Raw genomic sequence first — 204281 nt, forward strand, 5'->3', positions numbered from 1 at the left:
GGGACTCCAGCCACGGGCTCAGGTGCTGGGGGGGGAAGAGGCAGGTCAGGACCCGTAGGGAGGCGCCAGATCTGGGCAGAGCCTGGGGCTCCTCTCGGACTGTGCCCCCCCCAGCCACTGACACTGCTCCTCTCTCGGCCCCCCGAGGAAGCAGGGACAATGGCCCCGTCCCCCCCACGGGGCTCACCTCCATTATGAGCTGCAGCCGGGCGGTGTCTGGGGACTCGGCGAGGAGGCTCGCCAGTAGGGCCTGGAGGTCGTAGGGAAGGGCCCGGATGAACTGCTGCAAGACAAGGGGGAGCCCTGGGTCAGAGGGGGGTTGGGGAATCCAGGCCACCCGCTGGCTCCGGGGTCCAGCCTAGAGCAGGGTCTGAGCCGCCTCGCAGAGCAGGGAGGAGCCCAGGCTGGGCATGGAAGGGACGGGCCCCCCGGGAGAGCAACGGGAACCCTGGAGGGAAGGATCCAAACCTGCAGCTTCTTCCCGCCCTCTGCCCCCCCCCCCTCCTCTCTGGAGCTCCAGCCCAGCCCGGGAGCAGGGCCCGGAGGGACGTACCTGAGTGTGGATGGGCTCCTGCTGCCAGTCCCCAGACACAGTCTGTCCCACGGCCGCCGTCAGCAGGGGGCTCAGGAGCTGGGCCCGCAGGGGAGGCTGCAAGGTGCTGGCAGGAGAGAGGGGCAGAGACTGTTAATTCAGCAGCAGGAGACAGAGACTTTCCCACTCCCTGGCCAGGGGATCTGCTCTGGGGGGAGTCGGCGGGGGGGGGGGGGTCGGTACCTGAGGCTGCAGGCGGCGTTGAGGCAGTCGGCCAAGACCAGCGGGGGGGGCGAGTCCTCCATGATCTCCTGTGAGACCCAAGGAGACAAAGGGGCGTGTGAGGCTGGGGCCCCCAAGAGACGCTCACACGGCCAGCGCCCCCACCCAGCAGGATCCAACCCCACTGCCTCCCGCTGCCCTGTAGCCCCCCTGCCCGGCACAGGGCCCCTCCCAGCACCCCCCTCCCAAACCGGGACCAGCTCAATCCTTGTCCCCAGGCCGTCTCCTGCCCCTCACTGCCCAGGTGACCAGCCTCTGAACCTCCTCATCCCTGCTCCCCAGGCGCATCCCCAGCAGCCCGCTCGGCTCCCTTCCAGCCCCCCATGGCCCGGGGAGACCCCTCCCTGTCCCGAATCCCCCTTCCTGTCCGGCACCCCAGACCTGCCCCATTTCTGTGTCCCTCCCTCCTCCAGCATCCCCACCCGCCCTCCCCATGTCCACCTCCCCCTCCGACTCCAGAACTCCTGGCCCCACCCATCCCGTTTCCAGCACCCCCACCCGCCGCCATGGCCCAGGCAGACCCCTGTCCACCCCACGTATCCCCTCCCCTCCTCCCGGCCACCGCGACTCCCTCACCACGAGCCTGGCCACCATGGTGTCCTTGCAGCAGCGCGGCGCCAGGGTGTCCTCGCCCCTTTGGAGGGCGGCGAGGCAGGCGAGGGGGATGGCCAAGAGGAACCGCTGCAGGGCGGCTGGGCTCTGCACCCCAGAGAGAGTCTGTGAGCCTGGGGCCTGCCTGCCCCCCACGGACAGCTGCAGGGCTCAGGCCTCCCAGGAGTGGAGGTGGGAGCTGCCGGTTGTCCAAGCACCCACACTCCCCCCCCAACTGCTGCCTCAGGCTTGTGGGGGCCCAGCTGGTGCATGACAAGAGCCCCCAGCTTGGGGGGCCCAGGCCATGCAGGAGAAGGGGCCCCAGGGGGATCCCCAGGGACAAGCCCCTCCCGGAGGGGGGGGGGACGTGCTGGGAAGGGGCCGGACAATCTCGGGTCCCCCCCGTGTGGAGAAGGTTCCTACCGTGTCCCGGGTGTGGAGCTGCTCTTCGATGTCGTAGATGGCCCCTTCCTCCACCCGGGAGTCCACCCGCTCCTGGCAGAGCTCCGCCGAGGCGCAGGGGGGCTCTGTGCGGGAGGGAAGGGACCAGGGTGACTCCAGCGGCCAGCAGGGGTCACGCGCCCCCATGTCAGGGACCCAGGGCAGGTTGGGCCCCACACGCCTCTCGCAGGGACCCATCCCCCTGCCACCCTCACATCTGCCAACGCCCTCAGCAGAGCCCCCACCAGGAAGAAGAGAGCCAAGCAGCCCCCGCCTCCATCCATTGCCCTGGCTGCGGGGCAGACACTGGGGCTGCCCCCCCGGGGTACTGGGTGAGCCCCTGGGCCCAGCGTGTTCACGGCCCCTCACCTGGGTCTGAGCGGCTGCGGGAGGTGGCCTGGCTGCAGCTGGAGGCCCAGGCGCTGCTGCTGACGGACCTGGACCCACAGCTGCAGGGGCTGGTGCGGGGAGCGACGGGCTGGGGGCTCCCGGAGACTGGCAGGTCCCCGGGGGCCGGGCAGGGCGATGCCCCCTGGTGGTAATGGGGGCTGGGCTCCCGGGGCAGGTGTTTCTCTCCACAGAGGAGGTCCAGGAGCCACCCTACCTGGCTCCCCCGCTGGGCTGGGTCCCGCCTGCCCAGCCGCCTCTGGAGCCAGGTCCGGGGGGGCCTGGCCGGTGGGCGAGTCGCCCCGAGCTGGTGGGATTCAGCTTCCCCGCCCGCGGGGACGGAGAAGCTGCTCCCCACCGGCCCTGGGGCCATCTTCAGGGCTTTCCTGAACCACAGCTGGACGCGTTTGGCCATGCTGCAAATGAGGGGAGCAAAGGGGAGCTTGGGGCGCAGCCTGCAGAGCGAAATCCAGGGGTTCCAGCTCCCCAGAGCGACTGCCCCCAGCCCCCAAATGGCCCCTTGCTTATTGGCTCGGTCTTGCACAGGCACTGCAAGGACCTGAGTCTCCTGCCCATCAACAGCCCCTGCTCGGCCAATCAGGGGAGAGTCTAAGGTGTGGGGGGTGGAGCGTTCTCCCCAAAGACACCGGCATAGACCTGTTCCAGCCCCACCTCCCCAGTCCCCACAATGGGGGCTGCATCCCCCACCCCATGGCTCCTGCAAACCACCCCCCGTCCTTCAGCTAGTCTGTTAGGTCACAAGCTGGGGGGGGGCAGCAGGGGGAGGTCACAGGAGAGGCAAGAACAGAGCAGAAATGTGGGGGGATGGAGGAAAAGGGAAACCAACCAGGAGAAAGCCCCAGTGGTGCTAAGGATGCAGCCCAGGTGAGGAATCACCTTCTGGCCCTTGACCGAGGGCTGGGCCTGCCTGGAACCCAGCCGGCCCCGGGCGGGATCCAACCCCTGGGGGCTCTTACCTTCTTCACAAAGGTGTCGGGATGTGGAACTCACAGAACGCGAATGAACCGTGAGGAGGAGACGCACCAGAGCTAAAGCAACCGGGGGTCTCCAAAGTCCCCTGGGCCCGCCCCCCGCTTTTATCAGCCTGAGACGTGGGTCCCTCTGTGAGGTCACCACCTCCCCACCTGCCCTTTGCCTTGAAGGGTTTGCATGTGTTCATTTTAAACGGAACGTGCTTTGGAAAGGAGCTGTGCAGAAAGACGCATGCTGTGGCTCCACCCTAGCAACAGCCTAGGAAAGGCCAGGGGGAGGGGGGTGAACTCAACATGTGGGGTGGAGAAGCACAAGCATGTGACAAACAAAGCCATGTACGGAAAGGTTGAATCTGATTGGTTTAGAAGTTTGTGTTATGTAACCTGTAACCATGTGCTATAGAACAGCAAGGGGAGGGGCTCTCGGCTCGAGGGGCTCTGCCTGATTTTAGTGCCAGGGGCCTTCCCTTTGTGCACATTGAATAAAGTATTGAATTGAATTGAAGACCCTTGATTCTGCCCAGCTCCTGACTCTCTGGGAACCACAAAATCCCAACAGCCTTATGTGCTGAGGGCTGCCCAAAGCCCCTGTGAGGTCACTGCCCCCCCACCTCACCCTGCCAGGCAAATGTCCTGCCTCTGGCCATTGGGAAGTTGGAGCCATTCCTAGGGGTCCCTCCCCTCCCTCACTGGGCACCCTGCAGCCAGCGGCTCCAGTAGCCCCATAGGCTGCTCCCTGCCCTACATTGCAGGCTTCTTGCACGAGAACTGTTTCACGCCGGAGTTCTTGCGCCAAAGGTCTCGTGCAAGAGCGCCTCCACCCTGCCATGGGCTTTTGCACCAGAGCGTCCATGGCAGTGTGAACGCTCTCTTGCGCAAGAAAGCTCTGCTGGCTATTTTAGCCAGAAAAGTGTCTTGCTGAAGAAGCCCCTGGTGCCCGTCCACGCTGCCTTCTTGCACAACAGCTCTTGCACAAAGGGGGCTTAGTCATCGTGGGGAGAGGAATAACTCCTGTGCAAGAAGCCCTGTTCTCTGATGCTTTACTGCAAATTTACTTGCGCAAGAACACACATAGAGTGTAGACGCGCCACAAGCTGTTGCTCAGGAACACTTGTTCTTGTGCAAAATGCCTGCCGTGCAGACGTGGCCTTGGTGTCACCCAGCACTGGACTTCCTGGCCCAGGAGCAAGAGTTAGAGCCTCCCACCCGCCCCGCTGCCTCTCACGGGTTTCTGTCCGGTCCCGGCCCTGGATTTTGCCCTAGCGCATCCCAGCAAGGCCTCTGGGCCTGCACTAGACCCATCGACACGCGGAGAATCCACCACTGCCCTGGAGCGCCCTAAAGGGCCAAACCAGGAAAACTCCTCTCCCCTCCCCAGCCCTGGGGCCCTTACAGGGGTAGACTTGCCACTGGGCACGTGCGAGAGCCAGGCCTGCCAGCAGCTGCAGACCCTCAGCCAGTGGCCACACAATGGCAGCCTGGAGCAGCCAGCTCTCCCCTGCCCAGGAGCCAGCCAGGGGCCTTAGACAGCGCGCACCCTGCTGGACTAGTGTGGAGGTCATGGACCTCATTGAGGTTTGGGGGCAGCCCCCCAACCTCCATGGTCTCCGCTCTAGGCGGAGGAACGCGGCCGTCTACAGGCGCATAGCGGCCGCCATGGCCAGGAAAGGCCACAGGCGCACCCCGGAGCAGGTGCACGTGAAGGTCAAACAGCTGCGGCAGGCGTACGCCAGGGCCACCAGGGGCGGCGCCGCAGGGGCTGCCACCTGCCCCTACTTCCCCGCCCTCGACCGACTCCTGGGGGGCGGGGCGGTCTGTGCCAGCCTGGGAGACAGCGACCTGGGGCCAGAGGGCCCCGACCTGGGCACAGCAGAGGGGCCACCACCAGCTGTCCCGGCACTGGAGTCGGCAGGGTCGTCCAGGGAGGCCATACCAGGTAAGTGCCAGCACTGTCCCCTGCCCGGGGGGGGAGGCGGGAGGGAGACCAGGGACCGCGCGCGTGGGCCATGCCTCCCACAGATCACGCAGCCACTTGTGCACCTGCGAGCACATGCCCTGCCACCCAGGGGCCGTGGCCCAATAGGCACATGCGTGTGTGGAGAGACCTGACACGTTCCCGACCCCGGGGCGGGACCCTGCAGGATGCTCTCCCTTCACAGGCCCCTTCTACACAGAGTCAGGGGACATCTCCCCCCCCGCCCCGGCCACACTATACACGGCACAGGGGCATGGGTGCAGTCTTGGGGCAGCTCCCAATCCCGGGGAGAGCCAGACATCCTGACCATGGCCTCTGTGCAAGCACATCGGTTCTGACAGTGCAGGGCACGGGTGCCCTCACGTCGCAGGGGCGGGCTGGGCATCGTCCACTGCGTCCCCAGGGAGAACTGACCACTTCTCTTCTTTCTCTACAGCTGCACCAGCTGCTTGTGCAGGGCGCTCCCACACCTGGCAGGAGTACTGGGACCAGCACCTGGGGGTCCTGAGAGCCCTGCACCACACCATTGAGGCCTGGACGCGGGAAGACCTGCAGCTCCGCCGGGAGCAGCTGGCTGAGGACCGAGCCATAAACGCTAACCTGCAGGCCCTGCTGCAGAGCATGCTGCTCCGCGCCGGTCCTGCACCTGCTGCCCCCCCCCGCTACGGGTCCTCCTCCCACTCCTGCCCCCCTCCCACCTCTTCCTCCTCAACCTCCACACCCTCATCCTCAATGTCCACCCCCCCACCTCAACCTCTGCACCCTCCTCCCCATCTCCCCGGGGACGCCGAGGCCTCCTCCCCCGCCATGCTGGGAGGCGGTTGGCCCGGCGAGACCCCCACCCCTGAGCCCTGAGCTTCTCCTTCCCCTTCTTCCCCCTTCCAGCTCCCTCCTCCCAGTTTTCCCCCTCCCCTCTTCCACCCTCTTCCTGCCCTCTCCCGCCTCCGTCTCCCCAGAGTTTCATTTCCCCTCCCCAGTTGTGTTAAATAAAGGGAGTTGCTATTTTTGAAAATACGTGTCTTTTATTTGACATCAGGAAGGGGGGGCTAGGGAAGGGTAAGTGGAAGGATGAGAGGGAGGAGTGGGGCACAAGCCCCCGGTGGGGCAGACCGGGGAGACTGTTAGCGCTCCTCAGGGTGGAAGCGCTTCCGCAGGGCCCCCTGGATCCTGACATCCCCTCGATGGTCCTCCCGGATGGCAGCCTGCAGACAGTGCAGCCAGGCTGCCGGCAACGTGTCCACGAGACGCAGCAGAGTCCCCGGGGGCAGGTCTGGTTCCATGTTGCAGCGTGCCGTGGTGTCCCAAGTGAGGGCAAGCAGAGCACTTAGCGAGGTGGACCAGCAAGCGGAGAAACCTGAGAACTGTCTGTCCAGGATGGGAGTCAGGTCCCTTTAATCACAGACCTCGGCTAGCCTGAGGCAACAGCCCCATACACTAAGTCCGACCCTGATGCCCTGCCGGCACTGGTTCCAGCCAGCCTTACCTTCAATTCAGGGTCCACTCACTGTGGACGTGCTATTTAGAAAAATTCTATTTCGAATTAGTTTTTTTGTCTAGATGCGTTATTTCGAATGAGCATAATTCGAATTAACTAATTCGAAATAAGTGAATTCGAAATAGTGCTGTAGCGTAGACATACCCAGATTTATCTAAACTTTACCCTTCTGACACATTCTGAAGAGTCTTTTTCTTGGAGAGAGACATGTCTTCTGTCTCCCTCAGTATTCTAGAGCAAACCGGCCCAGAGACAAAGGAGGGAAACCCCCAAAATCCCTTTGTCTCAGTTTGAAATCCCTACCTGCATTTCTATTGGCTGAATGCTACCTGGCTAGGTATAGGGACATAGTTAACTCCTTAGTTCCCAGGCTGCTGGTCATCCCTCATGACCATGACAGAAGCCATAAACAGACACTTGTGTGTTAGAACGTATTGGGGTAAGACCCCCCCTGAGACCAGGAGAGAGACCACTCAGATTAAGAGGGACAAATCCCAGCCTATATGCAGAAGGGAAAAATTCAGCCTGTCCAGCCAGAGGCACATGGTATAATATTTACATGAATTATGGGCATTTTGCAGCTGTGTACAGCACCAGAGCACGTAGGGATCTGACTCATCGCAAACAACCAAGAGCCATTGTTTGTGGGATCTGTCACCGGTGATCACAGAGAGCATGTCTGGAGAATGAAACTGAATGCTAATGGCAAGACAATTCTCTATAAAATTGACTCCTGAGCTGATGTCTCTGGCATTTCAGATGGGACTTAAAATCTACACTTTGCTAGGTCTACACTGCAAAGATAAATCGGAAAAAGAAACACCATTTGCAGTACACAAATTGTGTATCTTTTTCCGCTTTACTGTTAAAAGAGGCTTTTCCAAAATTTGGCATGTCTACATGGTGCCACATTTTGGAAAAAAAGTCCTCTTTTGACACATCCCTCTTCCGCGTAAAACGAGGTTTATAGGGATGGCAAAAGAGCACGTCTGCTTTTTTGAATTTTTTTCTGAAAAAGCAGACACGCTCCTTGGACATGGCATTGATTTCCAGGATACGCCGGTATCCCGGAAAAGTGCTGCAGCCTAGATGTAGCCCTCCAGTCCCTCCCAGAGTAGAAGTCACCTAAAACAGCTGTAACTAGCCCTGGACTTATCTGACCTGCCTGTGCGAGTTCACCACAGAAATAAGTGTTATATCAGAAAATCTTCCAGCAAGTTCTTCTGCCTTTCTCACCAGGCCCATCTTGGCTGCCACACTGCAGCTCAGAAGGTCGCTGGTTGTCTGTGGTTCTTTGATCACATTCACTCTCAATGCAAAGCTCTAGTCTTAGCCTATGGAACTCCTTGCTAGGTGATATTGTAAAGACCAAAACTATAACAGGGTTCAAAAAAGAACTAGAGAAATTCATAGAGGACAGGTCTATGAGCTAGGATGGGAAGGGATGTAACACCATGCTCTGAAGTGTCCCTAGACTCTTTTTGCCAGAAGCTGGGAGTGGATAACAGGGGATGGATCACTTGATGATCGCCTGATCTGTTCATTCCCTCTGAAGCACCTGGCATTGACTCCAATTGAAAACAGAATGGGTACAGGGCTAGGAGCATTGCTCTGCTCTAGTATGGCCATTCTTATGTTCTTAGGACCCTGGGCTTTTGAAAGGGGATCCAGTACAACTCAACATAAGAGACAATACTGAACTATATAGCGCACAAACGTTCCCACCAGAGAGACCTTGAAGAGACTAGCTGCAGATTTAGGGAAATTCAGAGTCCTTCATTACCTGGTCACCATGGATTATTTTTCCGGGTGTATAGAGACAATGTAATTGAAAGGCACATTGCGGTGTTATCGAGACACTGAAGTGCATTTTTGCTCACTTGGTATTCCAGAGCAACCAGTGACAGACAATGGACCACAGTTCACTGCAGCAACATTTGTCATTCCGAACAAACTGTTATCCCAAGCTCCCCACATTACCCCAAGCAAATGGAGAGGCTGAAGGAGCTGTATAGGGAACCAAGAAAACCCGATAGCAGGAAGATCCATTCCTTGCTCTTCTCAGTTACAGAGCCACACCCATAGCAGCTGCTGAAAACAGTCCAGCACAGCTCCTGATGGGAAGACAATTCAGAATCCTAGAATCCTAGGGCTGGACAAGACCTCAGGAGTCATCGAGTCTAACCCCCTGCCCAGAGCAGGACCGACCCAACTAAATCAACCAGTCCAACTTTGGAAAAGAATTGCTCTCCAAAGGAAAGGGACCAGACACAAAGATGCCAAATAAGATAAAAAAGTTAAACCTCCAGAGCCACATGCGGCTTTTCAGAAGTTAATATGAGGCTCCTTGCATAGGTACCAAATCCAGGGCTGGAGCTACAGGTGCCAACTTTCCACTGAGCCGGAGGGTGCTCGCTGTTCAACCCCAGCTCTGCCCTAGGCCCTTTCCCCCCAGGATCCTGCCACTTCCGACTGAGCCTGTCACACCCACGCTTCTCCCCTCCAGTGTCTCCCACTGAGCGAGAGCGGATCCCAGTGGGCAGGAGGAAAAGGAGAAGGAGGCGCTGACCGGTGGGGCTGCCAGTGGGCGGGATGTGGTGAGAGCTGTTTGGGGAGCTGATCAGGGCTGGTGACATAGAACTGTAGCTCTTTGGCAATGGGCGCTGGTACATTCTGGCTCCTTCTCAGGTTTAGGCTGGACACCCCTGGGCTACACTGACATACTGTAATGGCACTAGGGGCGGGGTATTGCAAAATGGGACCCTACCCCACCCTAAGTTATCTTGGGGGGACAGGAAGCAGCCCACCCCTCACTATCCGCTACACAGAGAAGCAGGCTGGGGAAGCGGAGGGACACTAGTAACTCCAGGAGATTTCTTGCCCCAATTTACCTAGAGAGGCTACACCAGCAGGGCCTTGCCTACGGGGCCCCGAGAACACTCTGGGATTGGGCTACTGCCCTGTTACCAGCTATCCTCCCTCTTGAGGGACCTCACAGCTGCTCCTGCATCCCGAAGGCCAAACCTGAACACTGTAGACTATGGCAAAGGGGCTTCCAGATCACCTTGTCCCCTCACCACACAGCACCCCCTCCCCAGCTGCTGTCCACATGTCGGCGTCTGTGAGCTGCAGCGCTCCTGCCTGGCTACTGGACAGCTTTCCAATCAGTAACATGGGCGGGGCTATCTGGGGTTGTGCTTTTATCCACATCTGACATGTAAAGAAGAGCACACACAAAAAGCCAACACAAACACAACAGATTTCTCTCTGCCTGGAACAGCCTGGCAAGGGGTGAGAATTTGTGAGCAAGTTTAAGGGTGCACTAAGCAGCTGAAAGATTTGAAAACATGCTAAAGCAATCGTCACACTCTAGCTGATACCTGCATGGGAAACATACTGAATGATTGACTCTGAATGTACATGTTGCAGTGCTTTGTGCTTTGGAGGACAAGATTAAAAGTCAAAATGATCTGGGCTAACGGGAGTAACGGTCTGAAGTAAATAGGATGAAATTCAATTCAACACAGGAATAAATTGCCTAGGGAGCTAGCGTGGTTGAGGAATCTCCCTCACTGAAGACTTTTTAGAGTGGGTTAGAGAAACGCTTGTCAGGAAAGGTTTCGATAATACCTAGTCCTGCCATGTGTGCAGAGAACTGGACGAGATGCTCTCCCAAGGTCCCTTCCAGTCCTGCGTCTCTGCGGTTCTATACAAACCAACACACCTTCAGCAGTCACACTCTCTTCTCTGGGATGCTGAAATTTGGTGCTGTGGTTGCTCACCCCAGAAGGGGGTGTGCTGAGGTGATATTTCATCCCTTGATGCTTTCCCACCTCTGTTGGGAGGGGGCACAGTGGAGAGCTGATCTCAGTAACACTCACGTATCTCCTGTGTCCCTTCCCCTCACTCACCTGCTCTCTCCATACCAATTATCTCAGCAGCCTCCCGCCTCTTTTCTCTTTTTGCACTAGCCTCACATCTCCCCCCCAACAGAGCCTGGTTTGGAAGGTGAATGCTGGTGATTGCCCACGCTGATGAATGCCTGGTGACTGCCCCAGCCGAGTACTCACCAGTCAGTGGGTGCTCAGCCCCTGGAGCCAAGAGTCAATGGAAAAGGAAAGAAATCGAGAAAAGAAAAACCCTTCCTCCTCTGAGCTCCAGCCTGCTGTGAGGTGGGGCTGCCTTTGTCCAGGCCGTACACGGCTAACACAGGCCTTTCCCCAGGACAGGACCAGGCAAACCTCTGCAGAGCCAGTTGCAGTCATCTGCCTGGCTCAGGGGCTGCTGGACGCCCCCAAGGCCGGGGCAGTCACAGCTCCCTGCACGGCGGGTCTCAAGGCAGCGTGTGGGGGGATGTTTCTGGGACAGCTCAGCCCGCCCTGCTGCCCACTTGCTCCCCCTTGCGGGGTCTCTGCCTGTCTCCTGCTCCCACACAGCACGGCCCTGATCCTCCAGCCCCTGGCAACCCCGTCTCTGCTGTTGGGTTCGCTCCCTCTGCAGGGCCCTGTCCAGCTGGGCCTGTTGCTATATCACAGTGGGACCCTGGCCCCTCACCAACCCTCGGCCACCCCCACTGACCCTGGCTCCCCCTCCGCGTCGCTGACCTTTACCTCACACCTCTCACTAACCCTCGCTACACACGCCTCACTGATCCTGGCTCACCCCCCTCGAACCCTTTCCCCACCCTCCTCACTGAACCCCTCCCCTCACCTCTCCTCACCCCACCTCCTGACTGGCCCGGGCCCTCCTGCCCCACTGCCTCGCCCCCATTCACTGACATATGCCCCCTCACCAACCCTCACCCGCTCTCCTCAGCACCCCATGACCCACGCCCCTCACCAAGGCTGGCCCATCCCCCCACTATTCCTGGCTACATCCGCGGGCCCCACTCTCACTGTGCTGCCTCTTTTCTGCAGCCTTGCGAGAGTCTCTGGGCTCCGCAGACCCTGCCCAGCCCGCGCACCCCACACAGGGGCCGAGGGAAAGGTTCAGAGCCAGAGACTCCTAGGCCAAGGGGGCTGCGGGCCGCTCGTCAGCCCCGTGGGCTTGGTTCCTAGCTGTGCACAGTTGCTCGTATCTCTGTTAAAACACAGATTGTTTGCTTGCACCAGTTTACAAAGTGCCCAGCTTGCGCTGAATCCGTGACCTGTCCCGTTCCGTATTTACACTCCCCGGTTGTGTCATCTGCAAACGTTCTCAGCGACGAGCTCTGCTTTCAGCCCCAGCGACGGGGCCGGCGGGTCTGTGTGGGCCCACAGAGCGGCTGGCCAGCCCTCTGGAAATGCCAGTGGGGGCTGAGAGGGAGCTGCGATTTGGGATGGTAACGTGTCCTTGTCCCCCAGTGATGGCCAGAGCCGGAGAAGGGCTGTGTCTGGGGACAGCACGTGTCATGGCTGGTTGTGAGCACAGCAGGGCAAAAGCTCTCCCTGGCCGTGTGGTGCACAGCACCAAGCACAGCAGGGCGGGTTTGGCTGGCACAGCGCAGGCTGAGCGGGGAGCTGACTGCTCTGTAGGACCCCATCAGGGAACCCCGGGGAGGGAGAGGAACCAGTGAAGCCAAAGGACAGTGTTGGCACAAGAGCTACTGGGGATAAACTAGCCAGGAATCACGTTAGGCTGGAAATGAGAAGGGGGGTCGGGACCAGCCTCCTAACGGGGGAGGGGAGAACAGCTTCACGCGCGTGAAGATGGCGCTTGGTAAGCGTGTGACGGGGATTGTATGACGTGTCCTCCCAGCCCGATGCCCCGTGTTCCCAAAGAAACCAGCCCAGGGGGGCTGGGAAACACCTCCAGGAGTCACTGACAGACGTTAAACAAAAGCTAAACTTATTGTGCTGTAAAATCGTACATGCAGCTAGATAAACCCTGGTAAGACCCTCCCCAAACCATCGCCCCCACTCTCCTGGCCCCAGCAGCAATGCACCCAGGAGTCCCGGCTCCCAGGACACAGCTATGCTGTGCCTGATGGGTGGGGATGGAGGAGAGCAGGTTGCCCACGGGGCTACTCAAAGCCAGAGCAAAGGGAAAAGGCCACTCACCCCACAGCCAGGCCAGGAGGATGGGGATCCTTGTGTACCCAGCTCCAGAGCAGGCAGCTGAACTCCTGCCACGGGGGCGTCCAGCTGGGAGCAGGCAGTGCCCAGGAAACCCCATGCCCCACAGCAGAGGTTGCGGGGCAGCGTAGCCAGGCACTAGTGCAGGCGATGGCCCTAGCGAGAGAGGCAGGCTGAGCTCGGTGTGACGGTCACAGGCTGGGAGGTGGGGGAGATGGGGCAGGCACCCAAGGGGGCAGGGTGTGTGACAGGCCTCTCATTGCTGAGACCCCTCCCTCTGCACCCCCTGGCACTGCCCCAATGGGCGTGTGCAATGGAGACCACAGAGGGGAAGTGACCCTCGTGCCCAGCGCTGTGGCCTTATTTATATCACTGGATTGTGAAATCCGTGTTCTGGGAACATGCTGAGCAAACTCCTCTTGGAACAGCTGGCTCTGGGACACATGGGGCAGGAGGGGCAGTTCCTGGAGCAGGTTTGCAGGGACTCAGTAGAAACGACCCACGGAGGGCTGGAGGACTCGGGACAGGCACCCAGGTTTGGCTGAGGGGACGAGGATCAGGTGCCCGGGTTTGGCTGAGGGGGCGAGGACCAGCCGATGCCGTTAAAGCCAGGCTGATGGCCGTGAGGACACCCTGACTCCAGCTGAAGGCTGTGGGTCTATGCCCACCTAAAACTTCGGTCAACCCAGCTATATTGCATCGGTGTGTGTGAAAAATCCAGAGCGCTGGGGACGTGGTGAGGCCGACCTATGTCCCGGTGTAGCCAGCAGAAGGTGAACAGAAACATTCTCCCATTGACCTGGATAGCATCGCTTGGAAGGGGGATTAACTACGGTGACAGCAAAGCCCCTTCCATTGCTGCAGGGTCTGTATTACAACACTCCAGCGGCACAGTCCTGCACGTGTAGGGTCGACACAGCCCTTGTCTGCCCAGGGCAGGGGCATCACTGCACTGGCCTCACCCTGGGGGGCACCCCATGTACCTAGAGCACAATCACACCTGAGCTTATACCCAAGACCTGTTCCCATGTCACTATCTCGGCAAATCCCAGAGAACACGGCTTCCTTGCGGATCGAGGGCCCAGTGGCCCAGTCCCTGCTAGCCCCTGATGCTCTCTGGGGGCTGTGGGTCTATGCCCACCCTTGGGGCTCTCAGTGGACCATGGAGGCGTTTGGCGCCTGTGTGATTGCTGGCTGCGGAGCAGCTTTCGTTGGTAAACGCGCTTCATCATCCACTGGTCTGTTCCAAGGGAGCCGCCGCTGGAACCGAGAGCTGGCGGGGGGGGGGGGGGGGGATGCTGGGTTCAGCTACCAAGACCTCAAGCTGATATTGTCTTGCCCCAGCCCAGGGAGCAACTGAGCTAGGTGACGAGAACCGAGAACTCCCCACTGTGGACAAGGCCTAAGATGAGCGTTGCCCCCGAGCTGAGGCGTGTCGCTGCCAGGGCGTGGGGCTGTGCAGAGGTGTTGGCTCTCACCCCCCGAGCCTGTGCCAAAGCCCGGAGCAGGCAGCGCTCTGGCAACTCGCCCTGCACCAGGCGTGCGGCTCCCTGGCCGTGCCGTGCCCAGCTCACACACACTCACAGGGCTCCGGGTGGCCAGCACGAGGGTTTGCAGCTGGGCTAGGTAATGTCGAACTGGCCAAAGAGGAGCCCCTAGTGGTGACTCTCCCGGCATCAAGGAGATATGAGGCTAGGCCTGTCCTGGAGTGGGGGGTGGGGGGTTCACACATTTATTCCCTCGTGGGAGCAAGGAGAGTGGGGGGGCAGAGCCAGGTTTACAATGGCACCGTGGAGCTGAGCCCATGCCCAGAAGGGCCTCCATCCTGCTCTGCTTGCACTGTGCCCTGAAGCCCTGTCAGCCCACTGGCTCCTCTCCCCGGCCACCCACCACATACTCTCAGCCTGCCTGCTGGTCAGCTGAGGGCTCCTCTCTGTCTCCCAGCCTCGCCCGCCAGCTTCTCTCTGCCTGCTGGTGGGATGCCGGCTCGGAGCAGTCTCTGCATCTGACCACCTGTGGGGCCCACCTGTCTCGCTGGAGCTGAGCCACTAAGGACCAGTGCAGAAGTCTGACCAGTCTCAGCCCATTGCGGGAGGGAGCATGGGGCGGCTTGGCTGGGCCCCTCCAGGCAAGTGGGTCCTGAGGGAGCCTGTATCACTCCCAGGTTGCTGGAGCGATTCCCTGCCGAGGACCTGCCCTGTCGGCTCAGACGCAGTCACTTCCTAGAGGGCAGTGAGTGGAGGCAGGGCATGGGGAAGTGGGGCTGAGCAGGGGGCGCTGTACTGCAGTGGGTGGGACGGGGCTGCAGTGGGTGGGACGGGGCTGCAGTGGGTGGGACGGGGCTCAGCAAGGGGTGCTGTGCTCCAGTAGGCAGGACAGTGCTCAGCGGGGGGTGCTGTACTGCAGTGGGTGGGCCGGGGCTCAGCAGGGGGCGCTGTGTGGCAGTGGTGGGACGGGCTGCAGTGGGTGGGACAGGGCTCAACGGGGGGCGCTGTCCTGCAGTGGGTGGGACGGGGCTGCAGTGGGTGGGATGGGGCTCAGCAGGGGGTGCTGTGCTGCAGTGGGCGTGACGGATCTCAGCAGGGGGCGCTGTCCTCTAGTGGGTTGGAGAGGGCTCAGCAGGGGGCACTGTGCTGCAGTGGGTGGGACGGGGCTCAGCAGGGGGCGCTGTGCTGCAGTGGGCGGGACGGGGCTCAGCAGGGGGCGCTGTGCTGCAGTGGGCGGGACGGGGCTGCAGTGGGCGGGACGGGGCTCAGCAGGGGGCGCTGTGCTGCAGTGGGTGGTACGGGGCTCAGCAGGGGGCGCTGTGCTGCAGTGGGCGTGACGGATCTCAGCGGGGGCGCTGTGCTGCAGTGGGTGGGACGGGGCTCAGCAGGGGGCGCTGTGCTGCAGTGGGGGGGACGGGGCTCAGCAGGGGGCGCTGTGCTGCAGTGGGCGGGATGGATCTCAGCAGGGGGCGCTGTGCTGCAGTGGGCGGGACGGGGCTCAGCAGGGGGCGCTGTGCTGCAGTGGGCGGGACGGGGCTCAGCAGGGGGCGCTGTGCTGCAGTGGGCGTGACGGATCTCAGCTGGGGCGCTGTGCTGCAGTGGGTGGGACGGGGCTCAGCAGGGGGCGCTGTGCTGCAGTGGGTGGGACGGGGCTCAGCAGGGGGCACTGTGCTGCAGTGGGTGGGACGGGGCTCAGCAGGGGGCGGTGTGCTGCAGTGGGCGTGACGGATCTCAGCGGGGGCGCTGTGCTGCAGTGGGCGGGACGGGGCTCAGCAGGGGGCGCTGTGCTGCAGTGGGCGGGATGGATCTCAGCAGGGGGCGCTGTGCTGCAGTGGGCGGGACGGGGCTCAGCAGGGGGCGCTGTGCTGCAGTGGGTGGGACGGGGCTCAGCAGGGGGCGCTGTGCTGCAGTGGGCGGGACGGGGCTCAGCAGGGGTCGCTGTGCTGCAGTGGGCGGGACGGGGCTGCAGTGGGTTGGAGAGGGCTCAGCAGGGGGCGCTGTGCTGCAGTGGGTGGGACGGGGCTGCAGTGGGTTGGAGAGGGCTCAGCAGGGGGCGCTGTGCTGCAGTGGGTGGGACGGGGCTCAGCAGGGGGCGCTGTGTGGCGGTGGGTGGGACGGGGCTCAGCAGGGGGCGCTGTGCTGCAGTGGGCGGGACGGGGCTCAGCAGAGGGCACTGTGCTGCAGTGGGCGGGACGGGGCTCAGCAGGGGGCGCTGTGCTGCAGTGGGTGGGATGGGGCTGCAGTGGGCGGGACGGGGCTCAGCAGGGGGCACTGTGCTGCAGTGGGCGGGACGGATCTCAGCAGAGGGCACTGTGCTGCAGTGGGCGGGACGGGGCTCAGCAGGGGGCGCTGTGCTGCAGTGGGCGGGACGGATCTCAGCAGAGGGCACTGTGCTGCAGTGGGCGGGACGGGGCTCAGCAGGGGGCGCTGTGCTGCAGTGGGCGGGACGGATCTCAGCAGGGGGCACTGTGCTGCAGTGGGCGGGACGGATCTCAGCAGAGGGCACTGTGCTGCAGTGGGCGGGACGGGGCTCAGCAGGGGGCACTGTGCTGCAGTGGGCGGGACGGATCTCAGCAGAGGGCACTGTGCTGCAGTGGGCGGGACGGGGCTCAGCAGGGGGCGCTGTGCTGCAGTGGGTGGGATGGGGCTGCAGTGGGCGGGACGGGGCTCAGCAGGGGGCGCTGTGCTGCAGTGGGTGGGATGGGGCTGCAGTGGGCGGGACGGGGCTCAGCAGGGGGCGCTGTGCTGCAGTGGGCGGGACGGGGCTGCAGTGGGCGGGACGGGGCTCAGCAGGGGGCGCTGTGCTGCAGTGGGTGGTACGGGGCTCAGCAGGGGGTACTGTGCTGCAGTGGGCGTGACGGATCTCAGCGGGGGCGCTGTGCTGCAGTGGGTGGGACGGGGCTCAGCAGGGGGCGCTGTGCTGCAGTGGGCGGGACGGGGCTCAGCAGGGGGCGCTGTGCTGCAGTGGGCGGGACGGGGCTCAGCAGGGGGCGCTGTGCTGCAGTGGGTGGTACGGGGCTCAGCAGGGGGCGCTGTGCTGCAGTGGGCGTGACGGATCTCAGCGGGGGCGCTGTGCTGCAGTGGGTGGGACGGGGCTCAGCAGGGGGCGCTGTGCTGCAGTGGGGGGGACGGGGCTCAGCAGGGGGCGCTGTGCTGCAGTGGGCGGGATGGATCTCAGCAGGGGGCGCTGTGCTGCAGTGGGCGGGACGGGGCTCAGCAGGGGGCGCTGTGCTGCAGTGGGCGGGACGGGGCTCAGCAGGGGGCGCTGTGCTGCAGTGGGCGTGACGGATCTCAGCTGGGGCGCTGTGCTGCAGTGGGTGGGACGGGGCTCAGCAGGGGGCGCTGTGCTGCAGTGGGGGGACGGGGCTCAGCAGGGGGCGCTGTGCTGCAGTGGGTGGGACGGGGCTCAGCAGGGGGCACTGTGCTGCAGTGGGTGGGACGGGGCTCAGCAGGGGGCGGTGTGCTGCAGTGGGCGTGACGGATCTCAGCGGGGGCGCTGTGCTGCAGTGGGCGGGACGGGGCTCAGCAGGGGGCGCTGTGCTGCAGTGGGCGGGATGGATCTCAGCAGGGGGCGCTGTGCTGCAGTGGGCGGGACGGGGCTCAGCAGGGGGCGCTGTGCTGCAGTGGGTGGGACGGGGCTCAGCAGGGGGCGCTGTGCTGCAGTGGGCGGGACGGGGCTCAGCAGGGGTCGCTGTGCTGCAGTGGGCGGGACGGGGCTGCAGTGGGTTGGAGAGGGCTCAGCAGGGGGCGCTGTGCTGCAGTGGGTGGGACGGGGCTGCAGTGGGTTGGAGAGGGCTCAGCAGGGGGCGCTGTGCTGCAGTGGGTGGGACGGGGCTCAGCAGGGGGCGCTGTGTGGCGGTGGGTGGGACGGGGCTCAGCAGGGGGCGCTGTGCTGCAGTGGGCGGGACGGGGCTCAGCAGAGGGCACTGTGCTGCAGTGGGCGGGACGGGGCTCAGCAGGGGGCGCTGTGCTGCAGTGGGTGGGATGGGGCTGCAGTGGGCGGGACGGGGCTCAGCAGGGGGCACTGTGCTGCAGTGGGCGGGACGGATCTCAGCAGAGGGCACTGTGCTGCAGTGGGCGGGACGGGGCTCAGCAGGGGGCGCTGTGCTGCAGTGGGCGGGACGGATCTCAGCAGAGGGCACTGTGCTGCAGTGGGCGGGACGGGGCTCAGCAGGGGGCGCTGTGCTGCAGTGGGCGGGACGGATCTCAGCAGGGGGCACTGTGCTGCAGTGGGCGGGACGGATCTCAGCAGAGGGCACTGTGCTGCAGTGGGCGGGACGGGGCTCAGCAGGGGGCACTGTGCTGCAGTGGGCGGGACGGATCTCAGCAGAGGGCACTGTGCTGCAGTGGGCGGGACGGGGCTCAGCAGGGGGCGCTGTGCTGCAGTGGGTGGGATGGGGCTGCAGTGGGCGGGACGGGGCTCAGCAGGGGGCGCTGTGCTGCAGTGGGTGGGATGGGGCTGCAGTGGGCGGGACGGGGCTCAGCAGGGGGCGCTGTGCTGCAGTGGGCGGGACGGGGCTGCAGTGGGCGGGACGGGGCTCAGCAGGGGGCGCTGTGCTGCAGTGGGTGGTACGGGGCTCAGCAGGGGGTACTGTGCTGCAGTGGGCGTGACGGATCTCAGCGGGGGCGCTGTGCTGCAGTGGGTGGGACGGGGCTCAGCAGGGGGCGCTGTGCTGCAGTGGGCGGGACGGGGCTCAGCAGGGGGCGCTGTGCTGCAGTGGGGGGGACGGGGCTCAGCAGGGGGCGCTGTGCTGCAGTGGGCGGGATGGATCTCAGCAGGGGGCGCTGTGCTGCAGTGGGCGGGACGGGGCTCAGCAGGGGGCGCTGTGCTGCAGTGGGCGGGATGGATCTCAGCAGGGGGCGCTGTCCTGCAGTGGGCGGGACGGGGCTCAGCAGGGGGCGCTGTGCTGCAGTGGGTGGGACGGGGCTCAGCAGGGGTCGCTGTGCTGCAGTGGGCGGGACGGGGCTCAGCAGGGGGCGCTGTGCTGCAGTGGGCGGGACGGGGCTCAGCAGGGGGCGCTGTGCTGCAGTGGGCGGGACGGGGCTCAGCAGGGGGCGCTGTGCTGCAGTGGGCGGGACGGGGCTCAGCAGGGGGCGCTGTGCTGCAGTGGGCGGGACGGGGCTCAGCAGGGGGCGCTGTTCTGCAGTGGGCGGGACGGGGCTCAGCAGGGGGCGCTGTGCTGCAGTGGGCGGGACGGGGCTCAGCAGGGGGCGCTGTGCTGCAGTGGGCGGGACGGGGCTCAGCAGGGGGCGCTGTGCTGCAGTGGGTGGGGTAGAAGGCTGATGCTGTGCAGTGTCCCCCTCTCAGTGGAGGACTCTGGTGGAGTCCAGCACCGTGAGCCTCTTTCACACTCCCCCCCCCCCCCCAGTCCCAGTCATGCTCCTCATGCCGCCTCCTGGCTGCTGTGACCAAGGCTGCTGGAACTGAGCCTGGGATCCCCCGGCTGCACCCCGGGCTTAGGGCCCTTTCTCGATTGCAGAGTTATGGAGAGAAACCAGCTGCCACCTGCAGGGCGAGCCCAGCCCCAGCGCCCGACAGATGGACAGAGGGACGCAGGGACACGGCTGCCGGAGCCCGGGGGGTTCGGCCATTGCAGCTGGGCGCGTCTCGTTGCATTAGCCCCAGCGGCCCTGGCCATCGTTGTGGGGCTGGGCAGGGCCCTGGCTCGCAGGCTGCTGAGGGGCTGGTACCAGCGCGCTTGGGGGAGGTTGCTGGCACCACTGGTTCACAGCCTGCCTGTGCCCACAGATCCAAGGGCAGAGCAGGTGCCTCCTCCTCTCCCGTGTGGGCCGAGCAGTGTCCAGGGCCCAGCTGCAGGCATGGGGGTCATGCCGGGACAAGCCTCACTGGAGATCGGGGGCGGGGGGCAGAGAGGCTCTGGTGGCTCTAGCCCGCTCCCAGGCTCCAGCGCAGCCCCAGCACCCAGCCAGCGCCCTCCCTGCGCCCAGGAGTCCTGGTGCCCCTCAGCCAGCCGGGCGAGGGACGTCCCCTCCACGTCCTGGGGAGAGAAAATGGGAGGGGGCTCAGCTATGCACAGTGCAACCCCCAGCCCTACTCCCCCCTTATCCCCGCTAGGGGCACCCAGCCCCCTGTCCTGCCACCTCCGATCCCACTGCCCCAGCACCTGCCCCATTATCCCCAGAGCCCCCGATGTGCCCCACAGCCATCCTGGGTGTGTGCAACTGTGCAAGCCCCTCCCCCCATTATCCCCCCAGCGCCCCCTGCTGGCCCCTGCTGGGTGGGTGCCCCCCCCTCACCCCCAGCACTGAGCCCCACTCACCAGGCTCCTGGGGCAGGAGGCAGCAGCACAGGATCACCTCAGTGCTCGTAGGTCACCATGTCATAGTGCACGGGGGGCAGTGTCTGGAAGAGAGGCAGGAGGGGTCAGTTCAGGCTGCACTGCCCATGGCCAGGCCCATCCCTCTGCCTGGGAGCTGCTGCGCCCCCCCCCCAGCCCCCCAACCGGGGTTAGCAACTCCCATCGCAGAGTCCCTGCAGGTGGGCTGCCCCACATACTCAGCCCCACGGCAGCAGGGTCCCCCAGGTGCTCAGCCCCACGGCAGCATGTCTCCCAAGTGCTCAGCCCCATGGCAGCAGGGTCCCCCAGGTGCTCAGCCCCACGGCAGCATGTCCCCTAGGTGCTCAGCCCCATGGAGGCAAGGCCCCCAGGTGCTCAGCCCCACGGCAGCAGGGTCCCCCAGGTGCTCAGCCCCATGGAGGCAAGGCCCCCTGGTGCTCAGCCCCATGGCAACAGGGTCCACCCGGTGCTCAGCCTCACCCTGGGTGCCGGGACAGGGTCAGTTCTGGCTTTAGTAGGGGAAACCCAGGGCCCCTGCCTCACTGCTCCCCCTCCCCCTGGTCATCCAGGCCTGAACCCCCCACTGCAGCCAGGGCCGGGGTGCAGCACCTACCTTGGAGGTGCAGAACTGGCCAGTGTCAGCATCTGAGAGAGAGATGGGGGGTTAGATTGAATCACATGGGCAGGTCCCACAGTTTCCCACCCTCTTCCCCCTCCAGCCAGACACCCCTAACCTCTCCATCCCTGGGGAGCCCCAGTCCGGGGAGCCCCCAGACTCCCCCACCTATAGCTCCACTGGGGGGTCCTTCCCCCACCAGCGCTCCCCGGCCCTTGCAGCGGCAGGCCCAGCGCTGCACATGGACACGGTGCCCCCGTCAGCCTATGGAGGTGCACTGCAGGGACCCCCAGACGGGGTGGGGGTGGACGGTCACAGTGAGGGAGGGGGCCCCGTCTCCATCAGGCGGGGACAGTGAGAGCTGCCAGATGAAAAGGACCCAGCTCGTGTTGCCCCCCCCCCCAGCGGCATGGGGGAGCCTGGCAGGCCCTCACAGTGCAGCTGCCCCTCGGTGTGTCCGCCACTGCCAGGGCCCCCGTGACGATCGCCAACACCAGCCGCAGTGTCATGGCCAGGGCCCCCCGTGCCCGGCTGCCTGTGCAGGACAAACACAGCCGGCTCAGCGCATGCCACCCCCGACCCCCCGGCCCTGCCACCCACTGCACCCCCGCAGCATGGCCCAGCCCGCACCCAAGCTCGGCCAGGGGATCAGAGGGCCGTGGGACGGGGGAGCAGGCTGCAGAGGGGACCCAGCTGTCAGGGACATCGGAACCCTCCCGCGCAGTTCGGTTGTGCCCCCAAAATCCCCCCGCCCTGATCCCTGCTGCAAGGGAAGCCCAGGGGCACCGTGCCAGGGGGACTCCTCCCCGGGGCCCACCTACCTGGGTCTTCGCCAGGACGACACAACTGGAAGAAAGAGGGAGAACGTCACTAGGAACCGCGCAGGCCCCCCCTGCCCCCACCACGCTGCGGCTGTGCTGGCACCCGCTGCCAGACGACCTCCATCTAGGCAGGGGCTGGCCAGCGCCCAGAGGGCTCCGATATGCACCCTGAGCCCCCGCCCTTCTGTCTGTCCCCATTATCCCTGGGCTCCGGGCATTGCACCGTGGCTGCAGAGGGCAGGCTCAGCGTGGCACCCAGAGCTGGCCACGCGCAGGCACCGTGGGCCCATCTTGGCCCCTTGCTCCCCCGAGCCCACCCCGTCACTTACCCCTGTACAGCAGCCCCAGCCCCAGCAGCAGGGCGCAGGGCACCGAGATGCCCAGGATCAGGTCCAGGTGCCCGGCTGGAAGAGAGCACCCAGAGACAGGCAGTGAGAGCCCTGCCCAGGACCAGCCCTGCCACGCACACAGCCTCGTGGAATGAGGAGTAACGGTAGTTCGAACTAGGAAGCCTAGTTCGAAGTACCTAGTTCGTGCCCCGTGTAGCCGCGCTGCACGGGGTTCGAACCAGCGGGGTTTTAAAAATGGCGGCTCCCCGCTTATGCAAATGAAGCCCGGGAAATTCAAATCGAACTAGGAGGGTAGTGTAGACATACCCTCAGAGGCTTGACCTGAGCCAGCTGGGCTCACCACTAGAGGGCAACACCAGCACACGCAATGGGATGGGGGGTTAGCCTCCCACTGCACAGAGGGCCATGGGGCCTAGCAGTTAGTGCAGGAGGGCTGGGAACCAGGTTTCATCCCCAGCTCTGGGAGGGGAGTGAGACCTAGTGGTTAGAGTGGGGGGTGGCTGCCAGGATACCTGGGTTCTGTCCCTGGCTCTGGCAGTGGCCGTGTTGTGCAGGGACTTTGCACCTGTTTCCTCCCCCATCCTGGGTCATCGGCAGGGATTAGCCCTCCCCAGGCCAGGACAGACCCTCAGGGAGCTCGGGGGCTGAGAACAGCCCTAGTGCTGGGTGCGGGTACCTGGGCTGGCGGCGGCGGCTCCGTCCTGGGCACCTGCAGCAAAAGGAACGGTCACAGTAAAGGGAGGAGGGGGCCAGAGGGGCCAGGGCTGCAACTGGCTCTGGGAAGGAGCCAGACACCAGCAGAGGGTGTGAAGGGAATCCCTGAACTCCAGCCCCTGCCCCCTTCTATCCTGCCCCCTTCCAGCTGCGCAGAGACCTGGGCAAGAACAAAGGCCAGCAAGCAACCTGCCTGCTGGCTAGCTGGGCGGCCCATAATGCCAGCCCGCCCCTCCCCTAATCCCAGCCCCCCAGCTGGGCACCAGACCGCTCCTCTAATCCCAGCCCCCCAGCTGGGCACCAGACCGCTCCTCTAATCCCAGCCCCCCAGCTGGGCACCAGACCGCTCCTCTAATCCCAGCCCCCCAGCTGGGCACCAGACCGCTCCTCTAATCCCAGCCCCCCAGCTGGGCACCAGACCGCTCCTCTAATCCCAGCCCCCCGCTGGGCACCAGACCGCTCCTCTAATCCCAGCCCTCCAGCTGGGCACCAGACCGCTCCTCTAATCCCAGCCCCCCAGCTGGGCACCAGACCGCTCCTCTAATCCCAGCCCCCCGCTGGGCACCAGACCGCTCCTCTAATCCCAGCCCCCCCCGCTGGGCACCAGACCACTCCTCTAATCCCAGCCCCCCAGCTGGGCACCAGACCGCTCCCCTAATCCCAGCCCCCCAGCTGGGTACCAGACCGCTCCTCTAATCCCAGCCCCCCAGCTGGGCACCAGACCGCTCCTCTAATCCCAGCCCCCCCCCCGCTGGGCACCAGACCGCTCCTCTAATCCCAGCCCCCCAGCTGGGCACCAGACCGCTCCTCTAATCCCAGCCCCCCAGCTGGGCACCAGACCGCTCCTCTAATCCCAGCCCCCCCCGCTGGGCACCAGACCGCTCCTCTAATCCCAGTCCCCCCCGCTGGGCACCAGACCGCTCCTCTAATCCCAGCCCCCCGCTGGGCACCAGACCGCTCCTCTAATCCCAGCCCCCCGCTGGGCACCAGACCGCTCCTCTAATCCCAGCCCCCCAGCTGGGCACCAGACCGCTCCTCTAATCCCAGCCCCCCCCCGCTGGGCACCAGACCGCTCCTCTAATCCCAGCCCCCCCCGCTGGGCACCAGACCGATCCTCTAATCCCAGCCCCCCAGCTGGGTACCAGACCGCTCCTCTAATCCCAGCCCCCCCGCTGGGCACCAGACCGCTCCTCTAATCCCAGCCCCCCAGCTGGGCACCAGACCGCTCCTCTAATCCCAGCCCCCAACTGGGCACCAGACCGCTCCTCTAATCCCAGCCCCGCAAGCCACTGGCAGCACCAGTCATGAGCAGAGTTTGGGAAGGGCCCGCAGAGCCTCTGGCCCTGCTTGTGAAAACCCAGCCAGCCCAGGCCGTCACTGTCCTGCCGGGCTCTCTGGCACCATGGGGTGCTCCAGGAACCGGGGCTGTTCTGGCCTGTGCCGGCCCAGCCAGCTCCCCTAGACACAGTGATGGGGGGCAGGGAGTCCCTGCCCTGCAGGAGGGGTGTGACGGAGGCTGCTGCCCACATATGCCAGCTGCCCCGGAGCCCCCTCTGCTCAGCACAGCCCCTGGTTCCTGCCCCAGTAGTGGGGTCCAGCTGCTCTGGGTGGGGCAGGTCTGGGCCTCAGGACCTCACCGGTCACACGCAGCGTCCTGGAGAGGCTCAGGTTGGAATTCAGCAGCTCCTTATTGTCACTCCTGTGCTGGTACCAGCAGGAGAAATTCCCAGCGTCCCCCGGGCTGGAGACGCGATGGGTGAGGTGGTAGGTGAATGGCCCGGGGGTGAACACTTGGCTGGCAGCCTCCCGCCCGTCCTTGCAGAAGATAAAGCAGGTCACAGGGGACGCTCCAGGGACCAGACACCTCCTGGTAACAATGACCCCAGGGACGCTGTGACGGCGCGTTGGGGGTTCCCCGTCTCCTGCACCCCGAAATGGCACAAACAGACTGCACCAGCCAGTGGAATTGAGGGTGGTTTATTGCTCCTCCAGCACAGCGCAGCACAGATGTAATCTGGTTACAGGAACTGGGCTAGGATGCCTCAGGCCCCCTTGAGATGGGGGAGACTGGGCCCCTAAACTCCAGCCCCTTCCCCTAGGCTCTCCTCCATGCCCTCCGACAGCCAGCAACCAACTCACTAACTTCCAGCCCTGCCCCCAAGCCAAGGCAGCATTCCACCTTCCTTTGTTCCTCTCCATGGGGGGTGTCTGGCCACTGGTTTGCATAGTGACTCATCCTGTTTTGCTGGGTCGTGGTACCCACGGCAGCCAGTGGGGGTTCCCCCAGAGCCAGCAGCATAGAAACCAGCCAGGTACCCCCACTACGTCACAGACGCGTTCAGAGAGAGCAGGGGAGCCGGCAGGCACCCTGAGGGGAGAAGTGGGAGTGAGAGCCCAGCCGGGGAGCCATCAGTCAGTCTCGTATCTCGTGTGCAGCTGGAGTAGATGCCCCTGGCCTAGCTAGTGTCCCTAGCACTGAGGGCATGTCCAGGCAGGTGACAGAACCGGAACCCGAGCTGGCCGGCTCAGGCATGTCTACGTGAGCTGCTGTCGTTGCACACAAGTGCAGAACAGACTGACCCGAAACTGGCTGTCAGAAGGAGGCAGATCCTGGGTGGGGAAGGGGGAAGCAGGGAGCACATGGGGGCAGGTGGGGAGACCTGGAATGTGGGGGAAGGGCAGAGACTACATGAAGGGTGTGTGGAGACCCTAAATGGTGGGGGAGGGGAGACTCCCAGCCTCCCCATCACACACCAGCCTGTGTCTGGCCGGTTTTGAAGCCAGTTGCTGGACTTTGAGACCTCTCTCCCGTCCTGTGTGTGCCATGTGGCTGTCAACATGGTGTATGCTGGGGGGGAACAGCAGGCAGATCTCTTGGGTGGGGGATGAGCAGGGGGGAGGGGGACCCCCGCACACCATAGGACCTGGGGGATTTCCCAGCAGGGCAGAGTATCTGAGTGGGGCACCGATTGCCAGATGGTGATGGATGGCAGAACGAGGAGCAATGGTCTCAAGTTACACTGGGGGGTTGCGTCTAGACTGGCATGATTTTCTGGAAATGCTTTTAACGGAAAAGTTTTCCGTTAAAAGCATTTGCGGAAAAGAGCGTCTAGATTGGCAGGGCGCTTTTCTGCAAAAGCACTTTTTGCGAAAAAGCGTCCGTGCCAATCTAGACGCGCTTTTCCGCAAAAAAGCCCCGATCGCCATTTTTGCGATCGGGGCTTTTTTGCGGAAAACAAAGCTGAGCTGTCTACACTGGCCCGAACGGGAGCAGCACAGTATTTCCGCAAGAAGCACTGATTTCAGACAGTAGGAAGTCAGTGCTTTTGCAGAAATTCAAGCGGCCAGTGTAGACAGCTGGCAAGTTTTTCCAGAAAAGCGGCTGATTTTCCGGAAAAACTGGCCAGTCTAGACACAGCCGGGGAGTCTAGGTTGGATATTAGGAAAAACGATTTCCCTAGGAGGGAGGAAGCCCTGGGCTGGGTTCCCTAGGGAGGGGTGGAATCTCCATCCCTAGAGGTTTTTATGTCCCAACTGGGATGCTCTGGGCAGAGGGCTGGACTCGATGACTCCTGAGGTCTCTTTGAGCCCTGGGATTCTATGAGGTGAGGTCACAGGTCGGGGGGGGGACATTGGGGTCCCCTCTGCCTGGAGGATCACGAATCTGCCCAAGTCCCGCAGCGTTTGGGGTTCCCTGGAAGCCCCAGCCCCTGCTTTTGGTTAAACCACGTCAGGTCCCAGCCCCAGGGTTTGGGCAGAGAAGCCAGAATCGGGGCCCCTAGGAGGCTCTGGTCCTGGGAGAGCGGGGGGCTCCCATCCTGCTTCTCACTGGCCACGGGCCCTGGGGCCCCCGCGCTCGGTCCCCTGCCAGGCCCAGCAGAAGGGTCCGATATCCTGCCAGTGACTCTGCACCTCACTCCAGAGGATGGGCTGCCGGGGCCCTCGCCCTCCGGGCGGCAGGGCTCCTGGCTGGTGAGCTGCAGCGCCAGGGCTGGAGGAGAGAGCAGAGAGCAGTGATGAGGACAGGGCAGAGCGACAGTGAGAGCTGCCGTGCAGCCGACAGGACTCACCCCAGACGTGGCTGCATCTTAGCACTAAGGTTCCCTGTGCAAACAGCCTCTGTGCCCCACCCCAAAAGTGGCTGCATCGTAGCATGGAATGAGAGGTCCCTGGAGCACCATCCCCCATGCCACACCCCAGAGGCAGCTGCAACTCAGCACCAGACAAAGGGCCCCTGTATAAACAGACGCCCCCACAGAGGGCTGCTGGATTGGGCCCAGAATCCCAGCAGTTAATTAAAGCTGCTTGGCACGTGGGGATTTTTGCCGAGCCCTGCAGGCGACAGTGTGATCAGTGGGGTAGTGAGGGAGAAAGAGGGGGGCAGTTGCCCCCGGGCGCCATGCTAAGGGAGTGCCAATTTAGTCCCTCTCCGTTCCCCCTGTCATCCCTCGGCTCACCTGCTCCTCCTCCGCCTGCTGTCACTGGCTGGAGCCTCCTCCCTGCCTCTCTGCCGCCCCCAGCCCAACCCTCCTCCATCTCCGCTGGCGGGTTAGTGCATGCAGGGGCCCGGCCCCAAACTGGAGGGGGCGGGGGAAGATGTGGTACAAGCTCCCCCACACCCCCACTCCCCCAGGGTTGAGCTCAGCCGTGCTCCAGGTTCAGGGCCCTGCCGCATGGTGGGGGGGTCACAAATTTTGCCTTTGCCCCCAGGCACATAACACCCTCACTACACCTCTGGGTGCGATTCCCCCAGCGCCAGGCCTGTGCAGCTCGGCTAGGCCTGGCTGCCACTGGCCATCTCCCTCCCGCCCGCCAGCAGCCCTGAGCTCCCAGCCAGACCGGAAAGCTCAGCGCGGCTTTGTCAGCGGCTGGTTTCAGCCACTTGTGTTTTTAGCACCGTTCTGGGGGAGGCAACCACGAGGCCGTAGCTGCTTCCCCATTCCCTGCTGCTCTGTGCCCCTGCAGCACGGACAGGTGATTTTACGTGCGCGGCTGCGGGGGCGTCTACACCACAAGGGAGCCGCTCTCGGTTCCTGCCCCATTGCCAAGCGTCACTTCCCCACAAACTGCGCAAGAGCCTTGCGGGAGAGTGGAGGCTACTGACTGCGACCACAGCCATTACACCTCTCTAGCCCAGGGGCAGGGCTGGGGGTTCTCAGGTTGGACCAGCGTCTGCAGGGAGGGAGACAAGCTTCACTTACGTCCACACTGCACTTACATTCTTTCGAAAAGAAAATCAAAAGCACAGAGAGAGTTTGACGACATTGGTAACCCTCATTCTACGAGGAAGATGCCTTTTTGCGAGAGAACTCTTTCTGAAAACGGCCTGTGTGGACGGGGAAGAGGGAGTGCTTTCGGAAGAAGAGGAAAGAGGAAAAAGCACAGGTGCCCTGGTGGCCACTCCGCCCATAGTAATCACAGCTTACATGCAAGATCGTGTCCATTCAGGGTGGACGCTATCTGTCGAAAAAGCAGATCGCTTTTTTGATGCGCTTTGGAGGAGTGGACACTCTCTTTTGGAAGAAGTTTTTTCAGAAAATCGCTTCCAGAAAAGCTTCTTCCAAAAGAAGCCTGCAGTCTAGGCGTAGCCTGGGAAAGGGCCCAGCCGCATGCAGGGGCAGCAGGCTGTGTGGCCGGAGCTAACCCAGCTTGCAAGGGCCCTGTGGGAGAAGCTCCCCCAGGACAAAGGCAGGGCCCCTGGGCTGCAGGAATAAGCCATAAACCCAGGGGGTGCGTCTAGACTGGCAAAAACTTGCCAGCTGTCTACACTGGCCGCTTGAATTTGCGCAAGAGCACTGACTTTGTAATGTACAAAATCAGTGCTTCTTGCACAGATACTTTCATGCTCCCGCTCGGGAAAAAGCCCTTTTGCACAAGAATACTTGCTCAAGAGGGCCAGTGTAGACAGGGAAGAACTGTTTTGCGCAAAAAAGCCCCGATGGCTAAAATGGCGATTGGGGATTTCTTGCGCAAAATCGCATCTAGACTGGCCACGGATGCTTTTTCGCAAAAAGCATCCGTGCCAATCTAGACGCGCTTTTGCGGAAATACTTTTAACGGAAAAACTTTCCGCAAAATCATGCCAGTCTAGACGCAGGGGTGTAGGAAGGCCGCAGGATTTCTGGCGTCTGGCGACGCTGGCGTCATGGCTTTTGACCCTGTGACTGGAGGGGCGTTAATGGGCCATGTCCCCTCAGCTGGTTCCTGGCAATCTGGGCTAACGCTGGGGTAACCCGTCTGCATTGCCCTGGGTTTACCTGTGGGGCTGGGAGTCCATTTCCCAGCCTGCCGGAGAGCTCTGTGTCAGCGCGAAACCTCGTCTGCCTCGCCCGCCCACCCGCCCGCCGGTGCTGTCCAGTGAGAGTCACGACCCAGCGACCTCGTCTCGCTGATCCCCTGGGGCCGACTGGGCGCCCACACACTGCCGATATCTATCTAGTGATCTGTCTGTCCCTGTGCACCCTCTGCCTGTCTGTCTGTCTGTCCCCATACACCTCATCTATCTATCTATCTATCTATCTATCTATCTATCTATCTATCTATCTATCTATCTATCTATCTATCTATCTATCTATCTATCTCCATACACTGTTCCCTTTTGCTCTCTCTCCCCAGGCACCGTCATGCCACATGGATATTTCCCATCACTCCAACTCTCCCAGGTTCTTCCACACATACATGTAGGCAAGCGCACACACAGTCATGCAGGGACACACGGAGAGTCACAGACACAAATACATACACAAAGTGCACAAACACACACACATCCGGAGATGTACGTGCACACAGCGTACACACAACATGTACACAAACACACAGACACACACACATATGCATGCACATACAGGGACACACACAGAGATGCACGCACACACAGCATACACACAACACATACACAAACACATGGAGACACACAGCTCTACCAAGCCCTGTGAAGGCGCACACGGGTCGCACACTCACCGAGCACCCACAGCCAGAGCCCGAGCGCCATGGGAGAGCCGTGGGGCAGGGGATGCCGTGAGGAGTCTGCTCCGGGGGCTGAGGCAGAAGTGAAGCTGTCGTGTCAGTGGTGACCGGGACTCTTCTCCTTTCCACACCTGGGGGTGGGAGCAGCCTGGCCTGGCCTCCCCCCGCTCTCTGCTTCACGCCCTGGCCAGCGGGGGAGGGTGTGAAACCCCCAGTTCCTCCTGCGCCCCACTCCTGCCCTCCCCCCACACTGCTGCCCTCCGTCAGGCCAGGCTGCGTTCTGGGACTCCCGGCATGGGCAGGGTCGGCAGGGCCAGGGATGGGGAGTCCCCTCTGTGGGGGGCATGAGTGAGCCCAGTCTGGCCCGGCGCGGGCGTCCGCACTGCCACAGCAGGGGCACTAACAGTGCGGTCAGACACTAGGCCCAGCCAGCGCCCTGCAAACACAGATTGAAAGCCACTGAAAACGGAAGAGAACCCCTGTGCTGTGCCCCACCCCAGAGGCAGCTGCATCGCTGCACCAGAAACATCCCTGTAGAAACAGCTAGTGTGGAGAGTCCCCTCTGGCCTGGGGCGCCTTCGTGTGACCCTTGTATGGCCTGTGACCCCCCCCTCCAATCTGGCAGCTTCTCAATCCATGGAACCTAAGCAGCCAATGCCCCCCCCCCACTCATCATTCCAAATCCCCCCCAGCCTGAGCCAGTGACCCCAGAGCCCCCAGCCCTAAGCCAGGCATATCCCCCCCCCCCCCCCCCACACACACACACGCAGCCTGGGCCAGCGATCCCAACCTCCCAGACCCCAGCCAGAGCTCCCCCCAGCTTGAGCCAATGAACGAAGCCAGAAGTCCTGAGCCCAGAGCGCAGCAGCCCGCTGTACTGTGCCCCCGGCTGGATGGGTCAGGCCGGAGCTTGGGCTCTGAGCCCTCCTGCCCCACCCTCGGCCCCCGAGTCTGAGCCCCAGCTGCAATGCCTTGTGCAAAGCATGAGCCCACAGTGCAGCTCCTGACAGGAGCATTTAAACCTAGGGGGGTGGGGGGCTCATTCTCTGGCACTCGGGATTCGGGAGGGAAAGGAGGCGTCAGGCTGAGAACAGGGCGTTTGCATTAAGAGGCCGGCAGGTCAAACAGGCACAGTGTGCGAGCCGGCTGCGATAAGAGGGAGACACCACGAGGACCATTTCCTACAAACAACATCACAGTGGAGGAGCCGAGTTAGGAGGCGGAGACGAGGTGAAGAGCAGGCCAAGCAGGGCCAGGCTGGGGTAGGGGAGCTGGCGGGGCTAGCCCGGCTGGAGAGGCTCGTGGGGAGGCTGGAGGAAAGCCAAGGAAATGGCTGGATTGCATTGAAGGAAACAGGAGGCAGATGCATCTCAGCGCAGCCTCAGACCAGCCTGGCCCCAGGGAGTTAAAAAGAGAAGAGTCGGGGCAGCAAAATGTTGTGATCCTTGCTGGAGGCTCCCGGCCAGCGGGACTGAACTTGGCTCACCCCGAGGGAAGAGTCCCCCAGCCACAGCCTCTGTCCAGCTAATGGACCCTGACCGGCGGAGGACGGGGTGACTTCCTGGTAGGGAGGCTGCTGCCCAGGAGTCCTGCGTGCTGTTCGCCCTCCCTGCAATCCTGCGCAGGGCTCAGTGGGCACTGGTAGGATGGGGCCTGGCAGCTGCTCCACACCCCAGAGCCGTCGCAGCTGGAGCAACAATTAGGCAATAGCCCAGAGCAATGCCAGGGCTAGAGGTGGCACCAGCCAAAGGGGCAGGGCCAGCGGGGGGCGATTGGGGGGATGGGGAGGAGACACAGCAAAACGGTGCAGACAGGGCACAGGCAGTGGTGCAGCGAGACGATGAACTTTCTGCCTCCTCTGCCCCACACCCTGCCTCCCGCACCCCACGGCTGGAGATGGACCAACCTGAGAGCACCTCTGGGCTTCGGCCAACGTCAATCATCTGCAGGGGACACCAGAGGGGAAAGGAGAATACTTAGAATGGGGAGTGGGGGAACCAAGTCCAGGGCCACTGCCCATGATGCAGTAAGGTCAGTACGTCACTCGGTGTTTTTACGATCACGTGGTTAATCTCCGGTTGCTTTCCTGAATAAACGTCGACTTCTCCTCCCGCATTGTCCAGGTTTCCTTGGCTCGGTGCTGGCGAGAGGAGAATTTTTGCCTGTTAAAGGCACCCAAGGGAAATTTATTTCCCCCCTGAGGTAAATGGAGCCAGCCTGAGACTAAATGGTTTCCCAGGCGAGGCGTCTCTTCTTTGCCTTCCCTGCGCCTTTGTCAAATGTTTGAATATCTTTTTATGGCATTTATGGCCTGTTTCACGACGTGGACGCGCGATTTGCATGCATGATTTATCCCTGTCATGTAAGACGATAAAATTGCATGCTAGGCTCTATAAATCTGTATCGATTCATGCCCCGTATCAGCAACTGCAAATATATTGTCTCCTCCACACTTATTGAAATCTCCTAATTTTAAGAATCATGGAAATGCACTAACATTGTGAACCGAGCTGCGTTCCCGCCCTGCTGGCCCCGGATGAAATAGCGTTACGGCAGGCGACAGCCTTCAAAGGGAACCGTTGTCCTTTGGTGCAAGCGGTCATTTTTCTCACCTTTGCCCTCGTGAACTGAAGCCTGGCGCCATACAGATCCAGAGACCAGCCAGAGGCATTTGCAAGTGATAAAGCAGCAAGTGAAGTCCTGCTCCCATTAGTCGTTGTCGATAAAGATACGTTTTCCTGAGGCTGAGCTTCCAAGAGCCGTGCTCACCATTCGCACCTGTGACGGGCGGCGTGGGCGGCGAGTGGATAGACAGTTAGGGGAGGCTAGCTTGCTCTCCACCCCCTGGCCCTCCCCTCCCTTTCTGTTCCCTGTGGGAGCCCAGAGCTCCCCTCCCCTGCTGCTCCCACCCTCTGCTGCCCCCAGGCCAGGACTTCCTCCTCCACCCATAGAGCACATGGTGGGTGGGGAGCGTGGAGCCTGCAGTGCCCCTGACCCCATCCCCAGAGTGCATGCCACAGTGACAATGCGCCAGCCTCCCAGAGCCCCCAGCGGGTGATGCCACTTCAGCACCTGACTGTGGCGCCAGGCAGGGCAGTAACCCCAGCCTTCCCAAGTTCCCGCAGCAGGTTGCTAGGCCCCAGGCCACAGGCCTCGTTCCATGAGGCGTACAGCTAGTTCGGATTAGAAGCCTAACCCGAACTAGCTAGTCCGTGCCGCGTGTAGCCGCGCGGCACGGGGTCCGACCTAGCCGGCATTTAAAAATGGCGCCGGCCGGCTTCATGCAAATGAAGCCCGGGAAATTCAAATCCCGGGCTTCATTTGCAACTGCGGATGACTACATTACCCCCGCTAGTTCGAACTATGGGGGTAGTGTAGACATACCCTTACATCCCTACTGCAGACTGACAGCCCAGCTCCCCCCATGGCATCTCTCACCCACCTGTGGCTCCCGCTGATCAACTTCTACTTCCCCACAGCGCCTCCTGCCCACCATGATCAGCTGTTCCATGGTGATCAGTAGGCACTAGGATGGGGGGGGGGCAGATGCTCAGGGAAGGGGCAGAAAGAGGCTGGGAAGGGGCAGGGTGGGACCGAAGGGGAAAGGATGGAGTGAGGCTGGGGACAGAGCAAGGGGTGGGGGGTTTGAGGGAGTTGCCTGAGGCAGAGCAGTGTCCCAGCACCCCCGTACAGAGAGGAAGTCAGCGTCTGTGGCCCGGCTGAAACATTCTGGAGCCTGGAGGAAAATGTGGTTCTCGGAAAGGCTGGAAGGTTCCACGAGATTCTACAAAGACCCAGAACATTTTCAGAGGGCAGCGCAAACGGAACCCGCACGCGGAACACCTGAAACCTGCTACTTCAAACACCCCAAGCCTGGTGCCCTCCAAGCCTGGCACCCCAGGCAATTGCTTGGCCCCTGCCTGCCCCTAAATCTGGCCTTGGAAGCAGGATTGAGTCAGGGCATTTGTCATTGTTAAGAGGATCCCGGACTTTGAGCCTGGTCCTTGCTGCAGCCGAGGGCTCTGAGCTGACGCTAATAGCTGAGTGGCATAGATGGGACAGACATTCACCCTTGCAGAGAGGCTGAGGTTTGGAAAGTCTCCATCCAAAGAGCATTGTGGACTCTGGCTGCAGCCCTTTGTAGCCTGCCCTACTCTTCCTAACACCACAGGCCTTGCTAGTGCTGCAGAGGTACCTTCCCTCCCCCGCCCACCATTCCTACATACCACCCCACTGTCCTGGGGAAGGTGCCTGCACGTACAGCTCAGAGTATTTCCATGGTCAGCCCTTCTTACCGGAGTCTTGTGCAAACCAGCGCTTGCAAAAATGACCTGCAGAGCTTGAAGGGGGCTGCTGGGGAATTGCAGCAGGGGTGGGAGAGCATTAGCGCGATTCTTCATCCAAATTGGGCCTAGCTCTGACATCCACCCTGCAGACAGGACAGTGACCTCCCAGAAAGGCTTCCGAGAAAAGCTACACGAACAATTTGAGGGCTAGAAAACTGTTTCTGCCTAATGTCTCTCTCTCTGTATTGTAGAGAGTTTGTGCATCTGTCTGTCCGTGAGTCTGTCCGTCCCTCTGTGAGCCCAGTTGTTCAAGAATTAAACAGTAAGAGCTAGGAACACCTAATTTGGTATGTAGCTTCCTCTTCTCCTAACTTAAAGCAAGGTCGGGGTTTGATTGTGCCGGGAAAATGGGATGTGACTGGAATCCACTTGTTTTCCATAACACAGAGCAGGGACAATTATACTGCACTGACCACAGGGGGCAGTAAGTGCAGGGGACAGTTATACTGAGGTGACCACAGGGGGCAGTGAGCGCAGGGGACAGCAATACTGCAGTGACCACAGGGGGGAAGCTGCACTAGGAAAATAGTAGCCAGATGGGGCCAAATTGCTCCATATTGCCAGCCACAGGTAAGTGGACTCTCTGTTCCAAACCCTTCACCCTCAGCCACAGTGACAGCTAGTGGCCCCACTGCCACGGTCCCCCAGGAGTACCACTGGAGCTGGCCAGCACAGCTCCACCCCTGCTTCAGGAGTCGTGGCTTGGGGGTAGGGCTGCATTGCCCCAGCCTACCCCACCCCAAAGGAGATTCAGGATGGAGGGGACAGCATGAAAGCCTGGGCTCCGACCTGGGCCCCCCATCAGAGGAGATCATAGAGTTAGAAGAGACCTCAGAAGGTTATCAAGTCCAGCCCCCTGCTCTAGGCAGGACCAATCCCAACTAAATCTGCCCAGCCAGGGCTTTGTCAAGCCGAGACTTAAACACCTCTAGGGATGGAGACTCCACTACTTCCCTAGGGATCCCATTCCAGTGCTTCACTGCCCTCCTAGTGAAATAGTTTTTCCTAATATCCAACCTGGACCTCCCCCACCACAATTTGAGACCATTGCTCCTTGTTCTGTCATCTGTCACTACTGTGAACAGCCTCTCTCCATCCTCTTTGGAACCTCCCTTCAGGAAGTTGAAGGCTGCTATCAAATCCCCCCTCACTCTTCGCTTCTGCAGACTAAACACACCCAAGTCCCGCACCCTCTTCTCATAGGTCATTTGCTCCAGCCCCCTAATGTAGGATGTAGGCTGGGAGGCGGGGCCTCACAGCTCTGGTTCCCCCTTCCAAAGGAGACACAGGCTGGGGGGGCTCAGGCCTGTGAGACCCCCCCAAGAGCTGCAGGCTAGGGCTGGGCAGTGCAGTCCCCCCCACCTCGGAGGAGCCACCAGCTGGGCATGGCTCTACACACCCCAGGGAGCCATTGTTACCCTGAGGATAACTAAGGCCTAAATTTGCATCTGATTAGTATTAATTAAGCCTCAGTGGAAGTTGCAGATAACACCAAACCTCATCTATCATAGGTGTTTGCTGACCCAAGAATGCCGCAGTAAATAAAAACGTTGCTCACTTTAAAAGGGCCTCTGGTGAAAGACAAGGAGGAGATCCCTCGCAGCGGTGACCCTCTGCGATGCTCTCGATCTCAAGCCTTGGGCTCCTTCCGAGCCCTCAGCGAGGAACAGAGAGGCGATCCCTCGGAGACCCTGGGGACGGGTCTGGTGCAGGCAGGTGGTGATGATCCTTGTCTGGGGCCTTCCGTTCCTAGGCGCAGGAATCACCGGTGGAGACCTGCCTGGCGCTGATCTTCAGGTGGCTTCTGCTCTTCAGCAGGAACCGATGATTGACAGCTACCAATCCCTGACTAGCTAACACGACGCTCCCGTCACGGACAAGTACCCGGCCGCTGGTGCGGTGAACCGACGCACTAACCCTAACGCACACACTCGATGACGAGAAGCTAGCTAACCCTAACTAACTAACAGAGACTGACAGGGTGACACAAGCAAGGTGGAAAAGGCGCGAACAGACACAGACAACTGTTAGCCAGGCCTTCAAAGCACCCTTCTCATAAATATTCATGATCTTTATCTTTACAATCATTGGACCCTGCACAGGAAAACAAGGGTCCCTGATTGGGTGCTTTGATAGACAAGTTGTAACAGCCTGGATCTGACATGTGCAGCTACTTGCGTGCCGTGTGCAACACTCCTAGAAACTTCTGAGCATGAATACAGCTAATACATATTCATAACATACATATTAATGATTGCTTATACATATTAATGAGGTGTCAAAAATGAGCAGGCTACACCACCCTTGCTAAAGCAGCACTACCATCGCCACCATGAGCCCCCCAAGACCTGCCAGCCCTGACTCCTGCACCCCCCACCTTCTGCCCTGAGCCCCCACAAGGACCCAGGCAAAGACAGGTACATCCTCTAGTTTGCTAACTGAAGCGATGGCTCAGAGGTGATGGGATCCCTCTCTGTGGACTGGAGAACTGGGAGGGGAGCAGGAATCCGCTGTGATACTGGTGCCCCACACGCTGGGTTGGGTCTTGGGTTCCAGAGCCCGGGGCTGGCACGGTGGCGGGGGAGGGAGGTACGACTGGTTGCAGTGGCAGCCCTGAGCCACCAGGAGCTGGCTGGCATCAGCACCTCTCCAGGGAGGATCTGGGGAGGCAGCCGGAGCTCTGCTGAGCCAAGCATGTGAACTCTGCGTGGCCTGGAGGGGACAGGAGCCCGTGATAAGAGCAGGAGCAGGCGTCACAGATGCACACGCAGCAGCACACGCAGGGACAGAGGGGATGTGGGGTGGAGCTTGGGGGGGCGGGACGTGACAGTGCCCTGGATTCCACCACCAGGAACCCTCCCCTCCGCTAAGCCAAGGACGGGCGGATTCCGGGCTGCCAGGCACTGAGCCGTGGTTACCTTGCTTTGCAACGGCCGCCTCTGGATCCTCCCTGGGCACTGTGCCGCAGGGGGTCAGGGGAGCCTGCTGCAGATTGAGGGAGATCACCCGGTGGCCCAGGCTGCGGGCAGGTTGAGGCAACTCTAGGAGCCATCCCCAAGGGCTGGTCACGGCACACCCAGCCCCGGTGGACCTGGGATAGCAGCTTTTACAGGAATAAATGTGCCCGTGTGAGACGTGGTTGTGTGCGTCCAGGCCTCAGAGAGACGTCATGGGGTGAGCAGATGGGACAGGGCCCCTCACCAACCCAAAAGGCCGCCCCAGGCCCAGACGGCGACACTGCAAAGGGGTGTTATTCAGCACCACTCTTGCCCGGCAGACGGGGTGGTTGCTGTGGAGCCCGGTTGAGATTTGCTGTCTCTTGGCGGTGGTGGTGGAGGGGTTGTCGGGGTTGCAGAGCTGGGCTCCGCTGCTCCCTCCCCGAGCGTCTCTGCAGATTTCTCGTTTGTCCTTAACCCCTTTCAGGCAATGCTGCCTCCATGGAAACCGGGGGGGGGGAGAAGGGGGTTGCGGCGGTTGCTACTGCTGCCGCCTACCAGTGGGACATGGCACAGCTCAGCGGAGGGCTGGGCATGAGTGGGGGCAGGGCAGCTCTATTGCTGGTCCCATTGCTGGAACTGGGATGCCACACGGCTGGAGTCCCGGAGTGATGGGACTAGCACATAACAACTCCCCCGTAGGCCGTGTCTACCATGCGCCCTGCAGGGATGTTAACACACATGTAATTGTGCACATGTGTAACCACTTTTTTTTAGCAGTTACACATTTACACAAGGGGGGGCAGGCGTGAGCTGGTGCTTGCAGGAAGCTGGCTGAAAAGCACCCACCTGCTCCCCCCCCGGCTCTGATACAGAGACAGCAGCATGGGGGGCAGGCGGCTGTGTGGGAGACAGTACACGCAAGGACCTGGCTTGGAAGCCAGCTTCTGGGTGTCATCCCCACCTGCTTTCCTACTCCCCACACTGCTCCCTCTGTGGGAGGCAGCAGGGGGGACGCAGAGGCAGCTCTGCAGGAGCTGGCACATGCAGAGAGCCGGCTTCAAAGCCAGCTCCCCGCACATACCGGCTCCCACCTGCCCCCCCACATTGCTGCCTCTGATACAGAGGCCGTGGCACGAGGGGGGCAGACAGTCGGTTCAGCAGGAGCTGGTATGAGCGGGGAGCTGGTTTGAAATCCTGCTTCCCACATGTACTGGCTCCCGCCTGCCCTCTCCCCCCCCCGCCAGCTCCCCATGCTGCTGCCTCTCTATCAGAGGCAGTGTGTGTGTGTGTGGGGGGGGGGGGGCTCCACAGGAGCCGGTGCTCGTGGGGAGCCAACTTAAAAATCAGCTTCCCATGGGACCAGCTCCCGCCTCCCCCCACTCTGCTGCCTCTGATACAGAGAAGCAAGGGAGGGGGGTTGCATGTAACTGTTAGGATTAACCGATAAGCCCAGGCTTTTCGATTAATCATGTAAACAACGCATGAGACAGGCCTCTGGGGCAGGGGCTATAAATACCTTGCCTCAGCCATCACCTGTGCTTGCACATGACTGGCTGGCAGCTCTTATCCAGCTCGTGGGGGGCAAAGGGGAATGCACGTCTGCCCCCCCAGCACCATCGTTCCCCCCCCCCCACACACACACAAATGCTCAGCCAGCATGGCTCAGGTTCCTACAGCAGGGAAGGCTGCGGGGCTGTCTCGGTGCCGTGAGGCCACAGTGCCCCTCTCCAGCATACACAGGGTTGTAAAGCCAGCTGGCGTCTCCAGGCCATTGCAGGGCTCCGGGAATGGGTGCTTTGAGCCCGTCCCAGTTGCCGCCATGCAACAGGCCAGGCGGCGGGGTCAGCTGGGATGGATCCATCACCGTGGTTTTGCTCATCAGGACCCATGATGGGGGCATGGAGATGGGGGGCAGGTATCCCCCTAGAGCTGAGAGGGGAAGGGACAAGCCAGAGGGCTTCATTCCCACAAGGAAGGTCTCTTCTGTGCTGCTGTTGGGCCAAACAGATCCAGGAGAGCTGGCCCAGCAGACCTCCCAGTCCAATTGGACCGTGGCTCAGTTAAAGTGCCACAGTCGGGGAGAGAACCCAGGTATCTGGGCTCTCAGCCCGTCTCTGCTCTAATCACTAGATCCCACTTCACCCCAGGGCTGGGAATAGAACCCAGGTGTCCTGGCTCCCAGGCCCCTGCACTAACCCACTGGCCCTGCCCCCCATGGAGGGGATGCTGCCTGGTGCATGCTGGGGCACTTATGGGGGCGGGGGGGCTCCTTGTGGTGTATCCAGGCCCCTGATGTGCTGACCTCATGGCACTTGGGAGGGAAGGGTGGGGAGAGCAGGCTCCTGTGAGCTCCTGAACCCCCTATGGAGATTCCCATGGCAACATGGCCTGCTCAGAGCTCACACTTGGATACCAGCAGGTTGCTGTGGATACGGTGCCACTGTTTGGCAATACAATACACCCTAGGGACAGGTGTCCTGTTGAGCAGGGACCAGAGTATGTGTGTGTGTGGTGGGGAGGGAAGACAGAGCCATATCCCCAATTGAGCCACTAGCCCCTGGTGCCAGCCAGGCTGGCGCTGCATCAGGGATGGAGGACTGGCAGTGCTGGCAGGCTAGGTCTGGGACTTGGAGCAAAATCTCCCACCTCTGCTCCTGAACTCTGCTCTATGGCTGGCAGGCCTTGTCCCAGCCCACACCTAGCGATGACCCAGCTAGAATGAAGTGGGAATTATCTGTGGTATTTTTAGGAGTCCAGTGTGTGCCTCAGTTTCCCCTGTACTTTGCATGGCTACCCAGTGTACCCCCAGAACACAGAATCAGCACTGTGTCCCCGCGTGTGACACTCACCTCCCTGTCTGGGGAGCAATGAAGGGTTGTTAAGGAACTGGCTGGACACAGATCCCCGCGGGGATCTGGGATATGAGCAGGGTGGGCTCTGGGGGAAGCTGTCTCTCGCTCTCTTGGGAAGTGACTACGGAACAGAGCCTGAAGCTGGGGTTCACTGGCTTGGCTGGGCTCTGATGCCCTGTGCCGGTGCCAGGGCCTAACACACCTGACTGCTTTGAAAATGCTGCCAGGTGGCATTGTCGATCCTGGCAGAGGGGCAGGAATCCCTGCAGCACGGCCAGGGCTCGCCAGAGGTCTCTCAGCTGGCTGTGCTTGGCAGAGCTTGTGGGGTGGAGCAGCAGGGCTGGAGCCCAGAGGCTCAGTACAGGAGGTGGTGAGGACCCTTGGCCTGCGCTGGAGAAGACTGAGACCACATGAGAGCCTGGCACATACAGAGGGGTGCTCCTAGAGGCTGTTCCAAAGCCGGGGGCGTAGCACAGACCCTGCTGATCCATGACACCAGCCCTGCCCCTGACACAGCCCTAAGCAGGCCCTAGCCAGACAGGGTACGTCTACACTAGCCCCCTAGATCAATCTAGGGAGGCTAATGAGGGCGACCAGAATTGCAAATCAAGTCTGGGATTTAAATATCCTGTGCTTGATTTGCATGTTCCCGGCCGGTCGCCATTTTAGAAATTGACCAGCCCGAAGTAACTGCCCCGCGTCTGCATGCAGCAGTGAAACCCCTAAATCGAATTAGGTGGTAAACCTAATTCCGGAATCCCGTTTCACTGCTGCGTGCAGACGCGGGCAGTTACTTCGGGCTAGTCAATTTCTAAAATGGCGACCGGACGGGAACATGCAAATCAAAAGTGGGATATTTAAATCCCGGGCTTGATTTGCAATTCCGGTCACCCTCATTAGCCTCCCTAGATTGATCTAAGGGGCTAGTGTAGACGTACACACAGAGGCATTTCTCCTTGTGCCCAGACCACAGCCATGTCAGCAAATGTTCCCTCCTCCTGGATGTTTTCCAGGGTAGTGGAGTAGGGTTGGCATGACTCCCCAAGCTCCATGAACCCTCTGGGAGGCCCTGCTCCCCTCAGCCTTTCCATCTGTCCCAGGTTCAGGGGACACAACATTAGCTTTTCCTACCATGGCGGCAGTGTGGTGTTGAGTGTCCCCGAAGCAGGGGCCATGGCTAGTGTGCCTGGTCTCCATCACAACCCACTTGTCTCCCATGTACCCTCCCATGTATCTGCCCCACAGCCTAGGGGGGCACAGCTCGACCATGCAACTCATGGGGGGAGGGGCAGTGTCAACATCCATAACCCCTCCCCCCCACTGCTTAACTTCCCCAATATCTGCAGTAACATCTGTCCCTCTTTCCCCATCACTTGTCTCCTCTCCAGCAGGAACCTCGCTCTGGGCTGGAGACCAGTGTAGTCAGGCAGGGGCAGGATGCAGAAGGAACTTGGACAGAAACTGGGGTATGTCTACACTGCAGCGTTTTTCCAGAAAACCTTCACTTACGTGGACACTGCTATTGCGTTCTTCAACAGAAAGTCGAAAGTACGGAGGGGTTTTCCGACAGCGGTAAACCTCTTTCTACAAGGAAGAAGCCTTTTTCCGAAAGAGCTCGCTTGGAAAAAGGCGTGTGTGGATGTGGAAGAGGCTTAGGTCTCTGCACCAGAGGTGGCAATTCCAGCTGCCCCCCCATGCCACTCCCAGCCCTGAGACCCCATCCTCCCTCTCCCCTCCAGGTTCTCAGCCCCCTTCTTCCCTCCCACCTACAGGTTCTCAGCCCCCATCTCCCCAGTTTGTTTTATTGAAAGAAAAATGCAAAGTTCGTTTTGTTCAAATCAAAACAAGTGTGTTTATTGAGAGTAAAGGGAAGGGGGAAAGGGAGGAGTTGTGGGAAAGGGATAGTGGAGCAAAGCACAGGCACCTAGTGGGGAGGCCCTGGGGAGAGTTACTGAGGACCTTGAGAGAAACTCTCCTTCAGGGCCTCCAGATGCACGCCCCAAACTGATGGGCTTGGCAGATGGCAGCTGTCCATGGCTGCTCACAGGCCCTCCCTTTGTAGCTAGCCCCTGCTAGCCCCTGCCCCCCACCCATGTAAGAAGGCCTCCCCATTCTTCTCCACAATATTGTGGAGGACCCAATACACCGACACCATCCAGGGGATGTTGTGCTCCCCCACGTCCAGGCAGGTCAGGAGGCACCTGAACTGCTCCTTGAGGCAGCCGAAGGTGCACTCCACCTGCATGTGGGCCCAGTTGAGATGGGAATTAAATTGGTCCCTGCTGGGGTCCAGGAGGCCGGTATATGGCTTTATCAGCCATGGCATGAGGGGGTAGGCTGCGTCGCCCATGATGTACAGTGGCATCTTCACATCCCCAAACACAGAGTCACACCGGGGGAAGAATGTGCCAGCCTCCAGCTCCCCATAGAGGCTGGAGTTTCAGAACACATGGACGTTATGCACCCTGCCCGACCACCTGACAAAAATGTCCGCGAACTGTCCACGGTGGTCGAACTGGGCCTGCAGCACCATCAAAAAGTAGCCCTTCCTGTTGATGTATTGGGGCCGCTCGATGGCCTGGTGTTCGGATTGGGATGTGGGTTCCATCTATGGCTCCAGTGTGGTTGGGGAAACTCTGGGTAGCAAATCTTGTGACGATCAGGTCTAGGTCTCCCAGGCGAATGACCCTGCGCAGCAGAATGGCGTTGATGGCCCTCACAACCTGCAGAAGGAGACAAACAAACACACAAAACAGAGAATGAGAGCGGGAGTGCCTGAGCCCTTGGGAGGTGCCCGGCCCACTCCACTCCCCTCCCCTCCCCTCCTCAAACACCCCAGGAACCACCCCCTTTGAGACCTCCCCCCCAGCAGCAGGGCTATGTGAGTGCGGGATGGCACAACCTCCTGGGGAGGGGGCTTTCCCCCCACCCCCAGCCCTCCACCCCCCCTTCTCTAGGGTCCCCCTTTCAAGGATTCCCCCCACCCCCTGCAGGGACTGCAGCCCAAGAGTGCCTTACCTCCATGAGGAGGGCCCTGACGGTGGACTTCCCCATGCCGAACTGGTTGCCCACTGATGGGTAACTGTGTGGGGTGGCAAGCTTCCAGATGGCAATGGCGACTTGGTTTTCCAGGGGGATGGTGGGCTGCAGGTGAGTGTCACATCATTGGAGGGCAGGGGCCAGCCAGGCACACAGCTCCAAAAAGGTGGTCTTCTGCATGCGGAAGTTTTGGAGCCACTGCTGGTCGTCCCACTGCTCAATGACCAGGAGGTCCCACCAGTAAGAACTGGTGTCCGGCCTCCAAAACCGTCTCTCCACTGTGGGATGCGGTTGTAAGGGTCTTGCTCCCGCACACAGGGAGAGGGTCTCAAGGATGAGCTCGGTGTCGAGCTTGTGGAGGGCCATGAAGGCAGCCTGCACAAACTGCTTCAGAAACTGCAGCATGGCCGTGTGGGGCCATCAAGTGCCCAGACGCAGCTCTGGCTCCATGGCAAAACGAAAAATGCTGTGGCGTCCAAAAAGCTGGGCAACAAGAGCACGCACTGCTAAAGCTTTGCTGTCCCTCCGAGAGGTAGGCAGGCACGAAGCAGAAAAACAGCTGTCCAGGGGGGTCCCTTTAAGCATGTCTCTCAGCTAGGCTTCGGCAACAGCACTTGGAAGCAACTGCTGACCTAATGCCCTGCCTGAACTGGTTCCTGGTGGCCTTATATTTGAAATAGCATCCAGTCAGTGTTTTATCTTTCGAAAAAGCAGATCACTTTTTTGTTGCACTTTTGCTGTGAAGATCTCTTCCGGAAAAGCTTCTTTCAAAAGAAGCTCGCAGTCTAGACATAGCATGGGGGAAGAGCCGAGAGGAGGGGTGAGTGTTCCAGCTCTCTCCTGTGCTGGCACCAGTGTCTCACAGCAATCTCTGGGCTATTTATTGGTCGATGGTAGAAGGAGCCAGGGGACAAGGGCCATGGTGCAATTCTGGTGCCAGGGGAGCTGGTCTGAGCCAGACTGGGGAGATGACAGCATGGCTAGAATTGCTCTTCTCCCCCTGGCCTCTGAATACATCTTAGTGGGGGGGACGGGGACTAAGTGCAGGTGGGTTAGTTTCGTTGGAATAATTGGGGTCAGAGTACAGAGATCTCTGCCTGCCTGGTCCCCTGGCAACAACCAGAACTGACAAACTGCTTAACCTGCTCCTGAGGTTCCTGCAGAAGGGACATAATCCGATTCACTACACTAATCGGGCTGTCAGTGTACCCAAAGCCCGGTTCCCCTTCCCATTAGTGGAGGGAGTTTCTATAGCCCCCTCTTCCTGAGGGTCACACCAAAGATAACACTATCGGCCCTTTTGGGGAGAAGAAATGCAGTGAACTGGGCTAGGCTAGTGGATTGACTGCTGTTAAATTCCAGTTTCCTAAAAGACAGAACAACACAATCCACAGGTTTGCTGCATCTGCCTCTGGCTTTGACTCTCACATCCAGTGCCCCTGCCCCAAGAACCCAGCCCAGCCTGATCAGCAACTCAGAGACCTGGCAAACTCATACCAGTGCCCAGCAGGGTAGGGCCGTGCTGGAACTGCCCCTCAGTGCAGGGCACTCAGCACTCTGCTTGGAAAGGGCAGAGATGCTCATTAAGCAGGAATGGAGTGGGAAAATGACACATGATGAGAGGAGTCTGTTGGGGTCAGGACTTTGCCAGCACCAGTGGAGATATTAGTGAGGCCCCGCTCTGTGGCCAGGTACGTGTCCTGTGGCCAGATGTGTCTCTTGAGATCAGGATGATGAAGATGCAATGGTGCCATTGTGGATGCCAGGGTTCCAGGAGATGGGGGGCAGGGACAGGCAGGATAGACAAATTCCCTCCTTACAGACACACTCCTCTACCATTTCGATCCCCTCAAAGTCTTTTTTTATGGACCCACAAGGGAGAGCAGGTGGAACCACATAGTGCCTCAGTATTTTGCCCACAAATTGGGTCTAGTATCTGACACACCCTGACACCTCTCCCCATGCTGCTGAAGTGGACTGAGAACAATTTGCACTATCCATGCCCCTGCATCCTGGGACTAACGTTATCATATCGCAGGCTCAGCTAGACTTTTGTTCCCATGGACACGAGAGAGTCCACAGACCAGAACTAGCTTCCAGGTGGGGTGGGATGTGTGAGAGTGGATCATGCAGGCAAGCCCCAAAACTATTTCTGAGCCTGGTATTTGCCTGGAGACCCAACACCCTGCTTCAGGTCACAGGCTAGTTAGTGCTACGTGCCCAGCTCACCAGCCAGTCACCCAGCCTTCATCTCACATGGGGGCTCTGCTGGTGGGTGCTTGCCCCCCAGCGCCCACCTGGCCAGGAGCACAAAGCAGGGAAGTCCATGGCAGTGCAGCAGGGCAAGGCCACTAAACTGGCTAGTATACCCTGCTCCCCACTTGGCTGGAGACTATGGCAGCATCGAACCTGATTCCTCCAGAGCCAGAAGGCAGACCATGGGTGCTGGAGTTTGATGGGTTGGAGGACCCTGGCTCCCAGCGGTGGAGCTGGATGCTACAGAGTCAGTATGGGGGACACGGGCTGCCCTGGAAAGGTGCTGGGGATACTAAAAGCTCGCGGGGGGGGGGGGGGGGGTCCTAGCACCAGACACAAACGCGGTCCCAGGTTACTCTCTGATTTCATCTGTCACAGCACCTATCACGGGGCCAGTTTTCCCGAAGCCAATCGCTACCCCGCTCGCGGCGGCTCTGCAGCCAACCAGAGGCGAGCCCAGCCCCTCCTTCTGTTCACAGCTGATGCAACTCTGCTGCAATCGATCCAGTCACCGCCCGCAAAATAGGTCCCTCGCTCCCGCCCGGAGCACGGCATGGGGTGACGGGGGGCGGAGCCGCGCATCTCCGGGGCACAGCAAGGGGGCGGGCTGGATTGGGGGTGGGGGCTGATGGGCGCACGACCCCGTTGGCGGGGCGGAGGAACACGAGGTGTGGTGCGGCCCGGGAGGGGGGAGGGAATATAGAGAGCGGCCCCTCCCTGTCCCCTTTACTCCGTCTCTCTCCGCACACACAGACACAGCACTCGAGCGTAGCGCACCATGGCTCTCTAGCACAGCCAGACGCTGACTCGCGTGCGCCGCGCCGCGCCGCCACCCACGCCGCCACCATGGAGTGAGTGCTGCGTCCCCGGGCTGCGCTCGCTGACCCCGCCATGCCGGGGCCTCCCTATGCGGGGGACCCCTGGGGGGACGAGGCGCGCACAGGCATCGCGGGGGGACCTCGACCGGGGTGGGGCGCGCAGGGACCCCGACACGGGGATGGCGTGCAGGCGCCGCCGCGGTTGGCGCGTAGGGGCCCCTTGCGGGGGGGAGCGGCATGCACCAGCTGCCGCGGTGGGCGCGCAGGAACCCCCCTGCGGGGCGGAGTGACATGCATCAGCTGCCGCGGTGGGCGCGCAGGAACCCCCCTGCGGGGCGGAGTGACATGCATCAGCTGCCGCGGTGGGCGCGCAGGAACCCCTCTGCGGGGCGGAGTGACATGCATCAGCTGCCGCGGTGGGCGCGCAGGAACCCCCTTGCAGGGGGGAGTGGCATACAAGGACCCCTTGCAGGGAGAGGAGGAGACGTTCTGCACCAGCCGCTGCGGTCACGCAGGGACCCTAGCAAGCGGATGGCGTGCAGTCACACAGCCCCCGGGGTGGGACCTCGGCGGGAAGGCACACTGTTGCATGGCTAATTCCCTTATGGCCTCTGAGCTCTTCCCCTAGTTGGGGCGGCGCTGCCGGGATCACGTTGCAGCCCTGAAGGCGCATCTCCATGATCTCCTGAGCCGCGAGTAAAGAGGGCCAGGCGGGTCTTAGTCCTGCTGGCAGCTCGGGGCCTGTGTGAAGCCATGTGGTTTGAGTGGAGGGAAGAGGCACAGGGTTGTCCCCTCATTGAGTGGTGCTGTACCAGATGGGTGAAGGAATGGACCTCTCCCCCTTGCCTGCAGCCCTGCTCATCTTCTCTTCTCTCTTACAGGTCTTCCTGCTCTGCCCCCATCTCACCTGCCACCCTTGCCAGCAGGAACTGTGCTCCCCACCTGCCATACTCTGGCCCCTTTTCCCATCGGGCTGTGGCCTGCCTGAGCCCACACCTGCCCCACCATGTCAATGCTGGCAGCTTTGACCCTGGACATGGAGAAGACCCTGCTCCCAGCTAGCACCCTCTCCTGGAGGGCCGAGTTCCTTAAGATCCCCGGCCACTATGAGCCCCTGGCAGGGGCCACGGATGGGCACTATGCCCATGGCACAGAGGCAATGGTGTTGGCAGGTACAGTTCTGGCAGGAGAGGGAATACTGGGGGGGGGGAGGGGGGAGAACAGATGGGGGGGATACCTGGTTGGGCTGCTTACAGGAAGTATTTTGACTGCCTCAGAAGGGCATCAGAACCCTCCCCCTTATGCCAGGCTGGGAGACCCCTGCCTTCCCTGGTGATTATGATGGGGTTGCTGAAGGGTTAGGATGTTTGCTCAGAGGGCACTGGGCTCCCAGCCAAGGCCAGGTCAGAGAAGGCAAGTTGTAAATAAAGCTACTTTAGGCCATGTCTTAAAGGGCTTGGCTGGGCCACATACCTGCCTTGCAGTCCTTCCTTCTCCAGCCCAGCTGCAGGTGGATCTCCTGGAGTGGGGGGAGGGCTCTGCACTGCTCTTTTCCTGTCACGGCTCCCCCATGCAGCCTGTGAACCTGCTCTCTCCACACAGGCGATGGCTTCTCAGACTGGATGACGGAGAGGGTGGACTTCTCCTCTCTCCTGATGGAGTCGGGGGACCCATCGCTGCCCTCACCCCCACTGCCTGACCTGGAGGCCATGGCTTCCCTCCTGAAGAAGGAGCTGGAGCAGATGGAAGACTACTTTCTAGAGGAGTCACTGTCCCCAGGTCTGGGCCTGGACCAGGTGGCCCCCAGCACACCACCTTCACACCAACCTGCATTCCACTTCCCTTTTGGAGATGGTAGTGGGCCAGCAGGGTCCTTCCCACCCTTTGGCTCTGACAGCCCCACACCACTGCAGACCCTCGATTCAGGCTGCCTTGAGCTCCTCAACCTGTATGGTACTGGGGTGCCTAGTGGGGAGTGCCCTGGCCAGGGCCGGCTGGAGGAGTATATTGGTAGCCCACCAGCTGCCAAGCGCAGCAGGCCAAACCCCTTGGAGCAGTCAGCAGTCCTGCCCCAGCAAAAGGGGGACCGTAAGCAAAAGAAGCGGGATCAGAACAAGACAGCAGCACTACGGTACCGGCAGCGGAAGCGGGCTGAGTATGAGGCACTAGATGATGAGTGCCAGGGTTTGGAGGCCAGGAATCGTGAGCTTAAAGAGAAGGCAGACTCTATTGAGCGTGAGATCCAGTATGTCAAAGACCTGCTCATTGAGGTCTACAAGGCCAGGAGCCAGAGGCTCCGTGCTAGCTAGCTTGAGCAGGGAGAGGGCCACCTAGTCTAGACTCCACCCCAGATCCAGAGTAGGGCACTGGGTCTGAGGGGGAGGGACTCTGACAGATGTGGATCTTAAGATCTGGGCTCCAGACTCAGCACAACACCCCCTAATGCAGTAGAAGCAGGGTACTGGGGACAATGAGCTAGACAATGCTCTGAGTGGGTCAGAGAAGCAGTGGCTGGGCAGAGGAAAGGTTGTGACAGGAGAGGGAGACCAGGGTGCTAGGTGATGTTCTGGAGAATGGACATGCCTCTAGGGAGGGATGTTGGGGAAGGGGACAAGAGTGGAACAAAGGCAGGAGAAGGGTGTAGCTATGGCACAGCAGGGGTGTGTAAAAGGTAGTGGGGAGGTGCTGGGTGAAGTGAAAGTGCATGTGGGACAGAGGCAGAGCCATATAAACTTTTTTATAGATGTGTCCTGTAGCTTCCTTTATAATGCATAAAAGCAAATAAAGGCTAATTCCTACATTCAGGCTGCGCAATGTGTTTTCTGGTACACCTTCTTTCCCCTGAGTTAGGTCTCCAATTGCACTCACCTCTCAGGGCCATAGACTTTCCCACCCTGCTTCTGCCAGCACTGCTAGAAGCAAAGCTGCATCTCCCCTCCCCACTGCATTACATAGCTGATGGTGTCTACAGCTGGCTTTCTGTGCACACAGACTGGGAGCTAAGAAGGAAATGAAGGTTTATTGTACACCACAATGCTCATTACAACTGAACAGATGCCTCAGGCTAATATCTCCCTTGCTTCAGGGCTCAGTGCACCTGGGGCAGGAAAGCAAGAACTCTAGGCCTTGGGCCAGGTACAGAGGAGGCAGCAGGAAGGCTCTGGCACACACATTCATCCATGTGCTGGCAATCACAGGGATCTAATCCATCCTGCTTCCTACCCTCCCTTGGGCAACTCACACGAGCACTAGTAGAAGTCCTCATCCTCAGTCTTCTCCACTGACTGTTGGTTCTGAATCTGCTGCTGCAGTTTGTAGAGTTCAGCCACCTGCAGTCAAGAAAGAGGGATGGAAGCTCCTAGCACTACAAAAATCAATTCTGCTCCATCTGCTGCCAACTGCATGGCTCTGAGGCACCTACATATAGGGTCTTGGAACTGTGCCCAGACCTAACCCACAGAGGCACTGCTGTTGCTGCCCCTGCCTATTGGGAAGATGCTCATCTGGAACTACCCATCAACAAACCAGAGCTCAGCTAGGACTGCTGCCCCCCAGAGATGAGGCCAGTAACCTTAACACTGTCCCCACGGTAAGTTGAGAGGTTTGCTCTGGCATTGGGAGGGAAAAGCTCAACACTAGCAGAGCAGTCTGGCTGTTGAATTTAGCTAAGATGCTGGGCTCAGTACCCTGACTGGGCTGAAATGCTATGAGGGCATCAGCAAAGAATCTTGGGAAGAGCCCCTTAGTGCCATGTTGAGTGTTAGGCCCATCAGTTTGAGGGGTTCATACCCCTTAAGGCATCCCATGCTGGTGCTTGTGACAGTACCCCTAGCAGTGTCAACACTGCACAGTGAGCAATTTCTGCTGGAGGTCATCCAGGGTGCTGGTTACGCCCCTGGGCAGAGGTCTCAAGCCCCAGCAGGACAGTAGCCCCATGTCTAAGCTGAGGAGAGAGGAAGGCACATTGTAGAATTAAGCCACTTAATCCAACCCTTATGCCATGTGCTACCTGGGAGCTGGTGGTGGCTTCCTCAGGCTTCTTGTCATCACGCACACGCAGGAACCGGGGAAAGCGCAGGGAGATGCCCTTCTCCTCATCCACCTGGGGGTTGAAAGGGTGATTCCCAACCTGTGACAGGAATACTAGAGCCCAGGCTCAGGGGTGCTGAGCACTGGCCAGGCTGGCAGCTTCCTGCACTCCAGCACTGCTGATGAGTGAATCTCTTCATGCCATGCAGGGATAGGAAGTCCCAGATGGCCCCATACTGCAGGGTGATGCTGTTCCTGCTCAGGCCCCTCCCACTGCAGGCCCCGTCCCAGACTCACCAGGCCTATGGCTGCCTTGTGCACAGGTGAGATGGACAGGTCAGCACACTTCACTTCCCACACCTGCACTGCTGCCAGCCAATGGTTGGGCTCAATGCTGCTGTCCCAGCGGTAATAGGGCCGTGGTTTCTCCAGCACATGGTCCTGCAAGTGAGAAGGAAAGAATTACTGGCCCAGTTTTCCAGCGATGCACATCTAACTCCATGCATGCTCCAGCAACCAGCTATACAATGAGACCTTGGGTCCCAAGAAGCAAGATTCCTGGGTTTTGGCCCCAACTCTAGGAGGGGAGTGGGATTTGATGGCTAAAGCAAGGGGGCTGGGAGTCAGGACTCTCTGGTTCCAGCCAGGGCTCTGCAGCTGACTAGTTGAGTGTCTCTGGACCAGGTTCTCACTGGCAAGAGAACTACCTGAGGCCTAGGGTACATGCACGCTCTGGTAGGTTCTGAGGATAGATACAATGAGCTGTGTTACCTCCAGCCAACAGCAGGGAGTTAGAGTAGCAGGCTCAGGGCAGGGACCATAGAGGGCAATGCATAAGTTTCTTCACATTTTTTAGCAGCTGGGCTGCACAAACAATGGAGGAGTTCCTTAAGAATAGCCATGCAAGCTGGATGTGGGGGTAAAACCTCCTACCTTCAGAAAGCTGTAATGTTTCTCCAGGCTCTCCTCTGTGAAACCAGTCCCAAGCTGATGGTGATAGCAGGGCATTACTGTTACAAACCTACCCAGCAATCTAGGCTGCTCATCCCTTACACCAGTCCACTGCATACAACCCTCCCCACTGCCTCCCTGCACCCTCCTCCTCCTCCACCACTCCCTTATACCCATTTCCCGGACATGCTTGTGGGCAGTGGCAGAAATAAGCAGATGTCCCCTCCCCTTCCCCAAGCCTGCTTGCACCACCCCTCTGCACTAGGGATGTAAAGTCCCATTTAATTAGTTAACCAGTTTAACCAATTAACTGATGAAATAGGTGGGATGTACGGGGGTGCTCCAGCCCACTTGGGCTGGAGCAGCCTACCGCCACTGGCCTGGAGTGGATGCCACTTCAGCCCAGCTGCTTCTGGCCCTATGTGGGGTCAGCAGAGCTGGCAGCCCTGCATGGGGTCCTAGTGGGACTGCTCCCTGGGATGCATTACCCGGTAAGCATCACCCTTTAAGTGATAACCAGATACCTGTTAACATCTCTACCCTGCATAATGTCAGCACATAGTTAACATTCTTACCCTGTCCCCCAAACTTTCTTATCCACACTACTTCCCCCTTGCACATGTCTCCCAGATCTGCTCACCACTGCCACTGTCTCCAGTATGCACCTACTTGTGAACAGCCATTCCTTCTCAGTATGCTCACTAAGGATATTAAGGACTAGTTGATTCCCACCGCCCTTGCTGCCTCTATCAGATAGAAGCAGCAAAAGGCTGGGAAGAAGGGGTACTTCAAAGTGGCAGTACCTTACTGCTGAACTGGTGATCAGCTGTGCAGCACTGCCTCTTTGAATGCGGGTTCAGCATTTCAAACGGGCAACCGATGTACAGCTGATGCCCGGCTCAGCTGTGCGGCAGCTGCCCCTTTAAAATGACGTCTCTCTGTGGAGCCTGGGGTCAGCTGGGGACTCCCCAGCTTTTCCCAGGCTCTGCATGGCATTTCAGTGGAACCTGGGATCCGCTGGGGAGTCCCCAAGTCCTCAGCTGATCCCGGGCTCTGTGCAGCATGCAGCGCAGCATGGAGACCGGGATCAGCAAGGGACTCTGACTCCTCTGGTGACCCTGGGCTCTATAGCTTTGAAATGCACTGGGGAGTCTTGTACATTTCAAAGCAGGCACACAGCATGCAGCCTGGAGTTAGTATAGCTTCCTGCTGGCCCCGGGCTGCAGGAAGAGTTCCACATTCCTCCTTTGAAATGTACAAGAGCCCTTGCTGGGTCTCTTGTACATTTCAAAGGAGAAATGTGGAAGTGTCTGTTGACTAGTTGAATAGTCGATGGAAATTCCATTGACTACTCAACTAGTCAATTAACCACAATTTAACATCCTTAATGTTCACTTGCACCTGCTGCATAATCCCCACAAAGCCCACTAATTCCCAGCCATCAGCCTCATCGCCTCACCACCCTCCCCAGGCATCTCCCTGCCAGCACACACATGCTCATCCTTACTTTTCCAGGTATACCCATTTCCTCCCATTCTTGACTTGCTGCCCCCCACCCTCCAATAGCCAGGGGAGTTCTCTCCCCTCTGGCCTGTTCCACTGCCCTCCTACAAATCTAAGACAGATAGCTAAGGGGAAACATTGGAGTCAACCTCCCCCCCCAACTGCCTCTACCCGCCAACATCCCCCCCACAACCCAGGAAGGGAGCTGCTTTCTTTCCCCTGGTCCGGCCCATGAGCAGCGGAAAGCAGAGCTACTCTGCACTCACCCAGAGTGCTTATTGTATTCCAAATCACAGCCATGGGGCACTGAACAGCATGGGAGCTTGAGATTGACAGGAAGCCCAATTTCCAAGGGACCCTTTGGCAATCCCAGCTTGAAAGGCTCCCTGCATCAACCTGGGGCCCAAACCTGTGCAAAGAGCACATGCTCCCTACCTTACAGATGCTCTGGTACTCCTCAGTCTCCTCGTCATAGCACGCCAGCAGAAAGCCACCATACATGCCTGCTCGCTTGCCCTTGCCCAGATAGGCACCAATCACTACCAAGTCCAGTGTGTCACCAACACCTTCCAGGTAATCCTTCTTCAGCTGCAACAGGAGAACCAGCCTCAGCAACAGCATGTATGGGACACAGGGTCTCTCTCTTCTAAGTGTTGACAGCTTCAATCCAGCCACAGACCAAGGGGACTAGCTGGTTGAGAGGGGTGAGGACTCGGACCCAGGCTCTCTCTCTCCTGTAGGGGGCAGCAGCATGATGCAAAGCCACTTCTATGCATGATGGTTTACTGTCCCCATATTATAGGGTAGGGAGCACCAGCTGGTAGGTGTCCCTCAGCAAATAAAATTGAAGAAGGCAGCATGTGGATCTCTCAGTTGATGCCAACCAGTGTCCCCAGAACTAGGCATCTTCTCCCTGACGTAACTGTCCTAGATTGGGGGGGGGAGGGAAGAAACTTTTGATGGGGGCCACTTACCCAGGCAGTTCCCAGCCAGAGCAGTGGGCCCTCAGGCAGGCTCCCTGTCTGCTGCAGCCTCAAGCCACTAGAAGTGGCTGGCTGCTCCATGTGCCTTGTTCTGGCCAAAGGGAGCTAAGAGATAATGCTGGAGGGTGAGGGAGGCAGCATCAGAAGTCTCCCTCCGCCAGGGACACAGAAAGGCATATAGAGTGGCCAGCTTCTTTGAGCACCTTGGAGCTGGTCCCTGGTGGGGTGGCTACAGGCCGGATTCAAAGGCTTGGTGGGCTGCATCTCGCCAGTCCCTGTCCTAGATGGATGTGCTTTGACACTGGGTAGAATCCTGGGGCCCAGAGTATGGTTAGCTGTCTCTTCTCCACTACTCATCCCTCCTTTTCCCATCTGAAACACACGTCTCCTTCCCAGTGTCAGACACACTGGTGGGGTAGCAACAGAGGTGTAGTGGCTGAGTGGCTACGGTGCTCAACTAATATTCCTGAAGGTGTGAGTTACACTCAATCTCGACTTGAAAGGCCCCTCCAGTTCACCCAACTGCCTGATATATTGGGTTAGGGTTGTTTAATGTGTGGACATAATGCTGGTCACATCACTCCTGTGTGTACCACTGGACATATCTTAATTGCATCAACCTGATAAGCCCTTTTTCACCTGCACTGGGGGAGGGGTGTGTCAATGCCTGGAAGGACAGCACATTCAGTCTAGTGACTCCTGAGATTGATAAACTCAGCAAGGAAGCTATGCACAGACCCCAGGGCAGGAGACCAGGAGAGATAAGTGTGGGCTTTGGAATAAACTTGTCTCTTGCTCTCTCTGGGGAGCTGACTATGGAAGAGATGGCCTGAAAATGTTCACTACAGCTTGGCTGGACTTTGGTCTGATCAGAACAGGCTCTGCTTGAGCCTTCCTCTCTGTGTTACACTAAGAACTTCATATGCTGCATGCCACTGACTTCACTACCAGCAAAGTGGGACATGTGATCCTCACTCCACCAGCAAGGGCTTTCTTACCTTCAGCCATTTGTGGGATCTTTTGGCAATCTCGTAAGTGGCATCCACATCCAGCGTCTTGACCATGAGGCCCTCGCAGGAGTCTGCAAGAGAGAGGCTGTTTAGCAAGGCCTGGAAGGCAGGGTGGAGAGTTCCATCTCCACTCACCTATTGCCAGTGCTTAATCCAGTCAGGGCAGTGCACCCAAGCTCCTCCAGCTCACCCTTGATGGACTGGTCAAGAAATTCAGAGATCTCATCCATGCTGCATGTGTCCATGGAGGTGGCAAATAAGAACTCCCCCTCCGTCTCCACAAAAGACTCATGCAGCAGCTGACGGCGCTTGGAGAATGGCTCCTTCACCAGGGACTGCAGGGACATAAGGGCACTGTGCTGAGTCACAGGCAAATGAAGGGACAGAATAGATGGGGCAGATAGCATTTGGAAGGCTGCAGTGAGGTACAGATGGCAGGGATGAGGCCAACAGGGGGACAAGGTGAACAGGCAGGACACTCACCTCTCCATTGAGGTACAGCATGTCAAAGGCGTACAGACACACCTGTACTTTGATCTCAGCAGCTTCCACGTCCTGAGGAGACAGACAGCAGCAGGGGTTACTGCCCTACTCTGTCCCTCCCTGTGAGCCCTACTCTCTTCCACACACCACCCACACTGTGCCACCAGTCCTGCTTTCTTTCCCATCTTGCTGGCTTACCTAGGGACCAGCCCATGCCCATCTTCACAGGAACTGTCCCCTCACCTTTCGCTTCCGTGTGGTAAGGACCTGGAAGGGTTGAATCTGCCTCTTCTCAGCATCCCAGGCCACAGCCTCAGCGTCCAGGATACATGACCGCACATTGCCCTTCTTCACCTGCACAAGGGGATGTCAATGTGTAGAAGGACAGAGGGCTGGCTCATAGTGCCAAAAGCACTGCAGCCCCAGCCTGTATTCCTGTTCCACATCATTCTGTTTCCTGCTGCTTGGGAGAACACCCACTCTTGAAGTGTTCCTTCTTGTTGGCACCTCCCAGCTACTGAACGTCCCCACTCCAATCCCCCTTACCTTGGGGATGCGGCTGATGATGTCCGGGTATTTGGAGGTATTGTCCTCCTGGTTGCGGCTGTAGATGTGCACATCTCCATTCTCCAGGATGTGGATCTGGGAACAGAAAGCGGCACAATGAGAGGTAGTGGAGGCTGCAGGGGGCAGTGCGTCTCCCCATGACTTAGTGTGACATCCTTACCTGGGCTCGCTCTCCATCATACTTGTACTCGCAGGTGAAGGCAGCCTCCTCAAATCGCTTCAGCACCTCCCCAATACCCTTGGTGGGCTGGGCCAGCATGGGTTTCAGCGGGATCCCTAGAGAGACCATGCACTGGAGCATCAGGATCATCAGTTCACGGATGGTAGCAGCATCCAGGGGCCATGGCCTAAAGTCACTGCACACACCGGGCATTGCCCTGCAGCACAGGCTGCCTCACCCCATCCCACTATGCCAGGTAAGCCTTCCACACACACCACACCAGGCCCTGCCCCACAGACCAGTGCTTCCTCACAGCCAAATACTAGGTACTGCCCCACAACAGTGATTCACTTGACCTCCATGCTAACTGCATGCTGTGCCAGGGCCATCCCTACAAGAGGATGGGGTTTGGGACAATCCCCCCTATGCCCATGCACAGAGCCCAGCGCAAACCCTTCCGCCCCTGCTCCACCCTTCCCCAAATCCTGTCCCTGCTTCCTTACCTGAAACCCCCTCCCCTGAGCAATGAGAGACCTGGCATGGGACCTGCCCTCCGCCGCACTCACCATGGCAGAAGGAGTAAGAGTGAGCTGGACGTCTGCTCTACTCCACTATCTTCTCCCAGTCTACTGTGCTCTGCTTCTCCGCAGCAGTGGGAAGTGGAGTGCCCTGAGGCCAGGACACTCTGCTTCCTGCTGCTGCAGTAAAGCAGAACACAGGAATCTTGGAGAGGGCATCAGGGTGGAGCAGAGCAGGCTTCCAGATCACTCTGACTCCCACTGAGATGGGGTGACCCCTGCTGTCGCCCTTCACCAAGGCCCCTGGTAATGCCCCACGCCATACCCATGTTGAGGCAGCTGCCATGGAGTCTGTGGCAACTGCCCCAAACTGTTCAGAGCGCACACTGACTTTGCTCCAGAGTACAATTGAAACAGGCCTATTACACAGAGGGAGGGGTGTAGGAGGGAGGAGATGGTTTATGGAGTGCAGGGGACATGCAGGTGCAGGAGGTGCTAGGTGGGGGCTTGTGACGCCAGGGAGCAGATGGTACCTGGGGTGATCTTGCAGTGCTGTGGCAGGCTCTGCACTCCATGCTCCAGCAGGACAGGCACTATGATGTCATAGTTAGGCAGCTCACTGAAACACAAAAAACAGATGACGTCTGCTGCCAGTCTCCAACGGACTCATTCCCTGCCCTTTGCCCCACTGGGAAGCACCAGGACCTTGCACAGCCCCAGTCTACAGGAGCTGGGATAACAGAGCTCTCTAGCTGGCTCAATGCTGGTGCTTCTGAAACAACTTCCCATATCTCACCTACCACCTCAGTGCTGTACTTGGACATCAATGGAACAGCCCAGGGAAGCCATTCTGGAACAAGGCCACCAGACCCAGGCACCTTTGAAGACTCCCACTTTGTAGCTCTCTCTCTTGGAGCATCACAGAGAATGCACCGTACAGCCAGCATCAGCTGGAGCTGTTAAGGCTACGGACACAGTGTATTCCCTATCTGACATGAGGAGCAGTGTTACCTGTAAGCTGGGCACTTAGATGGTTGCCCAGAAGAAATTCAAATGCGCCCAGCTGATTAGCAGAGTGGCCCACAGCTGGCAGCATATATTTCTATTGGTGCTGCACATCTGCACATGCCTTGGTGCACATAAAATTTATTTCGCTCATGGACAGAAAAAAAAAAATCAGAGGGAACATTGGCAAGAAGCATTCTCTGTGATCAGCAGGGCATCCATACTGTGCCTTCCAGAAAGGGGACAGAAACTGCTACACAGAGCCATTTACATGTCACTACCACACTGGGATCCAGGTGTGATTGTCATTCGGAAGAGGCCTTTTTTCTCTACCCAGCTGCCAAGCTCAGTGTGGTGTAGAGCAAGGTGAGAAAGCTAGCTCTTGGGAATCAGGCTAGCTGGGGACCAATTTATCTATGCTCTTCCTAAGAGCCAGGTAGCATTCTTGAGTGCAGATAATATTGCATGCAGAAAGAAAGAGCAAACAAAAGAAAGTGAGTAGTGGAAACCATGTTTGTTTGCGGAAGCAACTATTCCAAATGCAAAGGCATCCAAGGTCATCTGCACCTTAAGGAAACACTTTTCAGAAGTACTGCATGGCACTCAAACCAGACAGGTAACAAATACAAACTACAAGCTGCAAGGCAGATACAGGGAAGAAGCTCCTAGGAGAGGTGGCTACAGAGCAGGACTCACTGTGTGGTTTCTTTAAATGGATCAAGTGAGGTTGCAGTTAGTAACACAGAGGAGAATGAACACACAGAAGCACTGGAACAGAGCATAACTTCTTGACAGTGAGTGGATTCAAGTCCACAACAGAGTGCATTTCACAAAGCAATGACCCCTTTAGCAAAGCAACACTGGTCACCCCACACAAGGACAGACACACTGGGAGATGGTTAAAGAGCCATAGGACAGAGCAGTGTGCACATACAGATGATCAAAGTGGTGCATGACCTGCCAATTACACAAGAGTCAAAGGTATTCTAAATGGAGCTGGGAGCATGATGAGGCAGGATACAACACATCCCCAGAGTGCCCCATGTGCTGCCACGCAACACACTTAGTGTTTTTGGAAGGAATTCAGATACAAGTTGACACTCCCTGGAACAGACCCTGCCAGCCAAGGTTGTGTGTAGATCCCATGCCCATCACCCACCAGCCATTAGTACCCCTGGAAAAGCCCAGCTTCCAGAAGGTATTCAAAGAGATTTGTCAGTTTAAAGCAATACAGAGATAAAAAAATGCTACACTTTGAGCACCACCTCCACCCTGGGGAACCAGCTGCCAGGGATCAGAGCAAGGTGGCAGCAAATACTACTGTTCTTGGAAGGGGAGGAGGACTGATCCTCAGCACAAGCTCGGAGATTAAGGATTTTAAGAGGTGGGTAATTGACTAATCAAGTTGATACAATTTATATTGACTACACGATTAGTCGATGGGGAAGGTGTTCTGTCCTGGCTCGCACTGATCCAGGAGCTACCCCCGCTGCAGTTTAAATGTAGAAGGAGCCACAGCCGTGCTCCTCCTACATTTAAACTGCAAACCCACAGCAGGGGTAGATCCTCAACCAGCATGAGCCAGGACCACTGCAGCTCTGCATTTTAAATCTTATTGTATGTAAAATGCAGAGCCGCAGCAGTCCCAGACTGGCAGGACCAAGAAAAAAGAAGAGAGACTAAAGGAGCAGCTGGATAAAGGGGGAGGGCAGGGTGCAGACTTGACTCTCCAGACCTCAATTGCCAGCCCTGTCCATGCCCCTTTTGCCTCGCAAGCTCCATGGAGTGAGAGAAACATCAGGAAAAATTACTGACACACAACCAGGCAGAGTAGGAAGGTTAGAGCTCCCCGGGGCTGGAGCAGGGTTTGCACCCCTTGCCTGCCTCTCTTCGCCTCTTTTGATACCTGTGCCTTCCCTCCCTTTGCCTCTTTCTGCGTTTGCAAACCCAGCGTCACCAATCAATCAGGGTGTGAGGTGTGTTGGGCAGGGGTGGGGGGGTGATTGTGACCCGCCGGGCTAGCAAATCTGCCGCTCCCAGCTTGCTCACTGCCTGTAAGTTCCCAGTTGCAACCTACTTCTGTGCACACTTTGCTGTAAGCGAGCCCTGGTTGGGGAGAGAAGGAAGAAAACAAACAGTGGGGGTTCGGCTCATTCCCCATGCGCCAGTGCAAGCAAACAAACCAACCTCCGTGGATTTGGTTAGCCAGGTACAGAATCAATAATTTAAACATTATAGCAAGTGTGAGAAATTTGTTTGCCAGGCTGAGGCGCAAGACGGGGCATTCATTTTGGGGGTTGTGGGGTTAAGTAAGCAAGCCCAGGTCTGGTTTCTAATTCAGTTCGTTCTAATTTGCAGCATGTTTTTCTGCATGCAAGTTTAAAATGTATCCACTCTGGGAAACTGAAGTTGGGGCCACTTCAAATTAAAATCTGCCTCTCCCCTCCAGGCCCCGCTGGGACAAGGGTATGCTGGGAGCCTGTGGAAAACTCAGGCACCATTTCCATTAGTAAATGCCAATCACTGCTCCTGTCCAATGCAGCCATTAATAAATCCACAAGGGGTAGTAGAGCTAGGAGGAAAATGTCCTCCAAGAGCAGCCAGAGACCTTTTCCCCTGCTCGAGTCAGGAGCTAAGCAGCATCTCCACCCCAAGCCACAAAATAAGGACTGCGACCTCCCAGCCTGAAGCCAAAAGTGAGCTCAGGCAAGGGAAGGGCTAGGGAGCCATTTTAAAGCCCTTCTCTGGGAACTAGCCAGTGCTAGAGAAGGGGAAGGAAGGAAGGAAGCAGAGGGGGAGATAACAGGCAAGCAAATGCTCCAAGTGGAATGCTCTGGAGTGCCTAGCCAGGACACAGGGTCTAAACCTGCCTTGCATGGATACCTTTGTCCTGCGTGTGGTGCACAGACACATGTGAGTATCACAGGGCCTATAAGCCCCCTTACTGTGTGATTTATATTGAATCTGCACTTATTTCCCTGGCACCCCCTCTCTCCACCCAGACCCGGGAAATAAACATCCTTGGTTTGGTTCTGCCAATTTCCAGCTGTGCAGCACTCCCATTTAAAATGCTCCCCCCAGCACCAGCTCTGTTCCCTGCCCCTGCTGCCTCTGATATAGAGGCAGCTGGCAGGGAAGGGGGAAGCGAGTAGTCGACTTGACTACCCAATAGGCTCAGGCATATCAGATAGTTAGCTACTCGCTTACATCCATATCTGAGATGACAAACCTTAGAGCTGAGAGAACATAAGAATAGCCATATTGGGTCAGACCAAAGGTCCATCTAGCCCGGTACCCTGTCTGCCAACAGCGGCCAATGCCAGGTGCCCCAGAGGGAGTGAATCGAACAGGTAATGATCAAGCGATCTCTCTCCTGCCATCCATCTTCACCCTCTAACAAACAGAGGCTAGAGACACTATTCCTTACCCATACTGGCTAATAGCCATTTATGGACTTAACCTCCATGAATTTATCTAGTTCTTTTTTAAACCCTGTTATAGTCCTAGCCTTCACAACTTCCTCAGGCAAGGAGTTCCACAGATTGACTATGTGCTGCGTGAAGAAGAACTTCCTTTTATTTGTTTTAAACCTGCTGCCCATTAGTTTCATTTGATGGCCCCTAGTTCTTATATTATGGGAACAAGTAAATAACTTTTCCTTATTCACTTTCTCCACACCACTCATGATTTTAAATACCTCTACCGTATCCCCCCTTAGTCTCCTCTTTTCCAAGCTGAAAAGTCCCAGTCTCTTTAATCTCTCCTCCTATGGAACCCGTTCCAAACCCCTAATCATTTTAGTTGCCCTTCTCTGAACCTTTTCTAATGCCAGTATATCTTTGAGATGAGACCACATCTGTACACAGTATTCCAGATATGGGCATACCATGGATTTATATAAGGTCAATAAGATATTCTCCGTCTTATTCTCTATCCCTTTTTTAATGATTTCTAACATCCTGTTTGCTTTTTTGACTGCCGCTGCACACTGTGTGGACGTCTTCAGAGAACTATCCACGATTACTCCAAGATCTCTTTCCTGACTAGCTGTAGCTAAATTAGCCCCCCATCATATTATGTCTCTAGTTGGGGTTATTTTTCCCAATGTGCATTAGTTTACATTTATCCACATTAAATTTAATTTGCCATATTGTGGCCAGTCACTTAGTTTGGTGGGATCTTTTTGAAGTTCTTCACAGTCTGCTTTGGTCTTAACTACCTTGAGCAGTTTAGTATTGTCCGCACACTTTGCCACCTCACTGTTTACCCTTTTCCCCAGATCATTCATGTATATGTTGAATAGGATTGGTCCTAAGACTGACCCTTGGGGAACACCACTAGTTACCCCTCTCCATTCTGAAAATTTACCATTTATTCTTACCCTTTGTTTCCTATCTTTTAACCAGTTCTCAGTCCATGAAAAGATCTTCCCTCTTATCCCATGACAACTTAATTTACGTAAGAGCCATTGGTAAGGGACCTTGTCAAAGGCTTTCTGGAAATCTAAGTACAGGCAGTCCCCGAGTTACGCGGATCCGACTTATGTCGAATCTGCACTTACGAACGGGGCTTTCTCGCCCCGGAGCTCGCAGGCAGCGGGACCGCCCAGAGCGCAGCGGTCCTGCCACCTCGACCTCCGGGGCGAGAAAAGCTGCTCCGGGTGCCCCTGGTCTGCTGGGGACCGTCTCCAGCAGACCAGGGACACCAGGAGCAAAGCCGCGGAGCACGCAGGCAGCGGACAGCCCAGACGCGCCGCCGCTGTCCCGCTGCCGGCGTGTTCCGCGGCTTTGCTCCCCGTCTCCCTGGTCTGCTGGAGCCCAACAGACCAGGGAGACGAAGAGCAAAGCCGGGGAGCACAGGCAGCGGACAGCCCAGACGCGCCGCGGCTGTCCCACTGCCGGCGTGCTCCGGGGCTTTGCTCCCCGTCTCCCTGGTCTGCTGGTCTCCAGCAGACCAGGGAGACGCAGAGCAAAGCCGCGGAGGACACGGGCGGCGGGACCGCGGTGGTGCGTCTTGGTCCCCCGCCTGCGTCTCCCTGGTCTGCTGGGGGGGGCAGCTAGTACGCCCTCCCCCCCCAGCAGTCCAGGCTTTTCTCCGGACGCCTGTGGTAGAGCAGCTGGGGTGCTGCCGGTTGGTCCCGCAGCGCCGCTCTGGGCGCTACTGGACCAACCCAGCTGCTCTGCCCCAGGCGTCCTGATTCAGCCGCTGCTGGTCAGTTTCAGCAGCGGCTGAATCAGGACGCCCGGGGCAGAGCAGCTGGGGTGCTGGTGGATTGGTCCAGTAACGCCGAGGAGCGGTGCTACTGGAGCAACCCAGCAGCACCCCAGCTGCTCTGCCCCAGGCGTCCCTAAGTCAGCTGCTGCTGAAACTGACCAGCGCTGACTACAGGAAGCCTGAGGCAGAGTTGCTCTGCCCCGGGCTTCCTGGAATCAGCCGCTGATCAGTTTCAGCAGCAGCTGACTTGGGGATACCTGGGGTTCTTAAGTTGAATCTGTATGTAAGTCAGAACTGGCGTCCAGATTCAGCCTGTTGAAACTGATCAGAGGCTGATTCCAGGAAGCCCGGGGCAGAGCAACTCTGCCTCGGGTTTCCTGTAGTCAGCCGCTGGTCAGTTTCAGCAGCGGCTGAATCTGGACGCCAGTTCCGACTTACATACAGATTCAACTTAAGAACAAACCTACAGTCCCTATCTTGTACGTAACCCAGGGACTGCCTGTACACTATATCTACTGGATCCCCCTTGTCCACGTTTGTTGACCCCTTCAAAGAACTCTAATAGATTAGTAAGACATGATTTCCCTTTAGAGAAACCATGTTGACTTTTGCCCAACAAATTATGTTCCTCTATGTGTCTGACAATTTTATTCTTTACTATTGTTTCAACTAATTTGCCCGGTACTGATGTTAGACTTACCGGTCTGTAATTGCCAGGATTGCCTCTAGAGCCCTTTTTAAATATTGGCATTACATTAGCTATCGTTCGGTACAGAAGCTGATTTAAAGGATAGGTTACAAACCATAGTTAATAGTTCTGCAATTTCACATTTGAGTTCTTTCAGAACTCTTGGGTGAATGCCATCTGGTCCTGGTGACTTGTTACTGTTAAGTTTATCAATTAATTCCAAAACCTCCTCTAATGACGCTTCAATATGTGTCAAGTCCTCAGATTTGTCACCTACAAAGGACAGGTCAGGTTTGGGAATCTCCCTAACATCCTCAGCCATGAAGACTGAAGCAAAGAAGTCATTTAGTTTCTCCACAATGACTTTATCGTCTTTAAGTGCTCCATTTGGATCTCGATCGTCCAGGGGCCCCACTGGTTGTTTAGCAGGCTTCCTGCTTCTGATGTACTTAAACATTTTATTACCTTTTGAGTTTTTGGCTAGCTGTTCTTCAACCTCCTTTTTGGCTTTTCTTATTACATTTTTACACTTAATTTGGCAGTGTTTATGCTCCTTTCTATTTACCTCACTGGGCTTTGACTTCCACTTTTTAAAAGATGTCCTTTAATCTCTCACTGATTCTTTTACATGGTTGTTAAGCCTCGGTGGCTCTTTTTTAGTTCTTCTATGTTTTTTAATTTGGGGCCTCTATTATGGTGTCTGAAAAATTTACATGCAGTTTGCAGGGATTTTACTTTAGTCACTGTACCTTTTAGTTTCTGTTTAACTAACCTCCTCATTTTTGCATAGTTCCCCTTTTTGAAATTAAATGCCACAGTGTTGGGCTGCTGAGGTGTTCTTCCCACCACAGGAATGTTAAATGTTATTATATTATGGTCTCTATTTCTATGCGGTCCTGTTATAGTAACCTCTTGGACCAGATCCTGTGCAACACTCAGGACTAAATCGAGAACTGCCTCTCCCCTTGTGGGTTCTTGTACCAGCTGCTCCAAGAAGCAATCGTTTAAGATATCAATAAATTTTGTCTTTGCATCTCGTCCTGAGGTGACATATACTCAGTCAATATGGGAATAGTTGAAATCCCCCACTATTATTGAGTTCTTTATTTTGATAGCCTCTCTAATCTCCTTTAGCATTTCATAGTCACTACTACTGTCCTGGTCAGGTGGTCGATAATAGATCCTTACTGTTATATTCTTATTAGAGCAGGGAATTACTATCCATAGCGATTCTATAGAACATGTTGATTCATTTAAGATTTTTACTTCAATTGATTCTAAATTGTCTTTCACATATAGTGCCACTCCCCCACCTGCACGACCTGGTCTGTCCTTCCGATATATTTTGTACCCCGGAATAACTGTGTCCCATTGATTGTCCTCACTCCATCAGGTTTCTGTGATGTCTATTATGTCAGTATCCTCCTTTAACATGAGGCACTTTAGTTCACCCATCTTATTATTTTAGATTTCTAGCATTTGTGTACAAGCACTTTAAAAATTTGTCACTGTTTAGTTGTCTGCCCTTTTCTGATGTGTCATTCTTTTTTTATGTGAATGTTTTTTGTCTGATCTGGCCCATACTTTATCCTCATCCATCCTGTCCTCCTGACTAAAACCTAGAGAATCTCTATCAATAGTCTCTCCTCTAAGAAACGTCTCTGTCCAATCCACATGCTCCTCCACATCAACTGGCTTTCCCCCCATTTCTTAATTTAAAAACTGCTCTGTGACCTTTTTAATGTTAAGTGCCAGCATCCACTATGGTTTAGGTGGAGCCCATCCTTCCTGTATAGGCTCCCCCCCATCCCAAAAGTTTCCCCAGTTCCTTATAAAGCTAAACCCCTCCTCCCTACACGATTGTCTCATCCACGCATTGAGACTCTGAAGCTCTGCCTGCCTACCCGGCCCTGCATGTGGAACTGGAAGCATTTCTGAGAATGCCACCATACAGATCCTAGATTTTAGTCTCTTTCCTAGCAGCCTAAATTTGGCCTCCAGGACGTCTCTGCTACCCTTTCCTATGTCATTGGTACCTACATGTACCATGACCACCGGCTCCTCCTCATCACTACACATAAGTCTATCTAGATGCCTCAAGAGATCCACACCCTTCGCACCAGGCAGGCAAGTCACCATATGGTTCTCCCGGTCATCGCAAACCCAGCTATCTACATTTCTAATGATCGAATCTCCCATTAATAACAACTTCCTTTTCCTACTGACTGGAATACCCTTCCTTGGAGAGGTAATCTCAGTGCGAGGGGATACCCCAACATCTGGAAGGAGGGTCCCAGCTATGGGAAGGTTTCCCTCTGCTCCCACTGACTGCTCTCCTTCCCTGAGCCTTTCATCCTCCTTAACAGCACTGGGGCTATTTGACCGAAGGTGGGACACTTCTACAGTATCTCGGAAGGCTTCATCTACGTATCTCTCTGCCTCCCTCAGCTCCTCCAGTTCAGCCACCCTGGCCTCCAAAGCCCGTACATGGTCTCTGAGGGCCAGGAGCTCCTTGCACCGAATGCACACATATGCCACCTGCCCATAGGGCAGGTAATCATACATGCTATACTGAGTGCAATAAACAGGATAGCCCCCCCTCTGCTGCTGGGCTTCTGCCTGCATTCTCTCCTACAGCTACCTAGGTTATTGATAAGGTTTCTAGTTAATCAAAACTTCCTGATTTAAAACCTTTAAACTAAACTATAACGAATGGCAAGCGTACCTTGGCCCCTACCCACTCCCCTTCCAAACTCCTTCTCAAAACTCCTGTTTGCTGCTCCTGTTCACAAACAGGAGAACATTGCCCTGCCACAGCCTGCCCAGCCCTTACACCAACAGTGCTGGAGATACAGACTAGCTCCCCAAGCAAGGCCATGCTGACCTACTCAATGCTCCAAGAGCAGCAGAGCCTCTGGACAGTCAGGCTGGCCCACTGCTCACCCTACATGCCATCTCCAGAGCACAATGCTGGGTCCCTATCACCACCTCTGGGGAGTCCTGCAGACACAGATGCAAGGCTTGGTGTAAAGAACTCTATGTGGCTGTGGCTCTGCCCCCACCTTGGTATGGGTAAGGATGGCACTCACCAGAAAGTCTGTTTGAGGGTCTGAGTCTGCTCCTCCAGCCAGGCTTTGCGTGCCTCTGCAGATTTGCCCTGGCCAGCATCCAGCACCTCTGGGGGAAATGCTGCAAGAGAAGCATACATCACTTCCCATTCACATACAGCTCCTACCAGGGTACCCAGCTCCACAACACCTTGCTCCATGAACTCACCTTGTCCTGGGGGAGTGAGAGACACAGCATGGGCAATGGCTGACAGCACTGACTGCTCCGCCAGCCCAATCCTAAGCTTCCCACCCAGGGACCTGGAATACACAAGCGAAGAAGAAAGAGACATCACAGGGCTATGGTTCAGGACTGAGGGGCACTGATGGAGCTGGCAGGAGGGGTGAAGGGGAGATAAGGGCTGGAACAGCAGTAGTATGACCATAGGGATTGAGGGAGCCAGCAGAGCTGGTACAACAGGTGGCTGCAGGTCCTGACTGAAGGGTACTGGCAGAGCTGGGGGAGGCAGGGATTCCAAGGCTGGGATAGCAATAGGTTGTGAGTGGGACTGAGGAGCACTGGCAGAGCTGCAGGTGGGTAGAGTGCAGGGCTGTGACAACAACCTGCTGCAGATTGAGACCCAGAGATAGCAGCAGAGCTGTGGAGAGCTCAGGACTCGGCTGGAAGATTCTGGCAGAGCCATGGTGAGCAACTCTGGCTGCAGCAATGGCATGGTGACCTGACAGTGGCCTTGCCAGGCCCTGGGAGGCAGGAGGGACAGCATGACTCACCGAGTGATGTAGCGAGCTTCCGAGTGCCGGCAGGCCACAAACAGCCCTTTGATGATGTCAATCTTCTTGTTCATTGACTGGTGGGGGAGGGGGAAGGACAGACAGCCCAACTGAGTCAAGCCTGGGCTAAACACACATGGGGCCAGGGGGTGCTACAGCATCCCCAGCCTGGCTGATCGCTACAACCTCTGCTTTGCCTTTTGCTCCCACATGGTCTCCATTCCCTTTGCCTATCTTCTCCCCAAGCCAATCTTGTCCACACTGTAGCTAGGCCCTTGGGAAAGGGCTGCATTACAAATAGAGCCTCCTTTCCTCATTAATTACATGGGTTGCAGGACAACACCCTAACATAGGAACCATGATGTAGAAAGGAGGAGCCAGCCTGGAGGCAGCCATGCCTCCCCAAGACAAGAGTCTTTGGCAGGTCCAGGCACACATGGTGCACTTCACCCCTTCTGAAGGCCAGCCCCTCTAGGCATAAGTGCTCTGCATGTCCAAGGCAAAACTGACTATAGCCCTGCCAAAGGGACATGAAGTCAAGTCACAATGGCCCAAGTTCACCAGCTCCACCTACACAGGCAGCCTAATCCCACTCACAGCACTTCCTGTCATCCTGGCAATCTCCTGTAGCTTGCTGAAGACCCCGGCAGCACTCAGCTTGGGCGGCGTGAACATGGTGCGCTGGTTGCTACGGCTGCTCTCGGCTACCAAGCCCAGATCCCCCTTTTCCTGGGCCTCGGCTTTGATCTGATCCAGCTGGCGGCCTGCAGGCAACAAGGAGAAAGGGAGGTTCCCAAGCTGGCAGCTAACCCACCACACCACAATGCCCCCAGGACATGACTGGCCTGACCTTCTTCCCCCACCCCTCTGCTATTCCCCAACGAGCAGGCCTGCTGCTCAGTGCAAGCTGGGGATGCCCAGGCCCCAGGGAGGGCCAGGTCAAGTTTAGGGCCCTGATCTCTCCATAACTGGATGCTGAGGACTATTTCCCTCTGGATGTGCCTAAAGCAGGCAATGGCAGGACACAGGCAGTGCTGGGAGCAGCCCCTTAGAATTGCAGTCTGGCCTCTTCAGACTACAAAAACAGAAGGGATTTCCCAGCCAGGCTGTCACACCCTCAACCTATTACACACACCAGGAACTCTCCCAACATACAAGTCAGTGCAACTACAACCACAGTGCAGCCTGTGCATGTGTCAGTGCTTAATTGGAAAATCTCAGCCCTAGCACCCTAAAGGGAGACTGAGTCTGGAGACACAGAGAGACCAGCACCAACAGCACCTGGCGTCATGTGCTCTGGGAAGGAGGATGCTTACTGGGAGACAGCGTTGGATCTTGGCAGGTAGGTACACTATTGGCTACTGTGGTAAGTCAAAGTGAGCATACCCTATGCCAGTGCCATCATGCCTATAAGCAGGTGGAAAGCTGCAGTATGGCCAGGAACCCACCGAGGAGCTGCACAATCTATACCCAGTCAATAGGGTTGAAGGCCATAGCACAGCTAGGAGACTGCTGTTTGGTGCGCACCTGTTGCCTGTGCAACAGCCTTCATGAGGATGGTCTCGCCAATGCCCAGCTCCAGACCCTTGTAGGCAGGGCCCAGGCGGTTAAGACAGAGGTAGATGCAGGGCAGGATGTCGGACGGCGACAGGGCGATCACTGAGCGGAAGAGGTTGCTCAGGGTCTCAATGTTCTTCAGTCTGGAACACATACACAGAATGGTGGAAGAGTGTCACCCACTGCCAACCCAGCCTAGTAGTCCAGACACAAGCAGCACAGTGGGGGTCTTACCGGGCAGACACCTCCTCGATCCGCTCAAAGGTCCGAGCCACAGCCAGGTAGGGGACCCTGCAGAGAGACACACACACAAGCCTGCTCAAAAGCAGCACCCCAGCACATGCTCTCTCCCTATGATTTAGGACTGGTATGGAGAGCAGTGTGGATGGAGCCACAACTCCTAAGTTCTTTTCCTGACCCTAGCAGAGGGTCTAGTGGCTGGAACTCAGGCAGCTGGGAACCAGGACTCCAGGGTTCTGTTGTCCGCCCTCCTGTCAGCTCTCTTCATGTTCCTAGGCCTATTACCTAGTTCAGCAATCCCATCCCTTTACCCAAGGAGCTTGCTGTACCTGCAAGCGTGACAAACTCAGAGCTTTGGATCAGGCCAGGCCATCAGACTAAGGTGCCACACCCAAGGTTCACAGTGCAGATCTGTCTGCTTTAGGAGATCTCACAGATGAATCTCAATGGAACACAAGCCCTCGTACTTTCCCGTTTCAAAGTCCCATCACTTCTCCTTCAGCTTTTTAGGCCCAGTCCGGTGCTTCCCCTTCCCAGTACAGGCACTCTGCTGAGACCAGATGTGGCACAAAGGAGAATGGGGACAGATCTGTGATTTAGGGATTTACTAGTAAGCATCATCCTTAAAGGGTGATGCTTACCAGTTCCAGTTAGCCAGTGGGGGCTGGAGCAATTCCCTGTGTATTGCAGCCAGAGGGCTGCTTGAGGCCCATCAGAGAGAGAGGCTGATGCAGGACTGGAGCAGCCCCTGCTCATGGCAGGCCAGGTCACCCCCTGCCCAACCCCCCTTTAATTGGTTAACTAGTTAACTTGTTAAATGTATTCTTTAACTAGTAAAACAGAATTTTACTTCCCTACTATGATTTGGAAAGAGCCCTGATGGCAGGAAAAGCACTCTGGTGTGCATCTCCTGTTACATTTCTTCTACCCCCACAAGGAGCAGAGCTTGCAGGCTTCATAAGGGAGCACTGCCCTCTTCTTCATGGACTATTCACCTCTGACCATGCCCCCAGCAGGCATCCTGGAATGGATTGTAGCTGCTCTTCGAAGGATTGTACTCCATGGGGTCCACTGGCACAGCTAGCTTGGAGAAACTGGAAGAAACACAAAGCCAGAGAGACAGGAAGTCATCAAGCCCAGTACACAGGCTCCACTGCACTGGTGTTATTGGGAGTATTCCAACAATTCACTTGCACTAGCATCTCCAGCGAGGGAACCCAGCATGGGTAGGTATAGACACCATTACCACATGGATCAAATAGGCACCCATCTGCGCCAATGCCCCCATGGGGAAAGCTGCTATGTCACAGAAAGTTGTGTGCACACACAGGCCCGGACGCAGCCTAGAGCATGTGTTGGTTGGGACATGTTGCCTTTGCAAGAATTGTATTTCGTGGGTAGCAGAGTGGTGGTGGGGGGACACTTAACTTGATGCTGCCTCATACTGTCCCCAAAAGGGGTCATGATTGCCAGAAGTAGGGAGAAGGCTACTGCCCCTTCTAGGGAGTGCCATTCCATACAGGTATTGTCCAATAATGTGTCTGCTCCCACTGCATGGGTGGAGCACAGCCCCAGGTAAAGGAGATGCTCCATGGCCACAGCTCCCTACCTGCCAGCTCTGCCATCATTCCCATCACTGCTTGCTGTCATTGAGCTAGTTGGGACAGATGGTGGCTCCACTGCTGCATGTTTATCTTCCTTTCCTTCCTTTTCCACTGGCGCCTTCTTGGGGGCTGTGTGGGATTCAAAGGGCCAACACACAGCACTTTATTCACTGAGGGAAAGCAGGCCCACCTGTCTGCAGAACAGACACCGACAGGGAACCTTTAACATTAGGCCCCTCTCTCCTGGTCCTGCATGCCCTGGTTCTCCACACCCACCACCAGATCCACCCAGATTCAGGACCCCTCCCCCAGATTTGCTTATCCTGGGGTTCAGGATGACTCCTTGCCCTTATCCAGGACCAAAGTTCCCTCTAAATTTCCATCCATTAATTTTGTTATGCCCAAAACCTTGCACTAAAATCAAGGTAATGTGTCGATGATCACTATCAGTGCAAACAAAAAGCCTAAATATAATATACATTTTAAAAAGTTGCCATAGCAATTACTCCAGCCAGGACAGGTTAGGCATTTTCAAACTCACGACTCAAAAAGTTAACTGTAAGCATAAGAGAAATAAAATTATGAAAACCACAGACCAGTCCAGAAACTAAAACAACACTATTTAGAAAGGATAATATTACAGAGAATATATATGCATGAAGTACCAAGAAGTAACACTGTCACGAATCATGGGTAGTGTGAATAGTTAGCATGAGTGAATTAACAGTAAATGAACTGAAGAGAGGCCATGCTGAGGTCCAGACAAGAGCCTTGGAGGATTGTGGACTTGTTTACAACTTCAAGAAAAAGGACTGTGTGAAATAAAAGAACTGTGTATGTATGTTGAGGTAGTGTTTCCAGCATTTCCAGATAAGAAAAAAGAACAAGGGAAGAATCTAACCAAGGACAGACCATTGTTTCTCACTCGTGGTGAGACAAGAAAACTTGGGTGGTACAAAAACCGGGTGTTTCTGGATTGGTCATGGACACACCAGTAAGAAGAAGGGGGTATCACTAACGGACATCACCCCACCTGGACTGTGTGCCACCAGTGGATGGCATCCCACTGGACTGGCCCCTGCCGAGGGGATATATACCACACCATTTTGCCCCACAAGTTGGAGTCCATTGATTCGGCATATTGGCGTGACGTGCACATCGGACTTCCGCCTCAACCAAATTAACCAACATTACATGGGGTCTGGCTAGCTCCAGAGGGTGAGTGTGTGTGTGTGTGTGTGTGTGTGTGAGTGTGTGTGTGTGTGTTAAATTGATTTAAGAATTAGGCTGCTAAATTGGGTTAAGGATTAGATGTAGATTGTTAATTATTCCATTTAAATATTGCTTTTAATACCTTTTAATACTTGTGATACCTTTTAATGTCTTTTAATGCTGTTTTAATTGCTTAGTACTAAATATACATATACATATAGAGCTTTTAAAACTGCTCCTAAATTGCATGCAATAAAACTTGTTAAAGGTATGTGTAAGATACTGTGGAAGACTCTTTCGTTCTGTGAATGTTGAACCAAATGCACATTGGAATATGGCTTGATCAACCGGATCACAGCGCCCTCATGTGACAACACCACCGCAAATATGTATTGGGTGGTGAGTGTGTCAGAGACAGAGTGTATGCATAGTGTGTGAGAGAGACAAACTGTACATATAAGACACATGCAAACAATGTGCGCATTGGCTGCAGGGTAAGTTTATGGAGTCTGACCATATGCTGTCTCTTTAAGGCACTAACACACCAGAAGGCTGGTTGTTCAGACTGCAGCAGCTCTCCTGCTCCTGAACCCCTGTCTCCACTCCCCTGCTCTGCAGAGATAGGGTATGGGAGGTATGGGAAGAGGGGGGTGGGAGACAACCTGAGGTCATTTCCTATATGGAAACTCCAGATCAAAGAGCTCATTTGGCGATAGTCTGACCCCACGTACTAGAGGCTGAGTTCATATACAGGGGAGGAAGCTCTGTTGCAGCTATACTGTGTCCTGCGTTGGACACAAAGCTGAGAGTGGCAGACAAGGGAGTGAATGATTATGCCTTATTCTGGAAACTGGCTCACCAAGTCCAGCCCCCACCCCATGCTAGGGGTTCTGAGACCATGTGGCTACACTTCCTCCACACTCACCAAAGAAGCTGGAGATGGCTCTGGTGGTCTGGGGTGGTTCGGGCTGCTTCTGGATTCCCCCTTCACCTCTGTCTTCTCCCTTGTTCACAGCCACCTCTTTCAAAGTGTCATTATCTTCAGCCATTTCCATCTCAGAATGCTGACCTTTCACCTCTTGCATTTCCACATCTTTCTCTTTCTTTGCTCCCCTGCCTGCCTCATCTCCTGGACCTGCAGCAGAACACAAATGTACAACCAATCAGATACATATGGCACAGAGACCCCATGTTCTGGCATCCTACTGACCCATGTAGCTGGGGATAAGGAGTGAGAGTCAATCCCAGAGAATGGCTTCTATTGCAGCGGTTTTCAACCAAGCATATGCATACTCTGGTGATAGGCAGAAGTCCTCTATGGGGTACATCAACTTAACTATACAGTTGCTAGTTTCACAACAGGCTACATAAAAAGTACTAGTCACATCAGTCCAAACTAAAATTTCATACAATAACTTGTTTATACAGCTCCATACACTACAGACAGCTACAAGTACAGTATTTATATTCCAATTGATTTATTTTATAATTATATGATAAAAATGAGAAAACAAGCCATTTTCCAAGAATAGTACTTCAGTTATGGCTGATTTTGTAAGCAAGTCATAAGTGAGGTGAAACTTGGGGCTATGCAAGATAAATCATACTCCTGAAAGGAGTAGTCAGGAAATGTTGATATCCACTACTCTACCAGATGCACACAGCAAGTTTACTGCTGCCACCTCCTGGCTGCAGGTATGGTAAGGCAATAAAGGCTCCTGTGTACGAGTATATTCAGGTCAAGGACCCCAAGAAAAGGTCATGCAAATGAACCTGCAGCCAGGAAAGACAGTTCCTGGGCATCACTGGCAGCGGGACCTTCTGGAAAGCAGCAGGAAATACCCAGGGAAGGGAAGTCCAAGATTCTGCATTCCCAGACTATTTGCTGGCACAGTCTCACCTTGTTGCTCTCGCCATCTCTTGGCAGTTGGCTCCTCATGGCTGTTGTTCTCTCTACTGATTGTCAGCTCCATTTTGCGTTTGGGGATCTGTTTGCGAGCTGAGGAGTAGAGATTAGAGTCAGTCTCTTGTAAGATACTGGAAAGGGTCTCTGGAGTCAGCTCTGAGCCCTTAGACCAGGACAAGCTATAGGAAAAAGGGGTGTGTGGAGTCCAGAGGTGCACAGGTGCCGAGGTGCAAGAGTAACACAGGGTTACAGAGAGCAAGCCAAGGCCAGCACAGTGACGTTTAGCACCCAATGAGGCCAAACTTATCCAGAGGCCCCTCTGAGCATCATGCAGGGCACCTAAAGCCAATTATCCAGCTGACTTCAGTGGAGTTTGGGTGATCAGCCCCTCTGAGAATGAGAACAGGTAGGCACGCAAGATCAGGACCCTCGTGAACACTGAAGTCTGAATGATTTGGGGGCAGAAGGAAGGCATATTTTGGTAAACTCAGAGAGCTGGTACATAAGGTCCCATGGGAAGCAAGACTAAGGGGGAAAACAGCTGAAGAAAGTTGGCAGTTTTTCAAACGGACATTATTAAAGGCCCAAAAAGCAAGCTATTCCACTGTGTAGGAAAGATAGAAAGTATGGCAAAAGGCCGCTTTGGCTTAACCAGGAGATCTTGCATGATCTAAAAATCAAAAAGGAGTCATATAAAAAGTGGAAATTAGGACAAATTACAAAGGATGAATATCAGCAAACAATACAGGTATGCGGGGGCAAGATTAGAAAAGTAAAGGCACAAAACTAACTCAAACTAGCTACAGAAATGAAGGGAAACAAAACGACATTCTATAAATGTATTAGAAGCAAGAGGAAGACCAAGGACAGGGTAGGCCATTGCTCAGCGAGGAGGGAGAAGAAGTAACAGGAAACTTGAAAATGGTAGAGGTGCTTAATGACTTCTTTCTTTCCGTCTTCACCAAGAAGTCTGATGATGAAGGAATGCCTAACAGTGAATGCTAGTGGGAAGAGGGCAAGTTTAGAAGATAAAATAAAAAAAGAACAAGTTAAAAATCACTTAGAAAAGCCTGATGTCTGCAAGTCACCAGGGTCTGATGAAATGCATCCTAGAATACTCAAGGAGCTGATAGAGAAGTTATCTGAGCCTCTAGCTATCATTTTTGAAAAATCATGGAAGACAGGAGAGATTCCAAAAGACTGGAAAAGGGCAAATACAGTGTCCATCTATAAAAAGGGAAATAAGAACAACCCAGGAAACTACAGACCAGTCAGATTAACTTCTGTGCCAGGAAAGATAATGGAGCAAGTAATTAAGGAATTCATTTGCAAACACCTAGAAGATAATAAGGTGATAGGTAACAGCCAGCATGGATTTGTAAAGAACAAATTATGTCAAACCAATCTGATAGCTTTCTTTGATAGGATAACGGATCTTATGGATAAGGGAGACACGATGGATGTGGTATACCTAGATTTTAGTAAGACATTTGATATTGTCTTGCATGATCTTTTTCTCAATAAACTAGGCAAATACAACTTAGATGGGGCTACTATAAGGTGGGTACATAACTGGCTTGATAATGGTTCTCAGAGAGTAATTATTAACAGTTTACAATCATGCTGGAAGGGCATAACAAGTGGAGTTCTGCAGGGGTCTGTTTTGGGACCAGTTCTGTTCAATATCTTCATCAACAATTTAGATCAGGGCTACTCATCACGTGGCCTGCAGCCCGTTTGTTTGCGGCTCGTGGTGTGGTTTGGGTTTATGTGGGGGTCAACAGGTGGCTCGCAGGTGGGATCCTTTGAACATGGCCTCCACTGGAAACACGCTCCACAATGGCTAGTCAATATAATGGTCTTCTGTTTATATGCATTTTAGTAGTTAAATTCCTGGACTGTCATTACTCATTAAAAATAATGTCATATGGGTGGAAATCTGGTAAATATTGCATTTTATTAATATCAGCAGAACTGACTTAAATGGGGCTTGCATAGTCTGTACTCTTGCCTTAATCTTTGTATTCATGCCTGTCAGTGTGAAAGAAGCTATTTGCATGTATATGCAACCACACTTAAGTTGAGGCCCTTGGCATGTGCTTGTGAGTTTCACTGTGTCCCCTGGGGCTACCAAAGTTTAATAGCCCTGATTTAGATATTGGCATAGAGAGTATGCTCATAAGTGTGCAGATAATACCAAGCTGGGAGGGGTTGCAATTGCTTTGGAGGACAAGGTCATAATTCAAAATGATCTGGACAAATTTGATAAATACTCTGAGGTAAATAAGATAAAGTTTAATCAGGAAAAATGCAAAATACTCCACTTAGGAAGGAACAATCAATTTCACACATTCAGGATGGAAAGCGACAGTCTAAGAAGGAGTAATGCAGAAAGGGATATAGGGGTCATAATGGACGACAAGCTAAACATGAGTCAACAGTGTGATGCTGTTGCAAAAAAAGCAAACATGATTTTGGGATGCATTAACAGGAGTGTTGTGAGCAAGACATGAGAACTCATTCTTCCGCTCTACTCTGCGCTGACAAGACCTTAATTGGAGTATTGTGTCCAGTTCTGGGCACCACATTTCAAGAAAGAGGTGGAGAAATTGGAGAAGATCCAGAGAAGGGCAACAAGAATGATTAAGGGTCTAGAGAACATGAGCTATGAGGGAAGACTGAAAGAATTTAAAGGGCCTGTTTAGTATGGAAAGGAGAAGACAGAAGGGACATGATAGCAGTTTTCAGGTATCTAAAAGGGTGTCTCAAGGAAGAGGAGAAAAATCATTCTCTTTGGCCTCCAAGGATAGGACAAGAAGCAATGAGCTTAAACTGCAGCAAGGGAGGTTTAGGTTGGACGTTAGTCTTTCCTAACTGCTAAGTTACCTGCCAAAAAAAGTAAGACTTTTCCTTAGTTGCACTAGAACAGTGGTCTCCAACTTTTTTACACACGAGACCACTTTTTAAATGTCAAGGCAAGCCAAGATCTACCCCATCCCCTCCCCAAGACCCCACTTCTTGAGGCCCCAAACTCTCCATAATTTGCTGTCCCCAGCCCTTACTCACTCTCACTAGGTTGAGACAGGAGGTGCGAGCTCTGGGATAGGAATGAAGGATTTGGATGAGGGAAGGGTGAGAGGCGCAAGCTCTGGGAGGGAATATGAGTGCAGAAGGAGGTAGAGAAAGGGATGCTGGCTCAGAGAGGGGACTCCAGGCTGGAGTGTGTCAGGTTAGGTGGAAAGTTGGGGTGCTGGAACAAGCCGCAGGCTTGTGGATGTAGGGGTGCAGGAGTTTGGGCTGGGGTATATGAAGGATTAAGGGCAGGAGGTGCTGGGTGTATGATGGGCTCAGGGCACAGGTTTGCAGTGTGTGGATGGTATAGGAGTCTTGTGGCACAAGACTGGGGAGATGGGTGGTGCAGGACTTTGGGAAGGTAAAGGGCTCAGAGCAGAGGGTTCAGATGTGTGATGGCCTCAGGGCTGGGGGGTGCAGGAGTGTTATGATGCTGTGGCCAGACGCAGGCTTGGCCCCAGCTGGGGGCTTGTTGGCCAGGCTTCTTTTTTAAATAAAATATTATGTCCAACACAAAACATTTCAGTATTATTTTTATTTATGGGAAGGGCAGAGAACCTGTTTTGGGTCAGGGGCCACTGACCCATAGAAAAAAAATCAGTCAGGGATCACACAAGTGAGATGAAAAAAAAATCCCTCAAAAAAACCCAAGCCTCACTGATGTGGCCCCAACTGAGACACTTCACTCCCCTGGCACTCTAGCCCCCTGGGGAGGATAAGTAGGACTGAGGTTCAAAACCTCAGGTCAGATTAACTCTTCTGAGGTTCCAGGGTTAGTGGATTTTGTGGGCCCCTCTACTCTCTGAGCTAGGGCCAAAAATGAGGGATCCAGTGTGTGGGACAGGGTTCCCAGTGAGTGGGATTGGGATGCAGAATCTGGGTGGAAAATTGGGCACAAAAATCAAGCTGGGGTAGGTGTCTGGCCAGGAGGGAGGGGGCAGGAGTAGGATGCTGGTGGGAGGTCTGGCCAGGGAGCACAGTGCTGGTGGCGGTCTGGCCAGAGAAGGGGCAGGGGCAGCTCGGCCTGTTCCTGGGGGTCTCCAGGGATGAGGATCTCTGGGGTAGGATCTGCATACAGCGCTGGAAGAAGCGCATGTGTGGTCCTTTATGAACTCCAGCCACTCCAAATTGTACAGCACCATCTTAACTACCCCCTCACCGTCTTCCTGGAACATGGGGAAGGAAGTGAAGACAAGAAAGCACATGCGCTGTTGTGGGCGTGGAGACAGGGGGGTGTCCTGAGGCTCCAGGCCAGATCTGGCACACAACCTCAGGACTTCCCCCTCATGCCGCACGAAGCTGGAGCTAGCACTATTTTTGTGGGAGGCTGTAGCGCCAGCACGGGCTCCTTGTTGGAGGTGGTGGGGAGTAAGCGGGGGGCTGGGAACACTGCCTCACGATCAACTGGTAGGTGACCACGGCTCTAGAAAGAGGTCACGTGTGTGTGTTGGGGAGTGGGGAAGGACAAATGCAATTGCCTCCCTCCCAAATTTCCTGCTTGACTTGTACAGGGCTCAGTAACACTACAGAACCGGCTATCCTCAGCCTGCCCCACCTTCATGTTCTCACTCTCTTCCCTCCCCCCCGCACCAAAATCTGAAACATCTCCCTTGTTCATAGTCTTCAAAAAGCAAGCAAAACAAAGATTCAGGTTAGATTGATTTGCTGGGAATAATTCAAGGCAGGCAAGGATCATGTGCAGTCTGGAAAAACCTTGGTCAGGGGAAGAGAAATGCATGTCTCTGTCCAAAAAAAGCAGTGGCTGGAGAACTGAGAGCCTAGCATCAATGCCCTTGCTGAACCACAAAGAGGAATAAGAAAACAAAAGGGGCTACTCAGGACAACAAAATAGAGAGCCCTAGAGGCCACTTAGGGAGAATGCAGGCACAACTCCCTGCTGGTGTGGAGTCAGGCTGAGGGATAAGGCAGAGCCCCAGCCCAAGCTCACTAGTCCTGTCCGATGGGATCAGTGATCCATGGGTCCCAGCCTGTCTCCTGTGACTCTCCAGAGCCCTGAGGAGAAGAACCAGGGAGTCAGCTATAACTGGCATGCTGTTCTTCTGCCCGACTGCATTGGACCTAAGACAGCAGGCTCCTCCTTGACAGTGGAAATAAGGGCAGGGTAGCCTAGTGATCCATCCTAAAGTGAGCTGAACCATGGACTGTGGGAGGGTGCAGGTATAGGTCCTTGGGAACTCTTTCCAAGTGGTAGAGAGTGAGGACATAGTCACATCCAGGTAGAGTCCTTACCTGTTCTGCGTTTGGGGATGTCAGCATGGCCAACAGCAGGGGAGTCAGAAAGTGCTGGGCTATCTCCAGCCGAGTGGCTGCTGCTTGGCGAGGGGCTATCCATGGAGAGATCAGACTGAGGAGTTTGCACATGCTCCTGAAAAACAACCCCCCAAGAGTACTGAAGGCAGCACAGAGATACAGAGCGCAAACCAAATACCACTCAGCTGTATCACTAGCACTGTGCAAGATGGTGGGAGCTGCAGAAGCCCACACACGGTCCTAAGAGAGGATCTCTGGAGGAAAGTTGGGGAGGGGTTCCAAGGTGGCCTAAGAGATATAAGGGGCAGAACAATCTTCTTCAGCAGGTCTCTGTCACAGCAGAAAGAACACTGCACTGTATGTATCTCTCTCACCACCTGCAGAAGACACCCTGAAAGTCTAGCATTGGAAGTCACATACAAGAGAGTCCAGAGCCTGGCTAGAGTGAAGGGAGCTAAGGCAAGATATGGAGAAGGCAGTGGGCAGGTGCTGGCAAAGTGAAGGGCATCATGGGTTAGCCTATACTCCAGTTGGTGCTGGGGGAGGCAGGATCCCAGGCTGGATCCATGTGGGTTCCAGGGGAGGGGTATGGAGTGCAGAGGATACCTGCTTATTGCTGGTTTTCTTGGGGCTTTTGTCCTGCTTGGGCTCCACCTCTGCTTGAGCTTCCTCCATGACCACTTCCTCATCACTGTCACTCTCCAAGAACCGGCGCAGGGGCCTCTTGGCAGATTTCACTGGGGAGTCCACATGGAGGCTCAGGCCATTTCTCTGCACTGTGGCTGCCTCTGATACTCTGCAACAAAGCTGTGGGTCAGAGGATGGCTCACCTCAACACCCCCCATAATGGTGCATAATGGAGCCCCAAAACCTGACAGTAACACACTGGTCGGTTGAGTCCTCCTCTGCTGGTAGTCTGATCTTCTCCGTCTCCTTTTCAGCCTTTGTCCCTTTCATGGGCTGGAAAAATGACCTGCCCAGAACAGCAAACAAATGCCTATCTAATACCCCTGCACGGGCAAACTAGACAGATGCTTGTGGAAAGGAGAACCCTTTGGCACAGCATAGGGACCCATCAAGGGTCCTTCCAGTCACTTGATATAGTCAGTCATCCAGGCAACAAGCTAAAGTACAACGAGAGCAAGCCTTGCATTGGCAGCTACAGCCCCAAAGTTCTCTGATGGCATTGGGGAGTCCAACTGAGGAGTCTCGAGTGCTCCAGCAATACCCAGAATAGCTGCAGCATCACCCCACAGGTACAGAAGCAGCTCTTGTCCAAGCTTCATTTAGCTGCAAGCTGTTTTCTTACCTTGCATGGGGGCAAGTGTGGCCAGAGCTCTGTGGGGCAGCAAGTCTCTGCAGGGCAGGCCTGACACACATGGGCATTCATGCCCACAGCACTGAGTACAGGCTAACAAGAGAGAGAGGCCACGAGACCAAGGACTGGCCTCATCTCTGAAAGGCAATGCACCAAACAGTGTAGGCAGGGCCTATGCCCTCCTGCATCAGCCAGCCTGGCCCCTGGGGTCTGAGATATGTTGCTGGGGCAGGGGAACAGCCACAGCACAGGCAGGCTCTGCTGACATAGGGAAGGAGACACAGGAACAGGCGGCCTTTCCCCATCACTTGCTCTTCCATCACTCCAGTCCAGAACGGGACAGTGAAGGGCTCTGAGGCGCCCAGCCTGCACGGGGCAGCACTTACGTGATGGGGCGCTGCATCATGGTGGCTGGGGGGAGCCGCTGCTGCAGACCAGACAGACACAAGGCCTGACTGGCACGTCAGTCGCTCTGGGGATCTCTCAGTGCCCCTTCACCATGGTGGCTCCAGCTGCGGGCAGAGAAGGGCACAGAGGTCAGAGGCCCAGCTGAGCTAGCGCACAAACGGCGCCTGGGGCTGTGGGCCTCACCCGGGCAAGGCAGCCTGCGCGCCAGCCACAGACGGGAAGGGGAGACTACCCGCCTAGCCGACGCGCTCGGCCCCGGCCAGGCGGGCGGTGGACTGGGAGCGGCTGCGAAAGAGGCAGGTTAATAAGGTTGGTGGGGAGGCAAGCAGCCGCTTTTCCCGCCATTTCTGCCCCCACACGAGCCGCCAACGGTCGCTGGCGCCCAACGTTCTATCCCCAACGGTCCCCACTCCGGCGGCATGAGGAGGGGGCGGGCGCGCGCACGCGGCTACCTGCAGGGCTCGCGTCCAATCCTAACCTGGGGCTCGCGCCTCCCACCTTCCTTTCGCGGGGAAAAAAAAATCCAAGCGGCAGGGTTCCGACAGGCACCAAGCGCGTGACGTCACAGCACCCGACGTGAGCTGCGTGCGAAGGCAGAAAAGGGCGCGCAGCGCACGCTGGGAAATGTAGTTTTAGTAGCCGCAAATGCCCTGGCCTCGCCGTGCTCAGGGAGCATGCTGGGAAACGCAGCCTAACTCCTGCCACTGTCCAGCCACCACCCACTCCATCTACAGACTCTCCCCTCAGCCCAACCCTACTGCCCCTGCCCCCTCACACTGAGGTGCCCCCATGGAGTCCTAGGGCATCCTCCCCACCTGTGCGCTGCCCAGCTCAGAGTCCTCGCACTCTTGCCTAGGAACCCTGGGCCAAGATGCTGGGCGGGGGTCACACGGATGCTCCCCTCCCGCTGTGCCTATGGCCAGCACCAAGCCAAGCCACCTGCTGTGAATGCTGAACTGCAGGGGGCCAGTATACAGCTGTGTGGCTCCCAGCTCAGCCCCTGTGGCAGGGGCACTGAAGATGCTAGGGACACGGCTGGTTCCTCCTTCCTGAGGGTGACAGAGCAGTGCCCTCTGTCAGTGCCAGGACAAGGCACAGACATCACACTGCCATTGTTCCGTGGCATGAACTAGTTGCCAGGGCTGACACTGAAATCAGCATCAGCACTGGGCAGTACAGTTGATACCTCCCCCAGTTGAGAGAGACCAAGTTCTGCCCCTGCACTGGATGCACACTGGGCCCTTTGGAGTGTTCTCTACACAACCGTGCCACCACAAACTGACTGTTTAAAAAGGATAAAAGCTGAGACTATGAGAAGAGCCAGAAGCTGCAGAGGTGTAGGGATCTGGCACCAGCTGATACAGAGTCCTGGCACTGCAGCAATGGGCAACAGACTGGGCAGCTCCAGGTTTGGGCCCAAAAGAAACCACACACCTATCAGAGCATGAGGGAAGATAAGGAGGAATGGTGAAGCAGGAAGAGTCAAAACGGAAAATATGTATTTTATTCAATAAAGCGTATTCTCTATACATAGACAGCATCAGATGGCATCATACACCAACCTCCACCTGCCAATGAAGACACCCCAGCACATCATATTCTGCAGGGCTCATGTCCAATCCGAACCGAGTGTACTTGCCCCTGCCACTGGCCTCTCTCAGTGGGAAAAAAAAAAAAATCCAACCTGCCGCGTTCCGACAAGGCACCGAACGCATGACATCAAAAAGCCAACGTGCACTATGCCTGCTGGGAAATATAATTTTAGTAGCCACAAACACCCTGGCCTCGCCATGCTCAGGGAGCATGCTGGCAAACGCAGCCTAACTCCTGCCGCTGTCCAGACACCACCCACCCCATCTACAGACTCTCTCCTCAGCCCAACCCTGCTACCTCTACCCCCGCATGCTGAGGTGCCCCCATGGAGTCCTATGGCATCCTCTCCACCCTACACTGCCCATTTGCCCAGCTCATGGAGTCCCTGCACTCTTGCCTAGGAACCCTGGGTCAAGATGCTGGGCGGGAGCTCCTCTCCCACTGTGCCCATGGCCAGCACAAAGCCAAGCCACGAGATGTGAATTCTGAACTGCAGAGGGCCAGTATAGGGCTGTGTGGCTCCCAGCTCAGCCCCTGCGGCAGGGGGCACTGAAGATGCTAGGGACACTGCTGGCTCCTCCTTCCTGGAGCTGACAAAGCAGTGCCCTCTGTCAGTGCTAGGACAAGGCACAGATATCACCCTGTCATTGTCCCATGGCATGAACCAGTTGCCAGGGCTGACGTTGAAATCAGCATCGGCACTGGGCAGCAGAGTTAATACCTCCCGCAGCTGAGTGGAGCCAAGCTCTGCACCTGCCCGAGAAGATGCCCCAGCACTGGATACACTCTGGGCCCTTCGGGGTGTTTTCTATACAACCATGCCACCGGAAACTGACAGTTTAAAAGGAATGAAAGCTGAGACTGCGAGAACAGTCAGAAGCTGCAGAGGGATGGTGGCCTGGTACCAGCTGATACAGTGTCCTGGCACTGTAGCAATGGCCAACAGGCTGGTCAGCACCAGGTTTGGCCCAGAAAGAAACTACGGAGCTATCAGAGCATGAGGGAAGACAGTGAAGAGCCAGGAAGAGCCAAAAGGAAAATATGTTTATTGGATAAAGGGTATTCTCCATACAAAGAAAATGTCATATGGTATAATCCACTGACCCACCCCTGCCAGCGCAGACACCCCAATGGGTCATACACTGCCTGGAGTCATTTGCCCACCCTCCTGCCAGAGCAGACACCCTCAACACATCACACCCTGCCTGGCATCATCCACTCTCCCACTGCTGCCAATGCAAACATCCATCTGATCCCACCTGGTGCCATCTGCCCACCCTGTCCCTGCCAGCATAGCTATCCCAGTATGTCACATCCTACCTGCCACCATCTGCCTGCCTGAGCCTGCCAGCGCAGACACGCCAAAGCGTCACACTCCACCTGACACCATCTGCCCACCCGGCCCTGCCAGAAGCCTGTGGTTTCCCTCAGCTAAAGGCAGGCAGTGCTCAGCTCCCGACAGACACACAGACACCTTGGAATCCTTGCCCCTCCCAAGTTGCAGGTGCTGTCAGCTATGCGACAGCAGGACACAGCCCAAGATAGGCACCCCGCCTACAGCTGTCCCTCCCCGGCGTGGCTGTGGGTGTTCTCAGACAAAAGAGAGCACCCCTCACCAATAGTACGTAGCTTACCTAGGTACACAGCCACCTCGGGATCCCTACCTGGCACACGTTGCAGGTGCTCTCACTATGGGTCAGCAGCTCCTGGCCCATAAGGGGGACTCAGCCTGCTGTGGTCCCCACCTGCTACTTTCCCTTCTTTCTTGTGAAAACAAAGACCAGCACCCAGGCAACCCATCCAGCATGACATCAATGCAGGGCACTGCCACTGTGGCAATGGGCTTCTGCCCTGATGCGTGAGCCACAGGTGGGCAACTGGTCCCTGACTTACACAGTAAGCAACCAGAGCAAATGGGGTCCCCCGCAGCCCTAGCATGTGCTCAGCAATGCCGCCCGGTTCCTGTGCAGCAAACCAGGGTCAAAGAGGGCCAACCCGGCATGCAGGCGTGTGGCAAAGAGATGGCGGCAAGGCAGCAGGCTGGAGGTATAGATGGAGCAGGAACAACAGGTAAGGGCCCGGTCCATGATGAACTCGGACACGCCGTCATGGAGCAGGTAGCCTTCGGCCGTCTCCTGGAAGTGGTAGTGGCTCTGCCGCACAAAGCCCAGTTCCTCTTCTATCAGGCCAGCCGGCTCCGACTTGCAGATAGCACGGTAGTGCATGGCCAGCTCCCCCTCGTCCAGCTCGTGGGCCTCGCTGCTTTCCTCCATGGCCAGCAGATCCAACATACACTGCGCCACAGTGGGCGAGGGGCTGAGGGCCGCCAGCAGCCGGCGCTGGTGCTGCTTAAGCAGCTCACAGGCATTGACATCGCGGGCTGTCTCAAAGGCCCAGAATTGTACCCACATCTCGCTGCGCGGCTGCCAATGGCGCTGGAAGTAGCGCACAAAGGGCTGGGGGAGAATGACCTTCATCTCCTGAACCGCCTGCTGGTAGGCGGCCGGTGACTTCGCTGCAGCCAGGCGGCAGAGGAGGGGCCAGATGCGCTCGTCTTCAGCGGCGCCCAGCTCCTGCGCCTTGCTGAAGAGCATCTCCAACACCTGGGAGCGGCAGATCTGCACACGGGCGTTGGGTAGCAGCTCCTTCACCGCCTCCAAGTGGGCAATCTCCATCCCCAGTGTGACGCATCGCACCTGCAGCTTGACCTCAGGTACGCTCTGCACCAGTGAGGCCAGCATGAAGCGCAGCAGGTCGGGCGTGTCCTGCTGCGTCAGGCAATAGGCCACCGCGCGGCCATGCCAGGCCCCGTCCACGCACAACACTGAGTACAAGTCAAACTCTTCATTCAGCCCCACCATGCGGTCAAAGAAGAGCATGAGTGGGAAGCGCCGGCTTAGCGCCATCATGCGTGAACTGAGGAAGAAGATGGTCTGCACAATGACCTTGTCCTCCATGAAAACCAGCTTGACCTTGGCGCCGGGATCGCTAGCGAAGAGCCCGTCCAGCACGGTCAGAACATCCAGGACACCGTGGTCACGGCTCTTGCAGTAAGAGAGCAGACGTCGGACGTCTGGCCCACCCACAAACTGCTTGGAGATCTTGTTGGTGGTGCGCACTGGCAGGCAGGAGTTGGCCATCAGATAGCCCTTCTTGAAGTAGTAGGCAAACTCGATGGGGCACAGGGCATGGTTGTGGGCCAGCTGGCACTCAGTAACAATCAGCCGGTCCTTCTTGGGGCTCATCTTCAGCACAATGTTGGCACTGCAGCCCTTCTGCTGCTCCCTGCAGGCAGAGAGACAGGCTGAACACACAGGCTATGTCTACACTCGCGGCTTCTTGTGTAAGTACATCTGTTCTTGCGCAAGAATCTGCAGAGCGTCCACACTACCCACCCGCTCTTGCGCAAGGAAATTTACAGTACGGCGTGGTAAGAGAGGGCTCCTTGCACAAGAGTTACGCTCTTTTTTTATCAGGTGTAAGCCCTCTTGTGCAGGAGCTCTTGCACAAGAAGGTAGTGTGGACACTTGGCAGGGATTTCTTGCGCAAGAAAGCCCTATGGCTAAAATGGCTATCGGAGCTTTCTTGCACAAGAGAGCGTCTACACTGCCATGGGAGCTCTTGCGCAAAAGCACAGCGCGCACGTGGCAATGAGGACATTTTCTTGTGCAAGATGTTCTTGCGCAAGAAGCCACCAGTGTAGACATAACCACAGAGACCTCCACACAAACCACACTGGTGGATTAGGAGGCAGCAGAGCCCACTCGCAGAGTGGGACCTGTGCTCACCCAGGTCTGGCAAACACAGGTACCAGGGTGACAGAGAGGCCTGGCCAGCAAACACCTGTGTATCCGCTAGCTCTAGGGATGGGACAGAGGGACCCACAGCATTAACTGAAACAGGGACAGGAGATGGGTACCTCTGCCCATACCCAGGAACCAGGACATAGGCAGAGTGACAGGAGGAAACCCCTCACCCATTGAGCTATAGGTTTGGGCAACTCCCTGCCATAAGGAAGCACTGGGTCAGGGCCAAGAAAGGGGCTAGATTAGGGCTGGGAAAAATACGGCCTGGAGACCAGATCCGGCCCACCAAGCCACTGGATCCGGCCCGCAGACCACCCTGCCAGGACCTGCAGGCACATACAGCTGCTATGGTTTAAAAAACAGCCCCTGCAGCTCTCTGCTCTGCAGGGAGGGGTAGGCTTTGCGTGATCTCCCCGCCCCCAGCCCAATCCTCAGCTCTGATTGGCCAGAAACAACCGGCCAATAAGAAGTGACCTCAGCCAATCTCTCAGCACCTATTGGCTAGAAACAGCCAGCCAACTAGAGCTGAGAGATTCGCCTGAGAGACTGGGGCAGCGCAACCCTCTTCCCCCACAGGAGTTGAGAGGCGTGAAGAGGGAGCAGCCTGTATTTTCAAGCCGGCTGGGGCTGCAGCAGGCAGGGAGCCCAGCCTGCCTTGGGGGTGCTGCAACCTGCTGGCCAGGAGACACCTAGATAAATTCCTCCCAGTCAGTGCCTGCCTCTGGCACCCCAACACCTCCTGCACCCCAGCCTCCCCCAGATCACCATCCAAACCCTCTGCACCCAGTGACAACTCCCTTCCAGTCCCTGTACCCCCTCCTACATGCTTCCCCCAGGCCAGAATCCTCTCCTGCACCCCAATTCCCTGACCCAGGTCACAACCTCCTTCCCCACCCAAACACCCTTTCAGACCCCACACTGTTTCCTGCACCCCAGTTCTTTACCCCATGCACCCTTCTGCATCCAACCTAGAGCCTGCAGCCCCTCCACACAAAAGTGTGACCCTTGACCACTTACCAAATCTTGGATTGCCCCCACCCCCCCAAAAAAAACATTATTGCCCACCCCTGGGGTAGATCCTTATCTGGCTAAGAACACTCAGTTTTAGCGAGGCAGTGTGGCCTACTGGACAAAGCTCCGCACTGGGACTCAAGAGAACTGGGCTCTGCCTGGTGTGTGCCCTTCAGCAAGTCCTGTTGCTCGTCTGTGCTTTGGTTTCCTCCTCTGTGCACCGGAGATAACAACATTACCCTCCTGGTCACAGCACTGTGAATTCTGTAGGAGAAAGGACTCATTGATAACTGGGGACTGTTATTAATTATTAGAATCGGGATTAAAGCACTCTACAATGGGACAGGGAGATGATCCCAACACTACCGTCAGCCACAGCTTGACAGAAGCTATGTGGCAGGGAGGAGCTCCCCAGGGGAGGCAACACCAACATTCCCCTTGCAGGGATTTGGGCCAGTCCCTGGCAGCAGCAGGTGCTGCCCCCTTTGGCTTTGGAGCCTGGTAGCCCAGACCTCAGCCAGGTTGACAGCACTGATGGATGTAAGCTTTGCCCCATCACAGACTCAGAGAACCTCTCCTAACTATGGATATTAAATGTAGTTTAATCAACTAATTGATTACTTGATGGAATTTCCATCGACTGGTCGATTAGTCGATAAGCCAGAGAGCCACAGCAGGGTTAGCTCCTGGCCCCGGGAGCTAACTCCGCTGTGCTTCTGCTTTTTAAAGCCCTGTGGAGATGCACTGCTTCTGCTCCCTGCCCTTCTGCCTCTCTCTGACAGAGGCAGTGGGGGGGAAGCAACTAGTCGAGGGACTAGTCGATTATCTGACAAACTTAGGCTTATTGGATAGTTGACTGGCCACTTACATCCCTAGTCCTGACTATGGTAACGTGCACTGCATGACTTCAGCCACTCACCTGCCCCTTTGGCCACATGCCTCTCAACTCCAATGAGACACAAGGATAGGCTAGAGAGAGAGCCCATGCCCGAGGTGTGGAGGTTGTTTATACAGGGATTCTTTGCCTGGAACTGAGATGCAGCTGCCTCTGGGGTAGAATATGAGGGCAATTTAAAAGTAGAGGCTCTGCTGCCTCAATGCACAGATCAGGAAGGGGAGTCATCCAAAGAACATAAATGGGGATCGTAGGAAGACATATTTAGAATTTAGAATTTCACCAGGACACCTGAGTTCTCACCCAAACTCTTAAGGGAACTCTCCATAGGATCATTTTAATTGCAAGTGAGAAAGGATACAATTTGACATCTAGATCAGCCGCTCAGCTCCCTGCGACACAGGCCTGCTAGTGCTGCCCTGGGCACTGGGACCAGCACTGACTGCCTTCCTACAGCAAAGGCCCCCGGTACCATCCTGGGACATCAGCCAAGCACTGACTGCCTGGGACAGCACCCTCTACTGACTTTCCCACTCTTTGGAAAACTCTTTAGAAAACAGGTCCCTGCTATAGTCTCTTTGGCCCCTTACTGCCACCCTGGGACATCAGGGCAAGCACTGACTGCTAGAGGAGTATAACCCTACTAACACTCATACAGCAAGGCTATGGACTCCGAGCCCTAAACCAGAAAGACCCTGCTCTGAATGTGGGCTGCAGCTGACATCATGATGCACAAGTAGAGCGCTGCATGGATACAAAATTGGTATCCATCTCTACTAAAATGATCTGTGGATGCGGATGCCAGTGGATATAAAGCAGATAGCCGCAAATTTGCAAGGTCCTAAATTCAAAATTTGTTTCCATAGCCACAAAAATGATCTGTGAATATCTGTGTCCACATCTGGAGTGCAGATATACACAAATGTTAAGCAAAAATATCCATGGTTTTGCAGGACTCTATGCATAGGATCCCCATGGTACGGGCCCAGTTTGGCACTGATGCCAAATGTTTCCCCCAGTTCTTCTGCCTGTCCTGTCCAGTGCCCAGCTGTCTGCCCTCCATAGGTGCTCACCCCTGATCAAGCTTGCCAGAGCCACGAAAGTCCTTGCAGACCAGGCGCACGGAACTGTACTTGAGGGCTTCCACCACGTCAGGCTGCGGGGGCGCCGTTGCCCACTTGCATTTGCTGAGCGGGACCGAGTTCTTGACGAAAAACAGGACCTTCCTGCGCTCGCACCAGGCATCAAAGAAGGCGCTGAACCCTTCCCACGAGAAGAACTCCTTCTCCTGCAGCTCGTCCTCCTCCATCTTACAGGGTAGCTGGGCCTGCTGGGGACAGCTGTGATCAGCACCCGGACAGGCAGAGAACAGAGCTGGAGACCCCCAGCAAGATAGGCACCCCTCAGCCAGCCCTGTTGAAAAGGAACAGAGCAAAGGGGCATCAGGAAGGGGCTTGCAGCTGCATAGACTCAACCCTCCAGTCTGTGTCCCCGGTGTACGTGCTTGTATTGTTCACCCTACCAAGGCTGCTCCTCCCCACCCTCAATAATTGCTGACTCCTCAGTATCGGCATTCTTCTGCCTTACAGCAGCTCTGGGATGACACTGTGGGGTGGAGGGACAGGAGGGAGCTGGGGAACGTATCGAAATCCCACCAGGTACAAAGCATGGTCCTATGCAGCTTTATGAACCCCTCACTCCAAAACCCTACTTAAAGCAGAACCAACCCTAACTACGTCAAACTAGGGCTTATAAACCTCTAACAATGGAGATTCCACCACCTCCCTAGGTAATCCATTGCCGTGGCAACAGACACTTTGCTGGATTGGGAGGTAGGAGGCAGCTTTCCCTCTGGGTACACCACTCGAGACCTGGACTTCTCGAGCTGTTCTGGTGTCTGTGTTCATAAAGGATGTTGAATAATTGCTGAGAGTGGAGAAAACAAAACAAAATCAAACCTGATTCGTGAGCTGGTGAAAATGCCTGCCAGAGAGAGAAGGACCAAGCCAGAGCTGTTTTGCTTCTCAAGAAGGAAGAGAGGCAACTTGCTTACATGTCACAGAGAGAGAATCCTGAGTGCTGAAGGCTTTTTGACTAACAGAGAAAAGACAAAAGAAGAACCATTGGTGGGAAGCTAAAGTCAGACTAATTCCGACCAGAACTAGGACAGACTTATTTAGCAGGGAGGATGAGATAAACTGCCAAGGGACGGGGTGGCTTCCCCATCACTTGCTGGATTCAGGTCCAGGATGGATGCTTTAGTCCAGGGGTGGCCAATCTGTGGCTCCAGAGCCACATGTGGCTCTTCAGAAGATAATATGCGGCTCCTTACATAGGTACCAAATCCCCACTGGGCCTGAGGGTGCTCACTGTTCAACCTCCAGCTCTGCCCTAGGTGCTGTCCCCCTCCACTCTTTCCCCCTAGGATCTTGCCACTTCCTACCCTCTCCACTAACCCTGTCACACGCATGCTTCCCCCTTTCAGTTTCTCCCACTGAAAAAGAGATGATCACAGTGAGCAGGAGGAAAAGAAGGAGGCACTGACTGGTGGGGCTGCCAGGGGGTGGGATGTGCTGAGAGCTGTGGCAGGGAGATGATCAGGGCTGGTGACATAGAACTGCTGCTCTTTGGTGACGTGCATTGGTACATTCTGGCTCCCTCTCAGGTTTAGGCTGGCCACCCCTGAAGTCACACACAAGCTACTGGACCCAGCAGAGCACGACTGGCTGAGCTCTCGGGCTGCGTCAGACGAGAGTGCAGGTGACGCTGGCAGACTGCACTGCTCGCATTGCCACAGGCTTGCGCTGACTGTCTCGGGTTTTCTGGAGCTAACCCCACCCCGTGAGATTCCACAGGCAGACCAGACGCTCTGGCAAGTGCAGACTGTGCTGGCCTGGAGCAGCCATTTCCCTGCTCTGCAGCGCCCTACAGCCCCTGCCCACCCCGCCCAAGGCACAGCCACACTGCCCCGCTGGGCACCCTGTGCACTGGCCGCTGGCCCCGCCCCCAGCCCCGCCCCGCCCCGCCCCGCCCCGCTCCGCTCACCGGCCCCGCCGCGCCGGGATGCTCCACAGGCAGCAGCAGCAGCAGGGACTAGAGCACCCAGCCCCCACAATGCACTGCGCCCCTCCCCACCCTCCCACAATGCACTGGGGCTCTCACTCCCCATTAGTCCGCCCACTGTACCGCCGTCCTCCTCAGCCCCGACCCTTCCCACAATGCACCGCCCCCAGCCCCCACAGTGCACTGCGGTTTTTACCCCTTCCCCTCTGTCCCTGGACTGGCCTACCGTCCTCCCAAGCTCCGCCCCTCCCCACAATGCACCGCGAACTTCCCCCAAACCTCAAGCTCCCACAATGCACTGCAGCCTTCACTCCCAGCAGTCCCCTCACTGGGCTAGCCGTCCTCCCTTAGCCCCCGAGCCTTCCCACAATGCACCGCTCCCCTGACCCAGCCCCAAGCTCCCACAATGCACCGCGGCTACCCCCCCCCACACACACACAGTCCCTTCACTTTTCTGCCCTCCACATCAGCTCCGACCCTGCCTACAATGCACCGCAGATCTCGCCCCCGCAGTGTCCCACCGCACTGTCTTCACAACCCCATGCACTGCAGCCCCTCATTGCACTGCCACCCTCACCCAGCCCCATGCACTGCAGCCCCGCATTGCACTGCCACCCTCACCCAGCCCCGTGCACTGCAGCCCCGCATTGCACTGCCACCCTCACCCAGCCCCGTGCACTGCAGCCCCTCATTGCACTGCCACCCTCACCCAGCCCCGTGCACTGCAGCCCCTCATTGCACTGCCACCCTCACCCAGCCCCGTGCACTGCAGCCCCTCATTGCACTGCCACCCTCACCCAGCCCCGTGCACTGCAGCCCCTCATTGCACTGCCACCCTCACCCAGCCCCGTGCACTGCAGCCCCTCATTGCACTGCCACCCTCACCCAGCCCCGTGCACTGCAGCCCCTCATTGCACTGCCACCCTCACCCAGCCCCGTGCACTGCAGCCCCTCATTGCACTGCCACCCTCACCCAGCCCCGTGCACTGCAGCCCCTCATTGCACTGCCACCCTCACCCAGCCCCATGCACTGCAGCCCCTCATTGTACTGCCACCCTCATGCACTGCAGCCCCTCCTTGCACTGCCACCCTCACCCAGCCCCATGCACTGCAGCCCCTCATTGCACTGCCACCCTCACCCAGCCCCATGCACTGCAGCCCCTCATTGCACTGCCACCCTCACCCAGCCCCATGCACTGCAGCCCCTCATTGCACTGCCACCCTCACCCAGCCCCGTGCACTGCAGCCCCTCCTTGCACTGCCACCCTCACCCAGCCCCGTGCACTGCAGCCCCTCATTGTACTGCCACCCTCATGCACTGCAGCCCCTCCTTGCACTGCCACCCTCACCCAGCCCCGTGCACTGCAGCCCCGCATTGCACTGCCACCCTCACCCAGCCCCGTGCGCTGCAGCCCCGCATTGCACTGCCACCCTCACCCAGCCCCGTGCGCTGCAGCCCCGCATTGCACTGCCACCCTCCCCCAGCCCCGTGCGCTGCAGCCCCGCATTGCACTGCCACCCTCCCCCAGCCCCGTGCGCTGCAGCCCCGCATTGCACTGCCACCCTCACCCAGCCCCGTGCGCTGCAGCCCCGCATTGCACTGCCACCCTCACCCAGCCCCATGCACTGCGGCCCCGCATTGCACTGCCACCCTCACCCAGCCCCATGCACTGCAGCCCCGCATTGCACTGCCACCCTCACCCAGCCCCATGCACTGCAGCCCCTCATTGCACTGCCACCCTCACCCAGCCCCAGTGCACTGCAGCCCCTCATTGCACTGCCACCCTCACCCAGCCCCAGTGTACTGCAGCCCTCACCCCCTGCTTGCCTTACACCTGTCATCCATCCCCCTGGCTTCCACAATGCACTGCGGCCCCCCCTCACACTAGGCTAATAGCAAGGTGTGGGGGGCTGTAGGGATTGTCCACAGAGGACAGAGGTTTTACCTTCCCTGTCCAGTAAGAGGGGCCAGTCCTAGTTTGGATGGAGCACCATACGGGGGTAACAGTGGGCGTCCTTGCATTGCTATCCCTAAACAGCAGCTATAGCCTCTTTGGACTGGCTGGCTACATCCACATGTGCACTGTCTCAGTCCAGTCACATCTGGATAAGATGCTGGCCTATTCCCATAGAGAGAGTGGAACTAGCAGACAGAAAGCTGCTTCTCCCAGTCCAGCTTTGGGGCCCTTGCCAGAACCTTAATATAGTGCTTGGCCCATGCCTAGAAAGTTCTGGGCAGTGTGGGAGGGTGTGACTACAAAGCAGGGGTGGGCAATAATTTTTAAATATGGGCCACTTCAAAAATTTTCAGAGTGGTCCTGGGCTGCCCCAAAAGGGGTGTGGCATCGGGCAGAAAGGTGGGCTTTAAATAGCAGGCGTTGAAAGGGCTTGTGCCTCCCCTGCAGCTCCCAGGCATCATGTTAATGGGGGATGGAAGCTGCAAGCCCTTTCAATTCCTGCTATTTAAAGGGCTCACTGCTCTCAGCCTTGCTGCTAGCCCATTGCCTGGGAGCCAGGACATGTGAGCCATTTCAACTGCTTCTATTTAAAGGGCTTGTGCCTTCCTGGGGCTGTTGCCTGACAGCAACGGGGCAGGCACAAGTCCTTTCAATAGAAGCAGTTGAAAGGGCTTGAGTCCCTGGCTCCTAGGCAACACGCTAGCCAGGAGCTGCAAGCCCTTCCAATTGCTTCTATTTAAAGGACTTGCATCTCCAGGATTGCTGCCAGGTAACGCAGCTACTCAGCCTGCATGAGCCCTTTAAACAGAAAGGCTGCGTCTAGACTGGCATGATTTTGCGGAAATACTTTTAACGGAAAAGTTTTTCCATTAAAAGTATTTCCGCAAAAGCGCGTCTAGATTGGCACGGATGCTTTTGCGCAAAAGCATCCTTGACCAGTCTAGACGTGATTTTGTACAAGAAAGCCCCGATCGCCATTTTAGCCATCGGGGCTTTTTTGCGCAAAACAGTTCTTCCCTGTCTACACTGGCCCTCTTGCGCAAGTATTCTTGCACAAGAGGGCTTTTTCCCGAGCGGGAGCGTGAAAGTATTTGCGCAAGCAGCACTGATTTTTGTACATTACAAAGTCAGTGCTCTTGCGCAAATTCAAGCGGCCAGTGTAGACAGCTGGCAAGTTTTTGCGCAAAAGCACCTGCTTTTGTGCAAAATCTTGCCAGTCTAGACGCACCCAAGCAGTTAAAAGGGCTTGCAGCTCCTGGTGCCACTAGGTATTGCCAGGGAGCTGGGACATGCTTTTAACTGCTTCTATTTAAAGAGCTCATGCGGGCTGAATAGCTGTGTTGCCCTGCAGATGCGGGGAAGGCATAAGCCCTTTAAATAGAAGCAGTTAAAAAGGATCATGTGCTCCGGCTCCCAGGCAATGCACTGGGGGCAGGGCCTAGAACTGCTGTGTGGGCCGGATCCGGCCCGCAGAGGGGCTTTTGCCACTCCTGCTATAGAGCAAGCACACTGCCATGCTGGGAACACGCTGCTAAGGACCCATGGGAAAGGTCCAAAGACAGTTCTTTTGCGGAAGAGTTCTTGTGCAAAAACTCTTCCAGAAGAGAGCGTCTACACTGGCATATGCCTTTGCGCAAGAGCATCCGTGCCAGTGTAGACGCTCTCTTGTGCAAGAAAGCTCTGATGGCCATTTTAACCATAGGGCTTTCTTGTGCAAGAAATTCATGTTGCCTGTCTACACTGGCCTCTTGCGCAAGAGAGCTTAGTCCTGAGCGGGAGCATCATAGTTCTTGCGCAAGAAGCACTGATTTCACACATTAGCATATCAGTGTTCTTGCGCAAGAACTCCCTGCCAGTGTAGACAGGCAGCATGTTTTTGCGCAAAAGCAGCCGCTTTGGTGCAAGATCGTGCCAATGTAGACACAGCCTTGGGATTTAGAGAATGGCATAAAGTGTGAGGGCATAAAACTGGCCTAAAACTTGCTGGTTTGTAACCTCTCCTTGTCTAGAGAATACAAGCAGTAGGGGCTGGACAGGTATGGGATGAAGTGAGGAAAACATATATATTCTCTATGGCCTGGTCTATGCTATTAAGTTAGGTTGTCAGAAGATGCCTTGTGCATGCATCTTTGGTCCAATATGTCCCCCACCAACATTTGTGCTCCATTATGGTGACCAGACAACCCATGTCCCCAGTGTGGCACTGACCTGCACAGGCCGACACAATGCGAACATACATCCTACATGGCACACGCTGATCCCAACAGTCCTTCAACAGCTGCTCCACCATGTTACGTTCCTGTGACAGTGACTGCTCTGCTCACAACTACAGACTCCCCTGCCCAGGACCCAGACTCTCAGAGTCCAGAAGCCACCCACTCCCCCCACCACCCCCTGGTTTTGAAATGCCTTTTCCTGATTGCCCAGCTTGGTAAGCATTCTTCTCAGCTCACCGTCATGCCAGGGTCGAATTAAGCAGCTTCCCAGTATCTCCTCTCTGCTCCAGGAGGAGTACACTCTTGACCCTGTGGCAAGAAAAGACTACAAACACAGCTACAGAATAAGTGTAGAAACATGGACATCTCCACTCAGCTTGCAAAAGGGATGCAAACACAGGGGTAGGACAGGGCTCAACAGCTTGCCACATGAAAGCAAAGGAATTTCACCAGGAATACCACAAGACCAGTGTGGCCAACAGTCAATCTAGTGCTGTGTTGCAGACCTGCCACATCTTTAGGGAACCATGGTGACGATCCCAGCTGCCTGCTGTTAGTTACTTTGGAGGAGCCCAAGACAGAGTCCTATTAAAAGAGCAAGGAGAAGTGGGAGACACAGCAAAAGATTCCAGCCATGCTGTGAGCCAGGACCACAGTCTAGCAACCCAATATTTATAGACTGAGACAAACAACTCTCATACCACCTTACATGGTTCATGATATCTGCTTGTCACCTCCCCTTGCATCATGCTCCCAGTGCCTGGGACAAAACATCCTGTTTGGTGTTATCTCAGATGGCCTTGGACTAATCCTCTGGTGTGTGTTTTCACACATCCTCACTATCTGTCACTTCTTCGGGGTGCCTGTGATTTAGCAACACAAGCAGTATTTTTGCCAAGGTCATACAGCAAACTTGCAAACAGCTACTTTAACACATGGCCTCATTTTGATTGATAGTTTCACAGGCCTCAACATCTCAAACCGGGCCCAGTAGTTCAGGCCCTCGCTCTCCTATAGGTTAGTGCCCCAGGATCACCATTAGCATTTCAGCATTAATCTGCATGTCAGGAAAGAGGATGCCTGCTTGCAGCTTTCTGCCCAGCCCTGTGTTTTTAAGACATGCACGTCGTGCACTTTCCCTGACCAGTCCACAGAGATGTCAGTGAAGCATCCCCAGTGATCCCCAATAGTTGAACAATCATCAAAAAGCCTTTTCTGTTGATATCCTTTGGGACAAGATGGACTGTCACCAACAGAAATGTGCATGTTGTCTATTGCCCCACTGCTGTAAATCCATCCTCTGTGCCTTGCACACTACTGAGAGTCATAGGCCTGTGCAGCAGGAGACAAGCAACAGCCTTACATACTTTCATGACAGTGATGGCATGGCACCTACATCCCATCATGGCTGGGTATGTCTGCAGTCTTTAAACAGTCGCTGCCCTTGTAGCTTGAAGGACTCCTCTACTGCTTTTATTGGAATGGGCATGGCAGGACCCTGAGGCTTCCACCAATGTTCCTTCTAAAGTTTTCCATCCATGTGAAGAATCAATTTTTGTATATGCACCAAGGCATGTGCGGATGTGCACCACCAGTAGAAACACATGCTGCCAGCTGTGGGCACTCTGCTGATCAGTGGGGAGGCATTATAATCTCCCCTGGGTGGCTGACCAAGTGTTCACCTTACAGGGAACACTGACCTCCATCCCATCACACCCTCAGAATGGATTTTCCAACTCCAGAATGATTTCCCATGGATGACTGGCAGCTTCCAGAGAATGATCTCCAGCTCCTCCATTGTCAGTGCAGCTCTACTCTGGTGTAACGGCACTCAAAGGCTGGGGCCAGCTCAGCCCCTAGATCCAGGAGCGAGGCCTGTCACACCGGAAAGCTCTGCAGCCACTGCATATTGCCCCAGCCTGCCTGATGATGCGATGCCACCAGTCAGTGCTCATTTCATTAATGTCACAATCTTGAATTGTTATGTCCCCCAGCAGACTGCCCTTGAGGAAATCTCACAACCTGCAAGTCTGCACACACAGGAGAATTGCATGTCCTGGGTTTGCAACGTTTGTGAGAACAGTGCAGAACACTGCAGGCTCCAGGTTTGTCACAGGGTGCAGACACAGAAGAGAGCCCAAAGGTTTGGGGATTTTTTTTTAAAAAAGATGAGATACAGATGCCATTATGAGAAGGAGAAAGTTGCAGGTTGGGAACTTGACCCCCTCATTCCCAGATCCCTGCCAAGACATACCTGTTCCACGATACATTGTGAAAATTTCCCAAAAGGCATTGTGTGCTGGACAGTGTTGCATGCCACAGTGAGATAGCTGCCCATGGTGCAGCATCACACTGTGCAGCGACAAGCACTCTTGGGGTGCGTCAACACTGCAGCTGTAGCTTGAAATAAGCTACGGAATTTGAGCTACACAAATTGCGTAGCTTATTTCGAGTCAAATTTCAAAATAGCTTATTTGCCTACACAGCGCCAAATTTTTAAATAACCCGCTATTCTGAAACGTCCCTTACTCCTCGTGGAATGAGGTTTGCAGAGACGTCAGAAGAGCGAGCTGGTTATATTTCAAAACAACGGGCTTGCTGTTAAGATGTGGGATACTCCCGTATCCTGAAACAGTGCTGCAGTGTTAACGTAGAAGCACGTGCAGCACCAACACTATTGGCCAAGTACACACGTGCCAGAGTGCTATACGAACTTCAGCACTCTCCTTGACAGCCTGGGGCACAGAATACAGGCTTGAAACAACTCGGCACAGAGCTCACCTGATCAATTCCCTGCCACCACCCTTCAGTCGCTCCTCCCTGCCTGTGACACACAGTAGGACTGAAATGTTTTCATCTGACTCAAGTCCCTGGGATCAGTCCCAGTAGTCTAGGTGCAGGGTAACTCCCTGATCAGGCTGGCCAGAGCAGATGAGCTTCCATCTGGGCTTCAACTGTACAAACTATGTACACCGTATCAAGAACCCATCTCCAGCCTGTTCTTCCCCCGCCAGCCAATCCAGCCAGCCATGGACTCAACCTCTTAGCATAAGCCTTGTACAGATCAATTCCAAAGGGTTCCTGCCGTCCTTTCCGGTTACATCAGTGGTTCCCAACCTTCTTTATAACCATTTAGCAAACCCATTCACAAACTTTTGGCAGACTGGTAATATTCTATTTGCATATTCTTTATGTTAATAATGCATATGCAAATATGGAAATAAAATGTTACTGGTCTGCCAAAATATGTACCCCAGCCAGGGCTGGCCTTAGGGAATATAGTGCCCTGGGCAAACTTGTATGTCGGCACCCCTGCTCCCCCACCCTGGGCATGGTGCCCCCCATTTCCCTTGGCTGCCATGGGCTCCCATACCCCTGGATTCTGTGCCCCCTTTGCCATTAACTCTAAGTTCTACACTGTTCCCCTACCCCCAACATTTTGTCACCGTCACTCCAACCCCTGCACTTCCCTCCCTCCTGCGTCCCCAGCTCCAGCCCTGCGTTGCCAGCGTGCCCACACTGCCTCCCTGCCCAGTATCACCCACCTGAGGCACTTCACTCCTCTGGCGCTCCAGCCCTACTGCGGGAAGGACAGGAAGGACTGAGTTCAGGGGTTCCCATAGACCAGATTTACTCTTCTGGGGTTCCAGGGTTAGTGGATTTTGGGGACCCTCTAGGCTCTGGGGTTGGGACAAAAATGTGGGGTTCAGCATGCGGGACAGGACTGCCAGTGAGCGGAATGGGAGTACAGGAGTGGGGGAGGGTCTGAGGTCTGGATGGGAGGAAAGATGCAGAAGCAGGCTGAGAGTAGGGTGTCCAGCCGGGGGGAGGGTGCAGGAGCACAGGAAGGTGCAGTGTGTGGTCAGGAGGAAGGGTGCAGGAGCAAGAGTGGGTTCAGGAGCAGGCTGGGGGTAAGGTGTCTGGCCAGGGGAAGGGTGCAGGAGTGGGCTGGGGGGAGGGTGCAGGAGCAAGAGTGGGTTCAGGAGCAGGCTGGGGGTAAGGTGTCTGGCCAGGGGAAGGGTGCAGGAGTGGGCTGGGGGGAGGGTGCAGGAGCAAGAGTGGGTTCAGGAGCAGGCTGGGGGTAGGGTGTCTGGCCAGAGGAAGGGTGCAGGAGTGGGCTGGGGGGAGGGTGCAGGAGCAAGAGTGGGTTCAGGAGCAGCCTGGGGGTAGGGTGTCTGGCCAGGGGAAGGGTGCAGGAGTGGGAGTGGGCTGGGGGGAGGGTGCAGGAGCAGACTGGGGTTGCAGGGTCTCAGCAGTGTGGTGGTGCATGAGCGGGCTGTGCGTGTGGGGGTCTGGGCATGAGCAGGTGGGGGGCACTTACTTGCCTTCGTTCCCCATGCCGGTCACAGACGCAGCCTCCACTGCTCCCATTGACTGGTTTCTGTTGGAGCGCCGGCACTGGCTTCCTGCTGGTGGGGGCGGGGGGAGAGAGAAAGCCCCGAGCCTTGCTGCATGGTCCCGTTCATGGGGAAGAAACACTCCCCCTCCCCTTCCCCCTGGTTGGGGGAACAGCTGCACACCCGCTGGGAGTGGGGGAGCACTTCTTCCCCACAGCAAGACTTGGGGCTTTCTTCCCAGTGGGAAGCCAGCATGGCACTGCAGCCTGCCCCCCCCACCCCAAATGGAGCACCAGAGCTGGCTTCCTGCTGCGGGGGAGGGGGAGAGAAAGCCCTGAGCCTCGCTGCCGGTTCCCCCAGCCAGGAGAGGGGGAGGGGCAACGTTTCTTCCCTGGGAGCTGTATCACGCACTGACGCACTGGGGCTCCAACCGCACGGGCGAGGGGGGGGCAAGGCTGCAGTGCCCTGGGCCTGGGCCCCTATTGCCCGACCCTAAGGCTCTGCCCCCAGAGCTGCTGTGAACAGACGGCTTCAGCTCTGGCACCCGCCGCAGCCTGGCAGCCAGTGCTTTGCGTGGACCAGCGGTTGGGAACTGCTGGGTCACAGGAGAGGATCAGGGGGAGCCTGAGTTCCATCCCCAGCTCTGGGAGGGGTGTGGAGTCTAGTGGTTATGGGGGCGGAGGCCGGGACTCTGGGTTATCTAGTGGGCTGGGGGGCACTGGGACAGCTGAGCTTGGGCAACGACTGAGCAGTACTTGCGGATCGGGGGCAGGGTCACACTGACCTGCTCCCATCCATCCCCTCTCTGGCAAATAGGGGTCTCTCATTACCCTTCCTGGCCACACATGGAGCAGACCCTGTGGGCAGGGGCCACCCCCCTCAAGGGCCACCCTCGACTTTTTGGCAGGAGCAGACCACAACCCGCCTGCCCTTGCCAGGGTGAGGGCAGGCCTGGCATTCAGGCTGGGGGCAGAGGGTCACTCCTGCTGCCCTCCCTGCTTGGCTGAGGCCCAGCTCCTCCTTCAGGCAGAGGAGCTGGGATTCCCAGGGTCCCCTGAGGCCAGCACAGCACCCCACTCCGTCCTCCAGCTCCCTCTGCAGGCCCCATGGCAAAGCCTAGGTCTGTGCAGCAATGGTGAGAGCTTAAGGCTCAGCCATGGTGCTTGGCTGCCTCCACTGCATCCTGGCTCTCATGGAGCACGCAGCAGGGCTGCTAAACTGTCCCCACTGGCTGAGTGAAGGGCTGGTATCTCACTGGACAGGGGCTGTGGGGAGGTCTCTGGAACTAAGTGGGAATATCCTGTAACATCTCACCCTAATGTGGGCCTCTGCCTACAGTGCAATTGAGCTGGCCCAGGCCAGACATGGGGTGTCCAATGGCAGTGTAAACAGGGCCTAAGAGATGCTGGCAGGCATCATGCCCAGCTGGGCTAGGACAGGTCACTGAAAGGCTGACGGTGTAGCAGGAGAACTGTTGCAGCCAATGGCAATCCTAGTCCCCAGGACATGGACAGCTAGCACCCAACGCCCAGAGGGGGATGGATTTCCCCGTCTCTCTGCAGGGAAGCTGGCCCAGGTGAGGGTTAAGAGCTGGCTGCTAGAAGGAATCAAGGCTCTCACCAAGGCGGTCAGCTGGGGAGACAGAGCTGGCCTGGGGTCGGGGCTGACCACAATGGGCTCTTCTTGAACCTCCAGGTCTCTGAGCTACAGATGGCCTGGGCTGCGTGTTGCTGATGTTCACGATGCTGCCCAGCATCGCTGTCAATCTTGGCTGAGGTGCGCTGCCCCTGCAGAGGGAACCCGTCTCTCCCAGGAGTCTGTCTGTCTGCCTTGGACTCACTGCGGGGGCAGGGCTCTGAGGGCCAGGCAGGGAGCCCTCTCTCTCCTCAAATTGCCCCATGCCACAAACAGCACCTTCCAAATGGCATTTTATTGATGGGAAGCTTATAAAGTGTCACTTCCAATCAGAGCCCCCTCCCCCGCCCACCCAAGCACCTCCAGGCCCCTTCTCACTGCCCCAAGACCATGCGCCCTCAGCCTTGTGCCATGGGGATTTTCCCATCCCACGCACCCCCCCCAGTACCACCCACTGGACCTGCTGGCAGGCAGGTCTCACCTCTCCACCCCAGGCAATTCCTGCTCTCCACTGCCACAGCAGCTCTGTGGGAGCAGCCCTGAGGCTGTCAGTCCACAGGGCACCCTGGGGCCAAGAGGTGGCTGGTCCTTTTAGTGCCTGACAGGGGGTGCAGCCACCCAGCGCAAACAAACTCCGGTTAGGGCAGCCGCCCAGTGCTAGGTGTCCTGCCCCTCACTGCCCGAAGGGGAGTGCAGCAAGCCAGGGTCATACAGGGGCTGCCCAGTCCAGAGGCGGGTGGCAAAGAGGTGGCGGCAGGGCCGGCGGCTGGAGACGTAGATGGAGCAGGAGCAGGTGGCCAGGTCGCGGCTCACCAGGAAGGAGCAGATGCCGCCATCCAGCAGGAAGCCCTCTGGCACCTCCTTGACATGGTAGTTGGCGTGCTTGGCCAGGCCCAGCTCCTCAGCAATGAGCGCGGCGCTGTCGGGCGGGCACACGGCGCGGTACAGCTCCGACACCCGCTCCTCATTGAGCGCCGCCATCTCCACCCGCAGCGCCTGCAGCTCCAGCAGCCCCCGCACACAGGCCGCCAGCCCCAGGGGCGGGCTCAGGGCCGAGCGCAGCTTCTGCTGGTGGAAGCTCATGTGCTCCAGGAAGGGGCAGTCGCGGTTGCGCTCAAAGGCCCAGCACTCGGCCCACGTGCCCTTGTTGTGATGCCAGTGCTCCAGGTAGTACTGCAGGAAGGGCAGCGGCGCCACGTCCTCCAGGTCGCTCAGGTACTGGCTGTAGACACGGGGCGAGCTGGCGTTGGCCATGTTGTGCAGCAGGTTGCGCACCTTGTCCTCCTTGGGTACAGCCAGCTCGCGCGCCTTGCAGTACAGAGCCTCCAGCACCTGCAGCCGGCAGATCTGCACCCGGGCACAGGGCAGCACCTCCTCCACCGCGTCCACGTCCGTGATGCCTGCCCCCACCGTCAGGCACTTCACCTTCAGCTTGATGTCTGGCGCGCTCTGCACCAGCGAGGCCACGATGAAGATGACCAGGTCGGGCACGCCCCGGCGGGCCACGCAGTAGGCGCACTCACGGCCCCGCCCGTTGCTGTCCTGGCACAGCACCGAGTAGAGCTCGAACTCGCTGTTGACGCAGGCCGCCTTGTCCATATAGAGGCAGCGGGGGAAGCGCTGCACCAGCCCCCGCATGTGTGACGTGGCCAGGAAGATACTGTTGAGCACAGCTACGTCCTCCTGGAAGACCAGCTTGACCTTGGCACCTGGGTCGCTCTTGAAGAGGCCGTCCAGCTGGCTCAGCAGCTCGCACATGCCCTTGTCCTTAGCCTTGCTGTAGTCCTCCAGGTTCCAGATCAAGTCAGGCGCCAGAAACCGCTTGGACACGCTGTTGGTGATGCGAATGGGCAGCCCCATGCTGGCCTCCAGCTGGTGACGCTTGAAGTAGTGAGCAAACTCCACCTCTGACAGCTTGTGGTTGTGCTCCAGGCTGGCCTCGATCACCACCAGCCGGTCCTTCTTGGGGCCCAGCCGCAGCGTGATGGAGGCGGGGCAGTCGATCTTCTCACTGCTGGGTAGGGGAAACAGAGGAGTCAGCAAGGGGGCAGCCTACAGGATGGCAGAAGGGTTCGCCTGAAGCAGAGCCAGGTGTCACCTGCTGCTGCCAGCGATGTGAACAGCTCTGGCCAGCCGGCCACACTGGCCCTGTGCCCGACTCATCCCTTGACCTGGGGAGACTAAACAGAGAAGGGCCAGCGAGATGCTCCAGCTGCCACAGCGCTAGGAGAGGGGCTCAGGCTGCAAACTGTCACACCTAGGGCAGGCCAGGGAGCCCCATCACCAATACGTTTAACCCTGGGCATGGCCCAGCCTGGAGACTCCCTCACCAGGAAGCAGCTGGAGCAGCCCCAAGTACAACTCAGCTGCAACGCCCAGCAATCCCCTGGCAAGGCTAATGGCAGCTCCCCCAGGCCCACACAGGGCCCCCTTGGCCACCAGAGCGGAAGGATCATGACAGGTCTCCAGCTGCGCCTAAGGGGAAGCAGAACACCATGCAACTGCAGCATCAGGACTGCGAGGGAAAACATCTGCTGTCAGAACCTAAATGCTGCAGTGTGGACTTGGGGAGAGGGGGGGTCTGTAGCCGGGGGGATGGGAGGGATTACGGTGGCCCAGCCAGCCCAGGGCCCCCACTCACAGCCGGTTGCGCTGCACAGTGCTCTGTCCCACATAGGTGCCACTGTGCTTGCAGATGAGGCGGACGAAGCGGAAGCGCAGGGTGGCGGCCAGGCTGGGCTGGTAGTGCAGCGGGTTCTGGCGGAGCGAGATCAGCGGCTTGAGGCTGGCGATGATGAACAGCACCTTGTGCTTCTCGCACCAGTCATCGAAGAAGCTGCTGAACTGATGCCACGTGTGGAACTCCTGGCCCAGGCCCAGATCCCCCATGGCCCTGCGGGCAGAGGGTGGGCGTGGGAAGCCACCGCCACTGCTGCAGGGGACACGGAGACAGCATCAGCTGGATGGGGGTGACAGACAGCTGCCTGCCCAATCTGGTCCCCTCCCACTCTCAGCCCCCACCTGCCATCCTCCATCTGTTGCAATGGGCCCAGCTCCCTCGATGCACCCTATGCCCCCCTAAGCAAAGGACCCCGACCTGGCCCGTGCAATGGACCCCACCCTCTCTCTGTGCAACAGGCCCAGCAGCCCCCTCTATTGCACCTCGTGCCCTCCCCCATGTAACAGAACCTGTCCCCCCTCCATGCAATGAAATGGACCACGCCCCCTCTCCATGCCCCCCTGTGCAATGGACCTGCCCCCTCTCCATGCCCCCCTGTGCAATGGACCTTTCCTCTCTCAGTGCCCCCCTTGCAATGGACATGCCCCCCCGCGTGCAATGGACCTCCTCATGTCCCCTCTCCCTGCAATAGACCCTAATCCCTCCCCAAGAAATGGACCTGTCCCCTCTCCATGCCCCCCTGTGCAATGGACCTGTCCCCTCTCCATGCCCCCCGGTGCAATGGACCTGCGCCCTCTCCATGCCCCCCCGTGCAATTTACCTGTCCCCTCTCTGTGCCCCCCCGTGCAATGGACATGCCCCCTCTCCATGCCCCCCCGTGCAATGGACATGCCCCCTCTCCATGCCCCCCCGTGCAATGGACATGCCCCCTCTCCGTGCCCCCCGGTGCAATGGACCTGCCCCCTCTCTGTGCCCCCCCGTGCAATGGACATGCCCCCTCTCTGTGCCCCCCCGTGCAATGGACATGCCCCCTCTCTGTGCCCCCCCGTGCAATGGACATGCCCCCTCTCCGTGCCCCCCGGTGCAATGGACCTGCCCCCTCTCCATGCCCCCCTGTGCAATGGATCGGTCCCCTCTCCATGCCCCCCGGTGCAATGGACCTGTCCCCTCTCCATGCCCCCCGTGCAATGGACATGCCCCCTCTCCATGCCCCCCTGTGCAATGGACCTGCCCCCTCTCCGTGCCCCCCTGTGCAATGGACCTGCCCCCTCTCCGTGCCCCCCCTGTGCAATGGACCTGCCCCCTCTCCATGCCCCCCCGGTGCAATGGACCTGCCCCCTCTCCATGCCCCCCTGTGCAATGGACCTGCCCCCTCTCCATGCCCCCCCGGTGCAATGGACCTGTCCCCTCTCCGTGCCCCCCGGTGCAATGGACATGCCCCCTCTCCATGCCCCCCTGTGCAATGGACCTGCCCCCTCTCCATGCCCCCCTGTGCAATGGACCTGCCCCCTCTCCATGCCCCCCTGTGCAATGGACCTGTCCCCTCTCCGTGCCCCCTGGTGCAATGGACCTGCCCCCTCTCCATGCCCCCCCTGTGCAATGGACCTGCCCAATTGACCTGCCCCCTCTCCATGCCCCCCCTGTGCAATGGACCTGCCCCCTCTCCATGCCCCCCTGTGCAATGGACCTGCCCCCTCTCCATGCCCCCCCGGTGCAATGGACCTGCCCTCTCTCCGTGTCCCCCTGTGCAATGGACCTGCCCCCTCTCCATGCCCCCCGGTGCAATGGACCTGCCCCCTCTCCGTGCCCCCCTGTGCAATGGATCTGCCCCCTCTCCATGCCCCCCGGTGCAATGGACCTGCCCCCTCTCCATGCCCCCGGTGCAATGGATCTGCCCCCTCTCCGTGCCCCCCCGGTGCAATGGACCTGCCCCCTCTCCATGCCCCCCGGTGCAATGGACCTGCCCCCTCTCCATGCCCCCCGGTGCAATGGATCTGCCCCCTCTCCGTGCCCCCCCGGTGCAATGGATCTGCCCCCTCTCCGTGCCCCCCCGGTGCAATGGACCTGCCCCCTCTCCATGCCCCCCGGTGCAATGGACCTGTCCCCTCTCCGTGCCCCCCGGTGCAATGGACCTGCCCCCTCTCCATGCCCCCCGGTGCAATGGACCTGCCCCCTCTCCGTGCCCCCCCGTGCAACGAATGCTCCTCGCGGCTCCTCCCGTGCACCGCGCCCCCCGTACCTGCCGCGCTCCCTTCGGTCCCGCAGACCCGGGCACTGGGGCTCCACCCCACAATGCACCGCGCGCGCCGCGGCCGAGCCGGGACCGGACAATGCCTCGGTGTCCCAGCATGCACCGCGCGTGCCCGGCCCTGGGGCGGGACTGATGGGGAGAGGGGCAGTGCTGGGGGGAGGGGCGCAGGGACTCTCGGGGGGCTGTAGTGGGGAGTGGCTTGGGGGTATCCTGGGGAGGGGTACAGGGACTCTTGGGGGGTTGGGGGGGCTCGGGGTATCCTGGGGGAGGGGTGTAGGGTCTCTCGGGGGGCTGTGGGGAGGGGCTCGGGGTATCCTGGGGGAGGGGTGTAGGGTCTCTCGGGGGGCTGTGGGGAGGGGCTCGGGGTATCCTGGGGGAGGGGTGTAGGGTCTCTCGGGGGGCTGTGGGGAGGGGCTCGGGGTATCCTGGGGGAGGGGTGTAGGGTCTCTCGGGGGGCTGTGGGGAGGGGCTCGGGGTATCCTGGGGGAGGGGTGTAGGGTCTCTCGGGGGGCTGTGGGGAGGGGCTCGGGGTATCCTGGGGGAGGGGTGTAGGGTCTCTCGGAGGATTGTGGGGGGGCTCGGGGTATCCTGGGGAGCGGCGCAGGGACTCGGGGGTTTGTGGGGGGGGACTCGGGGTATCCTGGGGGAGGGGCGCGGGGAGGCTCGGGGTGTCCTGGGGGAGGGGCGCAGGGACTCTCGGGGGGCTGTAGTGGGGAGTGGCTCGGGGTATCCTGGGGGAGGGGCGCAGGGACTCTCGGGGGGCTGTGGTAGGGGAGGGGCTTGGGGGTATCCTGGGGAGGGGTGCAGGGACTCTCGGGGGGCCATGGTGTGGGACAGGGTGTAGGGAGGCTGTCCTTAAGGGGAGGGGCACAGTGGGTACCCAGGGCTGAGAGGTGTAAGGACTCTGGTGGGGGTGGGGAACCTTTTTTTCTATCTGGGCCATTGACCCACAGAAAAAAAAATCACTTGGGGGCCACAGGCCAGAGAAAATCAAGGCTAGGAAAACTGGATGGGCCCCTACTTTTGGGTGGGTAGGCAATGATGGGGGGACGACCTCTCCCCCTACCCCTGCCTTCCACCTGCAGTTCCCCCCTCCTGCTGGCAGCCTGGATGAATTTAAAATAGGGGACAGATCCGCTCTTGGGCTTGCAGCTTTCCTACCCGTGCCCTCGGAGGATGGGGGAAGGGGACTCTCCAAGGGGCTGTCCTAGAGAGATGGGGTGCAGGAGTGGATGAGTGGAGGATAGCTTCTGAACTGGATACCAATGCGGTCAGGGAGGCAGCGCTGAGGTGGGGGTGGGGTGTATTTATGGAACTGTGTAACCATGTGCATGTGGTTGTGCATTGTGCAGAGGACTGTGTTTAGTGTGTGTCCTGGGTGTGGTTGTTAATAGATGTGTGTGAGAGTTTGTGCAGGTGCTGTTGCCTAATAATGGCCAAAACTAAAATCAGTTTAAATCATTAATAAACTATAAGGTTTGGAGAGACTCAGTGGGGGAGCCATGTTAGTCTGTATCTGCAAAAACCCACAAAAGCTTATGTCCTAATACATCAGTTTCTAGAGGTGCATCTGCACAGCACCCTTAGCTTGAAATAAGCTACGCAATTTGTATAGCTTATTTTGTAATTTGGTGCTGTTTACACAGCATTGCAATAAGCCAATAGATTTCTAAATCTATTTCGAAATAACAGGCTGCTTCAATCGACATGGAATAGCTATTTCAGGATACTTCCGGTATCCCGAAATAGCTCCTCAGTATAGACGTATCCTAAGGTGCCAGAGGACTCATTTTAAAAAAGGTGTGGGGTGTTTTATATTGAAAAGCCATTAGCTTATCCAGTTAACCCAGAATGGCTTTAAAACTGCACCTCACCCTGACTCTCACACTAACCTTAACCTGAAACTTAATTCTAACCTACTCTGAGATCTGATGTTAACCACGGCCATTGGTGCTCTACCCCTGACCTTCTGCGCCATGGCTGCCCCTCACTCCACCCCTTCCCCCAAATCTCCATCCCTGCTCTACCTCTTCCCTTGAGTGCATCCCATCCCTGGTCCTCCTCCTTCTGCCCCAATCAGCTGTTTGTGGTGCTATGGAAGCTTTGGGAGGGCAGTGGAGGAGCTGGTCAGTGGGGCCACCAGTGGAAGGCGTGGGGCTGGTGGGGAGGGCGACAGAGGGCTGGAACTTGGCTGCCGGTGGGTGTTCTTCACCCTGCTAATTTTACCCAGAGAGTGGGTGCCTTTGACCGTAACTAAGGAGACCATTTGGTCATGGATCTTGTGATTTTAACAGATCTCCGTGCCTTCTTCGGCTTCAGATGGGCTGCTACGTCAGCAGCAGGCAGAAAAAGTAACTTGAATTTCTTATAAGTACTGTCATATTACAAACCCCTCCGCCCCCAAAAAAGGGGACTCAGAGCGGAGGCTGCAAGGTGTTACGGTAGAACTATAAGAATTGTAAGTGTGGGGTGGAGTGTGTGGCGGGGAGCTCAGGGCAGGGCTTGGGGGGGTGTGGATGTAGGAGGGCTCTGGGCATGGCGGTGGGGATGTGGGTGGTGCAGTAAGGTCAATAGGTTGGGTTGAGAGGTGTGAGGAGGGATCAGGGCAGGGAGTGGGGAACTTGGGGCTGAGAGGGCAGCCACTATGCTGCCTGGTCGTCCATTCCCCAGCACTGCCTGGCCGCCAGCTCCCCAGGGCAGGAGCCTGGGTGAACTGTGGCTGCATTGCATAGGGTGTAGTGACAAGCAATTTTTGTTGCTATGCTGGCAGCATCCAGAGTGCTGCCCCCAGCAGTCCAAATACTTACCAGTGCCCCATGCTGGCTTGCTTTCACCATTGACCTCAATCCCCCGCTCTCCCTGACCATACCCTGATTTTATACAGTTTTCCCACGACTTTCTCATGAATTTTATTTACATTTACTATGACAATAATAACTGTGCCCCAGCCCTGGTTCTCATCCTAACCCCTCAGGGTACTGGCACAAGGAGGTAGGTTAGATTTGGCACTGTGGGTCCTAACCCATTTCACACTCATTATAGAGAGGCATGGGCAGCGGGTGAACTATTGGCTAGTGTTCACTGTAAACGGAGCACCTGGGCAGCCACCCATGAGACATTCAAGTGCTACCCAGCTGATAAGCAGAATGCCCACAGCTGGCAGCATGTGTTGCTACTGATGCTACCCACTCATCTGCACATGCCTCAATGCATGTAACAAAATGTATTCCACACACAGATGGAAAAAATCAGAGGGAACACCTACAGAATGGGGAAGTGGATACAGGAAAGCAGTGTCTCAGAAGAGAACTTAGGGGCTATATTGGGCAAGCTGTTTGCCATGGGTGTCCAGTAAGATGCTTTGATGAACAAGAGTGAGTGCATCATTGGATGTAGCAGCCGAGCAGTGAGTGGGCGAGGGAGGTGACACAGAGACTGGAATAGTGCATCCAGCTTTGGTGACAACATTTGGAAAAGATGGTGAAAACTTGGAAATGGGGCAGGAAAGAGCCACAAAATGTTTTGAGGGCTGGAGAAAAATGCCTTTGAGTGAGCCAATGGAAGACCTCAAACTGTTTAGCTTAGAAAAAAGATTAGGACGTGACTTAATGGATGTGTTGAAATGGCTTCATGGAGAGAAACTGTTGGTATTAAAGGGCTCATTAATCAAGAGCCAGAGGATGGATACTGAAAAGAGACCAATTCATATGAGAAAAGAGGTGTGAATATTCACCTGTGAGAATGATTCACCAAAGAAACTTCCACGGAAAATGATGGGGATTCTCCATCTTTTTATGTCTTCTAATGAAGACCAGATGCCTTTCTGGCATATGTTAGATTTAAAACTAGCGACTGTGCTACATGGGAGGCCTATGATCTGCAGGAGTTCCGATTAGATGCACTAATTGTCTCTTCTGGCCAAAAACCTCCCACCTCTTTTGTCATCCATGAGGCCTGGAATTTGAAGGGGGTTAGATGATCTGAAGGTTACTTCTTGCCACACCATCTGCTAATTTATGAAAACGTGAGTGAGGCCTGGGGTGTAGCCTCTGATGTTTTATGGGGTAGCCAGCTTTCTCCCTAGAATGAACACTCGTTGTGTGAAATAATCCATGGAGAGTAGCTCCAACATCCAGTGTGGCTGGCCAAGGGCAGGATATTAACACTGCTAGGGAAAGGTGGGCATGGTGGTGACATCACAAGGGCCTTTTGCAGGACCTCATCTTATTGGCCAAAAGTGATGGGGAGGTGATGACCTCACAGAGAGATTCTGCTATCAGCTAACAGGCCAGGAGTACAGGACCAGGCCAACCTCAGAGACCCGTATGGCTTTACCTGAGCAAGTCTCCTTCTTGAGGTCTTTTCTGAAGGACGAGAGAGTATTTTGATTAACGAATGTGAGCACGAGGACAACTTTGGAGTTTTCTCTTTGTCTTTGACTGATTTTGCAGCGACTCTGATTAGATGCACTAATTATCTCTGCTTGACTGATTTTACTAGAAAATTGACATCCCCATTTAGAAGATAAGAGCCTCCAAGAGATTTGTTCAGTCTGATCATCCTGGCTCCTGCTGAATTCTAGGCACAGGGAACACTGGATTGAGATGTCAGTATTGTATTTTCCACCTAAGACTTTGTCTCTGAGAATCACTGGGGACATGGTTCTTTTTTGTTTTCTTTTCTTTTCCCTATTCCTCCACCCCTCCTTTCTCTTTTTGCATCTTTTGTCCCTTTCCCTTGCTTTCCTCCCATCATCATCAGCTCTGTATGTGTGGAGTGGGGGATTGGTCTCCAGCTCTCATTGTGGGAGGCCCTCATAAAGGGGTCATTCTAGAAGAGTGCTCCAAGAGCGATGCTCTCCGGTGGTGACCTGGCCCATCTTGGGGACATCAGGTGACTCCTACCACAGTCTCAGAGTCTTAACACTGATTGAGCAAGCATGGGGCTATTGAAAAGGAGGAGGCTCATGCCCTTGCTATTCTCTTTTAGGACCAAGGAAATGAGTCTTATCCAAACATGTATGTGAGTACTCTGGCTGCTTCCCTCCATTCATTGTCTCTGAGAAGTTCATGATTCTCTAATGGTCTAGTTCTTCTAAAATACTGAACAATGAGGTTTTAATTAGGGATGTTAAATGCTCGCTATCCTGCTGCCTCTCTCCCTTTGAAATGCACAAGAGCTACCCATGGCTTTTGTACATTTCAAAGGGAGAGGAGCAGCCGCCAGGACCTGGTGGGAGCAGGACTGTTTCAATCCCTACTGCCCTCTGCCTCCTCTGCCCCCTGCGGAGATGGTGCTGGGGGGAACCTGCTTTTAAGCTGGCTCCTCCCAGCACCTGCTCGTGCTCCCCCCCCCCCTTGCTGCCTCTCTCTGGTAGAGGCAGAAAGGGCGGGGAAGTGACTAGTCGAGGTCCTACTTGACTATCCAATAAGCGTTTGCGTCAACTTGTCACTTACATTCCTAGTTTTAATAAAGTCATATGCAAACCTAAGGACCAAAGGAGTCAGGCTGCACCTATGCCTCTGGAAAGCAGTGACTCTGAAAAGGATTTGGGGGCCAGAGTGGACAAGCCGCTCCACAGGTGATCTCAGTGTGGAGCTGTAGTAAGAAAGATTAAAGTCATCCTTGGTGGCTTATAGGAGTGAGTATAGAACAGGACGTGATCCAGCCTTGGGGAGACTGACACTGGAATGTTGAACCCAGTTCTCATGAAGGGGAAGGGAGTCCAGGAGAACTGGCAGTATTTTAAAGAAGCCTTATTGAAGGCCCAGGAACAAACCATCCTGATGCACAGTAAAAAAAGCAAACGTGGTAGCAGTGAAATCCTTGGTGAGCTTAAACACAAAAAGGAAGCTTATAAGAAGTGGAAACTTGGACAGTTCACTAAGGAGGAGTATAACTATATTGCTCAAAAATGCAGGGATATAATCAGGAAGGCAAAAGCGCAATTGGAATTGCAGTTAGCAAAGGAAGTAATGGGTAACAAGAAAGGTTTCTACAGGCATGTTAGCAATAAGAGGGTGATCAGAGAGGGTGTGGGGCCCTTACTGGATGATGGATGTAACCTAGTGACAGACGATGTGTGGAAAGCTGAAGAACTCAATGCTTTTTTTGTCTCTTCACAGACAAGGTCAGCTCCCAGACTGCTGCACTAGGCAACACAGTATGGAAAAGTGGTAGGCAGCCCTCATAAGAACATAAGAGCGGCCATACTGGGTCAGACCAAAGTTCCATTTAGCCCTGTATCCTGTCTCCTGACAGTGGCCAATGCCAGGTGTGAACAGGACAGCTCTTCTGCCATCCAGAAGGCCTAGGAAATGAAGGAGGTCAGATTAGATGTTCTAATGATTCCTTCTTGCCAGACCATCAGCTAATTCATAAAAACATGAGTGGAGCAGCCTTTCATGTTTTACAGGTGAGCCAGATTGCTGCCTAGAATGAACACTCTGTGTGGGGTAATCCATGGGGAGTAGCTCAAACATCCAGCTACATCTACACTAGCAGCTTCTTGCACAAGAACTGTTTTGCAGAAGAGTTCTTGTGCAAAAAGTCTTCCACGAGAGCATGTCTACACTGGCATGTGCTTTTGCGCAAGAGATGTGCTTTTGTGCAAGAGCATCTATGGCAGCATGGACGCTCTTTTGTGCAAAAAAGCTCTGATGGCCATTTTAGCCATAGGGGTTTCTTGTGCAAGAAATTCATGCTGCCTGTCTACACTGCCCTCTTGCACAAGAGCTCTTGTGCAAAAAGGCTTATTCCTCGTGAGGAGAGGAATAACTCTTCCGGAAGAAGCCCTGTTTTCCGACACTGTACTGTAAATTTACTTGTGCAAGAACACACGCGCAGTGTAGATACCCGGCAAGTTTTTGCACAAGAACCTGCCAGTGTAGACATAGCCCCAATGTGGCTGGCAAAGAGCAGGACATTAACACTGCCAGGGCAGGGTGGGTGTGGCAATGACATCACAAGGGTCTTTTGCAGGATCTCAGCCTATTGGACAGAGGTGGTATGGAGGCGATGACCTCACAGAGAGACCCTGACTTCAGCCAGTGGGACTAGGGCAATCTCAGCGACCCATGGCATTGCCTCTGCAAGGTCTGTGGTGCTGGGACTGGCAGACTGCTGGGATACAGGACCACAGCCAGGGTGGGGGAAGTAAGGACACTTTGCCAGGCAGAACATGGCTCAAGGAGTGAGACTGGCTCAGTTCCCTGACGCGCTCTCAAAAGGAAACTGATTGCTATTTACAGAATGGGCACCTGGGCTTTTTTTGATTGCCTCTTTTTGCGCAAAACCCCCGTTCCCTGTCCACACACACCTGTTTGCACAAAAGCTCTTTTTTTGCGCAAAAATGTGCTTGAGGTGTAGATGCTCTGTGAGTTTTTGCAGAAAAACTCTGCAGTGTAGACATAGCCAGAGAGATTAGTATCCAGCAGTTAGTGGTCACCTGACCAAGCCCTTTTCCAACCCTCACTACAATACACATATGGGCTATGTCTACACTGGCCCCTTTTCCGTAAGGGGCATGTAAATTTCACCTATCGTCGTAGGGAAATCCGCGGGGGATTTAAATATCCCCCGCGGCATTTAAATAAAAATGGCCGCCGCTTTTTTCCGGCTTTTAAAAAAGCCGGAAAAGAGCGTCTAGACTGGCCCCGATCCTCCGGAAAAAGCGCCCTTTTCCGGAGGGTCTTATTCTTACTTCAAAGTAAGAATAAGACCCTCCGGAAAAGGGCGCTTTTTCCGGAGGATCGGGGCCAGTCTAGACGCTCTTTTCCGGCTTTTTTAAAAGCCGGAAAAAAGCGGCGGCCATTTTTATTTAAATGCCGCGGGGGATATTTAAATCCCCCGCGGATTTCCCTACGACGATAGGTGAAATTTACATGCCCCTTACGGAAAAGGGGCCAGTGTAGACGTAGCCCAAGGGTGTAAATGCAGCAGGGTCACAGTTCGCTGCCACCTTGGCACGGGGAGCCAGGTTCCGTATCTCTCACCCATGGGCTCCCTCCAGTGGCAGGCGCTTTGCACGGCCTGCCTGGATGCCAGGCTAAAGGGCCTGCTGGCAGCAACCCCCAGCACAAACTGCAGCCCCTGGGGGAGATGAACTACATGGGAGGAGCAAAGGAATTGTCCCTTAGCTCTGGGAAGGCCTGGAAATGAGAGACTGGACGATCCACGTTTCTACTCTGTCCTAGGGCTCACCCCCAAACCTGGGCGGGAGCAGCAGAACGGAGTCCCACCCCAGCCCTTCCCCTGGGGCACACTCTTCTCCCCACCCCGGGGCTATTTTGCTTTGGTTCTATGAGCAGGCAACAAACGGGAATTTCTCCATCTTTGAGGAGCTGCGCAGGGTTCCCAGAATTGTCAGACACTGGCTTGAGCGTTCTGCTGCCACCAAGCCGGGTCAGCTGCCAGCACGTTGTTCACAGCTCTGCCAGACTAACACAGTGGGGGAGGGCTAGGTTGGATATTGGGGAAAACAATTTCCCTAGGAGAGTGGGGAAGCACTGGGGTGGGTTCCCTAGGGAGGTTCTGAAGTCCTGGCTTGACAAAGTCCTGGCTAGGAAGACTGAGTTGGGTTGGTCCTATTTGGGCAGGGGGCTGGACTCGATGACTCCTGTAGTCTCTTCCAAACCTCATCTTCTAGGAGTCTGTGAAATCTTGCCTTACCAGGAACAATCGGTGAACCATACCAGCCTGCCTCTGCCTCTGCCTTCCCTTGTGCTGTGCCAGCTTGGGCAGCCCTCCTGGTGGCACTCGGTCTTGAGCTGTCATCTGCAAGGAGATCAGAAAGTTCATAAAATGCTCCAGACAACTCCCACCTTTGGCCCAGGGTTCTCTCCCCTCACAGTCACTGCTGGCCCTGGTGCCAGCTGCCCCTCTTGGACCTGATGTCTGGTGTTGAAAAACTCACACTAAGGATCCTGACTCTTCCGTAGGGTTGTACAACTCAGGGCATTTTCCCCTGGAGTCTGAGGGTGAAACCTGCGTCCTGGACAAACTTCTATAGCCCACGTGGAGTTGTATCTCTCGAGGTCCCTACCGGTCCTAGTATTCTATGATTCTATGACTAGGTGCGGGGTCTCTTTATACACAGCTGCCCCACCCCAGAGGCAGCTGCATTTCAACATAGGGTACGGGGGCCCTGTATAAACAGCTGCATCACAGTAGAGGTGGCTGCATCTCCGTGCGGGGCAAGGGGTCCCTTTATAAACATCCCTCGCTACACCAAGGCGGTTTGGTGTCCATAGGGTTTGGTCCTCAGGCAGAGGGCAGGAACATGGCCCTGGTTCTAATGCCTGGAAGCGGGAGTGGCATCCCTCAGCAAGTCTGGAGTGCCCTGTTCAGTGGTATCGGGCCTGCAAAGTGTGGCCCAGCCTGGCCTTGTTCTGCTGGTTATGGTGGCCCCAAGCCAAGCTGTTCCCACAGGTGAGGCCCTGTGCTGAAGAGGTTGCTTCTGGCCCGCAGGTGGGGGGGCTGAAGATAGGGGAGTCACATGCTCTCCCTGCCCCTCCCACCCCCGCCCAGAGCAAATACCATGTGCTGTATTGGGGCCGTTGTCATGGTACCAGCACAAATGCCCCCAAGGGGATCCTAGAATAGGCCCTTGTTGTGGCCAAGTTGCCATGGTTCTGGGAAGAGGAATGGGCCAAGTCTCTGCCCCCCTGAGCGGTCCCTTGCCCCGCTCCCAGTCCTCCTTTGCCTTCCTGCCACCCAGAGACCTGGGAAAACAACAGAGGGAGCCACCCCACGGTACTTGGCCGTGGCAGGGGTCTGTTGATCATGGCAACCCAAGCTTCCCCTGCCGACCCCAGTCTCAGCAGCTCCCTGGGCTGGCAGGGCCCTCCCCTTGCTGCCCCATACCTTGCAGCCAGGGCAGGATCTGCAGGGGTCATGGGGATAGCAAAGGCATGGGAGGTGTGCATCAGCAGTCGGGGCTCCCAGCCCCCTGGAATAGCCTACTCAGAGCAATTCAGTGGTGGGACGGGGGGCTGCCTGGGGTCACGCCCCCATAGCGCCGACCCCAGTGCCCCTGTGTGGTGAAGGGGGTCTCAGATCAGTCTGACCAAAAGTCACACAAAGTCCAAACTGTTGCTGGGATTTCCACTTTGTGGGGGAGGGGCTGACGGACATATTCTCTGGTGTCTCAGCATCCTGGACAATCCCAGCCCCCTTCCTGCTTGAGAAACGCCCCCTCTCCACCTTCCTATGCCCACGCAGCCTGCCCAGGTGCTAGACCACCACTCACACACCCACCCCACAGGTCTGGTGCTGCAAAATGTAGCCCAGCCTGGCCTTGTTCCAGCCGGGCATGGTGCTCCCGAGCCAAGCTGCTCCCATGGGTAAGGCCCCCGTGCCAAAGAGGTTGTGTCCCACTCAGAGGGTGGGGGACTGATGATGGGGGGACTCAGCACCAGGAGAGGGGTTCCTTTGTAAACAGTGCCCATGCCCCACCCCAGAGGTGGCGGCAGTGTGGGGTGAGGGCTTCCTGTATTAACAGCTCCCATGCCACTCCCCAGAGGTGGCTGCAGGATCGGGTGAGGGCTTCCTGTATTAACAGCTCCCATGCCCCTCCCCAGAGGTGACTGCAGGGTCAGGTGAGGGGTTCCTGTATTAACAGCTCCCATGCCCCACCCCAGAGGTGGCTGCAGGGTCAGGTGAGGTGTTCCTGTATTAACAGCTCCCATGCCCCACCCCACAGGTGGCTGCATGGTCAGGTGAGGTGTTCCTGTATTAACAGCTCCCATGCCCCACCCCAGAGGTGGCTGCAGGATTGGGTGAGGGCTTCCTGTATTAACAGCTCCCATGCCCCTCCCCAGAGGTGGCTGCAGGATCGGGTGAGGGGATCTTGTATTAACAGCTCCCATGTCCCACCCCAGAGGTGGCTGCAGGATTGGGTGAGGGGTTCCTGTATTAACAGCTCCCATGCCCCACCCCAGAGGTGGCTGCAGGATCGGGTGAGGGGTTCCTGTATTAACAGCTCCCATGCCCCTCCCCAGAGGTGGCTGCAGGATCGGGTGAGAGATTCCTGTATTAACAGCTCCCATGCCCCTCCCCAGAGGTGGCTGCAGGATCGGGTGAGGGCTTCCTGTATTAACAGTTCCCATGCCCCTCCCCAGAGGTGGCTGCAGGGTCAGGTGAGGGGTTCCTGTATTAACAGCTCCCATGCCCCACCCCAGAGGTGGCTGCATCTCAGTGTTGGCTGAGGGGTTCCGGTATAAACAGCCCAGAGAGTGGCAGAAAATGTTTTGGGATCTGTTGGGGGTGAAAGTGTTCCCTGGAGCTTGACTCCAGCGGGGCCTCTGCCCTGTCCCTCCCCCTGCAGCTTCCCTATGGGCTACCAGGGTGGGGGGCTCCCCTACCTCCAGGAGCTGACTTTCCAGGAACACCTGGGACAAGCTCGTACTGGGGGGCCAGGTGAAGGGAGCAGTAAACCAGAGTGGGGGCTGGGGCATTCAGTGCCAGCTGGTAAAAATAACCCAGATAAGTGCCTGCTAATCCCCGCCCAGTGAATGCCAGCCCCCGGCACTGACCGCACCTGACCCCTGGCTCACACTGCTGCCTGGGACCTGCCAGGCACCACGGGACCCTCTCCAGCCCGGGGCTGACGGGATAAAAGGCTCAGCCTGGGCCACTGGGCAGACGCACAGAGGCAGGGAAGTAAAGGGGCTGGAATCAGCAGCTCCCCTGTGAGTAGCTTAGCAGGAGGCAGGTAAGTGGGGCCCCCCTGCAGCCCGGCACCCCCAAGCTCCCGGGCAGGTCATTTTGGTGTTTCCCCCTCTTGCTGTTGGCAGCTCCCTGCCTGAAGATGCCAAAGGGTATCTGGGGCTGCTGTTCCTGCTTCCACTGCACATGGTGCTGGGGGGCACTGACGCCAGTAGAAGCCATCCCTGGCACTGGGAGGGAAGTGGGGTCTAGTGGTTAGAGCAGGAGGCTAAGAGCTGAAACTCCTGGGTTCTGGCTCTGGCATGGAAGTAGGGTCTAGTGGCTAGAGCAGGCGGTTAGGCACTGGAAATCCTGGGTTCTAGCTCTGACTCTGGGAGGGAAGTGGGTCTAATGGTTAGAGCAGGAGCCAGGCTGCCTAGGTTGCCTCCTAGCTCTGCCTAAAGCCTTGCCTACATGAAGAAGTTATAGCGGGTTTGCTGCCAGTATGATTTGGCCCAGGGCTCCAGGGTTGAAGAGGAGTCTGGGGCAATTCAGGCTTAGTGGGGCAGGAAGGCGTCATTAACAGAGCTGCTCATCCCCAGAGGCAGCGCATCAGTGGGGCCTTGAGTCAGTCTGCCCGGCCTCCACAAGCTGGAAGGAGAGCCCAAGGGGGGAGCCATGCCTCCTTGGTTCACAGCTACAGAAAGCCAGGACTTGGTGCCCCCGGGCCCATGAGAGGAAGCAGCTGTCAGGCCTTGAGGGGCCATTACTCTTGTGTGAAACAGCCTCTGCACCCCGCCCCAGAGGTGGCTGCATTTCAGCTCTGAGCGAGGGTCCATGTATAAACAGCCCCATGCCCTCCCTGGAGGCAGTCGCAGCTCAGTGCCAGGGGCGGGGGTCCCTGTGTACACGGATCTACAGGCCTCAGCTTTTAAACTGTCTCTTGGAAAAATCCTGCAGTGCCAGCTCCCCTCCCCCACCGAGGGGTCTCCCCAAGAATGAATCCTGGGCTCCAGCCTCCTGCTCCACCCCACAAGCTCTGCCCAGTGAGTCCAACTCACCCCGAGTCCTGCGGGGGACTTGTCTGCTGGGCAGGGCCCCAGGCACCCAGGCGGAGCAGGGCCTGGGCGGTCTAAGGCCAATAACATGGTACCCCGGGTGGGCTGTCTGGACACTGCTCCCGGAGGTCACACCCCAGTCCCTTGTCCTGCAGCTATGGCCCTGCCCGCCCCATGGGGCATGGAGCAGCAGCTGGAGGAGATGATGGAGTTGACGGCGCAGAACCTGCCCCATCTGGAGGTGACCGAGTCGTACACGGTCCTGAGAGAGCTGGGCAGAGGCTCCTTCGGCCAGGTGCTATTGGCCGTGCACCAGCTGCAAGGTAGGGCCTGGGCTGGTGAGGGAGCCAGTCTGTGCCCAAGGGGCCCTCTCTCCCACACACCCTACCGCTCCTGTTCCCCCGGGAGCGCCAGCGCCACACGCCCACCCTGATGGGCTGCAGCTGGGGAGGGAGAGCCCTGCCCCCAAGTCCCCACGAGCTGCCAGGCCCCAGGATCCTAGTCTGGCAGCTCTTGGCCCCACAGGGCTGTATGGGGTGGGGAAGGGAGGGCTGATCCAAGGAGGGGCGGGGTCTGGGCCAGCGAGGGGAGAGGTACATTCTTACGGGGGCAGGGGCAGCCCTGACCCCTCGCTCTGCCCCTCCCCCCAGGCCGGCCGTTGGCGCTGAAGTTCATCGAGAAGCGGGACACTGAGCTGCGGGGCTTCCTGAGCGAATACTGCATCTCGCTGAGCCTGGCCACCCACCCCTGCATCGCAGGCGCCCTGGGCATCGCCTTCCAGACGGCGCACCACTACGTCTTCGCGCAGGAGATCGCCCCTGCCAGGGACCTCTTCGCCCTGCTGCAGCCGCAGGTACCACGGGGGTGGGCGGGGGCAGACATGGGACACAGGGCCTTTCCCTCGAGGGGGCGCCGGTCCACACCCAGCCCCAGGGCAGGGGCTGGCTGGCACAGGGCGTGGGCAGTGGGACGTGGCCTTCCCCTCTTCGGGTGCTGGCTCCTCCTGGGTTTCAGGGCAGGGACTGGCTGGCTCAGAGGATGGGGTTTAGGGCCCTCCCATAGACCCTTTTCTCTCTCTGCTGCACCAGCTCCCATCCAGCCCCTAGGCAGGCACTGGCTGGGCCGGGGAGGGGAGAGGGGAATGGGACACGGAGCTCGGCCCCTCTCTGGGGCTCTGGCTCCATCCAGCCCCTAGGCAGGCATTGGCTGGGCCGGGGAGGGGAGAGGGGAATGGGACACGGAGCTCGGCCCCTCTCTGGGGCTCTGGCTCCATCCAGCCCCTAGGCAGGCATTGGCTGGGCCGGGGAGGGGAGAGGGGAATGGGACACAGAGCTCGGCCCCTCTCTGGGGCTCTGGCTCCATCCAACCCCTAGGCAGGCATTGGCTGGGCCGGGGAGGGGAGAGGGGAATGGGACACGGAGCTCGGCCCCTCTCTGGGGCTCTGGCTCCATCCAGCCCCTAGGCAGGCATTGGCTGGGCCGGGGAGGGGAGAGGGGAATGGGACACGGAGCTCGGCCCCTCTCTGGGGCTCTGGCTCCATCCAGCCCCTAGGCAGGCATTGGCTGGGCCGGGGAGGGGAGAGGGGAATGGGACACGGAGCTTGGCTCCTCTCTGGGGCTCTGGCTCCATCCAGCCCCTAGGCAGGCACTGGCTGGGCCGGGAAGGGGAGAGGGGAATGGGACACGGAGCTCGGCCCCTCTCTGGGGCTCTGGCTCCATCCAGCCCCTAGGCAGGCATTGGCTGGGCCAGGGAGGGGAGAGGGGAATGGGACACGGAGCTTGGCCCCCCTCTGGGGCTCTGGCTCCCATCCTCCTGGCCCAAGATGGGCAGTGGGTCCAGGAGCCCTTCTCTGAGCGCGCTGCGTGGTCCCTCTGCCCAGGTGGGGGTCGGGCTCGCGGAGCTGCCCGTCAAGCGCTGTGCTCTGCAGCTCTCCAGCGCCCTGGAATTCATGGGGGCCAAAGGGCTGGTGCACCGCGACGTCAAGCCCGAGAACGTGCTGCTGCTCGACCCCGAGTGCCGGCGCGTCCAGCTGACCGACTTTGGGCTGAGCTGCCCGCGGGGCACTGCCATCGAGGCCCTGCCGGAGAACCTGCCCTACACGGCGCCCGAGCTGTGCAACCTGGGGCCCTCGGCCCGCCTGCCGGCTCAGCCCAGCCTGGACGCCTGGGCGCTCGGCGTGCTGCTCTTCTGCCTGCTGACCGGCTACTTCCCCTGGCACACGGCCGCCGACAGGCACTACCGGGACTTTGCGCGCTGGCACCGCAGCCCCCGCGTGCGCCCGCGCCCGCCCCACTGGGGGCGCTTCACCGCCCAGGCCCAGGAGATGCTGCGAGGGCTGCTAACCCCCGACCCCGCCCAGCGCAGCCCAGCCGGCGCTGCCATGGCCCACGTCAAGTGCGGCTGGCTGGAGCCTGAGGGGCCCGGCACCCACCGGACTTTGCTGAGGAGCCGCCGTTACCGCTGAGCCGGGGCCCGTGGACACTGCTGCCAGGCACAGGCAGGGACCAAGGACACGCCGCTTACCAGGGACCATGGCCATAGGCCGGGGCGGGGCTGGGGCCAGGGACTGCAGAGATGGGGAGTGGGGAATAAAAGCAAAACACTAATACAAACGGCTGGGAGCTTTCTCCACCAAACGGGCCAGAGCAAAGGGGCCCCCTGCCTGATCCCTTCCCCCAAACTCCAGATCAGACCCATGGCTCATCCCCGCTCCTCAATCCTGCCCTCGCCCCTCAGGCCCCAGGCTGACACAGGGCAAGGAGGGGGCCCAGCTGGCCACTATCGGGGAGTATCAGGCCAGACATGGGGCAGGAAGGCAGTGGCTAAATATCTAACAGTGGAAATGCCGGGGGTGGGGCTGAGACACCCCACGGTGGGGCTGCAAGCTGTAGTTTGATCAGCACCTGTAGTGGAGAGGCCATACAAAGTGGGGGGAGGGCTGAACCCCACGGTGGAGGCTGCTATGGGGGAGGAGCTAATCCCCACAGTGGAGGCTGTATGGAGGGAGGGAGGCTGATCCCCACAGTGGAGAATGTGGGGGGGGGGGGGGGGGGGGCTGAGGCCATGGTGGAGGCCATACAGAGTGGAGGCCGTATGTACAGGACCCCTGTAGGGCTAGGGCCAGCGTTGCATCCTGCGTCCTGCCTACATTTCCGGCACACGGCCCAAGTCTGACCCCAGATGCCGAAGGCCTCAAGCCCTCAAGCTCTGGGTGCAGCTGTAACTGGAAACTGTCAGCAGGTGCCCAAGGCAGCAGCCTCACACAGCCACTAAATATAACCAGGGAGGGGCTCTCCCCACATCATCCTTAGCACAAATGGGTTCAGGCATCGACTTGTAGGGCTGGGAGGGACCTTGAGCGGTCGTCTAGTCCAGCCCCCTGCACTCAGGGAAGGCTAAGTATCACCTGGTATTATCTAAACATGGGGCGGTCCCCAGAGCTGGGGCAGCGGCAGGCTGCAGATGACAATTGAGGGGCATCCAAATGATGCACAGGGGGGCAGGGACCCAGCACCTAGTCTGTGTGTGTGTGTGTGTGGGGGGGGGGGGCCAGCAGCACCGAGTCTGTGGGGGCAGGGACCCTGCACCCAGTCTGTGCGTGTGGGGGACCCAGCAGCACCCTGTCTATGTATGAAGGGAACCCAACAGCCTGTCTGTGTGTGCGTGGGGGGGGGCGGGACCTAGCTCCCAGTCTCTTTGCTGGACCCGCACTTAGCGCATGCTCAGGGGGAACCGGTGCTTAGTCTTTGCACGGGTGCAATCAACGGGGCAGCCACATGCCAGCCAATAAGCTAAGGGGGTTTTCTGGACTCGGAGGACACATGAAGTTTGGGGCTATAAGCAGAAGGCAGAAACCGCCCCCCCCCCCTTCATCCTGCACGTGGGCAGGAATTGGGCAGTGCGGGTACCCGCAGCTGCATCAGAGAACCTGGGGTGTGCTGCGGGTCTAGCATTGTGGAGCAGGCTGGCCTCGGCCGGTTGGGTGGCTGCCAGGCGGAAGGGGTCAGGGAGTTGGCACCCCCCTAAGAACCAGCAGGGGTGACATGGTGACACCCAGCTCTGGGCATCCCAAGAGCCATCCCAGGCCCCTGGTGGCCAGGCAGAGCTGGTCCAGTGTGAGAGACCAAGCCCTGTCCTGAGCAGAGAGCAGGCAAGGCAGGCGCCTGGGCCCGAGGGGTGGCTGGCTAGGAGCAGTGGAGAGCACTCCAGTGCCCAGGCTGCCTCACGCCTTCCACGCTGAAAGAGTCATTTCTTGCCTCCCCTCCATTGTTTGCTGTGGGCCTTTGCTATGTGGCACAGAGAGCCCCTGGCTACAGCAAGGCCTTTTCGTTCCCAGCGACTATCCACTGGGCTTGGCCAGCACACAGGTCACAGGGAAATACAGCACAGGGAAAAGGGGGCCACGGCCGATATAATCACAGCGCAGGGAACGAGGGGCCACGGCCGACATAATCACAGCGCAGGGAACGAGGGGCCACGGCCGACATAATCACAGCGCAGGGAACGAGGGGCCACGGCCGATATAATCACAGCGCAGGGAACGAGGGGCCACGGCCGACATAATCACAGCGCAGGGAACGAGGGGCCACGGCCGATATAATCACAGCGCAGGGAACGAGGGGCCACGGCCGATATAATCACAGCGCAGGGAACGAGGGGCCACGGCCGATATAATCACAGCGCAGGGAATGAGGGGCCACGGCCGACATAATCACAGCGCAGGGAACGAGGGGCCACGGCCGACATAATCACAGCGCAGGGAACGAGGGGCCACGGCCGATATAATCACAGCGCAGGGAACGAGGGGCCACGGCCGATATAATCACAGCGCAGGGAACGAGGGGCCATGGCCGACATAATCACAGCGCAGGGAAAAGGAGGCCTGTGCTGCTTGGCACGTGGATATGTGGGCAGGTGCTGCTTGGCACATGGCTCCGTGGGCCGGTGCTGCTCGGTGTGTGGCTCTGTGGGCTGGGGCTGCTCGGCGCGTGGCTCCGTGGGCCGGGGCTGCTTGGTGCATGGATCTTTGGCCAGTGCTGCTCGGTGTGTGGCTCCGTGGGCCGGGGCTGCTTGGTGTGTGGCTCCGTGGGCCGGTGCTGCTCGGTGTGTGGCTCCGTGGGCTGGGGCTGCTCGGCGCGTGGCTCCGTGGGCCGGGGCTGCTTGGTGTGTGGCTCCGTGGGCCGGTGCTGCTCGGTGTGTGGCTCCGTGGGCTGGGGCTGCTCGGCGCGTGGCTCCGTGGGCCGGTGCTGCTCGGTGTGTGGCTCCGTGGGCTGGGGCTGCTCGGCGCGTGGCTCCGTGGGCCGGTGCTGCTCGGTGTGTGGCTCCGTGGGCTGGGGCTGCTTGGCGCGTGGCTCCGTGGGTCGGTGCTGCTCGGTGTGTGGCTCCGTGGGCCGGGGCTGCTTGGTGTGTGGCTCCGTGGGCCGGTGCTGCTCGGTGTGTGGCTCCGTGGGCTGGGGCTGCTCGGCGCGTGGCTCCGTGGGCCGGGGCTGCTTGGTGTGTGGCTCCGTGGGCCGGTGCTGCTCGGTGTGTGGCTCCGTGGGCTGGGGCTGCTCGGCGCGTGGCTCCGTGGGCCGGTGCTGCTCGGTGTGTGGCTCCGTGGGCCGGGGCTGCTCGGCGCGTGGCTCCGTGGGCCGGTGCTGCTCGGTGTGTGGCTCCGTGGGCTGGGGCTGCTTGGCGCGTGGCTCCGTGGGTCGGTGCTGCTCGGTGTGTGGCTCCGTGGGCCGGGACTGCTTGGCGCGTGGCTCCGTGGGCAGGTGACAGTACAGAGGCTGTGGGACCGAGCCGTGCAGTTCAGGCTACTGCCAGGGAAGCTGATTTCAGACAACACCCCCTCCGCTGAGGAACTCACTGCCACCAGACTGCGTCGGGCCAGGGCTCAGCACACAGCTGGCAGTGGCTACTGACGCCCTGGGGTGTGGTGCCCATGTGGGGAGGCTTAGGGGTTACACTCAGCACCAAAGCAGGGGGATGCAGTGGGCTCCCTGGCCCGCGGCATCAGTCCCCGTCCACCTGCCCCAGCCCTGTTTACAGGGCCAGGATTTACTGTCCCTTCAGGGAACACTGGCTAATCCCCCCCCGTCCCCACCCCGAATCACTGATTAAAGGGAAGCCAGGTGCAGAGCCAACGCCTGTGCCCCGTGCTGCTCTGCTCCAGCCAGAGACTGGCCCAAACCGCTTCTGTTTATCGCGGAGACACCTCGCACGCTGCAGGCTCCTTGCGTGACAGCCCGAGAGCAGCCGGGGCTGGGTGCGGGGCCTGCCACAGCAGATGCTGTGGGTCAGATGGAAGGGACATCGGCAGAGCCTTGCAGGGTGGGGGCCAGGGCTGGACCAGGGCTATGGGTTGGGACTGGGGGCCCTGGCAGAGCAGGGGCCAAGGGGCTGCAGGTCGGGATTGACAGGCATTGCAGGGGCCAGCCCACACGTCCCTGCTCTGTGCTCCTTGGCAGCGCAGTGACTTCCCAGCAGCCCCCTCCTCTCCTGCCCCCCGTCTCTGGGCCAGCCGTATCCAATTCTGCTCCTGGCGGCAAGCCAACCTCCCTGCTCAGCCCTATGGGGGTCTGGCCCTGGCCCTGCCCGTAAATCACGGGCCGTGTCCTGTGTCTGCCAGCACCCAGCAGCACAGAGCCATGTATGTCATGGAATCCCAGGGTTGGCAGGGGCCAAGGGGCTGCACACGGCTGCTTGAGTCCAGAGCCATTTGGGTGCTAATGCCGGGGCTCCTGCCACCAAAGCTTCTTGCAGATGGAGAGCTGCAGGAGCCTCAGTGCTGCACAGCCCTCTGTGGGGAAACTGAGGCCCAGAGAAGGGATGGCTCTACCTGTCATCATAGAGTCCCTCAGTTGAATAGAACCCAGGAGTCCTGACTTCCAGCACTACTATCCCCCACCCCCAATTTCCTGGGCCCTTGTGTAATACGGGGGATTTTGGGGCAATATTTTTATCAAAACTATTCACAGAGCCAGAGATTCCAAGGCCAGATGGAACCACTGTGATCGTCATCTGACCTCCTGTATGACACATTGTGTGACTCAGTTTCCCCACTCCCAGTGCATGGCTCCCCACTGGCTGGGAATGGGTTGATTTCTCCTCGTGGAGTGGGGGTGGCTTAGCACAGGCTGAGCATCATGGACACTGTCTGAGTTGGGACCAGACATATTAACAAGGTGTGATGAAGCTGGAATTTTGTGTAAACATTTTATTAGTCGGCTGTGTGCCTCAGTTTCCTGTTCTTGGCATGGCTCCTCAGTGGGGAAAAACAGGTCCAAGTCTGCTGTCAAGATGGACTAAAAGTCACAGGTGTGTATGTCACCTCCCAGTCTGGCTGGAATATCCACTAAGTCCGTGTTTCACAACCTTTTTGTTTATAAAATACCCCTTTAAAACAATTTATAAGTACCCCCAGTACCTAGTTTTCAGACACACGTTTTTTTTTCTACCATTGCAACACTTTTGTTTAAATAACTTAATCGTAGCCGGGCAGGCGATACAATTTTTGGGTGTAAAAAGTACAAAAATAATAAAGCACAGAAAAACTTAAAACAAAAATTCCGTTTTCTCCAAATTTCAGTTGTGTTGACATGCCCCCCAGATTTCTCTCGAGTACCCCAAGGGTCCTCATACCACTGGCTGAGAAACACTGCACTGTCAGAAGGGATTGGCTGAAACGGCCCCAGACCTGCCAGGAGGGCAGAGAGACAGTGTCAGGAAGCTGAGCACCCCCCAGCTGGCGAACAGAGGGGATAAGTGTGGGTTTGGCTCTGGGTCTGGGGTTCTCACTTGGCAAGCAAGTCAGAGAGAGACACAGATCCTGAGGACAGTCACGGCAGCTCACTGGGCCAGAAGTGGTTCTACTTGAAACTCAGCTCTGTGCTAAGCTAAGGGCTTCCTAGGCTGGGTGCCACTCGGTAGCACTGTAAATCCGTGCGGAGGTGAATTAATCCCTGCAGAGCGGACAAGGCTCTCCCAGGAGTCTGGCTCAGCCGCACTCGCTGGGCTGAGCACGCAGGGAGAAGCAGGAGGCGGGAGCCCAGAGTCTCCGGCTCTGCTCGCTAGAAAGGCTGCCGTGTCCACTCCTGCGTAGCCCCTCTCAATCCCCTCCCCTGAGAGACAGTAGCTAGGTGGATGGGCGAAGTCTCCCTGCACCCAGCGCTCTTCTCACTATACTCAGCGAGGGAGCTGGGCCAGCCTGGCTTTGGGCGTAGACTAGGGATGAGAATGTTAACGGGTTAACCTTAGTAGGCGAGGGTCATCGGTTAAGGTTAACTGGTGGGGGCTGGAGCAGCTCCCCCCTGCTGAGGGCAGGAGGCTGCTCCAACCCCTTGGGGGCCCCGTGGAGAGGGGCTGCTTCAGTCTTCAGTCAGTTAACGGGTTAGCCAATTAAAGGGGATTTTACATCCCTCGTGTAGACGTGGCCTCAGTGTCGGACAGTGAGGCTGCGTGGTCCCTCCTGGGGATGTTTAGAAGCTGGGACGTAGCGCCCATCCGGGGGTTCTGGGCGGACTGCAATCAGCACACACAGCTGAAGCCAGCACCGGGGAAGCGGCTGGACACAACTGGGGGTAGAGGCAGGAGGTGTCGGTGGCTGTTTGTAAGGTGCCAGAAAGACCCAGGATGTGAGGAGCTTGGACACCAAGGGACAGGGACAGAGCCAAGGCGGATTGCCTGGAGGTGGAACCAGGGATCCGGTGTGAGGAGCCAGGGCTAAAGGCTCCTTCCTGTAGAGACTGTCTGCAGTGCAGCTTCCCCAGGCTGCGTTAATGGCTCTCCCCCACTGGGGCCAGGCGACTGGCTGTTAAACGGGGCCTGTCTTGAACGGGCCGCGCTTCCTTGCTGCACCCACTCCCAGGGCGTCGCTCCCTGCTAGGATGGAGCCTCTCCACAGTTTAGTGCTGGGCAGAGAAACAGGCTGTGGGCCAGGAGCGTGTGAAAAGGCCAGGACGGAGCACAGAGCCTAACAGCTCAGGACCCTGCACAGTTTCTGGGTAACTGCACCTTTGACTCCCTGCCTGTGTAGGGTTACCAGATGGTTTCAAAAAAATACCGGACACACTTGATCTCAGATGGGGGAGGGGGGACTGGCTGGGAGGAGGGAGGGGGAGAGGGGGAACTGGCTGGCGGGAAGCAGGGCTGGCTGGGAGGGGGTTGGGATGGAGTGGGGCTGGCCAGGGAGGAACCGGCTGGTGGGGAGCGGGGTTGGCTGGGAGGGGGTTGGGGGGAGCGGGGCTGGCCGGAGGGGCAGTCAGAGGGCGGGGGAACCGGCCGGCAGGGAGCAGGGCTGGCTGGGAGGGGGTTGGGAGGAACCGGCTGGTGGGGAGTGGGGTTGGCTGGGAGGGGGTTGGGGGGAGTGGGGCTGGCCGGAGGGGCAGTCAGAGGGCGGGGGAACCGGCCGGCAGGGAGCAGGGCTGGCTGGGAGGGGGTCGGGGGGAGCGGGGCTGGCCGGAGGGGCAGTCAGAGGGCGGGGGAACCGGCCGGCAGGGAGCAGGGCTGGCTGGGAGGGGGTTGGGAGGAACCGGCTGGTGGGGAGTGGGGTTGGCTGGGAGGGGGTTGGGGGGAGCGGGGCTGGCCGGAGGGGCAGTCAGAGGGCGGGGGAACCGGCCGGCAGGGAGCAGGGCTGGCCTGGGCGCACGCAGATCCCGGGGTGCTGCCCATCCCATGCACGGTCCCGGTAGGGCACATGGCGAGTCTGGCCCTGGGGATTCCATCCCGCCCCGCCCCCCCACTGTGTGGTTGCTTACTGCCTGGCTGGTAGACACGCTCCGCAGAGTGAGCATGTCTACCAGCTAGGCAGGAGGCAACTATGCACTGCTACTCAGTGCTCGACAAACAATGTAATCTACTCGCCACAGGTGAGAAACCGACATTTCTATCTCCGGTATTTTCTCAATTTGTTTCCCGGACAGAAAGCTCGAATCCCGGACTGTCCGTTCAAAAGTGGACACTTGGCAACCTTGCCCCTGAGTGGCCGGCTCCAGCAAAGCCCCTCTGGTCTCAGGGCTCTCTCTGGGCAGAGTCCCACATCACACTCCCTCCAGAGCAGGGCGTTAGGCTGCAGGACCCTGCCACTCGGCCAGCAATGCCAGTGGTGCCTGGGGAGACCACAGATGTATGAGAAATGCCGCCGAGAGAACAGACCCTCCTCAGACCCTGCACGGAGCAGGACTTCCCATCGCCCTCCTAGGGCTGGCAGGGACCCTGCAGGGTGGCTGCCCCCTTGGCCCAAAGGTCAGGTCCATCTGACAGCCCCTTGCTCAGGCTGAGTTCACAGCAGATGCTCTTTGTCTCTTGGCCTCTGGTCCCTGGCTGAGCCAGGCCTCTGGATGGGGGCATCTCTGGAGCGGTTCCCACTGGCCAGCGGGAACAGCAGTTATGACCTATCCCCACTGCTCCGAGCTCCAGCAGTGTCCATCACACGCGGAGCGGCCCCCAGTGACCCTTTGCACATTCATAGCACTAGCCCAGTCAGACCCCATCTGGGATCGCAATCCATGCCCCCTGCCTGGATCCATGGCCCCAATACTGGCTCCCCACGGAGGCTGACTGAGCCCTCACTGGACCAAGGCAACTCTGTAGAGGGGGCCCTGCAGCCCTGTCCTGTCCCCTCCCCTCCCCTCTTGCAGCCTGGGAGCAATTCTCCAGGACAGCACCAGTGTGCCGGCTGGGTCACAGTGTGGAGGGACAATCCAGCCTCACAGGGAGCAGAGCAGGGGCGCGGCAAGGGGTGCTCTCTCCTCACAGTCACTGCTGGCCTCAATGCAATGACATATGGGGAGATGATGAGGCAAAACCATGGTCCTCCTGATGTGTCATTACTGCGCCCCAATGGGGCTGAGCCCCACTCCATGCCAGCACCAGCATGTGGCCACAGGGCCAAGCCATGCCCTTGCTGCATCCCTGCCGTGGCTGGATGGCTGCCAGAGGGCTGTTGTGTAACGGGGAAGAGGGGGTGTTGCTTCCCATGCTACAAATTTAGCTGCGTGGGTGAGATCTCTCATCACCATTCCAGGGATCAGCACACTGGCCGCTGTCCTGCCAAGCTCTGTATGTATGTGCGTGCATAGCTCTGTGTGCGTGTGCTGTTGGCAGGCCAGATGCCAGCTCACGCTAAGGCCCCGAGGTCTCGACTGAACGCTGAGAAACCCTGCACTGGAACCTCTGGCAGTGTTGTTAAAATAGGCATTGGAGTTACAAGAATGTGTTTAGTGTTTAGACTTTGTGAAATGCTTGTGAATTGCCACATGCATTAATCACTTATTGCAGCCGTATCCCGTGCTATAATTATATTTAAGAGTTTGCTTGGTAACTATAAATCACCAGACAGGAGACAAGCATTAATCAGTTTCAAATACTAGTTTCCAATAGGAGGTGTTACCCCCTACCCAACAAGAAGGCAGAAGAATATCAGAGGCCTTGTTTGCTTGTTGTTTGCTCCTCCCCTTGCAAAGGAATTCCTTCCATCCACTGCATTTACAACTCAAAGCAGAAGTGGGGAAGGAATATAAAGTCCTAACAAGGAGGAACTATAAGTCTCTGGTGCTTGGACTCAGAGTATGTCTACACAGCAAAATGAGGAAGAACGGCTCTTGTGGAAAAGGGGATTTTTGCACAAAAAGGAGCCGTCTACACAGCTCCTTTTTGTGCAAAAGCCTCTTGCGCAAAAACGGCTGCTAATTAATTATGCAAATGAAGTGTGGCGATATTCTACTCTGCACTTCGTTTGCTTAACTTTTGCGGAAGAAGGCTGCAGTATAGACGTAGTCTAAGACAGGAATTCATGTGTGTATGTACATGTATTGACCTGCTTTAACCTTGTAAACAACTTTCATTTCCTTTCCCTGTATAAACAGCAAGAAGTCCTGTGGCACCTTATAGACTAACAGATTTATTGGAGCATACACTTTTGTGGGCAAAGACCCACTTCGTCAGATGCCACAAGACTTCTCGTTGTTTATGCAGATTCAGACTAACACTGCTACTTCTCTGATATTTTTTCCCTCTATAACAGATCTTTAGTTTGTTACAGAAAAGCTACAAGCATTGTGTTTGGTGTGAGATCTAAGGTGCAATTGATTTGGAATAAGCAACAGAATCCTTGGGAGTAACCCAAAAATTGCTGTGACCTTTGGAGTAAATGACCAGTCTGTCACAGAGGAAAACTCATCTGGTCAGCAAGAGAGCTTGGAGAACTGAAGGGAACTGTCTCTAATGACATGGTCAGGCCATATAGAGCTTGAGGAGTTCATACTGGACACTTGGCTGGTGAAATGTAAATATAGAACTTGCAGTTTGTGTTCCCACATCCTGAGCTACTACAGGACGCCTTGACCATGTATATGTGAGAGTAGTTTTGTGTGTGTGTAGGTGTCTGTGTAGACGTGTGTGAGCACAATCTGGGTGTGTACATGTGCATAGCTGGGTATGAATGCACACAGCAGCCTGTGTGACTATGCATAGATCTGAAATTATGTGTGAGTAGCTTTCTATGAGTGTGCATGTAGAGTTGTGTATGTATGTAGGTGATGGGGGCTCAGTGTGAGAGCATGCATAGCTTTGCGTGTAGAACTGTATGTGTACACACTGGGTATGTGAACAACTAGTTGACCAATTGACTATCTGATAAGCAAATGCTTATGGGAGAGTTGACATCCTTGTCCACTAGTCACTCTCCCCCTTTGCTGCCTCTATCAGAAAGAGGCAGCGGGGGCAGGGCGGAGTGAAGGGGTGCTTCAAAGTAGCAGTATTGCCTGGAGCCCGGAGTCAGCTGCGGACTCCTTGAGTCCCCCGCTGGCCCTGTGCTACCTGCAACGCTTTCTCCTTTGAAGTGTAGCAACATCCCAGCTACGTCTACACTGGCATGATTTTCCGGAAATGCTTTTAATGGAAAAGTTTTCCATTAAAAGCATTTTCGGAAAAGAGCATCTAAATTGGCAGGACGCTTTTCTGCAAAAGCATTTTGCGGAAACGCGTCTGTGGCCAATCTAGACGTGCTTTTCCACAAAAAAGCCCCGATCACCATTTTCGCGATCGGGGCTTTTTTGCGGAAGAGAAATCTCTGCTGTCTACACTGGCTCTTTTGCGCAAAAGTCTTTCGGAAAAAGACTTTTGCCTGAATGGGAGCAGCATATTTCCACAAAAGCATTGACAATCTTACATGAGATCGTCAGTGCTTTTGCAGAAATTCAAGTGGCCAGTGTAGACAGCTGGCAAGTTTTTCCGCAAAAGCAGATGATTTTGCGAAAAAACTTGCCAGTCTAGACACAGCCCCCTAGTACACACAGCTGGCTGTGGAGGGATTAAGGTCTGTGTCAGGGGTGGGCAAAAGGGCCTCCCCGGGCCGGATCCAGCCCACCAAGCAGGTGGATCTGGCCCGCGGAGGCCTTGCTGCTCCCCTGCCCCCAAGCCAATTAGGGCCTGGGGGCAGGAAAGTGCCCAAAGCCGCAGGCTGCTCGCAGGGCGGGGGCAGAGCGGAGAAGGCTTCGGGCACTCCCCTGCCCCCAGGCCAATCAGAGTCTGGGGGCAGGGGAAGCTGCGTGAAGCTTCCTTCACCCTTCCCCCTCCCTGCGAGGAACCCGTGGCACTTCAAAGTGCCACGTGCTCCTCGCAGGGCGGGAGGAGGCTTCCCACGCTTCCCTGCCCCCGAGCCCTGATTGGTCTTGGGGTGGGGGAGCGTGTCAAGCCTCTTCCAGGGCATGGGTGCCTAGTGGGAAGTGGAGGGAAAGGGGCTCTCTCACCCTTAGCTTTCTGGGGTGGCCCGAGGATACTTCAAAAATTTTTGAAGTGGCCGCCGGGCAAAAATGATTGCCCACCCCTGGTCTGTGTGCATGTGGGTCAGTGTGCGGGGGCAGGGCCCTCGGGGTGTATGACAATGCTGCAGCCCATTGTCACCTGCTGGTTGGAGGGGAAGCTCCTTGTTGTGCTCCTATCCCCTGCCCAGCTGGTACTGGGGGCGCTGTGAACCAGGGAAGGGGGTGCAAGCTCTGGCTCCCGGACACAGGAGTGTTGGGGAAGATGCCAGGTGTGGTCCTTCAGGAGAATCCCCATCATTGCTGGCGGGGGTTACAGAAGGTGGCTGGGTGACTGTCCAGACCAAGCCAGGAGCTCTGATCCCACGTGCATGATGAAGACCCCGGTGCAGAGTGGGGCCCCCGCGGCCGTGGTGAGAACCGACAATCCGTGGCTCCGCTTGGAGCATGTGACAGTGGATCATCCCTGGCTGGGTTTTGCAGATACAGAACTGGGGCACGGAGCCCGCAGGCTGGGGCACCGCAAGGCCTGCGAGTCCAGGGGGCAGGGGGTGGGGGAGGGGCAGGGCCAAGGTCAGCAGGGTCAATGTGGGGACAGAGGTCACTGTCAGTCACTGGGGGGCGTGTCCAATCAGGCTCCACCCCTCACGAGTCTGCTGAGGGGGGCCCTTGGCCCCTGCCCAGCCACTCATTGGCTGTTGCCATGGAGACTACACCCAGTGGTGAGGGGGGGTGAGCTCACTGCGCGGTGACGTCCCCCCTGGGTTACGATGTCTGTCCATCCCGGATTGGATTAGCCCCGCCTACACTTGCCCTCACCCAACATGGCCGGCGGTCGTGTTCGGACCGTCTAAGATACTACACTTCCCAAGGTGCCCCGTGCGGAGCAGCCGGCCAATGGGCGCTGGCGGAGGGGGCGGGGCCGCGCGCGCGGCCCGGCGGTTAGTGTGCGCGCGGTAAAGGTTGGGTGTCTCGCGCCGGCGGCCGTTGGGAGACAGGAGCGGCCCCGCCCCCTCGGTCCCCCGCCACGCGAGGCGGCTGCCCCCCGCCCGCTGGGAAGGAGCCCCGGGCACGAGGTAGCGAGCGGGCGAACTGCCCCTCCCCACGGCAGGTGAGATTGCAGAGGCCTACGGGGGAGGGGCGGTGGGCGCTGCGCTTAAAGGGGCGGGGCTCCGCTTAAAGGGGCAGGCACGCGAGGCCGATTTTGTGTCCGCCAGGGGACTTTTGGCCAGTGTCAAGGGGCGGGGCGAATGGTTCTTAAAGGGATGGGTCCCGGGGCTTAAAAGGGCAGTCACTCGCACCCCCCCCTCCCCCCCCCCCGGGCAGCGCTCGCCTCACTCACTGCCCGCCAGTTAGCGGGGTGGGGGCGTCCGCCAGAGAAGTGCAATGAGGGGCCGCCCCGGGCGGGGGGCTCACGCTGGGGAGGGGGGGTGGGACGTGGGGGGGGCGTGTGACACGGGGCGGGGGGGTGGGACGTGGGGGGGCCTGTGACACGGGGCGGGGGGGTGGGACGTGGGGGGGCGTGTGACACGGGGCGGGGGGTGGGACGTGGGGGGGGCGTGTGACACGGGGCGGGGGTGGGACGTGGGGGGGGCGTGTGAAACGGGGGGGTGGTACGTGGGGGGGCGTGTGACACGGCGGGGGGTGGTACGTGGGGGGGCGTGTGACACAGGGTGGGGGGTGGTACGTGGGGGGGCGTGTGACACAGGGCGGGGGGGTGGGACGTGGGGGGGCATGTGACACAGGGCGGGGAGGTGGGACGTGGGGGGGCATGTGACACAGGGCGGGGGGTGGTACGTGGGGGGGCGTGTGACACGGGGGGGTGGTACGTGGGGGGGGCATGTGACACAGGGCGGGGGGGGTGGTACGTGGGGGGGCGTGTGACACAGGGCGGGGGGTGGTACGTGGGGGGCGTGTGACACAGGGCGGGGGGGTGGGACGTGGGGGGGCGTGTGACACGGGGGGGTGGTACGTGGGGGGGCGTGTGACACGGCGGGGGGTGGTACGTGGGGGGGGCGTGTGACACGGCGGGGGGTGGTACGTGGGGGGGGCGTGTGACACAGGGCGGGGGGGTGGGACGTGGGGGGGGCGTGTGACACGGGGGGGTGGGACGGGGGGGCGTGTGACATGGGGGGGTGGGACGTGGGGGGGCGTGTGACACGGCGGGGGGTGGGACGTGGGGGGGCGTGTGACACAGGGCGGGGGGTGGGACGTGGGGGGGCGTGTGACACAGGGCGGGGGGTGGGACGTGGGGGGGCGTGTGACACAGGGCGGGGGGTGGTACGTGGGGGGGGCGTGTGACACAGGGCGGGGGGGTGGTACGTGGGGGGGCGTGTGACACAGGGCGGGGGGTGGTACGTGGGGGGGCGTGTGACACAGGGTGGGGAGGTGGTACGTGGGGGGGCGTGTGACACAGGGTGGGGAGGTGGTACGTGGGGGGGCGTGTGACACAGGGTGGGGGGTGGCACTTGGGGGACTGAGTGACCCAGGGTGGGGGGCGGTACATGGGGGGCATTTATGGGGGTGTTGTGTGACACAGGATAGGGTGGTGGTACATAGGGGCTGTGTGACACAGTGGAGGTGGTATACTGGGACTGTGTCACAGGGTGGGGGGCAGTACACGGGCTGTGTGACACAGGGCAGGGTGGGAGGTGGTACAGGGGGCCATGTGACAGGGTCAGGGGCGGTATGTGAGGGGCTGTGTGACACAGGTGGGGGGGCTGTGTGATACAAGATGGGGGTGGTACAATGGGGGATCCGCACCCAGTGTACCTGCGTATATCTAGAGAGGGCTGTACCTGTAGTGCTTGGGCTGTGTAACACTGGGGAAGAGGGGGGCAAATAGCTCTTTCTACTAGGTTTCTAACAGTGTTGTTGATTAACCAATAAGCAAAAGTTTATAGGTTAATGCTATAGAGTACATGCATTCCCTCCCCGCCACTCCCACCAGTGAATTTTTTAGCAGGCTGGCCAGTAGCCCGGCTCAGTCCTGGCTCACGGCAGGTCCTGGGCCTACCTCCACTGTGTGTTTGCATTTAAAGTGAATTAGGAGCTAGGTGAGCAGGCAGCCCAGCTTGGTTCTGACTCGCACCAGGTCTGAGAGCTCAGCCTCTCTGCGCTGCTGCCTCTGATACAGAGGCAGCAGCACTGGGTGACAGGCAGCCAGTCTGTGAAGGGAGCTGGTTTTTAAACTGGCTCCTTTTATGGACCTGCCTGGCATCCCAGGCTGTTGCATCTAATACAGTATAGAGTGGCAGGGGGCTTTGCAGGAGCAGGGCTGCAACACACTGGCTGCTGGCCCCACCCCCGGGGACTGTAGACTAGCCAAGTAACCAAGAAGAATTCATGAGGTTAATCAACTATTCACGTAACCGATATTTAACATCCCTACTTCCCACAAACTGTTGGCGAGGGGAGCCTATGGGATCCTGTGCTGAAGTAGTGGGAGGGTTGCAGGTGGAAGTAGAGAGATTATTTTCTTTTTATTTGGCACTGATGGAGCCACTGCTGTGGTGTTTGGTCCAGTTCTGGTGCCCACAGCTGAAGGCTGTTGATAAGTTGGAGGGGGTCAGGGAAGAGTTATAGACCACCAGGATCCAATTTGGATATGGATAGAGACCTCTTTAATGTTTTTAATGAAGTAAATACTCATGGAAACTGCGTAATCATGGGAGATTTCAACTTTCCAGATATAGACTGGAGAACAAGTGCTAGTAATAATAGTGATAGAGATGTAGCCGTGTTAGTCTGGGGTAGCTGAAGCAAAATGCAGGACAATGTAGCACTTTAAACCATCTTGTTAGTCTTTAAAGTGCTACATTGTCCTGCATTTTGCTTCAGTAATAATAGGGCTCAGATTTTCCTAGATGTGATAGCTGATGAATTCCTTCATCAAGTAGTTGCTGAACCAACAAGGGGGGGATGCTATTTTAGATTTGGTTTTGGTGAGTAGCAAGGACCTCATAGATGAAATGGTTGTAGGGGACAACCTTGGCTCAAATTAGATCTGAGATTAGGGATTTTGATTTCAAAAGGGCTAACTTCAATAAATTAAGGAAATTAGTTAGGGAAGTTGATTGGACTAAAGAAATTATGGATCTTGATGTGGAGGAGGCATGGGATTATTTTAAGTTAAAGTTGCAGAAGTTGTCAGAAGCCTGTATCCCAAGAAAAGGGGAAAAATTATAGGTAGGTGTGTTAGACCAAGCTGGATGAGCAAGCATCTCAGAGAGGTGATTAAGAAAAAGCAGAAAACATATAAGGAGTGGAAGATGGGAGGGATTAGTAAAGAAAGCTACCTTATTGAGATTAGAGCATGTAAGGACAAAATGAGAGAGGCTAAAAGTCATGTAGAGTTGGACCTTTCAAAGGGAATTAAAACCAATAGTAAAAGGTTTTATAGCCATATAAATAGGAAAAAAACAAAAAAAAAAGAAGTAGGACCGCTAATTACTAAGAATGGAGTGGAGGTTAAGGATAATCTAGGAATGGCCCAATATCTAAACAAATACTTTGCTTCAGTCTTTAATGAGGCTAATGAAGAGCTCAGGGATAATGGTAACATAACAAATAGGACTAAGGATATGGAGGTAGATATTACCATATCTGAGGTAAAAGCCAAACTTGAACAGTTTAATGGGAGTAAATCGGAGGGCCCAGATAATCTTCATCCATGAATATTAAAGGAACTGGCACATGAAATTGCAAGTCCATTAGCAAAAATTTTTAATAAGTCTCTAAACTCAGGGGTTGTACCATTTGACTGGAGAATTGCTAATATAGTTCCTATTTTTAAGAAAGGGAAAAAAAGCGACCCGAGTAACTATAGGCCTGTTAGTTTGACATCTGTAGTATGCAAGATCTTGGAAAAAATTTTGAAGGAGAAAGTAGTTAGAGACATTAAGGTTAATGGCAATTGGGACAAATTACAACATGGTTTTACAAAAGGTAGATCGTGCCAAACCAACCTGATCTCCTCTTTTGAGAAAGTAACAACTTTTTTAGATAAAGGAAATGCAGTGGATCTAATCTACCTTGACTTTAGTAAGGCATTTGATACAGTACCACATGGGGAATTATTGGTTAAATTGGAAAAAATAGGGATTAATATGAAAGTTGAGAGGTGGATAAGCAACTGGTTAAAGGGGAGACTACAGCGGGTCATACTGAAAGGTGAACTGTCAGGTTGGAGGAAGGTTACTAGCGGAGTGCCTCAGGGATCAGTTTTGGGGCCAATTTTATTTAATCTTTTTATTGCTGACCTTGGCACCAAAAGTGGAAGTGTCCTGATAAAATTTGCGGATGACACAAAGTTGGGAGGTATTGCCAATTCAGAAAAGGATCGGGATATTATACGGGAAGATCTGGATGACCTTGTAAATTGGAGTGATAGCAATAGGATGAAATTTAATAGTGAGAAGTGTAAGGTTATGCATTTAAGGATTAATAACAAGAATTTTAGTTATAAGCTGGGGACACATCAGTTGGAAGTAACGGAGGAGGAGAAGGACCTCGGAGTCCTGGTTGATTATAGGATGACTATGAGCCGCCACTGTGACATGGCCGTGAAAAAGGCTAATACGGTTTTGGGATGTATTAGGCAAAGTATTTCCTGTCGGGATAAGGAGGTGTTAGTGCCATTATACAAGGCATTGGTGAGACCCCATTTGGAATACTGTGTGTAGTTCTGGTCTCCCATGTTTAAGAAAGATGAATTCAAACTGGAACAGGTACAAAGAAGGGCCACTAGGATGATCCGAGGAATGGAAAACCTGTCTTATGAAAGGAGACTCAAGGAGCTTGGCTTGTTTACCTTAACCAAAAGAAGGCTGAGGGGGCACATGATTGCACTCTTTAAATATATTAGAGGGATAAATACCAGGGAGGGAGAGGAATTATTTAAGCTTAATACCAATGTGGACACAAGAACAAATGGATATAAGATGGCTAGTAGGAAGTTTAGACTTGAGATTAGATGAAGGTTTCTAACCATTAGAGGAGTGAGGTTCTAGAACGGCCTTCCAAGGGAAATAGTGGGGGCAAAAGATGTATCTGGCTTCAAGATTAAACTAGATGGCTACGTCTACACTGGCATGATTTTCAGAAAAGCGCGTCTAGATTTGCAGGACGCTTTTCTGCAAAAGCACTTTTTGCGGGAAAGCGTCCGTGGCCAAACTAGACGCGGTTTTCTGCAAAAAAGCCCCGATCGGGGCTATTTTCACGATCGGGGCTTTTTTGCGGAAAACAAATCTCTGCTGTCTACACTGGCCCTTTTGTGCAAAAGATTTTTGGAAAAAGACTTTTGCCCGAACGGGAGCAGCATAGTATTTCCACAAAAGCACTGACAATCTTACATGAAATTGTCAGTGCTTTTGCGGAAATTCAAGCGGCCAGTGTAGACAGCTGGCAAGTTTTTCCGCAATAGCAGATGATTCTGCGGAAAAACTTGCCAGTCTAGACACAGCCGATGGGTTTATGTAGGGGATGGTTTGATGAGATAACATGATCTTGGTAACTAATTGACCATTCATTATCAGTGGTAAATAGGTCAATGGAGGGATGATAGGAATTACTATAGAGAACTTTCTGGGTGTCTGGCTGGTGAGTCTTGCCCACGTGCTCAGGGTTTAGCTGATCGTCATATTTGGGGTTGGGAAGGAATTTTCCTCCAGGGTAGATTGGCAGAGGCCCTGGAGGTTTTTCGCCTTCCTCTGTAGCATGGGGTACAGATCACAGCTGGAGGAGTCTCTGCATCTTGGGGTCTTCAAACTGTTTGAAGGCTTCAATATCTGAGATATAGGTGAGAGGATTATTATAGAAGGGGGTGGGTGAGATTCTGTGGCCCGCATTGTGCAGGGGGTCAGACTAGATGATCATAATGGTCCCTTCTGACCTTAAAGTCTATGAGTCTATGAGTAAGAGCCATGACAATGGTTAAGGGGCTAGAAAACATGCCTCAGTGTGATAGACTCAATGAGCAAAATCTATTTAGCATAACAGTCAGTCCTTCGAGTGATGTTCCCGTGGGTGCTCCACCGTTGGTAATGGGTCACCCAGAGCTGTAAATTGGAGCATTGCAAAGCAGTTCCTGCCCCGCCCCCCTGCCGGGTTGTGCATGCACAGGAGGCATCTTGTGCCACTGCCTCCCAAGCGCCTGACATGCGCGGCCCGACCCTTCCCCTTCAGTTCCTCTTCAACTGCCCTCAGCTGCAGACAGGGCTTCAACATGTTCTCTCACTCATTACCTCAGATAGTCTTTAGTGTTTGGACAGTTTCTTTTATAGGATAAGTGTTAAAAATTTGTGTAAATAGTTTCCCTCCTTCATTTTTACCTAAAAAAAGTATTTTTTTCCCCTCAGGGGATTTGAACGCGGCATTAGCCACTCAAGCGTGGCGAACCGAGCACCTTTTGGTTCCCTGGTTCTCTGAGGGGGGGAAAAAAAAGAATGGAGTTGAATCAACAGATATTAACTAATATGTCTGCCTCGTCAGACATATTGGCTTTAAGAAATGTACAGACTGCCGAGAGCCCATGCCAGTATCTGATGACCATTCCCTCTGTATACGCTGTTTGGGGGAAGCCCATAACCTGCAAAAATGCGAGCACTGTTCAAGCCTGAAGGCAAGAGTGAGAAAAGATAGAGAGCTGCACCTGAGAATGATAAGATGCCTCCTCTAACCAAGACGGCTCTCCAAAGAAAAGGACTGCCTCCCTGCCCCTCAGGAAAGCCATGAATAAGAGAGCTTCTCCAGCTCACTTTCTCCTTCCTTCCTCCTCCCCAAGAATTAGCAGGGAGAGAGACCTGGAACATCTGGGGCCACCACCACAAAATCAGCAGGCAGAGCTCATACTGCAGCACCTACACTGATGTGCGCCTCCTTGGTTCTGAAAGAAGCACCAGGGCGCTCTACTCTCCCAGAGCTTGGCACAACAAAAAGCTGCGGCGCCATAGGCAAAAACAGCGCGTTCTAACAAGCCAGCACTGCCTTCACTGCCGCCACCCTCGGCACCAGCTATGCTGGCACTTGATACAGACCCGCAGCTAACATGGGCAGTATCTGGCAGATCCAAACTCTTTACCTGACAGCCAGGGCAAGCACACTCAGTCACGGCCTGCTTCTACAGGTCTATCACCTGCAGTATATCCAACTTGCATCCCCCATGTGGGATTGGGTCTCCAGTACTCTCTCACCCAAGTACCTTGCCCTACTTCCTACTCCATTCCTCTTCAGGGACCCCTCTCACAAGAGCCTGCTAAGACAGGATGTCAATCATCTCCTGCTGCTCAGAGCTCTAGAAAGGGTAGAAACGAATTCCACGCATGGGGGTTCTACTCCAAGTATTTTCTTACAGTACTGTACCAACAGATGTCCTCACATCCCTACACTGGTGGACATCAGTGGACAATCTCCTTGCAGGCATCCCCTTCCACCAACCCTAGCTCAGTGCACAAATCGCAACATATGCATCCCTGCTGGGTTGGGAAGCCTATCTTCAAGAGCAGGTAGTTCAGGACAAGTGGTCTCTACACATCAGTCTGTTAGAACTCAGGGCAGTGAGAAATGCCTGCACGCACTTTGTGTCTCAAATTGCCAACTGTACAGTTTGAGTCCTCACAGACAATATCTCAACAATCTTTTACATAAACAGGCAAGGCAGCGCCCACTCCTGTTCCCTGTGCACAGAGGCCATCAGCTTATGGAACTGGTGCATCTGCAACCAGGTTACACTCGTAGGATCATACCTCCCTGGTGTCACCAACACCACTGGGACACTCTGAGCTGCAACTTTTCTGCGGACCATAAATGGGAGCTGCATCTTGAGGCCGCAAACCTGACCTTCTGTCAATGGGGCTGACCAGCATTAGACCTTTTTGCCTCTTCCCACAACACCAGATTACCCTGATTCTGCTCCAAAGTGGGACTTGGCCAGGGCTCACTTGGAGATGCGTTCCTGACCCAGTGGAGGGCCCCTCTACGCTATGCCTTCCCCCCCATGCCACTCATTCCCAGAGTACTCCACAAGAACTGTGCAGTAGGGGCTTAAGTCATTCTGATAGATCTATTCTGGTCACGCCAAACATGGTTTCCAGTTTTGCACAGGCTGTTGACTCAGCCTCCATACCCATTACCACGTCGACGCAACCTCTCCCAGAATTGTGGGACGATGCTGCATCCTCAGCTGCACACCCTTCACCTCCTTGCATGGCTTCTATCTGGTTTAGGGAACTAGAGACCCAATGCTTTCAACAGGTGAAGAATGTTCTCCACAGTAGGAGACCTTCCACTCAAAAAACTTAAAAAATGGACTCGTTTCTCTCACTAGTGTCAAAGAGTGATGAGGGACCTTGTGCGTCCCCACTGAAGATCATCCTTGATTACATGTTAGAACTTAAGATATTGGGATTTCACTTTCTTCCCTCTGGGTACGTCTACACTTGCTCCCTAGTTCGAACTAGGGATACAAATGTAGCTGACCAAAATTGCTAATGAAGCGGGGATTTAAATATCCCACGCTTCATTAACATAATCTGGCCCGCGTGCTATTCCGCTCGCCAGCTGATTCAAACCAGGAAGTGCGCTCCAGGACGTGTTAGTTTTAATCAAACCCCTTGGTTCAAACTAAGATTACTCCTCAAAAAAATCCCTTCTTCATTAGCAATTTTGGTCGGCTACATTTGCATCCCTAGTTCGAACTAGGGAGCAAGTGTAGACGTACCCTAAGAGTACACCTGTTGGCTATAACAGCTTTCCACAATAAGGATGTTAAAGACTCATTGAGGAGGAGTAACGGTAGTTTGAATTAGGAGCTTTAATTCGAACTACCTAGCCTGTGCAGCGTGTAGCCGCGGGCAGGTAGTTCGAAATACGGGGCATTAAAAATGGCGGCGCCCGGAAACATGCAAATAAAGCCTGGGATATTTAAATCCCGGGCTTCATTTGCAAGTTCGAATGACTACATTAGCCACCCTAGTTCAAACTAGGGTGGCGGTGTAGACATACCCTCAGAGACTTTATTTCCATTGCCGAGCGATTGAGAGGCATGCCTATTTCATCTCAGTGAATCTCGACTTGGATATCGATGTGCATACTCAGATGCCATTCTATGGCTAACAGGCTCTTACAGCATCCATCATGGGCACGTTCCACTTGAGCTACAGCTGCCTTCACAGCCTTTCTGAACAATGTCCCCCTAAGAGACATTTATAGAGCTGCAACATGGTCCTCAGACCACACTTTTGCGAAACACAATGCAATACTACCACAACTAGCATCTGACTCAGCAGTGGCCGTTGCATTCTTGTCCACCGCTGCCAAACAATGACTCCGACTCGCTCCATCCAACAGTGGAGCACCCACGGGGACATCACTCGAAGAAGAAAAGGGAGTTACTCACTTTGTGCAGTAACAACTGCTCTTCAAGATGTGTGTCCTGTGGCTCCACAACCTTTCCTTCCTCCCCTCTACTTGGAGTCTTAGGGTATGTCTAGACTGCATCTCTCTGTCGGCAGAGGGATGCAGATTAGGCAGGTCAACATTGCAAATGAGGCAGGGATTTAAATATCCTGTGCCTAATTTGCATAAAAGGGCCACCGCATTTTGCCAACTCAGCACTTTGTTGGCAAAAAGCAGCAGTCTAGAGGGGGATCTGTTGAGAAAAAAAGCCTTTTTCGACAGATCCTGTAAACCTCCTTGCAGGAGGGAAAAGGGATCTGTTGAAAAAGGCTTTCTTTCTCAACAGACCCCCTCTAGACTGTTGCTTTTTGCCACCAAAGTGCTGAGTCGACAAAACGTGATGGCCATTTTTATGCAAATTAGGCACGGGATATTTAAATCCCTGCCTCATTTGCAATGTCAACCTGCCTAATCTGCATCCCTCTGCCAACTAACATACCCTTAGTTACTTGGACGGAGAAGAGGAACTGAACGGGAGGGGCCAGGCCGTGTGTGTCAGGTGCTCAGGAGGCAGCAGCATGAGATGCCTCCTGTGCATGTGCGGCCTGACAAGGTGTGTGTGTGTATAGTGTTTGTGTGTGTGTGTGTGTGGGGGGGGGGGACTGCTTTGCAATGCTCCAATTTGTGGCGCTGGAGCACCCACAAGGACATACATCTTGAAGAACAGTTGTTACTGCATGAAGCAAGTCCCTTTTAAGTGGTAACAGGACCACAGTCTGTAAGTACCTCCATGAGAATCAAATACTGAATAATGGGCTCTCAGTCTATCAGAGAAAGGTAGAATATGTCCAGTGGCTGGAAGCTGGAGCTGCATAAACTCAGGCTGGAAATAAAATGTACATTTATAATTACATTAGCCCTCAGAACAATTTCCCAAGGGTTGTGATGCATTCTCCGTCACTGACAATGTTTAAATCCAGATTAGGTGTTTCTCTAAAAGTTCTGCTCTAGGTATTATTTTGGGACAGGTCCCTGGCTACACAAGGTCAGACAAGACCAGTGGTCACCAGCCAATAGATTGGGATCTACTGGTCGATCTTGGAGCCTTTAACAGGTGATCCTGTCAGGTTTGGCTGGGGAGCTGTCGAGTGCCAGGACTTCATCTGCCCCCTCTCAGCACTGCTGTGCTGCTCCTGCCCTCTGCCGTGGAGGTGCCCGCCCCCCACTCCTGGGAGCATCTTGGTTGCTACGTAGGGCACAGGAAGAAGAGGAGGGGGTGCTGATGTCAGGATGCTCCTTCCTCTACCCTGTACTCCATCTCCATAGAGAAGAGGGGGGGCAGGGATGGAGAGAGTTTGATGGCTGCTTTTGGGAGTGATGCAGGGCCAGATGAAGGGTGAGCCTGCCTTAGCCCCCTGCATCACCACCTGGAAGCCACCTGTGGTAAATGATGCCCAGCTGGAGCCTGCATTCCAAAAACCTGGCCCCAGTCCTGAACCCCTCCTGCACCCCAAACCCCTGAGTCCCACTGCACCCAAACTCCTTCCCAGAGCCTGTGCCCATTCTGCACCTCAGCTCCCTGCCCCAGGCTGAGCTCAGAACCCCTGGCACACTCCAAATCCTTTAGCCCAAGATCAGAGACCACATTCTCCTCCCTCGCATCCCAACCCTCTATCCCCAGCCTGATAAAAGTGAATGAGGGTGGGGAAGGGATGGAGTGAGCAGGGACTGCGCCTTGGAGAAGGGGTGGGAAGGAGGCAGGGCAAGAGTGTTTTGGGTATGAGGTGGATCCTGGATTGCATTTAAATTCAAAAAGTGATCTCATGCTTAAAAAGGTTGGAGAACATTGGACTCGATGATCAGAATGATCTTTTTTGGCCTTTGAATCTCATTAACAGCATAACAGAGCAGTGGTGCACGAGGCAGGGCTGGAGGTGCCAGGGCCAGTGACAGGAATGAGTGAGGATGTGGTTCAGCTTTGTGACATCTAGCAAGTTTCCAGCCAAAATTCTGCTTGGAGCTCAGAAATCACCGCTGGATTTGTTAAAAGCCACCGGACAGGAGGCAGGGATACTTCAAGGCTGGGTTCCCAGGGAGCCAGGCTGTCAGCAGCACAACAGCAGGATACATCTTGGCTGGTACTCCCATAGTGGGGTCAGCTTCCACTCAGGTAAAAACAAAGTGCAGTTGAGCAATGGACAGGAGCCAGAGCAGTCCTGGAGGTACAGGGCTGCTCCTTTACCAACCCTGCTTTGACAGAAAGCTACAGAGTCCCAGTAACCAAGGGCTTAATGTGAACCACAAAGTTTAAAATAGAAGAGAGGTTACCCTGACTGTTGGGGGATCCGTATTCTGATCTCAATTCTCCCAAGACTGTCCTGGAGTCACCCTGACATCATTGGCTGGCTCTGGGCAGCTGCCGATTCTGGATATCTGCAGGTTCTGGCCCAGTTCTGGCTGGCATTGGGCTCTGGACTGATTGTTGGTCTCACCAAACTAAGTAAGTGGGCAACAAAATGGCAAATGAAATTTAATGTTGATAAATGTAAAGTCATGCACATTGGAAAAAATCATCCCAACTATTCATACAATATGATGGAGACTTACTTGGCTACAACTACTCGAGAGAGAGATCTTGGAGTCATTGTGGAGAGTTCTCTGAAAACAACCACTCCATGTGCAGCGGCAGTCAAAAAAGCAAATAGTCTGTTAGGCATCATTAAAAAGGGATAGAGAATAAGACAGAAAATATTTGATTGCCTCTATATAAAAGCACGGTACGCCCACATCTTGAATACTGCGTACAGATGTGGTTGCCTCGTCTCAAAAATATACATATTGGCATTGGAAAAGGTTCAGAGAAGGGCAGCAAAATTGATTAGGAGTTTAGAATTGGTCGCATATGAAGAGAGATTAAGAAGACTTGGACCTTTCATCTTAGAAAAGAAGAGACTACGGGGGGATATGATAGAGGTCTATAAAATCATAACTGGTATGGAAAAAGTGAATAAGGAAACCTTATATATTTATTCCCACAAAATAAGAACTAGGGATCACCAAATGAAATTAATAGTCAGCAGGTTTAAAAGAAACAAAAGGAAGTTTTTCCTTCACTAAGTGCACAGTCAACCTGTGGAACTCCTTGCCAGAGGATGAAGTGAAGGCTAGAATGTTAACAGGGTTAAAAAAGAGCTAAATAGATTCATGGAGGTTAGGTCCATCAATGGCTATTAGCCAGGATGGGTGGGAATGGTATCCCTAGCCTCTGTTTCTCTGGAGGTGGGTGACAGGAGGGACCTGTTGTGATCCCTCTCTCTGGGGCATCTGGTATTGGCCCCTGTTGGCAGACAGGATACTGGGCTAGATGGACCTTTGCTCTGATGCAGTATGGCCGTTCTTATGGTGTTTTGCTGACATGTGCCCTCTTTCCCTGCAGGCTCGGGTGAGATGGTGGGAGCCCAGCAGCTGGAGATGGCTGAGATGCAGCCAGCCCCAGTGCCGCAGCCGGGTGCCAGCGACCACCAATATGAGTGCCAGGAGTGTGGCAAAGTGTTCAAGTGGTCGTCGCGACTGATTCATCACCAGCGCACACACACGGGTGAGCGCCCTTACAAATGCTCCGAGTGCCCTAAGGCCTTCAAGGGCTCATCAGCACTGCTCTACCACCAGCGCAGCCACACTGGCGAGCGCCCCTACAAGTGTGCTGACTGTGGCAAGGCCTTCAAACGCTCGTCGCTGTTGCAGATCCACCAGAGCGTGCACACGGGTCTACGCGCCTTCAAGTGCGCTCTGTGTGGCATGGCCTTCAAGTGGTCGTCGCACTACCAGTACCATGTGCGCCAGCACACAGGCGAGCGCCCCTACAAGTGCACGTTGTGTGAGAAGGCCTTCAAGAACTCATCCAGCCTGCGGCGCCACCGCAACATCCACACCGGCGAGCGCCCCTATGTCTGTGCCGCCTGCGGGAAAGCCTTCACCCAGTCCACCAACCTGCGGCAGCACCAGCGCATCCACACAGGAGAGCGTCCCTACCAGTGCACTGAATGCCCCAAGACTTTCACCCACTCCTCCAACCTGCTGCTGCACCAGCGCACCCATACCGGGGGACGGGCCCACAAGTGCCAGGCCTGTGGCAAAGCCTTCATCTCGGACGCCTACCTGCAGAAACACCTGCAGACGCACGCAGCCAAACCACTGGCACCCTTTGGCGAGGCGGAGCTGACCTGTGCACCAGCTGAGCTCTTCCTGGCTCCTGCCGAGCCTGTAGAGACAGTGGAGATGCTATGGAAGTGTGGGGAATGTGAGCTGACCTTCCCCAGCGAGGAGCTACTGCTGGGCCACCAGCACAGTCACCTGGCTCCCCCAGTGCCCACTGAGCCGCCCGTCCCACCGCTCTACACCTGCGCCACCTGCGGCAAGGCCTTCAAGAATGGCTCGGGCCTGGCACGCCACCAGCACAGCCACGTGGGTGAGCGCCCTTACAAGTGCTCCATCTGCGAGAAGACATTTGTGCAGCTCTCTAGCCTGCTGGGGCACCAGCGCAGCCACCCGGCCGAGCAGCAGCTCATCCAGGCAGAGGCCGAGGTCACCTGTCCCCAGACGGCGACCGAGCCAGCCCCACCCCCTGTGCCTCCTGAGGTGGCCGAGCGCCCCTACAAGTGCACCGAGTGCGGCAAGGCCTTCAAAGGTTCATCAGGGCTGCGCTACCACCTGCGCGACCATACAGGCGAGCGCCCCTACAAGTGCTCGGAGTGCGGCAAGGCCTTCAAGCGCTCGTCACTGTTGTCCATCCACCAGCGCGTGCACACCGGCCTGCGCGCCTTCAAGTGCGCCGAGTGCGGCCTCACCTTCAAGTGGTCGTCACACTACCAGTACCACCTACGCCTGCACACGGGCGAGCGCCCCTATAGCTGCACCGACTGTGGCAAGGCCTTCAAAAACACCTCATGCCTGCGACGCCACCGCCAGCTGCACACTGGTGAGCGCCCCTTCGCCTGCCTGGTGTGTGGCAAGGCCTTCACCCAGACCTCCAACCTGCGGCAGCACCAGCGCACGCACACAGGCGAGCGCCCCTACAGCTGCCAGGAATGCGGCAAGAGCTTCACTCACTCCTCCAACCTGCAGCTCCATCAGCGCACGCACTCCAGCGAGCGCCCCTTCAAGTGCTCTGTCTGCGCCAAGGGCTTCGTCATGGCTTCCTACCTGCAGCGCCACCTGCGCACCCATGCTGCTGAGGGCAAGGGGGAGAGCCCAGGCCCAGGTCTTCCCACCCCACCTGCCACCCAGGAAGTGCATATTGTGCCCAACTTACAGGCCACCCTCAACCTGGAGATGGGTAGCACGCCCAGCGCCCCCAACTCACAGACTTTCCTGCTGGTGCAGACAGCCCAGGGGCTGCAGCTTATCCCCAGTGTCCAGCAGAGCCCCCAGAAACTGCTGCTCCTGCCCAGCCCACAGCTGGTGCCGACGCAGCAGAAAGTGTCTGTCCTCCAGAACACCCCTAATTTTACACTGGTGCCCAGCGGCCCTGTAGCCCCAAGCAAGCCTGCCCCACGCCAGCAGAGCAAGACCAGGAAGCAGGCAGCACCTGGCAATCCCCAGAACATCATCCTGGTGCCTGGTGGTGGGCCAGTGCTGCCCAGCATGCAGATCCAAGCACTGCCAGGCCCACAGCCAACACCAACCCTCCCGGCTGGGCAGAATATCATTGTGCTGCAGAATGTGGCCGAGCAGCCTCCTGCAGATGTGTCTGGAGTCCGGATCCAGGCCCAGCCTCAGGAGGTGGCCAGCATCCAGCTACAGGCTCTGCCGCCGCCCCCTGCTGAGGCATCAAATGTGCAGACTCTGCCCCAGCCCCCAGAACTAGGCAGCATGCAGCTGCAAACCCTAGTGCAGACTCCCCCAGTAGGGGGTGAAGAGCAGCACCTGCCTTGCTCCTCAGCACTTTCGGGTACTGTGGGTTCTGGGCCAGATGTGTCGGGCCTGCAGGAGAGTCAGGATCTGCTGGTGGTGCAGAGCGGGCCAGGGGAGGAACTGCTGGGGTCGGGTGGGGAGGTGGGTGTGCATCTGGAGACGCTGCAGACGGAGGAGGGGGTACAGAGCGTACTGGTGCTGCGTGGTGCTGATGGTGAACAGACCCGACTCTGTGTACAGGAGGTGGAGAACCTGCAGGAACTGCCCCCAGACAATGGAGTAGGAGCCCTGGCACCGGCAACAGGGCAGAAGCTCTTCATCATCCGCAGTGCGCCTGGTGAGCAGACTCTGCAAGTGCTGGAAAACATGGGCTCTGGCAGTGGCACAGCGCATGGGGTGTCAGCTGGCGGGCAGCCCTCTGCCACCAGTACCCAGATGGTGCAGCTGCTGCCAAACCCAGTACCACCCCCCCAGGAACTGCCCTCTATCCAGATTGTGCAGACAGTGCCCAGTGTGCAGCTGGTTCACACCTTCTGAGCCCCTGGCTACAGACACCAGCCGGGGTGTGTGCAGTGGGTTGGCATTGCAGGATCTGCTAGAGCTCTTGTTCCCCGATTGTCTTGCCTGTGCAATATGAAAATAGTGGGATATCCCCACATGATGACCAGTGGGGGCCGCAAGCTGTGAGACTTGTGCAGGTAGCCTGGTTCTGCATCATCCTAGCTATCCTGGCTGCAGACTCCTGGGTTCTATCCTCAACTCTGGGAGGAGACTTGGTTCTAGGGGTTAGAGTGGATGGGTGGGCTGGGAGTCAGGACCCCTGGGTTCCATCCCTGACACTATGGGGTCTAGTGGTTAAAGTGTATGCAGGTTTGGGAGCTAGGTCTCTTGGGTTCTGCTGGGTGAGCCTGAGCAAGTCCCTCCCTGATTGGAGCATTTTCCCTTCTGTGGGCTGAGCATAGCATTCCGGGAGGCTAAATGCATGAATAAGAGGTAGGAGCTCTGCAGTCAACCCGTGGGTGGAGCAGTTGGTGCTTGCCTCTTCACAAGTGGTTCCTATAGGAGAGGGGTTCCCATGGCACTGGCAGACAGAAGACTGGCATGAGAGCAGTTGCCACCTTCTGTATCTTTGTCCTGGTAACCAGGTAATACCTACTCCCCAAAGCCCTGGCCTATTCCTCCAACGCCCAGATGGCCTCCTGTGTAGGCAGAGCACCCCTGTCTCTTCTAGAGCCCCTTCTGTATTAGGGCACTTGGCACAACCCTTCAACCTACAAGGCAAATAAAAGACTGATTTGAAAGTGCCTCTGTTTGGTTTGTTCAGTGCATGAAGGGTGTAGGAGAAAGAAAGAGCCTGAAGAGCTGGGTGCTTGAACCAAAGTAAGCAAAAGTTTTATTATGAGTAACAGACAGTCCATGTCAGAAGCAGATGTTTGCTCGCAAATCAGTGTCTCTCCGCCCTAGAACTGCTAGCACTGATAAAAGCACATGAAGTATGTAAATACATGCCACCAGGACAATACAGGGACACCCACCTGAGTACACAATAAAATAGTTTGAAACAACAGGAGTGAAAGCAGAACGGGTAATGAATGCTTTGGAGGAAAGTATAAGAAGAGGTACCAAACACGTCATTAATGCGTAAGATGATATGTATGGCGTGGATCATAAATTGTTCATTTCTGACTATAAATGTGGGGGTACCTCACTTAATTCTTTAGCTGGCCTGGGGGAAATAGTGAAATCCATACTATTGATTGGCTGTGTCCATTGTCCTGGGTACAAATATGTAGGGGGCTCAGAGGCCATCTGGCTACCAACAATTATTAATGTACTTCGTTCAACAATAAACCTGACTCAGGTGCCTTTGTATCTTATCTAAGTGTGTGGTCTTTGGGGGCTCTCGTAAAGTCTATTATGCTAGCTACCAGCACAGAGCAGGCATAATATACTGAGGGAGCATATGAAAATGCATGGAGCTGAACATTTATCACTAACGGGTCAGGAGACCTGTCAGAATGCCACACCAGTAAATCCTGGATTTGCTGTATCACTATCCTGTCTTACTACAGACGGGGATGTGGCCTCACGCCTACACCCATCTTGTGGTGGCTGAACACCACAAAGGGCTGCATGGGAACTGGGCCTAATTGGTAGATAGTGCCCTCCTGCTGCCACCACAGCTGCAGCTCCTGCACTAAGCCTGGCTGAGGCTGGTGGGTGCCTGCAGGTTCAACTTGGCAGCTGTGTGTGCATGAGACACACTAGCATCTGCTCAGATATGGTGCTGGGTTCCTGCGCTAGAGCTGCTGGGTGGGAGGAGGTATGCAGGGCCCCGCCAAACCTGAGTGTTCATCAGATAGCCTTTATGCTGGGGGCTGCAGGGCCTTGCCTCAGCAAAGCAACTATCTGTGGGTGCTGAGCCCAGTGTTCAAGGATGACACTAGCAGGCCTGTGCTGCAGAGAGAGGGGTGTGGCTCAGCAAGGGATTTTTTTACCTCCCCTGCATACCCTGCACTGTGTTGGATGTGGCCTGCCCATCAGGTCACTGGGTCCAGCTTAGCCTGGCCCCTTGCTCACTGGTCTAGCTCAGCTTGCTCACTGGGTCTGGTTCAGCTTGCCCCCTCAATCCGTCAGCTGGCTTGGCTCACACATTGGTCTGGCTTATATTACTTATTCATTGCTGGAACTGGCTGGGCCTACTGGGTCCAGACTCACCATCTCGCTCGTTGGTCAGCAGGTCCCTTAGGGTCCAGCTCAGCTTGCCCCCTTACTCAATGGGTAGCAGGTCTGGCTCGACCTGATCCCTGGGTCCAGCCCGGCCCCTCTCTCGGCGCTCACCGGGTGCGTCTTGGCACTCACCAAGTCTGGCTCAGCCCCTCACTCAGCAGTCCTTGGGTCTGGCTCGGCCCCTCTCTCGGCGGTCCCTGGGTCTAGCTCAGCACTCACTGGGTCTGGCTCGGCCCCTCTCTCGGGGGTCCCCGGGTCTGGCTCGGCCCCTCTCTCGGGGGTCCCCGGGTCTGGCTCGGCCCCTCTCTCGGGGGTCCCCGGGTCCGGCTCGGCCCCTCTCTCAGGGGTCCCCGGGTCTCGCTCGGCCCCTCTCTCGGGGGTCCCCGGGTCCCGCTCGGCCCCTCTCTCGGGGGTCCCTGGGTCTCGCTCGGCCCCTCTCTCGGGGGTCCCCGGGTCCGGCTCGGCCCCTCTCTCGGGGGTCCCTGGGTCTCGCTCGGCCCCTCTCTCGGGGGTCCCTGGGTCTCGCTTGGCCCCTCGGGGGTCCCTGGGTCTCGCTTGGCCCCTCTCTCGGGGGTCCGGCTCGGCCCCTCTCTCGGGGGTCCCCGGGTCCGGCTCGGCCCCTCTCTCGGGGGTCCCCGGGTCCGGCTCGGCCCCTCTCTCGGGGGTCCCTGGGTCTCGCTCGGCCCCTCTCTCGGGGGTTCCCGGTTCCGGCCCCTCTCTCGGGGGTCCCCGGGTCTGGCTCGGCCCCTCTCTCGGGGGTCCCTGGGTCTCGCTTGGCCCCTCTCTCGGGGGTTCCCGGTTCCGGCCCCTCTCTCGGGGGTCCCCGGGTCTGGCTCGGCCCCTCTCTCGGGGGTCCCCGGGTCCGGCCCCTCTCTCGGGGGTCCCCGGGTCCGGCTCGGCCCCTCTCTCGGGGGTCCCCGGGTCCGGCTCGGCCCCTCTCTCGGGGGTCCCCGGGTCTGGCTCGGCCCCTCTCTCGGGGGTCCCCGGGTCCGGCCCCTCTCTCGGGGGTCCCCGGGTCCGGCCCCTCTCTCGGGGGTTCCCGGGTCCGGCCCCTCTCTCGGGGGTCCCCGGGTCCGGCTCGGCCCCTCGCTCCGCGGTCCCTGGGTCTGGCTCGGCTCCCCTCCCTGTTATCACTGGTCCCAGCTCAGCCTGGCCTGCGCCCCCGCAGGGTGCCCGGGCTGGCCCGTGTGACGATGCAGTTGCGGGGGGGGGGTATTCCTGGGGGTTTTACACAACACCCTCGCTAATTCCAGGCCGCTCCCAGGGCAGGGCTGCAGGGAGCAGATGGGGCCTCCCAGCCTCTCCTCAGCGCAGGCCTGGCCAGCGCAAGATCAGCTGTAGGAGCCCATGGGGCGGTGCCTGCTGGGAGAGCCCCCGTGCCCGCACGCGCCCCACTGCCCTCGCGCCCCCGCACTGCGAGGCAGGCGCTATGCGGGCCCGCTAGGCCGCAGTTGTGCCCTTAACAACGGTTACTAAGTAAAACCTGGGCGGGCGGAGGAAAGTGGGGGGGAGGAGGGGAAAAGCTGCGGCGCATGCGTACTGGGCAGAAGGAGCGAGGCTATCGCCGGCTGCGCGCTGGGCTAGGGTGAGAGGCTGGGCTAGCTTGGAGCGGGTCCATTGCGCACCGGGAGGGGGTGGCGTGGGTTGTGGGAGGTGCCACAGGGTGTTTAGGGCTCAGGGCGTTCCACCGCCTGTGCTGCGGGGGTTGCATTCTCTGGGGAGGAGGATTGTACCATTCTGTTCTTGAAGGGAGGGGATGATTACGGGGGGAGAGGCGGGCAGTCCCATTCCCTTTAATGGGGGAAGGGTCAGAGGTTGCAGGGGGCGGGCAGTCCCGTTCCCTTTAATGGGGGAAGGGTCAGTGGTTGCAGGGGGCTGGCAGTCCCATTCCCTTTAATGGGGGAAGGGTCAGAGGTTGCAGGGGGCGGGCAGTCCCATTCCCTTTAATGGGGGAAGGGTCAGAGGTTGCAGGGGGCGGGCAGTCCCATTCCCTTTAATGGGGGAAGGGTCAGAGGTTGCAGGGGGCGGGCAGTCCCATTCCCTTTAATGGGGGAAGGGTCAGTGGTTGCAGGGGGCGGGCAGTCCCATTCCCTTTAATGGGGGAAGGGACAGAGGTTGCAGGGGGGCGGGCAGTCCCATTCCCTTTAATGGGGGAAGGGTCAGTGGTTGCAGGGGGCGGGCAGTCCCATTCCCTTTAATGGGGGAAGGGTCAGTGGTTGCAGGGGGGCGGGCAGTCCCATTCCCTTTAATGGGGGAAGGGTCAGTGGTTGCAGGGGGGCGGGCAGTCCCATTCCCTTTAATGGGGGAAGGGTCAGTGGTTGCAGGGGGCGGGCAGTCCCATTCCCTTTAATGGGGGAAGGGACAGAGGTTGCAGGGGGGCGGGCAGTCCCATTCCCTTTAATGGGGGAAGGGTCAGTGGTTGCAGGGGGGCGGGCAGTCCCATTCCCTTTAATGGGGGAAGGGACAGAGGTTGCAGGGGGCGGGCAGTCCCATTCCCTTCAATGGGGGAAGGGTCAATGGTTGCAGGGGGCGGGCAGTCCCATTCCCTTTAATGGGGGAAGGGACAGAGGTTGCAGGGGGGCGGGCAGTCCCATTCCCTTTAATGGGGGAAGGGTCAGTGGTTGCAGGGGGGCGGGCAGTCCCATTCCCTTTAATGGGGGAAGGGTCAGTGGTTGCAGGGGGCGGGCAGTCCCGTTCCCTTTAATGGGGGAAGGGTCAGTGGTTGCAGGGGGCGGGCAGTCCCATTCCCTTTAATGGGGGAAGGGTCAGTGGTTGCAGGGGGGCGGGCAGTCCCATTCCCTTTAATGGGGGAAGGGACAGAGGTTGCAGGGGGCGGGCAGTCCCATTCCCTTCAATGGGGGAAGGGTCAATGGTTGCAGGGGGCGGGCAGTCCCATTCCCTTTAATGGGGGAAGGGACAGAGGTTGCAGGGGGGCGGGCAGTCCCATTCCCTTTAATGGGGGAAGGGTCAGTGGTTGCAGGGGGGCGGGCAGTCCCATTCCCTTTAATGGGGGAAGGGTCAGTGGTTGCAGGGGGCGGGCAGTCCCGTTCCCTTTAATGGGGGAAGGGTCAGTGGTTGCAGGGGGCGGGCAGTCCCATTCCCTTTAATGGGGGAAGGGTCAGTGGTTGCAGGGGGGCGGGCAGTCCCATTCCCTTTAATGGGGGAAGGGTCAGTGGTTGCAGGGGGCGGGCAGTCCCGTTCCCTTTAATGGGGGAAGGGTCAGTGGTTGCAGGGGGCGGGCAGTCCCGTTCCCTTTAATGGGGGAAGGGTCAGTGGTTGCAGGGGGCGGGCAGTCCCGTTCCCTTTAATGGGGGAAGGGTCAGAGGTTGCAGGGGGCGGGCAGTCCCATTCCCTTTAATGGGGGAAGGGTCAGAGGTTGCAGGGGGCGGGCAGTCCCATTCCCTTTAATGGGGGAAGGGTCAGAGGTTGCAGGGGGCGGGCAGTCCCGTTCCCTTTAATGGGGGAAGGGTCAGTGGTTGCAGGGGGCGGGCAGTCCCGTTCCCTTTAATGGGGGAAGGGTCAGTGGTTGCAGGGGGCGGGCAGTCCCATTCCCTTTAATGGGGGAAGGGTCAGAGGTTGCAGGGGGCGGGCAGTCCCATTCCCTTTAATGGGGGAAGGGTCAGTGGTTGCAGGGGGCGGGCAGTCCCATTCCCTTTAATGGGGGAAGGGTCAGTGGTTGCAGGGGGCGGGCAGTCCCATTCCCTCTCATGGGCGGAGGGGTGGATCTCTGTGAAGGGGTTCATCCATTTCTTGGATGGGGGTGAAGGGAGGAGGCTGCCCCAAGGCAAAGTGTTGAGACTGTTTCTTCCCCACCTTGTCTCTGTGGCCCCACCCCCCTCGCCAGCTTGGTCATGGGCCCTTTCCTCCTCTAGGGGATGCTGGCTCCAATCTGGCCGTAGGGCAGGGGCTGGCTGGCCCAGGGGGCGGGGATTGGGGCTTGCCCTCTCTGGGGGGCACTGGCTGTGCTGCTGCCTGAGAACACCACGTGGGTCCAGCCCCTGGACCTGCCCAGCTGCTCTCTGGGCTGCCGTGGCTGAGTGACTCTAGTCTAGTGATGGGGGGCACCGGGCTGGGCGCAGAGCTGGAGCAGGCAGTGCTGGGGGAATGAGCTGCTCGGAGCCTCACCAGACCTGTGAGGGGGAGGAAAAGCCCTCGGCATTCAGCCTTGTTTCCTGCCTTGCAGGTCATCTTGCTCCCACCAGGCGCCATGCCCACGGTGGATCCTAGCCAGCTCGCCATCCGCGAGATGCAGGAAGATGAGGAGCAGATGGTCCTGGAGCTGCTAAAGGTCTGGGGAGAGGGCATTGCCTGTCTGTCCAGCCCTGGAGATGTCTGTCTGTCCGTCCATCCAAGCTCTAACCCCCTGCCTGCCTTTAGCCCTGTGGGGATCTCAAAGCTAAAGAATGATCCTGCATGATTCCCTACCCCTACCGAGATATGCAAGTCAGTATGAATCCCCTTGTTTGTGGAGGACGCTGAGGCACAGAGATCCCAAGCGAGCAGCGCTTGAAGTCCCAGAGGGTCGAGGAAGAGCTGAGATTAGCACTGACCTGGTTTCCTTGACCTGCCATTTCACATTGTGACCAGAGTCCCATCCATAGAACAGTTCAGGGTGGATGCCCTGGTCCCTGTGCTTTGGGGGGGCCCTGCAGCAGCCACCCCAGCCATCCAATGGGGCAGTCCCCCATACTGATGGGAGCCCATGGAGCCCCGGGTGGCTTGAGGATTTCAGGGCTCGGGGAGGAGACGCGGAGCAGCAGGGTCCCCCTGCTGCACTCAGAGTGGCAGCGGAAGCCTGGGAAGCAGTATCTCATGCAGCAACTTGAGCTGCTCTGCTGTCATATCCCAGCCTGGGTGCTCCATTCCCCCAGGAGATGTGGGGCTTGGGGAAGTGGGCTGGGCTTGGGATGCTCTGCTTCCTGTCGCCGTGGTGAAGTCAAGCAACCCGGCTGGCAGATGGCAGCCAAGCAGAACAAGCTGTGGGTTGCTCTACTCCTGCAGCTCCTGCTGCTGTGGTGAGTGCGGGGTGGGCGGGGGGGCCAAACCCTGCTGCCACCTTGAGCTAGGCTCCCCGGGTCACGTAGCTTCAAGGAGGGGAGTTTGGGGGAGGTACAAGGGGGCCAGGAGGGAGCAGAGCAGGGGCAGGAAGAGGCAGGGTGGAGGTGGAGCAGGGGTAGGCCTTGGGGAAAGATGTGGGTGGGAAGAGACAGAATGGGGGCAGTGTGTGGGGGGGATGTGTGTGGGGTGGTGTCCATGGCCCCCTAGGGACAGCCCTGACCATGAGCATTAGACCCTGCTGTCCTCCAAAGTGCAGGGCTAGAACCCAGACATCCTGCCAGCTTCTCTTTTCTCTTAACCTTGTGCTCTGTGCACTACCTATGAGAAATGCATGGGATTGGGCCCCTGTGTCCCATCCAGGACTTCCCTCGAGACCAGCCCCCCTGGCCACAGTGCCCTTTCTGGTAGGGTTACATCCCTCGGGGAGAGTTGCTGCCTGTGGCAAACCTGCCATCACAGCTGCACTCCCACCTGGCCTGGGCACGCAGCAGGCCCCCTGCCCTCAGCCCCCTGCTGACATGCCCTCTTCCTCCCCAGGATGGGTTCAAGGACACGGAAAACCGGCTGATCCTGTATGTCCTGACACGGCCCCTGGCACTGCTGCTGCTGGCCGTGGTGAGCAGTGGCCTTCGCTTTCTGCTCAACTCCTTTGTGGCCGCGCTGCTGGGCCCCGTGCTGCTCACCATCCTGGCCCTCAAGCTGCTGCTGCGGCGCTCTCCGGACCTGGGCCGCTTGCACGCGTACTACCGCTCAGGGCGGCGTGGGCTCTGGGTGGCGGTGTACGACGGCGACGACGTGTGCGGCTGTGTGGCACTGGAGCCCCGCCCACCGGGAGAGTCCCGTGCTGCTGAGCTGAGGCGCTTGGCCGTCAGCCGCTGGTACCGGCGCTCGGGCGTGGGGCGGCGTCTGCTAGCCTTCCTGGAGGCGCAGGCGCGGGCACAGGGCTACGAGTGTGTGGTGCTCTATGCTGCTGTGGTTGCCAAGGCTGCTGTCAGCCTCTTCGAGAGCAGCGGCTACCGCCCCACCGGTGGGCGCAGCTGGCTTGGCTACACCATCCTGCAGGAGTACAGCAAGGACCTGTAATACCCCCCACTCCTCAGCCCTGCTTGGGGGGACTGGCTTGTAAGTAGTCTTGGCCAAGAGCTGGTGGGCCGTGTCTGTCCTCATGCCGGGGGTGTCTCTGCTCCACGGAGGCCACCACAAGACGTGGGGTATCGATGGCTGGGATGTGGGATTGGGGTGCAGCAGCCCTGGCCTTCACTCTCAGGATGCAGGGCCACCTCTTCGTTGACCGGAAACAGCGAATTCTGGATGAGTCCCTTTCTGGAGCTGAACAAGACGGGCTGAACCCAATTGTGACAGACTGGGTTCTGACTGTGTGTGTGTGTGTGTGTGTGTGTGTGTGGAGGGGGCGGGGGAGGGGTTGTGACTGTGTGTGTGTGTGTGTGTGTGTGTGTGTGTGGAGGGGGCGGGGGAGGGGTTGTGACTGTGTGTGTGTGTGTGTGTGTGTGTGGAGGGGGCGGGGGAGGGGTTGTGACTCTGTGTGTGTGTGTGTGTGTGTGTGTGTGTGTGTGTGTGGAGGGGCGGGGGAGGGGTTGTGACTGTGTGTGTGGAGGGGGAAGGGGTTGTGATTGTGACTGTGTGGGGGGGGGGGTAGAGGTGGATTACAGATCCGATTGTGACTGCAGGAGTGTGGGGATAAATTGCAGACAGATGGTGATTTCAGGGTGGTGCGGGGGGGATCACAGACTGCTCTGGGGAAGGGGCTATCGAGTGGGTGGCCTTTAGGCATGGAACAGAGCAAAAAGGAAGGTAAGCTTGGTGACTGGGAAGTGCTGCAGGGGTGGAGGGGCAGGCGTTGAGGTTCAGGGGGACCCCAGCATTAGCGCGGGGCTGTGGAGAAGGGGGCTCTCCCCTCACCAAGTTGGCTGTGTGAGGGAGTTTGGCCGTGATTTGCGATGGGCATGGGCCTGGCTGAGGAACCCAGGCGAGAGAATTCTGGATCTGTCCGTTGCCCCTACAGCTTGAGGGCCAATGGAACCTTGCTGCAGCATCGCGGGTCCACGTGTGTCACTGCATGTTGTGAATAAAGCTTGCTATTGCGGATACTGCGGCTCCATCTACCTCCTGCCCTCATGGACCCGGGGCAGCTCCCCAGCCAGCAAGGGGCTCCACTCAGCCCGGGAGGCCAGAAGGAGAGTCGCCCCCAGGAAAGGCTGATGGCAGCTGGCTCTCCATCTCCAGACATGCTCTGCTCCAGTTGTCGCCAGCATAAAACAACAAATATCCCTCCCTCCATCAATGGCTCCACGTCTGGCTGGCGGTTTCAAGGGGGGTGCCCCCGGGGTCGGCACTGGGGCCAGTTTTGTTCAGCATCTTTATTAATGACCTGGATAAGGGGATGGATTGCACCCTCAGCAAGTTTGCAGATGACACTAAGCTAAGGGAAGAGGTAGATACATTGGAGGGTAGGGATAGGGTCCAGAGTGACTGAGATAAATTGGAGGATTGGGCCAAAAGGCATCTGATGAGGTTCAGAAAGAACAAGTGCAGAGTCCTGCCCTTGGGACAGAAGAATCCCAAGCATAGTTACAGGCTGGGGACCGACTGGATAAGCAGCAGTTCTGCAAAAAAGGATCTGGGGATTATAGTGGATGAGAAGCTGGATATGAGTCACCAGGGTGCCCTTGTAGCCAAGAAGGCTAATGGCATATTAGGGGGCATTAGGAGGAGCATTGCCAGCAGATCCAGAGAAGTGATTATTCCCCTTTATTCAGCACTAGCAAGGCAACATCTGGAGTACTATGTCCAGTTCTGCGCGCGCCCCCCCCCCCACTACAGAAAAGAGGTGGATGCATTGGAGAGGGTCCAGCGGAAGGCGATGAAAACGATTAGGGGGCTGGAGCGCCTAATTTTTGAGAAGCTGAGAGATTTGGGCTTGTTTAGTCTAGAGAAGAGTGAGGGGGGATTTGAGAGCAGCCTTCAACTACCTGAAGGGGCGTGTCAAAGGCGATGGAGAGAGGCTGTTCTCAGTGGTGGCAGGTGGCAGAACGAGGGGCGATAGTCTCCAGTTGCAGTGGGGGAGGTCTAGGTTGGATATTAGGAAGAAGTATTTCCCTAGGAGGGTGGGGGAGCCCTGGGATGGGTTCCCTAGGGAGCTGATGGAATCAACGCCCCTAGAGATTTTGAAGTCCCAGCAAAGCCCTGGCTGGGATGATTTAGTTGGGGTTGGTCCTGCTTTGGGTGGGTGGGGTTTGGACTGGATGACTCCCGAGATCTCTTCCAACCCTGTGATTCCTTTCATCCTATGTGCACCGGGGAAGGGGGGGGGGCACTGACTGCAGGGTGCCAGGGAGCGCGCCCCCTTCTGGGCCCTGCAGCACAGCCCCCTAACACTGCCCTGGAGCAAGGAGGCCATGACTGCCCGGGAAGAGAGCCCCTGCCCGCCCCTTGCAGCTGCCTGCCCATTCCTTGGCAGTCTCCATCCGTGGCAGGCCAGGCAGGCTGCAGCGTGGGATGTTTCGTTGTATGACAACACAGGTTGCTATGGTTGCCAGTATCCTGGACTCGCAGCAGCCGCAGTGGCGATTCGAGTCTGGGGAGCAGCCAGGCCACAGTGCTCCATCTGCCCTGTGGTGCAGCCAGCCGGGCAGGGGCAGTGCTTGGCATGAGGGGCCAGGTGGGCTGGGGCCCCAGGCCTGCCCTGTGTCTACAGGCATCCCAGAGACCCGGGCTGGGCCGTCCCTCCTCGTGACGCTGCTGGCTCTAGGCTAGCCTGGCTCTCACACACAGCGCTGACTCAATCTTTCTATGACTCGCCCCCAGCTGGGACTGTGCAGCCAGGCTGTCCCGGGCTGGGGAACACAGGCATGTCCCAGCCCAGGCCCCACACCCTGGTGGGACAGGACCCCCCACTCACAGCCCTGGGCCCGGATAACAGCACAGCACCCAGGGTGCACTGGAACCACGGGGCGTGTCAGTCTCTGTGCACATGTGTGTGCACAAGTGTGTGTGAGTGTGGATGATAGGTACGTGTATCTGGGCCTGTGTGTGAATTGGCGGGGGGTGTGTGTCCACGTCTGTGTGCCCATGTGAACATCTGGATGTGTGTCCATCCGTGTGCATCACTTGGTATGTATATTTGTGCAGGGGAGGGCTGGGGGTGCACGTGTGTGTCGGTTTGCACTGCACACACAGGCATGAGCCCAGCTGTTGCAGCTGCTTCTGTAGCTGCTCGTTAACCCATTGGCTGCCGGGGCAGGGCTGGAGGATGCCACTCACTGGGCTGGGACATGTGGCTGGCAGGGCTCTGCCATCCAGCATCCCTGGTGCTCCGCTTGCCTCCGCCTGTGCTTGGGCTCCCCTGCGGCCCCTGGCTTCCAAGGTCACCACCCTCAGCTGTGGGCGGTTCAGGCTCCCTGCTTCTAAATGGTGTCTGGGCTGAGTCATCCCCTGGCCTGGCCAGTCCTGCTCCATGAAACACCCCTTCGCGAGGCCACTGTGCCGTCTTGGCCCCGGGCTTGCTCCACACCAGCCACCATGCGGCTGCCCCTGCTCCTCCTCGGTGAGTACCAGCTGCTCGGGGAGCGAGGCTCAACTCCAGGGTCCCAGCTCAGGCACTGCCAGAGCTCCCAGATGCTCAGGGCTGCAGGGGCACTGTGGGCCAGGCAGAGGCCACTGGGCAGGGTGCACCAAGCACTGAATGCGAGGCGCTGGGCAGGGGGTGCTGGGCACTGAGCACTGGGTGCTGAGCTGAGGGTGCTGAGCACGGGGCAGGGGGTGCTGGGCTGGGGGTGCTGAGTGCTAGACACAGGGTGCTGAGTGCTGGGCCAGGGACACTGGGCAGGGGGTGCTGAGTGCTAGGCACAGGGTGCTGAGTGCTGGGCCAGGGACACTGGGCAGGGGGTGCTGAGCTCTAGGCAGGTGGCACTGTACACAGGGTGCTGAGAACCGGGCAGGGGGCGCTGAGTGCAGGACAGGGGGCGCTGGGCTGGGGGTGCTGAGCTCTGGGCAGGTGGCACTGTACACAGGGTGCTGAGAACTGGGCAGGGGGTGCTCAGTGCAGGGCAGGGGGCGCTGGACACAGGGTGCAGAGGACCGGGCAGGGGGTGCTGAGCGCAGGGCAGGGGGCGCTGGACACAGGGTGCAGAGGACCGGGCAGGGGGTGCTGAGCGCAGGGCAGGGGGCGCTGGACACAGGGTGCTGAGGACCGGGCAGGGGGTGCTGAGCGCAGGGCAGGGGGCGCTGGACACAGGGTGCTGAGGACCGGGCAGGGGGTGCTGAGTGCAGGGCAGGGGGTGCTGGACACAAGATGCTGAGGACCGGGCAGGGGGTGCTGAGTGCAGGGCAGGGGGCGCTGGACACAGGGTGCTGAGGACCGGGCAGGGGGTGCTGAGCGCAGGGAAGGGGGCGCTGGACACAGGGTGCTGAGGACCGGGCAGGGGGTGCTGAGCGCAGGGCAGGGGGTGCTGGACACAGGGTGCTGAGGACCGGGCAGGGGGTGCTGAGTGCAGGGCAGGGGGCGCTGGACACAGGGTGCTGAGCGCAGGGCAGGGGGCGCTGGACACAGGGTGCTGAGGACCGGGCAGGGGGTGCTGAGTGCAGGGCAGGGGGCGCTGGACACAGGGTGCTGAGCGCAGGGCAGGGGGCGCTGGACACAGGGTGCTGAGGACCGGGCAGTGGGTGCTGAGTGCAGGGCAGGGGGCGCTGGACACAGGGTGCTGAGGACTGGGCAGGGGGTGCTGAGTGCAGGGCAGGGGGCGCTGGACACAGGGTGCTGAGGACCGGGCAGGGGGTGCTGAGTGCAGGGCAGGGGGCGCTGGACACAGGGTGCTGAGGACCGGGCAGTGGGTGCTGAGCGCAGGGCAGTGGGTGCTGAGCGCAGGGCAGGGGGCGCTGGACACAGGGTGCTGAGCGCTGGGCAGGGGGTGCTGAGCGCTGGGCAGGGGGCGCTGGACACAGGGTGCTGAGGACCAGGCAGGGGGTGCTGAGTGCAGGGCAGGGGGCGCTGGACACAGGGTGCTGAGGACCGGGCAGGGGGTGCTGAGTGCAGGGCAGGGGGCGCTGGACACAGGGTGCTGAGGACCGGGCAGGGGGTGCTGAGTGCAGGGCAGGGGGCACTGGACACAGGGTGCTGAGGACCGGGCAGGGGGTGCTGAGCGCTGGGCAGGGGCATCAGTTGCAGCCAGACACACACTGGGAGCCCAAGGTGCCTCACTCCAGGGCTTGCTCTGTTCACAGACATTTGCAGCGTTAATCTAAGTGCTGCTCATGCCGGTTGTTCTGGGGTCAGGCTCAGATTGGCCAGGCCTCCGCATTCGCCAGTCCGGACTCTCTGACCCGCTGGGCAGGGGATTGGCTGTTTGCTGGGTTTGGCTCACCCGCTGCGCTCTTGTTTTTCAGTTGCTTTCCTGGAATTTCACTGCTCAGGTAAGTGCGTATTGTGGGGGTGCATGCCTGTGTGTGCGTGTGTGTGCGCCCTTGTGCACGTGTATCACTGACGTGTGGGCGAGTCCCCGGGCCCTGCACCCCCATCCACAGTGAGATGTGACTCTCAGCCGGCAGGTAGAACGGGGTTTATTAGTTGACAGGGACACGGCGTAGAACTGATTTGTCAGCACAGAAATCAGGAGCAGTCAGGACAGTCCATCCTGGGGAGAGGGGACCCAGAACCAGGGTCTTGGCCCTCCCTCTGCCTCCCCATGCACGGCTTCTGGTCCCAGCCGCCCCAGCCAGGCTCTTCCCTCTGGCCTTTGTCCTGCTTCCCAGGCAAACGATGTCACCTAGTTGCACCCCCTCCTGTGCTCAGAGTACAAAGGGAGGGGGCCCGCAGCCTCCCTCAGTTAGAGTCACACCCACAATTCCCATCACCATCTAGGAATTGGTGCAGTGCCCAGGGAAACTGAGGCACATGCATGGGGTTAGTACAAGACCATAAAAAACACATGCAACATAACAAGGAGACTAAAATCCCCCCCATCCCCACTACGTCACAATGCGGCCCTGTCTGCTGTCTGTATGTGTGCGTGTAGCTGGGGGGCTGAGTGCTGCAGTGGGGTGTGAAGAGTTGCATGTGAGGTTGGAAAGTCTGAGTGGGGTGAATGGTCACAGTTGGGTGGCGGCTGCAGTGGGGTGGAGAATTACAGGTGGCGAAGCATCACGGTGGGGTATAGAGTGTTGTAGTGGGTGGAGGCTCAGAGGGGTGTGGAGTGTTGCAGTGGGGTGGAGGCTGATGGGGGGGTCGCAGTGGGGTGGAGGCTGACGGGGGGGTGTCGCAGTGGGTGGAGGCTGACGGAGGGGGTATCGCAGTGGGTGGAGGCTGATGGGGGGAGTGTCACAGTGGGGTGGAGGCTGACGGGGGGGTCGCAGTGGGTGGAGGCTGACGGAGGGGGTGTCGCAGTGGGTGGAGGCTGACGGGGGGGTCACAGTGGGGTGGAGGCTGACGGGGGGGTCACAGTGGGGTGGAGGCTGACGGGGGAGTGTCGCAATGGGTGTAGGCTGACGGGGGGTCGCAGTGGGTGGAGGTTGACGGGGGGGTCGCAGTGGGGTGGAGGCTGACGGGGGAGTGTCGCAATGGGTGTAGGCTGACGGGGGGGTCGCAGTGGGTGGAGGCTGACGGAGGGGGTGTCGCAGTGGGTGGAGACTGATGGGGGGGAGTGTCACAGTGGGGTGTAGGCTGACGGGGGGGATCGCAGTGGGTTGTAGGCTGACGGAGGGGGTGTCGCAGTGGGGTGGAGGCTGACGGGGTGTTGCAGTGGGTGGAGGCTGATGGGGGCTGACGGGGGGGATCGCAGTGGGTTGTAGGCTGACGGGGGGGAGTGTCACAGTGGGGTGTAGGCTGACGGGGGGTCGCAGTGGGTGTAGGCTGACGGGGGTGTTGCAGTGGGTGGAGGCCGACAGGGGGGTCACAGTGGGGTGGAGGCTGACGGGGGGTGTTGCAGTGGGTTGTAGGCTGACGGGGGGAGTGTCACAGTGGGGTGTAGGCTGACGGGGGGGTCGCAGTGGGTTGTAGGCTGACGGGGGGAGTGTCACAGTGGGGTGTAGGCTGACGGGGGGGATCGCAGTGGGTTGGAGGTTGATGGAGGGGTCGCAGTGGGTGGAGGTTGACGGAGGGGATCGCAATGGGTGGAGGTTGACGGGGGGGTCGCAGTGGGTTGTAGGCTGACGGGGGGGGTCGCAGTGGGTGGAGGTTGACGGGGGGGTCGCAGTGGGTGGAGGCTCACGGGGACTGACGGTTCAGGGTGTGACAGGCCGTGCCGTGCCTGCAGGCCCGTTCCAGGTGCGTCTGTCCGGGGGCCCCAGTGCGTGCGTGGGGCGTGTGGAGATCAGCCACAAGGGCCGCTGGGGCTCGGTGTGTGACGACGAGTGGGATCTGGCCGACGCAGCCGTTGTGTGCCGCCAGTTGGGCTGTGGCACTGCGCTCTCTGCCCCCGTGGGCGCCTGGTTCGGGGAGGGCACCGGCCCCATCTGGCTCAATGAGATGCGATGCCAGGGCTCCGAGCAACACCTGCGCCACTGCCGCCACCGGGGCTGGCGCCAGCACGTCTGCACCCACGAGGAGGACGCCAGCGCCGTGTGCTCAGGTAGGGCCAGTCGGAATGCGTGATGTGCCCACTGGGTTCTCCCCACCCAGCACTGGGCCAAGGGGAGCCGGGCCCCATTCCCCACCCCCTGGGGCCGGATTGGAGGACATGGCCATAGTGGGTCCCTGTGTGTCACTGCAGCAGCGGTTCGCAGGCCTCATGTGGCCCAGTTAGCACCCAGCCGTGGCCTGAGTGTGCGCTAAAAGGTGCCAGCCTGCGCAGAGAGGTCTGGATTCCTGGCTGCCTGTGCGGCAGGGTCCAGGGTGGGGTTGTCCCTGTGGGAGTCTGGGGGCGCTGCCCGGCTCTGCACAGCAGGGGCCCCGGGCCCTCACCTGGCCCTGCACAGTGAGAGTGTGGGACTGGTGCTGGCGGTGGACCTGCTGGGGTTGGGATCAGGGTTCCCAGCCAGCTGACAGACAAGTCCAGGGTTGGGCCTGCCACCCGGCCTAACATAAAGGGGTCTGGGCCCTGCCCAGGTCCCCATTCCAGGCCCTACTCTGTGGAGGGGTCTCTGGGCAGGTGGCGCTGGGCATAGGGGTTGGTGGAAGGGCTGGGGGGCGCACTGCGGTTTTCAGCCTGCGGCCAGGTAGCACACGGTGGTTCAATGCTAATTAGGGTGAGAACCACTGCACTACACTGGGGCTCTGGATGTGCAGGTGAGAGGGCCCGTCCCATGGCTGTGCCCAGTGTGGCTGGCACTGACCCTTCTGGGGCCCAGGCACCACACTCTGCATGTGGCCATGTCTCTGTGCCTGTCTGACCCTGCCGCGCCCACAGCTCACCGCTTCCTGCCCTTCATCACCACCGAGCCCTCGGTGCAGCTCAGGGACCCCCGACCCCCAGCACAGAGCACAGCCCGGGCTCCCACCACGCCAGCGCACAGTGAGTACGAGACACACCAGTCCCCCCGGCCCCTCCGCTCCTAGCACATGCCCCCCTCCACTCCAGGCCCCTGACTTCCTGGGCTTCATCCCAGGGGAAGTGGAATTGCTTGTTCATGGGCCTCGAGTGGAGTTAGCGGATGCGACTGACCCCTGGTGGGATGAGCGCTGGAACGTTAAAATCAAGGGTGAGGCCTGTGGAGCAAGCATCGCGTGGGCAAACCCCATCCCGAGAGCGGCACTGCTTGTTTCGGAGTCACTGATCAGTAGCTTGGACTTCAGTTCCAAGGCCAGAAGGGGCCGCTGGGACCATCTGATCTGACATCCCCCCCATAACTCAGGCTTGAGAACGCGCCCAGGTAATTCCCAGAGCAGAGTTTTGAGAAAAGCTTCCACTTGGAGCGACCTCCCCTGGAGGGCTCACGCTGCCAGGATCAAAACATCCTCTGAACTTCAGAACACCGTGACAATTTCCTCACGCAAAGAGCGCCACAGCCGGTGTGTGGGGGTTTTACATTTGAGCACAGCTATGGCTGTTACCCGCTCTAGGGCACCCCACTTTTACCCTGCCATGGGCTCAAGGCAAATTTCAGTACATCACCCTTTCCCAGTTCCTAGGGCTCCGGGCAAAAGGCACTTACCCTCACCCAGGTCCTAGGGCCCAGAGCCACCGATCCCCCATTTCTAGGGCTCAGGGAGGAATCTGGGGGCTCAGAGGCCTTTTCGCCAGTGAAGAACCTGACACAGTCATACCCAGGTCTCTGTGCATTAGCAGCCACCCAAAGAGAATGCAGATGCTGAGCATACAGCGCTCCCCAGCTGCTCCCAACAGGGCAGATGAAATATCCTGCTGGCTGCCCAGGACCAGGTCATGTGGGGCTCTGGCTTCCTGCAGGGTGTGGGTGCAGGGTGTGGAGGTCTGGCAGCTCTGATCAGAGGCCATTTCCTGGACTTAGGTTCCAGTCCTAAAATCTTCCTTTTGGACCCCAGTTTATCTAGTGAAATCCAGTCCTGCTTAGCTGTACCGTAACCAATCAGTTTAGACTAAAGAACCACAATACAGTGTTTTTCCTCAGTCCTAGCCCAATACAAAATAATTCTTTAACTACGCATACTCCCCCCCCCCCTTCGCTGGTTTAAATCTTGCAAAATGAGTTATGCAACACACAGAGCCCAGATAGGTAAACAATACAGAAGTGGGGTGGGGACCTTAAGGGCAAAATCATAAAGAAGTGGAGACTTCACCCCCCCGACGACTGACAGCGTTCTGTCTGGCAAGGGCGCGTATCAGAGCTTTCCTCGATGGTGGGTGCTGCTAGGAGAGGAGTGCCTCTTCAACAGCCCCATATTACTTTGCTTTGATAAAATCTAGGTGGAAAGGGAGGATGTGACTTTCTGCTCCTTAGCTCAGGGCTGTTGCTCTCCTGTGTCTGCAGAAAAAGGCTGTGGGCCTTGCGAAACGGGCTGCACTCACAGCTTAGGTTCGAGTCTCACAGAGCCCCAGGATTGATGCTCCATCCCAGTGTTTAAACAGGCTCTTGGAGGAATCCCTGCAATGTGCCAGACCCCGCAAGGGGTCTCACTTTCTGCCAGGGCAGGCCAGGGGGTCTCACAGACCCCAAAACAGCTCTCTGGGCAGAGCCGTCCATACACAGAAATACGCAGCTGCATAGGGCACCCCAAATGTTGGGGACCACTGGTCTTAGTGTCCCCTCACTCGGCTCTTCCCATCCCTGCTCTCTGGCTCTGCTTCCTCTGGAGAGGAGGTAGTTCACTTACTAGTGGCAAAGCCTGGCAGAGCTCGTAGCAGACACTGAACCTGTGAAAGAGCCATAACGGGCATTTGCCAACCCCAGGCATACACTGCCAGTTTTTGAATGTATCGTGTGAGTCAAGAGGACCTTAGTTAAAATGTACTTCAAAAACTATTTCACTAGCAAAGACCCACTTCGTCAGATGTCTTGCATCTGACGAAGTGGGTCTTTGCCCACGAAAGCTTATGTTCCTACACTTCAGTTAGTCTATAAGGTGCCACAGGACGCCTTGTCGCTTTTGCAGATTCAGACTAACACGGCTCCCCCTCTGATATTTCATTAGCGTGTAGCTGAAGATTATTAAATCACAGCTCTAAAAAGTCCACCCCCCCAGCTGCCATTGGTTATGGGGCACCAGTTTAATAGTACTGGATAGAGTCCCATTGGGATGGCCCTGTCTTTGGGCTCCAGCCTGCTTCCTTTGCCCCACAAGCGCTTTCCTGCCAGGGAAACTCAGCCAGACTCCTGGGAGAGCCTTGTGAGCACTGCCAGGATTAATGCACCTCAGCACGGATGGGCGGAGACGCTCAAACCATGCTTCCAAGCCGGTGGGCTTGCTCGGCCCTGGCACATGGGCAGGGAGTCCCGAGGGCAGCGCAGAGAGAGGAAGGTTCCAGCAGAGCCAATTCTGGTCGTCCCCGAGCCTATCTTCAGGCCCTGTTCCTTAGTCACTTGCCAGGGGTTTCTGCAGAAAAGGACCTGGGGGTTACAGTGAATGAGAAGCTGGATATGAGTCAACAGTGTGCCCTTGTAGCCAAGAAGGCTAATGGCATATTAGGGTGCATTAAGAGGAGCATTGCCGGCAGATCCAGAGATGTCATTATTCCCCTTTATTCGGCTCTGATGAGGCCTCATCTGGAGTATTGTGTCCAATTCTGGGCCCCCCACTACAGAAAGGATGTGGACGCATTGGAGAGGGTCCAGAGTAGGGCAAACAAAATGATTAGGGGGCTGGAGCATATGACTTATGAGGAGAGGCTGAGGGAGTTGGGTTTGTTTAGTCTGCAGAAGCGAAGAGTGAGGGGGGGATTAGAAAGCAGCCTGCAACTTCCTGAAGGGAGGTTCCAAAGAGGATGGAGAGAGGCTGTTCTCAGTAGTGTCACATGGCAGAACAAGGAGCAATGGTCTCCAGTTGTGGTGGGAGAGGTCCAGGTTGGATATTAGGAAAAACTATTTCCCTAGGAGGGTGGTGAAGCACTGGGATGGGTTCCCTAGGGAAGTAGTGGAGTCTCCATCCCTAGAGGTGTTTAAGTCTCGGCTTGACAAAGCCCTGGCCGGGTTGATTGAGTTGGGATTGGTCCTGCCTAGAGCAGGGGGCTGGACTTGATGACTCCTGAGGTCTGTTCCAGCTCTATGGTTCTATGATTCTATGGTTCCATAGTTCTAAGTAAGAACATGGAGGTTTCTGCCAGAGCCCACCCATATCCCCGTCCCAGGCCTCTGTCTCCAGGCAGGTTCACAGCCACGCCTGCTGGGGTCATTTGGTGGAGTGTCCATTGTTCCCTCCTGGAGCTTCCATTGATCCTCTGGCTGGCTTGTGGGTCTGGGCTCTGTCTAGACTGGCAGTGTTAAAGCGCTGCCGCAGCAGAGTTTCAACAGGACAGTGTGGTTGCGAGTGACACCAGTGCTGGGGGAAAACACGCAGAGCACATGCGGAAAACCACCTCCACAAGGGGCGCAGCTCCCAGGTGCTGCTGATTTTTCACTCCCCCAAGTGAGTTTCAGCCCAGTAACTGGTCCGTGTAGACAAGCCCTGGGTCTGTTTCAAACACTTCCTTCAGGGCCATTTGATCCATCCAAACAGCGAGATAACACAGCACGATAACGTACACCTGCACCCCCCCCCCCACATATATCTAGTGCTACCCCTCTGGGCAGCAATGCAATCTGCAGAGAGAAACTGAGGCACACATAGGCGTAATAAAATATTACCCAAAATTCCTGCTTCCTCACAAGTGAGCATGATTTGATGACATTTGTAATATGCAAAAAGGAGAAACTCCAGTCTGCATTCTTGGTGCTTGAGAAGGGGCAGTTTGACAAAGTTGAAAACAAAATTATGAACAAAATTCTCTGGGAGGAAGAATTAACATAAAATAGTAGCCCAATGTCTGTGACTCTGTAATGCTGAAATGCTGGCTGTTCCCTCTGAGCGGCGCTGTTGCCTCCCTGGCTGTTCCCTCTGGGTGGCGCTGTTGTCTCCCTGGCTGTTCCCTCTGGGCGGCGCTGTTGTCTCCCTGGCTGTTCCCTCTGGGTGGCGCTGTTGCCTCCCTGGCTGTTCCCTCTGAGTGGCGCTGTTGCCTCCCTGGCTGTTCCCTCTGGGCGGCGCTGTTGCCTCCCTGGCTGTTCCCTCTGAGTGGCGCTGTTGCCTCCCTGGCTGTTCCCTCTGGGTGGCACTGTTGTCTCCCTGGCTGTTCCCTCTGAGTGGCGCTGTTGTCTCCCTGGCTGTTCCCTCTGGGCGGCGCTGTTGTCTCCCTGGCTGTTCCCTCTGAGTGGTGCTGTTGCCTCCCTGGCTGTTCCCTCTGGGCGGCACTGTTGTCTCCCTGGCTGTTCCCTCTGAGTGGTGCTGTTGCCTCCCTGGCTGTTCCCTCTGGGCGGCACTGTTGTCTCCCTGGCTGTTCCCTCTGAGTGGCGCTGTTGCCTCCCTGGCTGTTCCCTCTGGGCGGCACTGTTGTCTCCCTGGCTGTTCCCTCTGAGTGGTGCTGTTGCCTCCCTGGCTGTTCCCTCTGGGCGGCACTGTTGTCTCCCTGGCTGTTCCCTCTGAGTGGCGCTGTTGCCTCCCTGGCTGTTCCCTCTGGGCGGCACTGTTGTCTCCCTGGCTGTTCCCTCTGAGTGGTGCTGTTGTCTCCCTGGCTGTTCCCTCTGGGCGGCGCTGTTGCCTGAGTCACGTCCTTTGCCTCCCGCCGTAGCACTCGACTGACTTCTGCGCCGCTCAGCCAGGCCGCCGCGGGGGAGCAAGCAGCCATCTGGGCGCTGTGGTCCCCATGCATCACAGGGGTGGCTGAGCGGCGCAGGAGTCAGCCGAGTGCCACAGTGGGAGGAAAGGGGGGTGGTGACGTACACGGCCAGGGGGTGGGGCCTGCCTGTGTATGTCACCGCCCTGCCCCCCTTTGCACCCCCCTTCGCCTCCTGCCGTGGCACTTGGCTGACACAGGGGAGCCGAAACAGCCGCTGTGGGGGAGCCCAAATGGTGTGACAGCGGCACCAGGCCCTGCCCCCTGGCTATGAACATCACTGCCCTGCCCCCCTTTGCCTCCCGCAGTGGGCTCAGCTGACTTCTGCGGCGCTCAGCCGGGCCACCGCGTGGGAGAAAGAGGCGCAAGTGACCGTTTGGGCTCTGCGCTCCCCATGCAGCACAGGGAGCGTGGTGCCCAAACGGCCGTTAGGGCTCCGTGGTCCCCTGCGTGAGAGGCAGGAGGGGGAGAAGAGAAAGAGCGAGACAGAGAGGGTACGTGGAATGAGGAGTAACAGTAGTTCGAATTAGGATCTTTAATTTGAACTACCTACTCTGTGCCGCATATAGCCGCGGGCACAGAGTTCGGACTAAGGGGGATTTAAAAATGGCAGTGCCCGGGAACATGCAAATGAAGCCCGGGATATTTAAATCCCGGGCTTCATTTGCAACTCCACTTGCCCTAATTACCCTACCTAGCTCGAACTAATGAGCTAGTGTAGACGTACCTAGAGAGAGGCAGGAGGTGGAGGAGAGCTGAGAGGGTATGTCTACACTGCCACCCTAATTCGAACTAGGCTGGCTAATGTAGGCATTTGAAGTTGCAAATGAAGCCCGGGATTTAAATATCCTGGGCTTCATTTGCATCTTGCCGGGCACCGCCATTTTTAAATCCCCATTAGTGCGGACTCTGTGCCCGCGGCTACACGCGGCACGGAGTAGGTAGTTCGAATTAGGCTCTCTAATTCGAACTACCAGTACACCTCGTTCCACGAGGACATCTTCTCTGACCCCCTTGCAATTCATCACCCTCCTTCTGGAATTGCGGGCATAGGAGGGCTCGAGGAATAACGGTAGTTCGGATTAGAGAGCCTAATTCGAACTACCTACTCTGTGCTGCGTGTAGCCGCGGGCACGGAGTCTGCACTAACGGGGATTTAAAAATGGCGGCGCCCGGCAAGATGCAAATGAAGCCCGGGATATTTAAATCCCGGGCTTCATTTGCAACTTCAAATGCCTATATTAGCCACCCTAGTTCGAACTAGGGTGGCAGTGTAGACATACCCAGAGAGAGCGGGGGGAGGCAGTAGGAGGAGGAGAGACAGAGAGAGGGAGAGACACGGAGTGAGAGACCGGAGGCTCAGGAGAGAAGACCGACGTGAAGGAGAGACCTGAAAATCCCCTCTTATAACGGGCTAATTGGCTAGTTAACATAAGAAGGGCCATACTGGGACAGACCAAGGGTCTGTCTAGCCCAGTATTCTGTTTTCTGTCAAAGGCCAATGCCAGGTCCCCGGAGGAAGTGAACAGAACAGAGGGATAATCAGAAATTTAATAAGAAAAAAGTGTGTATTGGGAATAGGCTGAGAATTGGACGCCACAAAAGCCACAGTCCTACAACTGAGGAAGAAGGCCTTGCTGATTTAAAAATCCAACCAGACTTAAAGGAAAAGTGAAAGCATGATAAAAATAAAAACAATGATATGCAACAAATGGAAGAAAAGGGAAGTTGGCAATAATGACTATATCTCAGAAGCTCCAGAGGGGTAGCCAAGTTAGTCTATAACAGGAAAAACTTAAAAACCAACAAATAGTCTAGTAGCACCTTAAAGACTAACAAAACATGTAGATGGTACCATGAGCTTTTGTGGGCACAGCCCACTCAGAAGCTAGGAACTGTAGAAAATTGATAAGGGAAGATTTTTTTTAAAAAGTGTAGAACAAGCAAAAAGAATCCTGACCATGGTATTGGCCCATTACTGGATGGAAATAGAAAACAAATGATGCTCGTATGGTGATAATAACACTCTTCTTATTCCACTAATATATCAGGAGGATAAGAAGAGAAGCTACAAAAGTCAGAAATGTTTAAGTTGGCAGGTCTAGATGAATTGCATCAACGAGTTTTGAAAGAGCTTCCCGAGGAGCTTGCTGGATCTTTACTTTTGATTTTCATTTGTGGAGGACTGGGGTAGTTGGGTAAACAGGATGACCCAGGTAGTTATAGGCCTGTCTTCCTGACATTATTCCTGGGCAAAATAGTGGAGAAATTGATATGAGACTTGATTAATAAGGAATATAAAGAGGATAATGTAATTATTGCAAATCAACATGGGATTATGGAAAATAGTTCCTGACAAATTAACTGGATATATTTTTGGAGGTATGATGGGTTTGATTACAGAGATCCCATTAAGACTGTCACTTGATGTGCTGAAAATACCACTGAGCTTGCCTTCCTGCCCTGGGAGGCACCCTGCCACCCTGGGGGACAGGAGACTGCTACAGGGTGGTACGGCTCACTTGGCACATTGGGAGCAAGCAACAACTTTAGTGGCTGGATGCAAAAGTATTGCTCTGGGGAGGAACAGTGCGGCTGCACTCCCAGGGGGCCTCTCTCCGGGAGCAGGGACTCTGAAACCGCCCCATGCTTCCCCCACTCTGCCCTTTCCTCCAAGCCCAGCTTCTGCCCCTGCTCCACCTTTGTTCCACCTCCTGCCCCAAGCAGTGCGACCTGGGATTACAAGGGGTGGCAATGGGAAGCAGAGGAGCCAGGCCCCAGCCTGCAGCGACCTGGCTGGGATATGGTGGAGCAGAGCAGGCTGGGGCTGGGTCGCTCTGCTTCCCACGGCTCCTGCCACCGCTGGTGTGGGGGCAGGCCTGGCCCTTGCTGCCGGCACAGGCCCCCGGTAACTCCTGCCCTCCCTGAGCCCTGCGGAGCCTGGGGCAGCTGCCCTGAGCCCTCCTATGCCTGCAATTCCAGAAGGAGGGTGATGAATTGCAGGGGGGTCAGAGAAGACGGTGAAGGGGGTAGAAAACCAGCCTCGGCGTGGCAGACTCAGGGAGCTGGGTCTAGGTGGCTGAGCAAGGAGACGGTCGCAGGCTGTAGGTAGCTGCCTGGGAACGAAGGTTCAATGCTGTGGTCAGATGCCCTCCAAAGGCTGGATGCCGAAGCTGGACGAGTTGAGTCGGGAACTCAGACGTTCCTTTGTGGCAGGGAAGTGCTGGAACAATTTACCGAAGGTTGTGGGGGGCTCTCCAATGTGGACGATTTTGGACCCGGTTGTTGTAAATGCTCTGCCCACGGAATTATTTGGGGGCAGCTCTCGGCAGGTCGTCAGCAACATGACCACCAAGGTCTCTTCTGGCCTCAGGAGCTGCAAGCATCCCCTTGTGTCCGCCCTGGCGGCCATGAGCCTGTCAGAGACCCGTCCCCACCCATCAGCCTGGACAGTGGGCTCCCTTCCCATGCAAAGACACCCCCCTCTCCCCCAGCCTGGCCTGCGGTGCTCCTCCCCGTACAGGTGGCCTGCCATTCTGGTCTGGGCTGTGGATCCGCTCTGTGATCCCCATCCCCTGGTGACCTACTATCTGCCCCGCAGGTGGCGCCCCCCTGCGGCTGGTTGGGGGGCCCCACAACTGCGCGGGGCGCCTGGAGGTACTGCACAAGGGCCAGTGGGGCTCAGTGTGTGATGACGGCTGGGGGCTGCCGGAGGGCGCCGTGGTGTGCCGGGAGCTGGGCTGCGGTGCGGTGCAGGCGGCCCCCGGGGGGGCGCATTTTGGGACAGGCACTGGCCCCATCTGGCTGGACGACGTGGGCTGCAGCGGGAAGGAGGTGTCTCTGCGGCACTGCCGGGCACGGCCCTGGGGGCGCAGCAACTGCCAGCACAACGAGGACGCCAGTGTCGTTTGTACAGGTATCACCCGGAGCTATGTACCCCCCCAGCTACCCCCACTCGAACTTCCCCCCCTCAGCTATTCCCCCCCGGAGATACCTACCCCCCAGCTACCCCCACTCGAACTTCCCCCCCTCAGCTATTCCCCCCCGGAGATACCTACCCCCCAGGTACCCCCACTCGAACTTCCTCCTCCCTCAGCTATTCCCCCCCGGGAGATACCTACCCCCCAGCTACCCCCACTCGAACTTCCTCCTCCCTCAGCTATTCCCCCCCGGAGATACCTACCCCCCAGCTACCCCCACTCGAACTTCCTCCTCCCTCAGCTATTCCCCCCCGGGAGATACCTACCCCCCAGCTATCCCCACTCGAACTTCCTCCTCCCTCAGCTATTCCCCCCCGGAGATACCTACCCCCCAGCTACCCCCACTCGAACTTCCTCCTCCCTCAGCTATTCCCCCCCGGGAGATACCTACCCCCCAGCTATCCCCACTCGAACTTCCTCCTCCCTCAGCTATTCCCCCCCGGAGATACCTACCCCCCAGCTACCCCCACTCGAACTTCCTCCTCCCTCAGCTATTCCCTCCCGGAGATACCTACCCCCCAGCTACCCCCACTCGAACTTCCTCCTCCCTCAGCTATTCCCCCCCGGAGATACCTACCCCCCAGCTACCCCCACTCGAACTTCCTCCTCCCTCAGCTATTCCCCCCCGGAGATACCTACCCCCCAGCTACCCCCACTCGAACTTCCCCCCCTCAGCTATTCCCCCCCGGAGATGCCTACCCCCCAGGTACCCCCACTCGAACTTCCTCCTCCCTCAGCTATTCCCCCCCGGGAGATACCTACCCCCCAGCTACCCCCACTCGAACTTCCTCCTCCCTCAGCTATTCCCCCCCGGAGATACCTACCCCCCAGCTACCCCCACTCGAACTTCCCCCCCTCAGCTATTCCCCCCCGGAGATACCTACCCCCCAGGTACCCCCACTCGAACTTCCTCCTCCCTCAGCTATTCCCCCCCGGGAGATACCTACCCCCCAGCTACCCCCACTCGAACTTCCTCCTCCCTCAGCTATTCCCCCCCGGAGATACCTACCCCCCAGCTACCCCCACTCGAACTTCCTCCTCCCTCAGCTATTCCCCCCCGGGAGATACCTACCCCCCAGCTATCCCCACTCGAACTTCCTCCTCCCTCAGCTATTCCCCCCCGGAGATACCTACCCCCCAGCTACCCCCACTCGAACTTCCTCCTCCCTCAGCTATTCCCCCCCCGGGAGATACCTACCCCCCAGCTATCCCCACTCGAACTTCCTCCTCCCTCAGCTATTCCCCCCCGGAGATACCTACCCCCCAGCTACCCCCACTCGAACTTCCTCCTCCCTCAGCTATTCCCCCCCGGAGATACCTACCCCCCAGCTACCCCCACTCGAACTTCCTCCTCCCTCAGCTATTCCCCCCCGGGAGATACCTACCCCCCAGCTATCCCCACTCGAACTTCCTCCTCCCTCAGCTATTCCCCCCCGGAGATACCTACCCCCCAGCTACCCCCACTCGAACTTCCTCCTCCCTCAGCTATTCCCCCCCGGAGATACCTACCCCCCAGCTACCCCCACTCGAACTTCCTCCTCCCTCAGCTATTCCCCCCCGGAGATACCTACCCCCCAGCTACCCCCACTCGAACTTCCTCCTCCCTCAGCTATTCCCCCCCGGAGATACCTACCCCCCAGCTACCCCCACTCGAACTTCCTCCTCCCTCAGCTATTCCCTCCCAGAGATACCTACCCCTCAGCTACCCTCACCTGGAACTTCCCCCCCCCTCAGCTATTCCCTCCCAGAGATACCTACCCCTCAGCTACCCCCACCTGGAACTTCCCCCCCTCAGCTATTCCCTCCCAGAGATACCTACCCCCCAGCTACCCCCACCTGGAACTTCCTCCTCCCTCAGCTATTCCCTCCCAGAGATACCTACCCCTCAGATACCCCCATTCGAACTTCCTCCTCCCTCAGCTATTCCCTCCCAGAGATACCTACCCCCCAGCTACCCCCACCCGAACTTCCCCCCCCTTAGCTATTCCCCCCCGGAGATACCTACCCCTCAGCTACCCCCACCCTGAACTTCCTCCTCCCTCAGCTATTCCCTCCCAGAGATACCTACCCCCCAGCAATCCCCACCCGAACTTCCTCCTCCCTCAGCTATTCCCTCCCAGAGATACCTACCCCTCAGCTACCCCCACCCTGAACTTCCTCCTCCCTCAGCTATTCCCTCCCAGAGATACCTACCCCCCAGCTATCCCCACCCGAACTTCCTCATCCCTCAGCTATTCCCTCCCAGACATACCTACCCCCCAGCTACCCCTACCTGGAACTTCCTCCTCCCTCCGCTATTCCCTCCCAGAGATACCTACCCCCCAGCTATCCCCACCCGAACTTCCCCCCCCTTAGCTATTGCCCCCCGGAGATACCTACCCCTCAGCTACCCCCACCCTGAACTTCCTCCTCCCTCAGCTATTCCCTCCCAGAGATACCTACCCCCCAGCTATCCCCACCTGGAACTTCCTCCTCCCTCCGCTATTCCCTCCCAGAGATACCTACCCCTCAGCTACCCCCACTCGAACTTCCCCCCCCCCCTCAGCTATTCCCTCCCGGAGATACCTACCCCTCAGCTACCCCCACCCTGAACTTCCCCCCCCTCAGCTATTTCCCCCCTATAGTTCTCATAGATTTCTCATAGACTTTAAGGTCAGAAGGGACCATTATGATCATCTAGTCTGACCCCCTGCACAGTGCAGGCCACAGAATCTCGCCCACCCCTCTTAGAATAATCCTCTCACCTATGTCTCAGATATGGAAGCCTTCAAATACTTTGAAGGCCCCAACATGCAGAGAGTCCTTCAGCTGTGATCTGTGCCCAATGCTACAGAGGAAGGCGAAAAACCTCCAGGGCCTCTGCCAATCTACCCTGGAGGAAAATTCCTTCCTGACCCCAAATATGGCAATTAGCTAAACCCTGAGCATGTGGGCAAGACTCACCAGCCAGACACCCAGAAAGTTCCCTATAGCAACTCCTATCATCCCTCCATTGACCTATTTCCAACTGATAATGAATGGTCAATTAGTTACCAAGATCATGTTATTTCATCCAACCATCCCCTTATCATAGAATCATAGAACTGGAAGAGACCTCAGAAGGTCATCAAGTCCAGCCCCCCGCTCTAGGCAGGACCAATCCCATCTAAATCAACCCAGCCAGGGCTTTGTCAAGCCGAGACTTAAACACCTCTAGGGATGGAGACTCCACTACTTCCCTAGGTAACCCATTCCAATGCTTCACTACCCTCCTAGTAAAAAAGTATTTCCTAATATCCAATCTGGACCTCTCCCACCACAACTTGAGACCATTGCTCCTTGTTCTGCCATCTGTCACTATGAGAACAGCCTCTCTCCATCCTCTTTGGAACCTCCCTTCAGGAAGTTGAAGGCTGCTATCAAGTCCCCCCTCACTCTTCGCTTCTGCAGACTAAACAGACCCAAGTCCCTCAGCCTCTCCTCGTAGGTCATATGCTCCAGACCCCTAATCATTTTGGTTGCCCTCCGCTGGACCCTCTCCAATGCTTCCGCATCCTTTTTGTAGTGGGGGGCCCAGAACTGGACACAATACTCCAGATGTGGCCTCACCAAAGCCGAATAAAGGGGAATAATGACATCTCTGGATCTGCTGGCAATGCTCCTCTTAATGCATCCTAATATGCCATTAGCCTTCTTGGCTACAAGGGCACACTGTTGACTCATATCTAGCTTCTCATCCACTGTAACCCCCAGGTCCTTTTCTGCAGAACTACTACTTAACTGGTTGGTCCCCAGCCTGTAACTATGCTTGGGATTCTTCCGTCCCAAGTGCCGGACTCTACACTTGTCTTTGTTGAATCTCATGAGATTTCTAGTGGCCCAATCCTCCAATTTGTCTAAGTCACTCTGGACCCTATCTCTGCCCTTAAGCGTATCTACCTCTCCCCCCAGCTTAGTGTCATCCGCAAACTTGCTGAGGGTGCAATCCATCCCCTCATCCAGGTCATTAATAAAGATATTGATCAAAACTGGTCCTAGAACCGAACCTTGGGGCACTCCACTAGAAACCGACCGCCATCCTGACATCGAACCGTTGATCACTACCCGCTGGGCCCGGCCTTCTAGCCATCTTTCTATCCATCTTACCGTCCATTTATCCAATCCACATTCCCTTAACTTGCTGGCAAGGATAGCGTGGGAGACCGTATCAAAAGCCTTGCTAAAGTCAAGGTATATCACATCCACTGACTTTCCCATGTCCACCGAGCCAGTTACCTCATCATAGAAGCTAATCAGATTGGTCAAGCACGACTTGCCCTTTGTGAATCCATGCTGACTATTCCTGATCACTTTCCTCTCATCCAAGTGTCTCAAAATGGATTCCTTTAGGATCCTTTCCATGATTTTTCCAGGAACCGAGGTAAGACTGACCGGCCTATAGTTCCCTGGATCGTCCTTCTTCCCTTTTTTGAAGATGGGCACTACATTTGCCTTTTTCCAATCATCCGGGATTTCGCCCGATCTCCACGACTTTTCAAAGATAATGGCCAAAGGCTCCTCAATGACATTTGCCAACTCCCTCAGTACCCTCGGGTGCATTAAGTCTGGACCCATGGATTTGTGTACGTTTAGCTTTTCTAAATAGTTCCTAACCTGTTCTTTACCCACCAAGGGCTGTCCATCTTCTTCTCGTCTTGCGTCACTTAGCACAGAAGTCCAGGAGCCGACCTTGTCCGTGAATACAGAGGCAAAGAAAGCATTGAGTACTTCAGCTTTCCCCACATCCTCTGTCACTAGGTTACCTCCTTCATCCATTAGGGACTGCACACCCTCTCTGATCACCTTCTTCTTGTTGACATGCCTGTAGAAACCTTTCTTGTTATCCTTCACATCCTTAGCCAGTCGCAACTCCATTTGCGCTTTCGCATTCCTGATAGCCCCCCGGCATTCTCGAACTATACATTTAAACCCCTCGCTGGTCATTTGTCCAAGTTTCCACTTTCTGTAAGCTTCCTTTTTGTGCTTAAGTTCACCAAGGATTTCCCCTGTAAGCCAATCTGGTCTCCTACCAGGTTTGCCTCTCTTGCTATGCGTCGGGATGGTTTCTTTCTGTGCCTTCAATAAGGCTTCTTTAAAATACTGCCAGCTGTCCTGGACTCCTTTCCCCTTCATGTTAACATCCCAGGGGATTCTTTCCATCAGATCTCTGAGGGAGTCAAAATCTGCTTTTTTGAAGTCCAAGGTGTGTATTTTACTACTCTCTTTCCTTCCTTTGGTCAGGATCCTGAAATCTACCATCTCATGATCACTGCTTCCCAGGTTGTCACCCACCTCTACGTCCCCTATTAGTTCCTCCCTGTTTGTGAGGAGAAGGTCAAGCTGTGCCCGGCCCCTGGGTGGATCCTTCAGCACTTGTACCAAGAAGTTATCCCCAACATTCTCCAAAAACTTCCTGGATTGCCTGTGTACTGCCGTATTGGTTTCCCAACAGATGTCAGGGTGATTAAAGTCCCCCACGAGAACCAGGGCCTGCGATCTGGAAGCTTTGCTCAGTTGTCCAAAGAAAACCTCATCTACCTCATCCACCTGGTTCGGTGGCCTGTAGCAGACACCAACCACAACATCACTGCTGTTTGCTCCTTTAAACCTGACCCATAGACTTTCAACAAGTTTTTCTCCCTCTTTATACTGGAGTTCAGAGCAATCATAGTCCTCTCTTACATATAGTGCAACTCCTCCTCCTTTTCTCTCCTGCCTATTCTTCCTGAACAATCTATACCCTTCCATGACAGCGCTCCAGTCATGCGAGTCATCCCACCAAGTCTCTGTTATCCCAATTAAATCATATTTCTTGGTCTGGCCCAGGGTCTCCAGTTCTTCCTGTTTGTTGCCTAGGCTTCTCGCATTAGTGTACAAACACTTCAGGTAACCAGTTGATTGCACTATCTTCTCCATTCGAAACTGGGGACCTCCTTTCTTGCGCCTTGCTCTATGCATTTCTTCCCGGTATCCGACTTTCCCACTCCCCTCAGGGTTTTGGTCACCGTCCCCCGACGAACCTAGTTTAAAGCCCTCCCCACTAGGTTTGCAAGCCTGCCCGCGAAGATGCTCCTTCCTCTCTTCGTTAGGTGGATCCCATCTCTTCCCCATACCTACCCCTCAGCTACCCCCACCCGAACTTCCCCCCCCTCAGCTATTCCCCCCCGGAGATACCTACCCCCCAGCTACCCCCACTCGAACTTCCTCCTCCCTCAGCTATTCCCTCCCAGAGATACCTACCCCCCAGCTATCCCCACCCGAACTTCTCCCCCCTCAGCTATTCCCTCCCAGAGATACCTACCCCCCAGCTATCCCCACCCGAACTTCCCCCCCCTCAGCTATTCCCCCCCGGAGATACCTACCCCTCAGCTACCCCCACCCTGAACTTCCTCATCCCTCAGCTATTCCCTCCCAGAGATACCTACCCCCCAGCTACCCCCACTCGAACTTCCTCTTCCCTCAGCTATTCCCCCCCGGAGATACCTACCCCTCAGCTAACCCCACCCCGAACTTCCTCCTCCCTCAGCTATTCCTCCCCGGAGATACCTACCCCTTAGCTACCCCCACCCCGAACTTCCCCCCCAGCTATTCCCTCCCAGAGATACCTACCCCCCAGCTACCCCCACCCCGAACTTCCTCCTCCCTCAGCTATTCCCCCCCGGAGATACCTACCCCTCAGCTACCCCCACCTGGAACTTACTCCTCCCTCAGCTATTCCCTCCCAGAGATACCTACCCCCCAGCTACCCCCACCTCGAACTTCCTCCTCCCTCAGCTATTCCCTCCCAGAGATACCTACCCCCCAGCAACCCCCACCCGAACTTCCTCCTCCCTTAGCTATTCCCTCCCAGAGATACCTACCCCCCAGCTATCCCCACCCTGAACTTCCCCTCCCTCAGCTATTCCCCCGCAGATACCTACCTCCAGCTGCCCCAACCCTGAACATCCCCTACCTCAACTATTCCCCCACAGAAATACCTACCCTCAGCTTCCCCCAACTTTCCCCTTCCTCAGTTATTCCCCCCCAGAGATACCTACTCCCCAGCTGCCCCAACCCTGAACATCCCCCTCCCTCAACTATTCCCCACAGAGATATCTACCCCCGCTGCCCCCACCCCAAACTTCCCCCTCCCTCAGCTATTCCCCACAGAGATACCTACCCCTCAGCTACCTCCACAGCTACTCCCACCCTGAGCTTTCCCCTTCCTCAGATATTCTCCCCCAGAGATACCTACCTCCCCAGCAACTCCCCACCCCGAACTCTCCCCTCCCGGAGCTGTTCCCCCCCCAGAACTACCCACTTCCCACAGCTACTCCTCACCCTGGACTCTCTCCCTCACAGAGCTATTTCCCCCTGAGCTACCTACTCCCGAGCTACTCCCCCCGAACAACCTTCCTCCCTGAGCTATTCCCCCCGAACTACCTACCCCCAGCTACTCCCAACCAAACTCCCTCCCTCCCTGAGCTAATCCCCCCCAGAGCTCCCTACACCCCCACATTGCCTCAGAGCTACCTCCACCCACCTCAAAGTTATCTTCCCCCACCCTCGAGCTACCTCCCGTCACCCCAGAGCTACCTCCACCCACCTCAAAGTTACCTTCCCCCACCCCATGTTACCTCCCCCCGAGCTACTTCCTCCCACTACGAGCTACCTTCCCCCACCCCGAGCTACTTCCCCCCCGAGTTACCCCCCCCACCTCAGGCTACTTCCCCCCACTCTGAGCTACTTTCCCCCACCCCAGAGCTACCTACCTAATTTGCAGACAAGCTACCCCAATATCTCTGCTCTCTCCTGGGTGTGTGTGTGTGTGTGTGTGTGTTGCTCTCTTCTTGGGGTTGTGGAGTGGTTTCTGCTGACTCCCCGTGTGTGGACTGGGATGATTTCTGCTGTCTTGCTGTGGGGGGGGGGGGGGGCGGGGGGGAAGGGGCTGATCTGTGCTGTCTCACTGGGAGGGTAGGGGGATGGTGTCTGCTGTCTTGCTGGGGGGGGTCTCTGCTCGCTGGGGGGTAGGAGGATGATCTCTGCTGTCTCGCTGGGGGGGTGGGACTGATCTCTGCTCTCTTTGCAGGGGGTGCTGTGCTGCGGCTGGTGGGCGGGGCAGGTCCCTGCTCCGGGCGGCTGGAGGTTTTCCACCAGGACCGCTGGGGCACGGTGTGTGACGACATGTGGGCGCTGCCCGGCGCGGCTGTGGTGTGCCGGGAGCTCGGCTGCGGGGACCCCCTCTCGGCTCCTGGCGGGGCCTTCTTTGGTGAGGGCAGTGGCCCCATCTGGCTGGACAACGTGCGGTGCCAGGGCAACGAGTCGGCGCTGAGCCGGTGTCCCGCGGCGCCCTGGGGCGTGCACGACTGCCAGCACGCGGAGGACGCTGGCGTGGTGTGCACAGGTAACTGCGGGGCGTGGGTCTCTCTTCCCTGCACTGGCCTCTCCCCAGCCAGCACCCACGTTCCACCTCTCCGCTGCTCGGCTGCTTCCACTGCCAGATCCCTGCACCTGCCACGCTGAGCCAGAGGGTTCGCTTCATGGCCTGCAACTCAGAATTAGCCCTGCTGGGTAACTGGGTCCCATCTGCTCCCGCTCAGCCGATTCTTTTAACCTTCCCCAGTTGTACCTGGGAGGTGCCGAGATCTGCCACTATTCCCTTCCCCTCCCTGGACTACAGCGGCTAGGGGCGCTCTGGCTGGCTGGGGTTGGGGTCCGGCTGGCGCGGGTGAGAGGCGCTCTGGCTGGGGTTGGGGTCCGGCTGACAGGGGTGAGGGGCGCTCTGGCTGGGGTTGGGGTTTGGCTGGCGTGGGTGAGGGGCGCTCTGGCTGGGGTTGGGGTCCGGCTGACAGGGGTGAGGGGCGCTCTGGCTGGGGTTGGGGTCCGGCTGGCGCGGGTGAGGGGTGCTCTGGCTGGGGTTGGGGTCCGGCTGACAGGGGTGAGGGGCGCTCTGGCTGGGGTTGGGGTTTGGCTGGCGTGGGTGAGGGGCGCTCTGGCTGGGGTTGGGGTCCGGCTGACAGGGGTGAGGGGCGCTCTGGCTGGGGTTGGGGTCCGGCTGGCGCGGGTGAGGGGTGCTCTGGCTGGGGTTGGGGTTCGGCTGGCGTGGGTGAGGGGCACTGGCTGGGGTTGGGGTCCGGCTGACAGGGGTGAGGGGCACTCTGGCTGGGGTTGGGGTCCGGCTGGCGTGGGTGAGGGGTGCTCTGGCTGGGGTTGGGGTCCGGCTGGCGCGGGTGAGGGGTGCTCTGGCTGGGGTTGGGGTTCGGCTGGCATGGGTGAGGGGCACTGGCTGGGGTTGGGGTTCGGCTGGCATTGGTGAGGGGTGCTCTGGCTGGGGTTGGGGTCCGGCTGGCGCGGGAGAGGGGTGCTCTGGCTGGGGTTGGGGTTCGGCTGGCATTGGTGAGGGGTGCTCTGGCTGGGGTTGGGGTCCGGCTGGCGCGGGTGAGGGGCGCTCTGGCTGGGGTTGGGGTCCGGCTGGCGTGGGTGAGGGGTGCTCTGGCTGGGGTTGGGGTCCGGCTGGCGCGGGTGAGGGGTGCTCTGGCTGGGGTTGGGGTTCGGCTGGCATGGGTGAGGGGCACTGGCTGGGGTTGGGGTTCGGCTGGCATTGGTGAGGGGTGCTCTGGCTGGGGTTGGGGTCCGGCTGGCGCGGGAGAGGGGTGCTCTGGCTGGGGTTGGGGTTCGGCTGGCGTGGGTGAGGGGCACTGGCTGGGGTTGGGGTTCGGCTGGCATTGGTGAGGGGTGCTCTGGCTGGGGTTGGGGTCCGGCTGGCGCGGGTGAGGGACGCTCTGGCTGGGATTGGGGTCCGGCTGGCGCGGGTGAGGGGTGCTCTGGCTGGGGTTGGGGTTCGGCTGGCGTGGGTGAGGGGCAGTGGCTGGGGTTGGGGTCCGGCTGGCCTGGGTGAGGGGCGCTCTGGATGGGGTTGGGGTCTGGCTGGCGTGGGTGAGGGGCGCTCTGGCTGGGGTTGGGGTCCGGCTGGTGCGGGTGAGGGGTGCTCTGGCTGGGGTTGGGGTTCGGCTGGTGCAGGTGAGGGGTGCTCTGGCTGGGGTTGGGGTTCGGCTGGCGTGGGTGAGGGGCACTGGCTGGGGTTGGGGTTCGGCTGGCATTGGTGAGGGGTGCTCTGGCTGGGGTTGGGGTCCGGCTGTTGCGGGTGAGGGGCGCTCTGGCTGGGGTTGGGGTTCGGCTGGCATTGGTGAGGGGTGCTCTGGCTGGGGTTGGGGTTCGGCTGGCCTGGGTGAGGGGCGCTCTGGCTGGGGTTGGGGTTCGGTTGGCGTGGGTGAGGGACGCTCTGGCTGGGGTTGGGGTTCGGTTGGCGTGGGTGAGGGGTGCTCTGGCTGGGGTTGGGGTTCGGTTGGCGTGGGTGAGGGACGCTCTGGCTGGGGTTGGGGTTCGGTTGGCGTGGGTGAGGGGTGCTCTGGCTGGGGTTGGGGTTCGGCTGGCCTGGGTGAGGGGCGCTCTGGCTGGGGTTGGGGTTCGGTTGGCGTGGGTGAGGGACGCTCTGGCTGGGGTTGGGGTTCGGTTGGCGTGGGTGAGGGGTGCTCTGGCTGGGGTTGGGGTTCGGTTGGCGTGGGTGAGGGACGCTCTGGCTGGGGTTGGGGTTCGGTTGGCGTGGGTGAGGGACGCTCTGGCTGGGGTTGGGGTCCGGCTGGCATGGGTGAGGGACGCTCTGGCTGGGGTTGGGGTCCGGCTGGCGTGGGTGAGGGACGCTCTGGCTGGGGTTGGGGTCCGGCTGGCATGGGTGAGGGGCGCTCTGGCTGAGGTTGGGGTCCGGCTGGCGTGGGTGAGGGGCGCTCTGGCTGGGGTTGGGGTCCGGCTGGCGTGGGTGAGGGGCGCTCTGGCTGGGGTTGGGGTTCGGTTGGCGTGGGTGAGGGGTGCTCTGGCTGGGGTTGGGGTCCGGCTGGTGTGGGTGAGGGGCGCTCTGGCAGAGGTTGGGGTCCGGCTGGCGCGGGTGAGGGGCGCTCTGGCTGGGGTTGGGGTCCGGCTGGCGTGGGTGAGGGGCGCTCTGGATGGGGTTGGGGTCTGGCTGGCGTGGGTGAGGGGCGCTCTGGCTGGGGTTGGGGTCCGGCTGGTGCGGGTGAGGGGTGCTCTGGCTGGGGTTGGGGTTCGGCTGGCGTGGGTGAGGGGCGCTCTGGCTGGGGTTGGGGTCCGGCTGGTGCGGGTGAGGGGTGCTCTGGCTGGGGTTGGGGTTCGGCTGGTGCAGGTGAGGGGTGCTCTGGCTGGGGTTGGGGTCCGGCTGGCCTGGGTGAGGGGCGCTCTGGATGGGGTTGGGGTCTGGCTGGCGTGGGTGAGGGGCGCTCTGGCTGGGGTTGGGGTCCGGCTGGTGCGGGTGAGGGGTGCTCTGGCTGGGGTTGGGGTTCGGCTGGTGCAGGTGAGGGGTGCTCTGGCTGGGGTTGGGGTTCGGCTGGCGTGGGTGAGGGGCACTGGCTGGGGTTGGGGTTCGGCTGGCATTGGTGAGGGGTGCTCTGGCTGGGGTTGGGGTCCGGCTGTTGCGGGTGAGGGGCGCTCTGGCTGGGGTTGGGGTTCGGCTGGCATTGGTGAGGGGTGCTCTGGCTGGGGTTGGGGTTCGGCTGGCCTGGGTGAGGGGCGCTCTGGCTGGGGTTGGGGTTCGGTTGGCGTGGGTGAGGGACGCTCTGGCTGGGGTTGGGGTTCGGTTGGCGTGGGTGAGGGGTGCTCTGGCTGGGGTTGGGGTTCGGTTGGCGTGGGTGAGGGACGCTCTGGCTGGGGTTGGGGTTCGGTTGGCGTGGGTGAGGGACGCTCTGGCTGGGGTTGGGGTCCGGCTGGCATGGGTGAGGGACGCTCTGGCTGGGGTTGGGGTCCGGCTGGCGTGGGTGAGGGACGCTCTGGCTGGGGTTGGGGTCCGGCTGGCATGGGTGAGGGGCGCTCTGGCTGAGGTTGGGGTCCGGCTGGCGTGGGTGAGGGGCGCTCTGGCTGGGGTTGGGGTCCGGCTGGCGTGGGTGAGGGGCGCTCTGGCTGGGGTTGGGGTTCGGTTGGCGTGGGTGAGGGGTGCTCTGGCTGGGGTTGGGGTCCGGCTGGCGTGGGTGAGGGGCGCTCTGGCTGGGGTTGGGGTCCGGCTGGTGTGGGTGAGGGGCGCTCTGGCTGAGGTTGGGGTCCGGCTGGCGCGGGTGAGGGGCGCTCTGGCTGGGGTTGGGGTCCGGCTGGCGTGGGTGAGGGGCGCTCTGGCTGGGGTTGGGGTCCGGCTGGCGTGGGTGAGGGGCACTGGCTGGGGTTGGGGTCCGGCTGGCGTGGGTGAGGGGCGCTCTGGCTGGGGTTGGGGTCCGGCTGGCGTGGGTGAGGGGCGCTCTGGCTGGGGTTGGGGTCCGGCTGGCGTGGGTGAGGGGCGCTCTGGCTGGGGTTGGGGTTTGGCTGGCGCGGGTGAGGGGCACTCTGGCTGGGGTTGGGGTTCGGCTGGCGTGGGTGAGGGACGCTCTGGCTGAGGTTGGGGTTTGGCTGGCGTGGGTGAGGGACGCTCTGGCTGGGGTTGGGGTCCGGCTGGCGTGGGTGAGGGACGCTCTGGCTGGGGTTGGGGTCCGGCTGGCGCGGGTGAGGGGCGCTCTGGCTGGGGTTGGGGTTCGGCTGGCGCGGGTGAGGGGCGCTCTGGCTGGGGTTGGGGTTTGGCTGGCGCGGGTGAGGGGCACTCTGGCTGGGGTTGGGGTTCGGCTGGCGTGGGTGAGGGGCGCTCTGGCTGAGGTTGGGGTTTGGCTGGCGTGGGTGAGGGACGCTCTGGCTGGGGTTGGGGTCCGGCTGGCGTGGGTGAGGGGCGCTCTGGCTGGGGTTGGGGTCCGGCTGGCGTGGGTGAGGGACGCTCTGGCTGGGGTTGGGGTCCGGCTGGCGCGGGTGAGGGGCGCTCTGGCTGGGGTTGGGGTTCGGCTGGCGCGGGTGAGGGGCGCTCTGGCTGGGGTTGGGGTTTGGCTGGCGCGGGTGAGGGGCGCTCTGGCTGGGGTTGGGGTTTGGCTGGCGTGGGTGAGGGGCGCTCTGGCTGGGGTTGGGGTTCGGCTGGCGCGGGTGAGGGGCGCTCTGGCTGGGGTTGGGGTTTGGCTGGCGCGGGTGAGGGGCGCTCTGGCTGGGGTTGGGGTCCGGCTGGCGCGGGTGAGGGGTGCTCTGGCTGGGGTTGGGGTCCGGCTGGCGCGGGTGAGGGGCGCTCTGGCTGGGGTTGGGGTCCGGCTGGCGCGGGTGAGGGGTGCTCTGGCTGGGGTTGGGGTCCGGCTGGCGCGGGTGAGGGGTGCTCTGGCTGGGGTTGGGGTTTGGCTGGCGCGGGTGAGGGGCGTTCTGGCTGGGGTTGGGGTCCGGCTGGCGCGGGTGAGGGGTGCTCTGGCTGGGGTTGGGGTCCGGCTGGCGCGGGTGAGGGGTGCTCTGGCTGGGGTTGGGGTTTGGCTGGCGTGGGTGAGGGGTGCTCTGGCTGGGGTTGGGGTTTGGCTGGCGTGGGTGAGGGGCGCTCTGGCTGGGGTTGGGGTCTGGCTGGCGCGGGTGAGGGGCGCTCTGGCTGGGGTTGGAGTCTGGCTGGCGTGGGTGAGGGGCGCTCTGGCTGGGGTTGGGGTTCGGCTGGCGTGGGTGAGGGGCACTCTGGCTGGGGTTGGGGTTCGGCTGGCGCGGGTGAGGGACGCTCTGGCTGGGGTTGGGGTCCGGCTGGCGCGGGTGAGGGGCACTCTGGCTGGGGTTGGGGTTTGGCTGGCGCGGGTGAGGGGCGCTCTGGCTGGGGTTGGGGTCCGGCTGGCATTGGTGAGGGGTGCTCTGGCTGGGGTTGGGGTCCGGCTGGCGTGGGTGAGGGGTGCTCTGGCTGGGGTTGGGGTTCGGCTGGCGTGGGTGAGGGGTGCTCTGGCTGGGGTTGGGGTCCGGCTGACAGGGGTGAGGGGCGCTCTGGCTGGGGTTGGGGTTTGGCTGGCGTGGGTGAGGGGCGCTCTGGCTGGGGTTGGGGTTCGGCTGGCGTGGGTGAGGGACGCTCTGGCTGGGGTTGGGGTCCGGCTGGCGTGGGTGAGGGACGCTCTGGCTGGGGTTGGGGTCCGGCTGGTGTGGGTGAGGGACGCTCTGGCTGAGGTTGGGGTCCGGCTGGTGTGGGTGAGGGGCGCTCTGGCTGGGGTTGGGGTCCGGCTGGCGTGGGTGAGGGGCGCTCTGGCTGAGGTTGGGGTCCGGCTGGTGTGGGTGAGGGGCGCTCTGGCTGGGGTTGGGGTCCGGCTGGTGTGGGTGAGGGACGCTCTGGCTGGGGTTGGGGTCCGGCTGGCGCGGGTGAGGGACGCTCTGGCTGGGGTTGGGGTCCGGCTGACAGGGGTGAGGGGCGCTCTGGCTGGGGTTGGGGTCCGGCTGACAGGGGTGAGGGGTGCTCTGGCTGAGGTTGGGGTCCGGCTGACAGGGGTGAGGGGCGCTCTGGCTGGGGTTGGGGTCCGGCTGGCGCGGGTGAGGGACGCTCTGGCTGGGGTTGGGGTCCGGCTGGCGCGGGTGAGGGGTGCTCTGGCTGGGGTTGGGGTTTGGCTGGCGTGGGTGAGGGGCGCTCTGGCTGAGGTTGGGGTTCGGCTGGCGTGGGTGAGGGACGCTCTGGCTGGGGTTGGGGTCCGGCTGGCGCGGGTGAGGGGCGCTCTGGCTGGGGTTGGTGTCCGGCTGGCGCGGGTGAGGGGCGCTCTGGCTGGGGTTGGGGTTCGGCTGGCGCGGGTGAGGGGCACTCTGGCTGGGGTTGGGGTCCGGCTGGCGCGGGTGAGGGGCGCTCTGGCTGGGGTTGGGGTTCGGCTGGCATGGGTGAGGGGCGTTCTGGCTGGGGTTGGGGTCCGGCTGGCGCGGGTGAGGGGTGCTCTGGCTGGGGTTGGGGTCCGGCTGGTGTGGGTGAGGGGTGCTCTGGCTGGGGTTGGGGTTCGGCTGGCATGGGTGAGGGGCGCTCTGGCTGGGGTTGGGGTCCGGCTGGCGCGGGTGAGGGGTGCTCTGGCTGGGGTTGGGGTTTGGCTGGCGTGGGTGAGGGGCACTCTGGCTGGGGTTGGGGTCCGGCTGGCGCGGGTGAGGGGCGCTCTGGCTGGGGTTGGGGTTTGGCTGGCGTGGGTGAGGGGCACTCTGGCTGAGGTTGGGGTCCGGCTGGTGTGGGTGAGGGGCACTCTGGCTGGGGTTGGGGTTTGGCTGGTGTGGGTGAGGGGCGCTCTGGCTGGGGTTGGGGTCCGGCTGGCGCGGTTGAGGGTTGCTCTGGCTGCCTGGGGTTGGGACTCCGGCTGGCAGGGGTGCTACCTGCTGGTCAGCAGGTCTGTGTTCCAGGAACGTGGAAGCTGGGAGCGTGTTTGTGCCAACCCCCTCAGGTTGCTGGGATTTCCCCCGGTCTCCTCCACAGACGAGTTTGCCCATGTGGGGCAGCGCTCTGGCAAGCCCATGGCCCCACAGCCTCGCACGCAGAAGCCCCGGATGCAGAAGCCCCGGCCCCGGCCCCCTTCAATGGCACCAGCCCAAGTATCCCCCCGGGCAGTTCTACCAGGTAAGTGATCTGTGGGGAAACCCTTCCCAGAAAAGCCCCTGCTCCCTAGTCCATCCCACCCCTCCCCCATCCTCCCACCCCCTCTTAGCTCCTGAGAGACCCCCCAGGGAGCCCTGCACCCAGCCGGGATGTGCAGAGAGCCAGCGCGGCCTGCTCAGGACAAGCCACGTCCCTTAGCAACCCAGCCCTGGAGGGTCCTTAGGGCAGCCTGGCCAAACTGCACTGTGGGGTTGGTATGGAAAGGGAGGGGAGCTGGTGGGGGGGATTCATCTGGCGAGGGGTTGGGGGGCTGGCTGGTGAGGGGGGTGGGGGATTCATCTGGTGGGGGGGTTGGGGGGCTGGCTGTTGGGTGTAAGGGGGATTCATCTGGCGGGGAGTTTGGGGCTGGCTGGTGGGGGGAGGGGGTTTCATCTGGCAGGGGGTTGGGAGGGCTGGTTGTGGGGGCAAGGGGGATTCGTGTGGCAGGGGCTTGGGGGGTTGGTGGGGGGAGGGGGATTAGTCTGGTGGACGGTTGGGAGGCTGGTGGTGGGGATGAGGGTGTTTCACCTGGCAGGGGGTGTGGGGCTGGTTGGGGGGAGTTGGGGGTCCAGCTGGTGGGGATAAGGGGGTTTCACCTGGCAGGGAGTGTGGGGCTGGTTGGGGGGAGTTGGGTGTCCGGATGGTGGGGATGAGGGGGTTTCACTTGGCAGGGGGTGTGGGGCTGGTTGGAGGGAGTTGGATGTCCGGATGGTGGGGATGAGGGGGTTTCACTTGGCAGGGGGTGTGGGGCTGGTTGGAGGGAGTTGGGTGTCCGGATGGTGGGGATGAGGGGGTTTCACTTGGCAGGGGGTGTGGGGCTGGTTGGAGGGAGTTGGGTGTCCGGCTGGTGGGGATGAAGGGGATTTGTCTGGCGGGGAGTTGGGGGGCTGGTTGGGGGAATTGGGGGTCTGGCTGGTGGGGATGAGGGGGTTTCACCTGGCAGGGGGTGTGGGGCTGGTTGGAGGGAGTTGGGGGTCCGGCTGGTGGGGGTGTTACCTGTTGGGCTGGCTGCTCTGTGCTCCAGGCAAGTGGAAGCCGTCGCTGTTTCTGGAGCCCAGCAGGCCGCGGGAGGCTGCCCCACCAGAGGTGAACACGCGGCGCCCCCCTCCCTCAGAACCAGAGCTGCCCACGGCTGGGCCCACAGGTCAGTCTGGCATCCTGCAGCTTGTCCTGCCTGGCCCCATTGACGCCTGCAGGCTCCGAGTGCTCTGCTGCTCACCCAGCACCGCCCCGCAGTGCATGAGGACCAGTGTGGTCCACTGTCCTCTGTCAGATCCCCCTGCCGGAGAGGTGGTGTTTTGGGATGGGTGTGCTGGTTGGTAGCGCTGTGCTGGGTGGTGTGGTGGATGGGGGTGTGGGGCGGGGCGGGGCGGATGTTAGGGCTGTGCTGGGTGGTGGGGGGTGAGATGTGCTAGCACTGCTCTGAGTGGTGTGGGTGTGTTAGCACTGGATGGGGTATGGTGGTGTGCATGTGTTAGCCCTGCACTGGGTGCTGTGAGGCAGGGTGTAGTGGTGGGGGGGATGTGTTAGCTCTGCACTGGTGGGGCCAGGATGGACATGCTGAGTGGGGGCAGAGCTGGGTGGACAGTGTGGCTCTGGTCTGGGCACGCTGAGCTGGGACAGGGCGGGGTGGGCAGGGTGGGGCCAGGCTGGGCACATTGAGCGGGGGCAGGGCCGGGTGGGCAGTGTGGGGCCAGGCTGGGCACATTGAGCGGGGGCAGGGCTGGGTGGGCAGTGTGGGGCCGGGCTGGGCAGACTGAGCAGGGGCAGGGCCGACCTAGGGCCTGGCTGAACTGTGTGGGGAGCAGGAGGGACCTGGCACTGGCCTCGTGTCTGTGTCCCCCCTTGGGGGAGCTGCCCGACTCGGGGGGAGGGGGTGGGGGTTAGGGGTTCTGCAGGGGGAGTGTTACCTGCATTCCAGCTCTGCGGCTTTCTCCCCACAGCCCAGGCTGCGACAGATGCTGCTGTGGGGGTGAGCAGCCCCAGGGATACCCCCCGTCCTGGACGGCATGGAGCCCCGCGGGCGCCGCACCCCGTCCTGAAGAGCCGGCGGCCCCGCCCCAAACCACTGGAGACACGCCCAGGTATTGGTGTCACTGCCCGGTGCGCTGCAGCCAGTGCCCACCTGCCACTGCCCCTCTGAGCCCAATTCCCCGGGGTGGCACCAAGGGCCCTGTGCTGCAGAGAGCAGGGGGCTGAGTAGGGGCGCTGTCCTGGGCACAGTGCTGGGGGGGGGGGCGTGCTGCTGGACACTGGTGCCTGGAGGTGCTGTTGAAGGGGGTGAGGTGGCTACAGGTCGCAGTGCAGAGTTGAACCCTGGTGTCCAGGCAGCATGCCGGGGAGGGTGAGTTATCCTGCCCCCCCTCAGGTGGTGCTGGGCACAGGGGGCTGGGCTCGGGGGTGTGGAGGGGCAGAGCTGGGTGGGAAAGGCCCAGCTGCCCTCAGGGCATTTTGGAAGCCTGTGTCATTCTCTGTCTCCTGCCTTACATAGATGCTGTCCGGCACCGAGCTCCTGCTGCCACCCCCACCCTCAGGACCCGCACTGGGGCCCAGACTGACCCCCATCTGCCTCGCCTCCCGCACCGGCCCGGAGACAGCACCCTAGTGACTGTGGCTTCCCCAATCCACCTTCCCAGCCAGCCCCACAAGGCCTGGACCAGCCCCGGCACCCACCCTACCACTCTCTCAACCAGCCCCACAACCACCTACCCTCCCAGCCAGCCCCACAGCGCCTGGACCAGCCCACGCTCCCTTCCCCTCACCCTCACAACCACCTTCCCTCCCAGCGAGCCCCACAGCGCCTGGACCAGCCCACGGTTCCTTCCCCTCACCCCCACAACCACCTTCCCTCCCAGCCAGCCCCACAGCACCTGGACCAGCCCACGGTTCCTTCCCCTCACCCCCACAACCACCTTCCCTCCCAGCCAGCCCCACAGCACCTGGACCAGCCCACGCTCTCTTCCCCTCACCCGCACAACCACCTACCCTCCCAGCCAGCCCCACAGCACCTGGACCAGCCCACGCTCCCTTCCCCTCACCCCCACAACCACCTACCCTCCCAGCCAGCCCCACAGCACCTGGACCAGCCCACACTCCCTTCCCCTCACCCCCACAACCACCTACCTTCCCAGCCAGCCCCACAGCGCCTGGACCAACCCAGGCGCCCCAGCCCACACACCTGCCTCCATAACTACTTTCCCTCTTGACCAGCCCCACAGCCCCCAGATGGGCCAAAGCTCCCCCTCCTCCACAACAGCCCACCCTTCCCGCTACCCCCACAACACCCAGGTGGGCCTGGCCTCTCCAACCCTCTTCCCAATCCTCACAGTGACCGACAGAGCCCAAACAGACCCACGCTCCCCCATTCCCACAGCCGTCCAATCTGTGGAGAAGACCCACAGCACCTGGCTAGGCCCAGCCTCTACATTCCCCTCCTATGCAACCTCCCAGCCTCCTAGCCAGCCCCACAGCACCCAGATGGGCCCAGCTCCCTCCCGCCCCACAACCTCTCAGCCTCAGGATGAGACCCACACTGTCCAGATGGACCCAGCTCCCTCCAGCCTCGCAATAGCCCAGCTTTGGGATGAGACCCAAAGTGCCTGGACCGGATCAGTTCCCTCCCGCCCCACAATCCCTCAGCCTCAGGACGAGACCCAGAGCGCCGGGACGGGCCCCGCTCCCTCCCGCCCCACAACCCCTCAGCCTCAGGATGAGACCCACAGAGCCTGGACGGGCCCCGCTCCCTCCCGCCCCACAACCCCTCAGCCTCAGGACGAGACCCAGAGCGCCGGGACGGGCCCCGCTCCCTCCCGCCTCACAACCCCTCAGCCTCAGGATGAGACCCACAGAGCCTGGACGGGCCACGCTCCCTCCCGCCTCACAACCCCTCAGCCTCAGGATGAGACCCACAGTGCCTGGATGGGCCCCGCTGCCTCCCACCCCACAACCCCTCAGCCTCAGGATGAGATCCACAGCGCTGGGACGGGCCCCACTCCCTCCCGCCCCACAACCCCTCAGCCTCAGGATGAGACCCACAGCGCCTGGACAGGCCTCGCTGCCTCCCGCCCCACAACCCCTCAGCTTCAAGATGAGACCCACAGTGCCCAGATGGGCCCCACAACCCCTCAGCCTCAGGATGAGATCCACAGTGCCTGGCCGGGCCCAGCTCCCTCCCACCCCACAACCCCTCAGCCTCAGGACGAGACCCACAGCGCCCAGACAGGCCCCGCTCCCTCCCGCCCCACAACCCCTCAGCCTCAGGACGAGACCCACAGCGCCCTGATGGGCACAGCTACCTCCCTCCCCACAACCCCTCAGCCTCAGGACAACACCCACAGCGCCCAGACAGGCCCCGCTCCCTCCCGCCCCACAACCCCTCAGCCTCAGGACGAGACCCACAGCGCCCTGACGGGCACAGCTACCTCCCTCCCCACAACCCCTCAGCCTCAGGACAACACCCACAGCGCCCAGACAGGCCCCGCTCCCTCCCGCCCCACAACCCCTCAGCCTCAGGACGAGACCCACAGCGCTCAGACAGGCCCAGCCTCCCTGTCCCAGATCATGCCCCCTGGTGCCCACGTGCTGTGCACCAGCTCAGCAGTTAATGGTTGTGCCAAGACACCTGCAGCACCCAGGCTGCCAGGCACCCAGACTGCACAGACAGGTAGGTGCAGGGGCCTGTTCCCAGCAGGGGTCCAAAGCCCTGGGCTGGGTGGGGCGTGTGGACAGCACCTAGACACCAGGCCTGCCTGGAAATGTCTCTGGGGGTCTGTGTTGGGGGGGTGGATTCTGCCAGGCCCTCGTAGGGTGATAGCACCCTCCCTAGACTGGCGGGGCTGGAACCCGTGCGCCCATAGCCCGTCCTTCTCCCCCGTGACATCCATTCCGCACCACCCCACATTGGGAAGCCCCAGGCCTTTGCAGAGGGAAATCCCGTTATCCACCGTTGTGGGGGTAAACCGAGGCACGAGTGAGTCAGTGCCTAAGTTGGGGGGAAAAACCCAGGAGTCCTGTCAGCGTATCCCCCTCCTTCCCCTCCCCACTACGCCCCCATGCCAGAGCTGGGATAGAACCAGGAGTCCTGGCTCCCAGTTCCCCCTTGCCCTGGTTCTAACCAGTGGATCCCACTCCCCTCCCTGAGCTGCCTTGGCGTGTTCAGTAGCAGACAAGGCCATAGTCAGTGGGGGAGGGGTTGGCAGCCAGGTGTTCCCTGGGCCCTGTTGGTTGGGGGTGCTGTGTGGGGGGTGTCTCTGGCTCAGGGCTTTACAGGTGGTTTCCTTGTGTCCCATCCCACAGACGCTGCCTCCACGCCGGGCCGGCCTCAGGAAACCATGCTGGAGACGCCGCATCCTTCCACCCACCCCCTCCCAGTTACTGCCTTCCCTCCAGCCACCCCCTCAGCTGGGGCCCCCCCACCTCCCGCCACTATTCCCCCCACCTCCCGCCCTCCTGCCCCACCGCCGGCCCACAGGGCCGTGGCTGTGCCGAGGGAGACAAAGGCCCCTGTGCCGGCGGCAGTCAGACAGGGGGCGGATTGCCGGGAGCCAAGCCATGAATCTCCCCAGCTCCAGGAGCTGATCCAGGTGGTCCGGGAGCTGCGGGGGGACGTGCGCGCCCTCGTCCACATCCAGCGGCAGGAGGGTCGCTGGCTGGGCGCCATCGCTGGCAGCCTGGCTGAGCTGGCGGGGGCCGTGCGGCAGGTGGTGGGGGAGCTGCCCAGACAGGGACTTCGGGGGCAGAGCCAGCTCCCCCCTTCAGCACGGCACAGGCTCCCTAAAGACAGCCTGGCCTGATGCTTGCCCTCCACAGAGCCCTGTGGAGAGACAGACCCCCCCCCCCCGGGCTGCACACCCCTGCTGAGACAGACCCCTGCCTGCCCTGCCTCTGAGGGTATGTCTACACTACAGCACTAATTCGAACTAACTTCATTCAAATTAGTTAATTTGAACTAAGCTAATTGGAACTAGTGCATCTAGACCTAAAAACTAGTTTGAATTAGCATTTTGCTAATTCAAACTAGCATGTCAACATTGAGTGGACCCTGAACCGAAGTTAAGGCTGGCCGGAAGCAGTGCCGGCAGGGCATCAAGTTAGGACTTAGAGCGTGGAGCTGCTGTCTCAGGCTAGCCGAGGGCTGCGCTTAAAGGGACCCGACCCCCACCCCCAACAGACAGTTCTCAGGGTTCCCCACTTGCTTGTCTACCTCGATGAGAGACAGCAAAGCAGTCCTGGCTTGGAATGCCCGCGCTCGGCACATCACAGCACTCGGTCATCAGCCCGGCTGCACTTGCCGCAGGCTGCCATCTGGGGGGGTTCAATTGGGGGCCTGCAGGAGAGTTTCTACCCTGAGGAGCCCGCAGAGCCACCCCAGTCCTCCCCATTGGGGGCTCGTACCCCATTCCTCCCTCACATCCTTACACTTACCCCTCCCTAGCCCCCCTTCCTGATGTACAAAATAAAGGACACGTGGTCAAAAATAGAAACTCTCTTTATTTAACAAAACTGGGGGAGACTGGGAAAAGGAAGTGGGAGAGGGGAAGTGAGAGGGTGGGAGAAGGGAGGGGGAAACCTGGGAGGAGGGAGCTGGAAGGGGGAAGCCAGGGGAACAAGGAGGAGGGGAAGTATCAAACTATGGTACGCCATATCTTCAGTACTGTGTACAGATGTGATCTCCTCACCCCAGAAAAGATATTTTGGCCTTGGAAAGGGTTCAGAAAAGGGCAACTAAAATGATCAGGGGTTTGGAACAGGTCCAATATGAAGAGAGGCTAAAGAGAATGGGACTTTTCAGCTTAGAAAAGAGGAGACTGAGGGGGGATATGATAGAGGTCTATAAAAGCATGAGTGGTGTGGAGAGGGTGCATAAAGAAAAGTTCTTCATTAGTTCCTATAATAGAAGGACTAGAGGACACCAAAGTCCTGGGCTACTGGGCTAGATGGCCCTTTGGTCTGACCCAGTACGGCTGTTCTTATGTTCTAAGCTCAGGGCTCAGGGTTGGGGGGGTCTCACTGGACCACCTTGATTTTCATGCAAACCTGCTCCTGGGTGGCCAGGCTGGCAGCTATCCTGCCCTAGATGGCCACTTTCCTGTGCCTAGTGCGGAGATCATGAACGTTGGACGCCCCCCCCAAACCTCGATGAGGTCCACGATCTCCGCACTAGACCAGGTGGGCGCCCACCTCTTGAGGCCCCGGGCAGGCTCCTGGGAGCCGCCAGCCTGGACCCAGGAAGAGGCGGAGGGCTGGGTGGCAGTGGGTGGCTGGCTCGTGCCGTGCCAGGTGCAGGGTCTGCTGGCTGGGTGCTGGCAAGCTTGCACCCATACCGTGCCCCTTTAAGGGCTCCGGGGCCGGGAGGGGGGAAAACAAGTTTCCACCAGTGGCCAGAGTGGCCACCAGGGAAAGCTGGGGAGGGCTAGCCTCCCACTAGTTCAAATTAAGTGGCTACACAGCCCTTAATTCAAACTACTTAATTTGAACTAGGCGTTAGTCCTCGTAGAATGAGGTTTACCTAGTTTGAATTAAGCGCTCCGCTAGTTCGAATTAAGTTCCAACTAGCGGTTTGCATGTGTAGCACTTATGAAAGTTAATTTGAACTAACAGCTGTTAGTTCGAATTAACTTTGTAGTGTAGACATACCCTGAGGCTACATCTACATTGGCCCCTTTTCCGGAAGGGGCATGCTAATTTTTCAGATCGTAATAGGGAAATCCCCCGCGGATTTCCCTATTACGATCTGAAAAATTAGCATGCCCCTTCTGGAAAAGGGGCCAATGTAGACGTAGCCTGAGAGACAGACTGTCCACACCAGGGCCGGCCCACAACATTTTGGTGTAAGCAGGGTCAGGGTAAACTCTATCCTGACATCTAGTGGTGAACTGTGGCAAGTGGTGCAAAGAGATTTCAGGGGCTGAGCCCAATTTGCATAGACACACCCACCCTGTCTAGTATGTGCTCACAGCAGCCCAAATCGTCACTTTGGCCACTGTGGGAGCCCCAGTCTCTCTGTTATTGAGGCAGGGGGGATAAAAGTGTTGTTACCCTGATTATGCGAATCAAGGACAATGGAATGGTGGAACTGTTTATGACAGAGGGATTCGCCATAAACTAAGTAGCACTCGCTAGACAAGGGGCATGGGTTCCAAACCCAGTCAAATTGAGAGAGCTTGGGGGACAGGTCTTTGTACTTGGGGTGGGGTTGGGTCCTGTTTGAGGATCTAAACAACACTGATTGCACTCTTTTCTCTGTGGACTGTCAGAGTTAATTTAGATTCCCTTAGGAGTTTAGTTATGAGCTGTGGAGTTAATTTCACTGTGGGCCAGTGCTCTCTGTGATGAGTTGAAATCACTGTGCTGCAGCCGGCACATGCAGGTGGACAATAGATGCAGCTGGGGGGGTGACCTGCCCAGAACCCCACAGAGAGGCAGAGCCGCCACCCCGAACCCGTGCATTGATCCCCTGCCCATTGATCCCCTGTGCATTGATCCCCTGCCGGGTGGACTTTTGAACCCTGGGGCGGCACTGACCCAGGGCTGAGACTTTTGGGACTTGGGGAGATTTGTGGCTGGGGGGAGGGCCTTTGCTCATTGTTTGGTCGGTGTGTTTCCCCAATTTAATGCAGATGTCGGTTACCTCATGTCATTAAAGGTTTGCTACTATACTGAGGCTCTGTGCTTGCGAGAGGGGAAGAGTTGCCTCTTTTGAGGCACCCAGAGGTGTATGTAAGATTTCCCAGGTCACTGGGTGAGGGCTCGAGCCGGTGTTGTATTACCTGATCCCGGACGAGCCCCCAAAAATGTAACCCTTCTGCCAGGCCGAGCAAATAGCAGTAAATAGCAGCAAGGGCCGGCTCCTCCCAACGAGGTAATACAACACCGGCTCGAGCCCCCACCCAGTGACCTGGGAAATCTTACATACACCTCTGGGTGCCTCAAAAGAGGCAACTCTTCCCCTCTCGCAAGCACAGAGCCTCAGTATAGTAGCAAACGACCAAACAATGAGCAAAGGCCCTCCCCCCAGCCACAAATCTCCCCAACTCCCAAAAGTCCAACACCCCAAAAGTCTCACCCGGCAGGGTTTCAGCATCCCAACCTGGAGTGGTGGGGATCAATGCACCTTACACTCCGCCGATGGCTCCGCCTCTCCGTGGGGGGCTCCAACGATGGCTCTGCCTCTCCGTGGGGCTCTGCCGCTGCCGTCAGCCGCTCTGCTGTCCGCACTCACACTCACAGGTCACCCCGCCAGCTGCATCTACTGTCGCCAGCTGCATCTACTGTCCACCTGCGCGTGCTGGTTGTCCCTTGCAAACTGCTCTGCTAGTAGCCCAGCAGCACAGTGCCAGGCTCCCCTCAGCAACAGTGATTTCAGCTGTCGTCCGCAGCACAGCACACAGTGATTTCAGCTCATCACAGAGGAGCTTTAGCGCTAGTGCTCCACTGGCCCACAGTGAAGTTAACTCCACAGCTCACAATGAGACTCCTAATGGAATCTAAATTAACTTTGAGGCTATGTCTACTCTGACCCCTTTTCTGAAAGGGGCATGCTAATTTGACAGGTCATAATAGGGAAATCCACAGGGATACAGCATTTAAATAAAAATGTCCACTGCTTTTTTCCAGCTTTTAGAAAAGCCAGAAAAAAAGCAACAAACAGACATTTTTATTTAAATCCCCCACAGATTTTCCTCTTATGACCTGTCAAATTAGTATGCCCCAAAAAAGGGTCAGTGTAGACACAGCCTAATAGTCCACAGAGAAGAAAGGAAGGAGTACAACCAGTGTCGCTTAGACCCTCAAACAGGACCCCACTCCCCCCCAGGACAAAGACCTATCCCCAACCTCTCTCAATTTGACTGGGTTTGGAACCCATGCCCCTTGTCTAGCGAGTGCTACTTAGTTTATGGCGAATCCCTCTGTCATAAACAGTTCCACCATTCCATTGTCCTTGATTCGCATAATCAGAGTAACAACACTTTTATCCCTCTGCCTCAATAACAGAGAGACTGGGGCTCCCACAGTGGCCAAAGTGACGATTTGGGCTGCTGTGAGCACATACTAGACAGGGTGGGTGTGTCTATGCAAATTGGGCTCAGCCCCTGAAGTCTCTTTGCACCACTTGCCACAGTTCGCCACTAGATGTCAGGATAGAGTTTACCCTGACCCTGCTTACATTGGCACCTGGGGCGAGGAGCTCAAATGCCCCCTTTTCTCCTGCCTGCCTGTTATGTCTCTTGTGCCCTCCTTCCTCCAGCACCGCACTCCCCCATCTCTGTGCATCTAGAGCAGAGAGAATACAGATGTACCAGCAGCAGACACAATTTTCTACACTCTGGGTCCTAGTCGCACCCCCCCCCCCAGTCTGGCACCTGAGGTGGCCGCCTCAGTTCTCCTCATGGTAGGACTAGTCCTGGTCCCCTCTCCTGCATGCATACACCCCCCTGCTGAGAAACAGACCCACTGCTGGCTCTGCTCCCCCCCCCCCGCTGCTGAGAGACAGACCCCTCCTGCCTGCATACACACCCCACTGAGAGACAGACCCCTCCTGCCTGCATACACACCCCACTGAGAGACAGACCCCCCCCCGCTGCTGAGAGACAGACCCCTCCTGCCTGCATACACACCCCACTGAGAGACAGACCCCTCCTGCCTGCATACACACCCCACTGAGAGACAGACCCCTCCTGCCTGCATACACACCCCACTGAGAGACAGACCCCCCCCACCTTGCCCCCTCTGCTGAGAGACAGACCCCCCGCTCCAGCTGCCTGCATGCACACTCCTGCTGAGAGACTCCCTCCCTGCCACCACTGCCCCCACCTCCAGTCCAGAGGTTTCTGGGATCCCCCCCAGATCAGGCCTGTCTGCCCCACATGGTAGCACAGAGCTCTGGGCTGTGGGCGTCAGTCTGAGCCCAGCCTGCAGTAAAGAGGAAGCAGCCGGAGCTGTGGCGTCTGGTTGTCTGTCTGTTCTGGGGAGCCCTGTTTGCAGCGGGCAGCAGTTGTAAACCCTGGGAGCCCCAGCACGGAGTGCTGCGCAATGCAGGGGGGCTGGGGGTCCGTGCTGTTAGGGTTTATCCCTGGCCTGGCTGCCCATCTGCCCATCACAGGTGCATGGGCTCTGGTCTAGGTCACCTGACTCCTTGGAGCGATGCCCCCTTTGCGCTGGGCTCGGAGGCCCCTGCACTGTTCCCAGGGTAGGGCCATGGTGCCCCCGGCAGTGAGCTGAGTCCAATCAGACGCCTGCGGGAGCCTTCCCAGCAGCCCAGGAGATGCAGGGCTAAGCCCCCAGCCGAGCCTCTGGCTTGCTGCCTCTGTCAGTCCAAGCTGGGCCCCCACTCTCCCCACAGGCAGCGACAAGCCCCCCAGTCCTTTGGCGCCAGGCCAGGCCATGCTGAGTCCCAGCCCCCTGCTACCAGGGCTGGGGACCCCCAGAGGCTGCAGGATCAGGGCTGGGGCTCCCCTTGCCCTCTGGCCTCTCTGCTGGTTGGGGTCGGTGTCAGTTCTTGAGTGGCCCAGGCAGGTGGAGGCCTTGTTTCTGCTCCGCACCTTGAGCAGCATTACCTGCTGTCCTGGCTTCCTACCGCCTCATTCTCCGGGCTCTGTGCCCCTCTGCCCTCCAGCTCCTAGGCTCTGCCCCACCAGGCCCCATACCCTGGGCCTGCACCCCGCCCCCACTAACTGCTGGGCTGTGCACCCCTACTCCCACCCCTAGGTGCAGCACTCCTCCCCTATCTCCTGTCCCCTGCACTCCAGCCCTAGGCTCTCCACCCCTACCTCTAGGGTCTCTGCCCCACCGGGCCCCATGCCCTGGACTCTGCACCCCACCCCCACTATTCCCTGACCTCTGCACCCCTTGCACCCCCCAGTTTTGGTCCCCCACTGACCTGGTTTACCAGGCAGGAGCACAACAGGAGCCGTGGGTTCCAGCAAGAGGCTGGTTTGCCTGAACTCAGCTAGAAGCTGGGTCCCTCGGCCCTTTCCCCAGGAGGGCCAAAGGGACAGACGGTTCACAAGCGTTCTCCAGCCCCCAGAGCACGGCATGCCCTGGGGAGGGGCCTGGCCCACACAGTACAGGGAGCTGGGGGGGGGGGGCAGTGCTGGGGGCCTGCGCTACAGGGAGGGGAGTGGTGCTACCAGGGGATGCTCTTCCTTCACAGTGCTCCAAGCCGACTGTCCCCTCTGTGCTGTCCTCTGGGGGGAGGGGCCCCTTTCCCTGCCCCCAGGATTCCTCCGCTGGGAGGGGAAGCAGCCAGGCACACAGCCTTGTTGTTGTGTAGGGGAGGGGGCTTGTGGATGGGCGGGGACCACCCCCCTGCACTCACGGGCTGTGGGAAGCAGAGTGAAGGGGCTGGGAACTTCTACAGGTGTTAGAAGGAGAAGGGAAAAAACTGTTCTCCTCGGCCTCTGGGGATAGGACAAGGAACAATGGGCTTAAGTGCAGCCTGGGAGGTTCCTGGCTGTCTGGGGGGTGAAACACTGGAATAAATTCTGCTAGAGAAGGAAGTGGAGCCGGCTGCAGAGATAATGAGTTCAAGTAATAGAGGAAGCAGGGCCAGAGCCATGGGCCCCAGGACAGAGTCACGGGGTGGGGAGCTGCCCCCTGCCCCATCCCCTGTTTTAACCACCTGACACCAGTTCCTGTCCTGTGCTGGGGGGAGACCCTAGAAGCCCCGCCTTGGCCTCCCAAGGGTGGCAGCTTGCAGAAATGTTGCTGGTTCCTGGAATGTCCAAAATGCCCTGCTGCTGGGCTTGGGGAGGGAGTTTGGGTGCAGGGGGGCTGAGGGGTTGGGGTCAGGGAGGGAATTTGAGTGCTGGGGGGGGGTGCAGGTGCTTGGGGGGAAAAGAGGAGTGAAGGGAGGAGGGTGTTGCACTGATCTTGAGCATCCCCTCTGGCAGAGGCTTGGGGACGGGAGTCAGGAACAGCGTAGGGAGACACCGACACCCTTCGCCACAGGGTGGCAGGTGGGGCTGGGGGAGGGGAGCGTGCGGGGTGGCAGGCAGGGCTGGGGGAGGGGAGCGTGTGGGGTGGCAGGCGGGGAAGGGGGAGGGGAGCGTGCGGGGTGGCAGGCGGGGCTGGGGGAGGGGAGCGTGTGGGGTGGCAGGCGGGGCTGGGGGAGGGGAGCGTGCAGGGTAGCAGGCGGGGATGGGGGAGGGGAGCGTGCGGGGTGACAGGCGGGGATGGGGGAGGGGAGCATGTGGGGTGGCAGGCGGGGAAGGGGGAGGGGAGCGTGCGGGGTGGCAGGCGGGGCTGGGGGAGGGGAGCGTGCGGGGTGGCAGGCGGGGATGGAGGAGGGGAGCGTGCGGGGTGGCAGGCGGGGATGGGGGAGGGGAGCGTGCGGGGTGGCAGGCGGGGATGGAGGAGGGGAGCGTGCGGGGTGGCAGGCGGGGATGCAGGAGGGGAGCGTGTGGGGTGGCAGGCGGGGCTGGGGGAGGGGAGCGTGCGGGGTGGCAGGCGGGGCTGGGGGAGGGGAGCGTGCGGGGTGGCAGGCGGGGCTGGGGGAGGGGAGCGTGCGGGGTGGCAGGCGGGGATGGAGGAGGGGAGCGTGTGGGGTGGCAGGTGGGGATGGGGGAGGGGAGCGTGCGGGGTGGCAGGCGGGGATGGGGGAGGGGAGCGTGTGGGGTGGCAGGTGGGGATGGGGGAGGGGAGCGTGCGGGGTGGCAGGCGGGGATGGGGGAGGGGAGCGTGCGGGGTGGCAGGCGGGGATGGAGGAGGGGAGCGTGCGGGGTGGCAGGCGGGGATGAAGGAGGGGAGCGTGCGGGGTGGCAGGCGGGGATGAAGGAGGGGAGCGTGTGGGGTGGCAGGCGGGGATGGGGGAGGGGAGCGTGCGGGGTGGCAGGCGGGGATGGAGGAG

At 58.1% G+C, this 204281-nt stretch overlaps 8 protein-coding genes and 1 long non-coding RNA gene across 26 annotated transcripts in view; 5 read left to right on the plus strand and 4 right to left on the minus strand.

Annotated features, from left to right (window-relative positions):
• Positions 1–13105, minus strand: part of LOC142823388 (maestro heat-like repeat-containing protein family member 7) — a 14921-nt gene extending 1816 nt beyond the window's left edge. For 2 of the 3 annotated variants that reach the window (XM_075914404.1, XM_075914405.1), the window contains exons 1-7: positions 12734–13097; positions 1829–1932; positions 1391–1513; positions 776–843; positions 554–659; positions 188–283; positions 1–25 (exon numbers count right to left, since the gene is read on the minus strand). The exon at positions 1–25 is cut by the window's left edge and continues 80 nt beyond it. In XM_075914404.1, the coding sequence (XP_075770519.1) occupies positions 1–25; positions 188–283; positions 554–659; positions 776–843; positions 1391–1513; positions 1829–1932; positions 12734–12848 (637 nt within the window). In that variant the 5' untranslated portion in view covers positions 12849–13097. Of the gene's footprint in view, positions 26–187; positions 284–553; positions 660–775; positions 844–1390; positions 1514–1828; positions 1933–12733 lie in introns of all 3 variants that reach the window. The other variant, XM_075914406.1, reaches the window with a different exon arrangement.
• Positions 13106–32003: 18898 nt separating this feature from the next.
• LOC142823399 (uncharacterized) lies at positions 32004–36744 on the minus strand. The gene is made up of 3 exons (XR_012898616.1): positions 35906–36744; positions 32614–32779; positions 32004–32141 (listed from the first exon to the last, which is right to left on the minus strand). It is a non-coding gene; the product is annotated as an uncharacterized LOC142823399 (long non-coding RNA).
• A 5238-nt stretch (positions 36745–41982) lies between these two features.
• Positions 41983–81414, minus strand: LIG1 (DNA ligase 1). 5 transcript variants are annotated; one of them, XM_075914369.1, is made up of 28 exons: positions 81268–81414; positions 80768–80893; positions 79950–80036; positions 79670–79859; positions 79043–79178; positions 73715–73813; positions 72740–72949; positions 70608–70731; positions 69994–70092; positions 68993–69049; positions 68729–68901; positions 67799–67965; positions 67202–67278; positions 66639–66730; positions 66452–66551; positions 56989–57074; positions 55938–56053; positions 55757–55852; positions 55454–55564; positions 55211–55282; positions 54918–55062; positions 54716–54798; positions 53170–53322; positions 51214–51267; positions 50578–50721; positions 50261–50353; positions 49493–49580; positions 41983–42861 (listed from the first exon to the last, which is right to left on the minus strand). In XM_075914369.1, the coding sequence occupies exons 2-27, from the start codon at positions 80785–80787 to the stop codon at positions 49500–49502; spliced, it is 2865 nt and encodes a 954-aa protein (XP_075770484.1). In that variant the 5' UTR covers positions 80788–80893; positions 81268–81414; the 3' UTR covers positions 41983–42861; positions 49493–49499. The 5 variants fall into 5 exon arrangements, with proteins under 5 accessions (XP_075770484.1, XP_075770483.1, XP_006133053.2 ...); XM_075914368.1 differs by lacking the exon at positions 41983–42861 and adding an exon at positions 48653–49250; XM_006132991.4 differs by lacking the exon at positions 41983–42861 and having other exon boundaries at positions 49252–49580.
• Positions 46127–49055, plus strand: ATF5 (activating transcription factor 5). Its single transcript, XM_075914421.1, has 3 exons — positions 46127–46284; positions 47133–47423; positions 47854–49055. Exons 2-3 carry the CDS (start codon positions 47258–47260, stop codon positions 48558–48560), a joined length of 873 nt encoding a protein of 290 aa, XP_075770536.1. The 5' UTR covers positions 46127–46284; positions 47133–47257; the 3' UTR covers positions 48561–49055.
• Positions 81415–82271: 857 nt separating the features above from the next.
• ZSWIM9 (zinc finger SWIM-type containing 9) lies at positions 82272–106353 on the minus strand. Its single transcript, XM_075914272.1, has 7 exons — positions 106223–106353; positions 103945–104235; positions 101962–103317; positions 99653–99740; positions 91140–91212; positions 89168–89507; positions 82272–85667 (listed from the first exon to the last, which is right to left on the minus strand). Exons 2-7 carry the CDS (start codon positions 104190–104192, stop codon positions 84314–84316), a joined length of 3459 nt encoding a protein of 1152 aa, XP_075770387.1. The 5' UTR covers positions 104193–104235; positions 106223–106353; the 3' UTR covers positions 82272–84313.
• A 4166-nt stretch (positions 106354–110519) lies between these two features.
• LOC102445017 (serine/threonine-protein kinase SBK2-like) lies at positions 110520–121997 on the plus strand. 6 transcript variants are annotated; one of them, XM_075914412.1, is made up of 6 exons: positions 110520–110631; positions 110735–110840; positions 112360–112649; positions 119094–119261; positions 119589–119791; positions 120818–121997. In XM_075914412.1, exons 4-6 carry the CDS (start codon positions 119096–119098, stop codon positions 121400–121402), a joined length of 954 nt encoding a protein of 317 aa, XP_075770527.1. In that variant the 5' UTR covers positions 110520–110631; positions 110735–110840; positions 112360–112649; positions 119094–119095; the 3' UTR covers positions 121403–121997. The 6 variants fall into 6 exon arrangements, with proteins under 6 accessions (XP_075770527.1, XP_075770528.1, XP_075770526.1 ...); XM_075914413.1 differs by lacking the exons at positions 110520–110631; positions 110735–110840; positions 112360–112649 and adding an exon at positions 117146–117252; XM_075914411.1 differs by lacking the exons at positions 110520–110631; positions 110735–110840; positions 112360–112649 and adding an exon at positions 117168–117312 and having other exon boundaries at positions 120818–121996.
• Positions 121998–133540: 11543 nt separating this feature from the next.
• On the plus strand, positions 133541–150292 carry ZNF628 (zinc finger protein 628). Of its 3 annotated transcripts, XM_075914365.1 has the most exons (3): positions 133541–133791; positions 144974–145245; positions 146512–150292. In XM_075914365.1, the coding sequence occupies exons 2-3, from the start codon at positions 145041–145043 to the stop codon at positions 149523–149525; spliced, it is 3219 nt and encodes a 1072-aa protein (XP_075770480.1). In that variant the 5' UTR covers positions 133541–133791; positions 144974–145040; the 3' UTR covers positions 149526–150292. The 3 variants fall into 3 exon arrangements, with proteins under 3 accessions (XP_075770480.1, XP_075770481.1, XP_075770482.1); XM_075914366.1 differs by lacking the exon at positions 144974–145245 and having other exon boundaries at positions 133546–133791; XM_075914367.1 differs by lacking the exons at positions 133541–133791; positions 144974–145245 and adding an exon at positions 145263–145575.
• Positions 150293–153270: 2978 nt separating this feature from the next.
• NAT14 (N-acetyltransferase 14 (putative)) lies at positions 153271–158882 on the plus strand. 2 transcript variants are annotated; one of them, XM_075914426.1, is made up of 3 exons: positions 153271–153303; positions 155902–156006; positions 157314–158882. In XM_075914426.1, exons 2-3 carry the CDS (start codon positions 155926–155928, stop codon positions 157857–157859), a joined length of 627 nt encoding a protein of 208 aa, XP_075770541.1. In that variant the 5' UTR covers positions 153271–153303; positions 155902–155925; the 3' UTR covers positions 157860–158882. The 2 variants fall into 2 exon arrangements, with proteins under 2 accessions (XP_075770541.1, XP_075770540.1); XM_075914425.1 differs by lacking the exon at positions 153271–153303 and adding an exon at positions 155367–155386.
• A 142-nt stretch (positions 158883–159024) lies between these two features.
• Positions 159025–196899, plus strand: SSC5D (scavenger receptor cysteine rich family member with 5 domains). Of its 4 annotated transcripts, XM_075914362.1 has the most exons (11): positions 159025–161340; positions 163179–163205; positions 165044–165358; positions 166136–166240; positions 174609–174923; positions 183074–183388; positions 190277–190417; positions 191460–191579; positions 192379–192519; positions 192927–195098; positions 195731–196899. In XM_075914362.1, exons 1-11 carry the CDS (start codon positions 161205–161207, stop codon positions 196225–196227), a joined length of 4284 nt encoding a protein of 1427 aa, XP_075770477.1. In that variant the 5' UTR covers positions 159025–161204; the 3' UTR covers positions 196228–196899. The 4 variants fall into 4 exon arrangements, 3 of the variants coding, with proteins under 3 accessions (XP_075770477.1, XP_075770478.1, XP_075770479.1); XM_075914363.1 differs by lacking the exon at positions 166136–166240; XR_012898608.1 differs by lacking the exons at positions 192927–195098; positions 195731–196899 and having other exon boundaries at positions 190245–190417; positions 192379–192513.
• The last annotated feature ends 7382 nt before the right edge of the window (positions 196900–204281 follow it).

The sequence above is a fragment of the Pelodiscus sinensis genome, chromosome 33 (genome assembly GCF_049634645.1).
Source record: "Pelodiscus sinensis isolate JC-2024 chromosome 33, ASM4963464v1, whole genome shotgun sequence".
Lineage (NCBI taxonomy): Eukaryota > Metazoa > Chordata > Testudines > Trionychidae > Pelodiscus > Pelodiscus sinensis.

What these genes read in the sequence shown, in the direction of transcription:
- ATF5 (XM_075914421.1), top strand. Translation starts at nt 47,258, where the DNA reads ATGTCAATGCTGGCAGCTTTGACCCTGGACATGGAGAAGACCCTGCTC. An exon ending in AGAGGCAATGGTGTTGGCAG is followed by an intron (nt 47,424 to 47,853) that starts GTACAGTTCTGG and finishes CTCTCCACACAG; the next exon opens with GCGATGGCTTCTCAGACTGG.
- LIG1 (XM_075914369.1), bottom strand. Translation starts at nt 80,787, where the DNA reads ATGATGCAGCGCCCCATCAC. An exon ending in ATCGAGGAGGTGTCTGCCCG is followed by an intron (nt 68,902 to 68,992) that starts GTAAGACCCCCA and finishes TATGTGTTCCAG; the next exon opens with ACTGAAGAACATTGAGACCC. An exon ending in ATGATGGAGAGCGAGCCCAG is followed by an intron (nt 55,853 to 55,937) that starts GTAAGGATGTCA and finishes TTCTGTTCCCAG; the next exon opens with ATCCACATCCTGGAGAATGG.
- ZSWIM9 (XM_075914272.1), bottom strand. Translation starts at nt 104,192, where the DNA reads ATGGGGGATCTGGGCCTGGGCCAGGAGTTCCACACGTGGCATCAGTTC. An exon ending in AGTGAGGGGCAGGACACCTA is followed by an intron (nt 99,741 to 101,961) that starts GCACTGGGCGGC and finishes CGCCCCCACCAG; the next exon opens with CAGGAAGCCAGTGCCGGCGC. An exon ending in GGCATGGGGAACGAAGGCAA is followed by an intron (nt 91,213 to 99,652) that starts GTAAGTGCCCCC and finishes GAGGGGCGCAGT; the next exon opens with GCATTGTGGGGGCTGGGTGC.
- LOC102445017 (XM_075914412.1), top strand. Translation starts at nt 119,096, where the DNA reads ATGGCCCTGCCCGCCCCATGGGGCATGGAGCAGCAGCTGGAGGAGATG. An exon ending in GGCCGTGCACCAGCTGCAAG is followed by an intron (nt 119,262 to 119,588) that starts GTAGGGCCTGGG and finishes CCCTCCCCCCAG; the next exon opens with GCCGGCCGTTGGCGCTGAAG. An exon ending in TCGCCCTGCTGCAGCCGCAG is followed by an intron (nt 119,792 to 120,817) that starts GTACCACGGGGG and finishes CCCTCTGCCCAG; the next exon opens with GTGGGGGTCGGGCTCGCGGA.
- ZNF628 (XM_075914365.1), top strand. Translation starts at nt 145,041, where the DNA reads ATGTGGTTCAGCTTTGTGACATCTAGCAAGTTTCCAGCCAAAATTCTG. An exon ending in TGGGGTCAGCTTCCACTCAG is followed by an intron (nt 145,246 to 146,511) that starts GTAAAAACAAAG and finishes CTTTCCCTGCAG; the next exon opens with GCTCGGGTGAGATGGTGGGA.
- NAT14 (XM_075914426.1), top strand. Translation starts at nt 155,926, where the DNA reads ATGCCCACGGTGGATCCTAGCCAGCTCGCCATCCGCGAGATGCAGGAA. An exon ending in TGGTCCTGGAGCTGCTAAAG is followed by an intron (nt 156,007 to 157,313) that starts GTCTGGGGAGAG and finishes CTTCCTCCCCAG; the next exon opens with GATGGGTTCAAGGACACGGA.
- SSC5D (XM_075914362.1), top strand. Translation starts at nt 161,205, where the DNA reads ATGGTGTCTGGGCTGAGTCATCCCCTGGCCTGGCCAGTCCTGCTCCAT. An exon ending in CGCCAGTGTCGTTTGTACAG is followed by an intron (nt 174,924 to 183,073) that starts GTATCACCCGGA and finishes CTCTCTTTGCAG; the next exon opens with GGGGTGCTGTGCTGCGGCTG. An exon ending in GCCCACGGCTGGGCCCACAG is followed by an intron (nt 191,580 to 192,378) that starts GTCAGTCTGGCA and finishes TTCTCCCCACAG; the next exon opens with CCCAGGCTGCGACAGATGCT.